The sequence below is a fragment of the Thunnus albacares genome, chromosome 3 (genome assembly GCF_914725855.1).
Source record: "Thunnus albacares chromosome 3, fThuAlb1.1, whole genome shotgun sequence".
NCBI lineage: Eukaryota > Metazoa > Chordata > Actinopteri > Scombriformes > Scombridae > Thunnus > Thunnus albacares.
The window spans coordinates 33,532,391-33,798,068 of record NC_058108.1 but is presented as its reverse complement, the minus strand read 5'-3'; the positions used below and the strand labels follow the sequence as shown (position 1 = coordinate 33,798,068).

Below are 265,678 nucleotides of genomic sequence, written 5' to 3'. Positions count from 1 at the left end.
AATATTTGTAATACTAATAATAATAATAATAATGATGATAATAAAAATGCTTCAAACTAAATTCTGTGTCGACCTATAAGGCCTAAAACATTACTGGTTTCTACTCAGCAAGTTGTTCTTTACATTTAAATTCACTTTATGATTTCATATTGATAATAAAATGTGCTCTAGTGCATTTATAAGACAAATAATCATAACTGTATTTTAGGATAAGTTCTGTCAATAAGGTCTCTCTCTCACCTCTCTAGTCTCTACAGGTTCATTCAGTTCAGTGGTGGAGCTCAGAGTTTTCTTCTTCCTGGATTGAATCCAACAAGAACAAGAACTTTAACTAAATGAAATTCATGACTTTGAAAATGTTTTAATAAGATAATAAAAGAGGGGATGTTTTCTCTATTGTTTTACCTCATCCACAGACTCAACAGAAACAGAGGAATCAGCATCAGGACCACCAGAATCACCACGATGATATTAATTATAAATACTGATTTCCCTAAAAATTGAGACCCACAGAAAGGAGATATGGCTTATCAATAAGTGTAGTATACAAGTATGTGTATGTGCATGTCTGTCTGTGTGTGTGTGTGTGTGTGTGTGTGTGTGTGTGTGTGTGTGTGTGTGTGAACGTCAATGAGCATAACTTACCTGATCCAACAGTCAGATATAAGGTGGAGTTATGATGTCCTCTTCTGTTCTGGACTTCACAGTAATAATTCCCTCTGTGTTCAGGTCTGACATCAGTGATGGTGAAGATCTGTCCTGATGCTTTTGGTGAGTCTTCATTCTCCTTGTACCAGGTATAATTAGCTGCTGAGTTAGCATCACTACTACAGGTCAGATTCACTGAACTGCCCTCCACTATCTTACCAGAGGGACTCACTGACACGGAGGGGAGCTTTGGAGCATCTGGGGGGCAACATGTATAGAGACCAAACAAATCAGTTATTTTCTTTGGGTTCATTTTTACGCATACAAAACCAGCAGGAGGAGACCAAAGAAAAAGAAAAAGGAATATTCAGAACAGACACATAAAACTGGAAGCATCACATTCACACCATGTGCAGGATACTGTATATTATCACATCAAATTCAAACATGACCTTGGTTTTAACAAAGTTTGCTGAATGTCACATTACCCAAGTATCGCTGTGGTTGTACAGCCAGTTTCCACAAAAACTGTAATAAGAAACTTAATTTCATTAATTCATTCATTTATTTGTTAATGACAACTGTAGATCACTGAATCATTTTCATACTTAGACACCTCGACTGTGAGCGTTTGTTCAACTACTGTACAACAACATCACCAATGTGAACAATCAACACTTCTGAAACTGAAGCTCTAACTGTAATGTTTAATGAATTTAATGTCAAGAGTAAACAGATTAAGATGCAACTCAATCATAAAAAGTGAAAAGTACTAAAAGTAATTTTAAATGTGTGTAAACAATCAGTGATTGATGGTAAAATGTTGTTTCAGGGTTGTGATTCAGTATCTCTGATGTTTCACTGTCCTCTAGTGGTGAAGCTTCAGTGTTGCAGATTTAGGCTTCATCACTGATGATGTGCTCTGTGTTACAGTCAGAATGATTGTGAATGAGTGAGTTTCCAACTGCAGATGTAAAACATTTTGTCATCTGATTTACACATAGATTTCTGTATCATGTTTTGATGTACTTTGCTTTTTTCTTGTTTCTTAATACATACAATAAACATTGTGCTCAACATGTGACTTCTTACATCCCATACTGATGCAGTACATCTCTTTGAACTCATGGTGGTGTATTCAGTGTCTTAACATGCAGTAGAAGTGTGAAGAGATGCATCAAACCAAATGTCACACATCCGTCACGTGTCATGTTTTTTTTTTTCTTTAGACACTGAACTGTGCCCACACTTAAAAAGAGTAAGATAATAAAAATGTCTCATTATTACCCTTCTGTCTTTAACTTACTAACAGGTCAAAACACTGTTCTTTTATTCTATCTAACAGATTATATTAAGTCTTTTGAAAACAGTAAAATTTAGTTTTAACTTATGTGTTTACTGCCATTTGGCACCTCATGCATATTCATAAAATAACAAACAGGAAGGAAATCAAGTCATTTAACACCCTGATATCTGACTTCTGCTCACAGATCACAGAGGACAAGCATCTTAACAGACTACGTCCTTCTCTGTTGTGAGTAGAATAGTTTACTGATATGATTATTACATGTTGTTTACATTATTTGATGTATTTTATTGTCTCTGAAGCCTCACAGAGAGATGAGAGGAGCAGCTATGAGTTTAACAGCAGCAGCGAGTGGATTTGTTGTCTTCCTTCTCTCTGTGTCAGGTACTGTATATCTACATTTACATTGTAGGACATTTAGCTCACTTATTCAGAGCAGCATGAAGTGATTTTAAGAAAGTAAATATAAAATATCCCAGATCAGCACTTTTCTAGGTTTGATGTATGTGAGATGCAGTATGATGAATAACTTTTAAACTCTACAACACCAAACATTCACTTCTGTTTATTCCTGTGTAAAATATAGCTGTTGAATGAAGGCAAAATAGTAAAAATAACATCAATATTCACTGCTGAACACTTTAATAATATGATATTAAGATGTTTAGCTGTGTCTGTGTCATGGGTGGTGGGGGTGGGGGTGTCTAGCTAATAAGGTTTGTCCACCCTCCCTCCATGGATTGTAAGAATCATATATTTTTATACATGCATATGCATATATACATAGTTCTATGATGGTACAGCAATGCACTGAGAATTTCATCTCATCATGATGTTTTAATTCTATTTGGTAATTTCTGCACTCTGTACTGTAGAGCTGGACAACTGTTTTAGCTGTTACAGTTATAACAGTTGCCCCTTCCTGTGAAAACTTATTGTCACCTATTTTAGCTGCTTTCAATTGTTTTTCACACCTCATGTTCTGCATTTCTCTGTGGGTTTCACACTTAACTCAGCAGCAACTTAACCAAAGAACTAACAGAGAGGAAACTAACCAAGACAAGCACAGACTCTAATGCTTCATTTTCTTCTTCTTTTCCTGTTCAGTAAAACTGCATTAATGTTCACAGGTTCAATACATTCTTGTTCCTTCACTGCACCTTCAGACTGTACGATGTTCTGTCTCAGTGCACCGAGAGATTAACTGTAAACAGCATCTAAAACTGTTTCTTTGTACTGTGAATTCAAAGTATGTATGAATATCTTTGGACTTTTAAACTTTTCTATACCTGTGTTCACCCAAGCACAATTCAGAAATAACATAATGAAAGTCATAAAATTAAGTTAAATTAAATAAAGTAATTAAAAGTGCATAAAAAGTGAATGAACATGGGGAAAAATTATGAAATAGAACAAGTCTGAGTTTTAATGAAGTGAAAACAACATTGATGTACCACTGATCTGCTGATCCACTCAAAAAAAAGTTACTTAAATGTCTTTTTACTCATTTCATGTTTGAATGACTTCTTTGATAACAAATAAGAGACACATTTCAGGTGTTCAACTTTTGCTTTTTTAAAACTACAACAAACAAGGGGAACAACAGTAAAAACTTGCAGAATGAATGGACTAAAGCTGAAACACTCAGCAGTAACAAATGATAGAATATAGAAACAACTGATAAAATACTGTATTCCAGTTCAGTTCTAGTTAGATTGACACACAATGAGGAGCTTTGAATGACAATGACTGCAGATAAAATCATACTGATGTCATGATCCACTTTGTCTTATTCACTGATTCTTAACTTGTTATGAATCTGATTGTGGTTTCTGATGTGCTCTGTGTTACAGTGGTACAGGGTCAGAATGACTGGGGAGTGACTTACACTTCTACTCAGATCTGTGCCTTAAAAGGATCAACAGTGAACATAAACTGCACCTACAGATACCCATCTAGAATAAATGACCATGATACTGAAGTTGAGAGAACATTCTGGTTCACAAAAGAGAGTAATGGTGTGTATGTGGATCTGAGAACAGACTCCGAGTATTCAGGTCGTGTTCAGTATCACTGTGATAAGAACGACTGCACTCTGAGAATCACAGACCTGAGAGAGAGCGACTCAGCTGAGTACAAGTTCATGTTCATAACAAACCAACCAGGAGGGAGATTTACTGGTTCACCTGGAATCACTTTGACTGTCACAGGTAACATTTTCATTGGAAGACTTAATGTAACTTCAGATGGTTAATATCTTGGAAATAGTATTTTGAATGTTTGTGTCTGAACATAAATGACGTTTCTGTTCTTTCTTCACATATACAGATCTCCAGGTGCAGGTGAAAAGGTCAACATACAATCCTTCCTGGGCAGATCTGAAGTGTCTCAGCAGTTGTCGTCTACCTGATCATTCTTCCTACATCTGGTATGAGAATGGACAGAAAATTTGGAGAGAAAGATCTTCTTATTCTGTCTTTTTTAACTCTGCAGACAGCTTTTCCTGTGCTGTTAAAGGACATGAGGATTTCCCCTCTCTTCCAGTTTGTGAGTTTTCTTCAGTCTTTCACTAACATAAAAGCATCTTGTGGAGTCTTTTATCTAAAGTTCTGTACAATGACTTCATGTATTTCTAATATGAGTGACCCCACTGCCTCATTTGTTATTGGCACCATGTTTTTCTCATTGAGCTCTACAGAACCTCTACTGCTGTCAGTATCCCAACAACAATACAACCTGCTCTGTGTTACTGTGGCACCAATCAGCCACAGACTGTAACTGTTAACTTGATGCACATTGTTCCCGGTGTGACTTTATATGGATAAAGCAGAACTTGTCAAAGGCTTTGTGTGTTTATATGTGGTCTGTGAAATCAAACATTTCTTCAGGGGAGAAATATTTAATCTTTAAGGGGAAAGGTGTTATGACCTTGAGGTCGTATGAATATTTTCTTTGTATTTGTGTATGTGCTTTAATCTCCTCAGTGCATGTTTTGTGGTTTTCTCTCACTCTCTGGAGATCCTGCTGTGGTTCCTGTTTGTGTATGATGGGCTGCAGATGAGCTCGACTGATTGGCTGATTGAATGGGTGTGACTGTGTAGGTTGTTCCAGAGAGCTGATTGGTTTCAGCCTCCAAGCTTGCAGTTTAAAGGCTGGCTTCCCCTAGCTCCAGTGGGCTCAGCTCTCTCCACTTCCAACCAATCTGCCTGCTAGCATGTTTGAGTGTGAAATGTTATGTACATAATGTAACCCAGCCTGAAGCTAAACTCTTTTAAAACAAACCTTTAAAAGGCTGTAATTCTCTGTTGTTGGTGGTTATTGGGAGCTGGGAAGAGGGGAGTCTCAGCTTCCATGTTGCATCAGGGTTTTCCCTTGGCTGGGTTGTAACAAGGCTGCCCAAACTTTTGCATACATCTGTAGATCTTATCCTGGAGACAATATCCTCTGTGATTTGAAAGGATATGAGGATTATAAGTCTCTTTCAGTGTGTGAGTTTACTTCACTGTGTCACTTTTGTGTCACATTTTTGCCAAAGGTAACAAGATAGCATGTAGTTTGTGATATGAGCAGCCAAGAAGGGAATCACCCACCACTCACGTTATATCTAACATTTGATCTCTCTCTTATTTATGAGCAAGTGACCATTTCAATATTCAATCCTACTGTGAAATGACATCCTTGTTCTAAACCTAAAACATGTTCATTTTTTGTCTTCCAGATGCTCCAAAGCTTCCCTCTGTGTCAGTGAGTCCCTCTGGTGAGATAGTGGAGGGCAGTTCAGTGACTCTGACCTGTAGCAGTGATGCTAACCCAGCAGCTAATTACACCTGGTACAAGAAGAATGTAAATCCAGACCTTCAACCTCTCAGTAAAGAACAACAGCTTGTCTTCAGCTCCATCCAGTCCTCTAACTCTGGAGAGTATTACTGTACAGCTGAGAACCAGCTGGGGAAGAGGACATCTGAATACATCTTTATTGATGTGAAATGTGAGTGAAACAGCTTATTTAAAGGATCATACCAGTGGTTTACATATAATTTGTAGTAAATTGACAAAAACGTACATATTATTGCACATAACTTTCTAAACCTCACTGCAGTTTTTCTTTTTTGTTTGAATATGTTTTATTACCATCCAGGCAGCCATTGTTTTTCTATTCATTTCATAACAGAAAGGAAATCAGCTTCTGTCCATTACACTATTAAAATAACTGATTTAACTGATTTGTGGCAAAATTAACCAGTGGACTTCCTTCCACAGCATTTCTTCTGCAGCTCATGAAGCCACATATGAGGAAACGTGTAGCCTTCATTTGTTTCTGTGTAATGCACAGTAATATATATATATATTGATAAATTAAATAGTTAATTAAAGCCGCAAGCAGCGATGACTGGGCCCTTGCACCTCCACGCACGTGGTGTAAAGTTTGGTGCAGACTGGAGCATTGACAATAAAGTTATAGCAACTTCCTCTGTCATGGAGAAATGACTTATATGTATAAACAGTAGTGGGGATGACCTATGAGGGGAAGGGAAAAAATGGAGTGAGGGTGACTGTTAAGTGATAAAGTGCAGTAAAAAAATAAAGTCATAACTAAAATTTGTAGCTCTGTACTGCAGTTTTTCCTTTATTAAGGCCCGAGCACCTAGCAGTTTGCTCACACTCTCCATTCAAATATATGAGTATTTTTCTGTGTCCAGCTGCAGTTACTTATTGTCTCTGCACACCTGACAGTACACATTTCAATCAATCTTTGACCAGGTCATGTAGGTTAAAAGTCTTTAAGTCTCTACTTTTCTAAAAATAGACTTGATGAAAATTAGGAAATTAATTTCTTTTACACACAAACTCATCAAAAGTTTTCAATTTATTTATTGAAATTAAAGTGAATGGGCCCAAAACTTGCATATTTTTGATGACACAGGTGTGAGCAAGACAGACATGTCTCACCCTGCAGAAAATTCTCATCCTCACACCGTTGAAATTTGATGTTTCACCATGACAGATGAAATTGCTATAACTTAATTGTACATGCTCTGGTCGCACCAAACTTTACATGTTTGTAAAGTCAGACCTGTCAGCCCAGGTCTGGAGACATCTACATGCCCGTGACAGATGCCCGTGGACTGCACCATGCCCTGACGTGCGCAAGGGTGCGAAGGCCCGTTCAACGCTGCTTGCAGCTTTAATTAATGTTAGATTTGGCCTAAGTAATGGGATTTTTGAGGATATTTCACAAAAAGTGTACTCTAATACCCTGCTCTCCAACTGGTCCTGGTGATGTCACTCCCTCAGTGCTGTGAAACATTCCGCAATACACACTCATTATAAAATCACAGGAGAAGCAAGAAAAGACTTTAAAACTCACACTCTAATATCTCAAAAACAATAAAAGATATAAAACACATGTAAAATCCAAGATTTGTAGGTCTTGTGACTCATTTAAAGTTCAAATGAAGTTTGTATCTAAAGCTATGTGGAAGCAGTAAATGTTCAAAAAGGTGTGGGTTCGCTCACACTCTCCATTCAAATATATGAGTATGTTTCTGTGTCCAGCTGCAGTTACTCATTGTCTCTACACACCTGACAGTACACATTTCAATCAAACTTTCAAAATAAAAGCACATCACACTTGTAAGAAATATCCCTCATTTTTAAAAAGCAAAATGATCTGATACCGACGGGCCAGAGTGCGAGGTACCAACCAACGCTGCTTGCAGCTTTAATTTGGGATTGTTATCCAAGTCTTTCCCTTTTCCAGACATTTATGATGAACAACCAGTAATGAAGTGTTTTGTTAAATGTAAACATTTGTCTTTTGGAATGTAACAGTCAAACATCCAGTGTGACATGCTGCCCCATTTAACTACTTAGAACTAAATATTTACCTACAATATGTGTTACTGTTGTAATACACTCCAATTTATTCTGTGTAAATACATCTCCAGATGCTCCAAAGCTTCCCTCTGTGTCATTGAGTCCCTCTGGTGAAATAGTGGAGGGCAGTTCAGTGACTCTGACCTGTGGCAGTGATGCTAAACCAGTAGCTACTTATACCTGGTACAAAGAGGACCAAACAGTGCTTCAAGGGCAACAAGGAAGTTTTCATTTCACCTCCATTAGCTCTGAGGACAGAGGGATCTACTACTGCAAGTCTGAGAATCAATATGGGCAGATCAACTCTTCATTTCTATTCATTGATGTTCAGTGTAAGTACAAAACATTGACACATCTTTTAGGCAAAGGGTGGATTTACAAGTTGCTTAGAGTAGGATGATTTGAGCCAAATGGGACATTCAACCAACTACTGTATTGTTTCTGGGAAAGCAAAGACAAGATTGGTCATGTGACCATAAATAGCAACAACAGTCAGGTTTACTAACACTATGATGGCAAGAAAATTATAATTTAGAAAGGCTAAAAGTTCAACATACAGTAGACTGACTTAAGCTCTAAATTGATTTATGATGCAAGTTGTTGGAAATGATAAGACATAGTTGAGTTGAACCTCTAACCACAGCTGTGGTTTGTTTGCAACAATGGAGCAAGCATCAGTAATAACAATAGTTAAACCTTAATATTTTACAGTTGGTAATGAATGAAAGTCACACCGTTTTCTAAAAAGCCTCAATGTGCATAATGTGGATTTTTTATTTCTTTCTTACTGTGTATGCTAAATGTTCAACCCACTCTGCAAAGCATTTTCCTTCTGGGATAATAATGATAAAGTTGGTTTGTTATATGACTTTGGCACCTCCTGCTGGTAGTTCAAAAGAATGTGGCAGACACCAATTTGTCAAAATATTTCAAAAAAACATGTGCCACCAGAGTCTTTGAAAGATGCTATGATCACATTAAAAGCATCTTCACATACACGACACAGTTTTCTTCATTATTCCTCCAACATTATGCATAATAATATTAATGAGATGCATCTCCATACATGTTGTCCTCCAGATGCTCCAAAGCTTCCCTCTGTGTCAGTGAGTCCCTCTGGTGAGATAGTGGAGGGCAGTTCAGTGAATCTGACCTGTAGCAGTGATGCTAACCCAGCAGCTAATTATACCTGGTACAAGGAGAATGAAGACTCATCAAATGCATCAGGACAGATCTTCACCATCACTGATGTCAGACCTGAACACAGTGGGAATTATTCCTGCGAAGCCCAGAACAGAAGAGGACGTCATAACTCCACCTTATATCTGACTGTTGTGGCAGGTAAGTTATGTTCATTGATGTTCTCTCTCTCTCACACACACACACCTTTATACTGAATTTAATGATAAGCCATATCTACTTTCTGCCGGTCTCAATTTTTAGGGAAATCAGTTATTATAATGAATGTCATTGTGGTGACTCTGGTGGTCCTGATGCTGATTCCTCTGCTTCTCTTGAGTCTGTGGATGTGGTAAAACAATAAAGAAGACATCCTTTCTTTTATTTTCTTATTAAAACATGTTCAAAGTTTTTAAATCATGAATTTCATTGTGTTAAATATTTCTTGTTTTTGTTGGATTCAATCCAGGAAGAAGAAAACTCTGAGCTCCACCACTGAACTGAATGAACCTGTAGAGACTGTAGAGGTGAGAGAGAGACCTTATTGACAGAACTTATCCTAAAATACAGTTATGATTATTTGTCTTATAAATGCACTAGAGCACATTTTATTATCAATATGAAATCATAAAGTGAATTTAAATGTAAAGAACAACTTGCTGAGTAGAAACCAGTAATGTTTTAGGCCTTAAAGGTCAGCACAGAATTTAGTTTGAAGCATTAATATTAAAAATATTTTAATAATTCTAACAGTATGCAAATTGCATGAATGAGGCTCATTGAGCCCTATATTGCCATCTCCCCCCATCAGTTTGACTCTTCTCCTGTGTATGAGAACGTCTCAGACTTGAAGATCATCACTGCAGCAGACAGAAGACACAGAGGAGCAGGAGGACGTGGAGTAAAGTCCAGTCAGGTTGGAGCATCATGAAAGGAAAAAAAGGCCAGCCGAGAGAGAGACTTTATTGACAAAACTTGCTCTATAATACAATTATGATTATTTGTCTTATAAATGCACTAGAACACATTTTATTATCAACATGAAATCATAAAGTGAATTTAAATGTAAAGAACGACTTGCTGAGTAGAAACCAGTAATGTTTTAGGCCTTAAAGGTCGACACAGAATTTAGTCTGAAGCATTTTTATTATCATTATTATTATTATTAAAAATATTTAAAAAATGTCTAACTCTATGTAAATTGTATGAATTAGGCTCATTGAGTCTTTTATTGTCATCTCTTTCCTTCAGCTGGAGTCTTCTGTGTATGAGAACGTCTCAGACTTGAAGGTCGTCGCTGCAGCACAGACAGAAGACACAGAGATCTACAAAAACCTGGAGTAAAGTCCAGTCAGGTTGGAGCATCATGAAAGGAGAAAAACAGGCTGACATTAGATTCATTGTTACAGTTACAAGAAGTAACTCACCGAAATTTCGTGTGATTTTGTTGTGATGCAGTTGAACCAGAGGCTGGACTCACCTGATGGAAGCAGAAAGTGGTACAACAGTGAAATATGACAGTGGAGAGAGAGGCTGTAGAGGATGATGTGGACGTTTTCATGTTCAGTTTTCAGCAGCAGCAGCAGGTAGAAGTGAACAGCACAGACAGTCAGTAACAGCATGTAGCAGAAGCTTTGAGAAGAATGTGCTGATGGCAGCTTGAACTGAATCATGTCGAAGTGTCAAACATGATTGATTGTTTAGATCAGTTGAATGTCAGGTGGTGTGTGTGACTCAACTGATTTATAATTTACTGAGTGTTCTGTCTGAACTAATGCAAGCTTATTTTTTTCTCTGTAGAGTTAGTTATATTACAGATATTTAGGATTAGAGCTATTATGTGAAATGCTGTTTTAAATGTAAAAACACTGTAGACTGGAGAGAGAGGCTGTAGAGGATAATGTGGACGTTTTCAGCAGCAGCAGGTGTGTGTGACTCATAACTGTGTTTATGTATATTGAATGTTCTGTCTGAGGTAATGCAGGCTATATTATTGTACTTTACTCCTTTTTCTTTTTCTATATTACAGATATTTAGGATTAGAGTGGTTATGCAAAATGTTACTTTAATTGTATATATAATAAATCACTTTTGAAGAATCCTGATTGGCTTCCTGGTTTGCACCTATCCAGGCTCACAAATCTCATTAAGTCTGTTCGGAACAAAGACATCAAACTGGAAGCATCACATTCACACCATGTGCAGTAAACTGTATATTTTTACACATCAAATTCAAACATAATCTCGGTTCAATCACACTTTGCTGAATGTCACATTATCCAGGTATCGCTGTGGCTGAAAAATGTAATTGTGTGGGAGCTGCAGCTCTTTCACATTGTTCTTCTCACTCTTTATACTTGCTCTGTCTTCCGTATGTTTTTTGCTACGTTTCAACTGCTGCATTCTTTGTGCTATAAAAACCATTCAACTGTCAATCTGTGCAACTCATTCAGCAGATGTGTGCTTGTATTTTTCTGAAATGTAACATGTTTCAGCGATTTTATATAATTTTTGAAAACATTAAAATTCATAATGGCAGTTTATGGGACGAACTGTCCAACCGAGTTGGAACCTTGGTCACTTTGACACTCAACTGCTCGGAAATCCCTTACTGTACAGACGCTATTCAAACTGTAAAATGTTCACAAAACTTTGAACTTTCAAAGTTACTGGGTTGTTTTTCTGAAATTTTTCTGAAATGTAACATGTTTCAGCAATTTTATATAATTTTGTAAAACATTAAAATTTATAATGGCAGTCTATGGGACAAACCGGCCAACTGAGTTGGAAGCTTGGTCCCTTTGACACTCAACTGCTCGGACGTCCCTTATCGTACGGACGCCATTCAAACTTTAAAATGTTCACAAAACTTTGAACTTTCAAAATTATCAGATTATTTAGTGATATCTTTTATAATTTTTCAGCAATTTAAGCCAAAGTCAGGGTTTTTTCAGATTTTGTCAGGTCTCACCAGTGTGTCATGTGATCAGGCACAGTGGAGAGCACAGATATTTTTAGTCCAGAATTTATTTTCTGAACAGCTATCACTTCCACAATTTTAACTCCTCAAGCACATATCTTGCCTCAGTATGTTGCCACAAGCCTCCTCTCTCTCAAAATGTAAATACATTTCACATAGGACTTATAGTTTTTGAGATCTGAACCTTAATTGATAGAGAATCGCTGTCATGTTCTCACTGACTGCAATACAGTCTGTAGGATGTGTGTCTCCTCTCACTCCAGTTTCTTAATCTTACAGATTCTCTCTTCCTTCAAAAACTTTTTACATATATCATTCATTCTCATGTTAAACTAGTCTTGCTTTCATTAATGATGTACAAATCTCTGGGCTTCAAGCTCTAGTTTGAGACAAATACATTTTCATCATCAAAATGGAGATTTTTTCCTCTCATTACTGGAAATGTCTGTTGGCTCAGTGATTTAGAACACTGCTCTCATGATCAGCTGTCCCTTAGGTGACAAGATTGTGTGTTTGATACCTGCTCACTGCAGTGCTCCTCATAATCTCATTTACAAAGTTGCTTCACATCTTCATCCTGTACCATAGTTCAATTCCACTCTAGCTTACCTTAACATTACTACCTAAAATGTGGATTGATATGACATCTTTTCCTTTGCTACATAGCATGTGTGAGTAGTCCAGTTGTTTAAGGTCATGTCATTTCTGAAGTCCTTTTAGATCCGAAGGTTGTGAGTTCAAGCCCTGCTTAGGGTGGAACTCAGTAGGGATGAAGGAGTCCAGGTGATGTCAATCTGCTTAATGAACTGAGCTGAACTGCTTTTTTGTCAATTTCATGCAATTGACAGACTAAACACCAAAATCTGGCCCAGCATTACTGTGTGAAATGTTAGCTCAATGCATAGCATATCTGTCTTACAAACATGAAGGTGTAAGTTCAATTGATTCAATTGCTGATTTTAATCTTGGTAGATTTTTCAATACTCTTCAGCTTCCAGTTATGTAATCTGAATTCTACAGATTCTACAGAAATTGCATTTTCTAGTTATTATATATTATTTCGCCGTTTTTCGTCGTCTAACTAGTCCTACACAAATTGTCCTATCAACTTCATTTCATTGTCAAATTGTACATCCCCATAAAGAGATGTATGCTATTACGTTTCTCAGCTCTAACATATTGCATTGATTTTATATAATTTTTTAAAGCATTAAAATTTATAATGGAAAGTCAATGGGAGCAATGTTTGAAGGCTCATATCTCAAAAACTAAAAGAGCTAAAGTCTTCAAACTTGATTGACTGGTACACTGTGCCATTTTTGCACAGCGTATTCCTTGGATGGTACCAAGTAGACTGATATATGCCACTCCCATTTGCACCTAGAAAATTTTTCCGCCATTTTAAATTTTTTCAAAAACAAATTTTTTGCTGCTTTTGGCACATTTTTCATCCAATCTTCACCAAACTTGGTACATACCATGTTAAGATCATTATAAGCAGAGCTTTTATCTTCATTTTTTGGTATCACTTACCGCTTGTCTGTAATTGGTTACCAAACTTTCAAGGCGTTGCCTGATGCATTTAATGAGCCATAACTTTTCAATGCCTATTCGAATCGACACCAAATTTGAGAACCTTGCACATATAATGACAGTGCACCATTATGTAAAATTTGATACAATTTTACCCACAGGGGGCACTACTGTAATATTATAACATGATATTTCTACAGTTCTGTTGTCTTCAGTGAAATAAAACTTGGTACACAAGTTCTCCATGTCAATGTGTACGACATAGTGAAACACGGTGCCAATAGCTCCACCTTGTGGCCATTAGTGAAACACCACCATACTACTTATTAAGTTAAATATCTTTTAAATTCAACAATCCATGATAAGCAAATTCAGCAAAATTATACAAACAGGGATGTTTAAGAAGTGTGTGGTATTTGATACAATTTCACCTGTAGGTGGTGCTAAAAAAATTTGAATAATAATTGCTGAAGCAGAAATTTGCAGCAACAGTAGCAATAACAGGAGTGGCAGCAGCCGGCAGTGGCAGCAGCCGGCAGTGGCAGCAGCTGCGTCTGGCAGTTTGCAGCTCCCACACGCAATTTCTTTAGAAATTGCAGACTTTTCTAGTTAGAATTTAATTTCACTTCCCTTTCACTGCAGCAGAGGGCGACAGTGTGAACAAAGTTTCAGCTTTAAAGGGCAAGTTCACATTTTTCAAGTCTGTCTTAAAACAGCAGTCAGGTGCCCATATGAACATTGAAACAGGTGTTGCTCACTGTAATCATTCCTCCTGTTCATACCGACCATTAGAAATTCTCGTCCTGATGCTCTTACAATGTAAGCGATGGGGGACAAAATCCACAGTCCTCGTTTTGACCAAATTTATATTTAAAAGTTTATCTGAAGATAATATGAGGCTTCAGATGTCTGAGTTAGTCCAAAACAGTGGATATATTCTACACTTACAGTCTTTTTAGTGAGAAATATCGTCTTTGTGTCTGGATGGACAGTGTTTTCCTGTTCAGCTGCAGTGGAGGGATCGTAACAAAAAGAGGGAATTTGGGACTAAAACACAATAACAAAAGATATTGACTCAGTATGACTAATATGGACAGCTGAAGCTTCATAATGGCTTCAAATAAACTTATAAATACATTTTTTCACAGAAGGAGGACTGATCCCACATCACTTACATATGAAGGGATCTTTATGGTTAATATGAACAGGATGAATGATTACAGCAAGAAAATGATGATTTGGGATGTTGCTAAAATGAAGATGCACAAACAGTTTGTATTGAAGGAGACCTTAATTGTCATGTAAACTGTTTATATCTGAAACTGAAGCTCTAACTCTAATGTTTAATGAATTTAATGTCAAGAGTAAACAGATTAAGATGCAACTCAATCATAAAAAGTGAAAAGTACTAAAAGTAAATTTAAATGTGTCTAAACAATCAGTGATTGATGGTAAAATGTTTTTTCAGGGTTGTGATTCAGTATCTCTGTTGTTTCACTGTCCTCTAGTGGTGAAGCTTCAGTGTTGCAGATTCAGGCTTCATCACTGACATCGCCGCAGTCTGCTTTAAAGGGTCAGTTCACCTGAAAAACAAACAAAAAAAAATGGGAAAAGGATATCTCAGTACACATTCAATCCAACAGAACCAAGAAAATATTTTTTAAATCTTTGCCCTCAATATTCAGCTTTTTTTCCTGTTCAGTAAAACTGCGTCATGGTTCACAGGTCAAAGACATGAACTGTAGAGAACATCGATGCATCTTTACACAACAGAAGAACTGATGTCTGATGTGCTCTGTGTTACAGTCAGAATGATTGTGAATGAGTGAGTTTCCAACTGCAGTTGTAAAACATTTTGTGATCTGATTTACACATAGATTTGTGTATCATGTTTTGATGTACTTTGCTTTTTTCTTGTTTCTTGATAGTTACTACAAACACTGTGATCAGCATGTGAGTTCTTACATCCCATACTGATGCAGTACATCTCTTTGAACTCATGGTGGTGTATTCAGTGTCTTAACATGCACTAGAAGTGTGAAGAGATGCATCAAACCGAATGTCACACATCCGTCACGTGTCATGCTTTTTCTTTAGACACTGAACTGTGCCCACACTTAATAAGAGTAAGTAAAAAATAACTGCAGTGACACTGAACTGTGCTGCATTTTACGTCTTGCACTTGACTTCAATGAGGAAAGAGACAAATCTCAATATAGTATTGTTACACTTTCTTTAACGCTCAGAGCATGACACACTCACACTCGATACAGACATACGAGCTGCTGTAGAGGAGTGAGACCTAAAGAGTGGGGTTTTTCTTTCACACAGGAACAAACTGTTTTCATGCACAAACATGATTTCTATGGCTGTCACTAAGCATACTAACCTTTCACAAGTTCATACAAACATTTATACATATTCATACAGTATGTTAGTGCCAAAACTTAAAAAGAGGAAGTAAAAACTAAAAATGTCTCATTATTTCTCTCCTATCTTTATAATGCTAATATGCCAGAACACTTGTCTGTTATTCTCTCTGACATAGATTATATTAAGTTTTTAGAAAACAGTAAAACTTGGTTTTAACTTATGTGTTTCCTTGCATTTGGCTCCTCATGCATATTCATAATTCTAAGAAAGAGGAAGTCAGTCAAGTGTTTTAACATCCTGATATGTGACTTCTGCTCACAGATCACAGAGGACGAGCATCTTAACAGACAACGTCCTCCTCTGTTGTAAGTAGAATAGTTTACTGATATGATTTTTACATGTTGTTTACATTATTTGATGTATTTTATTGTCTCTGAAGCCTCACAGAGAGATGAGAGGAGCAGCTATGAGTTTAACAGCAGCAGCGAGTGGATTTGTTGTCTTCCTTCTCTCTGTGTCAGGTACTGTATATCTACATTTACATTGTAGGACATTTAGCACACTTATTCAGAGCAGCATGAGGTGATTTTAAGAAAGTAAATATAAAATATCCCAGATCAGCACTTTCCTAGGTTTGATGTATGTGTGATGCAGAATGATGAATAACTTTTAAACTCTACAACACCAAACATTCACTTCTGTTTATTTCTGTGTAAACTATAGCTGTTGAATGAAGGCAAAATAGTAAAAATAACATGCACTCTGCACTGTAGAGCTGGACAATTGTTTTAGCTGTTACAGTTATAACAATTGCTCCTCCCTGTGAAAACTTATTGTCACCTATTTTATTTTAGCCGCTTTCAAAAGTGTCCCTCATTTCTGTTCTGCATTTTTCTCTCTGGTTTTCACACTTAACTCAGCAGCAACTTGACCAAAGAACTAACAGAGAGGAAACTAACCAAGACAAGCACATACTCTGTAATGATTCATTTTCTTCTTCTCATCCTGTTCAGTAAAACTGCATTAATGTTCACAGCTTCAATACATTCTTGTTCCTTCACTGCACCTTCAGACTGTACGATGTTCTGTCTCAGTGCACAGAGAGATTAACTGTAAACAGCATCTAAAACTGTTTCTTTGTACCGTAAAATCAAATTATGTATAAATATTTTTGGACTTTTAGACTTTTCTATACCTGTATTCACCCAGGCACAATTCAGAAATAGCATAATGAAAGTTATAAAATACAGATTACATTTGAATTACATTCAGCTTTGTCTGCGTCATGGGTGGTGGGGGTGTCTAGCTAATAAGGAAAAATAATGTGAATGGTGAATATGGAGCTTTGAATGACAATGACTGCAGATAAAATCATATTGGTGCCATGATCCACTTTGTTTTATTCACTGATTCTTAACTTGTTATGAATGTGATTGTGGTTTCTGATGTGCTCTGTGTTACAGTGGTACAGGGTCAGAATGACTGGGGAGTGATGTACTCTTCTACTCAGATCTGTGCCTTCAAAGGATCAGCAGTGAAGATAAACTGCACCTACAGATACCCATCCAGAATAAATGACCATGATACTGAAATTAAGGAAACATTCTGGTTCACTAAAGGGCCTGATTATGACCCTGTGAATCTGAAAAAAGACTCAGAGTATTCAGGTCGTGTTCAGTATCACTGTGATAAGAACGACTGCACTCTGACAATCACAGACCTGAGAGAGAGCGACTCAGCTGAGTACAAGTTCAGGTTCATAACAAACCAACCAGGAGGGAAATATACTGGTTCACCTGGAATCACTTTGACTGTCACAGGTAACATTTTCACCTGAAGATTCAATCATTTAATTCCAAACTGTGAACACAAGTGTGTGTGTGTGTGTGTGTGTGTGTTCTTGTATGTGTGAATGTTGACAGTTAAGTTTAAAATCAAGTCTTCTCTCTCTTTTTTTCTTTATTCACATATGCAGATCTCCAGGTGCAGGTGAGCAGATCAACATTCAATCCTTCCCGGGCAGAGCTGAAGTGTCACAGCAGCTGTCATCTACCTGATGGTTCTTCCTACATCTGGAAGAAGAATGGACAGGACATTTTGGGACAAACATCTAATTCTTATTCAGGCAGGTTTGATTCTACAGACAGCTATTCCTGTGCTGTGAAAGGACATGAGAAGTTCCCCTCTCATTCACTGTGTGAGTTTACTTCACAGTCTTTTACACCATCTAGTGGAGTGTTTTAGCTAATGTATCAGAACTGAATGTGTCATAAATATGGATGATATCACTTCCCTCTCTGTAATGGTCCCATTAAGCTCTTGGGATACTGCTGTAGGTATCCCAACATCAATGCAACCTTCAATATGACATAATAATATTAAATTAATTATCATAATAATATTATGTTCATAATGTCTGACAGCTATAGGCTACATAGATAAAAACACACACAGGAACAGTCATGCACACATAATGCAGGCCCATGCAGTATCTCAGCAGGTTTACATACTGAAGGACCTTCATGACAGATTAACTGTTCTCTGATGTTGTTGTGAGTCTGGTTGTGGATTCTGTTGTGTTCTGTGTTACAGCGGGTCCCTTGGGAGTGACGTACTCTTCTACTCAGATCTGTGCCTTCAAAGGATCAACAGTGAAGATAAACTGCACCTACAGATACCCATCCAGAATAAATGACCATGATACTGAAATTAAGGAAACGTTCTGGTTCACTAAAGGGCCTGATTATGACCCTGTGAATCTGAGAACAGATTCAGAGTATTCAGGTCGTGTTCAGTATTACTGTGATAAGAACGACTGCACTCTGACAATCACAGACCTGAGAGAGAGCGACTCAGCTGAGTACAAGTTCAGGTTCATAACAAACCAACCAGGAGGGAGATTTACTGGTTCACCTGGAGTCACTTTGACTATCACAGGTAACATTTTCATTTTAAATGGAGCAAAACATTAGTTCAGGCAGAGCACAGAGCTTTACCAGCTGCTTGGCTACCAGCTGACTAATAATGGTCATCATATTGATAGAAGTGGACAGTGCTTCCATTATAACCCGACACTTCTTACTATTACTTTGTTTACATGCTAATGCTGACACCATCTGCTGCCCCACTCTCCTCATTATGTACTATGCTTTTGCTATTCTTTATTTCTCTCAAATCTAATGTTCATCTATGTGATTATTAAGGTTAGTTAGTAGAATCTTCATTACTGCTTGTTTTCTCTGAGAGCTCCCTCAAAGAGCAGGTTCCTTTCCACCAAATCTAACTTTATAACTATTTGTTATAAATGGTCGATTTCTTGACGTTGTGATCAGTCAGTTTCAGATGTTTCAGATCATTGAGGAAATGTTACTGTGAACATGTGAATATTTGCTTGTGTGTGCTGTATGTTGACAGTTAATTCTGAAATGATATTTGTGTCTTTTGTTCACAGATCCAGACTTCCAAGTGCATGTTAGAAAATCTTCCCCCAACCAGCATCCCAACTGGACAGAGCTGACATGTCACAGTAATTGTCAGCTGCCTGTTGATCCTTCCTACATCTGGTACAAGAATGGCCAGCAAATGGAGGGAAAAGATATATATTTTCATCTGGACCCAATTAATCCTGAGGACAAATATTCTTGTACTCTATCAAGATATAAGTCTTTCCGCTCTCCTTCAGTGTGTGAGTTTTCTCTGCAATGTTCCACTAACACATCAAGTGAAAACTTTGACCCACATAGTCTACAACAAGTCAGACCCATTTTTACCTCTTACACCTTTCCATTTATACTTTGTACTTTTATTAACATAACTATTTTACTCAAACCAAAATGTGATGTCAATTGTTTGTTTTTTTGTTTGATTTTTTTTAATACCTTACTGGCTTGTGCAAAGGTGTGTAAGTGTATTCAAGTGCAGGGACACCATACCAAGCAACGTAATGTCTTCAGAATGTTTGTAGAGACAGCAAGATTTATAGAAGAAAACAAAAAAGATGTGTGACAGTGAGGCAGATAGTTATCTGACACTACAGGGCCAATAACACTTAGTGTTATGAAACCCAGCACGCAGACACACACACACACACACACAAAAATTGAAAATGTATTCTCTTATACTTTCTTTTATTTATTCCTGCCTCCATTATTGTCGTTAGAGTATAAATTATCAGCAAATGAAACAGACTTTGTTTTAAGATAATTTTCACAACTTAAAGTTAATATGTGTTCATATCATATTATCGTACAGATCCTCTAAAGCTTCCCTCTGTGTCAGTGAGTCCCTCTGGTGATATCATGGAGGGCAGTTCAGTGACTCTGACCTGTAGCAGTGATGCTAACCCAGCAGCTAAATACACCTGGTACAAGAGGAATGTAAATCCAGACCTTCAACCTCTCAGTAAAGAACCACAGCTTGTCTTTAGCTCCATCCAGTCCTCTGACTCTGGAGAGTATTACTTTACAGCTAAGAACCAGCTGGGGAAGAGGACATCTGAATACATCTTTATTGATGTGAAATGTGAGTGAAACAGCTTGTTTAAAAAGCAAAAAACTGCTTACAGTGGTAAACATTTTTGCACTTTCCTAACGGAAAAGCATTTTGCAGATCATGTGTATTTTCCTCACTTTCCATCTGCTGTAAAAGTAAAATTTAACAGTTCTGTTTCCTTTAGTTCAAACTTTCAGACATTTCACTATAAGGACACATTAATCAGCATTTCTGTGTTAGTCAGCTGGCTGATTTTCAACTCCAGTCCCATGGCGAGATGGTCTAGAACCAATGAAGTAATGCTTAAAACATTACAGACAGACAATAACAGCAAAATAAGCACTCACAAGACAGTTCACAAACCGTGCAGAGCAACAGGAGACAGCAAAACATTAATACAATATCCACGGTTCATCAGTTCACCAGACCACCTTCCAGTTTCCAGATGCTGCCACTTGCATGATGCTGTTTTTAAAATCATGTGCCACTGTAGTAATTATCACCCTAAAATAATCTGTGTTAATATACCTTTTATAGATGCTCCAAAGTCCTCTTCTGTGTCAGTGAGTCCCTCTGGCGAGATAGTGGAGGGCAGTTCAGTGACACTGACCTGTAGCAGTGATGCTAACCCAGCAGCTAACTATACCTGGTACAAGGAGAACCAAACACTGCTTCAAGGACCAGAAGGAATTTATCATTTTACCTCCATCAGCTCTGAAGACAGAGGGATCTACCACTGCAAGTCTGAGAATCAATATGGAGAGAACTCTACATCTCTATTCATTAATGTCCAGTGTAAGTAGAAAACAAATCAAATCTCTGACATACAAAGTGGTGCTTAACTAATGTTATGATTTATCTGCCATCGGAGTTTAGGCTGGTAGAAACATCATGTTCTAAAGTAGAAAGGCTGAAGGCAGATTCTAGCATGGCCGCTTTTTCTTTGGTCCCCTCGTGCTGGTTTTGTATGCATATAAATGAACCCAAAGAAAAATACTGATTTGTTTGGTCTCTATACATATTGCCCCCCAGATGCTCCAAAGCTTCCCTCTGTGTCAGTGAGTCCCTCTGGTGAGATAGTGGAGGACAGTTCAGTGACTCTGACCTGTAGCAGTGATGCTAACCCAGCAGCTAATTATACCTGGTACAAGGAGAATGAAGACTCACCAAAAGCATCAGGACAGATCTTCACCATCACTGATATCAGACCTGAACACAGTGGGAATTATTACTGTGACGCCCAGAACAGAAGAGGACGTCATAACTCCACCTTATATCTGACTGTTGTGGCAGGTAAGTTATGTTCATTGACCTTCAGACACACACACACACATACACACACACACACACACACACACACACACACACACACACACACACACACACACACACACAGACATGCACATACACGTACTTGTATACTACATTATTGATAAGCCATATCTCCTTTCTGTGGGTCTCAATTTTTAGGGAAATCCGTAATTATAATTAATATCATCGTGGTGATTCTGGTGGTCCTGATGCTGATTTTTCTGCTTCTGTTGAGTCTCTGGATGTGGTAAAACAATAAAGAAAACATCCTTCTTTAATTTTCTTATAAAAACATTTTCCAAGTCATGAATTTCATTTTGTTAAAGTTCTTGTTCTTGTTGGATTCAATCCAGGAAGAAGAAAACTCGGAGCTCCACCACTGAACTGAATGAACCTGTAGAGACTATAGAGGTGAGAGAGAGACCTTATTGACAGAACTTACAGTTATGATGATTTGGCTTATAAATGCACTAGAACACATTTTATTATTAACTTGAAAACATGAAGGGAATTTAAATGTAAAGAACAACTTGCTGAGTAGAAGTCAGTAATGTTTTAGGCTTTAAAGGTCAACACAGAATTTAGTCTGAAGCATTATTATCATTATTATTATTATTATCATTATTATTATTATTATTATCATTATTATTATTATTAAAAACATTTTGAAAAATGTCTAACTCTATGTAAATTGTATTAATGAGGCTCATTGAGTCTTATATTGTCATCTCTCTCCATCAGTTGGACTCTTCTCCAGTGTATGAGAACGTCTCAGACTTGCAGGTCGTCGCTGCAGCAGACAGAAGACACAGAGGAGCAGGAAGACGTGGAGTAAAGTCCAGTCAGGTTGGAGCATCATGAAAGGAAAAAAAACAGGCCAACAAGGAGAGAGAGAGAGACTTTATTGACAAAACTTACCCTATAATACAATTATGATGATTTGGCTTATAAATGCACTAGAACACATTTTATTATCAACATGAAATCATAAAGTGAATTTAAATGTAAAGAACAACTTGCTGAGTAGAAACCAGTAATGTTTTAGGCCTTAAAGGTCGACACAGAATTTAGTCTGAAGCATTTTTATTATCATCATATTATTATTATTATTAGTAGTAGTATTACAAATATTTTAAAAATGTCTAACTCTATGTAAATTGTATGAATGAGGCTCATTGAGTCTTTTATTGTCATCTCTCTCCATCAGTTGGACTCTTCTGTGTATGAGAACGTCTCAGACTTGAAGGTCGTCGCTGCAGCACAGACAGAAGACACAGAGATCTACAAAAACCTGGAGTAAAGTCCAGTCAGGTTGGAGCATCATGAAAGGAGAAAAACAGGCCGACATTAGATTCATTGTTACAGTTACAAGAAGTAACTCACTGAAATTTCATGTGATTTTGTTGTGATGCAGTTGAACCAGAGGCTGAACTAATGCAAGCTTTTTTCTTTCTCTGTAGAGTTCATTATATTACAGATATTTAGGATTAGAGCTGTTATGTGAAATGTTATTTTAAATGTAAAAATGCTGTAGACTGGAGGGAGAGGCTGTAGAGGATAATGTGGATGTTTTCAGCAGCAGCAGGTGTGTGTGACTCATAACTGTGTTTATGTATATTGAGTGTTCTGTCTGAGGTAATGCAGGTTATATTATTGTACTTAACTCCTTTTTCCTTTTTTTTATTGCAGATATTTAGGATTAGAGCTGTTATGCAAAATGTTATTTTAAATGTATACATAATAAATCACTTTTGAAGAATCCTGATTGGCTTCCTGGTTTGCACCTGTCCTGGCTCACAAAGCTCATTAAGTCTGTTCAGAACAGAGACATCAAACTGGAAGCATCACATTCACACCATGTGCAGTATACTATATGTTATCACATATCAAATTGAAACATAATCTCGGTTTTATCACACTTTGCAGAATGTCATATTATCCAGGTATCGCTGAGGCTGAATAAACAGCCAGTTTCCACAAAAAGTGTAATTAGAAACTTAATTTCAGTTCCCTTTCACTGCTGCAGAGGGTGACAGTGTGCAGAAAGTTTCAGCTTTAAAGGGCGGGTTCACATTTTTTCAAGTCTGTCTTAAAACAACAGTCAGGTGCCCATATGAACATTGAAACAGGTGTTGCTCACTGTAATCATTCCTCCTGTTCATACTGACCATTAGAAGATCTCGTCCTAATGCTCTTACAATGTAAGTGATGGGGGACAAAATCCACAGTCCTTGTTTTGACCAAAATCATATTTAAAAGTTTATCTGAAGATAATATGAGACTTCAGACATCTGAGTTGGTCCAAAAAAGTGGATATGTTCTACAGTTACAGTCTTTTTAGTAAGAAATGTTGCCTTTGTGTCTCGATGGACAGTGTTTTCTGTCATAATTTCTTCAAATAAAATTTTAATTACATTTTTGCACAGAAGGAGGACTGTGGATTTTGTCCACCATCACTTACATTTAAAGTGCATTATGAAGGAATCTTTATGGTTAATATGAACAGGATGAATGATTACAGCAAGAAAATGATGGTTTGGGATGTTGCTAAAATGAAGATGCACAGACACAGTTTGTATTGAAGGAGACCTTAATTGTCATGTGAGCTGTTTATATCTGAAACTGAAGCTCTAACTGTAATGTTTAATGAATTTAATGTCAAGAGTAAACAGATTAAGATGCAACTCAATCATAAAAAGTGAAAAGTACTAAAAGTAAATTTAAATGTGTCTAAACAATCAGTGATTGATGGTAAAATGTTGTTTCAGGGTTGTGATTCAGTATCTCTGATGTTTCACTGTCCTCTAGTGGTGAAGCTTCAGTGTTGCAGATTCAGGCTTCATCACTGATGATGTGCTCTGTGTTACAGTCAGAATGATTGTGAATGAGTGAGTTTCCAACTGCAGATGTAAAACATTTTGTCATCTGATTTACACATACATTTCTGTATCATGTTTTGATGTACTTTGCTTTTTACTTGTTTCTTAATACTTACAATAAACATTGTGCTCAGCATGTGACTTCTTACATCCCATACTGATGCAGTACATCTCTTTGAACTCATGGTGGTGTATTCAGTGTCTTAACATGCACTAGAAGTGTGAAGAGATGCATCAAACTAAATGTCACACATCCGTCACGTGTCATGTTTTTTCTTTAGACACTGAACTGTGCCCACACTTAATAAGAGTAAGATAATAAAACAATGTCTGATTATTTCTATTCTCTCTTTAAAGGTCAAAACACTGATCTGTTATTCTCTCTAACATAGATTATATTAAGTCTTTAGAAAACAGTAAAACTTGGTTTTAACTTATGTGTTTACTGGCATTTGGCTCCTCATGCATATTCATAATTCTAAGAAAGAGGAAGTCAATCAAGTGTTTTAACATCCTCATCGGACTTCTGCTCACAGATCACAGAGGACGAGCATCTTAACAGACAACGTCCTTCTCTGATGTAAGTAGAATAGTTTACTGATATGACTATTACATGTTCTTTACATTATTTGATGTATTTTATTGTCTCTGAAGCCTCACAGAGAGATGAGAGGAGCAGCTATGAGTTTAACAGCAGCAGCGAGTGGATTTGTTGTCTTCCTTCTCTCTGTGTCAGGTACTGTATATCTACATTTACATTGTAGGACATTTAGCTCACTTATTCAGAGCAGCATGAAGTCATTTTAAGAAAGTAAATATAAAATATCCCAGATCAGCACTTTTCCAGGTTTGATGTATGTGTGATGCAGTATGATGAATAACTTTTAAACTCTACAACCCCAAACGTTCACTTCTGTTTATTTCTGTGTAAACTATAGCTGTTGACTGAAGGCAAAATGGTTAAAAATAATAACATCAATATTTACTGCTGAACACATTATATTAAGATGTTCAGCTGTGTCTGTGTCATTGGGGGTGGGGGTGGGGCCTGGCTAATAAGGTTTGTCCACCCTCCCTCCATGGATTGTAAGAATCATATATTTTTATACATGCATATGCATATATACATAGTTCTATGATGGTACAGCAATGCACTGAGAATTTCATCTCATCATGATGTTTTAAATGTGTTTGGTAATTTCTGCACTCTGTACTGTAGAGCTGGACAACTGTTTTAGCTGTTACAGTTATAACAGTTGCCCCTCCCTGTGAAAACTTATTGTCACCTATTTTATTTTAGCCGCTTTCAGAAGTTTCCATCACTTCATGTTCTGCATTTCTCTGTGGTTTTCACACTTAACTCAGCAGCAACTTGACCAAAGAACTAACAGAGATGAAACTAACCAAGACAAGCACAGACTCTCTAATGATTCATGTTCTTCTTCTCATCCTGTTCAGTAAAACTGCATTAATGTTCACAGGTTCAATACATTCTTGTTTCTTCACTGCACCTTCAGACTGTATGATGTTCTGTCTCAGTGCACAGAGAGATTAACCGTAAACAGCATCTAAAACTGTTTCTTTGCACTGTAATTAAATAAAAACAGTTTGTCTTTGGACTTTTATACTCCTGTGTTCACTCAGGGCTCATTCAGAAATAAAAGTCAAAGTAAAAATTATTTTTAACAAGAATTATGAAGAAAATTATAAAGAAAATGAACATAAGAGACACATTTCAGGTGTTCCGCTTTAGCTTTTTTAAAATTACGCCAAACAAGCAGAACAACAGTAAAAACTTGCAGAATGAATGGACTAAAGCTGAAACAAATGTAACAAAGTAACAAATGATAAAATATTATAAACAACTGATAAAATACTGTATTCCAGTTCAGTTCTAGTTAGATTGATGCACTATGAGGAGGTTTGAATGACATTGACTGCAGATAAAATCATATTGATGCCATGATCCACTTTGTCTTATTCACTGATTCTTAACTTGTTATGAATGTGATTGTGGTTTCTGATGTGCTCTGTGTTACAGTGGTACAGGGTCAGAATGGCTGGGGAGTGACTTACACTTCTACTCAGATCTGTGCCTTTAAAGGATCAACAGTGGACATGAACTGCACCTACAGATACACATCCAGAATAAATGATCATGATACTGAAGTTGAGAGAACATTCTGGTATACTAAATTGAGTAATAAAGAACCTGTGGATCTGAGAACAGACTCAGAGTATTCAGGTCGTGTTCAGTATCACTGTGATAAGAACAACTGCACTCTGAGAATCACAGACCTGAGAGAGAGCGACTCAGCTAAGTACAAGTTCAGGTTCATAACAAACCAACCAGGAGGGAGATTTACTGGTTCACCTGGAGTCATTTTGACTGTCACAGGTGACATTTTTAATCAGAAGACTTAATTGAATGTCAAATGGTTAATACCTTGGAAATATCCATGTTTGTGTGTGTATGAGCATAAATGGCATTTCTGTTCTTTCTTTACATATACAGATCTGCAGGTGCAGGTGAGCGGATCAGTATTCTATCCTACCTGGAGAGAGCTGAAGTGTCACAGCAGTTGTCATCTACCTGATGGTTCTTCCTTCATCTGGTACACGAATGGACAGAAAATTGAGAATGCAACATCTTCTACTTATAAAAAGTACTTTTCTCCTGAAGACAGCTATTCTTGTGCATTAAAAGGATTTGAGCATCATCCCGCTCCTTCAGTTTGTGAGTTTACAACACACTCTCTCACCAACAAAGCCACATCTAGTAGAACCTTTAACCTCTTGTACTTTAACTTGTATGTACATGTTTGTGTACCAACCTAGAGCCCGGAGGGGTGTTCCATCAACGCAGCTAAAGAAAGCCTGGCTAGAATTAACGTCAACTTTCATTTTAGGCTCAAGCTGTTCCACTAACGCAGGTTAGCTGCCTCTAGTCAGCGCTAAGTCTAGCCAGACTGGAATAAGCTTGATGTGTGTGCGTGCACAGAGTACATAAGCAGCCTAGAACAGTCAATCGTAGAAAAGACGATACTATGTCGCAAAAAGAAGAGAAAACTACAGGGATATTCTTCTCTGCAGCAGAACAAACCTGCTGATGAAACTATATAAAGAATATAAAGGGGTTTTCACCATAAAGGCCAATACTGCTACAATAAACAAATTGAAGGAGACAGCTTGGCACAAAATTGATGACAGATTAAATGCATACCTGTAGGCAGGTATTGATGGCCTAAAGGTTAGAGGTGTGAACTTATCACCAGAAGGTTGATGGTTCAATCCTCGCATTCGGCTTCATAAGTCTGAGTGGGGAAAGCGAAGAGTTGTTAGTAAATGAGCATTCAGTAGTATTGCCCTTCAGATCAGTGTGGTTATATTATCACTAGGCTAGATAATATCAGATGTATAATTAAAATTACAGTGTCAGCAACTTAAGAGAACCAACTTACCAACATTATCATCTACTCTTTGACACATTTTCTCTTTCACAAAATGTCCATTAACAAGCGTCAATGAAAGTTAAAAATTGAGTTGCAGTTGGACATAAAGAAACTGGAAAAGGATTTAAGTACAAGTACAGTGGAAACCGCATATAGTGATCACGTCTGTCCAGGTCAAACATCACTGTAATATCATAACCTTTTCTTCCCTTTATTTCTCATGCAGAATACCATCTAATTGACATTTGTATATTTATTACCCTACATGAATATAGAGTTACTGAATTTTATTAACTGTTTCAAAATACAGCACAGCTGTTTCAAACACACTGTGCGCATTTTTGAAGCAGCAGGGTCTGACTTTTGCCAGTGATAAGTTCCTTCTTTTCCCCAGTGGCAGAAAAGGTGAAGAGAGCAGTGAATTTTGCTTACTATAAGCAGTTAATACTGTATACATTTAAACACAGCAGAAGGACATGGTTTGGCCTTTATTTAATTTTCTTTTTGTCTTCACAGCTTAAACAAAATGAGTGAATGAATAAATAAATAACTTCAAAATAACACTGGCACACTTTTATATCTTAAATTATAAACGCTAAGCTTTTAATTAAAAGGGTCCAGTCCAACACAGGAGTGACCACGAATAAAATGGGGATTTACATAAGTATTTTTGTAAAAGTCCCTCACAGTTCTTCTATTTTATGTTTCCTGAACACAGACAAGTGACCCGAGTGTGAAAAGACACTTGATAGAACCGTCTTTTGAGAGTTTCTGTCTGTCGGACATTCTTTGACATGCAGCTGAGTTAAGCTTGACTGTTAGCCTGCCACGGAGCAGGCTTGTTCTGCTGACTAAGTTACCATGGTTACTCAGCTGGGACTCATATAAGCCACAGTGATGGAACAGAACTCTCACTTAAATTAGCGAGGCTTATTGAAATAAGCGAGGCTATCCCGTTAGCCAGCTTGATGGAACACCCCCCGGGTCTACTTGAGGTTTCTTCCCGTTAAAGGGGAGTTTTTCCTTGCTGTTGTCAGCAAGTGCTTGCTCATGAGGGAATTGTTGGGTCTCTGTAAATTAACCGAGTACAGTCTTGACCTGCTCTATGTGGAAAGTGCCCCGAGATGACTTTTGCTGTGATTTGGTGCTATATAAATAAAATTGAATTGAATGTTTCTAGGGCAACATGTGATACAAACATTGCATAGGAGTGGATCAAAACCAAACCACAGCCCCATGAGATTTTATGTTGTTGTCATGAAAGTAGCAGAAGGTAGACCCAAATGCAGAACGCTGGAGGCAGCAGGTACTCGAGAAAACTCTTAATTCCAGACACTATAGCTGGCAAAACACAACTCAAATTGAACAGACCGGAATAAAACAGAGGATCCAACAGACACTGAACAGAAAACCAGGGCTAAAATACAAACTGATCTAATCAGCAACTGACTGGACAAAAGGGCAGGCTGGGAGCTGATAGGCTGAGGGAAACACAGGGAGCAGGGCTGGTCTGATGAGACTGATACAGGACAGGTGTGGGGGAGACAAAGAGCAGGGCAGGGCTAACGAGGGTAATGCAGGGCAGGTGAGAGGAGGAGCACATGAACACAGGAGGAGTGAAGGAACACAGAAGGGAAACACAGAGCCTCAGAAAACCAAAATTCAGAACACACAACACCCCCAGTACAACCAGCAAATCAACAAGCAAAACCACATGACCAAAAGCCAACAAAAGCAGATAGTCCTCCAAAAAGTGCAACTCAAAATAAGCCCTCTCCCACACAGTCCAATGTATTTTCATGTATGGACACCACAAATAAGAGAGAAAATTGTTTTTTGGGGGTGAACCAGCATTAAGCATGTGAAAAACAAGATTTCCTGGTGTACCTTGTATAGGATTATTATATACTATAACAATAGGTACAATAGTACTATAGTAATAGTGCTGTTTTTAATTAATTTTATCTTTCAGGTATCTTTCCTGAGTCCTGCCACAGAGTGACTTACACTGACAGAAGGATCTGTGCCTTCAGAGGCTCATCAGTGGACATTTCCTGCACATATAGCAGTTATGAATCTATCACATCAACATTCTGGTTCAGTCCTGAACGTAGTCATCAGTGGCAGAATTCCTCACAGCCTGAGGACCTTAATGAGGACTCCAAGTATGCAGGTCGTGTTCAGCTCCTTAAAATAGAGAGAGGACGCTCCACTCTGAGAATCTCTGACCTGAGAGAGAGCGATTCAGCCCAGTATCACTTCACATTCAAAACACAAAGCTTTGAATGGAGGAGTAGTTTACCTGGAACAACTCTGACTGTCACAGGTACTGATGAACACAAACTGATGACTAGTGAAAGTGGTGAATAGTTATTGTTGAAGAGTTTCACATAAAATTGATTGTATTCTATTGAGTACTTTCCCCCATTTACACTTTTGATTGGATGATCCCAAATTATTTTACCCACCAGACCTACAAAGATTATTTTGACTGTATGTGTGTATTTTTTTGACATTTTTGATCCTTCCTCACATATCCAGCTCTCCAGGTGCAGGTGATCACAATAACAGTCCATCAGTCTTATACCGAGGCAGAGCTGAAATGTCTCAGCAGCTGCAGTCTAGCAGGTCGTATTTCTTACATCTGGTTCAAGAACGGACAGAAAGTTATGAAGGAGGAAACTTCTCTTTATTCAGGGCAGTTTAATCCTGGTGACAACGTCTCCTGTGCTTTGAAAGGACATGAGGATTACCGCTCTCCTTCAGTGTGTGAGTTTACCTAACTATGTCACTAAAACAATGTCAAAATGTATTCAAGGTAAAAGACAGTTGATTTTAATATGAGCAGCAACAAGGGAATCAACTTTCACTCCTCACTTTGTGTCTAACTTTTGCTTCTTACATTGTGTCAATTATTCAACTGTTGACCAACTACGTTTTCTCCTCCAGATGCTCCAAAGCTTCCCTCTGTGTCAGTGAGTCCCTCTGGTGAGATAGTGGAGGGCAGTTCAGTGACTCTGACCTGTAGCAGTGATGCTAACCCAGCAGCTAATTACACCTGGTACAAGAAGAATGTAAATCCAGACCTTCAATCTCTCAGTAAAGAATCACAGCTTGTCTTCATCTCCATCCAGTCCTCTGACTCTGGAGAGTATTACTGTACAGCTGAGAACCTGCTGGGGAAGAGGACATCTGAATACATATTTATTGATATTAAATGTAAGTGAAACAGCATATTTAAAGGATCATACCAGTGGTTTATATATTATTTGTAGTAAACTGACTAAAACTTACATATTTTTGCACAGCACATTGCAAACCATGCTGCATTTTTTCTCTTTTGTTTGAATTTGTTTTATTACCACCCAGGCAGCCATTGTTTTTCTATTCATTTCATAGCAGAAAGAAAATCAGCTTCTGTCCATTAAACTATTGAAAATACTGATTTGTGGATAAACAAACCAGTGGACTTACTTCCACAACATTTCTTCTACAGCTCCTGAAGCCACATACGAGGAAATGTGGAGCCTTCATTTGTTTCTGTGTAATGCATCGTAATATAAATAGTTAAATATAGAATCGATAAATATACATCAAAGTGTCATGATTTCAAAATGGAGTATTGCAGGTCAAATCCAGTGAATCCTACTTTCTCTTCAAAAAGTTCAGTGGCTTCGACCAGTAATTTGAGATTGTAATCCGAGTCTTTCCCTTTTCCAGACATTTATGATGAACAACCAGTAATGAAGTGTTTTGTTAAATGTAAACATTTGTTTTTTGGAATGTAACTGTCAGACATCCAGTTTAACATGCTGCCCCATTTAACTACTTACAACTAAATATTTACCTACAATATGTGTTACTGTTGTAATACACCCCAATTTGTTCTGTGTAAATACATTTCCAGATTCTCCAAAGCTTCCTTCTGTGTCAGTGAGTCCCTCTGGTGAGATAGTGGAGGGCAGTTCAGTGACTCTGACCTGTAGCAGTGATGCTAACCCAGCAGCTAATTACACCTGGTACAAGAAGAATGTAAATCCAGACCTTCAATCTCTCAGTAAAGAATCACAGCTTGTCTTCATCTCCATCCAGTCCTCTGACTCTGGAGAGTATTACTGTACAGCTGAGAACCTGCTGGGGAAGAGGACATCTGAATACATATTTATTGATATTAAATGTAAGTGAAACAGCATATTTAAAGGATCATACCAGTGGTTTATATATTATTTGTAGTAAACTGACTAAAACTTACATATTTTTGCACAGCACATTGCAAACCATGCTGCATTTTTTCTCTTTTGTTTGAATTTGTTTTATTACCACCCAGGCAGCCATTGTTTTTCTATTCATTTCATAGCAGAAAGAAAATCAGCTTCTGTCCATTAAACTATTGAAAATACTGATTTGTGGATAAACAAACCAGTGGACTTACTTCCACAACATTTCTTCTACAGCTCCTGAAGCCACATACGAGGAAATGTGGAGCCTTCATTTGTTTCTGTGTAATGCATCGTAATATAAATAGTTAAATATAGAATCGATAAATATACATCAAAGTGTCATGATTTCAAAATGGAGTATTGCAGGTCAAATCCAGTGAATCCTACTTTCTCTTCAAAAAGTTCAGTGGCTTCGACCAGTAATTTGAGATTGTAATCCGAGTCTTTCCCTTTTCCAGACATTTATGATGAACAACCAGTAATGAAGTGTTTTGTTAAATGTAAACATTTGTTTTTTGGAATGTAACTGTCAGACATCCAGTTTAACATGCTGCCCCATTTAACTACTTACAACTAAATATTTACCTACAATATGTGTTACTGTTGTAATACACCCCAATTTGTTCTGTGTAAATACATTTCCAGATTCTCCAAAGCTTCCTTCTGTGTCAGTGAGTCCCTCTGGTGAGATAGTGGAGGGCAGTTCAGTGAATCTGACCTGTAGCAGTGATGCTAACCCAGCAGCTAATTACACCTGGTACAAGAAGAATGTAAATCCAGACCTTCAATCTCTCAGTAAAGAATCACAGCTTGTCTTCATCTCCATCCAGTCCTCTGACTCTGGAGAGTATTACTGTACAGCTGAGAACCTGCTGGGGAAGAGGACATCTGAATACATATTTATTGATATTAAATGTAAGTGAAACAGCATATTTAAAGGATCATACCAGTGGTTTATATATTATTTGTAGTAAACTGACTAAAACTTACATATTTTTGCACAGCACATTGCAAACCATGCTGCATTTTTTCTCTTTTGTTTGAATTTGTTTTATTACCACCCAGGCAGCCATTGTTTTTCTATTCATTTCATAGCAGAAAGAAAATCAGCTTCTGTCCATTAAACTATTGAAAATACTGATTTGTGGATAAACAAACCAGTGGACTTACTTCCACAACATTTCTTCTACAGCTCCTGAAACCACATACGAGGAAATGTGGAGCCTTCATTTGTTTCTGTGTAATGCATCGTAATATAAATAGTTAAATATAGAATCGATAAATATACATCAAAGTGTCATGATTTCAAAATGGAGTATTGCAGGTCAAATCCAGTGAATCCTACTTTCTCTTCAAAAGGTTCATTGGCTTCGACCAGTAATTTGAGATTGTAATCCGAGTCTTTCCCTTTTCCAGACATTTATGATGAACAACCAGTAATGAAGTGTTTCGTTAAATGTAAACATTTGTTTTTTGGAATGTAACTGTCAGACATCCAGTTTAACATGCTGCCCCACTACTTACAACTAAATATTTACCTACAATATGTGTTACTGTTGTAATACACCCCAATTTGTTCTGTGTAAATACATTTCCAGATTCTCCAAAGCTTCCTTCTGTGTCAGTGAGTCCCTCTGGTGAGATAGTGGAGGGCAGTTCAGTGAATCTGACCTGTGGCAGTGAAGCTAACCTACCAGCTAATTATACCTGGTACAAGGAGAACCAAACAGTGCTTCAAGGGCAACAAGGACGTTTTTATTTCACCTCCATCAGCTCTGAGGACAGAGGGATCTACTACTGCAAGTCTGAGAATCAATTTGGACAGATCAGCTCTTCATCTCTATTCATTGATGTCCAGTGTAAGTACAAAACATTGACACATCTTTTAGGCAAAGAGTGGATTTACAAGTTGCTTAGAGTAGGATGATTTGAGCTAAAGGGGACATTCAACCAACTACTGTATTGTTTCTGGGAAAGCAAAGACAAGATTAGTCATGTGACCATAAATAGCAACAACAGTCAGGTTTACTAACACAATGATGGCAAGAAAATTATACTTTAGAAGGCTACAGGTTCAACATACAGTAGACTGACTTTAGCTCTAAATTGGTTTATGATGCAAATTGTTGGAAATGATAAGACATAGTTGAGTTGAACCTCTCACCACAGCTGTGGTTTGTTTGCAAAGATGGAGCGAGCATCAGTAATAACAATAGTTAAACCTTAATATCTTACAGTTGGTGATGAATGAAAGTCACACCGTTTTCTAAAAAGCTTCAATGTGCAACATGTGGAACTTTCTCTCTTTCTTACTGTATATGTTAAATGTTGAACCCACACTGCAAACCATTTTCCTTCGGGGATAATAATGATAAAGTTGTTTTATTATATGTGATTTTGGCACCTCCTGCTGGTAGTTCAAAAGAATGTGGCAGACATCAATTTGTCAACAATTTAGACAAAACTTGTGCCAACAGAGTTATTTCAAAGATGCTATGATCACATTAAAAGTATCTACATATACACAACACAGTTTTCTACGTAGTTTTCTTCATTATTCCCCAACATTATGCATAATAATATTAATGAGATGCATCTCCATACATATTGCCCCCCAGATGCTCCAAAGCTTCCCTCTGTGTCAGTGAGTCCCTCTGGTGAGATAGTGGAGGGCAGTTCAGTGAATCTGACCTGTAGCAGTGATGCTAACCCAGCAGCTAATTATACCTGGTACAAGGAGAATGAAGACTCACCAAAAGCATCAGGACAGATCTTCGCCATCACTGATGTCAGACAGGAACACAGTGGGAATTATTACTGTGAAGCCCAGAACAGAAGAGGACGTCATAACTCCACCTTATATCTGACTGTTGGGTCAGGTAAGTTATGTTCATTGATGTTCTCACACACACACACACACACACACACACACACACACACACACACACACACACACACACACACACACAGACATACATATACTTATATACAACACTTATTGATAAGCCATATCTCCTTTCTGTTGATCTCAATTTTTAGGGAAATCAGTATTTATAATTAATATCATCGTGGTGATTCTGGTGGTCCTGATGCTGATTCCTCTACTTCTCTTGAGTTTGTGGACGTGGTAAAACAATGAAGAAGACATCCCTTCTTTTATTTTCTTATTAAAACATGTTCAAAGTTTTTAAATCATGAATTTCATTGTGTTAAATATTTCTTGTTTTTGTTGGATTCAATCCAGGAAGAAGAAAACTCTGAGCTCCACCACTGAACTGAATGAACCTGTAGAGACTATAGAGGTGAGAGAGAGACCTTATTGACAGAACTTATCCTAAAATACAGTTATGATGATTTGTCTTATAAATGCATGAGAACACATTTTATTATCAACATGAAATAATTAAGTGAATTTAAATGTAAAGAACAACTTGCTGAGTAGAAACCAGTAATGTTTTAGGCCAGCACAGAATTTAGTTTGAAGCATTAATATTAAAAATATTTTAATAATTCTAACAGTATGCAGATTGCATGAATGAGGTTCATTGAGTCGTATATTGTCATCTCTCCCCATCAGTTGGACTCTTCTCCTGTGTATGAGAACGTCTCAGACTCGCAGGTTTAATTTAAATGTAAAGAACAACTTGCTGAGTAGAAACCAGTAATGTTTTAGGCCTTAAAGGTTGACACAGAATTTAGTCTGAAGCAATAATATTAATTGTATCATCATTTTTGGAAAATGTATTAATAATTCAACAATTATTAATTATTGATTATTGTGCATACATATCGCAAAAAAGGCTGATATCAGGGGAGCATCACAAAGGACATCAATCTATTGGGACTGAGGAATGAGGCCAAATAGTCTGAAGCATTATTATTAAAAATATTGTAATAATTCTAACAGTATGCAAACTGCATGAATGAGGTTCATTGAGTCTTATATTGTCATCTCTCCCCATCAGTTGGACTCTTCTCCTGTGTATGAGAGCGTCTCAGACTTGCAGGTCGTCGCTGCAGCAGACAGAAGACACAGAGGAACAGGAGGACGTGGAGTAAAGTCCAGTCAGGTTTATCGACAAAACTTACCCTATAATACAATTATGATGATTTGGCTTATAAATGCACTAGAACACATTTTATTATCGACATGAAATCATAAAGTGAATTTAAATATAAAGAACAACTTGCTTAGTAGAAACCAGTAATGTTTTAGGCCTTAAAGTTCAACACAGAATTTAGTCTGAAGCATTTTCATTATCATCATTATTATTATTATTTTTATCATTATTACAAATATTTTAAAAATGTCTAACTCTATGTAAATTGTATGAATGAGGCTCATTGAGTTTTTTATTGTCATCTCTCTCCATCAGCTGGACTCTTCTGTGTATGAGAACGTCTCAGACTTGAAGGTCGTCGCTGCAGCACAGACAGAAGACACAGAGATCTACAAAAACCTGGAGTAAAGTCCAGTCAGGTTGGAGCCTCCTGAAAGGAGAAAAACAGGCCGACATTAGATTCATTGTTACAGTTACAAGAAGTAACTCACCGAAATTTCATGTTATTTTGTTGTGATGCAGTTGAACCAGAAGCTGGACTCACCTGATGGAAGCAGGAAGTAGTACAACAGTGAAATATGACAGTGGAGAGAGAGGCTGTAGAGGATGATGTGGACGTTTTCATGTTCAGTTTTCAGCAGCAGCAGCAGGTAGAAGTGAGCAGCACAGACAGTCAGTAACAGCATGTAGCAGAAGCTTTGAGAAGAATGTGCTGATGGCAGCTTGAACTGAATCATGTCGATGTGTCAGTTGAATGTCAGGTGGTGTGTGTGACTCCATTGATTTATAATTTACTGAATGTTCTGTCTGAACTAATGCAAGCTTATTTTTTTCTCTGTACAGTTAGTTATATTACAGATATTTAGGATTAGAGCTGTTGTGTGAAATGTTATTTTAAATGTAAAAACGCTGTAGACTGGAGAGAGAGACTGTAGAGGATAATGTGGACGTTTTCAGTAGCAGCAGGTGTGTGTGACTCATAACTGTGTTTATGTATATTGAGTGTTCTGTCTGAGGTAATGCAGGCTATATTATTGTACTTTACTCCTTTTTCTTTTTCTATATTACAGATATTTAGGATTAGAGCTGTTATGCAAAATGTTACTTTAATTGTATACATAATAAATCACTTTTGAAGAATCCTGATTGGCTTCCTGGTTTGCACCTTTCCTGGCTCACAAAGCTCATTAAGTCTGTTCAGAACAGAGACATCAAACTGGAAGCATCACATTCACACCATATGCAGTAAACTGTATATTTCCACATCAAATTCAAACATAATCTCGGTTCAATCACACTTTGCTGAATGTCACATTATCCAATTCCAATTGATTGCTGAAAGCAATCACACATTGTTCTTCTCTCTCTTTATTCTTATTCCGTGTTCCGTACATTTTTTTGCCGCGTTTCAACTGCTGCATACTTTGTGCTATAAAAACCATTCAACTGTCAATCTGTGCAACTCATTCAGCAGATGTGTGCTTGTATTTTCTGAAATGTAACATGTTTCAGCGATTTTATATAATTTTTTTAAACATTAAAATTTATAATGGCAGTCTATGGGACGAACCGTCCAACTGAGTTGGAACCTTGGTCACTTTGACACTTAACTGCTCGGAAGTCCCTTATCGCACAGACGCCATTCAAACTGTAAAATGTTCACAAAACTTTGAACTTTCAAAGTTATCAGATTGTTTAGTGATATCTTTTGTAGTCTGTCAGCAATTTAAGCCCAACGTCAGGAGTTTTTCAGACTTTTTCAGGTCTCACCAGTGTGTCATGTGATCAGGCACAGTGGAGAGCACAGATATTTTTAGTCCAGAATTTATTTTCTGAACAGCTATCACTTCCACAATTTTTACTCCTCAAGCACATATCTTGCCTCAGTATGTTGCCACAAGTCTCCTCTCTCTCAAAATGTAAATACATTTCACATAGGACTTATAGTTTTTGAGATCTGAACCTTAATTGATAGAGAATCGCTGTCATGTTCTCACTGACTGCAATACAGTCTGCAGGATGTGTGTCTCCTCTCACTCCAGTTTCTTAATCTTACAGATTCTCTCTTCCTTCAAAAACTTTTACATATATCATTCATTCTCATGTTAAACTAGTCTTGCTTTCATTAATGATATACAAATCTCTGAGCTTCAAGCTCTAGTTTGAGACAAATACATTTTCATCATCAAAATGAAGATTTTTTCTTCTCATTACTGGGAATGTCTGTTGGCTCAGTGGTTTAGAACACTGTTGTCATGATTAGCTACCCCTTAGATGACAAGATTGTGTGTTTGATACCTGCTCTCTGCAGTGCTCCTCATAATCTCATGTACAAAGTTGCTTCACATCTTTATCCTGTACCATAATCCAATTCCACTCTAGTTTATTTTAACATTACTACCTAAAATGTGGATTAATATGCTTGTTAAAGACATCTTTTCCTTTGCTACATAGCATGTGTGAGTAGTCCAGTTGTTTAAGGTCATGTCATTTCTGAAGTCCTTTTCGATCCGAAGGTTGTGAGTTCGAGCCCTGCTTAGGGTGGAACTCAGTAGGGATGAAGGAGTCCAGGTGATGTCAATCTGCTTAATGAACTGAGCTGAACTGCTTTTTTGTCAATTTCATGCAATTGACAGACTAAACACCAAAATCTGGCCCAGCATTACTGTGTGAAATGTTAGCTCAATGCATAGCATATCTGTCTTACAAACATGAGGGTGTAAGTTCAATTGATTCAATTGCTGATTTTAATCTTGGTAGATTTTTCAATACTCTTCAGCTTCCAGTTATGTAATCTGAATTCTACAGATTCTACAGAAATTGCATTTTCTAGTTATTATATATTATTTCGCCGTTTTTCGTCGTCTAACTAGTCCTACACAAATTGTCTTATCAACTTCATTTCATTGTCAAATTGTACATCCCCATAAAGAGATGTATGCTATTACTTTTCTCAGCTCTAACATATTGCATTGATTTTATATAATTTTTTAAAGCATTAAAATTTATAATGGAAAGTCAATGGGAGCAATGTTTGAAGGCTCATATCTCAAAAACTAAAAGAGCTAAAGTCTGGCTATTGACTGGTACACTGTGCCATTTTTGCACAGCGTATTCCTTGGATGGTACCAAGTAGACTGATATATGCCACTCCCATTTGTGCCTAGAAAATTTTTCCGCCATTTTAAATTTTTTCAAAAACACATTTTTTGCTGCTTTTTTCATCCAATCTTCACCAAACTTGGTACATACCATGTTAAGATCATTATGAGCAGAGCTTTTATCTTCATTTTTTGGTATCACTTACCGCTTGTCTGTAATTGGTTACCAAATTTTCAAGGCGTTGCCTGATGCATTTAATGAGCCATAACTTTTCAATGCCTATTCGAATCGACACCAAATTTGAGAACCTTGCACATATAATGACAGTGCACCATTATGTAAAATTTGATACAATTTTACCCACAGGGGGCACTACTGTAATATTATAACATGATATTTCTACAGTTCTGTTGTCTTCAGTGAAATAAAACTTGGTACACAAGTTCTCCATGTCAATGTGTACGACATAGTGAAACACGGTGCCAATAGCTCCACCTTGTGGCCATTAGTGAAACACCACCATACTACTTATTAAGTTAAATATCTTTTAAATTCAACAATCCATGATAAGCAAATTCAGCAAAATTATACAAACAGGGATGTTTAAGAAGTGTGTGGTATTTGATACAATTTCACCTGTAGGTGGTGCTAAAAAAATTTGAATAATAATTGCTGAAGCAGAAATTTGCAGCAACAGTAGCAATAACAGGAGTGGCAGCAGCCAGCAGTGGCAGCAGCTGCGTCTGGCAGTTTGCAGCTCCCACACGCAATTTCTTTAGAAATTGCAGACTTTTCTAGTTAGAATTTAATTTCACTTCCCTTTCACTGCAGCAGAGGGCGACAGTGTGAAAAAAGTTTCAGCTTTAAAGGGCAAGTTCACATTTTTCAAGTCTGTCTTAAAACAGCAGTCAGGTGCCCATATGAACATTGAAACAGGTGTTGCTCACTGTAATCATTCCTCCTGTTCATACCGACCATTAGAAATTCTCGTCCTGATGCTCTTACAATGTAAGCGATGGGGGACAAAATCCACAGTCCTCGTTTTGACCAAATTTATATTTAAAAGTTTATCTGAAGATAATATGAGGCTTCAAATGTCTGAGTTAGTCCAAAACAGTGGATATATTCTACACTTACAGTCTTTTTAGTGAGAAATATCGTCTTTGTGTCTGGATGGACAGTGTTTTCCTGTTCAGCTGCAGTGGAGGGATCGTAACAAAAAGAGGGAATTTGGGACTAAAACACAATAACAAAAGATATTGACTCAGTATGACTAATATGGACAGCTGAAGCTTCATAATGGCTTCAAATAAACTTATAAATACATTTTTTCACAGAAGGAGGACTGATCCCATCACTTACATATGAAGGGATCTTTATGGTTAATATGAACAGGATGAATGATTACAGCAAGAAAATGATGATTTGGGATGTTGCTAAAATGAAGCTCTAACTCTAATGTTTAATGAATTTAATGTCAAGAGTAAACAGATTAAGATGCAACTCAATCATAAAAAGTGAAAAGTACTAAAAGTAAATTTAAATGTGTCTAAACAATCAGTGATGGATGGTAAAATGTTTTTTCAGGGTTGTGATTCAGTATCTCTGTTGTTTCACTGTCCTCTAGTGGTGAAGCTTCAGTGTTGCAGATTCAGGCTTCATCACTGACATCGCCGCTGTCTGCTTTAAAGGGTCAGTTCACCTGAAAAACAAAATGGGAAAAGGATATCTCAGTACACATTCAATCCAACAGAACCAAGAAAATATTTTTTAAATCTTTGCCCTCAATATTCAGCTTTTTTTCCTGTTCAGTAAAACTGCGTCATGGTTCACAGGTCAAAGACATGAACTTTAGAGAACATCGATGCATCTTTACACAACAGAAGAACTGATGTCTGATGTGCTCTGTGTTACAGTCAGAATGATTGTGAATGAGTGAGTTTCCAACTGCAGTTGTAAAACATTTTGTGATCTGATTTACACATACATTTCTGTATCATGTTTTGATGTACTTTGCTTTTTTCTTGTCTCTTGATAGTTACTACAAACACTGTGATCAGCATGTGAGTTCTTACATCCCATACTGATGCAGTACATCTCTTTGAACTCATAGTGGTGTATTCAGTGTCTTAACATGCACTAGAAGTGTGAAGAGATGCATCAAACCAACTGTCACACATCCGTCACGTGTCATGCTTTTTCTTTAGACACTGAATTGTGCCCACACTTAATAAGAGTAAGTAAAAAATAACTGCAGTGACACTGAACTGTGCTGCATTTTACGTCTTGCACTTGACTTCAATGAGGAAAGAGACAAATCTCAATATAGTATTGTTACACTTTCTTTAATGCTCAGAGCATGACACACTCACACTCGATACAGACATACGAGCTGCTGTAGAGGAGTGAGACCTAAAGAGTGGGGTTTTTCTTTCACACAGGAACAAACTGTTTTCATGCACAAACATGATTTCTATGACTGTCACTAAGCATTTTAACCTTTCACAAGTTCATACAAACATTTATACATATTCATACAGTATGTTAGTGCCAAAACTTAAAAAGAGGAAGTAAAAACTAAAAATGTCTCATTATTTCTCTCCTATCTTTATAATGCTAATATGCCAGAACACTTGTCTGTTATTCTCTCTGACATAGATTATATTAAGTTTTTAGAAAACAGTAAAACTTGGTTTTAACTTATGTGTTTCCTTGCATTTGGCTCCTCATGCATATTCATAATTCTAAGAAAGAGGAAGTCAGTCAAGTGTATTAACATCCTGATATCTGACTTCTGCTCACAGATCAAAGAGGACGAGCATCTTAACAGACAACGTCCTCCTCTGATGTAAGTAGAATAGTTTACTGATATGATTATTACATGTTGTTTACATTATTTGATGTATTTTATTGTCTCTGAAGCCTCACAGAGAGATGAGAGGAGCAGCTATGAGTTTAACAGCAGCAGCGAGTGGATTTGTTGTCTTCCTTCTCTCTGTGTCAGGTACTGTATATCTACATTTACATTGTAGGACATTTAGCTCACTTATTCAGAGCAGCATGAGGTGATTTTAAGAGAGTAAATATAAAATATCCCAGATCAGCACTTTTCTAGCTTTGATGTATGTGTGATGCAGTATGATGAATAACTTTTAAACTCTACAACACCAAACATTCACTTCTGTTTATTTCTGTGTAAACTATAGCTGTTGAATGAAGGCAAAATAGTAAAACCTTTTTGGTAATTTCTGCACTCTGTACTGTAGAGCTGGACAATTGTTTTAGCTGTTACAGTTATAACAATTGCTCCTCCCTGTGAAAACTTATTGTCACCTATTTTATTTTAGCCGCTTTCAAAAGTGTCCCTCATTTCATGTTCTGCATTTTTCTCTCTGGTTTTCACACTTAACTGAGCAGCAACTTGACCAAAGAACTAACAGAGAGGAAACTAACCAAGACAAGCACAGACTCTGTAATGATTCATTTTCTTCTTCTCATCCTTTTCAGTAAAACTGCATTAATGTTCACAGCTTCAATACATTCTTGTTCCTTCACTGCACCTTCAGACTGTACGATGTTCTGTCTCAGTGCACAGAGAGATTAACTGTAAACAGCATCTAAAACAGTTTCTTTGTACTGTAAAATCAAATTTGTATAAATATCTTTGGACTTTTAGACTTTTCTATACCTGTATTCACCCAGGCACAATTCAGAAATAGCATAATGAAAGTTATAAAATACAGATTACATTTGAATTACATTCAGCTGTGTCTGCGTCATGGGTGGTGGGGGTGGGGGTGTCTAGCTAATAAGGTTTGTCCACCCTCCCTCCATGGATTGTAAGAATCATATATTTTTATACATGCATATGCATATATACATAGTTCTATGATGGTACAGCAAAGCGTCATGGGTGGTGGGGGTGTCTAGCTAATAAGGAAAAATAATGTGAATGGTGAATATGGAGCTTTGAATGTCAATGACTGCAGATAAAATCATATTGATGTCATGATCCACTTTGTCTTATTCACTGATTCTTAACTCGTTGCTCTGTGTTACAGTGGTACAGGGTCAGAATGACTGGGGAGTGACTTACACTTCTACTCAGATCTGTGCCTTAAAAGGATCAACAGTGAACATAAACTGCACCTACAGATACCCATCCAGAATAAATGACAATGATACTACGGTTGAGAAAACGTTCTGGTTTACAAAAGAGAGTAATGGTGTGTATGTGGATCTGAGAACAGACTCACAGTATTCAAGTCGTGTTCAGTATCACTGTGATAAGAACGACTGCACTCTGAGAATCACAGACCTGAGAGAGAGTGACTCAGCTGAGTACAAGTTCATGTTCATAACAAACCAACCAGGAGGGAAATATACTTCACCTGGAGTCACTTTGACTGTGACAGGTAAAATTTTCATCTGAAGATTTATAATTTAATTCCAAACTGTGAACACAAGTGTGTGTGTGTGTGTGTGTGTGTGTGTGTGATCTTGTATGTGTGAATGTTGAGAGTTAAGTTTAAAATCAAGTCTTCTCTCTCTTTTTTTCTTTATTCACATATGCAGATCTCCAGGTGCAGGTGAGCAGATCAACATTCAATCCTTCCCGGGCAGAGCTGAAGTGTCACAGCAGCTGTCATCTACCTGATGGTTATTCCTACATCTGGTACAAGAATGGACAGGACATATCGGGACAAACATCTAATTCTTATTCAGGCAGCTTTGATTCTACAGACAGCTATTCCTGTGCTGTGAAAGGACATGAGAAGTTCCCCTCTCATTCACTGTGTGAGTTTACTTCACAGTCTTTTACACCATCTAGTGGAGTGTTTTAGCTAATGTATCATAACTGAATGTGTCATAAATATGGATATCACTTCCCTCTCTGTAATGGTCCCATTACGCTCATGGGATACTGCTGTAGGTATCCCAACATCAATGCAACCTTCAATATGTCATAATAATATTAAATTAATTATCATAATAATATTATGTTCATAATGTCTGACAGCTATAGGCTACATAGATAAAAACACATACAGGAACAGTCATGCACACATAATGCTTAATGTTGGAGACATCAAGCCTCAAGCTTTTTCAGCATTAACGTGTTCTGTTGCACCTGTCACCACATCAAACAGTGTTGTCACAGTGTACTGACACACCCTGGAGTGCACTTCTGCATCAGAGCTTAAACCACTAGAGGGCAGTAAAGACAAGGTTTCAGCTAGTGTTAAGTTGCTCTTTTAAAGAAAAAAATGTACTGTGAAATGTATGTAGTTTAGTTCTATAGTTTATTTAAGTGCATTCTTAACTGAAAGGAGTAATGCTAAATACTACATTTCCCAGAGACCTATGAGATCACTTGAAACCCTACAGTATACATGGCTCCACATCTCATGATTATACATTTCCTTTATCAAACTGTATCTAGATTAATCATCAGTTTTTTGAATGTATTGATCCTCACATGACATTAAATTAAAAACTTCAACATTGCATTATTAATTGCATTTTGTGGTACTCAAGTGTAAAACACTCTTTATGTTTGTTCTTGTGTTGGTGCCATAAGCTTCATAAATTAGTCTCATGTCCTTCTCTAAGGTGGTAAGAAGGAAGCCCATGCAGTATCTCAGCAGGTTTACATACTGAAGGACGTTCATGACAGATTAAAGTCTGTTCTCTGATGTTGTTGTGAGTCTGATTGCGGATTCTGTCGTGTTCTGTGTTACAGCGGGTCATTGGGGAGTGATGTACTCTTCTACTCAGATCTGTGCCTTCAAAGGATCAACAGTAATGATGAGCTGCACCCACAGATACCCATCCAGAATAAATGACCATGATACTGAAATTAAGGAAACATTCTGGTTTACTAAAGATAGTAATTATGTGTATGTGGATCTGAGAACAGACTCAGAGTATTCAGGTCGTGTTCAGTATCACTGTGATAAGAACGACTGCACTCTGACAATCACAGACCTGAGAGAGAGCGACTCAGCTGAGTACAAGTTCAGGTTCATAACAAACGACCCAGGAGGGAAATATACTGGTTCACCTGGAGTCACTTTGACTGTCACAGGTAACATTTTCATTTGAAATGGAACAAAACATTAGTTCAGGCAGAGCACAGAGCTTTACCAGCTGCTTGGCTACCAGCTGACTAATAATGGTCATCATATTGATAGAAGTGGACAGTGCTTCCATTATAACCCGGCACTTCTTACTATTACTTTGTTTACATGCTAATGCTGACACCATCTGCTGCCCCAGTCTCCTCATTATATGCTATGCTTTTGCTATTCTTTATTTCTCTCAAATCTAATGTTCATCTATGTGATTATTAAGGTTAGTTAGTAGAATCTTCATTACTGCTTGGATTCTCTGAGAGCTCCCTCAAAGAGCAGGTTCCTTTCCACCAAATCTAACTTTATAACTATTTGTTATAAATGGTCGATTTCTTGACGTTGTGATCAGTTAGTTTCAGATGTTTCAGATCATTGAGGAAATGTTACTGTGTACATGTGAATATTTGTTTGTATGTGCTGTATGTTGACAGTTAATTCTGAAATGATATTTGTGTCTTTTGTTCACAGATCCAGACTTCCAAGTGCATGTTAGAAAATCTTCACCCAACCAGCATCCCACCTGGACAGAGCTGACATGTCTCAGCAATTGTCAGCTGCCTGTTGATCCTTCCTACATCTGGTACAAGAATGGCCAGCCAATGGAGGGAAAAGATATATATTTTCATCTGGACCCAATTAATCCTGAGGACGAGTATTCTTGTGCTCTATCAGGATATGAGTCTTTCCCCTCTCCTTCAGTGTGTGAGTTTTCTCTGCAATGTTCCACTAACACATCAAGTAAAAACTTTGACCCACATAGTCTACAACAAGTCAGACCCAGTTTTACCTCTTACATCTTACTTATACTTTGTACTTTTATCAACATAACTATTTTACTCAAACCAAAATGTGATGTCAATTGTTTGGTTTTTTGTTTGATTTTTTTTAATACCTTACTGGCTTGTGCAAAGGTGTGTAAGTGTAGTCAAGTGCAGGGACACCATACCAAGCAACGTAATGTCTTCAGAATGTTTGTAGAGATTTATAGAAGAAAACAAAAAAGATGTGTGACAGTGAGGCAGATAGAGTTATCTGACACTACAGGGCCAATAACACTTAGTGGTATGACAACTCAGCAAGCAGACACACACACACACACACACACACACACACACACACACACACATGCACACAATCCGAGAGAGGAAAAACAAATACAGAAAAGGACAATTGATTAATGATTAGTAATTAGCAATCTACCCCCACCAGCAGGAGTCTAAATCTGCTTGCATGAAAGGCAGGGAGTAACTGAGACAGTACACTGGTCAGTGGTAATAATCAAACATTAAAGAGAAAATTGAAAATGTATTCTCTTATACTTTATTTTATTTATTCCTGCCTCCATTATTGTCGTTAGAGTATAAATTATCAGCAAATGAAACAGACTTTGTTTTGTTTTGTTTTAAGATAATATTCACAACTTAAAGTTAATATGTGTTCATATCATATCATCGTACAGATCCTCTAAAGCTTCCCTCTGTGTCAGTGAGTCCCTCTGGTGATATCATGGAGGGCAGTTCAGTGACTCTGACCTGTAGCAGTGATGCTAACCCAGCAGCTAAATACACCTGGTACAAGAGGAATGTAAATCCAGACCTTCAACCTCTCAGTAAAGAACCACAGCTTGTCTTTAGCTCCATCCAGTCCTCTGACTCTGGAGAGTATTACTTTACAGCTAAGAACCAGCTGGGGAAGAGGACATCTGAATACATCTTTATTGATGTGAAATGTGAGTGAAACAGCTTATTTAAAAAGTAAAAAACTGCTTACACTGTAAACATCTTTGCACTTTGTTAACGGAAAAGCATTTTGCAGATCATGTGTATTTTCCTCACTTTCCATCTGCTGTAAAAGTAAAATTTAACAGTTCTGTTTCCTTCAGTTCAAACTTTCAGACATTTCACTATAAGGACACATTAATCAGCATTTCTGTGTTAGTCAGCTGGCTGATTTTCAACTCCAGTCCCATGGCGAGATGGTCTAGAACCAATGAAGTAATGCTTAAAACATTACAGACAGACAATAACAGCAAAATAAGTACTCACAAGACAGTTCACAAACCGTGCAGAGCAACAGGAGACAGCAAAACATTAATACAATATCCACTATTCATCCATTCACCAGACCACCTTCCAGTTTCCAGATGCTGCCACTTGCATGATGCTGTTTTTAAAATCATGTGCCACTGTAGTAATTATCACCCTAAAATAATCTGTGTTAATATATCTTTTATAGATGCTCCAAAGCTCCCCTCTGTGTCAGTGAGTCCCTCTGGCAAGATAGTGGAGGGCAGTTCAGTGACTCTGACCTGTAGCAGTGATGCTAACCCAGCAGCTAACTATACCTGGTACAAGGAGAACCAAACACTGCTTCAAGGACCAGAAGGAATTTATCATTTTACCTCCATCAGCTCTGAAGACAGAGGGATCTACCACTGCAAGTCTGAGAATCAATATGGAGATAACTCTACATCTCTATTCATTAATGTCCAGTGTAAGTACAAAACAAATCAAATCTCTGATATACAAAGTGGGGCTTAACTAATGTTATGATTTATCTGCCATCGGAGTTTAGGCTGGTAGAAATATCATGTTCTAAAGTAGAAAGGCTGAAGGCAGATTCTAGCATGGCCGCTTTTTCTTTGGTCCCCTCCTGCTGGTTTTGTATGCATATAAATGAACCCAAAGAAAAACACTGATTTTTTTCGTCTCTATACATATTGCACACACACACACACATACACACACACACACACACACACAGACACACACACACACATACAGACATGCACATACACGTACTTGTATACTACATTATTGATAAGACATATCTCCTTTCTGTCGGTCTCAATTTTTAGGGAAATCCGTAATTATAATTAATATCATCGTGGTGATTCTGGTGGTCCTGATGCTGATTCCTCTGCTTCTGTTGAGTCTCTGGATGTGGTAAAACAATAAAGAAAACATCCTTCTTTAATTTCTTATAAAAACATTTTCCAAGTCATGAATTTCATTTTGTTAAAGTTCTTGTTCTTGTTGGATTCAATCCAGGAAGAAGAAAACTCTGAGCTCCACCACTGAACTGAATGAACCTGTAGAGACTATAGAGGTGAGAGAGAGACCTTATTGACAGAACTTACAGTTATGATGATTTGGCTTATAAATGCACTAGCACACATTTTATTATCAACATGAAATCATAAAGTGAATTTAAATGTAAAGAACAACTTGCTGAGTAGAAACCAGTAATGTTTTAGGTCTTAAAGGTCAACACAGAATTTAGTCTGAAGCATTAATATTAAAAATATTTTAATAATTCTAACAGTATGCAAATTGTATGAATGAGGCTCATTGAGTCGTATATTGTCATCTCTCCCCATCAGTTGGACTCTTCTCCAGTGTATGAGAACATCTCAGACTTGCAGTTCGTCGCTGCAGCAGACAGAAGACACAGAGGAGCAGGAAGATGTGGAGTAAAGTCCAGTCAGGTTGGAGCATCATGAAAGGAAAAAAACAGGCCAACAAGGAGAGAGAGAGACTTTATTGACAAAACTTACCCTATAATACAATTATAATGATTTGGCTTATAAATGCACTAGAACACATTTTATTATCAACATGAAATCATAAAGTGAATTTAAATGTAAAGAACAACTTGCTGAGTAGAAGTCAGTAATGTTTTAGGCCTTAAAGTTCAACACAGAATTTAGTCTGAAGCATTTTTATTATCATCATATTATTATTATTATTAGTATTACAAATATTTAAAAAATGTCTAACTCTATGTAAATTGTATGAATGAGGCTCATTGAGTCTTTTATTGTCATCTCTCTCCATCAGTTGGACTCTTCTGTGTATGAGAGCGTCTCAGACTTTAAGGTCGCTGCAGCACAGACAGAAGACACAGAGATCTACAAAAACCTGGAGTAAAGTCCAGTCAGGTTGGAGCATCATGAAAGGAAATAAACAGGCCGACATTAGATTCATTGTTACAGTTACAAGAAGTAACTCACCGAAATTTCATGTGATTTTGTTGTGATGCAGTTGAACCAGAGGCTGAACTAATGCAAGCTTTTTTCTTTCTCTGTAGAGTTCGTTATATTACAGATATTCAGGATTAGAGCTGTTATGTGAAATGTTATTTTAAATGTAAAAATGCTGTAGACTGGAGAGAGAGACTGTAGAGGATGATGTGGACGTTTTCAGTAGCAGCAGGTGTGTGTGACTCATAACTGTGTTTATGTATATTGAGTGTTCTGTCTGAGGTAATGCAGGCTATATTATTGTACTTTACTCCTTTTTCCTTTTTTTCATTGCAGATATTTAGGATTAGAGCTGTTATGCAAAATGTTATTTTAAATGTATACATAATAAATCACTTTTGAAGAATCCTGATTGGCTTCCTGGTTTGCACCTGTCCTGGTTCACAAAGCTCATTAAGTCTGTTCAGAACAGAGACATCAAACTGGAAACATCACATTCACACCATGTGCAGTATACTATATGTTATCACATATCAAATTGAAACATAATCTCGGTTTTATCACACTTTGCTGAATGTCACATTATCCAGGTATCGCTGTGGCTGAATAAACAGCCAGTTTCCACAAAAAGTGTAATTAGAAACTTAATTTCAGTTCCCTTTCACTGCTGCAGAAGGCGACAGTGTGCAGAAAGTTTCAGCTTTAAAGGGCAAGTTCACATTTTTCAAGTCTGTCTTAAAACAGCAGTCAGATGCCCATATGAACATTGAAACAGGTGTTGCTCACTGTAATCATTCCTCCTGTTCATACTGACCATTAGAAATTCTCGTCCTGATGCTCTTACAATGTAAGCGATGGGGGACAAAATCCACAGTCCTCGTTTTGACCAAAAATATATTCAAAAGTTTATATGAAGATAATATGAGGCTTCAGACATCTGAGTTAGTCCAAAAAAGTGGATATGTTCTACAGTTACAGTCTTTTTAGTAAGAAATGTTGCCTTTGTGTCTCGATGGACAGTGTTTTCTGTTTCATAATTTCTTCAAATAAAATTTTAATTACATTTCTGCACAGAAGGAGGACTGTGGATTTTGTCCACCATCACTTACATTTAAAGTGCATTATGAAGGAATCTTTATGGTTAATATGAACAGGATGAATGATTACAGCAAGAAAATGATGGTTTGGGATGTTGCTAAAATGAAGATGCACAGACACAGTTTGTATTGAAGGAGACCTTAATTGTCATGTGAGCTGTTTATATCTGAAACTGAAGCTCTAACTCTAATGTTTAATGAATTTAATGTCAAGAGTAAACAGATTAAGATGCAACTCAATCATAAAAAGTGAAAAGTACTAAAAGTAAATTTAAATGTGTCTAAACAATCAGTGATTGATGGTAAAATGTTGTTTCAGGGTTGTGATTCAGTATCTCTGATGTTTCACTGTCCTCTAGTGGTGAAGCTTCAGTGTTGCAGATTCAGGCTTCATCACTGATGATGTGCTCTGTGTTACAGTCAGAATGATGGTGAATGAGTGAGTTTCAAACTGCAGATGTAAAACATTTTGTCATCTGATTTACACATAGATTTCTGTATCATGTTTTGATGTACTTTGCTTTTTACTTGTTTCTTAATACTTACAATAAACATTGTGCTCAGCATGTGACTTCTTACATCCCATACTGATGCAGTACATCTCTTTGAACTCATGGTGGTGTATTCAGTGTCTTAACATGCACTAGAAGTGTGAAGAGATGCATCAAACCAAATGTCACACATCCGTCACGTGTCATGTTTTTTCTTTAGACACTGAACTGTGCGCACACTTAAAAAGAGTAAGATAATAAAACAATGTCTGATTATTTCTATTCTCTCTTTAAAGGTCAAAACACTGATCTGTTATTCTCTCTAATATAGATTATATTAAGTCTTTAGAAAACAGTAAAACTTAGTTTTAACTTATGTGTTTCCTGGCATTTGGCTCCTCATGCATATTCATAATTCTAAGAAAGAGGAAGTCAATCAAGTGTTTTAACATCCTGATATCTGACTTCTGCTCACAGATCACAGAGGACGAGCATCTTAACAGACAACGTCCTTCTCTGTTGTAAGTAGAATAGTTTACTGATATGATTATTACATGTTGTTTACATTATTTGATGTATTTTATTGTCTCTGAAGCCTCACAGAGAGATGAGAGGAGCAGCTATGAGTTTAACAGCAGCAGCGAGTGGATTTGTTGTCTTCCTTCTCTCTGTGTCAGGTACTGTATATCTACATTTACATTGTAGGACATTTAGCACACTTATTGAGAGCAGCATGAAGTCATTTTAAGAAAGTAAATATAAAATATCCCAGATCAGCACTTTTCTAGGTTTGATATATGTGTGATGCAGTATGATGAATAACTTTTAAACTCTACAACACCAAACATTCACTTCTGTTTATTTTTATACATGCATATGCATATATACATAGCTCTATGACGGTACAGCAATGCACTGAGAATTTCATCTCATCATGATGTTTAAATTCTGTTTGGTAATTTCTGCACTCTGTACTGTAGAGCTGTACAACTGTTTTAGCTGTTACAGTTATAACAGTTGCTCCTCCATGTGAAAACTTGTTGTCAGCTATTTTATTTTAGCTGCTTTCAGAAGTTTCCATCACGTCATGTTCTGCATTTCTCTGTGGTTTTCACACTTAACTCAGCAGCAACTTGACCAAAGAACTAACAGAGAGGAAACTAACCAAGACAACCACAGACTGTCTAATGATTCATTTCCTTCTTCTTTTCCCTTTCAGTAAAACTGCATTAATGTTCACAGGTTCAATACATTCTTGTTCCTTCACTGAACCTTCAGACTGTACGATGTTCTGTCTCAGTGCACAGAGAGATTAACTGTAAACAGCATCTAAAACTGTTTCTTTATACTGTAAATTCAAAGAAAACAGTTTGTCTTTGGACTTTTATACTCCTGTGCTCAATCAGAGCTCATTCAGAAATAAAAGTCAAAGTTAAAATTATTTTTAACAAGAATTATGAAGAAAATTATAAAGAAAATGAACATAAGAGACACATTTCAGGTGTTCAACTTTAGCTTTTTTAAAATTACGACAAACAAGCTGAACAACAGTAAAAACTTGCAGAATGAATGGACTAAAGCTGAAACACTTAGCAGTAACAAATGTTAAAATATTATAAACTGATAAAATACTGTATTCCAGTTCAGTTCTAGTTAGATTGATGCACGATGAGGAGTTTTGAATGACAATGACTGCAGATAAAATCATATTGATGTCATGATCCACTTTGTCTTATTCACTGATTCTTAACTTGTTATGAATCTGATTGTGGTTTCTGATGTGTTCTGTGTTACAGTGATACAGGGTCAGAATGGCTGGAGCGTGAATTATACTTCTACTCAGATCTGTGCCTTAAAAGGATCAACAGTGGACATAAACTGCACCTACAGATACCCATCCAGAGTAAATGACAATGATACTACGGTTGAGAAAACATTCTGGTTCACAAAAAAGAGTAATGGTGTGTATGTGGATCTGAGAACAGACCCGGAGTATTCAGGTCGTGTTCAGTATCACTGTGATAAGAACGACTGCAGTCTGAGAATCACAGACCTGAGAGAGAGCGACTCAGCTGAGTACAAGTTCAGGTTCATAACAAACCAACCAGGAGGGAGATTTAGTGGTTTACCTGGAGTCACTTTGACTGTCACAGGTAACATTTTCATCTGAAGATTTAATAATTTAATTCCAAACGGTGAACACAAGTGTATGTGTGTGTGTGTTCTTGTATGTGTTAATGTTGACTTTTAAGTTTAAAATCAAGTCTTTTCTTCTTTTTTTTTTTTCTTTATTCACATATGCAGATCTCCAGGTGCAGGTGAGCAGATTAACTATCAACCAGAATTATTCCTGGGCAGAGCTGAAGTGTCACAGCAGCTGTCATCTACCTGATGGTTCCTCCTACATCTGGAAGAAGAATGGACAGGACATTTGGGAACAAACATCTAATTCTTATTCAGGCAGCTTTGATTCTACAGACAGCTATTCCTGTGCTGTGAAAGGACATGAGAAGTTCCCCTCTCCTTCACAATGTGAGTTTACTTCACAGTCTTTTACACCATCTAGTGGAGTGTTTTAGCTAATGTATCAGAACTGAATGTGTCATAAATATGGGTGATATCACTTCCCTCTTTGTACTGGTCCCATTAAGCTCTTGGGATACTGATGCAAGTATCCCTAGATCAATACAACCTTCAAAACACCACTGACATGCATATTGCATAATGTCTGACAGCTATAGGCTACAAAGATAAAAACACATACAGGAACAGTCATGCACACATAACGCTTAATGTTGGAGACATCAAGCCTCGAGCTTTTTCAGCATTAGCGTGTTCTGTTGCACCTGTCACCACATCAAACAGTGTTGTCACAGTGTACTGACACAACCTGGAGTGCACTTCTGCATCAGAGGTTAAACCACTGGAGGGCAGTAGAGACAAGGTTTCAGCTGGTGTTCAGTTGCTTTTTTAAAGGAAAAAATGTACTGTGAAATGTTTGTAGTTTAGTTCTATAGTTTATTTAAGTGCATTCTTAACTGAAAGGAGTAATGCCAAATACTATATTTCCCAGAGAGCTATGAGATCACTTGAAACCCTACAGTATACATGACTCCACATCTCATGATTATACATTTCCTTTATCAAATTGTATCTAGATTAATGATCAATCTTTTGAATGTATTGATCCTCACATGAAATTAAATTAAAAACTTCAACATTGCATTATTAACTGCATTTTGTGGTACTCACTCTTCATGTTTGTCCTTGTGTTGGTGCCATAAGCTTCATAAATAAGTCTCATGTCCTTCTCTGAGGTGGAGAGGAGGAGGCCCATGCAGTATATCAGCAGGTTTACACACTGAAGGACCTTCATGACAGAATACAGTCTGTTTTCTGATGTTGTTGTGAGTCTGGCTGTGGATTCTGTTGTGTTCTACTCAGATCTGTGAAGGAAGGATCATCAGTGAAGATAAACTGCACCTACATATACCCATCCAGAATAAATGACCATGATACTGAAGTTGAGAGAACATTCTGGTTCACTAAATTGAGTGATAATTGGTCACTAAGTTCAGTGACTCTGACCTGTAGCAGTGATGCTAACCCAGCAGCTAAATACACCTGGTACAAGAAGAATGTAAATCCAGACCCTCAACCTCTCAGTAAAGAACCACAGCTTGTTTTCAGCTCCATCCAGTCCTCTGACTCTGGAGAGTATTACTGTACAGCTGAGAACCAACTGGGGAAGAGAACATCTGAATACATCTTTATTGATATTAAATGTAAGTGAAACAGCATATTTAAAGGATCATACCAGTGGTTTATATATTATTTGTAGTAAACTGACTAAAACTTACATATTTTTGCACAGCACATTGCAAACCAAAAAGTATGGCGAGATATTTTGAAACTAATGAGATGATGGTTAAAAATTACAGACAGACAATAACAACAAAATAAGCACTCACAAGACAGTTCACAAGCCGTGCGGAGCAACAGGAGACAGCAAAACGTTAATACTATAATAAATATGAGTTCAAACAGAGGCCAGAATTTATGTGGGATAAATGTCAGAGACCTCAGAATAACTGACACCAGACCACAAAAGTATCAGGCAAAATGACAATCTTTATTAAGTTAACACCAATAAGAAAAGGTCTTTGGAGTTTCACTAGATAGGATAGTTATGCCACTTGAGTGGAAGTCAGGGCTGGCTACCCTATAAAAATACACACCACCATCCAGAGATGCAACACACATCAGGGATAAAAGCACATCACAACAAACTTCAGGAAATGCCCACCACACTGCACACAGTGGAGTCACACGTCTACTTTAAGAAAGAGGGTGAGGCCAATACAAAACCTCCCCCCGCTGGGACCCAACTCAACCCCACCCAGCTTCTCTCCTGTCCCCACGATAATAAAATACAAATAGAGAGTACACAATACATACAAGTTAAAATATATACTAAACTTGCATGGACCTCCCCTCCTAACACAGGAACTCACTAACCCCCTATCGTACCTGGCTTCGTCGCCGGCAGCCCTAAACAGCTGCGAATGACACCCTCTCGCTCCCGGAATGAACGCAGCCACACCGCACAGAAGCTCGCTCCCCAGACCTACACACATGAATGCCCGGCTCTTCCCTTCCCCTTTTCCAGAGTCCAACAGCTGCGCAATCAGTCACACCTGACCACTCAATAGTTCATCACTTGTCAGTCCAATCAAGGTATCTTCACCAATTCACATCACACTTTCCCCTCTCCTAATGAAAAAGACTCGTCCCCAAGTCACTGCACTGTACTGATAGGTGTTGATGACATATGTTACCTTAGGGTGGCAGTATAACCATTAGGTTGTATATTGTGGGTAGTAAAAAGAAGTGGGGAATAAGCCGTGACTCGTGAACACGAGGGACTAAATAAAGAAGCTAGCCTTTGCTAGTATAATGTTCCAACCGGAGTATTTATTGATAATAGAGGAACATTACATGATACCAGGACGGGATTAATTTTTTTTTGGGAGAAAGGAGTGACACAAGATGATGGATGCACTTAAACCGCCAAGTCAGTTGAAACTGACTGGAAACATGGATGCAAATTGGAAGGCTTTTAAGCAGCAATTTCTGCTGTATCTTTCGCCTGTCGGAGTGGATCGATGGGCAGATGAGAGAAAAATAGCCATGCTGCTCACTGTCGTCGGCACAGACGCCATAGAAGTCTTCAACACTTTTGTGTTTGCTCAACCCGAAGACAGAGACAAGTTTGAGGAGGTTTTGAAAATGTTTGATGAGCACTGCTTGTCGAAGAAAAATGAAACCTATAAATGGTACGTCTTTCGCTCACGTGTGCAGCACCAGGGAGAGACATTTGATAATTTTTTCACAGACCTCAAGCTAAAAGCACAGACTTGCAATTTTGGTGATCTCAGAAACTCTATGGTAAGGGATCAGATCGTGTTCGGTACAAAGGATAAGAAGCTCCGAGAGAAATTGTTGAGAGAAACAGAGCTCACGTTGGGAAATGCTATCAAAATATGCCAAGCCAGTGAGCTAGCCCGCCAACTCGTGCTGACTTTTAATGAGCCTACTTTGGCTGCAGCAAGCCAAGATGGGGACGCAGTGCATGCCCTGTCAGTAAAAGGGAAACAGCGGGGCAAATTCAAGTTCAAAGACAAAGAGACATTTTTCTGTAAGAGATGCGGTGAAAAACATAAAGTGAGACAGTGTCCTGCTTATGGAAAAACATGTGCAAAGTGTAAAGGAAAACATCATTATGCAAAAATGTGTTTCTCCAAGGATGTGAAAAAAGGACATCAAGTACACACTGTAACAGAAACGGATGACAGTGATGATTTGAGTGAAACATTCTTCATCAAGACGGTGTCAAGTGAAGATGATGATACTGGACAGACAGTGAGTGCAGTGCAAAGTGATAAATGCATGGCACCACTGTTAGTCAATGAGACAATTGTGACATTTAGGATTGACACAGCAGCCAAAGCTAACTTAATTAATGGGACTGATGTTGAGGCACTCAAGGTTAAGCCAAAAATAATCAACACCAGAGTAACACCACTGAAGGCATACAATGGTCAGCCGATTGAGACAAAAGGAAGATGCAGACTTAATGTGACATTGAAAGGCAAGCAGTACAACCTACTGTTTGTAATTGTGCCAAAAGGACATGAATCACTCCTAAGAGACAAAGCCTAAGAGGGCCTAGGTTTGGTTAAGAGGGTCTATCAGATAAACAGTGAAGACAACATGGACAAATGCAATCAAGAATCAAACTACACACAGTGTGAAGGATCGGCGGACATTGTAGAACCGTTTCCCTCTGTCTTTAAAGGACATGGAATATTACCACACACCTACAAAATCTAACTCAAGAGTGAGACCAAGCCTGTAGTGCATGCACCATGGAGGGTGCATGCACCACTTTGAGCTGGTTTGAAAAAAGAGCTGGACAGAATGACGCAGCCGGGTGTCTTGTACCAAGAAAAGCAGTGGTGAGTTACGAGTCTGTCTTGATCCTAAAGATTTAAATGAGAACATCAAAAGAGAACACTACCCTATACCAACACGGGATGAGATTACCAGTGAGATGACAGGTGCTAAATACTTCAGTAAGTTGGATGCGTCACAGGGATTTTAGCAGTTGAAGCTAGACCCAAAAAGTAGTAAGTACTGCACCTTTAACTCACCGTTTGGGCGCTACTGTTTTCTGCGGCTCCCATTTGGCATAATCTCAGCGCCAGAGATCTTTCACAGAGCGATGGAGTCCATAATAGAGGGTCTGGAGGGTACAAGAGTGTATATTGATGACCTGATGGTTTGGGGAACGACACGCCAGCAACATAATGAAAGACTGAAAAAACTCCTTCACAGAGTGAAACAGAGTGGACTAAAACTGAACAGGAAAAAATGTCAGTTTGGTGTCACAGAGATGACTTTCTTGGGTGGAACCTGATCATTCAAAAGTGCAGGCTATACTGGACATGCCGCCTCCCACTGATAAAAAAGGAGTTCTGAGAGCCATGGGAATGATCAACTTCCTTGGAAAATTCATCCCAAATCTTTCTTCCAAAACAGCATGTCTCAGAGAGTTGCTCCACCACGACAAGGAGTTTGAGTGGACTGCTAGACAGGAAAAAGAGTGGAAAACACTGAGGGAAACCTTAGCCACAGGACCAGTCCTCCTATTCTTTGACCCCTCAAAGCCAACAAAGATCTCCACCGACGCCTCAAAAGATGGCTTAGGAGCTGTTCTGCTTCAAGCTACAGGAGACAAATGGCAGCCTGTAGCATATGCCTCAAGATCAATGACTGAAACAGAGCAACGCTATGCTCAAATCGAAAAAGAGACTTTGGGTTTGTTGTTCGGATGTAGTAAGTTTCACAGTTATGTCTATGGTTTGCCAACCTTTACAGCAGAGACTGATCACAAACCACTGATTTCAATCATAAAGAAAAACCTGAACGACATGTCACCTAGAATCCAGCGCATGATGATGAAACTCCAGCGATATGATCTTGAGTTAATCTACACACCAGGAAAATACATAGTGCTTGCAGATACATTGTCGAGGGCACCAGCACCTAGCAGCAGCGCTGTGGATGGCTCCAGGACGGATGATGTTGAAACGCATGTCAGCATGGTAACGGCTTCGCTTCCCGTGTCTGATGTGATGTTAGAGCGTATTGCACATGAAACTGCAAAGGACCCTATGCTGCAGAAGGTTAGCCACCTTATTCACGATGGCTGGTCTAAAGGAAACTGCCCACAGTACTATCCAGTACGTGCTGATCTGAGTGTGACCAATGGCCTTGTGCTGAGACAGAACAGGATTGTCATTCCTCAGTCCATGCGCCATGACATGCTTCAACGTATACATGAGGGACATCTCAGCATAGAGAAATGTAAACGGAGGGCCAGGGAAACAGTCTATTGGCCAGGGATCAATGTGGATATTGAGAACATGATAGGAAGATGTGACACATGTTTCAGACATCATTACAAACAGACAAAAGAGCCGATGCTCATCATGGAGCAACCTACAGCTCCATGGCAAAAAGTGGGAACTGATCTATTCCATCTGCATGGCAAGGACTATGTTTTGGTTATAGACTATTTCTCAAACTATCCTGAGGTAGCACAGCTCACTAGTACATCTGCACAGTCTGTTATAACACACTTGAAAAGTTTCTTTGCCAGGCATGGCATCCCTCAGTGTGTGGTTAGTGACAATGGACCCCAGTACAACTGTGTGGAGTTCAAAGAGTTTGTTAAGCAGTATGGATTTCAGCACACTACCTCTAGCCCACTGTATCCACAGGCAAACAGACAGGCTGAAAAGGGATTCCAGATTGTCAAAAGGCTGTTTAAAAAGGCAAGAGATGGTAGAGCTGACCCATATCTGGCTTTGCTCAGTTACTGGACAGCAGCATTGGAGTGTGGTGCATCACCTGCTGAGCTTCTCATGCATCGCAAGCTGCGCACCACTCTGCCACACATTTACAGGGAAAATAACACAGACAGCACTAGCCAACTGGCTAACAAGCGAATCAAACTGAAATTCAAACAGAAAATGGACTATGACAGAACAGCGAGGAGACTGGAACCCCTTCATGAGATGGATGTTGTGAGAATCGAGGATCCTGATGCTTGGACCAGAAAAGCAACTGTCCTCAGTGAAGTGGGTCCCAGGTCCTACACTGTTAGGACAGAGAATGGACAAGTGTTAAGGAGAAACCGGAGGAGTCTGCTGAAGTCTCAGGAGAACATTGAAGAACATTCTCAGGACACTGAGTCAGGACAGAGTGCTAGTATGACTCCAGACTTGCAACACACTGTGTCTCCTACTACACCATTTCCAGTACTGGATGCTCCAGTTTTGAGATGATCTAATAGAGCCAGGAAACCACCTGACAGACTCATAGAACAAGGGTGAAATACTAAAGATGTACAAATCATTATTGAAAAGAAAAAATCAAAGACAGAAAAGCAGAGAAAGAAAACATGTTGACAAGTTTGCATGATGTTTTATGATTTCTTACATATTGGACATGGGTGACTGTTATTGTTATGTCATGTGTACCCAGTGTATTTGGTGTTGAAGGAAAGTAAAGCTAAAAAAAAAAAGTATATACAATTTTCTTTACATTATATTTTTTACATGATATTTTGAATTATAGCCAGAATGTTAACTTACTTGCAGACCTTAAGTGCTGTATGTGTTCATGTTATAAAAGTATGTTACATTAACCTTCTTAGGAAAGGGGATGAACTGATAGGTGTTGATGACATATGTTACCTTAGGGTGGCAGTATAACCATTAGGTTATATATTGTAGGTAGTAAAAAGAAGTGGGGAATAAGCCGTGACTCGTGAACACGAGGGACTAAATAAAGAAGCTAGCCTTTGCTAGTATAATGTTCCAACCGGAGTATTTATTGATAATAGAGGAACATTACATGCGCTATCATCTGGTAATCTTGCAACCAAACAGATGGCCTCCAGTGACGTAGGGGGCGACCACCAGAACTACGCTGACCGTTGGACACTGGTATCTTCACCAATTCACATCACAATATTAATAATTTCTTGATCTTATAATTCATAACTGTCTCTGATAATTATGAATTATTACTAATAACCAAACACACTCCTACCAGTCCCAACAGATTCAATTCTGTACTGACCTTTAAGGCCTAAAACATTTCTGGTTTCCACTCAGCAAGTTGTTCTTTACATTTAAATTCACTTTGCAGCCTCATGTATTTTATTATCTTACTTCTTTTGAGTGTACGCACAGTTCAGTGTCTAAAGTAAAAAAGATGACATGTGACGGACGTGTGACAGTTGGTTTGATGCATCTCTTCACACTTCTACTGCATGTTAAGACACTGAATACACCACCATGAGTTCAAAGAGATGTACTGCATCAGTATGGGATGTAACAAGTCACATGCTGAGCACAATGTTTATTGTAAGTATTATGAAAAAACATAGAAAGCAAAGTACATCTGCAGTTGTAAACTCACTCATTCACAATCATTCTGACTGTAACACAGAGCACATCATCAGTGATGAAGCCTGAATTTGCAACACTGAAGCTTCACCACTAGAGGACAGTGAAACATCAGAAATCAGTTCTTCTATTGTGTAAAGATGCATCAATGTTCTCTACAATTCATCTCTTTGACCTGTGAACCATGACGCAGTTTTACTGAAGAGGAAAAAAGGCTGAATATTGAGGGCAAAGATAAGAAATATATTTTCTTGGTTCTGTTGGATTAAATGTGTACTAAGATGTTAAATTTGGGGAAAACATTAAAAATGACATACCTACATCTTGAAAACAATTTATCATCCATCACTGATTGTTAAGACATTTAAATTTACTTTTAGTTCTTTTCACAAAATACAGTCCTCCTGCAAGATGCATGCAAGATGACGTTTCTCATTAAAGCTGAATGTTTCTGCACACTGTCGCCCTCTGCAGCAGTGAAAGGGAACTGAAATTAAGTTTCTAACTACAGTTTTTGTGGAAACTGGCTGTTTATTCAGCCACAGCGATACCTGGATAATGTGACATTCAGCAAAATGTGATAGAACCGAGATTATGTTTGAATTTGATGTGTGAAAATATACAGTATACTGCACATGGTGTGAATGTGATGCTTCCAGTTTGATGTCTTTGTTCTGAACAGACTTAATGAGCTTTGTGAGCCAGGACAGGTGCAAACCAGGAAGCCAATCAGGATTCTTCAAAAGTGATTTATTATGTATACATTTAAAATAACATTTTGCATAACAGCTCTAAAGCTAAATATCTGTAATATAGAAAAAGGAAAAAGGAGTAAAGTACAATAATATAACCTGCATTACCTCAGACAGAACACTCAATATACATAAACACAGTTATGAGTCACACACACCTGCTGCTACTGAAAACGTCCACATTATCCTCTACAGTCTCTCTCTCCAGTCTACAGCATTTTTACATTTGAAACAGCATTTCACACAACAGCTCTAATCCTAAATATCTGTAATATAACTAACTCTACATAGAAAAAAATAAGCTTGCATTAGTTCAGACAAAACACTCAGTAAATTATAAATCAGTTGAGTCACACACACCACCTGACATTCAACTGATCTAAACAATCAATCATGTTTGACACATCGACATGATTCAGTTCAAGCTGCCATCAGCACATTCTTCTCAAAGCTTCTGCTACATGCTGTTACTGACTGTCTGTGCTGCTCACTTCTACCTGCTGCTGCTGCTGAAAACTGAACATGAAAACGTCCACATCATCCTCTACAGCCTCTCTCTCCACTGTCATATTTCACTGTTGTACTACTTTCTGCTTCCATCAGGTGAGTCCAGCCTCTGGTTCAACTGCATCACAACAAAATCACACGTAATTTTGGTGAGTTACTTCTTGTAACTGTAACAATGAATCTGATGTCGGCCTGTTTTTCTCCTTTCAGGAGGCTCCAACCTGACTGGACTTTACTCCAGGTTTTTGTAGATCTCTGTGTCTTCTGTCTGTGCTGCAGCGACGACCTTCAAGTCTGAGATGTTCTCATACACAGAAGAGTCCAGCTGATGGAGAGAGATGACAATAAAAGACTCAATGAGCCTCATTCATACAATTTACATAGAGTTAGACATTTTTTAAATATTTGTAATACTAATAATAATAATAATGATGATGATAATAAAAATGCTTCAGACTAAATTCTGTGTCGACCTTTAAGGCCTAAAACATTACTGGTTTCTACTCAGCAAGTTGTTCTTTACATTTAAATTCACTTTATGATTTCATATTGATAATAAAATGGGTTCTAGTGCATTTATAAGCCAAATCATCATAATTGTATTATAGGGTAAGTTTTGTCAATAAAGTCTCTCTCTCTCCTTGTTGGCCTGTTTTTTTCCTTTCATGATGCTCCAACCTGACTGGACTTTACTCCACGTCTTCCTGCTCCTCTGTGTCTTCTGTCTGCTGCAGCGACGAACTGCAAGTCTGAGACGTTCTCATACACTGGAGAAGAGTCCAACTGATGGGGAGAGATGACAATATAAGACTCAATGAACCTCATTCATGCAATTTGCATACTCTTAGAATTATTAAAATATTTTTAATATTAATGCTTCAGACTAAATTCTGTGTTGACCTTTAAGGCCTAAAACATTACTGACTTCTACTCAGCAAGTTGCTCTTTACATTTAAATTCACTTTATGATTTCATGTTGATAATAAAATGTGTTCTAGTGCATGTATAAGACAAATAATCATAATTGTATTATAGGGTAAGTTTTGTCAATAAAGTCTCTCTCTCTCCTTGTCGGGCTGTTTTTTTCCTTTCATGATGCTCCAACCTGACTGGACTTTACTCCACATCTTCCTGCTCCTCTGTGTCTTCTGCCTGCTGCAGCGACGACCTGCAAGTCTGAGACGTTCTCATACACTGGAGAAGAGTCCAGCTGATGGGGAGAGATGACAATATACGACTCAATGAACCTCATTCATGCAGTTTGCATACTGTTAGAATCTTTTAAATATTTTTCATAATAATGCTTCAGATTCAATTCTGTGATGACCCTTAAGGCCTAAAACCTTACTGGTTTCTACTCAGCAAGTTTTTATTTACATTTAAATTCCCTTTATGATTTTATGTTGATAATAAAATGTGTTCTAGTGCATTTATAAGCCAAATCGTCATAACTGTATTTTAGGGTAAGTTCTGTCAATAAGTTCTCTCTCTCACCTCTATAGTCTCTACAGGTTCATTCAGTTCAGTGGTGGAGCTCAGAGTTTTCTTCTTCCTGGATTGAATCCAACAAGAATAAGAAATTTGACAAAATGAAATTCATGACTTTTATAAGAAATTTAAAGAAGGATGTTTTCTTTATTGTTTTACCTCATCCACAGACTTAAGAGAAGCAGAGGAATCAGCATCAGGACCACCAGAATCACCACAATGATACTAATTATAAATACTGATTTCCCTAAAAATTGAGACCCACAGAAAGGAGATATGGCTTATCAAGAAGTGTAGTATACAAGTATGTGTATGTGTGTGTGTGTGTGTGTGTGTGTGTGTGTGTGTGTGTGTGTGTGTGTGTGTGTGTGTGTCTGAAGGTCAATGAACATAACCTACCTGCCACAACAGTCAGATATAAGGTGGAGTTATGACGTCCTCTTCTGTTCTGGGCTTCACAGTAATAATTCCCACTGTGTTCAGGTCTGACATCAGTGATGGTGAAGATCTGTCCTGATGCTTTTGGTGAGTCTTCATTCTCCTTGTACCAGGTATAATTAGCTGCTGGGTTAGCATCACTGCTACAGGTCAGATTCACTGAACTGCCCTCCACTATCTCACCAGAGGGACTCACTAACACAGAGGGAAGCTTTGGAGCATCTGGGGGGCAATATGTATAGAGACCAAAAAAATCAGTATTTTTCTTTGGGTTCATTTATATCCATACAAAACCAGCAGGAGGAGACCAAAGAAAAAGCAGCCATGCTAGAATCTGCCTTCAGCCTTTCTACTTTAGAACATGATATTTCTACCAGCCTAAACTCAGATGGTAGTTAATTCATAACATATTGTTAAACCCCACTTTGTATATCAGAGATTTGATTTATTTTGTACTTACACTGGACATTAATGAATAGAGATGTAGAGTTCTCTCCATATTGATTCTCAGACTTGCAGTGGTAGATCCCTCTGTCTTCAGAGCTGATGGAGGTAAAATGATAAATTCCTTCTGGTCCTTGAAGCAGTGTTTGGTTCTCCTTGTACCAGGTATAATTAGCTGCTGGGTTAGCATCACTGCTACAGGTCAGATTCACTGAACTGCCCTCCACTATCTCACCAGAGGGACTCACTGACACAGAGGGGAGCTTTGGAGCATCTAGGGGGCAACATGTATAGAAACCAAACAAATCAGTATTTTTCTTTGGGTTCATTTATATGCATACAAAACCAGCAGGAGGAGACCAAAGAAAAAGCGGCCATGCTAGAATCTGCCTTCAGCCTTTCTACTTTAGAACATGATATTTCTACCAGCCTAAACTCTGATGGCAGATAAATCATAACATTAGTTATGCCCCACTTTGTATGTCAGAGATTCGATTTGTTTTGTACTTACACTGGACATTAATGAATAGAGATGTAGAGTTCTCTCCATATTGATTCTCAGACTTGCAGTGGTAGATCCCTCTGTCTTCAGAGCTGATGGAGGTGAAATGATAAATTCCTTCTGGTCCTTGAAGCAGTGTTTGGTTTTCCTTGTACCAGGTGTATTTAGCTGCTGGGTTAGCATCACTGCTACAGGTCAGAGTCACTGAACTGCCCTCCACTATCTCACCAGAGGGACTCACTGACACAGAAGAGGACTTTGGAGCATCTATAAAAGATATATTAACACAGATTATTTTAGGGTGATAATTACTACAGTGGCACATGATTTAAAAACAGCATCATGCATGTGGCAGCATCTGGAAACTTGAAGGTGGTCTGGTGAATGGATGAATAGTGGATATTGTATTAATGTTTTGCTGTCTCCTGTTGCTCTGCAAGGCTTGTGAGATGTCTTGTGAGTGCTTATTTTGTTGTTATTCTCTGTCTGTAATTTTTTAAGCATCACTTCATTGGTTCTAGACCATCTCACCATGGGACTGGAGTTGAAAATCAGCCAGCTGACTAACACAGAAATGTTGATTAATGTGCATTGTCCTTATAAATAAATGAAATGTCTGAAAGTTTGAACTGAAGGAAACAGAACTGTTAAATTTTACTTTTACAGCAGATGGAAAGTGAGGAAAATACACACGATCTGCAAAATGCTTTTCCGTTAACAAAGTGCAAAGATATTTACCAGTGTAAATATCTTTGCAGCTTTGGGGCAGCTGTGGCTCAGGAGGTAGAGCGGGTCGTCCACTAATCGGAAGATCGGCGATTCAATTCCCGGCTCCTCCAGTCCACATGCCGATGTGTCCTTGGGGAAGACACTTAACCCCAAATTGCTCCTGATGGCTGTGCCATCAGTGTATGAATGTGTGTGAATGGGTGAATGTGATTTGTAGTGTAAAAAGCACTTTGAGTGGTCGGAAGACTAGAAAGGCGCTATACAAGTACAGTCCATTTACCATTTGTAAGCAGTTTTTTGCTTTTTAAATAAGCTGTTTCACTCACATTTCACATCAATAAAGATGTATTCAGATGTCTTCTTCCCCAGCTGGTTCTCAGCTGTAAAGTAATACTCTCCAGAGTTAGAGGACTGGATGGAGCTGAAGACAAGCTGTGGTTCCTTACTGAGAGGTTGAAGGTCTGGATTTACATTCTTCTTGTACCAGGTGTATTTAGCTGCTGGGTTAGCATCACTGCTACAGGTCAGAGTCACTGAACTGCCCTCCACTATCTCACCAGAGGGACTCACTGACACAGAAGAGGACTTTGGAGCATCTATAAAAGATGTATTAACACAGATTATTTTAGGGTGATAATTACTACAGTGGCACATGATTTAAAAACAGCATCATGCAAGTGGCAGCATCTGTAAACTGGAAGGTGGTCTGGTTAATGGATGAATAGTGGATATTGTATTAACGTTTTGCTGTCTCCTGTTGCTCTGCACGGCTTGTGAGATGTCTTGTGAGTGCTTATTTTGTTGTTATTGTCTGTCTGTAATTTTTTAAGCATCACTTCATTGGTTCTAGACCATCTCACCATGGGACTGGAGTTGAAAATCAGCCAGCTGACTAACACAGAAATGTTGATTAATGTGCATTGTCCTTATAAATAAATGAAATGTCTGAAAGTTTGAACTGAAGGAAACAGAACTGTTAAATTTTACTTTTACAGCAGATGGAAAGTGAGGAAAATACACACGATCTGCAAAATGCTTTTCCGTTAACAAAGTGCAAAGATATTTACCAGTGTAAATATCTTTGCAGCTTTGGGGCAGCTGTGGCTCAGGAGGTAGAGCGGGTCGTCCACTAATCGGAAGATCGGCAATTCAATTCCCGGCTCCTCCAGTCCACATGCCGATGTGTCCTTGGGCAAGACACTTAACCCCAAATTGCTCCTGATGGCTGTGCCATCAGTGTATGAATGTGTGTGAATGGGTGAATGTGATTCGTAGTGTAAAAAGCGCTTTGAGTGGTCGGAAGACTAGAAAGGCGCTATACAAGTACAGTCCATTTACCATTTGTAAGCAGTTTTTTGCTTTTTAAATAAGCTGTTTCACTCACATTTCACATCAATAAAGATGTATTCAGATGTCCTCTTCCCCAGCTGGTTCTCAGCTATACAGTAATACTCTCCAGAGTTAGAGGACTGGATGGAGCTGAAGACAAGCTGTGGTTCCTTACTGAGAGGTTGAAGGTCTGGATTTACATTCTTCTTGTACCAGGTGTATTTAGCTGCTGGGTTAGCATCACTGCTACAGGTCAGAGTCACTGAACTGCCTTCCATGATATCATCAGAGGGACTCACTGACACAGAAGAGGTCTTTGGAGCATCTATAAAAGATGTATTAACACAGATTATTTTAGGGTGATAATTACTACAGTGGCACATGATTTAAAAACAGCATCATGCATGTGGCAGCATCTGGAAACTTGAAGGTGGTCTGGTGAATGGATGAATAGTGGATATTGTGTTAATGTTTTGCTGTGTCCTGTTGCTCTGCATGGCTTGTGAGATGTCTTGTGAGTGCTTATTTTGTTGTTATTGTCTGTCTGTAATTTTTTAAGCATCACTTCATTGGTTCTAGACCATCTCGCCATGGGACTGGAGTTGAAAATCAGCCAGCTGACTAACACAGAAATGTTGATTAATGTGCGTTGTCCTTATAGATAAATGAAATGTCTGAAAGTTTGAACTGAAGGAAACAGAACTGTTAAATTTTACTTTTACAGCAGATGGAAACGTGAGGAAAATACACATGATCTGCAAAATGCCCAGCTTTGGGGCGGCTGTGGCTCAGGAGGTAGAGCGGTGTTAACTGGTGTTAAATTTTACTTTTACAGCAGAAGAAAACACGCATGATCTGCAAAATGCTTTTTGGTTAAAAAAGTGCAAAGATGTTTACCAATATAAGCAGTTTTTTACTTTTTAAATGAGATGTTTCACTCACATTTCACATCAATAAAGATGTATTCAGATGTCCTCTTCCCCAGCTGGTTCTCAGCTATACAGTAATACTCTCCAGAGTTAGAGGACTGGATGGAGCTGAAAACAATCTGTGGTTCTTTACTGAGAGGTTGAAGGTCTGGATTTACATTCTTCTTGTACCAGGTGTATTTAGCAGTTGGATTAGCATCACTGCTACAGGTCAGAGTCACTGAACTGCCCTCCACTATCTCACCAGAGGGACTCACTGACACAGAGGGAAGCTTTGGAGCATCTGGAAGATGATATGATATGAACACAAATTAACTTTAAGATGTGAATATGATCATAAAACAAAGTCTGTTTCATTTGCTGATAATTTATACTCTAAAGACAATAATGGAGGCAGGAACAAATGAAAGAACATATAAGAGAATACATTTTCAATTTTCTTTTTAATGTTTGATTATTGCCACTGACCAGTGTACTGTCTCAGTTACTCACTGTCTTTCATGCAAGCAGATTTAGATTCCTGCTGGTGGGGGCAGATGCTAATTAGTAATCACTAATCAGTTGTCCTTTTATATATTTGTTTTTCCTCTCTCGGATTGTGTGTGTGTGTGTGTGTGTGTGTGTGTGTGTGTGTGTGTGTGTGTGTGTGTGTGTGTGTGTGTGTGTTCAGATTCTGCGTGCTGGGTTTCATAACACTGAGTGTTATTGGCCCTGTAGTTTCAGATAACTCTATCTGCCTCACTGTCACACATCTTTTTTGTTTTCTTCTATAAATCTTGCTGTCTCTACAAACATTCTGAAGACATTACGTTGCTCGGTATGGTGTCCCTGCACTTGAATACACTTACACACCTTAGCACAAGCCAGCAGGTTATTAAAAAAAAACAAAAACTATTGACATTATATTTTGGTCTGAGTAAAATAGTTATGTTGATAAAAGTACAAAGTAGAAATGAAAAGAGCTAAAAGAGGCAAAACTGGGTCTGACTTGTTGTAGACTATGTGGGTCAAAATTTGCACTTGATGTGTTAGTGGAACATTGTGGAGAAAACTCACACACTGAAGGAGAGGGGAAAGACTCATATCCTGATAGAGCACAAGAATACTGGTCCTCAGGATTAACTGGGTCCGGATGAAAATATATATCTTTTCCCTCCATTGGCTGGCCATTCTTGTACCAGATGTAGGAAGGATCAACAGGCAGCTGACAATTGTTGTGACATGTCAGCTCTGTCCAGTTGGGATGCTGGTTGGGGGAAGATTTTCTAATATTCACTTGGAAGTCTGTATGTGTTAACAATAAACAGAAATGTCATTTGGAATTAACTGTCAACATACAGCACATACAAGAAAATATTCACATGTACACAGTAACATTTCCTCAATGATCTGAAACATCTGAAACTAACTGATCACAACGTCAAGAAATCGATCATTTATAACAAATAGTTATAAAGTTAGATTTGGTGGAAAAGAACCTGCTCTTTGAGGGAGCTCTCAGAGAATCCAAGCAGTAATGAAGATTCTACTGAATAACCTTAATAATCACATAGATGAACATTAGATTTGAGAGAAATAAAGAATAGCAAAAGCATAGCACATAATGAGGAGATTAGGGCAGCAGATGGTGTCAGCATTAGCATGTAAACAAAGTAATAGTAAGAAGTGTTGGGTTATAATGGAAGCACTGTCCACTTCTATCAATATGATGACCATTATTAGTCAGCTGGTAGCCAAGCAGCTGGTAAAGCTCTGTGCTCTGCCTGAACTAATGTTTTGCTCAATTTAAAATGAAAATGTTACCTGTGACAGTCAAAGTGACTCCAGGTGAACCAGTATATTTCCCTCCTGGGTCGTTTGTTATGAACCTGAACTTGTACTCAGCTGAGTCGCTCTCTCTCAGGTCTGTGATTGTCAGAGTGCAGTCGTTCTTATCACAGTGATACTGAACACGACCTGAATACTCTGAATCTGTTCTCAGATTCACAGGGTCATTATCAGGCCCTTTAGTGAACCAGAATGTTTCCTTAATTTCAATATCATGGTCATTTATTCTGGATGGGTATATGTAGGTGCTATTTATCTTCACTGATGATCCTTTGAGGGCACAGATCTGAGTGGAAGAGTACATCACTCCCCAGGGACCCGCTGTAACACAGAACACAACAGAATCCACAACCAGACTCATAACAACATCAGAGAACAGACTTTAATCTGTCATGAAGGTCCTTCAGTATGTAAACCTGCTGAGATACTGCATGGGCCTCCTTCTTTCCACCTCAGAGAAGGACATGAGACTAATTTATGAAGCTTATGGCACCAACACAAGAACAAACATGAAGAGTGTTTTACACTTGAGTACCACAAAATGCAATTAATAATGCAATGTTGAAGTTTTTAATTTAATTTTATGTGAGGATCAACACATTCAAAAAAACTGATGATTAATCTAGATACAGTTTGATAAAGGAAATGTATAATCATGAGATGTGGAGCCATGTATACTGGAGGGTTTCAAGTGATCTCATAGCTCTCTGGGAAATGTAGTATTTAGCATTACTCCTTTCAGTTAAGAATGCACTTGAATAAACTATAGAAATAAACTACATACATTTCACAGTGTATTTTTCCCCATCAAAAAGCAACTTAACACCAGCTGAAACCTTGTCTCTACTGCCCTCCAGTGGTTTAACCTCTGATGCTGAAGTGCACTCCAGGGTGTGTCAGTACACTGTGACAACACTGCTTGATGTGGTGACAGGTGCAACAGAACACGCTAATGCTGAAAAAGCTTGAGGCTTGATGTCTCCAACATTGAGCATTATGTGTGCATGACTGTTCCTGTATGTGTTTTTATCTATGTAGCCTATAGCTGTCAGACACTATCAGATATGCATGTAAATAGTGTTTTGAAGGTTGTATTGTTGTTGGGATACCTACAACAGTATCCCAAGAGCTTAATGGGACCAGTACAGAGAGGGAAGTGATATCACCCATATTTAAGACACATTCAGTTATGATACATTAGCTAAAACACTCCACTAGATGGTGTAAAAGACTGTGAAGTAAACTCACACAGTGAATGAGAGGGGAACTTCTCATGTCCTTTCACAGCACAGGAATAGCTGTCTGTAGAATCAAAGCTGCCTGAATAAGAATTAGATGTTTGTCCCGATATGTCCTGTCCATTCTCGTACCAGATGTAGGAAGAACCATCAGGTAGATGACAGCTGCTGTGACACTTCAGCTCTGCCCAGGAAGGATTTAATGTTGATCTGCTCACATACACCTGGAGATCTGCATATATGAATAAAGAAAAAAAAAAGAAGAAAAGACTTGATTTTAAACTTAACTTTCAACATTCACACATACAAGAACACACACACACACACTTGTGTTCACAGTTTGGAATTAAATGATTAAATCTTCAGGTGAAAATGTTACCTGTGACAGTCAAAGTGACTCCAGGTGAACCAGTATATTTCCCTCTTGGGTCGTTTGTTATGAACCTGAACTTGTACTGAGCTGAGTCGCTCTCTCTCAGGTCTGTGATTCTCAGAGTGCAGTCGTTCTTATCACAGTGATACTGAACACGACCTGCATACTTTGAGTCTGTTCTCAGATCCACAGGTTCTTTATTACTCAATTTAGTATACCAGAATATTCTCTCAACTTCAGTATCATGGTCATTTACTCTGGATGGGTATCTGTAGGTGCAGTTCATGTCCACTGTTGATCCTTTTAAGGCACAGATCTGAGTAGAAGTGTAAGTCACTCCCCAGCCATTCTGACCCTGTACCACTGTAACACAGAGCACATCAGAAACCACAATCACATTCATAACAAGTTAAGAATCAATGAATAAGACAAAGTGGATCATGGCATCAATATGATTTTATCTGCAGTCATTGTCATTCAAAGCTCCTCATCATGCATCAATCTAACTAGAACTGAACTGGAATACAGTATTTTATCAGTTGTTTATCATATTTTATCATTTGTTACTGCTGAGTGTTTCAGCTTTAGTCCATTCATTCTGCAAGTTTTTACTTTTGTTCCCCTTGTTTGTTGTAGTTTTAAAAAAGTTAAAGTTGAACATTTGAAATGTGTCTCTTATTTGTTATCAAACAAGTCATTCAAACATGAAATGAGTAAAAAGACATTCAACTAACTTTTTTTTGAGTGGATCAGCAGATCAGTGGTACATCAATGTTGTTTTCACTTCATTAAAACTCAGACTTGTTCTATATCATTATTTTTCCCCATGTTCATTTACTTTTCATACACTTTATTTCTCTATTTTATGACTTTCATTATGTTATTTCTGAATTGTGCCTGGGTGAATACATGTATAGAAAAGTCTAAAAGTCCAAAGATATTTATACATACTTTGAATTGACAGTGCAAAGAAACAGTTTTAGATGCTGTTCACAGTTAATCTCTCTGTGCACTGAGACAGAACATCGTACAGTCTGAAGGTGCAGTGAAGAAACAAGAATGTATTGAACCTGTGAACATTAATGCAGTTTTACTGAACAGGATGAGAAGAAGAAAATGAATCATTAGAGAGTCTGTGGTTGTCTTGGTTAGTTTCTTCTCTGTTAGTTCTTTGGTCAAGTTGCTGCTCAGTTAAGTGTGAAAACCACAAAGAAATGCAGAAAACGACGTGATGGAAACTTTTGAAAGCAGCTAAAATAGAATAGGTGACAATAAGTTTTCACAGGAGGGGCAACTGTTATAACTGTAACAGCTAAAACAGTTGTCCAGCTCTACAGTACAGAGTGCAGAAATTACCAAATAGAATTAAAACATCATGATGAGATGAAATTCTCAGTGCATTGCTGTACCATCACAGAACTATGTATATATGCATATGCATGTATAAAAATATATGATTCTTACAATCCATGGAGGGAGGGTGGACAAACCTTATTAGCTAGACACCCCCACCCCCACCACCCATGACGCAGACACAGCTGAACATATTAATATAATATTATTAAAGTGTTCAGCAGTAAATATTGATGTTATTTTTTACCATTTTGCCTTCATTCAACAGCTATAGTTTACACAGAAATAAACAGAAGTGAATGTTTGGTGTTGTAGAGTTTAAAAGTTATTCATCATACTGCATCACACATACATCAAACCTAGAAAAGTGCTGATCTGGGATATTTTATATTTACTTTCTTAAAATGACTTCATGCTGCTCTGAATAAGTGAGCTAAATGTCCTACAATGTAAATGTAGATATACAGTACCTGACACAGAGAGAAGGAAGACAACAAATCCACTCGCTGCTGCTGTTAAACTCATAGCTGCTCCTCTCATCTCTCTGTGAGGCTTCAGAGACAATAAAATACATCAAATAATGTAAACAACATGTAATAATCATATCAGTAAACTATTCTACTTACATCAGAGGAGGACGTTGTCTGTTAAGATGCTCGTCCTCTGTGATCTGTGAGCAGAAGTCACATATCAGGATGTTAAAACACTTGATTTACTTCCTGTTTGTTATTTTATGAATATGCATGAGGAGCCAAATGCAAGGAAACACATAAGATAAATAAAAGTTTTACTGTTTTCTAAAGACTTCATATAATCTAAGTTGGAGAGAATAACAGAACAGTGTTCTGGCACATTAGTAATATAAGAGAGAAATAGTGGGACGTTTTTATTTTTTACTTCCTCTTTTTAAGTTTTGGCACTAACATACTGTATGAATATGTATAAATGTTTGTATGAACTTGTGAAAGGTTAGAATGCTTAGTGACAGTCATAGAAATCATGTTTGTGCATGAAAACAGTTTGTTCCTGTTGAAAGAAAAACCCCACTCTTCAGGTCCACTCCTCTACAGCAGCTCGTATGTCTGTATCGAGTGTGAGTGTGTCATGCTCTGAGCGTTAAAGAAAGTGTAACAATACTATATTGAGATTTGTCTCTTTCCTCACTGAAGTCAAGTGCAAGAGGTAAAATGCAGCACAGTTCAGTGTCAGTGCAGTTATTTTTTACTTACTCTTTTTATGTGTGGGCACAGTTCAGTGTCTAAAGAAAAAACATGACACGTGACAGATGTGTGACATTTGGTTTGATGCATCTCTTCACACTTCTAGTGCATGTTAAGACACTGAATACACCACCATGAGTTCAAAGAGATGTACTGCATCAGTATGGGATGTAAGAAGTCACATGCTGAGCACAATGTTTATTGTAAATATTAAGAAACAAGTAAAAAGCAAAGTACATCAAAACATGATACAGAAATCTATGTGTAAATCAGATGACAAAATGTTTTACATCTGCAGTTGGAAACTCACTCATTCACAATCATTCTGACTGTAACACAGAGCACATCATCAGTGATGAAGCCTGAATCTGCAACACTGAAGCTTCACCACTAGAGGACAGTGAAACAACAGAGATACTGAATCACAACCCTGAAACAACATTTTACCATCAATCACTGATTGTTTACACACATTTAAAATTACTTTTAGTACTTTTCACTTTTTATGATTGAGTTGCATCTTAATCTGTTTACTCTTGACATTAAATTCATTAAACATTACAGTTAGAGCTTCAGTTTCAGAAGTGTTGATTGTTCACATTGGTGACCTTGTTGTACAGTAGTTGAACAAACACTCACAGTTGAGGTGTCTAAGTATGAAAATGATTCAGTCAGTGATCTACAGTTGTCACTAACAAATATGGACTGTTATACTGAAAAGGCTTCATACTCAGTAAACTACCACACATTCTGCTTCCCTGAGTGACCCCAAAGAGATTTAATGGACCGAAAAGGAGATAAACAGCTCACATGAAAATTAAGGTCTTCTTCAATACAAACTGTGTCTGTGCATCTTCATTTTAGCAACATCCCAGATCATCATTTTCTTGCTGTAATCATTCATCCTGTTCATATTAACCATAATGCACTTTCAATGTAAGTCATGGGTGACTAAATCCACAGTCCTCCTTCTGGGCAAAAATGCATGCAAAACGACATTTCTGACTAAAAATACTGTAACTGTAGAATATACCCACTTTTTTGGACTAACCCAGATGTCTGAAGCCTCATATTACGTTTGGATAATCTTTTAAATATATTTTTGGTCAAAACAAGAACTGTGGATTTTGTCCCCCATCACTTACATTGTAAGAGCATTAGGACGAGATCTTCTAATGGTCAGTATGAACAGGGGGAATGATCACAGTGAGCAACACCTGTTTCAATGTTCATATGGGCACCTGACTTTTGTCTTAAGACAGACTTGAAAAACTTTCTGCACACTGTCGCCCTGTGCAGCAGTGAAAGAGAACTGAAATTAAGTTTCTAATTACATTTTTTGTGGAAACAGGCTGTTTATTAAACCACAGCGATACCTGGATAATGTGACATTCAGCAAAGTGTGATAGAACCGAGATTATGTTTCAGTTTTCTGTGTGAAAGTATACAGTTTACTGCACATGGTGTGAATGTGATGCTTCCAGTTTGATGTCTTTGTTCTGAACAGACTTAATGAGCTTTGTGAGCCAGGACAGGTGCAAACCAGGAAGCCAATCAGGATTCTTCAAAAGTGATTTATTATGTATACAATTAAAATATCATTTAACATAACAGCTTTAATCCTAAATATCTGTTATACAGAAATGGACAAAGGAGTAAAGTCCAATAATATAGCCTGCATTACCTCAGATAGAACACTCAATATACATAAACACAATTTACTACTGAAAACTGAACATGAAAACGTCCACATCATCCTCTACAGCCTCTCTCTCCACTGTCATATTTCACTGTTGTACTACTTTCTGCTTCCATCAGGTGAGTCCAGCCTCTGGTTCAACTGCATCACAACAAAATCAGATGAAATTTCAGTGAGTTACTTCTTCTAACTGTAACAATGAATCTGATGTCGGCCTGTTTTTCTCCTTTCAGGAGGCTCCAACCTGACTGGACTTTACTCCAGGTTTTTGTAGATCTCTGTGTCTTCTGTCTGTGCTGCAGCGATGACCTTCAAGTCTGAGACGTTGTCATACACAGAAGAGACCAGCTGATGGAGAGAGATGACAATAAAAGACTTAATGAGCCTCATTCATACAATTTACATAGAGTTAGACATTTTTCAAATATTTGTAATACTAATAATAATAATAATAATGATGATGATAATAAAAATGCTTCAGACTAAATTCTGTGTTGAACTTTAAGGCCTAAAACATTACTGGTTTCTACTCAGCAAGTTGTTCTTTATATTTAAATTCACTGTATGATTTCATGTTGATAATAAAATGTGTTCTAGTGCATGTATAAGCCAAATCATCATAATTGTATTATAGGGTAAGTTTTGTCAATAAAGTCTCTCTCTCTCCTTGTTGGCCTGTTTTTTCCTTTCATGATGCTCCAACCTGACTGGACTTTACTCCACGTCTTCCTGCTCCTCTGTGATTTCTGCCTGCTGCAGCAACGACCTGCAAGTCTGAGACGTTCTCATACACTGGAGAAGAGTCCAACTGATGGGGAGAGATGACAATATACGACTCAATGAGCCTCATTCATGCAATTTGCATACTGTTAGAATTATTAAAATATTTTTAATAAAAATGCTTCAGACTAAATTCTGTGTTGACCTTTAAGGCCTAAAACATTACTGACTTCTACTCAGCAAGTTGCTCTTTACATTTAAATTCACTTTATGATTTCATGTTGATGATAAAACGTGTTCTAGTGCATTTATAAGACAAATAATCATAACTGTATTTTAGGGTAAGTTTTGTCAATAAAGTCTCTGCCTGCCCTTGTTGGCCTGTTTTTTTCCTTTCATGATGCTCCAACCTGACTGGACTTTACTCCACGTCTTCCTGCTCCTCTGTGTCTTCTGTCTGCTGCAGTGACGACCTTCAAGTCTGAGACGTTCTCATACACTGGAGAAGAGTCCAACTGATGGAGAGAGATGACAATATAAGACTCAATGAACCTCATTCATGCAATTTGCATACTGTTAGAATTATTAAAATATTTTTAATAATAATGCTTCAGGCTATTTTTTAATTCTGTGCTGACCTTTAAGGTCTAAAACATTACTGACTTCTACTCAGCAAGTTATTCTTTCACTTTATGACTTCATGTTGATAATAAAATGTGTTCTAGTGCATTTATAAGCCAAATCATCATAACTGTATTTTAGGGTAAGTTCTGTCAATAAGTTCTCTCTCTCACCTCTCTAGTCTCTACAGGTTCATTCAGTTCAGTGATGGAGCTCAGAGTTTTCTTCTTCCTGGATTGAATCCATCAAGAATAAGAAATTTGACAAAATGAAATTCATGACTTTTATAAGAAATTTAAAGAAGGATGTTTTCTTTATTGTTTTACCTCATCCACAGACTTAAGAGAAGCAGAGGAATCAGCATCAGGACCACCAGAATCACCACAATGATACTAATTATAAATACTGATTTCCCTAAAAATTGAGACCCACAGAAAGGAGATATGGCTTATCAATAAGTGTAGTATACAAGTATGTGTCTGTGTGTGTGTGTGTGTGTGTGTGTGTGTGTGTGTGTGTGTGCGCGCGCGCTTGTGTGTGTGTGTGTGTGTGTGTGTGTGTGTTTGTGTGTGTGTGTGTGTATGTGTGTGTGAACATCAATGGGCATAACTTACCAGATCCAACAGTCAGATATAAGGTGGAGTTATGACGTCCTCTTCTGTTCTGGGCTTCACAGTAATAATTCCCACTGTGTTCAGGTCTGACATCAGTGATGGTGAAGATCTGTCCTGATGCTTTTGGTGAGTCTTCATTCTCCTTGTACCAGGTATAATTAGCTGCTGGGTTAGCATCACTGCTACAGGTCAGATTCACTGAACTGCCCTCCACTATCTCACTAGAGGGACTCACTGACACAGAGGGAAGCTTTGGAGCATCTGGGGGGCAATATGTATAGAGACCAAACAAATCAGTATTTTTTCTTTGGGTTCATTTATATGCATACAAAACCAGCAGGACGGGACCAAAGAAAAAGCGGCCATGCTAGAATCTGCCTTTCAGCCTTTCTACTTTAGAACATGATATTTCTACCAGCCTAAACTCCGATGGCAGATAAATCATAACATAAGTTGAGCCCCACTTTGTATGTCAGAGATTTGATTTGTTTTGTACTTACACTGAACATTAATGAATAGAGATGTAGAATTCTCTCCATATTGATTCTCAGACTTGCAGTGGTAGATCCCTCTGTCTTCAGAGCTGATGGAGGTAAAATGATAAATTCCTTCTGGTCCTTGAAGCAGTGTTTGGTTCTCCTTGTACCAGGTATAGTTAGCTGCTGGGTTAGCATCACTGCTACAGGTCAGAGTCACTGAACTGCCCTCCACTATCTCATCAGAGGGACTCACTGACACAGAGGGAAGCTTTGGAGCATCTGGAAGATGATATGATATGAACACAAATTAACTTTAAGATGTGAATATGATCATAAAACAAAGTCTGTTTCATTTGCTGATAATTTATACTCTAACGACAATAATGGAGGCAGGAATAAATGAAAGAACGTATAAGAGAATACATTTTCAATTTTCTCTTTAATGTTTGATTATTACCACTGACCAGTATACTGTCTCAGTTATTCACTGCCTTTCATGCAAGCAGATTTAGATTCCTGCTGGTGGGAGCAGATTGCTAATTATTAATCATTAATCAATTGTCCTTTTCTGTATTTGTTTTTCCTCTCTCGGATTGTGTGTGTGTGTGGGTGCTGGGTTTCATAACACTGAGTGTTATTGGCCCTGTAGTTTCAGATAACTCTATCTGCCTCACTGTCACACATCTTTTTTGTTTTCTTCTATAAATCTTGCTGTCTCTACAAACATTCTGAAGACATTTTGTTGCTTTGTATGGTGTCCCTGCACTTGAATACACTTACACACCTTCGCACAAGCCAGCAGGTTATTAAAACAAACAAACAAAAAAAACAAACAAACAATTGACATCATATTTTTGTCTGAGTAAAATAGTTATGTTAATAAAAGTACAAAGTATAAATGAAAACATGTAAGAGATAAAACTGGGTCTGACTTGTTGTAGACTATGTGGGTCAAAGTTTTCACTTCACTTGACTTGTTAGTGGAACATTGTAGAGAAAACTCACACACTGAAGGAGAGGGGAAAGACTCATATCCTGATAGAGCACAAGAATACTGGTCCTCAGGATTAATTGGGTGCGGATGAAAATTTTTTTTTTTTCCCTCCATTGGCTGGCCATTCTTGTACCAGATGTAGGAAGGATCAACAGGCAGCTGACAATTGCTGTGACATGTCAGCTCTGTCCAGTTGGGATGCTGGTTTGGGGAAGATTTTCTAACATTCACTTGGAAGTCTGGATCTGTGAACAATAAACAGAAATGTCATTTGGAATTAACTGTCAACATACAGCACATACAAGAAAATATTCACATGTGCACAGTAACATTTCCTAAATGATCTGAAACATCTGAAACTAACTGATCACAACGTCAAGCAATCAACCATTTATAGCAAATAGTTGTAAAGTTAGATTTGGTGGAAAAGAACCTGCTCTTTGAGGGAGCTCTCAGAGAATCCAAGCAGTAATGAAGATTCTACTAACTAACCTTAATAATCACATAGATGAACATTAGATTTGAGAGAAATAAAGAATAGCAAAAGCAAAGCACATAATGAGGAGACTGGGGCAGCAGATGGTGTCAGCATTAGCATGTAAACAAAGTAATAGTAAGAAGTGTCGGGTTATGATGGAAGCACTGTCCACTTCTATCAATATGATGACCATTATTAGTCAGCTGGTAGCCAAGCAGCTGGTAAAGCTCTGTGCTCTGCCTGAACTAATGTTTTGCTCAATTTAAAATGAAAATGTTACCTGTGACAGTTAAATTGACTCCAGTTGAACCAGTATATTTCCCTCCTGGGTCGTTTGTTATGAACCTGAACTTGTACTCAGCTGAGTCGCTCTCTCTCAGGTCTGTGATTGTCAGAGTGCAGTCGTTCTTATCACAGTGATACTGAACACGACCTGAATACTCTGAATCTGTTCTCAGATTCACAGGGTCATTATCAGGCCCTTTAGTAAACCAGATGGTTTCCTTAATTTCAGTATCATGGTCATTTATTCTGGATGGGTATATGTAGGTGCAGTTTATGTCCACTGTTGATCCTTTGAAGGCACAGATCTGAGTAGAAGAGTACATCACTCCCGCTGTAACACAGAACACAACAGAATCCACAACCAGACTCACAACAACATCAGAGAACAGACTTTAATCTGTCATGAAGGTCCTTCAGTATGTAAACCTGCTGTGATACTGCATGGGCCTCCTTCTTTCCACCTCAGAGAAGGACATGAGACTAATTTATGAAGCTTATGGCACCAACACAAGAACAAACATGAAGAGTGTTTTACACTTGAGTACCACAAAATGCAATTAATAATGCAATGTTGAAGTTTTTAATTTAATTTCATGTGAGGATCAACACATTCGAAAAAACTGATGACTAATCTAGATACAGTTTGATAAAGGAAATGTATAATCATTAGATGTGGAGCCATGTATACTGTAGGGTTTCAAGTAATCTCATAGCTCTCTGGGAAATGTAGTATTTGGCATTACTCCTTTCAGTTAAGAATGTACTTGAATAAACTATAGAAATAAACTACATACATTTCACAGTGCATTTTTTCCTTTAAAGAGCAATTTAACACCAGCTGAAACCTTGTCTTTACTGCCCTCCAGTGGTTTAACCTCTGATGCTGAAGTGCACTCCAGGGTGTGTCAGTACACTGTGACAACACTGTTTGATGTGGTGACAGGTGCAACAGAACACGCTAATGCTGAAAAAGCTTGAGGCTTGATGTCTCCAACATTGAGCATTATGTGTGCATGACTGGTCCTGTATGTGTTTTTATCTATGTAGCCTATAGCTGTCAGACACTATCAGATATGCATGTAAATAGTGTTTTGAAGGTTGTATTGTTGTTGGGATACCTACAACAGTATCCCAAGAGCTTAATGGGACCAGTACAGAGAGGGAAGTGATATCACCCATATTTAAGACACATTCAGTTCTGATACATTAGCTAAAAGACTCCACTAGATGGTGTAAAAGACTGTGAAGTAAACTCACACAATGAAAGAGAGGGGAACTTCTCATGTCCTTTCACAGCACAGGAATAGCTGTCTGTAGAATCAAAGCTGCCTGAATAAGAATTAGATGTTTGTCCCGATATGTCCTGTCCATTCTTGTACCAGATGTAGGAAGAACCATCAGGTAGATGACAGCTGCTGTGACACTTCAGCTCTGCCAAGGAAGGATTGAATGTTGATCTGCTCACATACACCTGGAGATCTGTATATACGAATAAAGGAAAAAAAGAAAAGAAAAGAAGACTTGATTTTAAACTTAACTGTCAACATTCACACATACAAGAACACACACACACACATACCCCTGTGTTCACAGTTTGGAATTAAATGATTAAATCTTCAGGTGAAAATTTTACCTGTCACAGTCAAAGTGACTCCAGGTAAACCAGTATATCTCCCTCCTGGTTGTTTAGTTATGAACCTGAACTTGTACTCAGCTGAGTCGCTCTTTCTCAGGTCTGTGATTCTCAGAGTGCAGTCGTTCTTATCACAGTGATACTGAACACGACCTGAATACTCTGGGTCTGTTCTCAGATTCACAGGGTCATTATCAGGCCCTTTAGTAAACCAGATGGTTTCCTTAATTTCAGTATCATGGTCATTTATTCTGGATGGGTATATGTAGGTGCAGTTTATGTCCACTGTTGATCCTTTTAAGGCACAGATCTGAGTAGAAGTGTAAGTCACTCCCCAGCCATTCTGACCCTGTACCACTGTAACACAGAGCACATCAGAAACCACAATCACATTCATAACAAGTTAAGAATCAATGAATAAGACAAAGTGGATCATGGCATCAATATGATTTTATCTGCAGTCATTGTCATTCAAAGCTCCTCATAGTGCATCAATCTAACTAGAACTGAACTGGAATACAGTATTTTATCAGTTGTTTATCATATTTTATCATTTGTTACTGTTGAGTGTTTCAGCTTTAGTCCATTCATTCTGCAAGTTTTTACTTTTGTTCCCCTTGTTTGTTGTAGTTTTAAAAAAGTTAAAGTTGAACGTTTGAAATGTGTCTCTTATTTGTTATCAAACAAGTCATTCAAACATGAAATGAGTAAAAAGATATTTAACTAACTTTTTTTTTGAGTGGATCAGCAGATCAGTGGTACATCAATGTTGTTTTCACTTCATTAAAACTCAGACTTGTTCTGTTTCATTATTTTTCCCCATGTTCATTTACTTTTCATACACTTTCTTTCTCTTTTTTATGACTTTCATTATGTTATTTCTGAATTGTGCCTGGGTGAACACAGGTATAGAAAAGCCTAAATGTCCAAAGATATTTATACATACTTTGAATTGACAGTACAAAGAAACAGTTTTAGATGCTGTTCACAGTTAATCTCTCTGTGCACTGAGACAGAACATCGTACAGTCTGAAGGTTCAGTGAAGGAACAAGAATGTATTGAACCTGTGAACATTAATGCAGTTTTACTGAACAGGATGAGAAGAGGGAAATGAATCATTAGAGAGTCTGTGGTTGTCTTGGTTAGTTTCCTCTCTGTTAGTTCTTTGGTCAAGTTGCTGCTCAGTTAAGTGTGAAAACCACAAAGAAATTCAAGACACGACGGAAACTGTTGAAAGCGGCTGAAACAAAATAGGTGACAATAAGTTTTCACAGGGAGGAGCAACTGTTATAGTTGTAACAGCTAAAACAGTTGTACAGCTCTACAGTACAGAGTGCAGAAATTACCAAACAGAATTTAAACATCATGATGAGATGAAATTCTCAGTGCATTGCTGTACCATCATAGAACTATGTATATATGCATATGCATGTATAAAAATATATGATTCTTACAATCCATGGAGGGAGGGTGGACAAACCTTATTAGCTAGACACCCCCACCTCCACCACCCATGACACAGACACAGCTGAACATCTTAATATAATATTATTAAAGTGTTCAGCAGTAAATATTGATGTTATTTTTACCATTTTGCCTTCATTCAACAGCTATAGTTTACACAGAAATAAACAGAAGTGAATGTTTGGTGTTGTAGAGTTTAAAAGTTATTCATCATACTGCATCACACATACATCAAACCTAGAAAAGTGCTGATCTGGGATATTTTATATTTACTTTCTTAAAATCACCTCATGCTGCTCTGAATAAGTGTGCTAAATGTCCTACAATGTAAATGTAGATATACAGTACCTGACACAGAGAGAAGGAAGACAACAAATCCACTCGCTGCTGCTGTTAAACTCATAGCTGCTCCTCTCATCTCTCTGTGAGGCTTCAGAGACAATAAAATACATCAAATAATGTAAACAACATGTAATAATCATATCAGTAAACTATTCTACTTACATCAGAGGAGGACGTTGTCTGTTAAGATGCTCGTCCTCTGTGATCTGTGAGCAGAAGTCACATATCAGGATGTTAAAACACTTGATTTCCTTCCTGTTTGTTATTTTATGAATATGCATGAGGAGCCAAATGACAGTAAACACATAAGATAAATAAAAGTTTTACTGTTTTCTAAAGACTTCATATAATCTAAGTTGGAGAGAATAACAGAACAGTGTTCTGGCACATTAGTAATATAAGAGAGAAATAGTGGGACGTTTTTATTTTTTACTTCCTCTTTTTAAGTTTTGGCACTAAATTACTGTATGAATATGTATAAATGTTTGTATGAACTTGTGAAAGGCTAGAATGCTTAATGACAGTCAGAGAAATCATGTTTGTGCATGAAAACAGTTTGTTCCTGTGTGAAAGAAAAAGAAAGAACATCTACTTATTCTGAAACACATCCTGCCATGTCTGTCTGGGTTTAATCATGCATAGAGTCATCACAACAACTCCTACAGGTTGGTGTGATACAGATTAAGAAGTATTCACCCCACTCTTCAGGTCTCACTCCTCTACAGCAGTTCGTATGTCTGTATCGAGTTCACAGTTCAGTGTCACTGCAGTTATGTTTTACTTACTCTTTTTATGTGTGGGCACAGTTCAGTGTCTAAAGAAAAAACATGACACGTGACGGATGTGTGACATTTGGTTTGATGCATCTCTTCACACTTCTAGTGCATGTTAAGACACTGAATACACCATCATGAGTTCAAAGAGATGTACTGCATCAGTATGGGATGTAAGAGGTCACATGATGAGCACAATGTTTATTGTAAGTATTAAGAAACAAGTAAAAAGCAAAGTACATCAAAACATGATACAGAAATCTATGTGTAAATCAGATGACAAAATGTTTTACATCTGCAGTCGGAAACTCACTCATTCACAATCATTCTGACTGTAACACAGAGCACATCATCAGTGATGAAGCCTGAATCTGCAACACTGAAGCTTCACCACTAGAGGACAGTGAAACATCAGAGATACTGAATCACAACCCTGAAACAACATTTTACCATCAATCACTGATTGTTTAGACACATTTAAATGTACTTTTAGTACTTTTCACTTTTTATGATTGAGTTGCATCTTAATCTGTTTAGTCTTGACATTAAATTCATTAAACATTACAGTTAGAAGTTCAGTTTCAGAAGTGTTGATTGTTCACATTGGTGACCTTGTTGTACAGTAGTTGAACAAACGTTCATTGTCGAGGTTTCTAAGTATGAAAATGATTCAGTCAGTGATCTACAGTTGTCACTAACAAATATAGACTGTTATACTGAAAAGGCTTCACACTCAGTAAACTACCACACATTCTGCTTCCCTGAGTGACCCCAAAGAGTTTAAATGGACCGAAAAGGTGATAAACAGCTGACATGACAATTAAGGTCTTCTTCAATACAAACTGTGTCTGTGCATCTTCATTTTAGCAACATCCCAGATCATCATTTTCTTGCTGTAATCATTCATCCTGTTCCTATTAACCGTAATGCACTTTCAATGTAAGTCATGGGTGACTAAATCCACAGTCCTCCTTCTGTGCAAAAATGCATGCAAAACGACATTTCTCGCTAAAAATACTGTAACTGTAGAATATATCCACTTTTTTGGACTAACTCAGATGTCTGAAGCCTCATATTACGTTTGGATAATCTTTTAAATATATTTTTAGTCAAAACAAGAACTGTGGATTTTGTCCCCCATCACTTACATTGTAAGAGCATTAGGACGAGATCTTCTAATGGTCGGTATGAACAGGAGGAATGATTAGAGCAAGCAACACCTGTTTCACTGTTCATATGGGCACCTGACTTTTGTCTTAAGACAGACTTGAAAAAATTTCTGCACACTGTCGCCCTCTGCAGCAGTGAAAGAGAACTGAAATTAAGTTTCTAATTACATTTTTTGTGGAAACTGGCTGTTTATTAAACCACAGTGATACCTGGATAATGTGACATTCAGCAAAGTGTGATAGAACCGAGATTATGTTTCAATTTTCTGTGTGAAAGTATACAGTATACTGCACATGGTGTGAATGTGATGCTTCCAGTTTGATGTCTTTGTTCTGAACAGACTTAATGAGCTTTGTGAGCGAGGACAGCTGCAAACCAGGAAGCCAATCAGGATTCTTCAAAAGCAATTTATTATGTATACAATTAAAATATCATTTAACATAACAGCTTTAATCCTAAATATCTGTTATACAGAAATGGACAAAGGAGTAAAGTACAATAATATAGCCTGCATTACCTCAGATAGAACACTCAATATACATAAACACAATTTACTACTGAAAACTGAACATGAAAACGTCCACATCATCCTCTACAGCCTCTCTCTCCACTGTCATATTTCACTGTTGTACTACTTTCTGCTTCCATCAGGTGAGTCCAGCCTCTGGTTCAACTGCATCACAACAAAATCACATGAAATTCAGATGAGGTATTTCTCCCAATTGTATCTACAAATCTGATGTTGGCCTGTTTTTTTTCCTTTCATGATGCTCCAGCGTGACTGAACTTAACTCCACATCTTCCTGCTCATCTGTGTCTTCTGTCTGCTGCAGCAACAACCTTCAAGTCTGAGACGTTCTCACACACAGAAGAGTCCAGCTGATGGGGAGAGATGACAAAATAAGCCTCAATGAGCCTCATTCATGCAATTTACATACTGTTAGAATTTTTAAAATATTTTTAATAATGATGCTTCAGACTGTTGGGCCTCATTCCTCAGTCAAACAGAATTGGTGCCCCATGTGAGGCTCCCCTGATATCAGCCATTTTTGCAATATTTTATCAATAATTAATCATTTTTTCCCAAAAATTTTGATTTTTGAAATTTTGGACTTCTCTAGTGCTCTACAAAGCATATACAGTGTAGTTGTGTATTGTATACAGTGTGCAACAGTGGTTGTGTTAGCAGAGAGTTGTTTAGCATTTTGCATGCTAATTGTTTACCCCCCTAACACAGTAACCAGCTATTACTCACCAGAGGTGCTGAAGCCACCTCATTAACATCCTAATAGGATAGGTTGTAGAGTAATTAGCATTAACACTAACTGGTTGTTACTCACTTAGGTGCTAAAGTCAGTTTTCTGCACCACGCTGCCGAGGATCAGCTTGCCATGAAACCTGTCGGCAGCGCGAGAATGGCCCTGTCAGTATCCGAGCCAAGGAACCAAGCCGGACCCAAAAACTGACTCAAACACACACCCTGCTTGCTTTCTGAAGCGACCAACTAAAAGGTTTAAGTCTGGCCAGAGACAGTGTTAGATTGTATGTTTATTTTCAGCTTCAGTGCTGTTGCTGTTTTTATCTTTTAAGCTTGTTTGTTAGCCGGACCGCCGAGTCCCTTTGTTCTGCTTTACTCCGTAGACTATTTGAAGTTTGCTGCCTGTTGAGTTAAGTTCACCACGCTAGACTGTTTTGTGTTTGTCCGGCTCGGGACTACTGCTGTGTTTGTGCCACCGTGAGTGAGAAAGTAAGTTGCTTTGTCAATCAGAAACCAGACAACATGCGTTACAGACTGCCATCCGTACACGTGCTCTCTGTGGACAAAGCAACCGCTTCTCTCCCCCCACAGTCGCTTTTCTCCCTCCTTTCTTTACCACTAACACACACACATACATACACATCTTCTTACACACCTGATGGTCAGATAACGTCGGACAAAGCGCTGCTTTATCCATCCTTATCTGCCATCAGACACGTGTGTTTTACACGGAATGGGGTGTGTGCAAGACGTCGACCACCAGGCGGTGCCATTCTGCTATTGTCTAACCAAGACACCACCATCACTTCCGCTAGTTGGTGCTCGCGTGACTTCACGTCCCCTATCCTTAAGATCATGTGACGTCTTCTCTTGTCCAAACACACACACAGACACACACACATGCATTTACCTGCAAGTGTTCAACCTTGTACAGCTTTGTTTGTGTTTGCTTAGGTAGGATAGGTAGATTTTGGGACAGTGGTTTAATGATCAGAGTATTTGTTAACTTTGTTAATTTGGCTCAGTTTAATAAATACTGTTATATCTTTACAGAGAAGTCTTTTGTCATTATTGTGTTTTATATATTGTGAAAATTGGCTGATCGAGGGAGTCGGAGCTCGAATTCATTCCTTCTTTGTTCACCTGTGAATGTTGATATCCTTCAGATATTACCATTCTAGGTGAACTCTTTTATGAGACTACTTTATTGTTTGGTTATTGGTCCCAGTTTCTGGGTGGTGCCCTGTAATTATTAATTAATGTTAATAATTTTATTGATTTTATAATTACTAATTAATTATACAATAATAATAATTAATTAATTATTATAATTACTAATTATTGCAAATAACCAACCACGCTGCTCACAGATTTGACAGTTGTGTCTCCCTGCAAGGCTCTTTAACAGTTGGTGCCCCATATTATTAATAAATATTAATAATTTCTTGATTTTATAATTCATAACTGTCTCTGATAATTATGAATTATTACTAATTAAACCAAAGGCACTCCTACCAGTCCCAACAGATTCAATTCTGTGTTGACCTTTAAGATTTAAAACATTACTGGTTTCTACTCAGCAAGTTTTTCTTTACATTTAAATTCACTTCATGATTTCATGTTGATAATAATATGTGTTCTTGTGCATTTATAAGCCAAATCATCATAACTGTATTTTAGGGTAAGTTCTGTCAATAAGGTCTACAGGTTCATTCAGTTCAGTGGTGGAGCTCAGAGTTTTCTTTTTCCTGGATTGAATCCAACAAGAACAAGAAATATTTAACACAATGAAATTCATGATTGAAAAACTTTCTACACGTTTTAATAAGAAAATAAGAGAAAGGATGTCTTCTTTATTGTTTTACCACATCCACAGACTCAAGAGAAGCAGGGGAATCAGCATCAGGACCACCAGAATCACCACAATGATATTCATTATAATTACTGATTTCCCTAAAAATTGCGGTTACTCTACGTAGTGCTCAGTACTCTGAGTCTATTCTTAGATCCACAGGTTCATTATTACTCAGTTTAGTGAACCAGAAGGTTTCTTTAACTGTAGAAGAAGTGCCCTTTATTCTGGATGGGTATCTGTAGTTGCAGTGTATGTCCACTGTTGATCCTTTTAAGGCGCAGATCTGAGTAGAAGTGTAAGTCACCCTCCAGTCAGTGAATAAGACAAAGTGGATCATGGCACGAATATGATTTTATCTGCAGTCATTGCCATCCAAGCTCCTCGTCATGCATCAGTCTAACTAGAACTGAACTGGAATACAGTATTTTATCAGTTTTATCATTTGTTACTACTGAGTGTTTCAGTTTTAGTCCATTCATTCTGCAAGTTTTTACTGTTGTTCTGCTTGTTTGTAGTAGTTTAAAAAAAGCTACCACGCATGTAATAGTCATATCAGTAAACTATTCTACTTACAACAGAGAAGGACGTTGTCTGTTAAGATGCTCGTCCTCTGTCATCTGTGAGCAGAAGTCAGATATAAGGGTGTTAAATGATTTGATTTCCTTCCTCTTTCTTAGTATTATGAATATGCATGAGGAGCCAAATGACAGTAAACACATTATATGAAGTTTTCTAAAGACTTCATATAATCTATGTCTATGTCTGTGACCAGTGTTCTGGCATATTAGTACTATAAAGACAGGAGAGAAATAATGAGACATTTTTATTTTTTACTTCCTCTTTTTAAGTTTCGGCACTGTGTGGAAATTATTGTATGAATATGTATAAATGTTTGTATGAACTTGTGAAAGGTTAAAATGCTTAGTGTCATAGTCAGTCATAGAAATCATGTTTGTTCCTGTGTGAAAGAAAAACCCCACTCTTCAGGTCTCACTCCTCTTTCCTCTTTCCTCATTCCTCATTGAAGTCAAGTGCAAGATGTAAAATGCAGCACAGTTCAGTGTCACTGCAGTTATTTTTTACTTACTCTTATTAAGTGTGGGCACAGTTCAGTGTCTAAAGAAAAAGCATGACACGTGACAGATGTGTGACATTTGGTTTGATGCATCTCCTCACACTTCTAGTGCATGTTAAGACACTGAATACACCACCATGAGTTCAAAGAGACAGAGCAGAATTCAGTTCTTCTGTTGTGTAAAGATGCATCGATGTTCTCTACAATTCATCTCTTTGACCTGTGAACCATGACACAGTTTTATTGAACAGGAAAAAAGGCTGAATATTGAGGGCAAAGATAAGAAATATATTTTCTTGGTTCTGTTGGATTAAATGTGGACTAAGATGTCCTTTATTTAAATTTGGGGAAAACATTAAAAATGACATACCTACATCTTGAAAACAATTTATCATCCATCACTGATTGTTAAAACATTTAAATTTACTTTACCAAAAGTACTTTTAGTACTTTTCACAAAATACAGTCCTCCTGCAAGATGACGTTTCTCATTAAAGCTGAACCTTTCTGCACACTGTCGCCCTCTGCAGTAGTGAAAGGGAACTGAAATTAAGTTTCTAACTACAGTTTTTGTGGAAACTGGCTGTTTATTCAGCCACAGCGATACCTGGATAATGTGACATTCAGCAAAGTGTGATAGAACCGAGATTATGTTTGAATTTGATGTGTGGAAATATACAGTATACTGCACGTGGTGTGAATGTGATGCTTCCAGTTTGATGTCTTTGTTCTGAACAGACTTAATGAGCTTTGTGAGCGAGGACAGCTGCAAACCAGGAAGCCAATCAGGATTCTTCAAAAGTGATTTATTATGTATACATTTAAAATAACATTTGCATAACAGCTCTAATCCTAAATATCTGTAATATAGAAAAAGGAAAAAGGAGTAAAGTACAATAATATAGCCTGCATTACCTCAGACAGAACACTCAATATACATAAACACAGTTATGAGTCACACACACCTGTTGCTACTGAAAACATCCACATTATCCTCCACAGCCTCTCTCTCCAGTCTACAGCATTTTTACATTTAAAATAACATTTCACATAACAGCTCTAATCCTAAATATCTGTAATATAACTAACTCTACAGAGAAAATAAAATAAGCTTGCATTAGTTCAGACAGAACATTCAGTAAATTACAAATCAATTGAGTCACACACACCACCTGACATTCAACTGATCTAAACAATCAATCATGTTTGACACATCGACATGATTCAGTTCAAGCTGCCATCAGCACATTCTTCTCAAAGCTTCTGCTACATGCTGTTACTGACTGTCTGTGCTGCTCACTTCTACCTGCTGCTGCTGCTGAAAACTGAACATGAAAACGTCCACATCATCCTCTACAGCCTCTCTCTCCACTGTCATATTTCACTGTTGTACTACTTTCTGCTTCCATCAGGTGAGTCCAGCCTCTGGTTCAACTGCATCACAACAAAATCACACGTAATTTTGGTGAGTCACTTCTTGTAACTGTACCAATGAATCTGATGTCGACCTGTTTTTCTCCTTTCAGGAGGCTCCAACCTGACTGGACTTTACTCCAGGTTTTTGTAGATCTCTGTGTCTTCTGTCTGTGCTGCAGCGACAACCTTCAAGTCTGAGACGTTCTCATACACAGAAGAGTCCAGCTGATGGAGAGAGATGACAATAAAAGACTCAATGAGCCTCATTCATACAATTTACATAGAGTTAGACATTTTTTAAATATTTGTAATACTACTGCTACTAATAATAATGATAATAAAAATGCTTCAGACTAAATTCTGTGTTGAACTTTAAGACCTAAAACATTACTGGTTTCTACTCAGCAAGTTGTTCTTTACATTTAAATTCACTTTATGATTTCATGTTGATAATAAAATGTGTTCTAGTGCATTTATAAGCCAAATAATTATAATTGTATTATAGGGTAAGTTTTGTCAATAAAGTCTCTCTCTCTCCTTGTTGGCCTGTATTTTTCCTTTCATGATGCTCCAACCTGACTGGACTTTACTCCACGTCTTCCTGCTCCTCTGTGATTTCTGTCTGCTGCAGCAACGACCTGCAAGTCTGAGACGTTCTCATACAATGGAGAAGAGTCCAGCTGATGGAGAGAGATGACAATATACGACTCAATGAACCTCATTCATGCAGTTTGCATACTGTTAGAATCTTTTAAATATTTTTCATAATAATGCTTCAGATTCAATTCTGTGCTGACCCTTAAGGCCTAAAACCTTACTGGTTTCTACTCAGCAAGTTTTTATTTACATTTAAATTCCCTTTATGATTTTATGTTGATAATAAAATGTGTTCTAGTGCATTTATAAGCCAAATCGTCATAACTGTATTTTAGGGTAAGTTCTGTCAATAAGGTCTCTCTCTCACCTCTATAGTCTCTACAGGTTCATTCAGTTCAGTGGTGGAGCTCAGAGTTTTCTTCTTCCTGGATTGAATCCAACAAGAATAAGAAATTTGACAAAATGAAATTCATGACTTTTATAAGAAATTTAAAGAAGGATGTTTTCTTTATTGTTTTACCTCATCCACAGACTTAAGAGAAGCAGAGGAATCAGCATCAGGACCACCAGAATCACCACAATGATACTAATTATAAATACTGATTTCCCTAAAAGTTGAGACCCACAGAAAGGAGATATGGCTTATCAATAATGTCATATACAAGTACGTGTATGTGCATGTCTGTGTGTGTGTGTGTGTGTGTGTGTGTGTGTGTGTGTGTGTGTGTGTGTGTGTGTGTGTGTGTGTGTGTGTGTGTCTGAAGGTCAATGAACATAACTTACCTGCCACAACAGTCAGATATAAGGTGGAGTTATGACGTCCTCTTCTGTTCTGGACTTCACAGGAATAATTCCCACTGTGTTCAGGTCTGACATCAGTGATGGTGAAGATCTGTCCTGATGCTTTTGGTGAGTCTTCATTCTCCTTGTACCAGGTATAATTAGCTGCTGGGTTAGCATCACTGCTACAGGTCAGATTCACTGAACTGCCCTCCACTATCTCACCAGAGGGACTCACTGACACAGAGGGAAGCTTTGGAGCATCTGGGGGGCAATATGTATAGAGACCAAACAAATCAGTATTTTTCTTTGGGTTCATTTTTATGCATACAAAACCAGCAGGAGGGGACCAAAGAAAAAGCGGCCATGTTAGAATCTGCCTTCAGCCTTTCTACTTTTGAATATGATATTTCTACCAGCCTGAACTCAGATGGCAGTTAATTCATAACATATTGTTAAACCCCACTTTGTATGTCAGAGATTTGATTTGTTTTGTACTTACACTGGACATTAATGAATAGAGACATAGAGTTCTCTCCATATTGATTCTCAGACTTGCAGTGGTAGATCCCTCTGTCTTCAGAGCTGATGGAGGTAAAATGATAAATTCCTTCTGGTCCTTGAAGCAGTGTTTGGTTTTCCTTGTACCAGGTGTATTTAGCAGTTGGATTAGCATCACTGCTACAGGTCAGAGTCACTGAACTGCCCTCCACTATCTCATCAGAGGGACTCACTGACACAGAAGAGGACTTTGGAGCATCTATAAAAGATATATTAACACAGATTATTTTAGGGTGATAATTACTACAGTGGCACATGATTTAAAAACAGCATCATGCATGTGGCAGCATCTGTAAACTGGAAGGTGGTCTGGTGAATGGATGAATCGTGGATATTGTATATATGTTTTGCTGTCTCCTGTTGCTCTGCACGGCTTGTGAGATGTCTTGTGAGTGCTTATTTTGTTGTTATTCTCTGTCTGTAATGTTTTAAGCATCACTTCATTGGTTCTAGACCATCTCACCATGGGACTGGAGTTGAAAATCAGCCAGCTGACTAACACAGAAATGTTGATTAATGTGCATTGTCCTTATAAATAAATGAAATGTCTGAAAGTTTGAACTGAAGGAAACAGAAATGTTAAATTTTACTTTTACAGCAGATGGAAAGTGAGGAAAATACACACGATCTGCAAAATGCTTTTCCGTTAACAAAGTGCAAAGATATTTACCAGTGTAAATATCTTTGCAGCTTTGGGGCGGCTGTGGCTCAGGAGGTAGAGCGGGTCGTCCACTAATCGGAAGATCGGCGATTCAATTGCCGGCTCCTCCAGTCCACATGCCGATGTGTCCTTGGGCAAGACACTTAACCCCAAATTGCTCCTGATGGCTGTGCCATCAGTGTATGAATGTGTGTGAATGGGTGAATGTGATTCGTAGTGTAAAAAGCGCTTTGAGTGGTCGGAAGACTAGAAAGGCGCTGTAAAAGTACAGTCCATTTACCATTTGTAAGCAGTTTTTTGCTTTTTAAATAAGCTGTTTCACTCACATTTCACATCAATAAAGATGTATTCAGATGTCCTCTTCCCCAGCTGGTTCTCAGCTGTAAAGTAATACTCTCTAGAGTCAGAGGACTGGATGGAGCTGAAGACGAGCTGTGGTTCCTTACTGAGAGGTTGAAGGTCTGGATTTACATTCTTCTTGTACCAGGTGTATTTAGCTGCTGGGTTAGCATCACTGCTACAGGTCAGAGTCACTGAACTGCCCTCCACTATCTCACCAGAGGGACTCACTGACACAGAAGACGTCTTTGGAGCATCTATAAAAGATGTATTAACACAGATTATTTTAGGGTGATAATTACTACAGTGGCACATGATTTTAAAAACAGCATCATTCATGAGGCAGCATCTGGAAACTTGAAGGTGGTCTGGTTAATGGATGAATAGCGGATATTGTATTAATGTTTTGCTGTCTTCTGTTGCTCTGCACGGCTTGTGAACTGTCTTGTGAGTGCTTATTTTGTTGTTATTGTCTGTCTGTAATTTTTAAGCATCATCTCATTAGTTTTAGAACATCTCGCCATGGGACTGGAGTTGAAAATCAGCCAGCTGACTAACACAGAGATGTTGATTAATGTGCGTTGTCCTTATAGATAAATGAAATGTCTGAAAGTTTGAACTGAAGGAAACAGAAATGTTAAATTTTACTTTTACAGCAGAAGAAAACACGCATGATCTGCAAAATGCTTTTTGGTTAAAAAAGTGCAAAGATGTTTATCAATATAAGCAGTTTTTTTTAACTTTTTAAATAAGATGTTTCACTCACATTTCACATCAATAAAGATGTACTCAGATGTCCTCTTCCCCAGCTGGTTCTCAGCTGTACAGTAATACTCTCCAGAGTCAGAGGACTGGATGGAGCTGAAGACGAGCTGTGGTTCTTTACTGAGAGGTTGAAGGTCTGGATTTACATTCTTCTTGTACCAGGTGTATTTAGCTGCTGGGTTAGCATCACTGCTACAGGTCAGAGTCACTGAACTGCCCTCCACTATCTCACCAGAGGGACTCACTGACACAGAGGGAAGCTTTGGAGCATCTGGAAGATGATATGATATGAACACATATTAACTTTAAGATGTGAATATGATCATAAAACAAAGTCTGTTTAATTTGCTGATAATTTATACTCTAAAGACAATAATGGAGTCAGGAACAAATGAAAGAACGTATAAGAGAATACATTTTCAATTTTCTTTTTAATGTTTGATTATTGCCACTAACCAGTGTACTGTCTCAGTTACTCACTGTCTTTCATGCAAGCAGATTTAGATTTCTAAGTGTTATTGGCCCTGTAGTTTCAGATAACTCTATCTGCCTCATTGTCACACATCTTTTTTGTTTCCTTCTATAAATCATGCTGTCTCTACAAACATTCTGAAGACATTACGTTGCTCGGTATGGTGTCCCTGCACTTGACTAAACTTGCACCCCTTAGCACAAGCCAGCAGGTTATTAAAAAAAAAAAAAAAAACTATTGACATTATATTTTGGTCTGAGTAAAATAGTTATGTTAATAAAAGTACAAAGTAGAAATGAAAAGAGCTAAAAAAAAGCAAAACTGGGTCTGACTTGTTGTAGACTATGTGGGTCAAAATTTGCACTTGATGTGTTAGTGGAACATTGTAGAGAAAACTCACACATTGAAGGAGAGGGGAAAGACTCATATCCTGATAGAGCACAAGAATACTGGTCCTCAGGATTAATTGGGTGTGGATTAATTTTTTTTGTTTTTCCCTCCATTGGCTGGCCATTCTTGTACCAGATGTAGGAAGGATCAACAGGCAGCTGACAATTGCTGTGACATGTCAGCTCTGTCCAGGTGGGATGCTGGTTGGGGGAAGATTTTCTAACATGCACTTGGAAGTCTGGATCTGTGAACAATAAACAGAAATGTCATTTGGAATTAACTGTCAACATACAGAACATACAAGCAAATATTCACATGTGCACAGTAACATTTGCTAAATGATCTGAAACATCTGAAACTAACTGATCACAACGTCAAGGAATTGACCATTTATAACAAATGGTTATAAAGTTGGATTTGGTGGAAAAGAACCTGCTCTTTGAGGGAGCTCTCAGAGAATCCAAGCAGTAATGAAGATTCAACTAACTAACCTTAATAATCACATAGATGAACATTAGATTTGAGAGAAATAAAGAATACCAAAGGCATAGTGCATAATGAGGAGATTGGGGCAGCAGATGGTGTCAGCATTAGCATGTAAACAAAGTAATAGTAAGAAGTGTCGGGTTATAATGGAAGCACTGTCCACTTCTATCAATATGATGACCATTATTAGTCAGCTGGTAGCCAAGCTGCTGGTAAAGCTCTGTGCTCTGCCTGAACTAATGTTTTGCTCCATTTCAAATGAAAATGTTACCTGTGACAGTCAAAGTGACTCCAGGTGAACCAGTATATTTCCCTCCTGGGTCGTTTGTTATGAACCTGAACTTGTACTCAGCTGAGTCGCTCTCTCTCAGGTCTGTGATTGTCAGAATGCAGTCGTTCTTATCACAGTGATACTGAACACGACCTGAATACTCTGAATCTGTTCTCAGATTCACAGGGTCATTATCAGGCCCTTTAGTGAACCAGAACGTTTCCTCAATTTCAGTATCATTGTCATTTATTCTGGATGGGTATATGTAGGTGCAGTTTATCTTTGCTGATGATCCTTTGAAGGCACAGATCTGAGTAGAAGAGTACATCACTCCCCAGGGACCCGCTGTAACACAGAACACAACAGAATCCACAACCAGACTCACAACAACATCAGAGAACAGACTTTATTCTGTCATGAAGGTCCTTCAGTATGTAAACCTGCTGAGATACTGTATGGGCCTCCTTCTTTCCACCTCAGAGAAGGACCTGAGATTTATTTATGAAGCTTATGGCACCAACACAAGAACAAACATAAAGAGTGTTTTACACTTGAGTACCACAAAATGCAATTAATAATGCAATGTTGAAGTTTTTAATTTAATTTCAATTTCAAAAAACTGATGATTAATCTAGATACAGTTTGATAAAGGAAATGTATAATCATGAGATGTGGAGCCATGTATACTGTGGGGTTTCAAGTGATCTCATAGCTCTCTGGGAAATGTAGTATTTAGCATTACTCCTTTCAGTTAAGAATGCACTTGAATAAACTATAGAACTGAACTACATACATTTCACAGTACATTTTTTTCCTTTAAAAGAGCAACTTAACACCAGCTGAAACCTTGTCTTTACTGCCCTCTAGTGGTTTAAACTATAATGCTGAAGTGCACTCCAGGGTGTGTCAGTACACTGTGACAACACTGTTTGATGTGGTGACAGGTGCAACAGAACACGCTAATGCTGAAAAAGCTTGAGGCTTGATGTCTCCAACATTAAGCATTATGTGTGCATGACTGTTCCTGTATGTGTTTTTATCTATGTAGCCTATAGCTGTCAGACATTATACAATATGCATGTAAATAGTGTTTTGAAGGTTGTATTGATGTTGGGATACCTACAACAGTATCCCAAGAGCTTAATGGGACCAGTACAGAGAGGGAAGTGATATCACCCATATTTAAGACATATTCAATTATGATACCTTAGCTAAAACACTCCACTAGATGGTGTAAAAGACTGTGAAGTAAACTCACACAATGGAAGAGAGGGGAACTTCTCATGGCCTTTCACAGCACAGGAATAGATGTCGGTAGAATCAAAGCTGCCTGAATAAGAATTAGATGTTTGTCCCGATATGTCCTGTCCATTCTTGTACCAGATGTAGGAAAAACCATCAGGTAGATGACAGCTGCTGTGACACTTCAGCTCTGCCCAGGAAGGATTGAATGTTGATCTGCTCACATGCACCTGGAGATCTGCATATGTGAATAAAGAAAAAAAAAAGAGAAGACTTGATTTTAAACTTAATTGTCAACATTCACACATAAAAGAACACACACACACACACACATACCCCTGTGTTCACAGTTTGGAATTAAATGATTAAATCTTCAGGTGAAAATTTTACCTGTCACAGTCAAAGTGATTCCAGGTGAACCAAAAAAGCTCCCTCCTGGTTGGTTTGTTATGAACCTGAACTTGTACTCAGCTGAGTCGCTCTCTCTCAGGTCTGTGATTGTCAGAGTGCAGTCGTTCTTATCACAGTGATACTGAACACGACCTGAATACTCTGAGTCTGTTCTCAGATCTACATACACACCATTACTCTTTTTTGTGAACCAGAATGTTTTCTCAACCATAGTATCATGATCATTTATTCTGGATGGGTATCTGTAGGTGCAGTTTATGTCCACTGTTGATCCTTTTAAGGCACAGATCTGAGTAGAAGTGTAAGTCACTCCCCAGTCATTCTGACCCTGTACCACTGTAACACAGAGCACATCAGAAACCACAATCAGATTCATAACAAGTTAAGAATCAGTGAATAAGACAAAGTGGATCATGGCATCAATATGATTTTATCTGCAGTCATTGTCATTCAAAGCTCCTCATCATGCATCAATCTAACTAGAACTGAACTGGAATACAGTATTTTATCAGTTGTTTATCATATTTTATCATTTGTTACTGTTGAGTGTTTCAGCTTTAGTCCATTCATTCTGCAAGTTTTTACTTTTGTTCCCCTTGTTTGTTGTAGTTTTAAAAAATCTAAACGCTCGAAATGTGTTTCTTATTTGTTATCAAACAAGTCATTCAAACATGAAATGAGTAAAAAGACATTTAACTAACTTTTTTTGAGTGGAGCAGCAGATCAGTGGTACATCAATGTTGTTTTCACTTCATTAAAACTCAGACTTGTTCTGTTTCATTATTTTTCCCCATGTTCATTTACTTTTCATACACTTTCTTTCTCTATTTTATGACTTTCATTATGTTATTGCTGAATTGTGCCTGAGTGAATACATGTATAGAAAAGTCTAAAAGTCCAAAGATATTTATACATACTTTGAATTGACAGTACAAAGAAACAGTTTTAGATGCTGTTCACAGTTAATCTCTCTGTGCACTGAGACAGAACATCGTACAGTCTGAAGGTTCAGTGAAGGAACAAGAATGTATTGAACCTGTGAACATTAATGCAGTTTTACTGAACAGGATGAGAAGAAGAAAATGAATCATTACAGAGTCTGTGGTTGTCTTGGTTAGTTTCTTCTCTGTTAGTTCTTTGTTGAAGTCACTGTAGAGTTAAGTGTGAAAACCAGAGAGAAATGCAGAACATGAAGTGAGGGAAACTTAGCAGCTAGCTAAGCAGCTAAAATAAAATAGCTGACACTAAGCTTTCACAGGGAGGGGCAACTGTTATAACTGTAACAGCTAAAACAGTTGTCCAGCTCTACAGTACAGAGTGCAGAAATTACCAAACAGAATTTAAACATCGTGACAAGATGAAATTCTCAGTGCATTGCTGTACCATCATAGAACTATGTATATATGCATATGCATGTATTAAAATATATGATTCTTACAATCCATGGAGGGAGGGTGGACAAACCTTATTAGCTAGACACCCCCACCCCCACCACCCATGACGCAGACACAGCTGAACATCTTAATATAATATTATTAAAGTGTTCAGCAGTAAATATTGATGTTATTTTTAACCATTTTGCCTTCATTCAACAGCTATAGTTTACACAGAAATAAATAGAAGTGAATGTTTGGTGTTGTAGAGTTTAAAAGTTATTCATCATACTGCATCACACATACATCAAACCTAGAAAAGTGCTGATCTGGGATATTTTATATTTACTTTGTTAAAATGACTTCATGCTGCTCTGAATAAGTGAGCTAAATGTCCTACAATGTAAATGTAGATATACAGCACCTGACACAGAGAGAAGGAAGACAACAAATCCACTCGCTGCTGCTGTTAAACTCATAGCTGCTCCTCTCATCTCTCTGTGAGGCTTCAGAGACAATAAAATACATCAAATAATGTAAACAACATGTAATAATCATATCAGTAAACTATTCTACTTACAACAGAGAAGGACGTAGTCTGTTAAGATGCTCGTCCTCTGTGATCTGTGAGCAGAAGTCAGATATCAGGATGTTAAAACTCTTGATTTACTTCCTGTTTGTTATTTTATGAATATGCATGAGGAGCCAAATGACAGTAAACACATGAGATAAATACAAGTTTTACTGTTTTCTAAAGACTTAATATAATCTATGTTGGAGAGAATAACAGAACAGTGTTCTGGCATATTAGTAATATAAGAGAGAAATAGTGGGACGTTTTTATTTTTTACTTCCTCTTTTTAAGTTTTGGCACTAAATTACTCATGCATAGAGTCATCACAACAACTCCTACAGGTTGGTGTGATACAGATTAAGAAGTATTCACCCCACTCTTCAGGTCTCACTCCTCTACAGCAGCTCGTATGTCTGTATCAGGTGTGAGTGTGTCATGCTCTGAGCGTTAAAGAAAGTGTAACAATACTATATTGAGATTTGTCTCTTTCCTCATTGAAGTCAAGTGCAAGAGGTAAATTGCAGCACAGCTCAGTGTCAGCGCAGTTATTTTTTACTTACTCTTATTAAGTATGGGCACAGTTCAGTGTCATAAGAAAAAAACATGACACGTGACAGATGTGTGACATTTGGTTTGATGCATCTCTTCACACTTCTAGTGCATGTTAAGACACTGAATACACCACCATGAGTTCAAAGAGATGTACTGCATCAGTATGGGATGTAAGAGGTCACATGATGAGCACAATGTTTATTGTAAGTATTAAGAAACAAGTAAAAAGCAAAGTACATCAAAACATGATACAGAAATCTATGTGTAAATCAGATGACAAAATGTTTTACATCTGCAGTCGGAAACTCACTCATTCACAATCATTCTGACTGTAACACAGAGCACATCATCAGTGATGAAGCCTGAATCTGCAACACTGAAGCTTCACCACTAGAGGACAGTGAAACAACAGAGATACTGAATCACAACCCTGAAACAACATTTTACCATCAATCACTGATTGTTTGGAATTTAGAATTTAGTTCTTCTATTGTGTAAAGATCAATCAATGTTCTCTACAATTCATCTCTTTGACCTGTGAACCATGACACAGTTTTACTGAAGAGGAAAAAAGGCTGAATATTGAGGGCAAAGATAAGAAAAATATTTTCTTGGTTCTGTTGGATTAAATGTGTACTAAGATGTTAAATTTGGGGAAAACATTAAAAATGACATACCTACATCTTGAAAACAATTTATCATCCATCACTGATTGTTAAGACATTTAAATTTACTTTTAGTACTTTTCACAAAATACAGTCCTCCTGCAAGATGCATGCAAGATGACGTTTCTCATTAAAGCTGAATGTTTCTGCACACTGTCGCCCTCTGCAGCAGTGAAAGGGAACTGAAATTAAGTTTCTAACTACAGTTTTTGTGGAAACTGGCTGTTTATTCAGCCACAGCAATACCTGGATAATGTGACATTCAGCAAAATGTGATAGAACTGAGATTATGTTTGAATTTGATGTGTGAAAATATACAGTTTACTGCACATGGTGTGAATGTGATGCTTCCAGTTTGATGTCTTTGTTCTGAATAGACTTAATGAGCTTTGTGAGCCAGGACAGGTGCAAACCAGGAAGCCAATCAGGATTCTTTAAAAGTGATTTATTATGTATACATTTAAAATAACATTTTGCATAACAGCTCTAATCCTAAATATCTGTAATATAGAAAAGGAAAAAGGAGTAAAGTACAATAATATAACCTGCATTACCTCAGACAGAACACTTAATATACATAAACACAGTTATGAGTCACACACACCTGCTGCTACTGAAAACGTCCACATTATCCTCTACAGCCTCTCTCTCCAGTCTACAGCATTTTTACATTTAAAATAACATTTCACATAACAGCTCTAATCCTAAATATCTGTAATATAACGAACTCTACAGAGAATAAAATAAGCTTGCATTAGTTCAGACAGAACACTCAGTAAATTATAAATCAGTTGAGTCACACACGCCACCTGACATTCAACTGATCTAAACAATCAATCATGTTTGACACATCGACATGATTCAGTTCAAGCTGCCATCAGCACATTCTTCTCAAAGCTTCTGCTACATGCTGTTACTGACTGTCTGTGCTGCTCACTTCTACCTGCTGCTGCTACTGAAAACTGAACATGAAAACGTCCACATCATCCTCTACAGCCTCTCTCTCCACTGTCATATTTCACTGTTGTACTACTTTCTGCTTCCATCAGGTGAGTCCAGTCTCTGGTTCAACTGCATCACAACAAAATCACACGTAATTTTGGTGAGTTACTTCTTATAACTGTAACAATGAATCTGATGTCGGATTGTTTTTCTCCTTTCAGGAGGCACCAACGTGACTGGACTTTACTCCAGGTTTTTGTAGATCTCTGTGTCTTCTGTCTGTGCTGCAGTGACGACCTTCAAGTCTGAGACGTTCTCATACACAGAAGAGTCCAGCTGATGGAGAGAGATGACAATTAAAGACTCAATGAGCCTCATTCATACAATTTACATAGAGTTAGACGTTTTTTAAATATTTGTAATAATAATAATAATAATAATAATAATAATAATAATAATAATAATCATAATAATAATAATAGAAATGCTTCAGACTAAATTCTGTGTTGACCTTTAAGGCCTAAAACATTACTGGTTTCTACTCAGCAAGTTGTTCTTTACATTTAAATTCATTTTATGATTTCATGTTGATAATAAAATGTGTTTTAGTGCATCTATAAGCCAAATAATTATAATTGTATTATAGGGTAAGTTTTGTCAATAAAGTCTCTCTCTCTCCTTGTTGGCCTGTTTTTTTCCTTTCATGATGCTCCAACCTGACTGGACTTTACTCCACGTCTTCCTGCTCCTCTGTGTCTTCTGTCTGCTGCAGCGACGAACTGCAAGTCTGAGACGTTCTCATACACTGGAGAAGAGTCCAACTGATGGGGAGAGATGACAATATACGACTCAATGAACCTCATTCATGCAATTTGCATACTGTTAGAATTATTAAAATATTTTTAATATTAATGCTTCAGACTAAATTCTGTGTTGACCTTTAAGGCCTAAAACATTACTGACTTCTACTCAGCAAGTTGTTCTTTACATTCAAATTCACTTTATGATTTCATGTTGATGATAAAATGTGTTCTAGTGCATTTATAAGACAAATAATCATAACTGTATTTTAGGGTAAGTTTTGTCAATAAAGTCTCTCTCTCTCCTTGTTGGCCTGTTTTTTTCCTTTCATGATGCTCCAACCTGACTGGACTTTACTCCACATGTTCCTGCTCCTCTGTGATTTCTGTCTGCTGCAGCAACAAACTGCAAGTCTGAGACGTTCTCATACACTGGAGAAGAGTCCAACTGATGGGGAGAGATGACAATATACGACTCAATGAACGTCATTCATGCAAATTACATACTGTTAGAATCTTTTAAATATTTTTCATAATAATGCTTCAGATTCAATTCTGTGTTGACCTTTAAGGCCTAAAACTTTACTGGTTTCTACTCAGCAAGTTTTTCTTTACATTTAAATTCCCTTTATGATTTTATGTTGATAATCAAATGTGTTCTAGTGCATTTATAAGCCAAATCATCATAAATGTATTTTAGGGTAAGTTCTGTCAATAAGGTCTCTCTCTCACCTCTCTAGTCTCTACAGGTTCATTCAGTTCAGTGGTGGAGCTCAGAGTTTTCTTCTTCCTGGATTGAATCCATCAAGAATAAGAAATTTAACAACATAAAATTCATGACTTTTATAAGAAATTTAAAGAAGGATGTTTTCTTTATTGTTTTACCTCATCCACAGACTTAAGAGAAGCAGAGGAATCAGCATCAGGACCACCAGAATCACCACAATGATACTAATTATAATCATTGATTTCCCTAAAAATTGAGACCCACAGAAAGGAGATATGGCTTATCAATAAGTGTTGTATACAAGTATATGTATGTCTGTGTGTGTGTGTGTGTGTGTGTGTGTGTGTGTGTGTGTGTGTGTGTGTGTGTGTGAACATCAATGAGCATAACTTGCCTGCCACAACTGTCAGATATAAGGTGGAGTTATGACGTCCTCTTCTGTTCTGGGCTTCACAGTAATAATTCCCACTGTGTTCAGGTCTGACATCAGTGATGGTGAAGATCTGTCCTGATGCTTTTGGTGAGTCTTTATTCTCCTTGTACCAGGTATAATTAGCTGCTGGGTTAGCATCACTGCTACAGGTCAGATTCACTGAACTGCCCTCCACTATCTCATCAGAGGGACTCACTGACACAGAGGGAAGCTTTGGAGCATCTATAAAAGATATATTAACACAGATTATTTTAGGGTGATAATTACTACAGTGGCACATGATTTAAAAACAGCATCATGCAAGTGGCAGCATCTGGAATATGTATAGAGACCAAACAAATCAGTATTTTTTCTTTGGGTTCATTTATATGCATACAAAACCAGCAGGAGGGGACCATAGAAAAAGCAGCCATGCTAAAATCTGCCTTCAGCCTTTCTACTTTAGAACATGATATTTCTACCAGCCTAAACTCCGATGGCAGATAAATCATAACATTAGTTAAGCCCCACTTTGTATGTCAGAGATTCGATTTGTTTTCTACTTACACTGGACGTTAATGAATAGAGATGTCGAGTTATCTCCATATTGATTCTCAGACTTGCAGTGGTAGATCCCTCTGTCTTCAGAGCTGATGGAGGTAAAATGATAAATTCCTTCTGGTCCTTGAAGCAGTGTTTGGTTCTCCTTGTACCAGGTATAATTAGCTGCTGGGTTAGCATCACTGCTACAGGTCAGATTCACTGAACTGCCCTCCACTATCTCACCAGAGGGACTCACTGACATAGAGGGAAGCTTTAGAGGATCTGTAAGATGATGTGATATGAATACAAATTAACTTTAAGATGTGAATATTATCATAAAACAAAGTCTGTTTCATTTGCTGATAATTTATACTCTAAAGACAATAATGGAGGCAGGAATAAATAAAATAAAGTATAAGACAATACATTTTCAATTTTCTCTTTAATGTTTGATTATTACCACTGACCAGTGTACTGTCTCAGTTACTCACTGCCTTTCATGCAAGCAGATTTAGACTCCTGCTGGTGGGGGCAGATTGCTAATTATCAATCATTAATCAATTGTCCTTTTCTGTATTTGTTTTTCTTCTCTCGGATTGTGCGTGTGTGTGTGTGTGTGTGTGTGTGTGTCTGCGTGCTGGGTTTCATAACACTAAGTGTTATTGGCCCTGTAGTTTCAGATAACTCTATCTGCCTCACTGTCACACATCTTTTTTGTTTTCTTCTATAAATCTTGCTGTCTCTACAAACATTCTGAAGACATTACGTTGCTTGGTATGGTGTCCCTGCACTTGAATACACTTACACACCTTCGCACAAGCCAGCAGGTTATTAAAAAAAACAAACAAAAAAAAAACCAAACAATTGACATCACATTTTGGTCTGAGTAAAATAGTTATGTTGATAAAAGTACAAAGTATAAATGGAAAGGTGTAAGAGGTAAAACTGGGTCTGACTTGTTGTAGACTATGTGGGTCAAAGTTTTCACTTGATGTGTTAGTGAAACATTGCAGAGAAAACTCACACACTGAAGGAGAGGGGAAAGACTCATATCCTGATAGAGCACAAGAATAATTGTCCTCAGGATTAATTGGGTGCGGATGAAAATACTTTTTTTTCCCCTCCATTTGCTGGCCATTCTTGTACCAGATGTAGGAAGGATCAACAGGCAGCTGACAATTGCTGTGACATGTCAGCTCTGTCCAGTTGGGATGCTGGTTGGAGGAAGATTTTCTAACATGCACTTGGAAGTCTGGATCTGTGAACAAAAGACACAAATATCATTTCAGAATTAATTGTCAACATACAGCACATACAAACAAATATTCACATGTGCACAGTAATATTTCCTCAATGATCTGAAACATCTGAAACTCACTGATCACAACGTCAAGAAATCGACCATTTATAACAAATGGTTATAAAGTTAGATTTGGTAGAAAAGAACCTGCTCTTCGAGGGAGCTCTCAGAGAATCCAAGCAGTAATGAAGATTCAACTAACTAACCTTAATAATCACAGATGAACATTAGATTTGAGAGAAATAAAGAATAGCAAAAGCATAGCATATAATGAGGAGAGTGGGGCAGCAGATGGTGTCAGCATTAGCATGTAAACAAAGTAATAGTAAGAAGTGTCGGGTTGTAATGGAAGCACTGTCCACTTCTATCAATATGATGACCATTATTAGTCAGCTGGTAGCCAAGCAGCTGGTAAAGCTCTGTGCTCTGCCTGAACTAATCGCTCCATTTCAAATGAAAATGTTACCTGTGACAGTCAAAGTGACTCCAGTTGAACCAGTATGGTTCCATCCTGGTTGGTTTGTTGTGAACCTGAACTTGTATTCAGCTGAGTCACTCTCTCTCAGGTCTGTGATTGTCAGAGTGCAGTCGTTCTTATCACAGTGATACTGAACACGACCTGAATACTCTGAGTCTGTTCTCAGATCCACATACACATAATTACTGTCTTTAGTAAACCAGAATGTTTCCTTAACTTCAGTATCATGGTCATTTATTCTGGATGGGTATCTGTAGGTGCAGCTCATCTTAACTGTTGATCCTTTGAAGGCACAGATCTGAGTAGAAGAGTACATCACTCCCCAGTGACCCGCTGTAACACAGAACACGACAGAATCCGCAATCAGACTCATAACAACATCAGAGAACAGACTTTATTCTGTCATGAAGGTCCTTCAGTATGTAAACCTGCTGAGATACTGCATGGGCCTCCTTCTTACCACCTCAGAGCAGGACATGAGACCTATTTATGAAGCTTATGGCACCAACACAAGGACAAACATTAAGAGTGTTTTACACTTGAGTACCACAAAATGCAATCAATAATGCAATGTTTAAGTTTTTAATTTAAGTTCATGTGTGGATCAATACATCCAAAGAAACTGATGGTTAATCTAGATACAATTTAAAAAAGAAAATGTATAATCATGAGATGTGGAGCCATGTATACTGTAGGGTTTCAAGTGATCTCATAGCTCTCTGGGAAATGTAGTATTTGGCATTACACTCCTTTCAGTTAAGAATGCTCTTGAATTAACTATAGAAATAAACTACCTACATTTCACAGTGCATTTTTTCCTTTAAAGAGCAATTTAACTCCAGCTGAAGCTGAAACTTTAATCTGTCATGAAGGTCCTTCAGTGTGTAAACCTGCTGAGATACTGCATGGGCCTCCTTCTTACCACCTCAGAGAAGGACATAAGACTTATTTATGAAGCTTATGGCACCAACACAAGAACAAATATAAAGAGTGTTTTACACTTGAGTACCACAAAATGCAATTAATAATGCAATGTTGAAGTTTTTCATTTAAGTTCAGGTGTGGATCAATACTTTAAAAAAAACCCTGATGATTAATCTAGATACAGTTTGATAAAGGAAATGTATAATCATGAGATGTGGAGCCATGTATACTGTAGGGTTTCAAGTGATCTCACAGCTGTCTGGGAAATGTAGTATTTGGCATTACTCCTTTCAGTTAAGAATGCTCTTAAATAAACTATAGAACTAAACTACATACATTTCACAGTGCATTTTTTCCTTTAAAGAGCAATTTAACCCCAGCTGAAACCTTGTTTTACTGCCCTCCAGTGGTTTAACCTCTGATGCAGAAGTGCACTCCAGGGTGTGTCAGTACACTGTGACAACACTGTTTGATGTGGTGACAGGTACAACAGAACACGCTAATGCTGAAAAAGCTTGAGGCTTGATGTCTCCAACATTAAGCATTATGTGTGCATGACTGTTCCTGTATGTGTTTTTATCTATGTAGCCTATAGCTGTCAGACATGATCAGATATGCATGTCAGTGGTGCTTTAAAGGTTGTATTGATGTTGGGATACTTGCATCAGTATCCCACGTGCTTAATGGGACCAGTACAAAGAGGGAAGTGATGTCACCCATATTTAAGACGCATTCAGTTATGATACATTAGCTAAAACACTCCACTAGATGGTGTAAAAGACTGTGAAGTAAACTCACACAGTGAAGGAGAGGGGAACTTCTCATGTCCTTTCACAGCACAGGAATAGCTGTCTGTAGAATCAAAGCTGCCTGAATAAGAATTAGATGTTTGTCCCGATATGTCCTGTCCATTCTTCTTCCAGATGTAAGAAGAATCATCAGGTAGATGACAGCTGCTGTGACACTTCAGCTCTGCCCGGGTATAATTCTGGATGATAGTTAATCTGCTCACCTGCACCTGGAGATCTGCATATACGAATAAAGGAAAAAAAAGAAAAGAAAAGAAGACTTGATTTTAAACTTAACTGTCAACATTCACACATACAAGAACACACACACACATACACTTGTGTTCACCATTTGGAATTAAATTATTAAATCTTCAAATAAAAATGTTACCTGTGACAGTCAAAGTGACTCCAGGTGAACCAGTATATTTCCCTCCTGGTTGGTTTGTTATGAACCTGAACTTGTACTCAGCTGAGTCGCTCTCTCTCAGGTCTGTGATTCTCAGAGTGCAGTTGTTCTTATCACAGTGATACTGAACACGACCTGAATACTCCGGGTCTGTTCTCAGATCCACATACACATAATTACTGTCTTTTGTAAACCAGAATGTTTTCTCAACCGTAGTATCATTGTCATTTACTCTGGATGGGTATCTGTAGGTGCAGATTATGTCCACTGTTGATCCTTTTAAGGCACAGATGTGAGTAGAAGTATAATTCACGCTCCAGCCATTCTGACCCTGTACCACTGTAACACAGAGCACATCAGAAACCACAATCAGATTCATAACAAGTTAAGAATCAGTGAATAAGACAAAGTGGATCATGGCACCAATATGATTTTATCTGCAGTCATTGTCATTCAAAACTCCTCATCGTGCATCAATCTAACTAGAACTGAACTTTAATACAGTATTTTATCAGTTGTTTATCATATTTTATCATTTGTTACTGTTGAGTGTTTCAGCTTTAGTCCATTCATTCTGCAAGTTTTTACTGTTGTTCTGCTTGTTTGTCGTAATTTTAAAAAAGCTAAAGCTGAACACCTGAAATGTGTCTCTTATGTTCATTTTCTTTATAATTTTCTTCATAATTCTTGTTAAAAATAATTTTTACTTTGACTTTTATTTCTGAATGAGCTCTGAGTGAACACAGGAGTATAAAAGTCCAAAGACAAACTGTTTTCTTTGAATTTACAGTATAAAGAAACATTTTTAGTTGCTGTTTACAGTTAATCTCTCTGTGCACTGAGACAGAACATCGTACAGTCTGAAGGTGCAGTGAAGGAACAAGAATGTATTGAATCTGTGAACATTAATGCAGTTTTACTGAACAGGAAAAGAAGAAGGAAATGAATCATTAGAGAGTCTGTGGTTGTCTTGGTTAATTTCCTCTTTGTTAGTTCTTTGGTAAAGTTGCTGCTCAATTAAGTGTGAAAACCACAAAGAAATGCAGAACATGAGGTGAGGGAAACTTCTGAAAGCAGCTAAAATAAAATGTGTGACAATAAGTTTCAACAGGAAGGGGCAATTGTTATAACCGTAACAGCTAAAACAGTTGTCCAGCTCACATTTAAAACATTATGATGAGATGAAATTCTCAGTGCATTGCTGTACCATCATAGAACTATGTATATATGCATATGCATGTATAAAAATATATGATTCTTACAATCCATGGAGGGAGGGTGGACAAACCTTATTAGCTAGACACCCCCACCCCCACCACCCATGACGCAGACACAGCTGAACATCTTAATATAATATTATTAACGTGTTCAGCAGTAAATATTGATGTTATTTTTACCATTTTGCCTTCATTCAACAGCTATAGTTTACACAGAAATAAACAGAAGTGAATGTTTGGTGTTGTAGAGTTTAAAAGTTATTCATCATACTGCATCACACATACATCAAACCTAGAAAAGTGCTGATCGGGGATATTTTATATTTACTTTCTTAAAATGACTTCATGCTGCTCTGAATAAGTGAGCTAAATGTCCTACAATGTAAATGTAGATATACAGTACCTGACACAGAGAGAAGGAAGACAACAAATCCACTCGCTGCTGCTGTTAAACTCATAACTGCTCCTCTCATCTCTCTGTGAGGCTTCAGAGACAATAAAATACATCAAATAATGTAAACAACATGTAATAATCATATCAGTAAACTATTCTACTTACAACAGGGAAGGATGTTGTCTGTTAAGATGCTCGTCCTCTGTGATCTGTGAGCAGAAGTCAGATATCAGGATGTTAAAACACTTGATTGACTTCCTCTTTCTTAGTATTATGAATATGCATGAGGAGCCAAATGCCAGGAAACACATAAATTAAAACCAAGTTTTACTGTTTTCTAAAGACTTAATATAATCTATGTTGGAGAGAATAACAGACAAGTGTTCTGGCATATTAGTACTTTAAAGATAGGAGAGAAGTAATGAGACATTTTTAGTTTTTACTTCCTCTTTCTAAGTTTTGCACTAAATTACTGTATGAATATGTATAAATGTGTGTGTGAATTTGTGAAAGGTTAAAATGCTTAGTGACAGTCATAGAAATCATGTTTGTGCATGAAAACAGTTTGTTCCTGTGTGAAAGAAAAAGAAAGAACATCCACTTATTCTGAAATACATCCTGCCATGTCTGTCTGGGTTTAATCATGCATAGAGTCATCACAACAATTCCTACAGGTTGGTGTGATACATATAATATACTATATTGAGATTTGTCTCTTTCCTCATTGAAGTCAAGTGCAAGACGTAAAATGCAGCACAGTTCAGTGTCAGCGCAGTTATTTTTTACTTACTCTTATTAAGTGTGGGCACAGTTCAGTGTCTAAAGAAAAAGCATGACACGTGACGGATGTGTGACATTTGGTTTGATGCATCTCTTCACACTTCTAGTGCATGTTAAGACACTGAATACACCACCATGAGTTCAAAGAGATGTACTGCATCAGTATGGGATGTAAGAAGTCACATGCTGAGCACAATGTTTATTGTAAGTATTAAGAAACAAGTAAAAAGCAAAGTACATCAAAACATGATACAGAAATCTATGTGTAAATCAGATGACAAAATGTTTTACATCTGCAGTTGGAAACTCACTCATTCACAATCATTCTGACTGTAACACAGAGCACATCATCAGTGATGAAGCCTGAATCTGCAACACTGAAGCTTCACCACTAGAGGACAGTGAAACAACAGAGATACTGAATCACAACCCTGAAACAACATTTTACCATCAATCACTGATTGTTTAGACACATTTAAAATTACTTTTTGTACTTTTCACTTTTTATGATTGAGTTGCATCTTAATCTGTTTACTCTTGACATTAAATTCATTAAACATTACAGTTAGAGCTTCAGTTTCAGAAGTGTTGATTGTTCACATTGGTGACCTTGTTGTACAGTAGTTGAACAAACACTCACAGTTGAGGTGTCTAAGTATGAAAATGATTCAGTCAGTGATCTACAGTTGTCACTAACAAATATGGACTGTTATACTGAAAAGGCTTCATACTCAGTAAACTGCCACACATTCTGCTTCCCTGAGTGACCCCAAAGAGATTTAATGGACCGAAAAGGAGATAAACAGCTCACATGAAAATTAAGGTCTTCTTCAATACAAACTGTGTCTGTGCATCTTCATTTTAGCAACATCCCAGATCATCATTTTCTTGCTGTAATCATTCATCCTGTTCATATTAACCATAAAGATCCTTTCATAATGCACTCACAATGTAAGTAATGGGGGACAAAATCCACAGTCCTTCTTCTGGGCAAAAATGCATGCAAGACGACATTTCTCACTAAAAATACTGTAATTGTAGAATATATCCACTTTTTTGGACTAACTCAGATGTCTGAAGCCTCATATTACATTTGGATAATCTTTTAAATATATTTTTGGTCAAAACGAGGACTGTGGATTTTGTCCCCCATCACTTACATTGTAAGAGCATTAGGACGAGATCTTCTAATGGTCAGTATGAACAGGAGGAATGATTACAGCAAGCAACACCTGTTTCACTGTTCATATGGGCACCTGACTGTTGTGTTAAGACAGACTTGAAAAAATGTGAACTTGTCCTATAAAGCTGAAACTTTCTGCACACTGTCGCCCTCTGCAGCAGTGAAAGAGAACCGAAATTAAGTTTCTAATTACATTTTTTGTGGAAACTGGCTGTTTATTCAGCCACAGTGATACCTGGATAATGTGACATTCAGCAAAGTGTGATAGAACCGAGATTATGTTTCAATTTTCTGTGTGAAAATATACAGTATACTGCACATGGTGTGAATGTGATGCTTCCAGTTTGATGTCTTTGCTCTGAACAGACTTAATGAGCTTTGTGAACCAGGACGGGTGCAAACCAGGAAGCCAATCAGGATTCTTCAAAAGCAATTTATTATGTGTACAATTAAAATATCATTTAACATAACAGCTTTAATCCTAAATATCTGTTATACAGAAATGGACAAAGGAGTAAAGTACAATAATATAGCCTGCATTACCTCAGACAGAACACTCAATATACATAAACACAATTTACTACTGAAAACTGAACATGAAAACATCCACATCATCCTCTACAGCCTCTCTCTCCACTGTCATATTTCACTGTTGTACTACTTTCTGCTTCCATCAGGTGAGTCCAGCCTCTGGTTCAACTGCATCACAACAAAATCACATGAAAATTAGGTGAGTTACTTCTCATAACTATGAACTATGAATCTGATATAAGCCTCTTTTTTTCATGATGCTCCAGCCTGACTGGACTTTACTCCACGTCTTCCTGCTCCTCTGTGTCTTGTGTCTGTGCTGCAGCGACGACCTGCGAGTCTGAGACGTTCTCATACATAAGAGAAGAGTCCAGCTGATGGGGAGAGATGACAATATAAGACTCAATGAACCTCATTCATGCAGTGTGCATATTGTTAGAATCTTTTAAATATTTTTAATAATAATGCTTCAGACTCAATTCTGTGTTGACCTTTAAGGCCTAAAACATTACTGATGTCTACTCAGCAAGTTGTTCTTTACATTTAAATTCACTTTATGATTTCATGTTGATAATAAAATGTGTTCTAGTGCATTTATAAGCCAAATCATCATAACTGTATTTTAGGGTAAGTTCTGTCAATAAGGTCTCTCTCTCACCTCTATAGTCTCTACAGGTTCATTCAGTTCAGTGGTGGAGCTCAGAGTTTTCTTCTTCCTGGATTGAATCCAACAAGAACAAGAACTTTAACAAAATGAAAAAAAAAAAAAAAATCATGACTTAAAAACTTTGAAAATGTTTTTAAAAGATAATAAAAGAAGGGATGTTTTTATGTTGTTTTACCTCTTCCACAGACTCAACAGAATCACAGTAATCAGCATCAGGACTACCAGAATCAACTTGATGATATTCATTATAAATACTGATTTCCCTAAAAATTAAGACCAACAGAAAGGAGATATGGCTTATCAACAAATGCAGTTTACAAGTGTGTGAGTGTGTCTGTGTGTGTGTGTGAAGGTCAATGAACATAACTTACCTGCCACATCAGTCAGATATAAGGTGGAGTTATGACGTCCTCTTCTGTTCTGGGCTTCACAGTAATATTTCCCACTGTGTTCAGGTCTGACATCAGTGATGGTGAAGATCTGTCCTGATGCTTTTGGTGAGTCTTCATTCTCCTTGTACCAGGTATAATTAGCTGCTGGGTTAGCATCACTGCTACAGGTCAGAGTCACTGAACCGCCCTCCACTATCTCACCAGAGGGACTCACTGACACAGAGGGAAGCTTTGGAGGATCTGGAGGAGATGTATCAAAATTAATCATAAAATGAGGAAGGGTTGCATTAGTACAACATGTTGTATTGGAGCTGCTCAGTGAACTACAGCAGCAGACTGAGTGTGAAGCAGGCAGAGCTGAAGAAAGCAGACATGATCAGACTTTCTATGTTTCTTTTTAAATAAGCTGTTTCACTCACATTTCACATCAATAAAGATGTATTCAGATGTCCTCTTCCCCAGCTGGTTCTCAGTTGTACAGTAATACTCTCCAGAGTCAGAGGACTGGATGGAGCTGAAGACAAGCTGTGGTTGTTTACTGAGAGGTTGAAGGTCTGGATTTACATTCTTCTTGTACCAGGTGTATTTAGCTGCTGGGTTAGCATCACTGCTACAGGTCAGAGTCACTGAACTGCCCTCCACTATCTCACCAGAGGGACTCACTGACACAGAGGGAAGCTTTGGAGTATCTGTAAGATGATATGATATGAACACATATTAAATTTAAGTTGTGAATATTATCATAAAACAAAGTCTGTTTCATTTGCTGATAATGTTTACTCTAAAGACAATAATGGAGGCAGGAATAAATAAAATAAAGTATAAGAGAATACATTTTCAATTTTCTCTTTAATGTTTGATTATTACCACTGACCAGTGTACTGTCTCAGTTACTCACTGCCTTTCATGCAAGCAGATTTAGACTCCCGCTGGTGGGAGCAGATTGCTAATCACTAGTCTTTAATCAGTTGTCCTTTCCTATAGTTGTTTTTCCTCTTCCTAGTTTCAGATAACTCTATCTGCCTCACTGTCACACATCTTTTTTGTTTTCTTCTATAAATCCTGCTGTCTCTACAAACCTTCTGAGGTCATTACGTTGCTTGGTATGGTGTCCCTGCACTTGAATACACTTACACACATTAGCACAACCCAGCAAGTTATATAAAAAAAAAAACAAAAAAAACAAAAAACAATTGACATCACATTTTGGTCTGAGTAAAATAGTTATGTTGATAAAAGTACAAAGTATAAATGAAAACATGTAAGAGGTAAAACTTGTTGTAGACTATGTGGGTCAAAGTTTTCACTTGATGTGTTAGTGGAACATTGTAGAGAAAACTCACACACTGAAGGAGAGGGGAAAGACTCATATCCTGATAGAGCACAAGAATACTGGTCCTCAGAATTAACTGGGTCCAGATGAAAATATATATCTTTTCCCTCTGTTAGGTGGCCATTCTTGTACCAGATGTAAGAAGGATCAACAGGCAGCTGACAATTGCTGTGACATGTCAGCTCTGTCCAGTTGGGATGCTGGTTGGGGGAAGATTTTCTAACATGCACTTGGAAGTCTGGATCTGTGAACAACAAACAGAAATGTGATTTCAGAATTAACTGTCAACATACAGCACATACAAGCAAATATTCACATGTTCACAGTAACATTTCCTCAATGATCTGACAAAGGAGAGAAATGAGAGAGAAATAAAGAATAGCAAGAGCATAGCACATAATGAGGAGACTGGGGCAGCAGATGGTGTCAGCATTAGCATGTAAACAAAGTAATAGTAAGAAGTGTCGGGTTATAATGGAAGCACTGTCCACTTCTATCAATATGAAGACCGTGATTAGTCAGCTGGTAGCCAAGCAGCTGGTAAAGCTTTGTGCTCTGCCTGAACTAATGTTTTGCTCCATTTAAAATGAAAATGTTACCTGTGACAGTCAAAGTGACTCCAGTTGAACCAGTATATCTCCCTCCTGGTTGGTTTGTTATGAACCTGAACTTGTACACAGCTGAGTCGCTCTCTCTCAGGTCTGTGATTCTCAGAGTGCAGTTGTTCTTATCACAGTGATACTGAACACGACCTGAATACTCTGAGTCTGTTCTTAGATCCACATATTCAACACCTTTCATTTTAGTAAACCAGAATGTTTCTTGAACTCTTGTATAAGTGCCCTCTATCCAGGATGGGTATCTGTAGGTGCAGTTCATGTCCACTGTTGATCCTTTTAAGGCACAGATCTGAGTAGAAGTGTAAGTCACTCCCCAGCCATTCTGACCCTGTACCACTGTAACACAGAGCACATCAGAAACCACAATCACATTCATAACAAGTTAAGACTCAGTGAATAAGAAAAAGTGGATCATTTTATGTTAATTTTCTTTAGAATTTTATTTTATAATTCATGTTAAAATATTTCTTTTACTTTGACTTTTATTTCTAAATTCAGCTTGGGTGAACACAGGAATATAAAAGGTTGGTTGCTTTGTGGTCACATGGTTTTGCTCTTTGGTGTGCTGGGTTGTATTGAGAGTGTTGTGTTTTCTGGGTTTTGGTTTTCTGTTGCCTGTGTTTCCCTTGTGTACTCCTCCTCACACCTGCCCTGCATTCACCCTTGTTAGCCCTGCCCTTGTCTCAGTGTTCTTCCCCACTTGTTCCTCATTCCCTTATTAGTTCAGTTAGTGTTTAAGTCTTGGTTTGGGAGTCAGTCTTTGTTGGATCCTTGACCTATCCTTGACCATCTCAAGCATAAAGAAGGTTTTTGTCAACCTTGCATTCCGGTCTCTGCATTTGAGTCCAGTCCTGCTACTCACTGTGACATATACAGTACCTGAGACAGAGAGAAGGAAGACAACAAATCCACTCGCTGCTGCTGTTAAACTCATAGCTGCTCCTCTCATCTCTCTATGAGGCTTCAGAGACAATAAAATACATCAAATAATGTAAACAACATGTAATAATCATATCAGTAAACTATTCTACTTACAACAGAGAAGGACGTTGTCTGTTAAGATGCTCCTCCTCTGTGATCTGTGAGCAGAAGTCAGATATATACTAAATTAAATGACTTGATTTCCTTCCTGTTTCTTATTATTATGAATATGCACGAGGAGCCAAATGATAGTAAACACATAAGTTAAAAACAAGTTTTACTGTTTTCCAAAGACTTAATATAATCTATGTTACAGAGAATAACAGACCAGTGTTTTGACCTGTTAGTAATTTCAAGAGGGAAAAGAAATAATGAGACATTTTTATCATGTTAGTGTCTAAAAAAAAATTACATATGTGATGGATGTGTGATAGTTGGTTTGATGCATCTCCTCACACTTCTAGAGCATGTTTAGACACTGAATAGTTGCCTTTACACCACTATGAGTTCAATAATCCGTTTAAGGCACAGATCTTAGTAGATTTGTAATTAACTCCCCAGTCATTCTAAGACAGAAAATTTAGGAAAAGACATTCCACACACTTTTTCAGTGGTCATGCAGAAGAAAAGAGGTATATCAATGTATAATTCCCAGATCAGACTGAATCAGTCTTTTAACGCATGTCCTTATGTGTGTAGGCACTTTTTAACTGATGTTAAAAAGTTTTACAACTCATAATAACTTATGTACAACTTATATTTTTGGAATTAGACCTGGGTAAAGTCAGACAGGGAGAAATCTAAACACAAGATATTTCCTCAGTTTTACTGATTTACGGTAAAAGGAATGTTGAAAAGTGTAAACGTCCTTTCCACATTTAATTTCCATTGACTATGTTCACTAGGGCAGGACTTCATACAGTCTGAACATGCATTGAAAGAACAGGAATACACCAAACCTGTGAAAATAAATGTAGTTTTATGTATCAGTGTATGGGAATGTAACAAGATGAGACAAAAGATGGACTTTGATGGTGGGGGGGGGGAGTATTCACAGACTACTACTGATCATTCACGGCAAGGGAATATCAAACTGAGTCCTTTGTGCCTCGCTGGGAACATATTTGGCTTTTAAATTTGTGATTTTGCGATCATTATGGATGTGTTAATGCATACTGCATTAAATTTGACCAGTGTGTAGATTTTTTTGTCCAATTTTGAAAGTTCAACCTCATTTCCTGTAATAGGTCTGTATAAACTGTGTAATCAAAATAAAGACACTCAGCTCTTTAAGGACAAAAATATCCCCATTAAAACAGTAATTTTTGATCCAAAGACCATTACAGCATAAAATCATGCATTCTATTGTATCAGGCTTTCAATCTAGAGCCCTGGCTTCAAAATTGTGGTTTTTACTCTTTTCTAGCAGTTTGAGCTATTTTCTGATGTTGCCCTATGGGGCAAATAAATGCTATTTTCCTGGTATCCACTAGGAGCATTGCTGCTGTATTATGATATAGATATGATATGATATGGATATCGGAGAGTGATGTGTGTGTGTGTTCATAGAAAAATTAGTGTGTATGTGTGTGTGTGCGTGTGTGTGGCATTTAAAATGTTAAAATTCTGAAAATGAATTAATATTTGATCATGATAAATCAAATCAAATCAAATTTATTTATAAAGCACATTTAAAAACAACCACAGTTGAACAAAGTGCTGTACAATAAGATATCAGGAATAAATTAAAACAACACGACAAGGTAACAGCAAACAAGAAACAAGAACAAATAGAAAACAAATAATAGTAGAACACTGGGTTTTAACAACAGTCAAAGGCCCGAGCAAACAAGTGAGTCTTAAGTTTGGCATTGAAAGTGTCTAGGGAAGGGGAACACTTAATTCCAAGAGGTAAGCTGTTCCAAAGTTTTGGGGCAGCTACAGCAAATGCACGGTCACCTTTATCCCTCAGCCGCGATCGAGGGACAACAAGTAACAGTTGGCCAGAGGATCTAAGAGATCTGGTGTTGTGAAGGGGGCAGATGAGCTCCCAGATGTACTGGGGTGCCAGGCCATGTAGAGCCTTAAAAACAAATAAAAGTAGCTTAAACTCAGTCCTATACTTGACTGGTAACCAATGCAGGGAGGCAAGCAAGACAGGGAAGACTGGCTAACACCCAAATAAAGGGCATTGCAATAGTCCAGACGGGAAGAAATCAGAGCAGTTGTGACAGTCTTCAAGTCACTGAGAGGAGTGGTTTCAATTTGGCAATGTTTCATAGGTGGAAATAACAACGTTTGACAACAGAATTAATTTGTTTATCAAATTTTAGAGCCGAATCAAAAATAACTCTGAGATTTCTGGCATGAGAATGAAGGTAAGGGGCCAGGGGCCCTGAGAGATTAGCTATACCTCCACTGGAGTCAGAGGGACCGAATAAAACCACTTCAGTCTTACTAGCATTTAACTGAAGATAGTTTTTTGCCATCCAATTTTGTATATCCAGGACACAGTCAAGAAGGGACCTAACTGCATTATCATTGTCATCATCAGGTTCTAATGGGAGGTATAGCTGTGTATCATCTGCGTAGCAATGATAGGAGATATTGTGCTTATTGAAGATGGAGCCAAGAGGGAGCATGTAAAATGGAGCCTTGAGGGACTCCGCAGGTGATGAGAGCAGACGAAGAGAAGAGGTTTCCAATTTTGACAGAGAATGACCTGTCTGCTAGGTAGGAGGCAAACCACTGAATACCAACTTGATGCTCAAGACGGTGCAGGAGGATAGTGTGGTCGACTGTGTCAAAAGCGGAGCTAAGGTCCAGAAGAATCAGGATGGCACATTTCAGCAGAGCTGTCTCTGTGCTGTGATGGGCCCTGAAACCTGACTGAAATTTCTCCATGATATCGTTATTTTCTAAGAAGGACAGAAGCTGTGAGTAGACAAGACTTTTGATAGAAATTGCAGTTTTGAGATAGTTATCTAGAATGGTTAAATCGAGGTTGGGCTTTTTAATAATGGGATGTACTATTGCATGTTTAAGGCTGGACAGAACAGAGCCAGTTTCTAGACTACTGTTTAGGATGCGTAATATTGTGGGACCAATCGTGTCAAACATTTCTTTTAAGAGGCATGGTGAGACAATATCCAGAGGACAAGAAGTTGGCTTAGTGTGAGTGACTATGTCAACGATATGATCAAGGGACTGATGTTGGTTAAAAAATTTTACTCAGTGTAAGTGGAAAATAATATTAATATAAAGTACTTTTATAGTAGTTTTAGGAAGGTGTCATATTTCTCCTCTTTCTCCTCCTCTTTTTTTAAATCTGACACTGAAAAAAATAAAATTAAATAAAATTAAAAAATCAGTTTTTGCTTTTTTCCCCCATAAAAAAAGTGGCATCATGTCAAAAACTGGCATTTAAAGGGTTGAAATTCTGAAAAATGAATGAATATTTGGAAGTGATAATGGATGTATTTTTCCCAAAACATGTTTTAAATCTTATAGGTATAAAATTTCTTTGGCTGCCTCTAGTGTTGTGGGAGTGGTTGATTTTTACAAGATAGTGATGGTTGGAAATATGGGAGGTGCAGATTTTTACACAATCTTGTGGGAAATATCCATCTTAATTTGCACCACCCTTTTATCCACATGGACAAGGTTAATTTTTTAAAAAATGAACCACACCAAGATGTGTGTGGGGGGACAGCTTTAAAACAACTCTTATTGACCTATTTTGTGCAGTGGTGGCAGCATAATCAAAGTGGCATGACACCAATGCTCCAGCTAGAGTTTTTAAGGTTGATATTTCCAACAATTCGGCTTTTCTAGCCAGGAATTTTGTTTTATTGGCAATTTTGTTAAGAGCTTTTAAAGCCATGTATCTTCCCCTGATAAAAGATTATCCAGAACATATCCAAGGTAATTTACAGAAGATTTTGAAGAGACTGATGTCTGACCAATCCTTACAATGAAATACGGTGAATTTCTCAATTTAATTCATGACCCAAAGAGGATGGCCTCTGTCTTTCCTACATGAAGAGAAAGATTGTTATCTGAGAGTCACCTCACAACATTTTGAATCTCTGCGCTCAAGGTATCCTCCACAACTACTTTTCTCCTTTTGGGATACTAGTAATGCAGCATCATCAGTGGATAAAAACATATCACAAGAACAAGCTGAATTAAGGTCACTGATATATAATAAAAACAATAACTGCCCTAAAACACCTGGATAACTTCCCATTGACATCAACCCTTTGATATCTATCTGTAAGATAGGATTTAACCCACTAACGACCATATCATTAAAACCCAGAAACAACAGACAGGATTCAGTAGAGTGAGATTTCCTAAATCCTGACTGAAACTGAAATAAAATATTATCGTTTTTGATGTACTCCTCAATCTGTTCATGACTTATTTTTTCCATTATTTTTGACACCACACATAAAATAAAAACTGGTCTATAGTTGTCCCCATCTATGTTACTACCCTTATTATAAAGGGGGAGAACTCGAGCACTCTTGAGCTCTGTTGGACCCGTACTCTGTTCTATTGACATATTTATTATATGGGTAACAGTTGGAGAAATAATATCTGCAGCATTTCTGAGAGACCTGGCTTGAATTTTATCCAGATCTGCAGTTGTACTAGTATTGAGTTCCTGAAGTCTCTTCAGGACCTTACTGTCACTCATTTTACTAAAAAAAAATTGTATGTACTGTATTGCCAGTCGTGCCTCTGTGCCTGCTCCTCATTGAATACATCTGAGTTAGCTATAATATTTTTAGCTATTGTAGTAAAATAGGTATTTAAATAGTCAGCCACTGCAGTTTTGTCTGAGGTAACTTACTCTTCACCTCCAAGCTGAGCCTAGCAGACCTGGTTTTTATATTTTCACTATAACCCAAATCCTTAAGAGCCTTCAAAAGCTTTTGGGATCCTTTTTATGTTCAATAATTTTTTTCTTTGGAGAAGATTTTTTTTTTAGCATTATTGATCAACCTCTGTTCTTCGTTGCGTAAACTCTTATATTGGATAAAACTAGTATAATCTCGGTTATTCTTAAACTCTGAATTTCTTAATCAGGACTGGCGTTGGTTAAAAAATTTAACTCAGTGAAAATGGAAAATAATATTAATATATAGTTTTCCAACCCCTCTGTTGTTACAACTTGTGCTCACCCATGACATCACTGACAATAGGGGGCGGGGAATATGGACTAGATCCGCAAAGAAAACATCCGGACATATTCAGTCCAGTTGTGTACTGAGTTCTTTCCTTCATCCATGGACTTACTGTTCGCTTTGTTTGTGGACATGTGTGTGCGTTTATGAGCATGTAAGCTGCATTCTGCTCTGTGACATTCTGTGATGGAAAGAGGGTAATGTTAGCAGGAGCAGATGGATGATGCTATGATACGTAGCTTCATTGGTTTTTGCTGGGTTCATACAGACTAATCAAGGAAATAATTAATGTATTATGTTGTTAAATATGTTCAATCTGTTGTACATGTGGCAACGTTCATATCCCATAGCTTTGCGTACACAAGGTTGAAGAAGCATCTGGCTACCCTATATTGTTGTAAGCCTTTAGTTAATTATTTCTTATTGATATGTTAATTTATGTTATCGTTACTGCTCTTTATGTTATACTAGCCTGAATATTGTAATATTACTTACATCTACTACTAATTATCTACTTATTTTCATGGCATTTAACACCATTTATTACCATTGATTGTGTAGTGGATGGTTCAACTGGTACGTGTCATCCTAGTGTGTTTGGCCACTAGAGGGCATTATTGTTTCATGTTGGATTATCCAGCATATGTATTCCATGCCCTCATGTATATAAAGGGAAGTAGTTTCCTGGAGATTACATTTCATTATATTTTTTCCATTGTTTATTTCAGATATACCACACATTGTACATGTTGATGATATTCCACAAACAGCCCTTCAGTAAAGTATTCTGACAATGAGAACAAACACAATCTGTGGAAGCTCTTTCTTCATCGAATAAGTTGCCTAAGCCTTCTTGTGGGAGCCAAGTTACGTTTATGTATGTTTAGTTCATTAAATAAGTGGAGTCTACATTTTGTTAAACAATTAATGTAAATTGAAATTACATATATGTCATTGAATAAGTTAATTAATAGTAATTTGTTAAAGTTCAGCAAATAATTATTTGATTAAATTGATGTTGATGTAAGGCAACACTATTTAAGCTTTCTGTTAAAACAGTGAAGTAGGTTACTGTCACTTTAAGAGATATGGGTCCCTTTTGTTTTGCTAGGGTGAACCTGTGGTTTTGAAGAGTTTAGGCTCTAGTAAGGACCGAGCCACACGGTTTTCTTACCATAGTACAGTTTGCTGATTAGGAGAGCTTGGCTTTGAATACTCCTGTAAGAAGATACTACAAACTGTGGAATAAATACTTGTTTTATCATTTTTACATCGGAGTCCTGTGGAAGTTTTTCCTCCTCAAGCTAACATACACGAGTTAGGCCAAGGCCCTCGTTGAGCTTCAACCAGCCACACTTCTGACAGAGGCCAGAAATATCAGTTTGTAGCATGCCAGTGACTATCACACACAGTGTCCCCTACATATAGGATTTTTATAGCAGTTTTAGGAAGGATACATTTTTGTCCTCTAAGCTAACAAATGTGATTTATTTTTAAAATCTGACACTGCACAAAATAATAATAATAATGCATCAAAATCAATGTTGTTGCTAATCACTGACATATTGCAGACTGTGATAATTACATCAAAATCTAGAGGGTAATCTGGGGTACTTATTTACTTTCTTAAAATGACTTCATGCTGCTCTGAATAAGTGTGCTAAATGTTCTACAACGTAAATGTAGATATACAGTACTTGACACAGAGAGAAGAAACAACAAATCCACTCGCTGCTGCTGTTAAACTCAAAGCTGCTCCTCTCGTCTCTCTGTGTGACCTCAGATATGATAAAACCTGTTTGCAATGTACACAGGAAGTATAGCAGCCACATCAATTAACCACTGTATTCTGCTAGAATAGAGATAGAAGTTACACTGAAAGATAACTTTCCACTGCGGTCAGAACATAAGCAGCAGGCAGATCAGGTTGTTAAAAAGACATCATCAATATGTATGATAAGCCAATAATAATATTTTTTTCATAAAAAAAAAAAACATCAGTGGCATTATGTAAACAAACTGGCATTTAAAGTATTAAAATTCTGAAATTCTGATAGTGACAATCAGGACTGAAGTCAGTGAAAGTGGAAAATAATATTAATATATTAAATTTTTTGGTAGTTTTTTGATGCGGACATTCTTGTCCTTTAACAGCATCAGTGCAACTGTTTTTAAAGTGAGGCACAACAGTGAAGGCAGTAATAAAAGTCCACTGTGTGGACCAATATCCCTCCCTAAAACATGACTTCACTGAGATAAAAAAAAGTTGCAGACAGACATGAGTGATCCATAACACAAGACTTTCTGAGTTATTCAAGTGAAAAGCATTCATTTATAGGAATTAACTGATTTCAGCCACGCTATCCTGCTGTTGCTAACAGCACACAGAAGTCCAATCTTTCTACAGTGTTCAGGTAAAAGGAGAGATACAGAGAGATGTATGAAAACATAAAACTGAGGACTTCACTTATCACCACAATTGAGTCTTGAATAGGTGATAAAGAAAACTTTCACTTATAAACTGCAAGAAGATTAAGTTAATATTTGGTGTTGTATATATATTTGGTGCCTTTAAAGGCATACTGCTTCACACCATACATCAAAACCTAGAGAGTAATCTGGGGTACTTATTTACTTTCTTAAAATAAATTCATGCTGCTCTGAATAAGTGTGCTAATTGTCCTACAATGTAAATGTAGATATACAATACCTGACACAGAGAGAAGGAAGACAATAAATCCACTTGCTGCTGCTGTTAAACTCAAAGCTGCTCCTCTCATCTCTCTCTGTGTGACTTCAGATATGTTAAAACCTGTCTGCAATGTAAACAGGAAGTACAGCAGCCACACCAATTAACCACTGCACTCTGCTAGAACAGAAGTTACACTGAAAGGTAATTTTCCACTGTGGTCAGTACATAAGCAGCAGGCAGATCAGGTTGTTAAAAAGACATCATCAATATGCATGATGAGCCAAATGCCCATGGAGCTCACCCACTCAAATCTCATTTTGCAGCATGTTGTGGTATATCTCATTGGCAACATTAACTGACAACACCTTTTCATGAGAGACGAATTGAAGATAGATAGTTGGTTCTGTTATTTTGACCTTGATTCACCCTGAAGCCCCATTTCATTAATTGAAAATTAAGTCATTCCAGGAGGAACCCAGTCATTTGTCATTTTGTCATACTGCTCACTTGTGGTAGCAATAAATTGCTTCTTTTTTGCATTCATCGCCCTCCGCTTCTTTGTCTTTATGTTGCACTCTCATGCCCCTAGACCTGGGAGTAACATAAATTGGTGACTCGTCCGGTCTTTTTTCCAGTGCTCACGAGAACTGAGGAGGTTGGTTATTTCATGTTTTTGGTTGGCAGTTTTTCTTTGTGTGTTGGGGTATACCATGTCTCAACTTTCATTTGATATGGATGATTTTGCACAAGATCCCGCCCTTGATAAGTTGGATAGATGCACAAAAGCAGATTTGTTCTTGATTGCAAATTTCTTTAATGTCTCTGTCCCTTTGAACACACGTAAGGCAGAGATTAAAAGTTGTTTGTCAGAACAGTTGTTTGATGAACAGTTTTTTCATCAAACCACAAGGTCACACAGAGAAGTCCTACATGTACCCGCTGAGGCTTGACCACGAGATGCTTTTTCCTTTGTTTCCCCAGAGACAAAGAAATAGTGCCAAAATGATGCTTACAGACAATGGGAGTCCATTGCGAACTCCATTTCCAGTGATGCTTTGCGATTTTCACACCTCAGCAGGGAACAGTCAACATACAGTCTCTCATTGGCGGAGACGCTCCTGCACAGCGGAGTGTCCTGATGACACAGCCATGACATCATCGCCCCTTTAAAACTGAATGTGCCCTGAAGAACATGCCTTTCCCATGTCGCTGAGCCAGGAGTAACTTCTGTCCCTCTGTGACTGACTAAAGGGGGTACCCCACGCACATGTTTTCCCCTCACCAAACACTCCCCTTGCCGGACGTGACGAGACTTCACCCGTGTTCACCCAAACACATGCCTGGATCCGAGAGAGACCGCTGCTGCAACAAGCGTCCTCAAATTCCCTCGAGAAGGAAGAAACAGAGTTTCTTCAGGAAGACGTGGAACTTCTCTGCCCCGCTCTTCTTCACCAAGTCGACTGCTGTTTTCTCCGCCACGCCGCTGAGAGCCAGCTCGCCGTGATTTTTGCCAACCATGCGAGAATGGCCAATGTCTGCATCCGAGCCGAGGACAGAGCTGGACAGAATGGATGGTATGTGTTTTGATGGCCATCACAGAAGGGGCATAGGTAATGAAACTGTCATAATGATGAGATCGAATGACGGGAGGTCATGCTGTGTTTGTCATGAAGCAATGAGGGCTGGGTAGATCTCATGAAGATGTTTCAAAGAATTTTCTGCAACTGCGTGATCTCGGTTGGCCATTTGGAGGGAGAACCATCATCCACCATGGAAACCCCCAAAACCAGCAGAAAGAACAGCGTCTATGTAGAGCTGATGTTGTCTGGGTCTGTGTCTGCTGTGGTTGCTGGGAGTGGGCAGCAGGGGGCGCAGGCATCCCGGTGCCAAATGCCCCGGCTAAAGCTGGCTGCACATAACAGCAGATGATACTGAAGTGACGTTAGATTAGTTGTATTAGTAATTGGCAACCAGGTGTGCATAATGATAGAAGCTACAAAAAGTGATGTTTGATTTGTTCTATTAGGAACTTGCAATCCAGTACATGTAACGGCAGACGTTACTGAAATGACGTTTGATTTAGTTGTATTATTAACTTGGAACCCTGTGCACATAACGATAGATGTTTACTGATGTTATGTTAGAGTAGTTGTAATACTATTTGGCAACCCAGTGTGTGTAATGGTGGGCGTTACTGAAGTGACTTTAGATTAGTTGTATATTAACTAGCAACCTGATGCACATAACGATAGACCTTACAGAGATGACATAAATTAGTATCTGGCAACCTGGTGCCAGTAGCTAGATGTTACTAAAGTGACGTTATAGTTGAATTAGTAACTTGCAACCCAGTGCCGGTAACTATGGATGTTACTAAAGTGATGTTATATTAGTTATAGTAGTAACTTGCGGCCTGGTGCTAGTGACGGTAGACATTACTAAGGTGAGGATAGATCAGTTTTAACCAGGTGCATGTATCGATAGAACTTACTGATGGTATGTTAGATTAGTTCGATTAGTAGCTTGCAACTGGTGCAAGTAACGATAGAATTTACTGAAGTTACATTAGATTAGTTGTATTAGTAAAAGGCAAGCCGGTACAGGTAACTATAAATTTACTAAAGTGACATTAGATTGGTTGTAAATAACTTGCAACCCGGTGCAACTGACGGTAGGCGTTATGTGACAAACGTTACCTGTGACAGTCAAAGTGACTCCAGGAAAACCAGTATATCTCCCTCCTTGTTTTGTTATGAATCTGAATTTGTACTCAGCTGAATCGCTCTCTCTCAGGTTTGTGATTCTCAGAGTGCAGTTGTTCTTATCATAGTGATACTGCAGACAACCTGCGTACTCTGAGTCCGTTTTCATATCCACAGGTGCATAATTACTCCATTTACTAAACCAGAATGTTCTCTCAACTTCAGTATCATGGTCATTTATTCTGGATGGGTATCTGTAGGTGCAGTCATTGTCATTCAAAGCTCCTCATCGTGCATCAATCTAACTGGAACTGAACTGGAATACAGTATTTTGTCATTTCTTACTGCTGAGTGTTTCAGCTTTAGGCCTATCATTCTGCAAGCTTTTACTGTTGCTCTGCTTGTTTGTGGTAGTCTAAAAAAGCCAAAGTTGAACGCCTGAAGTGTGTTTCTTACACATCTTATATTCACTATTCACATTATTTTATCTTATATTCATTTACTTCATAATTTACTCTATAATTCTCTTTGAAAATATTTTTACAATTATTTACAATTATTTACAATACAAAGAAACAGTTTTAGATGCTGTTTACAGTTAATCTCTCTGTGCACTGAGACAGAACATAGTACAGTCTGAAGGTGCAGTGAAGGAACAAGAATGTATTGAACCTGTGAACATCAATGCAGTTTTACTGAACAGGATGAGAAGAAGAAAATGAATCATTAAAGAGTCTGTGGTTGTCTTGATTAGTTTCCTCTCTGTTAGTTCTTTGGTCAAGTTGCTGCTCAGTTAAGTGAGGAAACCAGGGAGAAATGCAGAACATGACGTGATGAGAACTGTTGAAAGCGGCTAAAATAAAATAGGTGACAACAAGTTTTCACCTACACAGAGAGAAGGAAGACAACAAATCCACTCGCTGCTGCTGTTAAAGTCATAGCTGCTCCTCTCATCTCTCTGTGAGGCTTAAGAGACAATGAAATACATCCAGTAATGTTCATAACATGTAATAGTCATATCAGTAAACTATTCTACTTACAACAGAGAGGGACGTTGTCTCTTAAGATGCTCATCCTCTGTGATCTGTGAGCAGAAGTCAGACATCAGGATGTTAAAAGACTTGATTAACTTCCTTTCTTATTATTATGAATATGCATGAGGAGCTAAATGACAGTGAACACATAAGTTAAAACCGATTTTTACTGTTTTCTAAAGACTTAGTATAATCTATGTTAGAGAGAATAATAGACCAGTGTTCTGACCTGTTAGTAATTTAAACAGAAAAAAGAAATAATGAGACATTGTCATTATCTTAGTCTTATTAAGTGTGGGCACAGTTCAGTGTCTAAAGAAAAAACATGACACGTGATGGATGTGTGACATTTGGTTTGATGCATCTCTTCACACTTCTAGTGCATGTTAAGACACTGAATACACCACCATGAGTTCAAAGAGATGTACTGCATCAGTATGGGATGTAAGAAAACACATGCTGAGCACAATGTTTACTGTAACTATTAAGAAACAAGTAAAAAGCAAAGTACATCAAAAAATTATACAGAAATCTATGTGTAAATCAGATGACAAAATGTTTTACATCTGCAGTTGGAAACTCACTCATTCACAATCATTCTGACTGTAACACAGAGCACATCATCAGTGATGAAGCCTGAATCTGCAACACTGAAGCTTCACCACTAGAGGACAGTGAAACATCAGAGATACTGAATCACAACCCTGAAACAACATTTTACCATCAATCACTGATTGTTTACACACATTTCAATTTACTTTTAGTAATTTTCACTTTTTATGATTGAGTTGCATCTTAATCTGTTTAGTCTTGACATTAAATTCATTAAACATTACAGTTAGAGGTTCATTTTCAGAAGTGTTGATTGTTCACATTGGTGACTTTGTTGTTCAGTAGTTGAACAAACACTCACAGTTGATGTGTCTAAGTATGAAAATGATTCAGTGATCTACAGTTGTGATTAACAAATATGGACTGTTATACTGAAAAGGCTTCACACTCAGTAAACTACCACACATTCTGCTTCCCTGAGTGACCCCAAAGAGTTTAAATGGACCGAAAAGGTGATAGACAGCTCTCATGACAACTAAGGTCTTCTTCAATACAAACTGTGTCTGTGCATCTCCATTTTAGCAACATCCCAAATCATCATTTTCTTGCTGTAATCATTCATCCTGTTCATATCAACCATAAAGATCCCTTCATAATGCACTCTCACTGTAAGTGATAGAGGATAAAATCCACAGTCCTCCTTCTGTGAAAAAATGTATTTAAAAGTTTCTTTGAAGCCATTATGAAGCTTCAAACTAGTCATATTGAGTCAATATCTTTTTTTATTGTGTTTTAGTATCAAATTTCCTCTTTTTCTTACGACCCCTCCACTGCAGCTGAACAGGAAAACACTGTCCATCGAGACACAAAGACGACATTTCTTACTAAAAAGACTGTAATTGTAGAATATATCCACTTTTTTTGGACTGACTCAGATGTCTGAAGCCTCATATTATGTTTATATAAACTTTTCAATATATTTTTGGTCAAAATGAAGACTGGATTTTGTCCCCCATTACTTACATTGGAAGAGCATTAGGATGTGATCTTCTAATGGTCAGTATGAACAAGAATAATGAGCAACACCTGTTTCAATGTTCATATGGGCACCTGACTGTTGTTTTAAGACAGACTTGAAAAAATGTGAAGCTGCCCTTTAAACTTTCTTCACACGGTCACACTCTGCAGGAGTGAAAGGGAACTGAAATTAAGTTTCCATTTACATTTTTTGTGGAAACTGGCTGTTTATTCAGCCACAGCGATACCTGGATAATGTGACATTCAGCAAAATGTGATAGAATTGAAATTATATTAGAAAATATACAGTTTACTGCACATGGTGTGAATGTGATGCATCCAGTTTGATGTCTCTGTTCTGAACAGACTTAATGAGCTTTGTGAACCAGGACAGGTGCAAACCAGGAAGCCAAACAGGATTCTTCAAAAGTGATTTATTATGTATACAATTAAAATAATATTTAACATAACAGCTCTAATCCTAAATATCAGTAATATGGAAAAGGACAAAGGCGTAAAGTACAATAATATAGCCTGCATTACCTCAGACAGACCACTCAATATACATTAACACAATTATGAGTTACACACACCTGCTGCTACTGAAAACTGAACATGAAAACGTCCACATCATCCTCTAGAGCCTCTCTCTCCACTGTTATATTTCACTGTTGTAGTACTTTCTGAGTCCATCAGGTGAGTCCAGCCTCTGGTTCTACTGCATCACAACAAAATCACATGAAATTTAGATGAGTTACTTCTCATAACTGTAACTATGAATTTGATGTCTGCCTGTTTTTTCCCGTTTCAGGAGGCTCCAACCTGACTGGACTTTACTCCACGTCTTCATGCTCCTCTGTGTCTTCCATCTGCAACAGCGACGACCTGCAAGTCTGAGACGTTCTCACACACAAGAGGAGAGTCCAGCTGATGGATAGAGATGACAATATAAGACTCAATGAGCCTCATTCATGCAATTTGCATACTGTTAGAAATTTTACAATAATTATTAATCAATAATTGTTGAATTATTGATATATTTAAAATTATTGCTTTAGACTCAATGCTATGCTGACCTTTAAGGCCTGAAACATTTACATTTACATTTACATTTTAATTCACTTTACAGCTTCATGTTAATAATAAAATGTGTTCTCGTGCATTTATAAGCCAAATCATCATAACTGTATTTTAGGGTAAGTTCTGTCAATAAGGTCTCTCTCTCACCTCTATAGTCTCTACAGGTTCATTCAGTTCAGTGGTGGAGCTCAGAGTTTTCTTCTTCCTGGATTGAATACAACAAAATCAAGAAATACTTAACTAAATAGAATTCCTGACTTAAAAATCATGAAAATGTTTTAATTAGAAAATAAAAGAAGGGATGTTTCCTTTATTGTTTTACCTTATACACAGACACAAGAGAAGCAGAGGAATCAGCATCAGGACCACCAGAATCACCACGATGATATTAATTGTAATTACTGATTTCCCTAAAAATTGAGACCGACAGTGATAAGATATGGCTTATCAATAACTGTAGTATACAGGTATGTGTATGGGTGTGTCTATGTGTGTGTGTGTGTGTGTGTGTGTGTGTGTGTGTGTGTGTGTGTGTGTGTGTGTGTGTGTGTGTGTGTGTGTGTGTGAAGGTCAATGAACATAACTTACCAGCCACAACAGTCAGATATAAGGTGGAGTTATGACGTCCTCTTCTGTTCTGGGCTTCACAGTAATAATTCCCACTGTGTTCAGGTCTGACATCAGTGATGGTGAAGATCTGTCCTGATGCATTTGGTGAGTCTTCATTCTCCTTGTACCAGGTATAATTAGCTACTGGGTTAGCATCACTGCTACAGGTCAGAGTCACTGAACTGCCCTCCACTATCTCACCAGTGGGAATCATTGACACAGAGGGAAGCTTTGGAGCATCTGGAGGACAATATGTATAGAGATGGATCTTTTTATTATATTTTATGAATAATGTTGGAGGAATAATGAAAAAAATGGTGTTGTCTATGTGTAGATGCTTTTAATGTGATCATAGCATCTTTCAAATAACTCTGGTGGCACACGTTTTTGTTGAAATTGTTGACAAATTGATGTCTGCCACATTCTTTCGAACTACCAGCAGGAGGTGCCAAACTCATATATAACAAACCAACTTTATCATTATTATCCCAGATGGAAAATGCTTTGCAGTGTGGGTTCAACATTTAACATACACAGTAAGAAAGAAAGAAAAAAGACACATGTTGCACATTGAGGCTTTTTAGAAAATGAAGTGGCTTTCATTCATTACCAACTGTAAATTATTAAGGTTTAACTATTGTTATTACTGATGCTCGCTCCATTGTTGCAAACAAACCACAGCTGTGGTGGGAGGTTCAACTCAACTAAGTCTTATCATTTCCAACAACTTGCAGCATAAACCAATTTAGAGCTAAAGTCAGTCTACTGTATGTTGAACCTGTAGCTTTCTAAACTATAATTTTCTTGCCATCGTAGTGTTAGTAAACCTGCCTGTTGTTGCTATTTATGGTCACATAACCAATTTTGTCTTTGCTTTCCTAGAAACCATACAGTAGTTGGTTGAATGTCCCCTTTAGGTCAAATCATCCTACTCTAAGCAACTTGTAAATCCACCCTTTGCCTAAAAGATGTGTTGATGTTTTGTACTTACACTGGACATCAATGAATAGAAATGAAGAGTTGATCTGTCCATATTGATTCTCAGACTTGCAGTAGTAGATCCCTCTGTCCTCAGAGCTGATGGAGGTGAAATGAAAACTTCCCCGTTGCCCCTGAAGCACTGTTTGGTTCTCCTTGTACCAGGTATAGGTAGCTGCTGGTTTAGCATCACTGCCACAGGTCAGAGTCACTGAACTGCCCTCAACTATTTCACCAGAGGGACTCACTGACACAGAGGGAAGCTTTGGAGCATCTGGAGATGTATTTACACAGAACAAATTGGGGTGTATTACAACAGTAACACATATTGTAGGTAAATATTTAGTTCTAAGTAGTTAAATGGGGCAGCATGTCAAACTGGATGTCTGACAGTTACATTCCAAAACCCAAATGTTAACATTTAACAAAACAATTCATTACAGGTTCTTCAGCATGAATGTCTGGAAAAGGGAAAGACTCAGATTACAATACCAAATTACTGGTAGAAGCAACTCAACCTTTTGAAGAGAAAGTAGGATTCACTGGATTTGACCTGCAATACTCCATTTTGAAATCAAGACACTTTGATGTATATTTATGGATTCTATAGTTAACTATTCAATTCATCAGTATATATATTACGATGCATTACACGGAAACAAATGAAGTTTCCACATTTCCTCGTATGTGGCTTCATGAGCTGCAGAAGAAATGCTGTGGAAGGAAGTCCACTGGTTCATTTTGTCACAGATCAGAGTTATTTTAATAGTTTAATGGACAGAAGCTGATTTTCTTTCTGTTATGAAGTGAATAGAAAAACAATGGCTGCCTGGGTGGTAATAAAATATATTCAAACAAAAAAGAAAAAAATGCGGCATGGTTTGGAAAGTGCTATGCAACAATATGTAAGTTGTAGTCAATTTAATACAAATTATATATAAACCACTGGTATGATCCTTTGAATAAGCTGTTTCACTCACATTTCACATCAATAAAGATGTATTCAGATGTCCTCTTCCCCAGCAGGTTCTGTGCTATAAAGTAATACTCTCCAGAGTCAGAGGACTGGATGGAGCTGAAGACAAGCTGTGGTTCTTTACTGAGAGGTTGAAGGTCTGGATTTACATTCTTCTTGTACCAGGTATAATTAGCTGCTGGGTTAGCATCACTGCTACAGGTCAGATTCACTGAACTGCCCTCCAGTATCTCACCAGAGGGACTCACTGACACAGAGGGAAGGTTTGGACCATCTGGAGGACAATATGTATGGAGATGCATCTCATTAATATTTTTATGCATAATGTTGGAGGAATAATGAAGAAAATTGTGTAGAAAACTGTGTTGTGTGTGTGAAGATGCTTTTAACATGAACATAGCATCTTTCAAATAAAACTGGTGGCACACGGTTTTGTTGAAATTATTGACAAATTGATGTCTGCCACATTCTTTTGAACTACCAGCAGGAGGTTCAAAAGTCATATAACGAACCAACTTTATCATTATTTTCCCAGAAGGGAAATGCTTTGCATTGTGGGTTCAACATATAACATACACAGTAAGAAAGAAAGAAAAAAGACACATGTTGCACATTGAGGCTTTTTAGAAAACTAAGTGGCTTTCATTCATTACCCTCTCTAAAATATTAAGGTTTAACTATTGTTATTACTGATGCTCGCTCCATTGTTGCAAACAAACCACAGCTGTGGTGGGAGGTTCAACTCAACTAAGTCTTATCATTTCCAACAACTTGCAGCATAAACCAATTTAGAGCTAAAGTCAGTCTACTGTATGTTGAACCTGTAGCTTTCTAAACTATAATTTTCTTGCCATCGTAGTGTTAGTAAACCTGCCTGTTGTTGCTATTTATGGTCACATAACCAATTTTGTCTTTGCTTTCCTAGAAACCATACAGTAATTGGTTGAAAGTTCCATTTGGCTCAAACCATCCTACTCCTAGCAACTTGTAAATCCACCCTTTGCGTAAAAGATGTGTCAATGTTTTGTACTTACACTGGACATCAATGAATAGAAATGAAGAGTTGATGTGTCCATATTGATTCTCAGACTTGCAGTAGTAGATCCCTCTGTCCTCAGAGCTGATGGAGGTGAAATGAAAACTTCTTTGTTGCCCCTGAAGCACTGTTTGGTTCTCCTTGTACCAGGTATAGGTAGCTGCTGGTTTAGCATCACTGCCACAGGTCAGAGTCACTGAACTGCCCTCAACTATTTCACCAGAGGGACTCACTGACACAGAGGGAAGCTTTGGAGCATCTGGAGATGTATTTACACAGAATAAATTGGCGTGTATTACAACAGTAACACATATTGTAGGTAAATATTTAGTTCTAAGTAGTTAAATGGGGCAGCATGTCAAACTGGATGTCTGACAGTTACATTCCAAAAGACAAATGTTTACATTTAACAAAACAATTCATCACAGGTTCTTCAGCATAAATGTCTGGAAAAGGGAAAGACTCGGATTACAATCCCAAATTACTGGTAGAGGCCAATGAACCTTTTGAAGAGAAAGTAGGATTCACTGGATTTGACCTGCAATACTCCATTTTGAAATCAAGACACTTTGATGTATATTTATTGATTCTAAGTTAACTATTTAGTTCATCAATATATATATTACGATGCATTACACAGAAACAAATGAAAGTTCCACATTTCCTCATATGTGGCTTCATGAGCTGCAGAAGAAACACTGTGGAAGGAAGTCCACTGGTTCGTTTTTCCACAAATCAGAGTTATTGTAATAGTTTAATGGACAGAAGCTGATTTTCTTTCTGTTATGAAATGAATAGAAAAACAATGGCTGCCTGGGTGGTAATAAAACATATTCAAACTAAATAGAAAGTATGCAGCATGATTTGGAAAGTGCTGTGCAACAATATGTAAGTTTTAGTCATTTTACTACAAATTATATATAAACCACCGGTATGAACCTTTAAATAAGCTGTTTCACTCACATTTCACATCAATAGAGATGTATTCAGATGTCCTCTTCCCCAGTCGGTTCTCAGCTGTACAGTAATACTCTCCAGAGTCAGAGGACTGGATGGAACTGAAGACAAGCTGTGGTTCTTTACTGAGAGGTTGAAGGTCTGGATTTACATTCTTCTTGTACCAGGTGTAATTAGATGCTGGGTTAGCATCACTGCTACAGTTCAGAGTCACTGAACTGCCCTCCAGTATCTCACCAGAGGGACTCACTGACACAGAGGGAAGCTTTGGACCATCTGGAGGACAATATGTATGGAGATTCATCTCATTAATATTTTTATGCATAATGTTGGAGGAATATTGAAGAAAATTGTGTAAAAAACTGTTGTGTATGTGAAGATGCTTTTAATGTCATTATAAAATCTTTCAAATAACTTTGGTGACACACGTTTTTGTCTAAATTGTTGACATATTGATGTCTGCCACATTCTTTTGAACTACCAGCAGGAGGTGCCAAAGTCATATAACAAACCAACTTTATCATTATTATCCCAGAGGGAAAATGCTTTGCATTGTGGGTTCAACATTTAACATACACAGTAAGAAAGAAATCAAAAATCCACATGTTGCATATTGAGACTTTTTAGAAAACGGTGTGACTTTCATTCATTACCAACTGTAAAATATTATGGTTTAACTATTGTTATTACTGATGCTCGCTCCATTGTTGCAAACAAACCACAGCTGTGGTGACAGGTTCAACTCAACTATGTCTTATCATTTCCAACAATTTGCATTATAAACCAGTTTAGAGCTAAAGTCAGTCTACTGTATGTTGAACCTGTAGCCTTCTAAACTATAATTTTCTTGCCATCGTAGTGTTAGTAAACCTGCCTGTTGTTGCTATTTATGGTCACATGACCAATCTTGTCTTTGCTTTCCTAGAAACAATACAGTAATTGGTTGAAAGTCCCATTTGGCTCAAATCATCCTACTCTAAGCAACTTGTAAATCCACCCTTTGTGTAAAAGATGTGTCGATGTTTTGTACTTACACTGGACATTAATGAATAGAAATGAAGAGCTGATCTGTCCATATTGATTCTCAGACTTGCAGTAGTAGATCCCTCTGTCCTCAGAGCTGATGGAGGTGAAATGAAAACTTCCCCGTTGCCCCTGAAGCACTGTTTGGTTCTCCTTGTACCAGGTATAGGTAGCTGCTGGTTTAGCATCACTGCCACAGGTCAGAGTCACTGAACTGCCCTCCATTATCTCACCACAGGGACTCACTGACACAGAGGGAAGCTTTGGAGCATCTAGAGATGTATTTACACAGAACAAATTGGGGTGTATTACAACAGTAACACATATTGTAGGTAAATATTTAGTTCTAAGTAGTTAAATGGGGCAGCATGTCAAACTGGATGTCTGACAGTTACATTCCAAAACCCAAATGTTAACATTTAACAAAACAATTCATTACAGGTTCTTCAGCATAAATGTCTGGAAAAGGGAAAGACTCGGATTACAATCCCAAATTACTGGTAGAGGCCAATGAACCTTTTGAAGAGAAAGTAGGATTCACTTGATTTGACCTGCAATACTCCATTTTGAAATCAAGACACTTTGATGTATATTTATTGATTCTAAATTAACTATTTAATTCATCAATATATATATTTCTGTGCATTACACAGAAACAATGAAGGTTCCACATTTCCTCATATGTGGCTTTAGGAGCTGCAGAAGAAACACTGTGGAAGGAAGTCCACTGGTTCGTTTTTCCACAAATCAGAGTTATTTTAATAGTTTAATGGACAGAAGCTGATTTTCTTTCTGTTATGAAATGAATAGAAAAACAATGGCTGCCTAGATGGTAATAAAACATATTCAAACAAAAAAGAAAGTATGCAGCATGATTTGGAAAGTGCTGTGCAACAATATGTAAGTTTTAGTCATTTTACTACAAATTATATATAAACCACCGGTATGAACGTTTAAATAAACTGTTTCACTCACATTTCACATCAATAGAGATGTATTCAGATGTCCTCTTCCCCAGCTGGTTCTCAGCTGTACAGTAATACTCTCCAGAGTCAGAGGACTGGATGGAGCTGAAGACAAACTGTGATTCTTTACTGAGAGGTTGAAGGTCTGGATTTACATTCTTCTTGTACCAGGTATAATTAGCTGCTGGGTTAGCATCACTGCTACAGGTCATAGTCACTGAACTGCCCTCCAGTATCTCACCAGAGGGACTCACTGACACAGAGGGAAGCTTTGGGCCATCTGGAGGAAAATATGTATGGAGATGCATCTCATTAATATTTTTATGCATAATGTTGGAGGAATAATGAAGAAAACTACGTAGAAAACTGTGTTGTGTATGTGAAGATGCTTTTAAGGTGATCATAGCATCTTTCAAATAACTCTGGTGACACATGTTTTTGTCTAAATTGTTGACAAATTGGTGTCTGCCACATTCTTTTGAACTACCAGCAGGAGGTGCAAAAGTCATATAACAAACCAACTTTATCATTATTATCCCAGAGGGAAAATGCTTAGTAGTGTGGGTTCAACATTTAACATACACAGTAAGAAAGAAATCAAAAATCCACATGTTGCACATTGAGGCTTTTTAGAAAACGGTGTGACTTTCATTCATTACCAACTGTAAAATATTAAGGTTTAACTATTGTTATTACTGATGCTCGCTCCATTGTTTCAAACAAACCACAGCTGTGGTGACAGGTTCAACTCAACTATGTCTTATCATTTCCAACAATTTGCATTATAAACCAGTTTAGAGCTAAAGTCAGTCTACTGTATGTTGAACCTGTAGCCTTCTAAACTATAATTTTCTTGCCATCGTAGTGTTAGTAAACCTGCCTGTTGTTGCTATTTATGGTCACATGACCAATCTTGTCTTTGCTTTCCCAGAAACAATACGGTAATTGGTTGAATGTCCCATTTGGCTCAAACCATCCTACTCTAAGCACCTTGTAAATCCACCCTTTGCTTAAAAGATGAGTCGATGTTTTGTACTTACACTGGACATCAATAAATAGAAATGAAGAGTTGATCTGTCCATATTGATTCTCAGACTTGCAGTAGTAGATCCCTCTGTCCTCAGAGCTGATGGAGGTGAAATGAAAACTTCCTCGTTGCCCTTGAAGCACTGTTTGGTCCTCTTTGTACCAGGTATAAGTAGCTGCTGGTTTAGCATTACTGCCACAGGTCAGAGTCACTGAACTGCCCTCAACTATTTCACCAGAGGGACTCACTGACACAGAGGGAAGCTTTGGAGCATCTGGAGATGTATTTACACAGAACAAATTGGGGTGTATTACAACAGTAACATATATTGTAGGTAAATATTTAGTTCTAAATAGTTAAATGGGGCAGTATGTCAAACTGGATGTCTGACAGTTCCATTCTAAAACCCAAATGTTAACATTTAACAAAACTGAAATGAATAGAAAAAACAGTGGCTGCCTGGATGGTAGTAAAACATATTCAAACAAAAAAGAAAAAATGCAGCATGGCTTGCAAAGTGCTGTACAATAATGTTGCAGTTTTAGTCAATTTACTACAAATTATATATAAACCACTGGTATAATCCTTTAAATAAGCTGTTTCACTCACATTTCACATCAATAACAATGTATTCAGATGTCCTCTTCCCAAGCTGATTCTCAGCTGTACAGTAATACTCTCCAGAGTCAGAGGACTGGATGGAGCTGAAGACAAGCTGTGGTTCTTTACTGACCGGTTGAAGGTCTGGATTTACATTCTTCTTGTACCAGGTGTGTTTAGCTGCTATGTTAGCATCACTGCTACAGTTCAGAGTCACTGAACTGCCCTCAGTGATTTCACCAGATGGACTCATTGACACAGAGGGAGGCATTGGAGCATCTGGAGGAGAAAACATAGTTATTCAACAGTTGAATAACTGAAACAATGTAAGAAGCATATGTTAGACACAAAGTGAGGAGTGAAAGTTGATTCCCTTGTTGCTGCTCATATTAAAATCAACTGTCTGTTAACTTGGTTACATTTTGACATTGTGTTAGTGACATAGTTAGGTAAACTCACACACTGAAGGAGAGCTGTCCTTGTGTCCTTTCAAAGCACAGGAGACGTTGTCACCAGGATTAAACTGCCCTGAATAAAGAGAAGTTTCCTCCTTCATAACTTTCTGTCCGTTCTTGAACCAGACGTAAGAAATACGACCTGCTGGACTGCAGCTGCTGAGACATTTCAGCTTTGCCTCTGTATAAGACTGATGGACTGTTATTGTGATCACCTGCACCTGGAGAGCTGGATCTTTGAGGAAGGATCAAAAATGGCATTTGTTACCAGTAAAATACTCACATACAGTCAAAATAACCTCTATAGTTCTTGTGGGTAAAATAATTTAAGATCATCCAATCAAAAGTGTAAATGGGGGAAAGTACTCAATATAATCCAATAAATTTTATGTGAAACTCTTCAACAATAACTATTCACCACTCTCACTAGTCATCAGTTTGTTTTCCTCAGTACCTGTGACAGTCAGAGTTGTTCCAGGTAAACTACTCCTCCATTCAAAGCTTTGTGTTTTGAATGTGAAGTGATACTGGGCTGAATCGCTCTCTCTCAGGTCAGAGATTCTCAGAGTGGAGCGCCCTCTCTCTGTTTCAAGGAACTGAACACGACCTGCATACTGGGAGTCTTCACTAAGGTCCTCAGGCTGTGAGTAATTCTGCCACTGATGACTACGTTCAGGACTGAACCAGAATGTTGATGTGATAGATTCATAACTGCTGTATGTGCAGGAAATGTCCACTGATGAGCCTCTGAAGGCACAGATGCTTCTTTCAGTATAAGTCACTCTGTGGCAGGACTCAGGAAAGATACCTGAAAGATAAAAATTAGTTCAAAACAGTACTATGATTGAAGTACTATTGTACCTATTGTTTTAGTAATAATCCTATACAAGGCTCAACAGGAAATCTTGTTTTTCACATGCATAATGTTGGTTCACCCAAAAAAACCCAATTTTCTCTCTTATTTGTGGTGTCTATACATGAAGATATATGTGGATTCATTTTTCAGTTTTTCTCTGTTTTATTCCGGTCTGTTCAGTTCGAGTTGTGTTTTGCCAGCTATAGTGTCTGGAATAAAGAGTTTTCTCGTTTTCTCTCCATCTTCTGCTCCTTTCATGACAACATGTCTAAAATCTCATGGGACTGTGGTTTGGTTTTGATCCACGTCTATGCAATGTTTGTATGACATGCTGCCCCACATTCAATTCAGTTTTATTTATATAGCACCAAATCACAGCAAAAGTTATTTCGGGGCACTTTCTACATAGAGCAGTTCAAGACTGTACTCTGTTAGTTTACAGAGACCCAACAATTCCCCCATGAGCAAGCACTTGACGACAACGGCAAGGAAAAACTCCCCTTTAACAGGAAGAAACCTCAAGTAGAACCGGGCTCTAGGTGGGTACACAAACATGTACATACAAGTTATAGTACAAGAGGTTAAAGGCTCCACTAGACGTGGTTGAACAGAGACTGTGTTGTAAACTCACACACTGAAGGAGCGGGATGATGCTCAAATCCTTTTAACGCACAGGAATAGCTGTCTTCAGGAGAAAAGTACTTTTTATAAGTAGAAGATGTTGCATTCTGAATTTCCTGTCCATTCGTGTACCAAATGTAGGAAGAACCATCGAGTAGATGACAACTGCTGTGACACGTCAGCTCTCTCCAGGTAGGATAGAATACTGATCCGCTCACCTGCACCTGGAAATCTGTATATATGAAGAAAGAATAGAAATGTTATTTATGCTCATACACACACAAACATTGACATTTCCAAGATATTAATCATTTGAAATTCACATAAGTCTTCCAATGAAATTGTTACCTGTGACAGTCAAAGTGACTCCAGGTGAACCAGTAAATCTCCCTCCTGGTTGGTTTGTTATGAACCTGAACTTGTACTCAGCTGAGTCGCTCTCTCTCAGGTCTGTGATTCTCAGAGTGCAGTCGTTCTTATCACAGTGATACTGCACACGATCTGCATACTCTGAGTCTGTTCCCAGATCCACAGGTTCATTATTACTCAATTTAGTATACCAGAATGTTCCCTCAACTTCAGTATTATTGTCATTTATTCTGGATGGGTATCTGTAGGTGCAGTTTATGTCCACTGTTGATCCTTTTAAGGTACAGATCTGAGTAGAAGTGTAAATCACTCTCCAGTCATTCTGACCCTGTACCACTGTAACACAGAGCACATCAGAAACCACAATCAGATTCATAACAAGTTAAGAATCAATTAATTAGACAAAGTGGATCATGGCACCAATATGATTTTATGTGTAGTCATTGTTATTCAAAGCTCCTCATCTTGCATCAATCTAACCAGAACTGAACTGGAATACAGTATTTTATCAGTTTATCATATTCTATCATTTGTTACTGCTGAGTGTTTCAGCTTTAGTCCATTCATTCTGCAAGTTTTTACTTTTGTTCCCCTTGTTTGTTGTAGTTTTTAAAAAGTTAAAGCTGAATACCTGAAATGTGTCTCTTATGTGTTATCAAACAAGTCCTTCAAACTCAAACATGAAATGAGTAAAAAGACATTTAACTAACTTTTTTGAGTGGATCAGCAGATCAGTGGTACATCAATGTTGTTTTCACTTCATTAAAACTCAGCACTTGGCGACAACAGCAAGGAAAAACTCCTCTTTAACGGGAAGAAAACTCAAGTAGAACCGGCTTTCATTATGTTATTTCTAAATTATGCCTGGGTGAACACAGGTATAGAAAAGTCTAAAAGTCCTAAGATATTTATACATACTTTTAATTCATAGTACAAAGAAACAGTTTTAGATGCTGTTCACAGTTAATCTCTCTGTGCACTGAGACAGAACATCGTACAGTCTGAAGGTGCAGTGAAGGAACAAGAATGTATTGAACCTGTGAACATTAATGCAGTTTTACTGAACAGGATGAGAAGAAGGAAATGAAACATTAGAGAGTCTGTGCTTTTCTAGGTTAGTTTCATCTCTGTTAGTTCTTTGGTTAAGTTGCAGCTGAGGTAAGTGTGAAAACCAGAGAGAAATGCAGAACATGAAGTGAGGGAAACTATTGAAAGCAGCTAAAATAAAATAGCTGACAATAAGTTTTCACAGGGAGGGGCAACTGTTATAACTGTAACAGCTAAAACAGTTGTCCAGCTCTGCAGTACAGAGTGCAAAAATTACCAAATAGATTTAAAACATCATGTTGAGATGAAATTCTCAGTGCATTGCTGTACCACCATAGAACTATGTATATATGCATATGCATGAATCAAAATATTTGATTCTTACAATCCATGGAGGGAGGGTGGACAAAACTTATTAGCTAGACACCCCCACCCCCACCACCCATGACACAGACACAGCTGAACATCTTAATATCATTTCATTAAAGTGTTCAGCAGTAAATATTGATGTTATTATTTTTACCATTTTGCCTTCATTCAACAGCTATAGTTTACACAGAAATAAACAGAAGTGAATGTCTGGTGTTGTAGAGTTTAAAAGTTATTCATCATACTGCATCACACATACATCAAACTTAGAAAAGTGCTGATCTGGGATATTTTATATTTACTTTCTTAAAATGACTTCATGCTGCTCTGAATAAGTGAGCTAAATGTCCTACAATGTAAATGTAGATATACAGTACCTGACACAGAGAGAAGGAAGACAACAAATCCACTCGCTGCTGCTGTTAAACTCATAGCTGCTCCTCTCATCTCTCTGTGAGGCTTCAGAGACAATAAAATACATCAAATAATGTAAAGAACATGTAATAGTCATATCGGTAAACTATTCTACTTACAACAGAGAAGGACGTCTGTTAAGGTGCTCGTCCTCTGTGATCTGTGAGCAGAAGTCAGATATCAGGATGTTAAATAACTTGATTAACTTCCTCTTTCTTAGTATTATGAATATGCATGAGGAGCCAAATGACAGTGAACACATAAGATAAATACAAGTTTTACTGTTTTCTAAAGACTTAATATAATCTATGTTAGAGAGAATAATAGACCAGTGTTCTGACCTGTTAGTAATTTAAACAGAAAAAAGAAATAATGAGACATTGTCATTATCTTACTCTTATTAAGTGTGGACACAGTTCAGTGTCTAAAGAAAAAAAAGATGACAGGTGATGGATGTGTGACATTTGGTTTGATGCATCTCCTCACACTTCTAGTGCATGTTAAGACACTGAATACACCACCATGAGTTCAAAGAGATGTACTGCATCAGTATGGGATGTAAGAAGTCACATGATGAGCACAATGTTTATTGTAAGTATTAAGAAACAAGTAAAAAGCAAAGTACATCAAAACATGATACAGAAATCTATGTGTAAATCAGATGACAAAATGTTTTACATCTGCAGTTGGAAACTCACTCATTCACAATCATTCTGACTGTAACACAGAGCACATCATCAGTGATGAAGCCTGAATCTGCAACACTGAAGCTTCACCACTAGAGGACAGTGAAACATCAGAGATACTGAATCACAACCCTGAAACAACATTTTACCATCAATCACTGATTGTTTACACACATTTAAATGTACTTTTAGTACTTTTCACTTTTTATGATTGAGTTGCATCTTAATCTGTTAACTCTTGCAATTGAATTCATTAAACATTACAGTTAGAGGTTCAGTTTCAGAAGTGTTTATTTGTTCACATTGGTGACTTTGTTGTTCAGTAGTTGAACAAACACTCACAGTTGAGGTGTCTAAGTATGAAAATGATTCAGTGATCTACAGTTGTCACTAACAAATATGGACTGTTATACTGAAAAGGCTTCATACTCAGTAAACTGCCACACATTCTGCTTCCCTGAGTGACCCCAAAGAGTTTAAATGGACCGAAAAGGAGATAAACAGCTCACATGACAATTAAGGTCTTCTTCAATACAAACTGTGTCTGTGCATCTTCATTTTAGCAACATCCCAGATCATCATTTTCTTGCTGTAATCATTCATCCTGTTCATATTAACCGTAAAGATTCCTTCATAATGCACTCACAATGTAAGTGATGGGGGACAAAATCCACAGTCCTCCTTCTGTGAAAAAATGTATTTATAAGTTTATTTGAAGCCATTATGAAGCTTCAGCCATCCAAACTAGTCATATTGAGTTAATATCTTTTGTTATTGTGTTTTAGTGTAAAATTTCCTCTTTTTCTTACGATCCCTCCACTGCAGCTGAACAGGGAAACACTGTCCATCTAGACACAAAGATGACATTTCTCACTAAAAAAAAACTGTAAGTGTAGAATATATCCACTTTTTTTGGACTAACTCAGATGTCTGAAGCCTCATATTATCTTCAGATAAACTTTTAAATATATTTTTGGTCAAAACGAGGACTGTGGATTTTGTCCCCCATCACTTACATTGTAAGAGCATTAGGACAAGATCTTCTAATGGTCAGTATGAACGGGAAGAATGATTACAGCGAGCAACACCTGTTTCACTGTTCATATGGGCACCTGACTGCTGTTTTAAGACAGACTTGAAAAAATGTGAAGTTGTCCTATAAAGCTGAAAGTTTCTGCATACTGTCGCCCTCTGCAGCAGTGAAAGAGAACTGAAATTAAGTTTCTAATTACATTTTTTGTGGAAACTGGCTGTTTATTCAGCCACAGTGATACCTGGATAATGTGACATTCAGCAAAGTGTGATAGAACCGAGATTATGTTTGAATTTTTTAGCAACATCCCAAATCATCATTTTCTTGCTGTAATCATTCATCCTGTTCATATCGACCATAAAGATCCCTTCATAATGCACGTTCACTGTAACTGATAGAGGATAAAATCCACAGTCCTCTTTCTGTGAAAAAATGTATTTAAAAGTTTATTTGAAGCCATTATGAAGCTTCAGCCATCCAAACTAGTCATATTGAGTCAATATCTTTTGTTATTGTGTTTTAGTGCCAAGTTCATTCAAGTCCATTGAGACACAAAGATGACATTTCTCACTAAAAAGACTGTAATTGTTGAATATATCCACTTTTTTTGGACTGACTCAGATGTTTGAAGCCTCATATTATCTTCATATAAACTTTTAAATATTTTTTGGTCAAAATGAAGACTGGATTTTGTCCCCCATCACTTACATTGTAAGAGCATTAGGACGAGATCTTCTAATGGTCAGTATGAACAGGAATAATGATTACAGTGAGCAACACCTGTTTCAATGTTCATATAGGCATCTGACTGTTGTTTTAAGACAGACTTGAAAAAATGTGAACCTGCCCTTTAAAGCTGAAACTTTGTTCACACTGTCGCCCTCTGCTGCAGTGAAAGGGAACTGAAATTAAGTTTCTAATTACAGTTTTTGTGGAAACTGGCTGTTTATTCAGCCACAGCGATACCTGGATAATGTGACATTCAGCAAAATGTAATCGAACTGAGATTATGTTTGATTTTGATGTGTGAAAATATACAGTTTACTGCACATGGTGTGAATGTGATGCTTCTAGTTTGATGCCTCTGTTCTGAACAGACTTAATGAGCTTTGTGAACCAGGACAGGTGCAAACCAGGAAGCCAAACAGGATTCTTCAAAAGTGATTTATTATGTATACAATTAAAATAATATTTAACATAACAGCTCTAATCCTAAATATCAGTAATATGGGAAAGGATAAAGGTGTAAAGTACAATAATATAGCCTGCATTACCTCAGACAGAACACTCAATATACATAAACACAGTTATGAGTCACACACACCTGTTGCTACTGAAAACTGAACATGAAAACGTCCACTTCATCCTCTAGAGCCTCTCTCTCCACTGTCATATTTCACTGTTGTACTACTTTCTGCATCCATCAGGTGAGTCCAGCCTCTGGTTCTACTGCATCACAACAAAATCACATGAAATTTAGATGAGTTACTTCTCATAACTGTAACTATGAATCTGATGTCTGCCTGTTTTTTCCCATTTCAGGAGGCTCCAACCTGACTGGACTTTACTCCACGTCTTCATGCTCCTCTGTGTCTTCCATCTGCAACAGCGACGACCTGCAAGTCTGAGACGTTCTCACACACAAGAGAAGAGTCCAGCTGATGGATAGAGATGACAATATAAGACTCAATGAGCCTCATTCATGCAATTTGCATACTGTTAGAAATTTCAAAATATTTTTAATAATAATGCTTCAGACTGTTGGGCCTCATTTCTCAGTCCCAACAGATTGGTGCCCCGTGTGAGGCTCCCCTGATATCAGCCTTTTTTGCAATATTTATGCACAATAATCAATAATTAATAATTGTTAAATTATTGATATATTTAATATTATTGCTTTAAGCTCAATGCTGTGCTGACCTTTAAGGCCTGAAACATTTACATTTAAATTCACTTTACAGCTTCATGTTAATAATAAAATGTGTTCTCGTGCATTTATAAGCCAAATCATCATAACTGTATTTTAGGGTAAGTTCTGTCAATAAGGTCTCTCTCTCACCTCTATAGTCTCTACAGGTTCATTCAGTTCAGTGGTGGAGCTCAGAGTTTTCTTCTTCCTGGATTGAATACAACAAAATCAAGAAATACTTAACTAAATAGAATTCCTGACTTAAAAATCATGAAAATGTTTTAATTAGAAAATAAAAGAAGGGATGTTTCCTTTATTGTTTTACCTTATACACAGACTCAAGAGAAGCAGAGGAATCAGCATCAGGACCACCAGAATCACCACGATGATATTAATTGTAATTACTGATTTCCCTAAAAATTGAGACTGACAGTAATAAGATATGGCTTATCAATAAATGTAGTATACAGGTATGTGTATGGGCGTGTCTGTGTGCGTGTCTGTGTGTGTGTGTGTGTGTGTGTGTGAAGGTCAATGAACATAACTTACCTGCTACAACAGTCAGATTTAAGGTGGAGTTATGACGTCCTCTTCTGTTCTGGGCTTCACAGTAATAATTCCCACTGTGTTCAGGTCTGACATCAGTGATGGTGAAGATCTGTCCTGATGCTTTTGGTGAGTCTTCATTCTCCTTGTACCAGGTGTATTTAGCTACTGGGTTAGCATCACTGCTACAGGTCAGAGTCACTGAACTGCCCTCCACTATCTCACCAGTGGGAATCATTGACACAGAGGGAAGCTTTGGAGCATCTGGAGGACAATATGTATAGAGATGGATCTTTTTATTATATTTTATGAATATTGTTGGAGGAATAATGAAGAAAAGAAAAACTACACAGAAAACTGTGTTGTCTATGTGTAGATGCTTTTAATGTGATCATAGCATCTTTCAAATAACTCTGGTGGCACACGTTTTTGTTGAAATTGTTGACAAATTGATGTCTGCCACATTCTTTTGAACTACCAGCAGGAGGTGCCAAACCCATGTATAACAAACCAACTTTATCACTATTATCCCAGAAGGAAAATGCTTTGCAGTGTGGGTTCAACATTTAGCATACACAGTAAGAAAGAAAGAAAAAAGACACATGTTGCACATTGAGGCTTTTTAGAAAACGGTGTGACTTTCATTCATTATCCTCTGTAAAATATCAATTTTAACTATTGTTAACTGATGCTTGCTCCATTGTTGCAAACAAACCACAGCTGTGGTGAGAGGTTCAACTCAACTATGTCTTATCATTTCCAACAACTTGCATCACAAACCAATTTAGAGCTAAAGTCAGTCTACTGTATGTTGAACCTGTAGCCTTCTAAACTATAATTTTCTTGCCATCGTAGTGTTAGTAAACCTGCCTGTTGTTGCTATTTATGGTCACATAACCAATTTTGTCTTTGCTTTCTCAGAAACAATACAGTAATTGGTTGAATGTCTCATTTGGCTCAAATCATCCTACTCTAAGCAACTTGTAAATACGCCCTTTACCTAAAAGATGTGTCAATGTTTTGTACTTACACTGGACATTAATGAATAGAAATGAAGAGCTGATCTGTCCATATTGATTCTCAGATGTGCAGTAGTAGTCCCCTCTGTTCTCAGAGCTGATGGAGGTGAAATGAGAACGTCCTCCTTGCCCTTGAAGCACTGTTTGGTCCTCATTGTACCAGGTATAATTAGCTGGTGGGTTAGCATCACTGCTACAGGTCAGATTCACTGAACTGCCCTCCATTATCTCACCACAGGGACTCACTGACACAGAGGGAAGCTTTGGAGCATCTGGAGATGTATTTACACAGAACAAATTGGGGTGTATTACAACAGTAACACATATTGTAGGTAAATATTTAGTTGTTAGTAGTTAAATGGGGCAGCATGTCAAACTGGATGTCTGACACTTACATTCCAAAACCCAAATGTTAACATTTAACAAAACAATTCATTACAGGTTCTTCAGCATAAATGTTTGGAAAAGGGAAAGACTCAGATTTCAATCCCAAATTACTGGTAGAAGCCAATGAACCTTTTGAAGAGAAAGTAGGATTCACTGGATTTGACCTGCAAATCAAGACATTTTGATGTATATTTATGGATTCTATAGTTAACTATTCAATTCATCAGTGTATATATTACGATGCATTACACAGAAACAAATGAAGTTTCCACATTTCCTCGTATGTGGCTTCATGAGCTGCAGAAGAAATGCTGTGGAAGGAAGTCCACTGGTTTTTTTTTTCCACAAATCAGTTTTTTTAATAGTTTAATGGACAGAGGCTGATTTTTTTCTGTAATGAAATGAATAGAAAAACAATGGCTGCCTGGGTGGTAATAAAACATATTCAAACAAAAAAGAAAGTATGCAGCATGATTTGGAAAGTGCTGTGCAACAATATGTAAGTTTTAGTCATTTTACTACAAATTATATATAAACCACCGGTATGAACCTTTAAATAAGCTGTTTCACTCACATTTCACATCAATAGAGATGTATTCAGATGTCCTCTTCCCCAGCTGGTTCTCAGCTGTACAGTAATACTCTCCAGAGTCAGAGGACTGGATGGAGCTGAAGACAAGCTGTGGTTCTTTACTGAGAGATTGAAGGTCTGGATTTACATTCTTCTTGTACCAGGTGTAATTAGATGCTGGGTTAGCATCACTGCTACAGGTCAGATTCACTGAACTGCCCTCAATGATTTCACCAGAGGGACTCACTGACACAGAGGGAAGCTTTGGACCATCTGGAGGACAATATGTATGGAGATGCATCTCATTAATATTATTATGCATAATGTTGGAGGAATAATGAAGAAAACTACGTAGAAAACTGTGTTGTGTATGTGAAGATGCTTTTAATGTGATCATAGCATCTTTCAAATAACTCTGGTGACACACGTTTTTGTCTAAATTGTTGACAAATTGATGTCTGCCACATTCTTTTGAACTACCAGCAGGAGGTGCCAAAGTCATATAACAAACCAACTTTATCATTATTATCCCAGATGGAAAATGCTTTGCAGTGTGGGTTCAACATTTAACATACACAGTAAGAAAGAAAGAAAAAATCCACATGTTGCACATTGAGGCTTTTTAGAAAATGAAGTGGCTTTCATTCATTACCCTCTGTAAAATATTAAGGTTTAACTATTGTTATTACTGCTGCTCGCTCCATTGTTGCAAACAAACCACAGCTGTGGTGAGAGGTTCAACTCAACTATGTCTTATCATTTCCAACAACTTGCAGCATAAACCAATTTACAGCTAAAGTCAGTCTACTGTATGTTGAACCTGTAGCTTTCTAAACTATAATTTTCTTGCCATCGTAGTGTTAGTAAACCTGCCTGTTGTTGCTATTTATGGTCACATGACCAATCTTGTCTTTGCTTTCCTTGAAACCATACAGTAGTTGGTTGAATGTCCCCTTTAGCTCAAATCATCCTACTCCTAGCAACTTGTAAATCCACCCTTTGCTTAAAAGATGTGTCGATGTTTTGTACTTACACTGGACATCAATAAATAGAAATGAAGAGTTGATCTGCCCATATTGATTCTCAGACTTGCAGTAGTAGATCCCTCTGTCCTCAGAGCTGATGGAGGTGAAATGAAAACTTCTTTGTTGCCCCTGAAGCACTGTTTGGTTCTCCTTGTACCAGGTATAATTAGTTGGTGGGTTAGCATCACTGCTACAGGTCAGAGTCACTGAACTGCCTTCCACTATCTCACTGGAGGGACTCACTGACACAGAGGGAAGCTTTGGAGCATCTGGAGATGTATTTACACAGAACAAATTGGGGTGTATTACAACAGTAACACATATTGTAGGTAAATATTTAGTTGTAAGTAGTTAAATGGTGCAGCATGTCAAACTGGATGTCTGACACTTACATTCCAAAACCCAAATGTTTACATTTAACAAAACAATTCATTACAGGTTCTTCAGCATAAATGTCTGGAAAAGGGAAAGACTCAGATTACAATACCAAATTACTGGTAGAAGCAACTCAACCTTTTGAAGAGAAAGTAGGATTCACTGGATTTGACCTGCAATACTTCATTGAAATCAAAACACTTTGTTGGATATTTATGGATTCTATAGTTAACTATTCAATTCATCAGTGTATATATTACGATGCATTACATGGAAACAAATGAAGTTTCCACATTTCCTCGTATGTGGCTTCATGAGCTGCAGAAGAAATGCTGTGGAAGGAAGTCCACTGGTTTTTTTTTTCCACAAATCAGTTTTTTTAATAGTTTAATGGACAGAGGCTGATTTTTTTCTGTAATGAAATGAATAGAAAAACAATGGCTGCCTGGGTGGTAATAAAACATATTCAAACAAAAAAGAAAGTATGCAGCATGATTTGGAAAGTGCTGTGCAACAATATGTAAGTTTTAGTCATTTTACTACAAATTATATATAAACCACTTGTATGATCCTTTAAATAAGCTGTTTCACTCACATTTCACATCAATAACAATGTATTCAGATGTCCTCTTCCCCAGCTGGTTCTCAGCTGTACAGTAATACTCTCCAGAGTCAGAGGACTGGATGGAGCTGAAGACAAGCTGTGGTTCTTTACTGACAGGTTGAAGGTCTGGATTTACGTTCTTCTTGTACCAGGTGTGTTTAGCTGCTATGTTAGCATCACTGCTACAGTTCAGAGTCACTGAACTGCCCTCAATGATTTCACCAGAGGGACTCACTGACACAGAGGGAGGCATTGGAGCATCTGGAGGAGAAAACATAGTTATTCAACAGTTGAATAACTGACACAATGTAAGAAGCAAATGTTAGACACAAAGTGAGGAGTGAAAGTTGATTCCCTTGTTGCTGCTCATATTAAAATCAACTGTCGGTTACATTTTGACATTGTGTTCATGACATATTTAGGTAAACTCACACACTGAAGGAGAGCTGTAATCCTCATGTCCTTTCAGAGAACAGGAGACGTTGTCACCAGGATTAAAATGCCCTGAATAAAGAGAAGTTTCCTCCTTCATAACTTTCTGTCCGTTCTTGAACCAGACGTAAGAAATACGACCTGCTGGACTGCAGCTGCTGAGACATTTCAGCTTTGCCTCTGTATAAGACTGATGGACTGTTATTGTGATCACCTGCACCTGGAGAGCTAGATCTTTGAGGAAGGATCAAAATGGCATTTGTTACCAGTAAAATACACACATGAAGTCAAAATAACCTTTGTAGTTCTTGTGGGTAAAATAATTTGGGATCATCCAATCAAAAGTGTAAATGGGGGAAAGTACTCAATATAATCCAAAGAATTTTATGTGAAACTCTTCAACAATAACTATTCACCACTTTCACTAGTCATCAGTTTGTTTTCATCAGTACCTGTGACAGTCAGAGTTGTTCCAGGTAAACTACTCCTCCATTCAAAGCTTTGTGTTTTGAATGTGAAGTGATACTGGGCTGAATCGCTCTCTCTCAGGTCAGAGATTCTCAGAGTGGAGCGTCCTCTCTCTGTTTCAAGGAACTGAACACGACCTGCATACTGGGAGTCTTCACTAAGGTCCTCAGGCTGTGAGTAATTCTGCCACTGATGACTACGTTCAGGACTGAACCAGAATGTTGATGTGATAGATTCATAACTGCTATATGTGCAGGAAATGTCCACTGATGAGCCTCTGAAGGCACAGATGCTTCTTTCAGTATAAGTCACTCTGTGGCAGGACTCAGGAAAGATACCTGAAAGATAAAATTAGTTCAAAACAGTACTATGATTAAAGTACTATTGTACCTATTGTTTTAGTAATAATCCTATACAAGGCTCAACAGGAAATCTTGTTTTTCACATGCATAATGTTGGTTCACCCAAAAAAAACAATTTTCTCTCTTATTTGTGGTGTCTATACATGAAGATATATGTGGATTCATTTTTCAGTTTTTCTCTGTTTTATTCCGGTCTGTTCAGTTTCAGTTGTGCTTTGCCAGCTATAGTGTTTGGAATAAAGAGTTTTCTCGAGTAACTGCTGCCTCCAGCATTCTGCATTTAGGTCCACCTTCTGCCATTTTCATGACAAAAACATGTCTAAAATCTCATGGGGCTGTAGTTTGGTTTTGATCCACGTCTATGCAATGTTTGTATGACATGCTGTCCCACATCCCACACTCAACTCAATTTTATTTATATAGCACCAAATCACAGCAAAAGTTATCTCGGGGCACTTTCCACATAGAGCAGGTCAAAACCATACTCTGTTAATTTACAGAGACCCAACAATTCCCCCATGAGCAAGCACTTGACGACAACGGCAAGGAAAAACTCCCCTTTAACAGGAAGAAACCTCAAGTAGAACCGGGCTCTAGGTGGGTACACAAACATGTACATACAAGTTATAGTACAAGAGGTTAAAGGCTCCACTAGACGTGGTTGAACAGAGACTGTGTTGTAAACTCACACACTGAAGGAGCGGGATGATGCTCAAATCCTTTTAACGCACAGGAATAGCTGTCTTCAGGAGAAAAGTACTTTTTATAAGTAGAAGATGTTGCATTCTGAATTTCCTGTCCATTCGTGTACCAGATGTAGGAAGAACCATCAAGTAGATGACAACTGCTGTGACACGTCAGCTCTCTCCAGGTAGGATAGAATACTGATCCGCTCACCTGCACCTGGAAATCTGTATATGTGAAGAAAGAACAGAAATATTATTTATGCTCATACACACACAAACATTGACAATTCCAAGATATTAATCATTTGAAATTCACATAAGTCTTCAGATGAAAATGTTACCTGTGACAGTCAAAGTGACTCCAGGTGAACCAGTAAATCTCCCTCCCGGTTGGTTTGTTATGAACCTGAACTTGTACTCAGCTGAGTCGCTCTCTCTCAGGTCTGTGATTCTCAGAGTGCAGTTGTTCTTATCACAGTGATACTGCACACGACCTGCATACTCTGAGTCTGTTCTCAGATCCACAGGTTCATTATTACTCAATTTAGTGAACCAGAATGTTCCCTCAACTTCAGTATCATGGTCATTTATTCTGGATGGGTATCTGTAGGTGCAGTTTATGTCCACTGTTGATCCTTTTAAGACACAGATCTGAGTAGAAGTGTAAATCACTCCCCAGTCATTCTGACCCTGTACCACTGTAACACAGAGCACATCAGAAACCACAATCAGATTCATAACAAGTTCAGTATCAGTGAATAAGACAAAGTGGATTATGGTACCAATATGATTTTATCTGCAGTCATTGTCATTCAAAGCTCCTCATCGTGCATCAATCTAACTAGAACTGAACTGGAATACAGTATTTTATCAGTTTATCATATTTTATCATTTGTTACTGCTGAGTGTTTCAGCTTCAGTCCATTCATATTGCAAGTTTGTACTGTTGTTCTGCTTGTTTGTCATAGTTTTAAAAAAGTTAAAGCTGAACACCTGAAATGTGTCTCTAATGTGTTATCAAACAAGTCCTTCAAACATGAAATGAGTAAAAAGACATTTAACTAATGTTTTTTGAGTTGAGCAGCAGATCAGTGGTACATGAATGTTGTTTTCATTTCATTAAACTCAGCACTTCGCGATAACAGCAAGGAAAAACTCCCCTTTAACGGGAAGAAACCTCAAGTAGAACCAGCTTTCATTATGTTATTTCTGAATTATGCCTGGGTGAACACAGGTATAGAAAAGTCTAAAAGTCCTAAGATATTTATACATACTTTGAATTGACAGTATAAAGAAACAGTTTTAGATGCAGTTTACAGTTAATCTCTCTGTGCACTGAGACAGAACATCGTACAGTCTGAAGGTGCAGTGAAGAAACAAGAATGTATTGAACATGTGAACATTAATGCAGTTTTACTGAACAGGATGAGAAGAAGGAAATGAAACGTTAGAGAGTCTGTGGTTGTCTTGGTTAGTTTCCTCTCTGTTAGTTCTTTGGTCAAGTTGCAGCTGAGGTAAGTATGAAAACCACAGAGAAATGCAGAACATGAAGTGAGGGAAACTATTGAAAGCAGCTAAAATAAAATAGCTGACAATAAGTTTTCACAGGAAGGGGCAACTGTTATAACTGTAACAGCTAAAACAGTTGTCCAGTTCTGCAGTAGAGAGTGCAAAAATTACCAAGCAGATTTAAAAAATCATGATGAGATGAAATTCTCAGTGCATTGCTGTACCATCATAGAACTATGTATATATGCATATGCATGTATAAAAATATATGATTCTTACAATCCATGGAGGGAGGGTGGACAAAACTTATTAGCTAGACACCCCCACCCCCACCACCCATGACACAGACACAGCTGAACATCTTAATATCATTTCATTAAAGTGTTCAGCAGTAAATATTGATGTTATTATTTTTTACCATTTTGCCTTCATTCAACAGCTATAGTTTACACAGAAATAAACAGAAGTGAATGTCTGGTGTTGTAGAGTTTAAAAGTTATTCATCATACTGTATCACACATACATCAAACCTAGAAAAGTGCTGATCTGGGATATTTTATATTTACTTTCTTAAAATGACTTCATGCTGCTCTGAATAAGTGAGCTAAATGTCCTGCAATGTAAATGTAGATATACAGTACCTGACACAGAGAGAAGGAAGACAACAAATCCACTCGCTGCTGCTGTTAAACTCATAGCTGCTCCTCTCATCTCTCTGTGAGGCTTCAGAGACAATAAAATACATCAAATAATGTACAAAACATGTAATAATCATATCAGTAAACTATTCTACTTACAACAGAGAAGGACGTTGTCTGTTAAGATGCTCGTCCTGTGTGATCTGTGAGCAGAAGTCAGATATCAGGATGTTAAAAGACTTGTTTTACTTCCTCTTTGTTATTTTATGAATATGCATGAGGAGCCAAATGACAGTAAACACATAAGATAAATACAAGTTTTACTGTTTTCTAAAGACTTAATATAATCTATGTTAGAGAGAATAACAGAACAGTGTTCTGGCATATTAGTAATAGAGGAGAGAAATAGTGGGACGTTTTTATTTTTTACTTACTCTTTTTATGTTTGAGCACTGCGTGGAAATTATTGTATGAATATTTATAAATGTTTGTATGAACTTGTGAAAGGTTAGAATGCTTAGTGACAGTCATAGAAATCATGTTTGTGCATGAAAACAGTTTGTTCCTGTGTTAAAGAAAAACAAAGAACATCCACTTATTTTGAAACACATCCTGCCATGTCTGTTTGGGTTTAATCATGCATAGAGTCATCACAACAACTCCTACAGGTTGATGTGATACAGATTAAGAAGTATTCACCCCACTCTTCAGGTCTCACTCCTCTACAGCAGCTCGTATGTCTGTATGGAGTGTGAGTGTGTCATGCTCTGAGCATTAAAGAAAGTGTAACAATACCATATTGAGATTTGTCTCTTTCCTCATTGAAGTCAAGTGCAAGAGGTAAATTGCAGCACAGCTCAGTGTCAGCGCAGTTATTTTTTACTTACTCTTATTAAGTGTGGGCACAGTTCAGTGTCTAAAGAAAAAACATGACACGTGACAGATGTGTGACATTTGGTTTGATGCATCTCTTCACACTTCTAGTGCATGTTAAGACACTGAATACGCCACCATGAGTTCAAAGAGATGTACTGCATCAGTATGGGATGTAAGAAGTCACATGCTGAGCACAATGTTTATTGTAACTATTAAGAAACAAGTAAAAAGCAGAGTACATCAAAACATGATACAGAAATCTATGTGTAAATCAGATGACAAAATGTTTTACATCTGCAGTTGGAAACTCACTCATTCACAATCATTCTGACTGTAACACAGAGCACATCATCAGTGATGAAGCCTGAATCTGCAACACTGAAGCTTCACCACTAGAGGACAGTGAAACATCAGAGATACTGAATCACAACCCTGAAAAAACATTTTATCATCAATCACTGATTGTTTAGACACATTTAAATTTACTTTTAGTACTTTTCACTTTTTATGATTGAGTTGCATCTTAATCTGTTTACGCTTGACATTAAATTCATTAAACATTACAGTTAGAGCTTCAGTTTCAGATATAAACAGCTCACATGACAATTAAGGTCTCCTTCAATACAAACTGTGTTTGTGCATCTTCATTTTAGCAACATCCTTAATCATAATAAAGGATTACACTGTGATAAATTTCATCCTAAAATAGAGAGAAAGTTAGAAATTAGTGAGCCTAAAATAAGAGATTTGATTTTTATTTGTCTTCATTGCTGGTAAATACATTCATATTCTGAAAAATAAACATAAACAATTTGTTTTTTGTTTTAAGCTGAAACTTTCTGCACGCTGTCGCCCTCTGCAGCCGTGAGAGGGAACTGGAATCATGTTTCCAACTACAGAGTTGTTGTGGAAACTGTCTGTTTATTGTGAATCAGCCACTGCAATATCTGTATAATGTGACATTCAACAAAGTGTGATAGAACTGAGATCATGTTTCATGTGTGCAAATATACAGTATACTGCACAAGAAGATAATCAGGACAGCATTTTTACATTTAAAATAACATTTCAAATAACAGCTCTAACTTCGACATGATTCAGTTCAAGCTGCCATCAGCACATTCTTCTCAAAGCTTCTGCTACATGCTGTTACTGACTGTCTGTGCTGCTCACTTCTACCTGTTGCTGCTGCTGAAAACTGAACATGAAAACGTCCACATCATCCTCTACAGCCTCTCTCTCCACTGTCATATTTCACTTTCTGCTTCCATCAGGTGAGTCCAGCCTCTGCTTCAACTGCATCACAACAAAATCACATGACATTTCGGTGAGTTACTTCTCATAACTGTAACTATGAAACTGATGTTGGCCTGTTTTTTTCCTTTCATGATGCTCCAACCTGACTGGACTTTACTCCATGTCTTCCTGCTCCTCTGTGTCTTCTGTTTGTGCTGCAGCGACGACCTGCAAGTCTGAGACGTTCTCATACACAGAAGAGTCCAACTGATGGAGAGAGATGACAATATAAGACTCAATGAACCTCATTCATGCAATTTACATAGAGTTAGACATTTTTAAAATATTTTTAATAATAATGCTTCAGACTAAATTCTGTGTTGACCTTTAAGGCCTAAAACATTACTGACTTCTACTCAGCAAGTTGTTCTTTACATTTAAATTCACTTTATGATTTCATGTTGATAATAAAATGTGTTCTTGTGAATTTATAAGCTAAAAAAATCATAACCGTATTAAAGGATAAGTTTTGTCAACAAGGTCTTTCTCTCTCAGATACCAATGATGGGTTTGTCTTATTAAAATAGTCTATGACAGGTTACCAAAATCAAATAGAACCTATTAACATTCCCTCTCAGAGAAAATTAACTTTGTTCTAACTATAACTGCTTCATCACATCTTTCAGCAAAGTTAAGTGGGCTGGTGGGTTTTTCTGTTTCCAATTTAATAAAGCTATGTGCTAACAATGTTACAAAACATACCAAGTTATAGTTTTAACACTGAAAAAATTAGTTTAGATTAGATGCAGACTCTTTTAAAGAGAGGATTGAATTTGCTGAGTTGACAGTACCGTAAAGTCATCTCTCTGGTGAAATTCACATCAACAACTTTTGTGGATGAACACTGATATCTGGGTCCATTTGATTATTACACAGAAATATGCTCTATATGCTGTTACCATATAGTCAGTTCATCTACTCCTCTTTCTTCTTTCAGTTATACTGATAGAAGAAAGAGGAGTTGGTTTTTTCTGTTCCTTAAATGCAAATAGCCTCTGTTTTACTTCCTTGTTTTGTTATGGCTGTTGAACTCATAGGTGGTATGTAAGAAATGCCTGACCAGAGGCACTAGGTAGGTTAACAGAGAGCAAGCTACACTATGTATACAAAACAATCTATATGAAAAGTAGACCTGAAATTCACTTTCAATACAACACAGCCTGTTGTGGCTTACTGATCAATAAAAATGATCCTTACAAGCTAATCAGTTGCATACACTGTATATCATGTCAATACAACCAAACTGAAATACTGTATTTGTAGTATATACTGTAGAAATGTATGCAATCTACCTACAACTCCGCATAGAGGTTGTTTTCCTCTTGACAAAGCTGGGGAATTCAAACCGACCAATCACAGTGAGGGACATGCAAATCAGCGTCACTATGTCACACCCACCTTTGACAAACCACCAATGGTTGACGAGGTAGGCGGGGCTTGGAGGAGAACAGCGGAGGATTCAAACTGAACATGGCTGCGGGTAAAGATGTCGATGAAAACACACAAAATAAAAGGTAAGAATGACTTGAGTCTAACATCGATATGTTTTCATTGGTATTTACACAGACGTAGAGTTAGTAATACTTACGGCTAAAGCTAAACTTGTGAGACTTTAAACTGGTTAAAATCACGAGGTACGTTGATAAAACTGAGTGACAACGACGTAGTTACGTTAGCGTTAGCTGTTTAACAATAACGTTTCCGTAACTGTAGTTAACTTACCGGTTATAATTTAATGAATTGACATTGTTGGAAACAATTTAAATGTTTATTTCGGAGGTAATAGTGGGAAACCTTAGCTTGCATTTGCTAATGTTAGAATTGCTAGCTGAGGGGTCTTGTGTTGCTATTTGTTTGGACTAACTGCCCATTAAGCAAGCTCAGTGGTGGAAGAAGTATTAAGTAAAAGTATCAACACAACGATGTATAAATACTACGTTGCAAGTAAAAGTCCTGCATGAAAAATCCCACCATGTACTAAAAGTACATAAGTATTATCAGCTTGATGTACTTGGAGTATTGCAGTAAAAGTAGTGGTGTGGTGCTTCTCACTGATATATTATTATATATGACATCATTAGATTATTAATACTGAAGCATCAGTGTTAGAGCAGCATGTTACTGTTGTAGCTGCTGGAGATGGAGCTAGTTTGATCTACTTTATATACAATTAGCTAGTTTAGTCCAGTGGTTCCTAACCTAGGGGTCGGGCTTAACTTAGCTTAAGCTGTCAAATAAATGTAGTGGAGTAGAAAGTACAATATTTCCCTCTTTGGCTAATGTTAACTATATAGGAGCACTGAGCAGCCACAGTACCCAAACAAGCACAGTAGTTTTTCTAGTGTTTAAAGCATATGTATATCCATTAAGCAGCACTTATCAACTTGTGTTTTTTTTCCTAATCATAACCTGAGTTTGATGCCCTCTCGCATACAAAGATAGAGCTGGTTTACTATATTCCTGTCTCTCCCCCCTCAGAGGTACAGTGAGCAGTATGGTGACCAATCGTGACGAATCTCCGGGGGGCTCACGTGCCGGCCGACCACCTGTCATCTTCAACCCGGACTTTTTTGTGGAGAAACTCCGCCATGAGAACCCTGACGTTTTTCTGGAGCTGGTGCTAAGTAACATCACTCGCCTTATTGATCTTCCTGGGACAGAGTTTTCCCAGCTCCTGGGTGAGGAGGGTCCTAAGACCCCAACAGGTGGAAACGGAGGCTTCTTTCGCTCTTTCAACTTCCTCAAACGCAAAGGTGAGAGGTCAACTTAGTGACATCATTTAGAAATTACCCTCAGCAATAGCTACAGTGAATGTCATTCTCTACATTGACATTAAAAACATTTGGCAGAGCAGCAGTACTGTCTGTCATTCATGATTTAGACTGAACATTGGGCAGCAATCATCCTTGTGAACAGTTGACCATATGTGTGTGTGAGTTAATGTATGAGATAGTGTTTTACAAAAAAATTCCCTCCAGATATGCGGCTGTAAACAAATAATTGTTTGTAGGATTAGTTTTATTGTAAAATCAGCGTGTCATAAAAGTAAATACATGGCTAGTCGCTAATTTTGCAGTCCAACAGTCGCTGTGGTAAGTGAGTAAAAGAATCTTCAGGTCTTTGTGTGAGCTTTCGAGCCCTTTCCAAGATCCTGTTTCACCACATTCCTAATTTCTTCATTGTCAGTGTGCTCTGATGAACCACAGAGATCACTTTTGTAAGCGAGGGATGCATTGTGCTGTCAGAGAATAGAAACAGGACAAGTGCGAATAACATTGGGAACAACGGCTCAGACAGATCTGCTAGGTTCTGCTGATAGAGGGGCTCCATCTATTCCTCCACTTCACATTTTTAAATCACAATGGAATTTAACAGCTGGCATTAAACACACACCGATAACTACCTGTTAATGCATTTTAATTTCCTGTCGCCTGTTTATTCATCTCATGTGCTAATGTGTTCTTTGATGTGTTGAATGGGATGTCTGAGAGAGCATGTTTTGGCCTTTAGTGTTAATTCAGCTGCCAACCCATGTTTACCTGCTCGTTTGTCTCGAGATTGTCACACACAGTCATCATTCCCATTACTTTCACAGATAAAGGTGTTGTGTTTGGGACTCCGCTGACTGAGAGCAGCATTGCACAGATCTACCAGCTTATTGAGTACCTCAGCAAAAGTAAGTCATCTAAATAAAATGGACAGATCCCTCCTTCACAGTTGATTTGACATCCTCACCGCTCTGCCTTTCAGAAGCTAACAGCTTCTTGCTCTTTTAAATTAGAATAATATCAATGGCGTGTTCTCTGGGAATGCAAGTCAATTTGCAAAATTTAAATTATTTGCAGATTTTTTTTACTATTTGTAAGATAAATGTCAAGAATTAGTGAGCGCTCACACAAACAAGAGTTTTCACCATCTCATCCCCGCCTGCTATGCTCTGCTCAGATCTGCATGTGGAGGGTCTGTTTCGGGTGCCGGGGAATAGTATTCGGCAGCAGGCCCTTAAGGAGCTCCTCAACAGTGGAGTGGATGTTGACCTGGACTCTGGAGACTTCCACCCCAACGACGTCGCCACGCTGCTCAAGACTTTCCTGGGAGAGCTGCCCGAGCCCTTGCTCACACATAAACACTTCCACGCACACCTGAAGATAGCTGGTAGGGACACACGCACTCGATTACTTGATTATTCTGTCATATTTCTACTTGAACACAGGCGGCTACAACGCCTCATATTCATTCATGAAATGAGTGTCTGTAAAAAAAAATGCTGAATTTCCAGGCTAATACAGAATAAATATATTTGTGGATTTCATCCCTTCACCATCATCCATTTCATCCTTTTCCCAGACATGACTCTGTTTGATGAACACGGCAACAAAACTGCGATACCCAACAAGGAGCGTCAAATCGAAGCCCTGCAGCTTCTCTTCCTGCTGTTACCTCAAGCCAACCGCTCACTGCTCAAACTGTTGCTGGACCTGCTCTACCACACCGCTAAACAGCAGGACAAGAACAAGATGTCTGCCTTTAACCTGGCCCTCATGTTTGCCCCGCATGTTCTCTGGCCTAGACACGTAAGATTTGTACCGTATAACAGAGATTCAAGGACCAGAGGCTGCATGAGTACAGCTAAAATCATGAATTAAGATAATTTTGTTTAATTTGGGAGCAAATTACCGCAAATGGTCATCCACCTTTTGAGAAAATAATAGTTTAATTGCAGTTGAAATTTTTAAATTGCCAGAAACTGCTCACACATTACACTATGTGTAGAAGTGTAATATGAATATATTCAGCTTTGGGTGTTAGAGTTAATTAAGTGACTTGTGTTGTGTCTTGCTCCAGATGACAGCCGGTGACCTGAAAGACAATCTGAAGAAACTGAACAACAGCATGGCCTTCCTCATCAAACACTCACAGAAACTCTTCAGGGTACGCAAACGAACAATCAAACAATTATAAATTGAACCTTGGTTGATAATCTAGTAAGTTTCAAGCACATAAACAAAGTGGGCTCTACCAACGTAATATGCAAAAGGTTTTGTGTGTGTTGTGTGTTATTCAGGCTCCGGTCTACCTGCGGGAATATGCCAGAGTGCACTTCACTGGGTCCAAAGCTCTGCAGACCAAGGTTAGTGGAGGGAGTTCACATTAGATTACCCATTTTTTCCTGCTTCAGAGATCTAAATGAAATAAATAAATCAATAAATTAAACAACAGCAAATAATGTGAAGATCAAACCCATTGTTGCCATTTAAAGGGGACATATTGCAGAGAGGGACATTTCCATTTCTTTTTCATTATAAAGCAGATCTAGGTGCTATATAAATACTGTGAAAGTATCAAAACGCTCAGTCCATGGAGAAACGCACACAGCCTGTATTCAGAATCTGTGCCTTTTAAACGAGCCGTTTGGACCTCTGTAAGGTTGTGATGTCACAACTATACACTCAGCGTTTCCTCAACCATTGCCTTGGAGCAGCGGCCAGCCCTTCCTGAAAGAAACAAAATATGTTTATTAATGCTATTTACCTAATTTATATGCACTCGTTTCAACTCAGTGTGAGAGTTTCTAGTGTGTTTTGCTGTTATTTATGGCAGCGCTAGTTTATCTCCTCTGCTCTGCTCTCTGTGTTTCACCATCCTTTACCTGTGGTTGGCCTGGGTATGCGTCTCTCAGGAAACAGTCAGCCAATCAGAAGAGAGGGGCAGTGAAAAGATGCAGCTCGTTTCAGGGCATCTGTGGCTTGTATAGCTGTAACTCGGTCCTTTTTGACCATTAAAAAAATATTTTGTAAACAGACCACGACTGGAAAGGGGCGTAATATGACCTCTTTAAAGTAAACAGGCAGCCTAACTCGTCCTTTACTCTGACAGGATGATCTGGAGCTGCTGCCAGTAAATGGCTCTCCTGCTCAGCGGACGGTGTTGCCCCAGAAGAGGACGGCTGTTCTGGGTCCCAGCTCTCAGGACCAGTGCCAGTCACCAGCTCAACAATACACAGAGGAGGCCCTGAAGGAGCTCTTCAGACACGTCCACCACAACATGCCGGACTCCGCCAAGAAGAAGAAACTTGTCCGACAGGTTCGTTTTGAACACATAACTCTAGGAGCTGAGCTCATTTCTACTGTTGAACGTCCTGAGTGCAAAACACTTGGTGTGTTAAATATCTTAAATATAAAATGTAAAGGATGTCCTCTGTTTCCTACATGCAGTTAGTCAAACAGACCACCTCAGGCACGCCTACCAATGAGCGCTGCCAAGTCCCCCCAGGTCCTAGCAAGAAACATCTCCGTTCACGCTCCTTTGGTGGACTCATCAAGGTACAGAAACGATATACACACATATTGTCTGACAAGAAATGAGGGAAGTGAGATTAAAGATGATATGTAGCAAAGGTCCCCAACTGGACTAAGGCCACCAGGACGTCCCTAGTGGCCCTAATTTTGTTAGTTAGGGTTTGTTTAAACAGGAAGTTTCATCAAGATCAAGATTTCACATTGATATTTTGATGAATATTTTCACCCAATCCTACATAATCTGAGCTAAACTGGCCTTTCTCAACTTGTTTGTCCACTTAATGCTCTGGTACCAGCGCAAGGCTCGTGGCGAGCAGCTGACAGCAGAGAGGCGACTTAGGCACGTCTCACCGGATACCGTCACCAGGACAGGAAGAAAACCTGGCAAAGAGAACATCATCCTGCAGCAGGTGAGCTGTTTTTATCACTGATTTTTAGACAAATAATATCTAATGTACTTCATATGTTTTGTTTTGCGACTGAGTGACTGCACACTTTTGTTGGCTTTGTGTAATGTCTATTTCACAAAATTACCTGATGACTGACAATTTCTGTTTGAGCTTGATGTCAAAAATAATATAATTTTGGTGTGTGTGTGTGTGTGTACACAGGTGAATAGCCCATTGAATGGTCCTGTAATGGGGAAGGCAGGGCTGGTAGTAAAAAACCCAGATTTCTCTTTTAATGAGAACAAAGCTCTGAAGGTGTCCAAGGTATGACACACCAGAAAAATCACTATTCATACATTTAGAGGCACACACACACACACACACACACACAACAGTACATTTTAACACAACAGTTCCAACCAATGTGAAAAAACATATTTTTTGCATTGCAGTTCTGTAAATTGACTCTTTGCAAGTAAATCAAGACTTAAAAACAGAATCCACAGTGACTCACAAGTTGCTTTTTTTTTCTTTTTTTAATTGAAGAGAGTTTTGGAAACCTGTATTTATATTTTTGTTTTGTTTTTTCCTCAGACTTGTGAGACCACATTTTTTCTTGCATAGGACATAAGCTCACATTGCATGTACTCCATAGTTTATTAAATTACATAAACATGCAAATCAAGTCAAATGGGAAATTTATGTTTGGTCATTTATATCATTTATTTGTATTTTTGAATGATTTTTATAATTTTTTTTAAAATTGCATGATATTCTGGACAAATATCCGTGCTGTCAGTGTTGTAATTTATGAATACCTCTCTCCATCCATCCATCTATCCCTCCATCCGTCTCTCAGCAGGACACTCCCTCCATCTCCAGGATGTGTTTCTCTCCTGCTCAGGACGTCTCGGTGTAGAACCTGACACCTCCTCCTCGTCTCGGACAGGACTTGAGGCAGTATTAATATTATTATTCCTCGTTTTTTTATCATTGTGTTATCATCGTAGTAAGTCTACCGTTATTTTAACTGTGACTAATATACAGCTGCTTTAGCCTCAGCCAGACCAGCCAAACCAAAGCCAGGACCTCTGTCTTCTGTCCACTGCTGGACTGACAATTAAATAAAATGCTCCGCTGTAGCTTTGCGTGACGGTGATAAAATAAATCTAATTAAAATCATACAAAATGCATTTTTAATTCAATATATATCTGATAAAACACACAAAAAAATCACGTTATAATTTCATTAACAGTTTAAAAAAATTCCCTAATTTCTTTCAGTTGTCTTCATTAGTGATTTTACACATTTTAACATTTAGATGATGAAACTGTGTATGAAGCGTAGCATGATTCGCTTATGCTGCAAAATATGAAAAATATTGCATTATTGATCAGCCACACTTGACTTCAACGGGCCCCACAGACATTGGGTTTGTACAAGTATGGAAATCTTTGGGACCAAATGAAGTCTGCATTCCATTTTTACTCTTTTAACTCTTTAAAACTCTTTGAAATCTATTAAATTTTATTTTTAGACCACACAATGCACCACTAATGGCCAACAGATTGGTGCAACAGTACTTTGGGATTGAATCTGACTGATTCAGGTCAGGTGAGACTATATTTTTTTAAATTTATTTAAAATCATCAAGAATTTCATGCGTTTACCTTGATAAAGTTTAAGGTTGAGATATTTGAATAAAAGTGAGGAAAAACTCCCACATCTGGCACAACCACAAGTCTGCATGACATGATCTGCTTAAAGATCATGTTTTAAAATATGCTAAACTATTCACGCGTAAGCATTAATACTCATCATGTTGCATGGTGCTCTGTTTTGAATAAACACTGTCTAAACTTATCACCTAGCTCTACCTCTAATGATAATCAGAACAGTTGATCAGGGTCTTTGCTTTGGTTCGGTTGCGCTGACTCTGACCCGCTTGTGTGCCACTTATCACTTGAAACATGTTTTGTTAGCTACTGTATCAGAATCTATGACCACTAGCTAGACGAGCTTACAGTATACATGTTGTACAGTATGTATGTGTGTGTTTGTGTGTGTGTGTTTTGGTCTTATTGGGAACGGTGATGTGTGGTTTTTTGGTACGTTACGTTGGTGACTTTGTGTACTGGATGATAGCTGGGTGAACATTTCTCATCCTGATGTGAAAAATATGATTTTAATTTTAAACCGCCTTTACTTTTCTCACAGTCTTTGTCATAATGAAACCATCAACTAGTTGGATCCATATTTGTGAATCTGTCAAATGTGAAATGACAGTCCCAGATGCTCAATGGGATTTGATTTTTTTTTTTTTTTTTTCTTCAACTGGACAAGAGAAGGGTCGTTTCTTTTTATTATTTTTTTTTTAAAGTGATTGAGAGACTTTATGTTGATGGTTTAAATGAAAGTTGAAGGAGCGTATTTATGTATGTTTTGTCAGGTGGCGATGAGCAGTTTTGTCTTACAGTCAGGTCCTCTCTTCTCATAACGGTGTGTACGTACGGACGTCCTCTTGGTAAGACGTGTCTGAGTTGAAGAAAGAAAGTAACTTCACATGGTCACAACTCAGACAATGTAACCTGTTCTGCTTTCAGCTGTCGGTTCAATGACATAAATCTGTTATGTAAGTTGGATTTAATGTGTGTCATTCCAAACTAGCCATACAGATACGATGAAAGATGAGTGTAAATTAAAGGAACCAGTAAATATCAACCGGTTTCTGATAGAGCACCAATCAAAACATCTAATGAAGAGGTTACACACCAATATCATACCTTTTCAAAACAATATTTTGTTTGACATGTAAATTCCACAAGCTAGCTTAAAGACTTGGACTGTGAATTACTGTGGATTTGTTCCTTTTTCTCACACAGTTCTTTACGGCCTGACTGAACTGACGTCTGCTCAACTTGTTGTGTAGAAAGAAGAGATGCACCAGTACCAGTTTCCCAATGTTCAGTACTGACAACTAAATTATTATTTTCAGATACCAAGTGTCTAGGCTCATCTCGAACAGTGTTGACTGTTGACTTAGCCTGATAATCGGTCTGAATTGCCGTTTTTTTTTCACTTGATTCATTAATTTGTTTAAATCACTGAACAAATCTAAGACGTGGACCGCGATATACTTGATTAACCCCCCTGCTGGGTGGATCCACCGCCTCGCTCACCAATAAGGGCTTTAACTCAAACTAGCTCTCTACTAGATACTTTTATTTATGATGCACAACATTTGGTTTTAGGAGACCTTCTATGTTTCTCCTCTTGCTTTAGCCTGTTGTTGGGAATCTGCTCTCGGTGTATCGTGTTTTGAAAGTATTGTGGATGTTGTTGACGGGTTTGTGGGACGTGATATGTTGAACATGACTGACATGGACAGTAAATGACCTTACCTCCTTTTGATGTATACTCATATTTTAAAGGTCATTTTGTACAATGGACCACATGGGACTTTTTTTTTGTTTTTAAGGGGGAGCTAAATTGGATTCTGTTTTATTTATTGCTGCAAAAATTGGTTACAAAAATGTCAAACTGAGCTAAATTAAAGGTACATTTGTTTATTTATTTTTTTTGAGGTTTACTTTTGTGATTCAAATGAAAGCATGTCTGAATATTTGAAACACAAAAAAGCCCGTTAAAAGACCCTTATTATTTTAATTGTTGCACTTCTGTTTTCTTTCATTTGTATTCTCATGTTACATGTGAAACATTTTGTTACTGATCTCTATTTTCTCTATGCATGGTCACTGATGAGTTCTTCTGGACACTGTGAGAATGACAGAAACATAAAGTTAAATACGACCAATTGGCAGGAATTTCAGTCCCTTTTTAAACTTATCCGAAAATGGTTGGTTGCACCTTATCTCTTTGTTACTGAAGGTCAATGAGAAATGCTTTTACACTGAATTTTTATTGTTTTAAGATGATGTATTAAAACGTCTTAACTCCTTCTCAGAACACGCTTTTCCAGTGTGACAGTGAACTCATCTGTTGTATCATCTGGTTTAAACTGTGGTAACTTGTTCGTTTTGGTTTTTTTTGTATTTTAGTGTAAAATAAGTTAACCCTGTACATTGGATTCCTTGGCGAACTGTCCGCTTTGGATTAAAACTTTCTTATGTTTCTTACAGAAAGCCTGTTGTCGTGTTTTAATGAATGTTTACATTTGTTCCCCCATTGTTTACAGTACAGTATGTAGTCAGTAGGAGGAATTAATTGCCAATCAGCAGCCATATACTGTAACTGACACATCAATGTAGTGCTTGTGTTTGTTCACTAGAGGGCGGTATATGATTAATGAGAGGTGTGTGTGTGCAGCTGGTACGATCTGTCTGATGATAAGCATCACAAACAAACACCAAGTTCATAAGCATCTCTATGGTTTTTACAATCCATGAACACATCATTTTCCATTTATTTAAATCTTCATGGCTTGGAATAAGAACATATTCAGAGATAGAAATGTTTTTTTTTCTGATTGCGTTGCAGCTTTAAGTAACATTTAATCTGTTCCAGCTTCTATTTATCAGTATTGATTATAATAATGATAATGCTGTCAGACTTTATTGATGCCATAAAGAAACTCTCTCACCCCCCTTCAGGAAGGTCAGAGGTCAGGTTCAGCCAGTGAAGTGTCTCTGAAGTTAATAAAGAATTCAGCTGTACAGGCGGTGTGGTTCCTCAGAGTTCGAGATAGTCCATCATGATATTATTGAAAAGTAGCTCTTAGCCTCGAAGTACTTTATGTCACTTCTTAATTTGGAGCAACAGCAAAAAAAACAGGTTGGTTATAACAAAACGTTTGCTGTAATCAGCTCTAATCAAATTCAGTTTTCTTCAAAAAACCTCCAAACATACTATTATAACCTTGTAAATAAACCTTAGGAAATATGCTAAAAGACAACATATCTCCGGAGAGCGTAGAATAATTACAGGATCACTGCAGCAAAGTATCTGATTAGTATGATGAAGTATTAATCTATACTGGTGTGATAGGTCTGATAATTAGTGCTGGTTGTGTTCTTGCAATGTAAATAGTTTAAAGGCTTTTATTCAGGTCTAGCCTCTGTTATCACCGTCGTTTCTTTATTATAGCCTCATACCATAATTTACCTGAAGAAACCCATCTCTATATGATTGAAGATTGTATAAAAACAGTATCAGACTTATCAAAATTTGCTTGTATCCCATTATAATGCCCAGCCATGTTTGAGAAGATGCTGTATATATCGATGTAGGTAAAAACTTATAAAACCTTTTGACTGAGATGAACATATGTAACTTCTCAACAACAACATGTGATTTTCAATACCAAGAGTATGTTTTGGATGATGTGATAGTCATTTTAGATCTTTCACTTTTGATTTGTCTTTTCTAGCAGGTGAAGTGAAATTATTCCCTTTTAATTTAATGGTAGACTCTCATTTCATGTGTTAAAGCAAAACTTTATGTTATAAGCAGAGTTAGTGCAACATAAAGATCAAATTTACATGAAAAAAATCCTACTTGATTTAAGTGTGGAGCTCACCGTCTCAGCCTAAATGAGCCAAAATCCGATTTTGTAGTTTTTTTGGTATCAAGCAGAGAGAGGACACATGAAGCACAAAATCACCAGAGCTTAATTTTCAAAGCCGTCTCTTTGATGGCATGTTTTTGAACGTTTGTTGGCTGAATAAATTATTTTACTATGCAAGAACATCGAGCCGTATCTTACATTATAATGTGACATGACTGTTTTCTCTTGCACCTGCACTCTAAACGGATGGATGCGTGACTCTCTCTTTGTCGGCTGAAAATAACATCCTTGTTTCCTATAATTTGGTTTTAACTTAATGCACATAATTTATCACAATGACAAAACGGTATGTTTATCATCATTAGTCACTGGTAATTTTATTTAGTCTTCTCTTGTTAGTGGGATTAAAAAGTTTTGGTGCCAAATGATAATAGATGCTGGGACTTTTTGCCAAATCAGAAGGTTTTGTGAATTGATGCGTTTGAGACAAAAGCATCTGCTCTGTCCTTAAAGAAATCAATTCAGACGCGTCTGCAGTAAAAGCCCCCCCCCCTCCCCTCACCTCCCCACCTACCCCTGCCTCAGAAAGCTATTATGGCCCCAGAAATAAGGGGGTCCACCCCCCTGGAGATGTCAACATCTCGTCCCTCCCTTTGTTGCAGATTATCACCGAATGAGTCATTCAATTCAGCTGCACAAAGGAAGCAGCCGGGCTCTGCCTGTGGCCAATTTGTTTTCCATCACTTTTGAAGAGCGCCTGGTTAAATTAACCTGTCATACTGAGTCTGCGGGGAGAAGACAAAGTGAGGCCACGAGCAATAATCACTCATGTAAGGTTGTAAATAAAAAGCTGGATAAACTGTGCCCTCCAGTTGCTGATGGCTGAAAAGCAAACAACCGTTAAATCAAATCTCTTATCTGTTTATGTAAAGAAAACGTAATTATACTTCACATATCACCATGTAAAGACAGGTTACACAAATCACTGATGATGTAGTGATAAACGTGAAAATTGGTCAGTTTTAAGATCTGGGATGTGATTATCCTTTAAAGCAAACAAGCATATAAACAACTGCTTCAAACAAAAGTATTATTATTTATTTATTTATTTATTTATTATATCAACCAAAAACTGTTTAATTTAGCTTTTTTCTTCCTTTTAAAGCATCACTTTAATTGAGATCTACTTGAGACACTACTTGATGTATACAACAGTGTTTTTAGTGCTGATCAGTTGGTTACTATTGGTTACCAACAATATTAATAATCATTTAAATTGTTTATAAAGCAAAAATGCCAAAAAATGTGCAGTTTTTTTTTCTGTTTTAAATCATAAATTGGATATCTCTTGATTTTGGACCATTAGTTGGATAAAATAAGCGATTTACATACGTCACCCTGTGTCTTTGGGAATTTTGGATGGTTATTTTCCACCGTTTTCTGACAATTTAAAAGATTTAATTGATTAATTGAAAAACAAAACATTCATCACAAGATTTCAGTTTCAGCGGCTTTCCTCCACCACATCCCTCCCTGATGATTCACAATTTTCCCCCCTCTTCTCTTTTCATTGGTAATATGGCAATCTCAAAAGCTATAGCCAGCGTTTCTGTGGAGATAAAAAAAAAAAAAAAGAAACTCCGCCAGGCTCCATTTGAATTTCAAAGCCTTGCCAGTGAATTCATAATAGACTCCTGAGTAAGCTCTGTGGCAGCTTATGGCATTCCAGTTATGCCAGTCTCATAAGAACCCCAACCTCCCTCCCTCCCTCCCTCCCTCCCCTCAAATCAAGTTTCTGCAGCCTGGTGTGCTGGCTTGGCACAGCCGTTGCAACACATATTAGTATCACATTGAACTCGCATCAGATCTCCCTTCTCCTTTTTTTATTTCAATTTTTTTTTTTTCTTTGACAAACTGTTTTCTCCCTTTTCTGTCTTCACATTTTCTCTAGAGCTTCCCGGTCGGATGCTTCAGAGTAATCACGATTTCCTCTCCTCTCTCTCTCTCTCTCTCTCTCTCTCTCTCTCTCTCTCTCTCTCTCTCTTCTCATCATGTCCATGCAGCCTCGGGCTCTTTTCTTCCCCAGGGGAGGAGAGCGCATGTGGGCGAGAGAGATAGACAGAGAGAGGGAGAGGAAAAAGGCTGCCGTCACTGGAGGTGGCGGCTCCCACTACTGCTGTCACTGAATAGATGTGAGTTCACTCCGGGTGCTGCTGCTGTGTGTGTGTGTGTGTGTGTGTGTGTGTGTGTGTACATGTATGTGTGTGACTGGGTGGGGGGGGTGGGGGGGGGGGGGGGGGGCGTGGGAGGAGTCTCGCTGCTGTTATTTGTAAAAGCTTTTGATGGATGATTGCTCTGTGTGTGTGTGAGATAGAGGGAGTGAGGGAGTCCCCCCCTTTCTTTTTTTTTTTTTTTTTTTCTAGTGGCTCACTGTTCAGTGCACAATGACTCAATGAAAAGTGGAGGGGAGAGGCAAGCACACTGTACGGCTGCACGAGAGAGAGAGAGAGCAGAGAGAGAGAGAGAGAGAGAGCAGAGAACACACAGGAGAGTAGAAGAAGGAAAGCCACTAGGAGGGAGCACTAAAGCCAGGGACAAGAAGAAGAAGAAGAGGATATACTTGTCTTTTTCCCCCCCCTCTCTCTCTTTCTCTCTTTGAAAGGCCACTCTGGGATCAAGTGGCAGCCGTTCAGTCCGAGCTGAACTTCACCTGGCTGTTCTTCTCTTCTTCTCTCAGCCTCTTCAAGCATTTTAGTCCACTTCTGGAGGAGGTCGTGCCGGTGGTGTTGGTGGTAGTTGGTGGTAGTGGTGGTCAGTCATACCAGGGAGAAGGAAGTGAAAGGGAGGGATAGGATCTGTCGGCCGGTTTCTGCAGTGTCGTGGAGCGCCGCAGGAGAGCAGGATGCCTGCTGGGAAAAGTAGGAACAGAGAAGGGCCGGGAGGCTGTGGCAGGATGGCGGCGGTGGCGGCCCCGGGTCGGGCTCCCCGGTTTGGGCTGCAGACGATTCTGGTGTGGGGCGTCCTGGTGCTGCTGGCTGGACGGGGAGGAGGTGCGGAGGCGTGCCCGGCTTCCTGCAGCTGCCTGGGGAACACAGTGGACTGCCATGGCCTGGGGATCCACTCCGTACCCAAAAACATCCCCAGAGGGACTGAGAGGCTGTGAGTAATCATACACTGACCACGTGTGTGTGTCTTCATGTGTTTTCTATACTTACAAGGATCAAATGATCACCGTCAGAGGGGAATCCTTCAAAGTGACAGCGTATTGCTGCTTCTTTCTGGGAGCGATGTGAATCCAGGTTTATGGTTAAGACGCGGATATTGGTTTAGGTTTATAGATTAGAGTACGAAGGTCCTCAGAAGTATAATCAAAACATGCATATACTTATATTTGTCTGTATACAGTAAGATGAATGTGTGTAAAACAGTGGAAGGAGGGAGTTTCTACGTGTTGAGGTGCAAATCGGCGTGTAGTGGTTGATCTAATTGTCAGTGCGACTCAACCTGTGAGCAGTTATTTCACAGTACTGTGTCTGTGTGCTTGTCACACTCTCGTTGGTGTGTCTCTCCTCTCGTGCTCGTTCCTGCTCTCTTTGCAAGTAGACTGTTTAACTTCATAACACACACACACACACACACACACACACACAAGCATGCACATACACACTTTGACTCTCCACTTGACTCCCAGTGCTGCTCTGCGGCATCGATGCTCATTGCCGTGATTTCTCCCAATCGCAATCACGTCTGTAAGTTTCTTGAGTCTTCGTCTTTTAATAATTCACATTATCTCGTGTTCTGTACAAATCCCTCATTAACAGCTAGAGAGAGAAAAAAAACAAGCATATCCTCTTCTTCTCTTCCCCTTTGCTCTATTCTTATTCCATTCTTGTTTTCTGTTGTATCTTGTTTCAACTTACAAGGGAGAATGCGGTTCCTCTGTAGCTGCTTCTCTTCCTTTAAGCCAAGTTTATTGAAAGTAAAACATCACAGTGCAGAATGCAACAAATTGCATTCCTGCTGCAGTATACACGACAACTGAATACAATTTGTTTAATTCATATTGAAGCTGCTGATATGACCGACTGTGCCAACTCATGATATCGGGTCCCAAATCATCATTCAAACATTTTCCACCACAGTTTATTTGAGAGAATTCAGATGACTGATTTGTCCAGCATTTAAAAAAAAAGTTGTCTGAATGTGAAACCAACTAATATATACTGTATTCTAAGACATTCTGCAGATCCGGTAGTCAAGTGACTTGGGGAACTGGCCGATGCTGCTGTAATTAAGTCAATATTTCAAACTTTGAAAGGTTATACTTGCTGCCCTACTGATTTATTTTTGATTAAACTTTGAGGAATCACAACCAACCGCTAACCAACTCCTATAACAGAACTAGCACTTGGATCGTATTAACACATGTAACAGCAGTTAAAGGAAAATTGCTTTGCATAATCTACATATTGCAACTAATTTTTTATTTCCAACCCACCTTATCTACATGGTTTCCTACGTGTCCGATACTTTTTGACGATAACCGAAGAAACACTCATTAATCTAATGTAATGTTGCTGCACTGAATTGTGGTCTGCTGAAATTCAGTTTTATTTATATAGCACCAAATCATAAAAAAAGTTATCTCAGGGCACTTTTGATGCCTCTATTGGTGTATAAATTACTCTCCCTGCCTGTTCTACACTGGATTTCTCCATATGTGATGGTTGGTGCAGCTCTAGAAAGAAGCCAGCGGGGTTTCCTATGACTATATCTACTTTTTTGCCAATTATTCACAAAGTGAAGGAAGATGCAATCAAAAAAAAAAAAAAAAAATGGGCACAGATATGCAAGCCACATCACAGATATCTTAAAACCTTGTACTGGAGATTAATTACAGTAGTCTAATCTAAAAATATAAAGAAGAATATGAAATGCATCGTTTGCACTGAGTATATATATAAGTAAGGAAGCACTTTACTTGTTTCTGCACCTCTCTAAGTGAATGTACCGCACTGTATAGACGGTATGGAGCTCCCAGTGCAGGATGAACATGTATGTGTTTGTACATTGCGAGTGTGTGTGTGTTTATTTCAGGTTCTAGAGTGCCTGTGTGTGAATAATTGATGATTGTCAGGGGTGCCAGCAGAGATACATTATCCGTCCTCCTCTCCGGTTTACTGTAGCGTGGAGGATGTTTTCCCCCTCTGAGGCTGATAGCTTTATGATCGGGGATGAGAGCTTGGGCTCCCAGTCAAAGAGAAATGGCCTGGAAAAAATTCTGAGCCTGCAGAACCACTTGCCCATTCGTCTTTTTACATCGCTGAGATGGTAACTGTTCCTCAGCTGAAGGTTCCCTTTGGTCGACACAGTAACAATAATTGACAGGGTGGAGAAACTGAACATAATACTGGTGTCAGAAGTCTTAAGCCGGGTAGAGACTGTAAGGATTAAACAATTTGGGTTAACTGGGCTTAATTTTAGAATTGGGATGAATTTCTGTCAGATGGTTGTCTGATGATTGGTTGGATTTCCAGCATGGCAGAAATATTGGGCAACTGCCTGCAGTGTGAGCTGTTCCATGGTCCGATTTGCCACATTATGCTGTCAAAATATTCGTTTTAAACTTTAGTGGGCTTGTATAATATTATTTAAGTAGTATTTTACACGTTGTGGCTAAAACTGTAGCTTGACTTGAGACTTCTGTGATATAAATCTGAACTTTATAGCAGGACGGACAGATCATTTTATATGCATCTTCTAGACATCTGTGGCTCCATGTTCTTTATTTTCCATCTTACTTTCCATCCATAGTAGAACTGCGCAAAGTAAAGCTGCCTTTCTTTCTTTTTGTCAACATTGTCGAAGACTTTATTGGAATTATCACTGAACAAAACAAGTCCAGAGGGTTATGTGCTTACATTCAGTGTGTGAGTCATGGCCGGTCAACTGATTCGTATGGTGTGAGCATAAAAGTTGCAGGTTCTGGCCGTGCAGAAAGGCAGATTAAGACATGGACCACCTGTGGTATCTAGTCATGCCGGTTGTTTCTGTCCAGAGATTTTTTGCCTCCGTCTCAATACAATGGGGGCGGATGGAATACTGTTTCCTCAAAGCATTAAAAAATACATTTAAAAAATCTAAAGGGCAACAAATCTTTCCACAATATCCATGGTGTTTAGGATACTCTTCAGAATATGCTGTCAAAAGTCTTCATAGGGACTATTCCTTCTATGGAAAGTAGTTCCAGTGTAAACTGTTTATAGTCAGGTCTATCAATAATCAAGAGTAACACTGGGTTTGGAAAAACTCCTTGCTGCTTTGTTTTTCAGAGCTTCGACAGCTGTAGTTGAAATTCCACTTAACTACATTGTATTGGGATGATGACAGAAATATTAAGAGACAGTTCTCCACATCTCAATATGCATGGCTAGATACCGCCAGGGGTCAAATGGGTAAAAATGTCTTTTTGTAATTGGTGTGAACTGACCCTTTAAAAACAATAAGCCCTACACCAGAGTATGACCATTGACCGGTCACTCCGTGCATGTAAACATAGCAAGTGTGACCTTTTCACCTTTGAATGGTTTCCTGTTCCCAGAGCTCTAACAGTCTACCGTCTTGTAGACACGGACTCAGGCCCTGCCCTGCAGTGAGGAGGAGTGACTCATTAAATAGCTATTTGTTAAAGGGCTTGTCGCCCAATTAACATGTAAAGTGATCTGAGTGTGTGTGCGTATGTCAGCTGGACAGCTAGCCACTGGGGGTGAGAGGAGTGTGTGTGTGAGTGTGAGTGTGAAAGATAAAGAAAGACAAAGTGTGTGTACAGTATTCCCTGGGAGACAGCCGGCAATAAGAGGGTCATTTATCAAGGTGACTGCACCAGTCAAGCTAAACACCCCCCTCCTTGTTGGATCGTCATGGCAACACTGAAAAATGGATGCCCCATTGGGCCCTGATGAGCATGGTTATTTGAGCAGAGAAAAGAGGAAAAATGTATGTGTGAAAGAGGGTGAACGAAAGAGAGACAGAGAAAGTTGGTGAAATGGAAAGATGTGTATGCACAGGTACTGGAGAACCCTCCTCTAGTACTGTAATCTATAGCTCCTGTCTTTTGATCCAGACCTTATTTTCATTTTCACTCAGATTTTATATCCCCACTCATCCAAAAGTCGTATTGTTTATTGCTCCAACAATAAACTCTTTACTGCGGTTTACATTAAAGAAGGTCCTCTTGTGACATGGAAAGCTCAGTAATAAAATATGAAGAAAAACTGCAGAGAAAATGCAGATTGATTGTGGATCGTGCACAATAGTCCTTCAAACTAAGTTAAACTACTACTTCTTCATTGTTTGCATGTAATATTTTTAAGGCCTCAAATTTCTCTTACGTAATGACTGATCAAACAAGAAATTGGTCAAAAAACATCAGATTTTCATCATCATTTTTATATTTTATAATTCAGGTACCTTAAACATTAAATAAAATGTTAATAAAATACATTATAGCAGAGGTTCCCAAAGCTTTTAATGTTTAATACCTTGAAAAGAAGCAGTATCTTATTGTGAAAATCATGGTAAAAACAAATGCAGTTTTGCGTAGCAGAAAATGATTTTCTTTTTCTCTGTCTGTTCGTCTCGTGACCCCTCTGGTTTATCTTGTGAACACTTAGGGGTCCCATCCCCAGGTTGGGAACCATTGCAATATGGTAAATGTAAACTAAGTATGGGACCTGTCTTTTTGCAGATAGCGTGAAGTCTGAACTAGTGCTTATCTCATCTGGATGTCACTTTTTTTTTTTTTTTAAATTTACAGCATTATTTTAGAGCACCCAGCATACATACCAATACAGTAACGTTCACTGTGCTCATAAGAGGCCAAACTTTGCTACAGGTGTCACTTTTTTCCCACCTTGGCAGCTTGAAAGTTTGTCACTGACGTGTTTAACCTGACCCTGAACGAACCCAACATAAAATCAGTAAGTGGGAATCTTTAAACAAACCCGAATGTCAGCATGTGTTTGCACGTTCAGGAGTAAGTGTGAGAAAGAGCAGGTCGAGGTCTGTTTCACACCCAGATGTTTTATCTGTGTCTTTCTGAAGGGAGAGAGTAGGAGAGGGAGACAGATTGAACACAAATGACTCAACCCATTAGACCCAGAGCTACGTACATACAGCAGTCGTACACTGCAAAGTGCAAAAACACACACTCAGACTGTATGCGTGTTCATTCTGATCCTGAATGCATCATTATAGAAATTGGGCATGAATTACTGAGAAAAACACATCAATTTACTTGTGTGCTCTTGTCTTGGAGAGTATTTTCATGCTTTCATGTGTTTTGTGTGTGTGTATCCTATACATGTGTGTCTGTATTTATATACTGTATATGGGAGGGTTTTTTTGCGTCTTTGTGTGTGTGTGTAGCTGCCAATGACGCGACTAAATGACTGTGAGGAGGATTAGTATTAGCGCTTGACACGGTGGGTAGAAAGTAGGAAACTAGGTAATGTGCCACATATACACTTGGATGCTAAACACATATTTAAACTTGTTTTTGTTACTTTCACTAATGAGGACATTGCGTTGACATACAGTAATTCCCTGGAGACTAAACCTAACCTTAACCAAAACCTCCTTAACCCTAAAATTTTTGTTTTTGCCTTGTGGGGACCTGCAAGACTCCACAGTGTGATTAACAGAAATGCAGGTATATTTTCCTTTGAATTGCCTAAATATAACCTACTATGTTTAATTCAGAATATGACTGTCAAGAACTGTAATTGCAGAAGAAGTTTTGCCAGTCTGTACAATGACAACACTGTACACAAAGTGGCAAAGACTTCACCCTTTAGAAAAACTCAGCAGTAACATATCATCCCGAAACAGTCTCCAGGTTACGGAGGATAATCCACAGACTTCACTGTGAGCATTTTTCATCAGGAACTTGGAAATTATCCAAAGCGAGGTCTATGGATTATCCTGAGGAACCTGGACATGGTTTCTTCAAAGACATGCTGCTGTTGAGTTTTTCAAATTTAGTTTGTCAGTGTTGTAAAGCACCACAAATTAAATTCCATCCATTATATTGAAGAGGTGGCTGTATCTATGGGATTAATTTTGTCTGTTTAATAAAAAAAAAAGCAAACAAATGTGGAACACAAACCTTCCAATAACCAACAATAACTGGAACCCAAAATTCATTACAAAAAATGACAGTTTCAATGTAAAGAAGGCTTCAGTATGACTGTGTTGCCTGTCTTTTGGTTTGTGTTTCTTATTTTAGTTTTTGCAATTCTCAGTTTTTTATGGTATATCTCAGATTTTCTCAAATGGGTTGTTGATTCAATGTGGTGTGGCTCCACTGCTCATATTCTGCCAGGCACTTTGAGAAGTGACCACAGAACCCTGATGCTGCTGGCATTCCCAGAGTAACACTCCCTAAATGTTGAAATAAAAATTTCCCATGTTGGTTTTAATCACACATTTATGAAACTTTACTACAGATGACATATAACCTTCTAGGCAATTAAGTTAAGACCACTGCATGGATGCACTGCAGCTAACAGGATAGCAAGTAAGCTAACAAGCTCGCTAGCGTTTGCTCACAATAAATGTCAGTAACTTGGAGTACTATAGATGTATTAACTTAGATATATAGATGAGATTAGATACAGGTGAGTGATGAGAACTGACAGAGGAAATAATTTTAATTTCTACTAATAGGGAAGGCTACTGCCTGAATGCAAATAGCATCAGGGTTCTGTGGTCACTTCCCAAAGTTTCTGGCAGGATATGACGGGAAGTTTATGGGAACCATAGATGAGCAGCAGAGCTACACCACACATAATCCCTGCCATTTGAACATTACTCCAATTACTGTAAAGATGGAGCTCAGAAGTGAAAAGAAAATCTGAGAAAAATAAGAATAATCGTAAACCAAAAATAAGAAATGTACTCCAAAAAAACAGGAAATACAGTCATGCTAAAGCTGTGATTTATGATGCAAATGATGTATTTGCATATCACATCGAAACTGTTTGTTGTATTGGCGGACTGATTACTTCAGGTGGGCATTATTGTTGGATGGTTTGCAATTCCACCAAAATTAATCCCATAAGTATCTTTAAATCTTAAAACCAAAACTATTCATCTATCTAGAAACCAATAGATGTAATTGGGAATATATGTTTTCTGTGATTTAAATAAACTGACCCTTAGTAGCTGGATTATTTTCTTTCATTTCGTGATCACTTCCCAGTCCTTCCCTCGCTGTCTCTGTCCTACACACACACACACACCTCGTTTCTCAGTTTCACTACCAATGACTGTCACCTCAGCTTCTCCCTTTGTCTTTCTTTCTCTCTGTCCATCTCTTATAATCATCTTACCATTTCCCCCGCAGTCCCTCAGCGGGAAAGATGCCGCTAATGAAGTGTCATTAGACCTGAGTGGGTGTGTGTGTGTGTGTGTGGTCTCTAATATTACTCACATCCACTGTGCTGCATCTGGGGAGAACGAGGGAGTGAGGAGAATGAATAGGAGAAAGGAGGAGATGGCAAAGAAGGGAGGAAGACTGTTCAGAGAAAGAACTGGGCAGGTATACTTGAAGGAACAGAAAGAGTGAGGATGGAGGTGAAAAAGTAAAGAATAATAACACGAAAGTGGTGTTGTAGACAGGAGAAAGAGAGAGGGAAATGGAGGAGACATGTGAAAACTAAGACTGCTTTTACATCTGCAGTGGAGTCTAGTTGGAACTTGGTAATATTTCACGCCAGAGTAGAATTTAGGTAAGCTGTCATTTATCAATAAAAACTGCTTGAAAACAGTAATTTTCTTGCCTGGTCAGGAAATGACTTTTTACTGAGCAACATTTGCTGCCGCTGTTAGGTCCATATACCAAATATCTGGGTGGGATATTGGTCATGGTCAAATCTTGGTCCAAGTAAAGCACTCCAGGGCTGGTTGGAAAGGTCTCAAGAAACCTCACGCTCATCTAACATCTTGTACTGATTGCTCTATTCTCATATGACCAAACAAAGAAAGACGTTTTGGACAAAACTGCTCTAAAAAGCTATAAACAATGTGATTCTTTTGCTTTCGATTTGAGATGTTTAGAGTTCACTTAAATGTCGATGTACTGATTTCCCTCCTTTGCGTTGTTTGAAGAGGTGCAAACATGATTATTTTAATGCAGGTTGGTGCGAAAATAATGAAACCAAGGTCCTGAAAATGTGTTCAGGATCATGAATAAGTCATTTTCCAAGAGAAGTACAATGTGTAGTTGAAACCTGCGCCTCCTATACCGAGGTAACCAAAGCAGCAGTTTTGACCTGCAGACATAGACATGTCAATGTCGTTACCTACAGGTAATGAGTTTTACAGCTGTGTTTCTTTCTTTTCTTAAAACAGCATTCATGTTCCCAAAGGATGACGCCCACAGACTTTGACTTTAGCACCATCATGAGGTTGACATTTGTGGTTTTGACTGAAATGTCTCAACAACTATTGAATGGATTGCCATGAAATTTGGTACAGACATTCGTGTCCTCTTCAGGAATTATCAGGAATTTTCATCCATCACCGCCATAAAGTCTAGCATTATCAGATTAAAATTGTAATTTTTCCAGGTATTTGTGCAGGAATTTGGTTAAAAACCGTAGACATTCCTATCAAGTCAAGTAAATGTTATTTGTACAGACCAATATCATAAATCACTAATTTGCCTCAGGGGGCTTTACAATCTGTACAGCATACAACATTCTCTATCCTTAGACCCTCGATTCAAATAGGGCAAAACTCCCCAAATAAATCATTTCACGGGGGAAAAAAAGTAAGAAACAGAGGAGAGATCCCTCTTTCAGGATGGCCAGACGTGCGATATGTGTTTACAGAATAGACCAGACAGCACAATTACAGTATGAAAACAGGATGACAATATTATAGATCGACTGATAACATATATGAGGAATCTGATCAATTCTTCAGCCTCAGCTGTACTGAGGTACTGAGTTTACCGCCAACAAATAAATGTTAGAATGCTAACACGCTTAACTGAGATGGTGAACATGCTAAACATTAGCGTATCAACATTATCACTGTGATGTTAGCATGCTTATGTTAGCATTTAGCTCAAAGCAACTCTTTGCCTAAGTACAGCCTCACAGAGCAGCTAGCATTGCTGTATACTGTTACAGTTTAGTTTCATGCTGTAAAACAACAAAATGTCAGAGGTTAGAAAGATCTGACCTTGTCGTAACATTAAAATATTTGTGGCACTTTTTTTTAAGAGTATTTTTTGGGAGTTTTGCCTTTAATTGAAAGACACTGTAGGGACTGGAAGGATGGGGAGAGGGAGGGAGGTGCAACATAAAGCACAGGTCCCCAGCTGGGACCCACAAACCACAGAAACGTTGAATATACGTTACGACACGTGTAATACGTATCATATCAACATTTCTACAAACGTAGCATATTTACATTTCTATCTGTTGAATAATGATGTTTTACGGTGTGACAATGCTGTGATTAAGGTCTGGTTAGGTTTAGGCACAAAGACCACTTGGTTAGGGTTAGGGAAAGATCATGATTTGGGTTAAAATAAAATAACAAATAAAATAAAAACGGCTGAAAATGTCCCGATGTCTCACCAAAAACACCCGCTTTTGTTGGTTGAAATGGGAAGCGGGCAGTGGTTTCTAGGTGGTCTTGAACCGTACTCTGCTGATTTCCAACTTGTTGCCAAGAAACTTACAAACCATCCACCAACCCTCCTTCTCCTCCTAATAGGAAAGTCATTTCATATAGATTGCATGTGAACTACATCAGTTTAGAAATGTTGATATGATACTTTTTGTTGAAATGTTAATATGCTACGTATTACACGTGTTGAAACGTATATATTCAACAATTCTGTGGTTTGCAGAAACGTACAATGCCAATGTTTTATTCTGGCGACCAGGTTGGTTAAATTGCACCAGCAGGTTGACGCAAGTTGGACTGGAAGTGCTGGTGTGAAATTTCTGAAGCTGCAACTGGTTGAGTCTGGCTTTAAGTGGTTTGCATCAGTGACATGGTGTTGTTGACATGTGGTAGACAGCGGTTAGCACTCAGAAACACCATAAATAATAAAAACAAACTGCGAGCAAACTAAAGTCTAAACTGAAGCTCTTATTTTTACATTCCTTCATTTGTTTTTGACTGGTGTAAAGATCTATCATGTTGAGTTAAACTTACAAGAACTGGACTCTGATTTGATTTCAGTCTCTAAACTCTGTTTGTTAAAACAAGCTGGTTCTTGGCGCATTTATTTATTAGAGCTGGCTCTGTTTTAATCAGGCAGTTTGGACCTTGACAAAACAAATCCACCGTAGTTCAGATCAGAGAAACCTGATTTGATGAAGGTTACAGATGGGATTGGATTGCAATTCTGTTTAGTAAACAGGTGATGGAGCAGAAAAATGTTTCATTCTTGTTTATTGAGACCGTCTGAAACTGTATATTGCTTAACTGCTCTGCCTGTCTCTCTCTCTGTCTGTGGTTGTGTGGAAAGAAGGATTTTGTTCATGTTTAGCATGTGTGCGTGTCTTCATACCTCGCAGAGTTGAAAAAGAGAAAAATCCGCACACCAAATTTTAGTCTATTTAGTCCTTTATTGGAGTACAAACCATTGGGGGTACATGTATAGTTCTTTTTTTATATCTTTTGTATTGTATTTACAAAAATCTGTAAAATTTCATGTATATGTAAAATATTGTAAGGTTTCCACATTATTGATGGCAATCTACACCTGGTGTGTTTTGTTAAATATGGGTATTTAAGATGGCGGCTCTGTATGTATCAGAAGCAGTCTGAGGAGGCTCCTCGTGCTCGAAACGTCATGCAGCAGAAATGTCCTGTAAAGCTATTTGGTTTGCGTATCTTTGTCTTTTTAACCTCTGGGAGGTATTTTTTTGATCCAGCACCCATTTTACTTGGTACTGGGATGTGCGTGTCTTTTTTTATTATTCCTGTGTGTCTTCATACCTCACTGGTCTCTGCATCCAGCACAGATGCTGAATTGATCAGCAGATTAACAATAGCCATTTGCATTGATTGGCCACATGTGTGCTCAATTGTATCCTGCTGCACTCTCTGTGTGTGTTTGTGTTTCAGCTTTTCAGAGGCTTTTTAAAACCAGATATGGATGGAAGCCATTGAAGGCATATTATGATACATATTATGTATCATATTTCCTGTTATATTTTATTATATGTTACAATTCTGTCCATGCTTTGTATCATATTTGATTATTTTTTATAAATCTGGAGCTTGTTTTGATTAAGAACTGACTCATGTTACTCAATCATAACAGAGGGATGTGAACAATAAAACATATAAACAGGAACATATAGACAGGAAAAGGCTCATAACTGGAAAACTACTGTGCACGTAAACTTTAACGTACAATGCGAATGTCAAAATAAGTCATTTTACAGATTTGAATAAAACTTTTCTGACTTGTTATCTCATTATCTTATTAGCCGGATCTCTTGCAGTGACATTATTTTAACAAAAGCTTGTGCAACAGACTATCTTGAGCTCAGTCTCACCACGTCTTTCTCTCTCTCTCTTCTGCACACTGCACACTCCCAAGAAGCTCTGCTACTTCGCTATTTTCCCACTTTATTTTCGTTTAGCTTTGCTCTGTCCTGTATCACGTTGAATGAAGCCAAGGTGTGCCCATATGACCGACAAAAACATTTCTTTTTTTCTGTACTGGCTTGTTCTCATCACCTCTTTCTCCAACACTTGAGTCATTTTGTCTTAACTGGACACGTCTGATTAATTACATCGCTTTAAACTGCAGGTACACAGCCTTAATTTATCAAACACATTGATATGAGGTTGGTTATCCAGTCATAATGTCACTTTCAGTTACTTTTCGATTAATTACCCAGTCCTGTTTGTGACTAATACCTGGATTTACCTTGATCTGATAATACTGACACATTCAAACATCATCAGTCCTTTTCTGTACCAACCCAGAGGGGATTTGACTATTTACTGTATGGCTTATACGTTTCTTTCTCTCTAACCACACAATCATCTCATCATCTTACTGAGCTGCCCCCCCCCCCTCCCTCCCTTCCATGTCAGATCTAACGGTGGAGAAGGAGCTGAGCGGATCAACTGCCTCACTGCCCACTGAGGCTGTGTGTGTGTGTGTGTGTGTGTGTGTGTGTGTGTGTGTGTGAGTGAGTGAGACGCGTTCTGCTTTAATGAGCTATTGTTTGGAAGAGTCGCCACTCGAGGGGAGTCTGTCGCTCAGCTGACCCTTGACCCCGCCATGCTGCACAAAACTCAATTAACCACGCCTCATCAGGGCTGTGTTTGTGTCTCCGTGCTCATCTCTTCCCCCCTGTGTGTCTTTCCTTCTCTTGCTCATTACCCAATAACAAATCTTATGAGCGTTTACCACTTTGCAGCTGGTATTTTCAGACTCTTTTTTTTTTTTTACACCTCGTACATGCTTGTCGTGTGTGGTAACGCGCAGGTCATTGCTCGCTCCACGTCTGCCTCCTTCCTGATGCTCGTTTTTTGCCTGTGCGGTCTAACTGTCAGGGTAATTTCACACACATCCAGGGAGTGATCCTGGACCCCCCGCCATGATCCGTCTCCATCCATCCTTCCCTCCCTTAGTCCCAGCCAATCCCCTGCCTCTGCTTTTCCCTCAATCCCGTAGAACCACCACCTCCTCCATCTTCAGACAGCAAGACCTCCAAAAATTTTACTTTTGTGCAATCGTATGAGATTATGAGAATGTTTTACACACCTAAGTGTAATTTTCTTGACTCTAGTGCAGCAATCTGCCTTCTTGTGTAACATTGTGCAGAACAAGGGGGTTATTTTCATCATCCACAAGGTTTTAAGGCCAGTGTTCAGTGTGTGTTGGTGTCAACCGAATACACCGACCTCCGCTGCACGTGTCCAGTGGAATTTCAGCAGTAACAGGAGGTCAAAATTATGACTTTGCCAATTTCACTGTAGAGAAAAAAGGAGAAGTTACTTATGTGCATGTCTGAATAACCAGTGTTATGTAATTCTACCCTCCGAGTCTACAGGGACTTCAGAGAGGATGAGATACGTATGTTAGAAAACTGATACTGTAAGTGTTTAAATTCCAGTGTAGTCTGTAGTATCGCACAGTGCTTATTAGGGATGGAGGTTTGATAGCATTTTATCAAATTCAAATCCCCTTATCAAATCGAATCCTTTCAAAATTCTTATTGTATCTTCTTAGATTTACCTTTCAACATTTCCACCATCTTAGCTCTGTGTTCATTAAAGTAAATTGAATTAAATTGAAGTTGTGACAGCGACACTTAGCAACAATACAAAAGAGAAGCTGTTACCTACAACCTGTGTTTTCTAGTGCTGATTGATTTTTCCAACCACGAACTGGATCCAAAACAGAACCAGTTATCAGAACCCATCCTTGGTGCTTATAGTATATGCTACATCAGTCGCATGCTTCTTGTGTGGGGCTTCACAAACGTGTGCGCATTCGCAAACTTTCACTATTACGTTAGACTGCGACCACCGAACATGCCTCCTTGTCGACGATTGGCTCGTGTGGTACCTGTGGCGCAATCACTTCCTCTGCGGCATCCCTCCAAAACATACCAGCAATCAGACAACACCAGATAACCAACGTGGTTATAAAGAAGAGGTAGAGACGAGCAAACTGTGCAACAGAGACATAAAGCCACTGACAGTTTTAACAAAGAACTGAACTGCCACATGCGGTATTTCCTGCTTTTTTTCTTCTACAATGTTTTGTCCACAGTGTCCACAACAATGTTGGGAAGCGATAGCGACTCCTGCAACTCCCGGGATCGTGCACACACACCTGCAGAAGAGATGTAGTGTGGGTACTGCGCAGAGACTTTGATGCTACACATCTGCAGCAGGCTCTGAACAAACATTTTATGGTAGAAAGCTTAAAAAAAAACAAGGGTTGCCACTTTTTCTGTCGTCATTTTAACATGAACAATGTAGTAGCCTCATCAAAGGTCACCATGTTTGGTTATGTTTACTGTATATTGTGCAAAATAAGACGAATAACTCACTACGCAAACTTGTGCATTTGGGTCGAAACCAGCATTTTCAATTTTCTTTCAAGATATGGACACTGAATACTAGAAAATTCCTGAAACGAGGGAATCTGTTATCGGAACAAATAACTCCTCTTGAAAGTATCTGTGGCCAAATTTGCACAAGTGAAGTGTAGATCTGGTTCACACACCCAAACCACAACCTCCACTCTCTCTTTTCCTTTTATACAGGACAGGACAGGACAAGGTCACACTCTGCTCCACCCTTTACAGTAGTACAGGAACATGACACCCCCTCCCCCCCCACACACACACACACACACACACACACACACACACATACACACATATACACACATACAGGTACGTGCACACGGCTCAGTTTACCTCTCCTTCCACAAAGCCTCGTGGGAAGAGTGACATCATCTCCTCTCTGTCTTCGCTGCTGTCAGTCAAAGTAGACAATGAGGTCATAGGTTAAACCCCTCCCTCTAGGAGCAGCCTCTGTGACTGTGTTGAAAAGAGTGCCTGCCTGAGTATAATATCACATAACACACACACACACTGGCAACAGTTTTACCTACAGCGTGTATATAAAATAGCTGGAAACTCTTCTCTAAAAACTTGAGTGACTCGAACGCGCGCAGCAGTTGAGTGGAAAATGAGCGGAGAGCATGTCAGTGTGAGTCGAGGAGGAACATGACACTCTTGTCAAACAGTAGCTGTTTCATTTCGGAAGGAATGTCATACTGTACGTCTGAACTAACGTCTGGCAGAAAGTTTCCTTTATTTTCTTGCAGCTTTGAGCTGACGTTAGCTGATTTATAGTAAAAACAGCTTCGGCTTGTCCTCAAAGTGAACTCCCGCTGAAAAGACTTTCTTCACCGTGAGTGAAAATAACTTCAAAGAACAGAAACATGTGTTGGACAGTACAGAGATGTTTTCACAGTGTTAACCGATAGAAATTAAAGATTTAACTTTTATTGTAGCAATAATAAAAGCATGACGCGAGGGATGGCAGAGGTTCACCACTTTGGTCCAGACTGAAATATCTCAGCAACTATCAGATGGATTCCCATGAAATTTTGTGCAGACCTTCATGTTCCCCAGAGGATGAACCATTATAACTTTGGTTATCCCCTGACTTTTCCTCCAGTGCCCCCAGCGGGCCAATTTTTCACTTATCTTGTGAAAAATCCCAACATCAACTTTATGGATTGGCACAAAATTTAGCACAGATGATTCGAGGTTCCCATATAATATCTTCTCTTCTTAACCCATAAGAACCCACCAACCCTTTCAATGTTCTGGAAAATTCCTTATACAACTTTTATCCTTGATTTTAACTCATGAAGTCCCTAAGTGACATCTACTGAACATCCTGGTGCAGTCATGTGACAATGTGTGAATCTGTGTACCCATGACATCACTTCCAAAATGTCAGCAAATGTGACAGAACTAGCTAATTTTAAAAAAGCTTGTTTTTTGTTACTAAAGGTAGGTTTCAACCCATTTAACAATTCTGATGCTTTAATAAGACGTCCTGTATTACATTTCACCTGTTCTGACCACATTTCTTGAACAAATCGATATAAAACAAGTTAGGGAAGTATCTTTATGATATGGTCCATTTGGTCTGTTTTATATTCCCCATAATTTTCCTTTAAGGAGAAATGCGTCCTGGTTCTTATGGGTTAAATCAACATTTCTGTACAGTTTATACATGTGAATCTTTCTCTATCACCTATGTGAGCAACCCCAGACTGTGTTTTGATGCATACAGTACATATCAGTCTTAACATCTTTCTGTTCCATGTTATTTTGTGCATCTGAGATGTGCTCAGATTATTTGCATGTTCTGATATTGACTTCTGTTGTCATTCTTGTTTTTTACAGCGATCTGAACGGGAATAACTTGACAGTCATCACCAAATCAGACTTCTCTGGTCTCAAACACCTCCGAGTCCTGTGAGTCACTTAATAATATTTACTCTTACAATCATATAAATGTTCATGTATATGTTTACCACTGAGTGATCCGTCCAGCTTTACTTGTTATTAGCTTGTTATTCAGAACAACTTCAACTGAGTGCATCATGTTTTACTTTTCCAACCATTACATTATTTTGTTTGTTTTTTAATACAAACTAAATACAGAAATATTTCTAGAAAATACTCAGCTCTAACCTTCTCTCACTGCTGTCAGGCTCTGTTTACGAGGCTGCAGATTGTATTTATTAGCAGAAATTCTTTCCCACATGTCTTTGGTAGCTTTAACTCTGGTAGGAATGTGGGAATCATAGCTGTGGTGCCATTGAAAGCCAGAGGGCACAGAATGATGCTTGAGCTCAGCACCGACACATGAGCCAACCAGAGGTGCTTGTTCGGTGTCAGTGTCAGTCACATATACAACAGAGAGAGAGGGGGAGTGGGGGGGGGGGGTTAAACGTGACCTTTCGACCTGGAAACACGGTGCCCTCTGGGAGAGGCCGGACCAACGGTGGTTTCCTGTGTTAACCCGAGGATTGCATCTGTGCTGAGTGTCAGTGATGGACATGAGGTGTTAAACGGATTACATGCCAGGAACTAATGACATCTCTGGAGGCCTGCTCAGAACAGATTAGCAGCCCGCTGGGAGCCTGGGGCTCGTCGCTGTCAGGAGGGGATTGAGTGTTACCCCGGTCGTTTTACAAAGTCTGGAGTGTATTTATCAAATATACAGATCACGGCAGCAGTTAATGGAGGAAGAAAGTGTGCCAAGTCTTTGTGTCTTCAGTTTGATTTATTAGACTGTGAAAGATACAACATTTTGTCTTTTGCTTTGGTTTGTTCAGACCCTCGTTTTAATTATAATGTGTCCAGAGAGTTATAATTCATATGATTCTCTGATTATGTCTCCACAAATTAAGAAATTAATTAAATAGATTACTTTAAGTGCTCTCGGTTGTGTTTTGTGTTATTAGCTGTACCAAATGGTAAACTGATGTCACCCACTTGCTATAATTAGTTTAATTTACTTGATGCATTAATGTTTGTTGCTGAAATATTGTTGTAAGTATAAACAGTATGTGCTTGAAACATGTTCATGTCTGAGATTATAAAAAATATATATATCTCAGCAAAATAAAGCTGTCCGCTGTCATTTTGTGGTGACAACAGCAGCTTTTTACTGCTAATAATTACATTATGAAACATGCAGCTGTGTATCTGATCTGTTGGACTAATTGCTTTTTCCATTTACACGGCGATACAAACAAGTGTTTGAATTTACAGTGAAACATTTTAATGTTATTCATGTTTAAAGGAGAGGTTCACAATTTTTCAAGTGTGTCTTAAAACAAAAGTCAAGTGTCCATGTGAACAGTGAAAGAGGTTTTCCTCGCTGTAATCATTCCAGCTGTTCATACTGGATATTAAAAGATCCTTCAAATGTGCTTTCAATGGAAGTGATGGAGGCCAAGTGTCCACACAGTGTGTCCACACAGTCATTTAAAAGTTGATGTGAAGCTTCTATGAGGCTTCAGCAGTCTGAGTTAGTCATATCAAGTGGATATCTGACACATTTACAGTCTTTTTAGCATCAAATTCCCTCTTTGTGTTTCCTCGGACAGTGTTTCCCTGTTGAGCTGCAGGTGGAAGTATAGTAACAAAAAGAGGAACTTTGGCACTAAAAAGACTGTAATGTTGAAAGATATCTACTTGATTTGACTCATTTGGGCAACTGAAGCTTCATATTAACTTCAGATAAACTTTTAAATACTTTTGCACAGAAGGAGGACTGTGGATTTTGTCCCCCATCACTTCCATTGTAAGTGCATTATGAAGGGATCTTCTAACGGTCAGTATGAACAGGAGGAATCATTATAGCAATGTTCATCTGGGCTCCTGATTGTTGTTTTAAGACAGACTGAAAAATTGTGAACTGGTCCTTTAATGTCTATTAATCACTGTGTGTTGCAGTCATCTGATGGAGAACCAGATCAGTAACGTTGAGAGGGGAGCTTTCGATGAGCTGAAGGAGCTGGAGAGACTGTGAGAGCACACGACTCACACATACACACAGTACATGTAAACTGTATTTATACATGTAGAATGAAGGTGACATTTCCAGTATTTTTTACACTGCAAGTGTTTTAATCCTGCATGTTTTTTTTTTTGTGTGTGTCCAGTCGCCTCAACAAGAACCGTCTCAGCCAACTTTCAGAACTACTGTTTCAGAAGAACGAAGCTCTGTCTCGACTGTGAGTACATCTCCAAAAACCTCTGCATACTTTCATTTCCATACCCTACATCCTTTCTCCTATATCTGACATCTGAACCCTACAGTCCCTACCCTACTCCCCTCTGTCCTACATCCAACATTACACTTTAAGGGGCGGACACATATGCATGTTGGACTGATTATGGCTGTACCTGGACATCGTGACCAATCAAACTGGACTAAGATTGTCACATTCTGGGCCAGTTGCTCTTGACAACTGGGACATAAAATCATTTTCCTTCTGATTAAGTTTGATACTATCTGAATAACTGCAATTGTGCTTGTTTTTTAGGATTCAAATAAGGATAATTAATTATTAAAAAATGGATAGAAAAGGGAAAAATAGTGTAGTTTGTCACAATGGAGACAGTATTATGTATGTTATAATCCAATTTATCCATATTTCAGTGCCACAGCTTAGCTGAAGTTCACCTGGAGTTTACAGCTCGTACAGTATTACTCCTTCACGTTTCAACCGAATTTGGCTTTCATCTGTTGTTTTTTTTTGCCTTTTCTGTGTGAACAGCAGTCTTAAGTTTAAAGTACAGGATTTAGGTTTTACATATTATACTCCAAACCTGAACTATGATTGTTCTGCCTCTGTGATGCATCTTACCATTTATCCTGTAAACTAAATCCAACAAAAGACTTATTTTCAACTTCTGTCAATCCAAATTGCACTCTGAAACCACATGACTGTATCCTACACCCTACAAACTCCTGGAGATCCCTTGATTTTTAAAATATATCGATGGCCGAAGTGCAAAACCTCCTATCTGAAAAATGCACTTTTTTGAGAAAACTAAAAAAAAAAAACTTGTTGTTTTCTTGCAGAATGCTATTTGTTAAGGATACACAATATATAATACACTGTGTTTTTGGACTATATTACTATATTATGTGTTAACAATACTGTAATAAGGCAAGTTTATTTGTATAGCACATTTCAACAACAAGGCAATTCAAAGTTCTTTACATAGAACATAAAAGGCATTAAAACAGAATATAAACGCAACACAAGTAAAAAGACATATAAAAACTAACTAACCCTAACCCTAATTAAAAAGTGTTAAATTTGGAAATAAAAAGAATCTAAAAAGGGAATAAGACAGATAAAACAAGAGAATAAAAGTAACAGTGTGGTGTAACCATACAAACCATACAAATAACCATACAAAGATACCTTAAACAATACCACATAATATAGTAATATAGTCCAAAAACAGTGTGTTATGTTTTGGGTATCCTTAACAAATAGCATTCTGTAACAAAAGTGCATTTTTCAGATAGAAGGTTTTGCTCTTCGGCCATCGATATAAAAATAAAGTTACTCCAAAAAAGGATGTCTGTCTCCTTACACCTTCCTGCTCCTGATGTTGTTTTTTAAGTAAAACTGAAAGCTTTTTGTGCTTTTTTTGCAGTAACTCTGCATACCCTGTCATTATCAGCTAATATTATCAGCTAAGAGACATCCATTTCATTTAAAATATTAAACTGTATAAAGTAGAGTAGTAGAGTTATTTTCTATTGCTGCAGGCTGTGCACTCACTGTTTTCTCCTGATCAAAAATTGCCCCATTTTTCTTCCCCAGAAAACACTGCAAATGGTCTCCCTTTGGACAGCAGAAGCACCACAAATCACTAACATTGTCCCACAGGAGCAATAGGCACAGTCGAGCTTTCATTTGACAACTGAACACAGACACACACACGCACACGCACACACACAAAGACCTTTTTTTCTTGTTTAATAACCAAAAGCTTGGACGCAGTTGGTTACTATGTGGCTAAATGTGTCACACACACACACGCACACACACACGAGTTTGCGCAGCTATCCTTTTTAGGACCTTGCATTGACTTGCATTCATTGTGGACAGTCTAACCCAAACCCCATAACCAATTCATTCTTAACCCTAACCTTAACCAGGACCCCAGAAATTACGTTTTTGGCTCATTAGGACCGGGCTTTTGTCCCGATGAGGGCTACTGGTCCAGACAAGGTCGGTGTTTATACTGGAAAAGGTCCCGGTGAGGTAACAAAAACGTGTGCACACACACACACACACTGCTCTGAAGTCTTTGTTATAATGTGTTTTTGTAGTTTAGGATGGAGAAAGTATCTGCTACTGCCTGGAGACGCCTGGAAACACACACACAAACACTGCTGGGGAGAAAGAAAGAGAGAGAGGGAATGAAAAAGCAAACACAACAGAGATTTTTAATGAACTTTTCTCCCTGATTGATCCCTTTATGACAGTGATATGCTTTTATACCAGTGTGAAAGTTTGTGTGCGAGACAGAGTGTGACGGACTTAAGGGTTGACACAGAAAATGTGCAGATACAAAGACTTACTTTTCCTCTGAGCGCAGTCGGAGGGGGAGTAAAGTGAATAACAGCCATGAAAAATACAACTAATTACACACGGGAAGGTAGAGATGAACAGGTGGACGTGTGTGTGTGTGTGAGAGAGAGAGAGAGAGAGAGAAAGATAAAGAGAAATTTAGAGCGATGGTGAAAGAAAATGTGTGTGTGTTGGTCCGTTTGTGGACATGTGTGTCTGTCCTGATTATTTGCTGTTTGTCTTTTTGGCAATTTCACACTCTGGCTGCCATCGGGGAATACCGAGATGGACTTGGCATGTTCGATCAATCAGCACACACACACACACACACACATAGTGACACACTCACAGTGCAGAGCCATTAGCACTTCCTCCAGCAGGAGTGATTTCTTTTCCTCCTGCTGTGTTGATGGACTCAATAAAGCCTGATGTCCCGCGGAAATACGCTCGCACACACACACACACAAACACTTCCTTGCTGTTATAATATTTCTCTCTTCATGCACACACACACACACACACACACACACACACAAAACACAGTCAGTGTTTGTTGCTTTCTCTTTGTGTTTTTCCTTCCATTCACTCATTCTTCTTCTACAATACGTACTCCACATAATTCTCTCCTTTGTTCTTCTTTAATATTGCAGTAGTATAACAGTAGTCAAGTCAGTTTTATTTACATAGAGCCAAATTATCTCAGTGCACTTTTCATATAGAGCAGGTCTAGACAGTAATCTTTACAGTATTATTTACAGAGACTCAACATTCCCCAAGCACTTGGTGACAGCGGCAAGGAAAAACTCCCTTTTAAGAGGAAGAAACCTTGAGCAGAACCAGGCTCTAGGTGGGCGGCCATCTGCCTCAGCCGGTTGGGTAGATAGAGAAAGAGAAAGAGAGAGAGCATAGCAATGTAAGTTCCATACAGAGATGTATAGTTGTAATAATAGTAATAATAATTGCGGTAGTGGGTGTTGAGCAGATCACGGGGGCAGTGGGTGGCTTGTAATCACAGATTCAGATTCTGCAGCGCCGGAGACAGAAATACCTGCAGAAAGCAACAGGAGAAGAAAGACCACAAAGCACAAAACTATGGGAGAGAGAAGATGGTGAGTTAGTAATGTGCATTAACGGGACATGAATGCGTACAGATGGAGAGAAAGAAGAGGAGAGAGGAGCTCAGCGGATCATGGGAAGTTCTCCGGCGGTCTAGGCCTACAGCAGCATAACTAAGGGGCTAAACTAAGATCCTCCTGTGAGCACAGAAAGGAATTGCATCATATAAGAGGAAGTGAAAAAGATAGAAAATGGAAATAAGCTGCTGATTTAGCAGATTGATGTTGATTGAGTCGTTCAAAGTAGTTAACAAAAAGATAAAACCGATGTAGTGTTCATTCAATTTTGATCCGCACAGTTGAATTCTTCATTTATCAAAATCTAAAATAAGCTCATGAATTGCTCATACATTTCAATCTCAAGTAGTAGAACGTATTTGTCCATCAATACACCTGTGTGTAGTCACTTATCTGATTTTCATGTCTAGTGTGAAAAATAAGCACTACAATAAGCTTTAATTCTTCAATCAGCTTCTTCATAGTCAGCCAACAGAACGTACTGTATTCTTGTCACATTATTTTCGCTGACTGAAAACCATTGATTTGAATGTTCTGAGATGAGGAAAAACCATAAATTAAAATGTTCAGACTTGAACCCCCATTTAAAGGAGCAGTGTGCAAGATTTAGTGGCATCTAAATGAATACTCCTCCCCTCCAAGCGTGTAGGAGAACCTACGGTGGCCATGAAACTTGCGAAAAACAAGTTTGGTTTGTCCCTTCCGAGCTACTGTAGAAACATGGTGGAAGAGGACCTGCTCCGTGTGTAGATATAAAGGACTCATTCTAAACTAATGAAAACACAACAATTCTTATTTTCAGGTGATTATACACCCATTAAAACATACTTATGAATATTATATCCCATTTTTGCCAAGTCCGTTCCACTAGATGCCACTAAATTCTACATACTGCACCTTTAAAAAAAAAAAAACAACAGTAAAACTCTCAGGCACACACGTGCACAGATAAACAGACCTTAATCCTAGTGAACCAGTAGCAACCGCATCCAATCATGAACAGACCATTGAGGAAATGCGACCCAAACCGACTTGAGTCCAGAAAACCACTTTATACTCTACTCCAGTGTATTTATAGCTCAGTAGGAGCTTTTACATCTGTTACCTGTTTGTGCTCTGAACCAGTTGGCAACACATCTGATTAAAACAGATTGACTCTTAACCAGAACACTCAACACTTTCATTACCCAGATCACTTTATCGCTTCATAGGAGCCTGTTTTAATGCTACGATACAGTTTTTCTCCCTAATCAAGAAGTGGTTGTATTCCGCATTGATGTAAACAGACATGACATGAAGTTACAGCACAGTCGGGCATCATATTAAAACATCTTTGAAGACTTTTGAGGTAGTACCAGATAGATATTAATGTGTGGATTTCACAAAATGATTTGCAGTTCGCTACGTAACACCATGTTAAATCATCACTCAGCTTCTCACTGTTGTTGCAGGTTGTCATATCAACACCTGGTCAATATTAAGAAGCTTCCTGTTGTTGTTTTCTGTCACAGCTTTCTCCTCAATCTTTCTATCAGCTCATCTTTCTCCAGTATACTTCCTCTTCACTCATCATATTTGTATTTCTTGCTGCTTTCTCATTTTCTTTCGCTTGTTTTTGAACACTAATTTCTCTCTCCGGTCTTTTGTTGGCTCTGTGTGGTTGCATGAAGGCTTCGCTCCACACCCAGTAACAGTCCTTTGTGTGTTCTGATGATACCCAGAGGCCTTCTGAATGTGTATGTGTGTGTGTGTTCAAGTACCAGGGTGCCCCATCCCAGAAACTCCCTTTAGCCCAAGGGATCCCAAGAATTATGGGAGTGTAGTTGGATGGCTCACACACACACGCACGCACATTCACTTTGACCTGGAGGTGACCTGTGTGATTAGCCAGTCAATACAAAGCTCCAGCAGGTGTGCAATTGACTGTGGATTTATGGGATTTACTGCATCAGACAAACAACATGGCAGACTAGTGCTACTTCCTGTCTATGCCAAGTAATCAAAGAAAAAACATCAAATAAACACTGGATTGTTGATCAGACAAAACAAGACATTTTAAGACGTCACCATGGAAGTATAACAGACATTTCGCTCTATTTATCTGACATTTTTTAAATTTTTAATCATCGTTAGTTGCAGCCCTACACATTTCTTAAGCTTCACGTGTACATTTTGGTGAGAAATATTTAACAGAAACATTTTTTTTACAAGAAAACTGCACCGGGGACCTTTAAATGGTTGAAATGTACAGGTTGTAAAAGTCAGTAACCACCTGCTGCATCTTTTTATACAGTCTGAGGTTTTTCTTCTGTTTTAACCTTCTTTTGAGTATCAGAAAATCACCATCAGAAGGCCTGAAAGAAGTAAAATGTTTCTGCCTTCAGAAAGAACAGCAGCCGCGGTCGGTTGAATTAGTGCCGGTTATAATGGATACTGGTGCTGACTTATTTTTGTGTTGGAAAAAAAAAATATCAAGATGTTTATAGAAACTTCTCAAACCACTTCTGCAGCAAATTCCACACATCTGTGGTCCATCCAACGTGCTCAGTATGTTCTAAATATTCAGTTTTTGGGTTTTTTTTGCCTAAATATGGCTAAATACACAGCGTTCTCTTTTCAGCTTGGATGGTTGGCTGTTTTGATTGGGTCAAAGTGAAAAACATTTTCATAAAATACAAATATAAACAGCAAAGTTTGCAAATTATGTTTTGGCAAAAATATGACCAGGTGCATGTGCGTGATGAGGGAAGCAGAGGGAAAGCAAAGAGAGAATGACAACAGGATGTTTTAATGATTGCCATGAAAAAATCAATCATAGCAAACCAACAATCATAATACTGGCTAAAATATTAAGTGAAAGTGAAAGAAGAGTGTGGACAAATGTTGATTAATCACAGTAAAGTAGGATCAGTTTATTAAATAGAAGGAAAAAAAGATTCAAAGTGTGCTTAAAATAAAAATATACCAGGAAGTAAAAGTGTGTGATTTTATGTGTGTGTCCTTGCAGTTAACTTTCCCCTAAGACACTCAGAGTGTTTCTCTCATTAGGCAGAAAGGCAGAGCTGTCCTCATTAGTGCAGTTGATTGGCGTCTGAGTGCAGCTAATTAACGGTGTGAAGCTAACGCAGGCGGAGATGGCAGATGCCGTGCTGCGGCAGTTTAGAGGCTAACCGGAGTGTGACCTCGCTGTTTACCCGACTAATTTACTGAGATAGAGGAGGAGCACGCTGGAGAAATGTGTGTGTGAGTGTGTGTGAGTGTGTGTGATAATCGCTTGTATTTGCATTTGTACAGTATAATTGTCTCTTTTTGTGTATATGTGGGTCTGTGTGCTTGCATTCACACACGTAGCTTAATTACACAGATTTGCATTTGTACAGCAATACTGTGTGTTTTTGTGTGTGATCGGGTGACATAATTAATATATTATGTCTGTCTTATGAAAGAAAATGTGTCTCCACATGCATAAATTAATTTTGTGTTTTTGTCACTTTGCATTCATACAGTTTTTCATTGTTTTTTAGTGTTGCTGTCTCAGTGTTGGTGAGATAATTGGATCTTTACAGTGTGTTCTGTGTTTGTGTGCACCCTCTGGCTATAACTGACAAACACTAATCATGAATTAAATTTGTAATTATAAGAAATATTCTGAAGCACAGGTGGCAACTTATGTATTTAAATGAGATTACTTTAGAAAAAGTTGCCACCACAGATTGCAGTGTTGAAATAAATCAATTTAACCTCTCAATAAAGAAATACCTTTAAAATCTTTCTCATACAAGTGAAAAATAACATTACATTCTGCATTAATTACATGTTTATCGCATTTATTACACATTGTAGTGCATTAGATGTAACTTTGTAATTTGTAATTTGTAATTTTGAAATTGGGAATAGGGCTGCAACTAACAATTATTCACATATTCAATTAATTTGCAGAGTATTTTCTCGATTATTTGTCATATCTAAAAAAAATGTCAGAAAATAGTGAAAATCGGCCATTATACTTTTATTTTGTAGAGCTCATGGTGACGTCTTCAAATGTCTTGTTTTGTCTGCTCACCAGTTCAAAACCCAAACATATTCCATTTACTATCATGTATGAAACAGAAAAGCCTCAAATCATCACATCTGAGAAGCTGAAACCACCAAATATTTGCTCTTTTTGGTTAAAAAATGGACAAAAATGATTATTTCATTATCAAAATAGCTGCCGATTTCTCTGTTTAATTGATTCATTGACTATTTGTTACTAATCTAGGACTTTTACAAACCTGAGGTGTTGTGGTTTATGATTGGAGCCTCAATCCCCTAAGCTACCGGGGTGGCCTGGTGTTATGACTTCACTTTATTCCCTATAGTGCTGCTCATGCTAAAACTAAACAAACAAAAAACTCTCCTACAAGGCATTTGGATGAAAAGCGTCCTTCCAACAGCAGATACGCCTGTGTGTGTGTGTGTTCAGTCCATTTGCACATGCATGCATTTCTGTATTTACACTATATATATAGGGCTCAAATCCGTCATCGCAGCAGACATGGGAGCTGGATTTTCCCAAGAATTTGAGTTTTCTTAAAGCTGGGACTGTGGGACGCTCCCTGCTGTGTGCGGTAACAGCCTCACGCTGGATGGTAGGATCTGTGGTGAGGAGAGACACCATCACTCCCTTTATAAAAACCTGCTCAGCTGTTATTCTTCAGACCAGGGTGTGTGTGTGTGTGTATTTATATGTGTGTGTGGGGAAACACTGACTTCTCTTTCTTCTGTAATATCTATCCAAAGTAAAGCCGACACACTGAGAGAATTAAAAAAAAAAAGCATGATGGGGAGAAACACGCACCACTGTTCAAACAGCCAGTCACTAATCTGAGACGGACACTTGTGCAAATATCAGTGGGAGAAAACAGACAATCGCCTTCAGCTCTCACATTTCTGTTTCCTCTGATTCATTTGCATTGTCTCTCTCTCTCTCCTCCTTTTGGGTATTTTTGTCCCTCTTCCCCTCCTACTCATCCTCTTCTTTCTCTTCCTCCTTGTTTTTTTTTTCCTTCCTCCATCACCTTTCACTTATCTGCCTTTGGGGTGTTTCAATTAAATGCTCTGCTCCCCTGTGGATGTATGGATGTATAGAGGGAGGGAGGGAGGGGAGAGAAATGAAGGATGGAAGTGTGAGACACGGGAAGGAGGTATTAGTAGAGGGGAAGTAGGATGGAGCGTAGACTGATATATAGATAGAGGGAACAACAAAAGAAGACGAGAAGGAGAGGTGAAATGAAAGGAAGGACGGTGTGATGGTGGTAAAACAACAGGCAGGAGAAATGGAGGTGACAGGCAGGAGAGAGGGATGGATGGATGTGAACATGAAAGAAGGTGGAGAAAAGTGATGATGATTGTCAGAGAGAAAGGGGAAATACATCAGGAAGAATAGAAAGTTGTGGGTGAGTAAGAAGCATGGAAGCCTGTAGGGGACAATATTAAAATGATAATGCAAACTTGAAAATGTAATTTCACAATAGCATTATAATTTCCCACATGTGTTATTAGAGTAAAAAAATGAAAATGCAATAATCCAATCACATGCGGTTCTATGACCGCATTAAAATGAAAATTAAAAAAGCTGTTTGATATTTAGTTTCCCAGCTGTACAGTGGACAATATTCAAATGCAGTATAAACAATGTAACCTGATTTTCCATTTATGCAAACACTATTTAAGCTGCAATTAAATTTAAAATGTAATTTTCGAACAATTTGAAAATGAAAATGGCTTTTTACATTTCATTTTCAAAGACTGAACCTGCTGTACAGTGAACAATATTCAAATGCGATAAGCGCAACAGCGCCCCCTTTCTACTGCATTTTACGTGAGCGAGACATTTAACGTCTTCGCTCTCTGATGGACAATCTATGTCATGCTGGCACTTCTTCTTCTTTGGCATTTCTGTGCCGACATTCATTGTCACTCATCAGCTGACATATCGATGGCCGAAGAGCAAAACCTCCTATCTGAAAAATGCACTTTTTTGAGAAAATACATAATAAAAATACTGTTTTTGGACTATATTACTATATTATGTGGTATTGTTTACGGTATGTTTGTATGGTTATTACAGTATTGTTAACACATAATATAGTAATATAGTCCAAAAACAGTGTATTATGTATTGGGTATCCCTAACAAATAGCATTCTGCAAGAAAACAACAGGTTTTTTTTAGTTTTTTCAAAAAAGTGCATTTTTCAGATAGGAGGTTTTGCTCTTCGGCCATCGATATACACGCCAGTAAGGATATATTTATATATATAATAAGCTAATATCAGCCAATACATCGTCTCGACTGATTTATTGGTCCAGCTGTGATTAGCTGTATTCACCTCCCAGCCTGGCTGTGTTTTGCATGTTGCCATGGTTACAGCCTTCCCCATGCCATCAGGTCATGACCCTTCCCAGAGTTCAGTGTATGTGTGTGTGTGTAATATATACATGTACCCGGTGTGTTTGTGTTTGTGTGTACTAATAGGAACATGTGTATTTGTCACGCATATGCTACCAAGTGTGTGTGTGTGTGTGTGTTGTAGCGTGTTTGTGGTGTGATGTGCTCAGATTGTGCTGAATTAAGGGGCAGTCATGTTTCCTCTGGATGTTGTGAGAGGCTAATATTTAGCATGTGTGTGTGTGGTGGGTTTGCGTGTTCATGCCAACTGTGTGTGTGTATGTGTGTGTGTGTGTTCTGTCCCTACATGCTGTGTTTGTCTGTCTGAGACCTCTGCCTGCAGCTCTGTGGTCGACAGAGAGACTGAAGGGAAATTAGAAAAATGAATGTTTGTAGTCCTCAGAAGTAAAACACGAGGAAGATAATAATACATCTCTGTTCCTCTTTTCCTTTAACTTTTTTCCCCCCCTTTAAATTCACATTTCAGTAGAAAATCATTTTTCCACATCTTTTTAACACATTTTTTTTACACTCTGCATCTGCTTGCTAGAAACATTTCTTGCAGTTATCTTTTGTCACCGTGTCTCTGGAGCTTCCCTGCGATTCTTCCTGGATTTCTTCCACGGTGGTAAATCTTCTCCCTTTCAGTCCCAATTTTAGTTTCACCAAGCTGTAGGCTATACTGTCTAGCGGCAAATCCGATAATCCCCCCCCCCCCCCGCATTCTAGACGTTTTGTGCATTTCCCCCAAAATTTGGCATATTTGGTATCTTTTCTTTGGAAACGTTGGAATCTCCATTATGCCTTCAACTGAACCCCATTGGTTGGCAAAATAACTTTAATGATTTGTAATTGTTATATAAATGTATGTACATGCATAAAATAATAATAATAACAACTTACAGTGGGCAGCATTGTGTTCCCCTTCACAACATATTGGATTTGGCTAATACAGGATAGTTGCATCTGGCTATCATTATATATAATTGGTTGTTTTTTTGTTTTCTTGGATTGTCTGTTTTTCAAAGCTGCCATAAAGTGGCTCTTTCACTTTTGTATTATGTCATCATTTACAGAGATTTACTAAAGGAGTCCCCCCAATAAAAAATCTGTTATTATCAAATATTCACTGCCTATTGTCTTGAGAGGCAGCTCTAAAAGGTACCTTCTGTAGCATATTTGATGATTTATTGGCAAATTGACAATTGTATATTGAGCTTAGGGATCAACAATGGAGAAGTGATTATGCTGCAGGGGAGCCATCTTTTAAGCCTACAAGGGGAGTGAGGGGAATGTTTGATAGTCAAATACAATACAATTTTCAGCAGAATGTTCCTTTAATATCACATTTTATTTGTTTTAACTTGCTTCTTTTAGTTATTGCATTCAAATATATATTGAAATTGCTTACATTTGGCCTTTTGAAATATGTAAATAGGGCTGCAACTGATGATTATCTATTTAATTTGATGATTATTTTCTCATCTGATCGTTTTGTCTGTAAAATGTCAGTTAATATGGTCATTGTAGCCCAAGTTGATGTCTTCAAATATCATTTTTTGTCTGACCAACAGTCCATAACCCAAAGATATTCAGTTTACTATCATATATGACAAAGAAAAGCATCAAATTCTCACATTTGAAAAGCTTGAACTAGCAAATAAAACCACTATTAAAATAGTTGCAGATTAATTTTTTGTTGATTAATTGACTAATTGACTCATTATGTCAACTTTACATGTAAATACTTGATTTTTAGTCTCTCTTGCTCTCTCTACAAACCCCTCAGGACATCTGTTACAATCAGGAATCAGTGTCAAAGTGTCAAAATGAGTCAGAGACACATGTCTAAAACATACACATATTTTGACATCCTGGTTAATCCTGTAGTATTAGTCTGTGTGTGTCTGTGGGGACGTTCCCAGTATGTGTGTGTGTGTGTGCGCCACTCGCAGGTCTTTTTAGGGTCATCCTTCCTAACTGTGGTTTCCTGGTCGACCACATTTATCAGCATTCTGATGCTGCATCAGTCCAGTAATTTCTTCTGTTCTGTGCTACACATCTGGTTTAACTTTCTCTTTCCTCCTCCTCCGTTTTTCTTTTCTGTCTTCACTCTGATGGATCTCCTCTTCGATTTATTTGGCCTTCGCTCTTCTTCTTCTCTTTTTGCTGCCTTTCCTAAAGGGTTTTTTTTCTTTCTCTCTCTATCATCACTTCAATTTCCTCCTCTGTCTGTCGTCTGTCTCTCAGTATCTTACTGTTAGATGATAAGTTATTTAAGGTGTTGATACAGTGTGTGTGTGTGTGTGTGTGTGTGTGCATGTGAGAGAGACAGAGAGTGAGTTGAGGAGAGGACCAGACTATGATAATGAAATATTAACTATGTTGTTGCTCTGACTCTGTCTGCTGACCTGCCCGGATAAGGTCAAATAATACAGTTTGTGTTTGTGTGTTGTGTGTGTGTGAGAGAGAGAGAGAGAGAGAGGGTCAGTGTTTGTGTGTTAGTCGGAGGTGGAAGCTCATTAAGTACAAATGTCATATCAATCAGCTGCTCAGTTGTTTTAAGGCAGCTGATTATAGATGGCTGGTCAAAGTTAATCACCTTGGATAAATGTGCATCTCTAAAATAATGCCTCAGAAACTTTACAATGACACCTTACAGACTTTGTCATCATGTTTGATTTTTGCAGTATCTGGTCAGTTTGGAACATTCTTTGAAGCTAGTACTGATACAGCAAAGTTTGTGTTTTCCAAATGACAATAAATACTGTGAGCTGATTAGTGTAAATACAGCCCAATTTATCATTTCAAGGGTCTCATGTCCAGAAAAAAAACGGATGCAATTCAACAGACTGACGTTTAGAAGGACGTCCATTGTTGGTGGTAAGATCCCTGACTGCTCCTGTCCACATGTTGCAGTGTCCTCGGGCAAGATAATGAACCCTAAATATCTCCTGATTGTTAGGTCAGTACCTTGCATTGTAACTGGCTGCCACTGGTGTGCGAGTGCATGAATGAATGGATGAATGAGCGGCAAAAACGTAAAGTGCTTTGGATCAAAACGCTATATAAATGCAGCCATTTACCGTTGTTGTGACGTTATTCTGATCAGGAATCATTATAAATTTGCTCTTCACCAATGCTTCTTGTTTGCATTTACACATCCAATCAATTAAGTGACTAAATGCAAACGGAGTATAAGATAAAGACAGTTATAAATGGGCAGTAATGACGCTTAAACATGTGATGGGTCACTTCTCTCTGTTTCTGCCTGTCTTCTCTCTGATAATAAGAAAATATACTTAAAAGTAAACCTGCAATCATAATTGATTAGTCAATCAGGAGAAAACTAATAAGCAAATATTCTTTGGTTTCAGCTCCATACATGTGAGGAGTTGGTGCTTTTATTTGTCATATAGTTGGGTTTTGGACTGTTAGCTGGGAAAAAACAAGGAAATTGAAGGCATCACCTTGGTAAATTATAAAGGTATTTTTTTGATATTTTCCGACATTTTATAGTCTAAAGGATTAAAGAGGATAATCGTTAGTTGCAGCTCTACTTAGAAGCTATAAACATGAACAGAAACAGAACTTAACAACAAAACTTAATGGCAGAGAGCAGGAAAGGTCACCATCTGGATCACAAGGTAGACAACAATTAAATCTCTCCATTATGGGAAATACCATCACAGTTTGAATCCTCTTTGGCCAATCAGATCGCTTGACTAAAACTAACCCGTGTATGACCTGTAGTTGGGAGAGATGGATGGACAGAAAGGTGGCGACGACAGAACGAGTGGGAAAGTTTACCTTTCTCACCCTCCGCTGTGAGCGGGGGAGGGAGGGATGAAAGGAGGAAGAGGATATTGAAACGACAGGAGAGACGGCGTAACAATGAGAGGATGAAGAGGAGCGAGGAAGGACGGAGGGGAGGATGGACACGGGCACAACGGATGACAGAACGGATCAGAAAATGAATAGAGGAGATAGCAGGAGAGAGAGCAAATATTATGAGACTACCTACTGTCCACACGCACACACTAACACGTCCAGCTGTGACCAGTCTGTGTTTCCCTCCAGTAAACATCATATCCAGCCTTCTCGTGTCCTGGCAACAGATATCTTGACAACCGGATGGGAAAGCATCTTTAATATTGTGAGTGTGTGTGTGTGTGTGTGTGTGTGGTATGACTTCAGTCAGGGACACACACAAGACTTAAGACCAGGTGATTGGGGACAGCTTGTGCAACTAGGGACAAAATCCGTGTCCACAATTGGTAAAATGCTGATTTTTGGGTCAGTGATTAAGGTTAGGGTAAGGGTTAGGGTTATGGTTAGGGTTAGGGTTAGACAGGTAGTGGTTATGGTTAGGGTTAAGATTAGGGTTAGGTTAGGATTATGGTTATGGTTAGGGTTAGGATTAGGGTTAGGGTTAGACAGGTAGTGGTTATGGTTAGGGTTAGGGTTAGGATTAGGGTTATGGTTAGGTTTAGGGTTATGGTTAGGTTTAGGATTAGGGTTATGGTTAGGGTTAGGGTTAGGCAGGTAGTGGTTATGGTTAGGGTTAGGGTTAGGATTAGGATTAGGGTTATGGTTAGGATTAGGGTTATGGTTAGGTTTAGGATTAGGGTTATGGTTAGGGTTAGGGTTAGGCAGGTAGTGGTTATGGTTAGGGTAAAGGTGGTTATGGTTAGAGTATGTCTATGTTAATACCCCAAATTTGACTTAAGTAAACCTGTGTGGTGTGTGTGTGTGAACATGAGTTGTCTTGATACTACTGTGTGATCTGCTTCACCTTCTAATTATCCTGTTAGATTGTTTGTTTTTGCACCCTGATATCTCATTAATCAGGTGTGTTTTCACTTCACCCTTTCACCTGGTTTATGGTTGTTCTTATTCTATTGCCACGTTGTCTTTGAATTGAGTTGATCAACTAAATCAATTACTGAGCTAATTGTTGCAGCTGCAAAGCAGATACTTTTACTTCCAGGAATGAATATTACAGCTGACTGCACTGACCACAGAATGACCGCGGTTTCACTTCTGCTTTAAACATGAAACCGTGACTCTAAAGCCTCATTACTGATTGTTGCTGCGATTCAATATCTTACTGTGAGCAGGGTGACTGCTGCAATGTAAACTAAGGTTAGTGTTAGTGTCACCTATACCCCTGTTAATTAAAACTAAGTTTAGCAAACTATCTCTCATTACCGGGTTCATTTTTGGCACAGTTACCACTAGTAGTATCTGCATTTATTGCCAGACACATTCTAAACTGTTTTTTATGTATTATCAGCACTTCTGTGAATTACGGTTGCTCGTAACTTACATCGTTGTCAATAGAGCTAGGATAAATACTACCATCCATCAGACTGTATTCCATGCTGGACACTGCTGAATCTCTCAGGAAAAAAAAAAACACATGATGAGCTGATGAACATTCATGTTATTCACAAGCTAATCTAGTCTTCCTGCCCTGTATGTTCTGTGCTCCACCACATACATACATATTCATTCTCCCTGCTGTCACAGGAAATTGCTCCACTCACAATGAAAGAAGTTAATATTTTGGAAATCCTTCAGTTCAGGTTTTTAATAGATGAAGTAACATTAAGTTACATTTATGACCTGATTATGTTGTTACCTCTCAATTGTTTCCTCCTGCCCGGGGGGGAAAACCCTTTGTATGAACTTATAACTTCCTGAGACTAGAAATCACATCTTATTTTACTTTTTTCCAAAGCTACTGCATGTCATTGTTCAATTGAACTGCTGATTCATATTCAAACTGGAAATTTGAAAGCACATTCTCTAAAACATCCAGCTGTGTTTCCCGAATATCTACAAGGTTTTATCTTCTTTATTCGATGCTGACGGTAGTATTTGCTAGCTGAGCTCTGTTTTGGTCTTTATTGGTACTGCAGAGGAATAAATTAGTTGTGACAAACAGAACTGAAATCCTTTGACAATATTGGTTTTTCTGCTTCTCATATCCACGAGTGCATGTAAAGCTTACTGGAACAGAACAGAGAGGGACAGACAGACAAAAAGAAAGGGTTAGTTTGGTTCACTGGTCTTGAGCTCTCTTTGAAACAAAGCAGAAAAAACTCTGCACAACTCTCATTTCTCTTCTGTCACTTTCTATCAAGCCTCCATCTCTCTCTGTGTCTCTATCGTCATAACAATCCTTCTCTTCTGCGCCAGCTCTTCTCATCTACACGGCTTTGTTGCTGGTTTGTTTCTTCTCTCTTTCTCTCTGTCTCTCTTTCTCTTTCTGTTATTTCCCGTATATCTCTACTTCTCCTTATTTTCCCTTTCTCTCTCCTAATTCTACTCATCAATACATCCGTTTTATGCTGTTCATTTGGGTTTAGGCGACAGGGATGAAGCAGAGTAGCACAGACATCCCTTTCCTGAGACCCGTCCTGCAGCTCCTCCTGGAGGATCCAAGGTTGTCCTCAGACCAGATGGGATATATAAACATACAAGTGTGTTCTGGGTCTTCCTCCAGTGTCTCCTCTCGGTTGTCCAAAATACCTTCACAGGGAGGAGTCCTAATAGGATGCTGAAACACCTCCTTCCTTACATCTTACATTTTTAATTTATGTTCTTATTTATGTCTGTATTACCCTCTCTGTCATGTACCACCTTCATAGTTGTTGACTGTCTATCTATCCTCCTTTTTGACCTTTCTGTCACTCCGTATATCCCTCATCACCTCCTCCACTGGGCGTTTCATGTCTCACACACTGCTCAGTTTAGTTAAGTCTCGTTTCATCTTGTTTTATCTGGTTCTGTCGTGGTGATGCTTTTTCTTTTCAGGGTGTTTTGCTGCTGTTCGCCGCTGACCTCTCTGTGATACTTCCTCTGGTTCAGCCACACAGAGGAAACTGCTGGTTAACCACTGAAACTTAGACAGAGACAGAGCTGTAACTGACAGAAGACTGAGTGCTTGGATTGACTGAACTCTGACAGACCTATTCAGTGCATATTGAAAGAAGACTGAAAGTTATAGCCATGGTAGCGGCATGTAAGACTTGCACAATACATATTTTTAGGTAAAACGATGGAGGAAATGGATGAAAAATTAAACACATTGTACAAGTCTTCTCCAAAATACCATGCTTTTTATAATAATGTATATTGGAGAAGAATTGTATGATATAATTTTAATGGACATGTACTGAAACTCACACTGGTCTGCACCTCTGTGTGTAGTTAGAAAACATTCTTACCTCAAGTGGTGCAAATAAAGTAATGTTTGTGCAGTCGGTGGCACCAGAGGAAAGGCCATATGTAGAGATACTGTGGTAGCACTTTATTTTAAGTCCCTTTATTAAGCATTTATAAGCAGTAAACAAACATTTTATAAATATTTTTTTGTGTGTCAGAAATGATAACTTACCCTATGAAGACATTATATGTTATGTTTTAATATTCAGAGCTACATTCAGTTGAGCAAATTTATGCAGCTCAACTGCAACAAAGAGATCACTTTGAGCCTGGATGTGAAACAGTACATATATTAATTATATCAGTAGTGTAGGTCAGTGTAAGTGGGTGTTTCCTCTGCTGTCGAGCTCTCTGGTTTGACCCTGACGTTAATGGAGTGTGTCTGAGGTCCTCCAGGGCAACCAGAGATTATGTACATCCTCCTCTGTGGTCTGTCTGACACACAAGCACACACGTACACGCAGGGTTATGTTGCAGCCTGGCTGGTTAAACAAATTTGATCATTTCAGAGATTTTACACACATTCATCTGTCCTTTCCTACGCTGTCTATCTCTCTTTCTCCACTTCCTCCTTCTTCTTCTCTTCCTTTATGTGCAGACCAGCCTGTTGTAGCACATGTGACCCTTTCTGGTGTCTGAGCGCTCTGACTTCTGGTCGGGCTGCAGACCCCTCCAGGCTGAAGGGAAAAACAACATTAAGATAAAGAGGAACCGGTGTTTAGATTGCTATGAAACTAGCTGGTAATGGTGCGGATCAGCCTGAACGTCACTAGACTGATAATGGATGAAGTGTGTGTTTAACAGCAGGGAGGTCCAAAACACCACCGCACATTAATTTTTACACTGCTGTAAATAAACACACACTTTGAACGCTTTGTCTGCAGTTTCTTTTTTCCCAGACTGTTTTAAATGTTTATTTTGCCTCACATACAAATTCATCTCATTCCCAGTAAGTCATCTGGCTTCAACAGATGGAGAAGATATGGAGACTTTCATATTGTCAGTGTGCTTTAATGGTATTAGCAATATATTGCCAAAGCATCATTTAATAGTCACATTACATAAATAAAACAACTGAGGCAGTTCATTAAAATAAGAAAATGTATTTTTTGCGTGTCGACCATTTGGAATTTGTGTGCGTGTTAATATTTCTTTCTCAAAGCTCGGCATATTGAGTATGAGTTAGGGATGTGCAGAGAGCCCAGTATTTGTATTTGTATTTGTTGAGGCAGCAAAATTATTTGTATTTGTATTTGTATTTGAATAAAAGTGGAAAGAGGCTTAAAAATCCAGATTTTGTATATATTACGCTTTTAATTTTAGAAAATTAAAGTGTTACAATAAGCGTTCATGAATAAACTACTTTATGAAGAAGGTCACCACAGCGGGACTTGAACTGGAGTCTCCCAGATCATAGATGACTGCGCTGACTACTGAGCTAAAACTTTACTCATAACCTCATTGGAAATTGACCTCTACCTATTTATACACCCATAACACAGAGACAGCACACCATGTAACATGTAGTAGAACTTCAAAGATGATTCTTGCTTTGCACGTTTCATTTATTGCCTATTTTTTACAACCTAACTTTGTGGGAAGGAGAAGGGGAACAACAGGTTATGGAGAGTCCCTGGTAGATGTAACAGTGGAGCAGAGGAGAGAGACTGAGATAACGATGTAACTGATTTGTAAACTGGTATTTGACAAGAAGTAATTTTTAAATATTTGTATGAAACAAATATTAGTATAAAACCCACTATTTGTGCTTTGCTTTAAATAAAATCAGTATCTCTCAACAACCAGTCTTTTTTCTTTCTTTTTCTCTTTTCAGGGACTTGAGTGAAAACGGCATCCAGGCCATCCCAAGGAGAGCCTTCAGAGGAGCCACGGATCTCAAAAACCTGTGTGTGAAAACACAGATACACACACACAAAAACACACACGTATACATACAAAGCACAATGTAGATAAAAGAAAATAAAGGAATACAGTGTAGATAACAATTCAATGTTTATAAAAAGAAATATAGGAACGCTCATGTAAGAAGCTTCACTACGTCTGAACTGCACTAAGATGCATGAAAGAAGCTGTGTACTGTAGATAAAGACTAATGTGTTGATTGGTTGTGTAATTGATTAATTAACCGGATTTAATCTCATTTTCTATTTGTTACCAGTCAGCTGGATAAGAACCATATCAGCTGTATTGAGGAGGGGGCGTTTCGAGCTCTGCGATCTCTGGAAGTACTGTGAGTATTCAGACAAACGGAAGAATCCCTCCGGGGGATCAACGCAGACATTTCCTGCTCTTGTGCTTTGGAGGAAATACAAAATATCTTAGCTTTACTTTTATTCAGGCATCTGATTAATTAATAGATATTTTCACTCTGCTTTCTGCAATAATTTATCTTTGTTTTCTTCCTCTTTCTCTCTCTCTCTCCCAGCACGCTCAACAACAACAACATCAGCAGTATTCCTGTTTCCAGTTTCAACCACATGCCGAAGCTCCGTACCTTGTGAGTCCTTCATCCCTTCTCACTATGTTGATTCTGGCTTTCAAACCAAAGAAAGACACTTAACAATATTTGCTTTTTCCCATTTCCCTCCTCCCCTTATGTTTACTCTCTTCACTCTCTTTTTTCTGCTCTGTTGTTTCCTTCCACCTGACCTCTGCTTCCCTTTCACTACACGTCTTTATCTTTGACCTTTCTTTATTCCCTCCTTTCCTTGCTCTCCCCTTTCTTTCATCCCTTGCTTCTCCTTGTTTCCATTCCTTCTACTTTCTGTCCTTCACTCCTTCATTACTTACCTCCTTACCTGTACAATTTATCCATCATTTCCTTCCTCTTCCTTTCCTGATTTCCTCTCTTTCTCTCCCTACTTCCTCCTCTTCCTCCTCCCTCTTTTCCCAGTCGTCTCCACTCTAACTCTCTGCGTTGTGACTGTCACCTGGCCTGGTTGTCTCCATGGTTGCGGCAGCGGCCGTCATTAGGCCTCTACACCCAGTGCAGCTCCCCTCCCGCCCTGAGGGGCCTCAACCTCGCCGAGCTGCGCAAGAGCGACTTCGCCTGCTCAGGTACAGCAGTCTAATTCAGTCAACGAGTCCATAGAGGCATAGAGGCTGATAGAGCAGAAGTTGGAACGGTTTTTCTCGTTTGCTTGTAGGCCACGGCGGCAGTGCCTTCGTTCAGCCGTGCAGCCTGGCGTCTGGCTCCTGTCCTCCGATGTGCTCCTGCAGCAACAACATTGTGGACTGTCGAGGGAGGGGCCTCACCGCCATCCCCGCCCACCTCCCTGAGGCCATGACTGAGATGTGAGTTTACCAAAAGGAAAGAGCTCTACATCCACAGTTTACATCTCATCTGGAACTGCAGGAGGAGCTTTATGTTCTCAATCACCTAAATAACAAATACTCGAAAGTAAAGAATGGGCTGGGCATTATACCAGTGACTCCAGTAACCCCAGCTCGTAACTCCCCATAAAACCACAAATTGTCAATCTTACATATCTGTTCATGTACAGGTAAAAAAAGTTTGCTTTCCCCAGTGAGATTTAAACAATAAACCTGGTTACTGTAACCTACTGTATGAGAGTAACCTGATTTCACAGTGGAAAAGCATCACCCACATTTTGTAAGATATTAAGCATTTTCAGTTTCAGTTTGAGTGGGAATCACATTATAATCGTTGACAGATGGCCAGAGCTCTGAATTAATGTTGCACGTTGACTGTTTGAGTATTCTGAATAGGAACTGCAGACAAGCCTGTTGATGGAAATAACATCCAGCTGGCAGCTGTGGTGTGTAATGACCTACAGGAGGCAAATTATTAACGTGTCTCTCTCTCTCTCTCTCTCTCTCTCTCTCTCTCTCTCTCTCTCTCTCTCTCTCTCTCTCTCTAGTCGTCTGGAGCAGAATGGTATCAAGTCGGTTCCTCCGGGTGCTTTTACCTCCTACAAGAAGCTTCGTCGAATGTGAGTCCTCTATAGACAGACTAACTCATCTGAATACAGTTTGAGAGATAAATGCTCATAAATAAATAAGTTATAAATATATATATAAGTTCAGATTAAATAAACATTTTGAATAAATGTAATTTCTTTTCCCATGTTTGATCTTTTAATGTAACAGAGTGAGACTTTACCTGTATCGAGATAAAGAAAATTGAGAGAGTCAGAGCACACATGAAGGATCAGAAATCCCATCTGTCTGGGAACCTCAGATGAGGGTGCTGGAATCAAGCTGTAACAAGAAACTGGCAGAAAATAGATGGATGGATGGATGGATGGATGGATGGATGAATGGATGGATGGATGGATGGATGGATGGATGGATGGATGGATGGATAGATGGATGGATGGATGGATGGATGGATGATAGATGGATGGATGGATGGATGATGGATAGATGGATGGATGGATGGAAGAAGGAATGATGAGAAGTCCATAATTTTGATTTTTAATAAGGAAATAATTTTGAATCCCAGTCAAGATTTTGTACACTTTTATGAGTCTTGGGGAGTTTTGTAATTGAAATTCATATTTGGACAGTGTTTTCAGGTGACAGCTTTTCTTTTTATGAATTTTTGACTAATTTTCTGCATCAAATGATTAGATCACATACTCAAGTGTTTATGCTTGTGAACACGGATTTGTTTTAGATTAAGATATATTTATTTAAGACTTTTTTGCTGAAAACTAAAATATTTCCTTCAGCTTCTATGATCTGCTGTGTAATTATCATTTTTATGACATCAGGTGATTAAACATACATTTTTCTTCATAGGAGGTAGCTTGAACTTGGACAGTAAGCTAGGCTGACACCATCTACTGTAGCTGTGTTTAAAGGTTTATCTCAACCAATGAGATGACAGTATTTCTGCCTCCAGAGGGGCAATGCCTCTGAGAAAATGTTAATGTTTTAAACCCCGATCTGCCAACCGGATTACTCTCCTCTTCCTCCATCTCTTCTGTTCACCGAGCTGTGGTTTTCCTGCTTGACATAACAAACAGCCCCAGTGGATTTCCAGCATGGAGGAGCGCTTGATTTATGTCAGCCAGCGAGTAGATATAGTCCCCATCAGAGGCATTTTAAGGGTCTCGCTTGATGAATGAAGTGCATATCACTATGATCTAGTGCATATGTTTAAAATCTGGAGTTGTGAAACAATAATACTGGCTTCTTGACTTTCTACCCCTTTTCTTTCTTGCTTGCTTTGTGTTCTGTCCACTCTCAGTGCTTCTTTCTTTCTCTCTTCTTCTGCCCATTTCCATCCTCTGACATCCTCTCTCTCCATCTTTGTCTCTTTGTGGTTTTCCTTTTCCTCTCAATCCCCCCCCCCCCTTCCTCTTTCTTACATCATCACTGTGAGACCATCCCAAGCCCAAAGAGGAGGGTTGATTACATTAACAGTCTGGTTTAAGTGGTTTGTCTTACAATTTATCATGACAGTTGAGCGACTGAGATGTGGCAGAAGTACAAGGATTTTATCATCTAACATGTTGTGGTTTGGCCGGCCAGAACAAACCATAGATGTTAAAACTTCAACTTGGCTAGCAGAACAGTTTGCTCTGCCTTTCACATAAAAAAAGTTAGTGTCAAGCTCACTTCCAGTTCAGTCATCTAATGAAGTGAGGTTTCTACTTTTTTAGAAAAAGTTTTTTATTTGATTCAGTGTGATTTGGGGATCAGAAAATGAACAATAAAACCATTCATGTATGTTTGACCCCAGAGAGTCGTACATGGAAATGTTACATAAAGTAAAAATGCAGCCCTAAAACATGTACTGTATCTTCACCCTCCCTATCAGTTTTATTGTTCTAGTGGTCTGCTGTGACCGACGACTATATGGTGTCATGTCATGATATTTCCGAGATATATTAGTTATTATACTGCAGATTTGGGGGTGCTTTACTAGTCTCAGACCTGATTTACTATGATACAGATCACATCAAGTGTACTGAAGGAAGCTTGTACACTTTACTGCAACTCAAATGTAGACATAAAGCATCTATTTTTGTATGACATGTCTCAAACATGTTATGTGTGTCACGTAGATGAAACAGAAAAGAGAGAAATCTGCTTTTTCAAATCAACACCCACAAAAAAAGAAATGCAGAGAATATTAGACTTTTAAGGCTTTTATGCCTTAAAATCTGACTTTCAAAGTTCACATTTAATCAGGAAGAGCTTTGCAAAAAAGGAAACGCCAATTCAAGAAGCACTGCGGCTTTCTCGTTATTTTTGGTACATCGGGTCACCTCCTCAAGTATTTTTGCATACATGTATATACCAGTTTGATCATTTACTGGCAAGGAAATGCTATAATTCTATGCACATGGGATGAAGTCAAACAGTTTCTTCAGTCATGAAACTGTTATTTACCACCAAAAGGTTTCACTTGAACAGCCAGTGGTAACATTTGTGACATTCAGACTTTACAGGCTGATGAAAACTGCCCAAACATAGTTAGTTTTGGTCTTTTTGGGGGTCTCAGATCGTCACATATGTAGAGCAAACAAACAGTAGCAGTTTTGAAACTTCAGAGAGAGTCAGTATTTCTTGCTGAGTCAGTAAAATTTGTGTGTTTGTCTTTGTGTATTTCTTTTTTCCGTTTGTTTCCCAGAGACCTGAGTAACAACCAGATATCCGAGATTGCTCCTGATGCTTTTCACGGCCTCCGAGCTCTCAACTCACTGTGAGTAACACATATCTGAGTGTGTGTGTGTGTGTGTGTGTGTTTGTGTGTGAATGAACTGTTGGACTGTTGTTAAAGCGCCTCTACCAATATGTGTTTACATATGTCTGTATTATGCCCGTCTATACCTCCATATGTTTCCACCGCATGTGTGTGTTTGTGCGTCTGCTTGTATGAATAATGCAAAAGTGGCGCCTGCTCTCTGTAAACAGATTCCTTATGAAATATCAGGACTTTACAAACAATCACAGCGGGTGGCCTGTGGGTATGTCAGTGTTTATATGCATAGCACATATATGTATCTGGCATGAGTGTGCTTGGTCCTGTTTGTGGATTGTGTGTGGAGATATGTGTGTGCACAAAATATATGTAAATGCAGGGTCTTTTAAGGAAAATAAATGTGAAATGTGCACCATCCTTAATATTTGTTGTTTTAATAGTAGAAAATGTCAAGGAGTTTTATATCTGTATGGATCCAGAGCTGCATCATAGTGTAAGAGGATAAATTCAAGCAGTTTTGTGTGTGTGTGTGCAGGGTTCTGTATGGTAATAAGATCACTGAGCTGCCCAGCGGAGTGTTTGATGGCCTGGCCTCTCTGGAGCTGCTGTAAGTCCAAACCACAACACATATATATTTATCTGAGTTGACATTTACACTGTCTGAGTGGCTCACACTCCGCTGAGGATTTATACAAATGACTTTCATTTGTCAAATGGCTCCGAAGCGCCAATAAAGTGTTAAACTGTTGGATGGAAACTAACACGTCTGCACCGTTTTTGCCAAGTCAAGATGATGTAAATCTGTTTCTCATCACTTCCTGTGGTGTTACTTTTTAGATAACACTGCCATATCTATTTATTTACCATGCAGTGCATTTGCACATGTAATAATTGTGTCAGGATGAAGTTTTGTAATTTTTTCATCAATATATGTGACTCAGCAGTCATTTTAAGTCATCATGTGTAGGATTAGGACATTTCTGACATTGGCGACTCCCAGTGGTAGTGTCAAAAAATACTGCAGATCTCCCACAGGGACAAAGAATGAAAGGAACACTTGGACTACACCAATTTTATAGTAAATCAACATGAGTCCAATCTACCCCTGGTAGAACAAGTGAACCACCTCGATGAATTTTGTGTGTAATTTTTAAACATGGGAAACACAGTGGCTCTAGTGGAAATATCAAGTTTTAGGGAAGGAATACAGCATGTAGTTGCAGAGTCATCATTTAGTTTGAATCTATACCACAAGGTTTGGGATTTTTGTGAGAAAGTGAGTCACATCATCATCTGAGGACTCCACATTGTTGATTGATTCAATATCTGGTGAGGGCTGAACTGATTTTCAGAAGATGTTTTTTTTTTTCATTTTAATTCTAGTACTGACTGATCTTGTCATCTAGCTGCTTATTACTGATGGTCTCCTGTCGTCCTGCAGGTTGCTGAATGCAAATAAGATCCACTGTATTAGAGCCACAGTGTTCAAAGATCTGGAGAACTTGGCTCTGCTGTCGCTGTACGACAACAAGATCCAGAGTCTGGCCAAAGGCACCTTCAGCTCATTGCACAGCATCCAGACTCTGTGAGACAACACACACACACACACACACATACTATTTTCAGTTCTGTTCCACTTCATTCACTCTGATCTGACTGATGTCCTTCCCCCTTGTGATTTCCCATCAGCCACCTGGCCCAGAACCCCTTCGTGTGTGACTGTAATGTGAAGTGGCTGGCCGACTTCCTGCGCTCAAACCCCATAGAGACCAGCGGAGCGCGCTGCGCCAGCCCTCGCCGCCTCGCCAACAAACGCATCGCACAGATCAAGAGCAACAAGTTCCGCTGCTCCGGTCAGTGCCTGTGTGTGTGTGTATGTGTGAGAGAGAGAGAGAGAGAGAGAGAGAGAGAAAGAATGTAAAACAGGAAGATAGGAGTGTGAATTGAGATGGGCAGTGACAGTCTGGTTTTATGAGCTAAAGTTGATGGTGTAAGATGTTGTACTACAGCAAAGCTTCCATCAAGACAAATACATGTATGTGCAAGAAATGCAGAATCATTTTTCCTCCACAAACCTCACTGGTTAGGGTGCTTAAAGTCTTCTAGGAAGAAAAAACTGTGTAACAATGAACTTTGGACTAATCTTTTCAGCATAAACCACAAAGTGACACTGTAACAAAGGAAGTTCCATCCCCTTTTAACTGAGATGTCATATACAGTACATGTTAGTGTCTGACACTTCTCTGTTCACAGAACAAAACACAGACTGTTGCTTTATGCTTTGTCCAGAAACAGTTGGCGCAACAAGAACTTGTCGTCTCTGGTCTCTTTGGTTTTCTTTGGTATAAAATTTCATAAACCAGCGAAGTCAAGGGCAGACAAAGTGTATTAAATACAAGATTATTCCAGTAGGGGAAATCTGTCTACTGTTCATCACCTAAATAATAATAATAATAACTTAGATTTATATAGCACCTTTCAAGAAACCCAAGGACACTTTATACAGTGAGGCAGACAAAACAAAGAACAACAGAAGGTAATAATAGCAATGATTGCCGGGGATGACAGAGTTAACTAGAGGCCATAGACCTTGGTGAACAGGTGTTTTTTTTTTTTAAAAAAAAGTGTCCAAAAATGCAGCGTTGCAGATCTCTGCCAGGAGAGAGTTCCCGAGGGTGGGGCTGCCACAGTGAAGGCTCTGCCTCAAAGAGTTCACAGGCTGGTGTCGGGGGTGGAGAGCAGACTCGTGTCTGAGGACCACAGATTCCAGGACTGGGCATAGGGGTGGAGGACTTCAGATATGTGGATAGGTCAGCTTGAGTAGGTTGGATGACATCTATATTTTTATTTCATGCAGGCAGTTGACAAGAGACTGTGAGGGGAGCTGAGTGGATGGTTTAGTGCAGAGATACAGCTGTGTGTTATCAGCATAGTAGTGAAAACTTAGACCGTGGTGGAAGATGATCTGACCAAGGAGGAACATATAAATGGTAAAGAGGAAGGGTCCGAGCACAGAGCCTTGAGGCACACCTTGGTAACCCTGCCTGAGTCATCTCGGAGGTGCTCCAACTACAAGTGTATCTTGTTGCTAGACACAGTAAAATAAAATAAAACGGTCTAAGTATCTGTGGCGGCTTCAAACGATGGTTGTGTTAGAACCACTCAAAGTAGACGACTCGTTGTGACGGGTCTTATAAATGTATCTGGGACAGGCTGATTGTGTAGAATGCTCTCTACACTTGGCTTTACACAATTTCTTAATGTTTCAGAAACAGACAACCTCTCACTGCCATTTGAAGCTGCCAGCACACAAATTTATTTTGTGTAGCTTTAATAATGATTGTATATATATTTTATGTGTGCTGAGAATATCAATGTTGTCCATTCTGGGGTGTAAAGACTATTAAATAAAGAGTTAGAGACTTTAACTGTAGGATGGAAACAGAACTCTAATGAAGTTCACCTCAAAATGACAAAACAATTAATATGAAATGTATTGTAACAACTATTTAATTAACATAGTGAAAAACACCTGCACTGATGAATAGGAGAGGGAAGTGAAGTGTGAGATACAATTAGACAGAAAGAAAGAGTGTGTTTAAGAATTTGTACAGTATTTGTTCAAAAGTGTGTGACAACAAGACAACAATGAAGTGAATCAGTCTCGCTGACTATAACCTGATGCCTTTAACAAAAACCCAGCAGTCATTTATTTCTTATTTCACTCACACCATGCCAGTGTGTGAAGTCAGTGTGTGAAGCCAGCCTCTGGCCAGTGAAACCATGGCAGGCGTTCTGACTGCCATATAAACCACTCCACGCTGCTTTAGTCCTGTGCCAGGCCTGGAACGCTGCACGCAGGCCGGCACATCGCTTCCATAAAACAGCAAAACACAGGGATGGATCATTTCACGCCTTCTTTCATGTGTAAAATTTGAAAGGTTACTGCTGCCAACTTCACACAAGACCTCCAGGAGTGTGTGAGTGAGTGTGTGTGTGTGTGTGTTTCTTCAAAGCTTCCAAACCTTTTGACTGACATGGTTTTGTTTCTATTTCTTTTTCATGACAGCCAAGGAACAGTACCACATCCCAGGTGATTATGTTTGTGTGTGTATATGTGTGTCATTTAGAAATACACTCATTGGCCAATTCATTAGATACACCTGTACAATCAGATCCAATGAAACATAACAGCTCTGCCAGGAATTCTCCTTTTACGAAGCTTATACAGTTTTTGTTGACAGTGGCAGAAAGATGATAATTCTACTTTATGTTTTTATTGAGTGGTGGGTGTTGGTGTCATACTGAAGTGCATTATATTGAAAGGTGTCCCTGATATTTTTTCCAACCCATTTACATATACGAGGAGGCAAAACATTATATTGGCCAGTGAGTGTATATATCATATGTCCCTGATCAGCGTTTAAAGCATAAAATTCAACCTGAAAAGTCTGACAGGGTATAATAACAATAACACCTTCTGAGACAGAAACATAACAAGAATTGTAATGTTTTATAGCATCAAAACCACCACTTCTTGCTTTAGAATCTGGGATTTTTTCCCCCCTGATGTCTAGAGTATCTCCACCAGAATGACTAGGCCATGAAGTGCCTTCCTCAGTAGTTTATGGGGGAAGGCATGAACAGACATGCATCTTGTGCTACACTGTCAGGTGCTGAGTCCAAAAAATTGCAGATACTTTCAGTTTTTCAGACTCACAACACTGTAAGATGCTCCCTTGAACTCCCCTTTGGTTATACCCAATGACTGTGGCTTTAAGCTTAATTTATTTATAGTAGTTCATATAAAATTTTCATCCGTAAACCATCCACTGAACAACCAATCGAGCCCAACTAGATACACAATGAGGAATGTATAGGTGATGATGTGAGTTTCCTTCTCTTGAAATGTCCAAACTGTTCTTTTTATAAAATGAAACACAACTCTTCAATTTCATTCTGACATCAAATATATTCAGAACCTAAAATCGGCAGATAGTTTAGGAGAAATTTGACTTTTTCAGAACAGCCACCGTTTCCCTCCAATTTGAAAATCTGAGACAAATATCAATCTGACAGCCAGGACAGAGAATAGTGTATTCATGCAGTCAGGTGTAAGAAAGATTCATGTTGATGTCTCAGTAAAGGGGAGACCTGTCAATCATCTGTTGTATGAAATTATTTATCATGCCGTCAAACCCAAAAAGAAAGAAATGAGATTGTGTTGATAGGTCACCAGTTTGAGCCTCATGAGTCTGTTTGTTTGTCCTCACCTGTGTGTGTGTGTGTGTGTGTATGTGTGTGTGTGTGTGTGTCTGTCCAGGTGCTGAAGACAGGCGTCTGAGCTACGAGTGTAACAGCAAGCCGGTGTGTCCCACCAAGTGTCGCTGTGAGGCCAACGTGGTCGACTGCTCCAACCTCCGCCTCACCAAGTTCCCTGAACACCTGCCATCCTCCACCGAGGAACTGTGAGACACACACACACACACATATACACAGTACATCAACGCACACACGCAAAACACTTACACACAGTCACAGTTGTGTCCAACCAGTACTGGATTTCACAACATTTTTGTCGAGGGTCTCTCAAGTTTGGTTTAAAGGTTTTTTGCAAAGTTTTTTGCAGTTGAAGAATAAACCAAACATGTACCGTCACCCTCACAGGAAATTAAATTCATATTTAAAATAATACATATAAAAAACACCAGATAAAACTAAAATATTTCAAACTTTAATGCAGATAAATTAAGGTCAAATATACAAATAAAAGTAGAGCAAACGATTATTCAATATCAATTAATCTGTCAATTAATCATTTAATTTAAAAAATATCGGAGAATATTGACACATGTTCCTAAAGCTCAAGTTGACTTCTTCAGTTGATTTTTTTTTCTGACCAAAAGTCCAAAATATTCAGTTTACAATTATATAAATAAAACAGAGAAAAGCAGCAAATCCTCACATTTAAAAGCTACTGTAGATCATCACCTGTTTATTATTTTCTTAACTTAAACAATGAATTAACTGTTAAAGTTTTTTGTAAATCTACTAATTGACTAATCAACTAATCATTACCAATATAACTGTGGTGAGTTATATTGGTCCTACTGACATATTGGTTGGGCTCTGATATGGTGTACACACTTCACTATGTGTGTCATATTCTGTTTGTGGATGCTTTTAGTGTGGACAGTCCTTGTAGGGTCAGCAGTGTTAATGCCATACTCTACTCTTAAAGCTACACACACATGCGATTACACTTGTATACGCACACAGACGTATTCACACACATATGCTGCACACAGGCGCTTTATGAATATCTATGTTGACGTGTGTATAGAGTCATACTGCATGGATGCACACTCGCAGGACAAACACACGCATTCCAAACTGACTCCTCTGCTAATGATGTTTTTGCTGTTTGCTCATGTCTGCTATGCTGTGATTGTCCCAGGCGTCTCAACAACAACGATCTCTCCGTGCTGGAGGCCACCGGAGCCTTTAAGGGCCTGTCGCAGCTCAAGAAAATGTAGGTCACTCAGAAAACCTTCAACAATGACGAATATCTGTCAAACCATCAAGAGACCTCCCAGAGATCTCATTGTCTGGCCTCTACCATGACTTAATGTGAGAAAAGAGGTACAAAAAAAAATTCCACTGTAATTTGTAAATGTCAAAAAATAGCTGAGTAAAGGACTTCAAGAATAAACTTGTGTGAAAGAAGGATCTATAATGTTTTGCTTGGAAAAAACCACGAAAAAGCTACTCAAAAAAGTGACAAGAGTACTAATAATTTATAGAAAAGTGGAAAACAATTCTCCCAAAATGTTGAGTGTTGGTTGCCAGTTGATTTCCATCAGTAAAGTAGACTTTTCCCTCTGCTGAATGATTCAGTTGGATTGGATGGTTGTATTGTTCCAAAGCTCAAAGAACTGTAACTTTTTGTGAAAACCAAACACTGTAGAGGACATTTCTTATTTTTACAGCGTTGTCTTCCTTCTTTTCAGTAATCTGAGCAACAACAAGATCTCAGAGATTGAGGATGGGGCGTTTGAAGGTGCGTCCTCAGTGGCGGAGCTTCACCTGACAGCCAATCACCTGGAGTCTGTCAGCGGGAGCATGTTCAAAGGCATGGAGGGACTACGCATGCTGTGAGTTCACTTCATACTCCTCCTGTCACTATAATTATTGCAGAGACAGATATAATATGTGTAAAAAAAAGAGCTGAATAAGACCCCTAAACAACTAAGGATAAATGTAAAGAGAGATACAGGATAAGGGTTAGGGTTAGGGTTATTATTGATTAAGTTTTAAATTAGGGTTTATTGAGATGTATGATTCTGAGATAAAAGAGTCTATTTTAAGCTTATTGTCATTCATCCATATACAAGTTGAACAAAATGTTGTTCCTCTGCAGGGCAAAAAGTGCAAAAAAAAGGTATAATGTGGTCAAAACTACAATACAGACTAAATCAAATGAGCAAGAGCCAAACAAAACTAGGATGCAATAAAAAAAAAAACTGCTCTATAGCGATAATAGAGGTCTGAAACTCCACAGGGTAACTACAAAGTAATTCCTATCAAGAAAATTGTGTGTAAATCTAGACTACATAAAAATTTATGAATGACCAAATTATTCAGTTTTATGTTTGCATTGATTCCCTCAATTAGAGGGCAGTAATTATCCAGAGGAGCATGAGGAAAGCTGGAAAAATCATCAAGGACCCCAACCAACCCCAGCTACAGACTGTTTTCACTGCTTTCGTCAGACAAGCTATATAGAAACATCAGAGCCAGATCCAGAAGGCTCGGGGGCAGCTTCTGTCCGCAAGCCATCAGGCTGTTAAACTCTGGGACTTTGTGAACATACATAACACACACACAGGTTTACTTAAGTCACTTTTGGGGTATTTACATAGACTTATTTTCATGGAGACATTTCCTGGAGACTTAGCCTAACCCTAACCTTAACCGCCCACCCAAAAATCAGCGTTTTACCAAATGGGGACACAGCTTTTGTCCCCAGTTGCACAAGCCGCCCCTGGTCAAGTTGTCTTAAGTCTGGTGTTTGTCCCTGAAAGTGACTTAAACCTGCAGTTCGAAACTTTTACATATAAATAAACATCTGTTACGTTCAAGCCCTTGCCAAACAAGTTCACACAATGCTGATTAAGCCTGTCACACCCAGATAAATCTGTGTATTTCACAACATATAGAGTTTTTAATTGGGTGTCATGTTTGACATTCCCATGCTGGTCATGTGAATAGATACTGTGCATGCTCTATGGGCAGAGTATGCATACCAGAGACTTCCGCTAGCCGAGCAGCTAATTTCCGGTTAGCTCTCTGCTAACTTGAATGGGGATAAAATAATTAAATCGCGCAGCTCTTCTAGACTTTCCGACTGTTATCGGACCAATTGGATCAAATTCTGATAGTGAAACGAGTCATTTCATGCGGGTTGTGTGACACTCAAAACACTTTATCCACCATTTTACAGCCGCAACAGTAGCGATGGAGAAGGCTACAGCGGAGCCTATGACGTAAGCACATGTCAACAGTGTTTTTGTAATTACTCTCACTGCCAGAAGGGGGAGACAAGTCCCACAGTCCAGCTTTAAATCATAAACACACACACACACACACACACACACAGTCCTCTCTCCCTCTCTCTGTCTCTCTCTCTCTCTCTTTTCATCTCTCTCTCTCTTCCTCTCTTTACCACCCATCACTTATGTCCAATACATTTATTTATCTATTTACCACTTATGTGAAATACTGCAGCTGCACACCAATGTGCAATATAATGTATATTTTAATTGGTCTCTCTTATCTTCCTCTATTTTATTATGCACTCTAATTGGAAATAGAGCTCGAAGAAGCCAAATTTCACTGCCTTCAAAGTTGCCATCTGCTGTGTTGTAAGATGATGTATTCTTGGATAAAAATCAATTCATATCAATACATAGTTTTTATATAGAAATGAATTGAAATGTTACCAAGGGGTGCTTGGGATGTTGGAAATTAAAAAGTGATGGAATGCTTTGAAAAGGGGGAAAGGGACTCAGTATAGTCATTTAAATCCTTGTGTGATGAAATATTAATGTATGTGTGTGTTTGTGTGTATAGGATGCTGAGGAACAACAAGATCAGCTGTATCCATAACGGCAGTTTCACAGGTCTGACCAACGTCAGGCTGCTCTCCCTCTATGACAACCAGCTCAGCACCATCCTGCCGGGAGCCTTCGACACCCTGCCCAACCTCTCCACACTGTCAGTGACACACACACACACACACGTTGAAAGAGTTTCTATTCTGTCTTTGTCTCACTCACCATCTCTCTGTGCATCAGGAACCTCCTGGCCAATCCTTTTAACTGTGATTGCCGTCTCTCCTGGTTTGGGGCGTGGCTGCGGAGCCGCAGAATCGTGACAGGGAATCCTCGCTGCCAGGGCCCCGCCTTCCTCCGAGAGATCCCACTGCAGGACGTCGCTGTACCTGACTTTCGCTGTGAGGATGGTACGATACACACTCTCAAATATGAACACATAGGCACTGAGGCAGGAAGAACATTACTAGGCAAAAGAGTTTGCAAATCTTATCTCCCTGCAGAATTGAAAAAGTAAGAAATAAAAAATGTTAGAAGTGGAGTAAAGCTGATGTTTTTACATGTCAGCAGTATTATGATACCTTACAAAGTCTTCTGAGAATTACATCAAGTAAAATCTTACTTCCACTTGACATTAGTGTTTTGAAACTAAACTCAGCTAAAACTTCCTGCCCGTCTGTGCAGGCTCTGTTCTGGAGGACAGCAGCTGTGCTCCGGGACGTCAGTGTCCCAGTCAGTGTACCTGCATGGACACGGTGGTCCGCTGCAGCAACAAACACCTGCAGGCTCTGCCCAGAGGATTGCCCCGCAATGTCACTGAACTGTGAGTCTGAAAACACAAGTCAAGAGATGTTTTTAGCGAATCTGTGTCTCTGATGGTTTTCATTTTTTATAAATGTCAGGCACTTTGTTACACAGCTTTTTTATATCTTATTTGGTTTGGTGATTAGCTATCAAGTGCCGTACTAAAAGAAAGTCTGACCATCAACCCTGTGAACAACTACAGCGTCTTTTTGTTAATGTATCGACATTCACTTAAAACATCTTCTAGTCAGTAAGGATCAGTCACTGGAGGAAGACATAGCAGAGGGGATATAATATGTCTGAAGAAGGTCATAAATGTCAAATTCATTAAACTCTAATTAAAGAGAAGGAAGGCAGTTGCTATTGCTGTGTAATCCCTGAAATGTTGTGTTTAAGGACACATTAATTGCAGCTAGATTAGATGAAAATATTAACAGTAATTATCTTTTCTGCAGTGTTTATTCGTCATGGTTAGAAGGTTGTAATTATGGATTTCTGAGGTAGTTAGCACACAGAATAAGTCTGATGAATAAATTAAATTATACTTGAAAAACTTTCCATCTATTAAAACCTCATTGACAGTATTTATCTTCTGTAACCAAGCGCTGAAAATTGAAGGTCTTCCTGTCACGAGGTGTCACAGTTTAATTTCCGAAGAAGAAAATCAAGAACATCTTGACTTTGTGGAGACATGATTCATTATTCAAAAATTACCTCAGAAGTTCCCTCAGTGGAAAATGTGTGTAATTATTCAGCAGAGATGTACGATAAATGTGTCTCTCTGTTATCCTCACAGGTATCTGGATGGAAACCAGTTCACCAGTGTTCCCAAGGAATTAGCCACCTTCAAATACCTGCAACTTGTGTAAGACACTTGACTAAACACTCACATTCACGCTAATGTATCATTGCACACTTCAGTAACCCGCAGCCACATCTGCTGTCGCTGGACTGACAGTCTATTACAGCTACTGATACTGCCAACACTCATACTTATTACACCTTTCTGCTCTTCTTTTATTAATATACAGTGCAGTCAGAAAGAATCTGGACACTGTCACATTTTTTTATTATTTTGTCTCTACTATTGCACTTTGGGTTTGAAATGAAACAAGGGACCATGAGGTAAAAGTGCAGACTTTAAGCTTCAATTTGATGATGTTTAATTGCTAAGTGGGAGAACAGAGTTAAACTTAAAGCTCTTTTCATAGACAGTCATCAAGTTTTGGGACAATGAAGCAAGACAATGATCTTAAATCAAGGAGGTTTTTAGAGCCAAACAAAGGAATGATCTCACATGTCCTTGATCACATGTATTACCTGCTAAAGACCAGGCTGAAGGTGAAAAGCCCTAAAAACAAATAAAAGTGAAGCTTGCTGCAGAAAAGACCTGACAGAGCATCAGTAGGGACCACGCTATGTGTCTGTTGATGTCTGTGGGTCAGAGACCTCTGAGACTTTATTTATGTTCATTTTAATTTATACTATCAATGTTGGTCCCCATTTTTTATAAGAATAAAATGGCTGCAATTCCTTCACTGTTTGCCAGATGTGTCTGCAAACAACCTCAAATTAAAACTGAGAGTCAACACTCATAGTTTCATTCTGTGTTTCTCCAGTAACTCCAGAGTTTTAATGAGCTGTTTATACTAAATTTAGGTGTGTTGGAAGTAGTATACTCAATGCTGTGCAGAAGAGTTCACTGTATTTATGAACAAATCCAGCAGGGGGAGCTGTGGACTGTAGTTAGCGCTGTAACAAGTCCAGCTCACACCAATAAGCATCATACAGTGTATATTCATATATTAACACATGCACATCCTCATATGATCAACTCAAATCATTGATCAATAGCAGTTTCAAGACACTCAAATGGAAAAACATGCATGTGAATTATGGAAAAAGAAAGTACACTGAGAGAGATTATATTAAGTGTGTTAATTCAGGTGTGTGCCTATGTCAGCTTTCGTACAAAGTCTTGAAAGTTTGGAAAATTTTAACAGTTATGTTTTCAAGGTACGGAATATACTTGAATTTGAATATACACCTTGAAAAATGCTTGATTTTCAACACAATATGGTGTTTCATATTGTTAATAGTGTTAATATTTGAAATTAAATTGTCTCCTGGTGTCTCACACTAGATGCAGAGCAGAACCTAACCCTAACCCTAACCCTAACCCCTAACCCTAACCATAACCCTCACCCTAACCATAACATAACCCTAACCATAACCCTAACCATAACCCTAACCATAACATAACCATAACCCTAACCACAACCATAACCCTAACCATAACCCTAATCATAACATAACCATAACCATAACATAACCATAACCCTAACCATTACCCTAACCATAACCCTAACCATAACCATAACATAACCCTAACCATAACCCTAACCATAACCCTAACCCTAACCATAACCCTAATCATAACATAACCCTAACCATGATCCTAACCATAACATAACCCTAACCATTACCCTAACTATAACCATAACCCTAACCATAACCATAACCCTAACCATAACCACTACCTGTCTAACCCTAACCATAACCCTTACCATAACCCTAACCATAACCCTAACCACAACCATAACCCTAACCATAACCCTAATCATAACATAACCATAACCATAACATAACCATAACCCTAACCATTACCCTAACTGTAACCCAAACCCTAACCATAACATAACCATAACCCTAACCATTACCCTAACCATAACCCTAACCATAACCATAACATAACCCTAACCATAACCCTTACCATAACCCTAACCATAACATAACCATAACCCTAACCATTACCCTAACCATAACCATAACCCTAATCATAACATAACCCTAACCATAACCCTAACCATAACATAACCATAACCCTAACCACAACCATAACCCTAACCATAACCCTAATCATAACATAACCCTAACCATAACATAACCATAACCCTAACCATAACCCTAACCTTAACCCCAACCTAACCCTAAACCTAAATGAGAAAGTAAAATAACTGAATGAGTTGCCTTGAGCACTAAACTTTTCAAATGTAAATATGTAGAAATTTCTAATCTAAATATGTAAATAGACTGAATAAACATGTAGCCTACATTTACTAATTTACTGAATTTTATTAAATCATTTACTACACTACTAAACAGAGTAATAATACAAACCATTGTAATTCATTATACAGTACTATATATCCCCTGGCTGCAATGCAAATAGTTTTGTTTAGTAATGATTGTCCTTATTTAAAAAAGGGATAATCTGATCAATTTGTTGATCATTTTTGTCATTTGAACAGATACAGATATTGCTGGACTCGCTGTTACATGCAAACATGTAAACTGTTTTTTTTTAAATGATTTAAAGGCTGTCTGTTCTTTCTTTGTTCACTCATCATTCATATGTAGCTAGATAAGTCCTTTCCTTATTTTGGAAATTAGCAAGCATTAAATAATCATGATCAAAACATACAATCAAGCTGGTAAAATAAACAAAGTGATAATATACATTGATTGCTGTGGTATAAAGGAATTATATAAACTTAATTTTTCACAATTTCATTTATAGTAACAATTTAGATGTGATGATAAAGGCTTCGAGAGAGTCTGGAAATGTTTGGTTCAGGTAGTAAGTGCTCGAAAAATGCTTAAATTTTACTTTTAGAAAGCTGTATGAACCTCGCTATGTGTATGTTATTGTGTACTGTATCTAATGGGACTCCTGCAGTATATAGTGTAAGTATGTATTGATTGGAATTGACCTTTGTCTCTGCAGAGATCTGAGCAACAATAAAATCAGCTCCCTGTCCGATGACTCCTTCTCCAATATGAGCCAGCTCACCACTCTGTGAGTGTAAACACACAAACACACACATACACACAAATGTCCTTGGTGAAATGTTAAAGAAGAAGTCTGCAGAAAAAAAAATAATGCGTCTCAGAAAGATGTCAGTTCAATAAATCGCTGTTGTTAAAAAAAGCCACAATTGGAGGAGGGCAACAACGAGGGCAGCCGTATTCACAGACTGGCACGTCAGAGTTGAACCCAACTTCGCAGTGTATTATTCATGGATGTTCAATTCAGGGTAATTGATTTCTAGTCAATACATAACTATATAACCCTGTGAACAGGAGTTACTATTAAACAAGAATGAAGGTCGACAATCCAGCAGTAGCAAAGTTAAAGAGAGTCTATGTAACTTTTGAAATAATAAAATAACACATAAGCTTACTTCAGTACACTCAGTGCTTTTACTGCTATAGCCTTTCTTGGTCTGACCAAGTATGACCAGTAGCTAATGGTGGCTAAAATTAATCAACTTTAGATTGATATTACTGGGTAACTGGATAGCTTCAGTCCCTCGTATGTCTCCAAAAACACTGAATCCTACACCTCCCATAATGCATCTCGCTATCATCTTTATTTTTTACTCTATTGCGAGAGACCTTAAATTTCTGATTGTTTACATTGCTTTATTCCTGTAATTTTACAATATTTTGGATATATTTCTCTCTAGAATAAAAAACAAGGCAGATAAAAACAAAAAAAATCTTTCTTTTGATCCTCCTTGATTAGTGAATACCCGCATCTTTCAAAAGCCATGCTCCCTTTTTGTAAGACAGTCTCACTGTTAAAAATCTGTAGTCTCCAAGCTAAAGCTAAGATAACCCTGATGTCATTATTAAGGGTTATTTTCTCAGACTAAGGAATGTTCTATCCATAGCCATGAAGACATTTTACAACCATTTTCACAGGCTAAGTAGTCCTTCAGCAGGGTCAGTAATGTGGTCTTGATGTGTAAAATTGGTGGAGTGCTCCTTTATACTGTTAATCACATCCTGCAATATGAAAATTGCTAATGGAACTAACAATATCTGGAACTAAAAGTGTCAAGTTTGCCCTAGGAGTGGTGCTCGAGGGAAGGTCAAAGAGTCAATAAAATCATAAGGGAGGCATGTATTTTTAGATTCCTTGTGTACAATCGGACACTTCGGCCCAAGAGAACATTTAGAACAGAGAAAGAGTCGGCAGGGTCATTAAAATCATTAGGAATCGTTCTCTGCAGTGCATGAATTTCAACACATTTTATGGAAATCTGGCAGGCGGACGAGCACTGCCAACCTTAAGACTTTCTGCTAGCAAGAAAAGATGAAAAGATGTAACACATGTCTGGTGTAGGTCAATCACATGTGTAATTCTGGTTTCAGCTAAATTCTGTGTGTAATTGTGTTTTTCTCTCTGCAGGATCCTCAGTTACAACTCTTTGCGCTGTATCCCTCCTCTGGCACTGGGCGGCTTACGCTCTCTGAGACTGCTGTAAGCTGACACACACACACACACACACACACACACACGCACACACACACATACTTGTAACTGCCCAAAACCACATTACTGTCGTCCCCGTGCTTTATTACAACAGGCCAGCATCTGTTTTTGGACTTTAAACGTTCCTCTGTTGTTGAGCTTAATGAGACTCGCTGTCTGTCAGAATCATTGTGGTCTCTGAGTCTTTGCAGTTTTTCACCGTTTTTGATCCTGTGTTCGTCTTTACAGCTCTCTCCATGGCAACGACATCTCTGAGCTGCAGCAGGGCATCTTCAGCGACGTGGCCTCCTTGTCTCACCTGTAAGAACTCAGACATACATGTAGCACACGCACATCTACATATATAAAGACAGCACCAACCGACCGTAATGGACAGCAGGGTCCGTCTTCAGTGACAGAATGGGGTCAGCGTGTGTGTGTGTGTGTGTGTGTGCGTGTGTGTGTGATGCATGTTCATTACGCTGCCTTTATGACTCCGGTCAGATAGAGTCCAGTTCTCAGAGAGTCAGTGGTTTCAAGTGGCTGCATGGTGGATTGAATTAGCTGGAGAGATCCATCGTTTCCCATGGCTTTATTGATCTGAGGCGCGTGTGTGTGTGAGAGAGAGAGAGTCTGCATATACAGTATAATCATCTTCAGTCAAGCATGACCCATGTGAGTCAATCTGAGGATCTACTTTAAGTGTGGAAGGAGGAGGAGGAGGAGGAGGAGAGAGGGAACAAGAAGATGAAGACGAGAGGGAGGGAGAGACCAAAAGAGTGGAGGAGGGTGAAGGAGAGATGACAGAGGGCAGGAGGAGTTGAAGAGAGGAGGGAGAAAGTGTTATTTATTTTTCTCTTCTGAAGTGTGACATCATTGCTGAAATAAGATCCTGCTAAGTCTATCAGGAAAATGAACCAGGGTTTACAATAATGTTCTATAACTAATTGCACCGCTGAGACTCTATTTGTTGGTGGAGTGTGATGGTGTATCACCATATTACCAGAGAAATCCAGCATTTTATGACTTTATAAAGCAAATACAGGGCATCTGCACCAAAAATTACATGTTCTGTATTCAGTAACAATTAAAAAAAGGCTAAAGAATGTAATTTCTATACATTACACCCAACATAAGAGCAATGGGACTGGAAAACAAAATCATATGCAAAAAATAAAAAACTAAATATAAATCTTGCATACAGATATTACCTTTTTGTGCAGATTGTGTTTCTCTGGTGATTAGATTTTATTATATAGAAGGTTTTTTAATCAGCCTAAGTCCTTATAGTTTTCGCCATCATTCCAATTGATTATGATAATATTTTACTCAGGAATACGACGCCATCATTACAACAACAGAGCAGGAACATCACACATGTTAACAAACATCCTGTTTCAGCAGATTATCTAAACCACATATTTGGATGTGAAATGAAATGTAAGAGCATCTGAAATGTTCATCATTGAAATATAAAGACTGTTTTACACAGCAAGCACAGTATAGTATGTTTTTGTTTTCCTTCTTTTTTTTGCCCTGCCACCTCCCCATCACTTTGAAGGACAAACTTTATTAATTGTGATTTACTTGTATTTAACATTAAGAGCAAGAAAAGAAGAAATAATAATGCAGTATCAACAGAAAACAGATATTTCTTAATAATGCAAAAGGCAATTCCTTAATGAATGAATGACTTAGAAAGGAAATTAAGTTTTTATAGATGAATACAGAGAATCTCAGCACAATCAGTCTATTAGTGTCCTCTAACAAGCCAGTGAGGTGTAGCACAGTATGTCAAAGTTGAACCAGAAAGTCAGTCTGCAAAATCTGAGTAGTAATTTTAACATTAGCCTCAATATTCTCAAAACATGTTTAATAAAACAACTTATGTGATCATCTGACTGCTAATGTTCTTTGCAATGCTCGTTTTACTTATAAAAAAAAACAACACAAGTGACAAACAAAACTAGGACAATAAGACCAGTGTTGTAAAAGCTGTACTTTTCCTTTAAAGTGCACCTTGTTTGCCTCTAATGGAACGTCTCTGTGTGAATCCGCTTTACCAGACAGGCTTTGGTTGTGGACAAGACTATAATCAGACACACCTGTCAGTGAGCCTATGTGATCCAGATGTGGTGATGTGACATTCTAGTGAAAGACAGGATGTGTTTTCCTCCTCATGACTTGTTCCAGAGCAGCTATAGATGGAGTTTAATCGACTGAGGAGAATTGAACAGACTCTCATGTGACTCTGAGATACCTTGACCTTGTTCTGTGTGTGTCAGTGTGTGTGTGTGTGTGTGTGTGTGTGTGTGTGTGTGTGTGTGTGTGTGTGTGCATGTCTTATGTGATGAGCAGTAATTGATCCCACCTTTGTCTCTGATAATTTTATCAAGCGAATAAATTGACCTGGTCTAAATGAATATTATTAGCTCCTTGATCGTGTGTGTGTGTGTGTGTGTGTGTGTGTGTGTGTCAGTCACTGCCTGTACGTGAGCACAGCTGTAAGGAGTGAGAGCTCCACCATGTGGCTTTGAAAATAAATGCAAAAAATGTTAATGCAGATCAATGAACAGTCTTTCTTTCTTCACCGTTTCCTACATTTTTTACCTTTTTAATTTGTTTCATCCTTCTTTTCTCTTTTGCCATCTTTCCCCGATTTAATGTGTCTCTATCATTCTTTCCTCTCTTGTTTCATTCCTTTCTTACCTCTTGTCTCACTTAATTCCTCCTCATATATTTTTGTTCTAAAGTCCAATCCCTCACTTCCTTTCTGTCCCTCCTTTCTTCCCTCTTGCCCTCTTTAATTTGCTATTATTCTCTTATCATTCCCTTACAACTTACCTCATCTATTTTTCCCCCTTTCCTACCTTCCCTAATTTGTTTTTGTTTCCTTTTTCTTCCTTCACCCTTTCCCTTTCTTTCCTACCTCTCATTTATTTACTTCTCTCCTCTCGTCTTCCTCCAAAATTTAATTTCATCCTTTGTTCTTTTGAGATTCTCTTCTTCTGTCAGTGAGCTGACTCTTTGTCTGGTCATTCTTTTTTTTTTTTAATCAGAGCGATTGGAGCCAACCCTCTCTACTGCGACTGTCGTCTGCTCTGGCTGTCAGACTGGGTGAAGAGCGGCTATAAAGAGCCCGGAATCGCCCGCTGTGCCGGCCCCGGCGGCATGGAGGGCAAGCTGCTGCTTACCACGCCCGCTGACAAGTTCCAGTGTCTGGGTAAGCTGCCAGAAAGCTACAATAACATAGAAATAAAACCTTCAAACTATACATGAAACAAAATCTCTTCAGTAGATTCATGTCTCACACTGATGAGCTTGTATTTTGTTTCTCTTTAAAAATATTTAACTTTTAAAACGCTGATAAAACACGAAACTAAAGTGACCTGATGTACCATATAAAACCTATTTATTTACGCCAATACTGATATTATCTGTGGCCTTTCAGTGGTTTGTGATGAATATAAAGCTAATTAGAAATTTTAATCCTGTGCGTCTGTCATCTAATTTGCTAAAATGATCTAAGCGAGCAAACACCTACATACTGATGCTTCCTAATAGATAAAAGGACGCCTTTTACTCTGCGTGACCCTCATCAGGAGATGGCTGCTTTCACTCCTACACACCTGTCACAGTTAGAGACATTGTAGCGCACAATGTCTTTAACTGTCAAGTAAAAATCCACAGAAAATTACCTGATAGATATGACTTGCCTCATTAAATTTTGCTAAATCATATCAGACATCATCTGAAAATACTGCGGTTTGAGTCTATTTTGGAATAACTCCAGGTTTTTGCTTTTTAAAAAACAGCGCTCTATTTTAAGAGTGCGATCACAAAGACTGTATATACAGTGCTAGGTAATCTTAGCCTACTTGCTGCTTTCATTCATACAGCTACAATGCAATTGGTTCAATAAAAAAACACCTTATTTTGCTGGTTGATTTAGTTTGTTTTAAATAAATGTCTCATAAATTTGCTTCCAATTAAACTTAGTCATTTACATTTGTTTTGTTTACTTACTTATTGAGTCTCCCGTACTCAATTTAACCAAAACAATGCATGTTTGACCTTTGAAATACATATGTATTTCACCTAAAATCACTCTCTACACCTTAATTATACATAGGTTACCATAGACTGATACCAATATTAATATTTGAGAGTATCAAAATATTCTTTTGTAATATAAATGCATAATCTAAACAAATATCTTTGTTAAAGATCCCTTAAATTATTTATTAAAGAGTTGTGACTAAGATATGTTCTGATTGGGACTGTTTTACAGTTGAAGTTTGTCAATGCTCTTTGGTGGACAAACTATGTTACGGTGACACTGCACCTAAATAGCTCAAACATTTCTATACTTACACTTCTTGTTACTTTACAGCCAACATACACTTTATAAATGCTTATTCGTAATATCTGCGATAAGCTAAAATCAGCTGACAATGTCAGCCATGCAGTTATATCAGTCAGGCTTTAATCTGCATTCAATTTCTTGTGTGACTTCGATTGGCTGCACCAGTGATGATGTAGGTGTGTGATAATACAGGGAGTGATTATTAATTTAGTGTTTTATATATGTATGTGCTTAGGCATTGGCTGCAAGTCTTTTTTTCTGTTGATTAAAAAGCTTAATTAATCCACAGTGAATTAAGGTTGTGAAATTATTAAAGAAAACCAAGAGAGGTGAATAATTACAATAGGTTCTGTAATAACAGCTAAAAACACATGATCTAGAGTTAAAATTCAGTTTAAACGTAACACCAGTGCAAAGCAAACAGGGCCTAATGTCGCTAAGCTCAAGGGTTTGATCCCACTCTCTCCATGGTGTAAAGATAGTGTGAACTTTCCATTAGTGACTGTTTTATCAGACCTTGTGTGCATTACCACAGGCGCTAATTGTTGTATTTTTAAACATCAAAATACTGTAGCGCTGTAAAAATTCATCATGATAGCTCGCTGTAATTAGTGTTTCCCCACATCTCCTATGAAGCCTTCTGCAAACAGGATGCAGCTTCCTCCTCACGTCACAGAGCTCCACATGTTTTCTGTTTTTGCCTTAAATGAAGAGGATTAAAATGATCCTCATCCATTTATTATGAGTTTGACACACAGTAGCTGCTAATGTATTGCTGGTGGATGTTCATATGAACATCCAAGACACAGTAAAGATATATTTCAATTGATTATTCAGTTCTGACAGCCATCTTCCTGGCTTTGACCAATCAACTGTGGTCACTTTGATTGGTCAGTCAAGTAGAAAAAGTGTCACAGTGATGATACAAGTTACCACAGCTCAAAACCAATTACAATTATTTATTTTATTTGATATTTATTTAATCAGGCAGAGATTAAGATCTCTCTCCAAGAGGGAGTTGAGAACAAAAAACATTCATCAAACATTCCAGACAAGAAGAAACAACACAACTACACAATAAACAAGGAATTAATAAGAATCATAAAAAAACATCAGATAATAAAACTGTAAATTCTCCATGGGGAATGTAAGTTTGTTTTAAAAGGTGCATCGTATCTGAAACCAGTTCTGCGAGCATTAGTGCGAACATGAGGGATATCTAAGTTTAAGTAGTTACTGGATCATGTGCTGTAGATTTACAGACAGTTGAACTTTATAGATGAATAACATGAGATGTTTGGTCATTAGATGTCTGTGAGGAAGTCCAACCAACCTTATGATACAGACAACAATGATGAGTACAAACTTTGTTATTAGTGATAAAGAGTAATGCACTAACATATGATATGACTGCTGCAGTGTTGATGGGACAGCATGATAATACAGAATATCTCTGTAATCAAGGACAGACATGAAGGTTGAATGCACATTAGTCTTACGGTTGGAGGGTTTGACATAGTTTGATTTTTAATTTTTGGGTCAAATGTCGAATATGAATCTTGAATGATAGTTTGCTGTCAAGCCAAATTCCATTTCAAAGTATTTGTTTGACTCAGCAAGAGAAGTATGGGTGCCATTTAAAGTTTTAATGACAGGGTGGTAAGAGTCACCAGTGGAGGTGGAGAATACCATCTACTTTGTCTTTTCTGCATTTTAATACTAGTCTGTGATTGAGTAGTGATAATTAGAATGCATCAAAGGCAGACTGAAGACGAGTCAGGGTCTGAGCTGAGGTGGAGCCTGGAGCGTATACAATTGTATCATCTGCAAATTATATAACTTAATGACTATACAACACCTCCATGTAACATCTACAGTGATGTCAACCTTCAGTTAACAGCTTTGATATGACATACTGTACAGTATCCCACTCGTCACTTGGCAGCATTGTCATTGTTCATTGTTAATATCGTTATTTAATCATTATTAAAGATAAAAATTACTTATGTTAAAAGATAAATCCATGTGAAGTATTATGAACATTAAAGCCCTAATTAGTCAATTAACATAATTATTACAAAAACTACAATAACAACTTCCTTTGTGCAATGTCTAGATGGGACTTTAAAGGTACCTTGTGGAATTTTTGACCTCCAGTAGTGCCATAGAGCAGTTTTTGTATGAGTTGGTCCCCGTTTTGTTTCTCTAATGCACGTGCAAGTGATGCAATACGGATCCTTGCCAATGGTTTTACACAATTCCAGCGACAGACAGGCAGAGGTATGAGACGCAGCAGTGCGACAGCAAAGACAAAGAGTAAACATGGATGTCAACAATGCAAGATTTGAAATGACATACATTTGAAAATCCATTTTTAAAAATACATAAGTGTAGGTGCAGTGCATTTTGTTGAATAACACTGTATGTAAATATAACTTTAGTTCATTTACAAGAAAACTTCCTGGACTGTATGAACATGGCAGATAAAAAATTCTTCCATTATGTTGGAAACTAAACAACAAATAACTTGTATAGCATAGAGTATCTAATTAATATATAAAATGTAATATGTTATTACATGTTACAACAATATTTCTTAGAATAAAAAGAGGGATAGAATGGGCAAAATACACTGTAAAAATAATTTGCAACATTGTTCTCTCAAAGGTCATTATTTTATATTTTTTATAGATATTCCCCCATAAAATACCCAGCATTTTTCAAAAAGGAAAGAAAATACCAAATGCTCCCACACTGCCTCTCCCTTGCACTGGTATCTGCTTATATGTCATTTGTGTGTTATCAGGACATATTTCCGCAGGTTTTTCTCCTCTGCATGTATTGCATGCCTGTCAGTCTCCTTGGTGCCTGACTGATGTTTCCTCAAAACCCCCCTGCAGTCTGACTGTGAAGTGAATGACACTTTGTCAGTCAGTCAGTCAGATTCAGTCTCTCCCACAACCTATCCTCATCTTTCAGCCCGAACCAAAATCATGTCAAAACATAAGTAAAGACAATCAAAAATCAATCAAAAATATCTATCATTAAGTGAGACGAAAAAATGGGATGAAAACACAAATGAGCTAAAGATGACGTGCCACAGACTCTTAAAGTAAAAACGTAAAACTACTTTGTGTGCAAATGTTTTTTTTTCTCTTTAAATCCGGCTTTCACCCTGATTATGTATGATTGATTCATCTGATCCAATTTTAACAGAATCTTAAAATCTAAATAAAAACAAATTTAAACACAGATTTCCCAGATTTAAGAAACAATAACGTGACCTGGGGGTTATTATACTAAAGAAATAAAATGAAATGATTGCATCCAAGCTGTTTCAGCCACCGGGTATAACATGCAATTTTCTTCGGAGCTGTGTCTGTTGCCTGTTAGAGACGACTGAGAGTCTGAGATCTGACGCAGTGACACACAATGTAAAAAGACATTTTCAGGTATCACCTTCCTGGAAGTGATCTTGTTTGTTTAGCGTCATCACACTATTGTCTTGATAATGATTCAGTGACGTTGAGAGCTTTAACGGGCCTGTATGTCTGTGTGTGTGTTTGTGTGTGTGTGTGTGTGTTGTCAGGTCCCGTGGAGGCTTCTGTCCAGGCCAAATGCAGCCCGTGTGTGTCCTCTCCCTGCCAGAACCAGGGCGTCTGCCAAGTACACCACACACAACCGTACACCTGCACCTGCAAGGCTGGATTCACGGTATATATGTGTGTGTGTTTATGTGTGTGTCGTGTGCTGCAGAGAGGCTTGCGTGATCTGGTTAGTGAGTCTGTCTGTTTTTGTTGGCACCTTGTGACATCTAATCAAAATGTTTCCTCCCTTGCACACACACACACAACAACAATCCATTTACACACTCACAGCTGAGTGTTTAACACCACTGATCCGATATTCAATGTGTTTGCATGTTACAAGTGATTATTTTGAGCCCACATCTGTCTCTGATAATCCCATCAAATTATTCATTTGGTCTGCTCGTCAAAAATATGTTCTGTTTTTGATGTTTATTTCAGGGTAAATTCTGTGAGACTCCAGTTGATGCTTGTGTCAGTAATCCCTGCACCAACGGAGGCACCTGTCTCAGCGATGAACAGACCAGAGGATTCAGGTAACAAAAGTCTTCAGAATTATGTAGCATGGACAAAAAGATGGACAAAATAACAGTAACGACTTTCAATGCAACTCACTATCTTTGCCCTGCAGTATTATTTAATATCCAGACATTCAACCTGCCTGCACAAAAACTGATAACCGTTAAACCTTGAACAACAAAAGGAAACAAATTTAGGACAGCCAGCGAACAAGGTTAGCCAGGTTGTTGCTTTTTTAGCACATTTCAATTATTTTGGTTTGGTTTTGGCTGAATGTTATTTTTTTCCTGCTAGGATTTCAGCCATGCTAGCAGTGTGGCTCTCTCTGGTCCTGTCTGAAATACTCATACTTTTCATTATTTAGAACTTCCAGCAAAATATGCCGTACATTTTTCTGGTTATAATCATAAAACCTCTTAGTTTTGACAAGAAAATGTATTTAATTATTGCAAAATACCTTTCTCCTTATGAGTTTTCTCATAATTCTTTACCCTCAGTTGTACAATGGGATGAAAGCTAAAGTGGCATGCTAACAATTAGCATGTCTGTATGTTACATTTATATGCTAACTGTCAGTGTCTTACCATGCTAACTGTAAACATGCTAACACGCTATCATAAACATACCCACATACTAAATATTACTTGTCAGCATATTAACAATTAACATGCAATTATATGATACGATTAGCTTGGATAAATACAGTTTGGAGATATGAATACAATACGAGTATGCTAACATATACTTTTTTTTAAATTGTATTAATTTATTTAACAAGGTCCATACAGATAAGTATTTTTTACATACAGATAAGTGATGCAACAGATGTAATATATACAGGGTGTCTAGTTGAAGCTCATTTGCAGCACCTGTTCCTGGTTAGGCTTTTAAAATTACAATCAATCATACTGTACATGTATTTTTCCTGAGTTGACAGAAACATGAGAATATCAGTGTCTAAACAAACTGCTCTTAGATTAAACTGCTGTCAAACACCTTGATTTTTGCTGTGTTTGAAAACATTAAGTGCTAATAAAGCCAGCTGTTTAACAGCTAATGAGTTTGCATGTCATAGTGTAATGAACTGCATATGCATATTAATTCCTTTTAGTTACGAATATCATAATGTATTATTTTTAGTATTTTATATTTAATTTTCCCTCGTTGCTGTGTTTTTATTTGTGTAGCTGTGCGTGTGCGTTTGGTTTCCACGGCACTTTCTGTGAGGTGAACGTGGACGACTGTCAGGATCACGGGTGTGAGAACGGCGCCACCTGTGTGGACGGTGTGGGCAACTACACGTGTTTGTGTTCTCCACACTACACAGGTATAACGTCAGCGTATTGGCCCGGGACTGCCTCACTTTACCTCCTCTTTCCATTTTATGATTTGATAAAATTGTTACTAATAAACACTAATGATAAAAGTTACAAATACAGGACAAAACACAAATTTTAGCTTTAAAAATCTTCTTGTTCTCTCTCTCTCAGGTCTGTTTTGTGAGGAAGAGGAGGGTGTGTGCTCTCCAGGTAGAAACCCCTGTCAGCACCAGTCCACCTGCATCAGCAGTCCTACCGGCCCCAGGTGAGCACACACACACACACACACACATACACACACTCGTCATCAACGCCAGGCTCAGCAAAGTTTAAGATCCCAGATGAGATTAAAAATACAAACATACACAGATAAACACAAAGGTGAGTTATGCTGAGGTCTGTGTTGACTCCCTAAAATCCTGCACTATGTGTCAAGTAGTCCTGTATGTGCTTGTGTTTGTGTGTTGCAGGTGTGTGTGTATCCCCGGCTGGGTGGGGCCAGACTGCGGTATAGATTATAACGAGTGTGTTGATCATCGCTGTCAGAACGGAGCTCAGTGCGTCGACCATCTGGACGGCTACAGCTGCGTCTGTCCACAGGGATACAGGTACTGGGAACGCTAGGAATACTGTTGACACAGGGGACAGTGGGAACTTTGGGAACACTGGAAATGAGGGACACAGTTTCTTTATCGGTCGAAGGTACAGGAAACTTGATTTAGAATCGTGTTTTCTAGACAAACTAAATTAATATATTCTATAGTTTTTTCAGATTTTTGTTCATATAAGTGCAGCCACCAATGGATGCTGTGACAGTGTCCAGTTCACCTAACATGCATGTCTTTGGACTGTGGAAGAAAACCCGGCAGACACAGGCTGAATAAGCAAACTCCTCATAGAAAGAACCTGTAAACTACTATAGGACTGACTTGCTGTAAGGCAACAGAGCAAACCATCAAACTGGGGCTGCAACTATTTTCATGATAGACTAATCTGCTGATTATGTTCCCTATTTATAATAATAATAATAATAATAATAAACTTTATTTATATAGCACCTTTCAAAACACAGTTACACAGTCCCCTAAAATAAAAACAGAATACATAATACATAAAGACATAAAAAGGAAACTAAAAAGGGGGGTTTAAAAGTGATTTAAAATACGAAACAGGGTTTGCAACCCTGATCTCCTCAGGCAGGTCATTCTGAAGTCTAGGAACACTGACTGCAAAGGCTTTATCACCTTTGTGTCTCCATCTGGACCTTGGAGCAACAAGGAACGACACATCCGAGGATCTCAGGCAGCAGGAAGATACATAAGGCAATAAAAGATCTGATAAATAATTTGGGTGAGGCCTCTCTGGGATTTGTAAGTAATCAATAAAATCTGAAAATCAACTCTAAAAGCAACAGGTAGCCAGTGTAGAGAAGCCAGTGATCATCAATGTGATCATTGTTGTGGAAATCTTTAGATAATGGTTATCTTATGCAAGAAGATTCATTTGACATTTGATTAAGGAGACAGACAATCAAAGTGCCGTCCTGACACAATGAATGCTACTCCAAAAGGAAAACTCATTCCTAGTAAAACTTTTAGAGAAGAATTTGCTTCTCAGCCTTGGCTCTGCACAAAACATAACACCCTGAAGAGAGGTACAGCTATTTAATTATCAAAATAGTTGTTGATTAATTTTCTATCAATCGATTCATCAACTAATCATTGCGGCTATACACCAAACAGCCATGCAGCTCTGTCTAATACATTTATGACTTAGACACACTGAAAATGTCTCAGTTCTGGTTAAAATGTGTTAAGAGGTAGGTGAATAATCTGATACTGGCAATGAATACTCAGGTTGTAGATAGTAATATACCAATGTGAAACACTGAATTTGCTTGTTTTAGTCAGTTATCCACTAATATGCATTTTTTACAAACCTCCTAGAATAATATGATAAAAATCTACACAAAGAATGTTGATGCATGAATGCCTGCACACTTATAGTTTAGAGGTGATGTGTAGTTATAGATGTGTGTTATCTTAGAAGAATGATCCTAATCAGATCCACACAGTGAGGTACGAAGATTTAAAAACATTTTTTAAAAGAAAGGAAAACAGGTATTGGATTGTTACTCATTAGTACCCTGAGTTTGTGTATCAGAATTGTAACGGGAGGGAAAAACTGGGATCAGTGCATCTCTTGTTCTGAACTAATCAGACTATTGTAGCGCATGTAAAAATGTTCTATAATATCTTGCTTTAACCTGATCGGCAGCTTCAGAATGAACTAATTTCTTGTGCGCAGGTAAACATGAGCTCTCTCTCTCTTTCCTCTCAGTGGTGAGTTCTGTGAGGTGGCCCTTCCTCCTCCGTCACCCTGCCAGCTTGCTCAGTGTCAGAACGGCGCCCCCTGTGTGGAGAAGACAGGCACCGCGGTCTGTCAGTGTCTGCCGGGCTTCGAGGGTGAGAGCTGTGAGAAGCTGGTCAGTGTCAACTTTGTCGACAGAGATTCTTACGTTCAACTACAAGATGTCAAGAACTGGCCTCAAGCCAACATCACGCTGCAGGTGAGGACACACACACTGACAGACACACGCGCACGTGCACAGATACACATAAGGCTGCATCTAGAGACATCATACTGTAGGTGACAAACATTGTAGAATAACTGGAATCAAGTATCAGAAGTGGCAGACTCTGACTCTGACTACTGTGTGCTTTTTTCAGGTGTCAACAGCAGAGGAAAACGGTATTTTGCTTTATAACGGAGACAATGAGCCAATCGCTGTGGAGCTACATCAGGGTCATGTCAGGGTCACCTACGACCCTGGTAACCAGCCTGCCACTGCTATCTATAGGTACACACACACACATATATACACACACTTAGCTCTATCTTACTCTGATTTCTTTGACATCATAATTTTTCCTTTCTCTCATTCTCTACTTTTCCTTTCCTGCTAACCAGTGTTTACTAGTGTTTACTTCTTCTTCTACATATTTAAGTCTAACCGGAATCTGCCTGCAACAAAAAGTCTTACTGTCAATGCAAATTGCATAAAGCTTTATTGGCTGTCCAAGATTATACAGAATATCGATGGCCGAAGAGCAAAACCTCCTATCTGAAAAATGCACTTATTTGAGAAAACACATAATAAAAATACATAACACACTGTTTTTGGACTATATTATGTGGTATTGTTTATGGTATGTTTGTATGGTTATTACAGTATTGTTAACACATAATATAGTAATATAGTCCAAAAACAGTGTATTATGTATTGGGTTTTTTTCAGTTTTCTCAAAAAAGTGCATTTTTCGGATAGGAGGTTTTGCTCTTCGGCCATCGATATACATAATGAAATGTTATTTTCCAAAGCATGTTTTTGTACTTTTTGAGTTGCACAAGTTCCAGTTTTACTCGAGCCCCGGGATAAGTGTGAATTTTATGCTCAATTTGGAACATTTTCATGCTCAGAATATGCTTAATGTGTAGGTGAAGTAAAGAAAATTGCAGTGTAAAACCTGATTTTCATCCAGATTTTTGTATTATTGACATGTTGATCTGCTTTTTTGAGCTGTTTTTTTAATGCACAGAATGAACACTTGATAAATTCTTAGTGGAATAATGACTCCTTTACAGGTAGGTATTAAACACACACCAGGGGCCTCGTATTGTAACTGTTGCATACGCACAAAACAGGGCTTGAAAGATACGTATGTCACTTCCCACAAAAAAAGTTGGAATTTATAAAAACAAACTTGACAGAAGAACATTTTGTACATTTTGGAGACCGGGGAAACTGGCCATGCAGATGATGAGGTGGTGAATTGAAGCCAGATTATATAATGATTCCTCTCACACATTTAATTTCACTTAATATCAAACTTATAGATCCACTTTATCATAAATGTTCAGGCCATTCCATAAGCACATAATTTCAATTTTAAAAGATATAAGCCAACTCAAATCTTAACCAATTACATCTGTGATTTATTATCGAACTAATAATGCAATATTGAGCGTTATGCGCTGTCTCACCATCACATTTCCCAACCCCCCAGAGCACAGAGGAGAGGGTCGGGCTGTATGCTACTCACACTCGCTGTCAGTTGGCGAGCGGCGCCGCAGCTGCTGAAATGCCAGGATGATGCCAGGATGTGGCAGGTGGCAGGATTCTGGAAAGTCTGGCTTGCTTTTCCCCCGATATTTAGTGTGAATATACTGATTCCTTTTCACCTCAACCACATGAACTAACCGAGGAAATGATCATCATTAGTTGTAGAAATCCAACATGAGATCAAATAACTTTAAAGAATTGCAGAACAGAGCGCTTATATTATAGATTTTTAATATCTTCTATTACTGTGCATATACAGTAGCCTATGATTTTAGTTTTCATATCGTTTTTGTGTGTAAAACAGCTGCTGTGAACACGACTGTGCTGTTAAGGCCCAAAGAGCACACTGGAGACACACTATGCTTTGTCCAGTCACCTCACCAGCACATCTTCACCACCTGCACTCATATATATTGGACTGTGTACATTAGAGAAACACCTGTATACTGGATTTTGGAGTAAATATAAATGAATACAGTGTTGTATTTTAGATATTGAGTGTGTGGTCTCATCAGTCATGTATGTGTCAATGATGCTTAACAAATACCAAGCAGTGTGCTTCAATGTCCCCGTGCTTCCACTAGTCCATATACGTCTTAGCATCTACCTCCGTGTCTGACCACTTCGTTTTGTTTGTTGCACCGGCTGTATTAACAACTGCTGCAGCCGTCAGCCTCTCAAACTTTCTTCTGTTACTGCTGCTGTTCTCCGCAGGAACAACATGTACATCAATATTCAATATATTTTATCATTGCCAATTTATGGTTACTTGTGGAAGTGCAGGGGTTGGGGTATGAGGCTCGTCCATGTGCGTATATTTTCAAGTTGATTGTGATTGATAAAGGGGAAAATGCACACATTGATGCGTGTGCTTTTGGTATGGATCTTTATAAATGAGGCCCCAGGTCCTTTACAAAGACCCTTGTGGTTAAAGCTTTGGAAATAAATTCTTCTTTTAGATTATTTTTTGGCATTTTTCAAAATTTGACAGCTTTAAAAGTGCAGAGCAACAGGAAACAGGGGTAGAGAGACAACAAAACAACAAAGCTGGAAGCTCCTCAGCTGGAATTGAACCAGGGATGTTGCGGTTGTGTGATGTTCGTCTTAACGAGGCGCCGGTAACCAGCACTACACGTTTAACACTGTTCTTAACCATGTGACTCCAGCCAGCAGCCACAGGATAATTACGTGTTCTCATCCTCAGATTTTGAAAAGCTGAGTGTTCGTCAAGCTAAGCAATCCACTGGACTCCCGTCAGACCCTCAGCAGCCTCTTAGCTCGCTGTAGCCCAGCAACGCCGCTCAGAGCACGGTAGTGCATGATCTGTGCTGTTGCCGAGGGAGAGTCCTGCAGTGTTTGGGAAGGTGGACAGATGACACTGGCCGTGTGGGTATTCTGGTTTAATCACAGACTCAGTGAAAGGACACTTAAGGATGAGTGTCCACTTGATCATTTGTCGAGTGCTTAAATGTTTGGATGGTTCACTGTAAAGGAGGAGGCTCGGCCAGACAACGGCCTGACACACACACACACACACACACACACACACACACACACACACACACACACACACACACACACACACACACACACACACACACAGAGGATATTTGTTGGATAAGCAGCAGCAGAGTACATTGGAATCATGACGAATCATCTGATGGAAGAAATTAAATTTGATGTTAGTTTTTGGCACTAAATGCTTCAGATATATTTTGTTGATGCCAAAAATGCACCGAGGTTTGACATAACTGAACATCTTTTTTTAAAATTTCTATTCATAAGTCTACAAAGGTACCTTTCAGTGCTAAATGCTGTTTTTACAGGGAGTGCTGCTATGTATTAAGACAACACTTTTCTTTCAGTGGATGTGTAACTGTGAGGCAGCTGCAGGTGAAGGGACAAAACAGGGTAACGTCTGACTATCTGTGAGCCCTGTGATGGAAACATTTCCTTGCTACTTGCCCAGTGCATGCTGGGATAAGCTCTACCCCTAATGGTGAATGTAATAAAAAACATGTTCATTACATCCTTTACGGACAGCACTGAGACGGTGAACGATGGGCGTTTCCACACGGTAGAGCTGGTGACCTTTAACCGGATGGTGAACCTGTCTGTGGACGGAGGAGAGCCCACGACCCTGGACAGTCAGGGGCGCAGCCAGCTGGTGACGGGGGACGGCCCTCTGTATGTGGGAGGTAAGAGCAGGGAGGCAGCGGAGGGGACTAGAAGTTAAGGCATCTTTTAGGAATTTAATTGAATTCTGATTGTTTGCCTCTGCAGGTATGCCCGAGGAGGTGATGCCCGCATCTCTGGGTCTCTCCGCTCAGACTCTCAACATGTCAAGTTTCCACGGCTGCATCAGGAACCTGTACATCAATCACGAGCTGCAGGACTTCACCCGTAGCCACATGAAACCGGGGGTGGTGCCGGGTTGCCAGGCTTGCCGCAAACTCTACTGCTTGCACGGCATCTGCCAACCCAATGCTGCACAGGTAGGAAGGCAGACAGCAGGACAGGTGGAGAGACAAAAGATTAATGACACACCGTCACCCAGCAGGGAGTTTCACATTGTTTAGATGTTTATAGAGATGTGAAAAGCCATACATACAAATACAGCTAGTCATCCAACAATCAGGAGACAAATATGTTTATTAATTTGAAACAGTGGTAAACACATTTTTATACACATTTTTCCCTCTCACTGTCTCATTTTGCAATAACTGAATTCTTCTTTAGATCGTCCCTGAACTTCCACCCAACATCACAACCTGTTCTCTTGTTTGTTTTCCTGTTTATCTTTGCTGTAATGTCTCAATGAACTTTCGTCAATGATTTATAAAGTATCAGAATAATATTTATGAAATGAAGAACACATGAATGTTATTCTATTTTGTAATGCATCTCATAGAAAGCAATTATAGTATTTTAAGTTTTCTACCGTGAGTGCTCTTCATTCTTATACAACTTAAGTTGTTGTTGCAAAAGTAGGAACATTTTCAGGGACACAGAATAAACAGGACAGAGAATGAGAAGGTTAATCTTGTTAAGGTGATTATGTTTTATTTTTATTTTGCATGTTTGCACAGTTACTCAGGTTTTATTGTTTATTCTGATGTTTTTTTTTTTCTTTTTGTAGTCTGCTGCGGTTGAACAAATCTAAAAGGTTTCACAAGTGCTGAACATGTTTCAGTCTTTATTTGTAAAAAAAAAAAAATCATTCAATTTACTTTAAATAATCTACTCAGGATTATTTATTTTTCATTATTAGTCACAGTTAGGTGAGTTTTGTGACTTGTTGTTGCCAAGAGTAAACATGTTGTCTTTCACAGGGACCTCAGTGTCACTGCCAGTCAGGTTGGACAGGACAACACTGTGACCAGCCGATAACAGGAGGCCTTCCTGGAGCGGATGTTGTCACCACGGCAACCGGTGTCAACCCCTGTGAAGGCAGCAAGTGAGTGTGTCATGTTGAATCGTGCGCTTTATGCTGAAATGTGTCTGCTCTCCAAACATCGCCCCTCATTATATTAATTTAAAAGAATCTCTCTGTTGTCGTCCAGGTGTGTAAAGGGCGTGTGCGTGGCGTTGGACACACAGACATACCGTTGCGACTGCGAGGACGGATACCGCGGTGCGCTGTGTAACCTGCAGGGGGAGCCGGCGGGCTCGTGTCAGCAGCTACGGTGTCTGCACGGTCAGTGTGAGGAGACAGAGGACGGAGAACGCTGCGTCTGTGAGCAGGGATACACTGGAGAGAGCTGTGATATAGGTGAGGAGGGATATTCAATATAATCAATATGATTCATATATGTTGAAAATGTCGTTTTTTTTCTACAAACCATAACTTATTCCATCAGAATAATTTGCAAGGTGCAATAATCATGTAAAAATCCCACACAGTGCGGCTTTAATTTCATACAAATCAATGCATGACTAATTATTTCAGCGCTAATTGATTCTGTAGTCAAGGTTTTCCTGCAGCATTTTATTTTACAGAGTGCTTCCAATAACCAATTTCCTAGGGGACACGGTGGTAGTCTTTGGAGAAACTGGAACAAAACGGCTGGTAAAGATTTTTCTCCATTGAGAAACTATAATAAAATGGAATTTTAGTATTTCACCACCAGTATATCTGTACATGTTAGAAAAATATGTGGAAACAGTGAGAAACATTAAAGAGTCAGTTCACCAAAATAAAAGAAAAAACATATTTTTCTACTTAAGAGGGATTTATAGAGGTACTTTTAAGGGTCATGGCGTCGCTTTTAAGCCTACCCATGTAGCTGCTGTTTGCCTCCCCAGAAATATAACTACATTTGGGGCAACAGAGATTTCACTTGAAGATGGAAAGAGCTGTGATTGATCAGCTTGGACGTCCAGCAGCTGAGTAATTAAGACGTATACCATAATAACTGCTATGTTTGATTCCTGCCGGAGACCCTTGCTGCATGTCGTTCCTCTTTCTGTCTCTCTTCCTGTTTGTATCTATTCTATCTCTTCCATCACATAAAGTCAAAATGCAAAAAAAAACAAACAAACAAGAATATTGTTGATAGTGAAGACACCACTGAGGAAGTTGAATATCTTCACTTATCTCCACTGCAAACCGACAGCCCGTCAGCGAATGTAAGAATATAAACAACACATGACATTAGTCTCATATTTTATAATGAGACAAGAAAAAAAAATCTTCTCATCATCTCTCTATATCACAAATTAAATGACAGAATGTAAACACAGTTCCTATGAGAAATATAATTAAAGGCTGATACAGCCTGATCTTTAACAACATCCATCTTGTGTTGCAGTGCTGCTATTAACCTGTGAAATCCGTTGATGAACTATAAATCTAAACCAACACCGTCGGGGATCTTCAGTAGGACTGTTGGTTACCCCTCTGTGTCAAGTATAAATCCAGCTTTACTCTTAATGACCCAGAATAATTCACAGACCTTGTTGTCAGCTTTTTTTTATAGGAACCATTTTCTGCTGTAAGAAGTGATGGGAATCTTTCACACTGAGGTCTGTCTTTTATTCGGGACATTATTTCTGGGGAGATGTGGCTGACAGCTTTTCAAATGCCGTGTTTGTGATGTTTTGAGCACCACAAATACAGTTCTTCGTCATATTGGGGTGGAGGAAGACTCAGCAGCAGCTGAAACTTCAGGAAATGAAACTGAAATTATTACTATAACTAGATGGCACTGAGGGTGTTTTCATACCTGCCTTGTTTAGTCTGGTTTAATTGGCCTCTAGTTCGTTTTCCCCATTAGTGCGATTTTGGCAGATCTGAACTCGGGTGCCGACCAAAACAACTGTACCGAGACTCTTTGAGGTCTGATCCAACAACAAGGCTGCAAGTCTGAGCTAATCTGCTCTCGTAGCCTGGTGCGCTCTGCATGCTGGGATACGAATGAGTGGCAGCTAGCTGGAGAATAAATCAAGATTTGACCTGAACTAACAACGAAGTACGTTGCATTTGGCCAGAGAACCTCCTTCCTGTGTTTACGTTCTTGCTCCTGCCCGAGACACAATTAACCAATGAGCAGAGAGAACATTCTCATGTGACTCTCTGTGTGAAAAGAAACTGAACCATTGGGACCACGTTTACCAACTCATGAACTGATTTGAACCAGAGCAAACAAACTAGAGGTTTGAAAAAGTCAGTTGACCCTTTAACCCTGTGTGTCCCCGCCTTCAGAGTCCCTGTGTCGAGGTGAGCCGGTGAGGGATTACCACCGGCTGCAGCGCGGCACCGTCCTCTGCCAGACGTCCAAGTCTTTCTCCTGGGTGGAATGTCAAGGCCGGTGCCAGGCGGGAACCGAGCCGGGCGTCACCGCCGCCTCCTGCTGCGCTCCTCTGAGGGTCCGACGCCGGCGACTCACCTTCGAATGTGACGACGGGACCTCGTTTACGCAGGATGTGGAGAAACCTGTGGAGTGTGGCTGCAAGGAGTGTGTGTAGTACTGCGGATGTGATGGTGCGCACATACACACATGCAGACACACACACACACATCCAAACACACACACACACCAAGAGGTACACACACTGTAGGGACTCTATCACTGATGAACGGACATTTTTGATGTTTGTTTTGTGTTTTTTTTGCGCATAGCCGCAGTTTTGTAACATAAGACAGTTCTTCCCTCTCGAGACATGAAATCAACAAGTCAACCTCATCGTCATCTTCCTCTTCTTCACCTGCAGCAGGAGAACCTGTGCACTAACTACCTAACTCCAGCTCATTATTAATCCTCGTGTGTTGAAAAGCCTCCGAATGCCTTCTGGTTTCTGATGTGTGGCTGGTTAAGTGCTGCTCTTCACTCCCTCACAGCTGCGACAGCCGGCGTTGACTTGTCGCAGGAAATAAAAAGGTACTAATTAATCGGGAGGTGGGTGGGGGGGACTCTGATATGAAATGAAAGGTTTCACAGTCAAATTTGTTAAAAATCACTTAAGAATTAAGTTTTAATCAGCGATGTGAAGATCTCACCTCTTCATGTGCAGGTATTTCTTCAGTCTGGTAAAGCAGAGAGCTGCTGGTGGATTAAAACTTTGTAAAGTGTTTTTTTGCTGCAGACAAAAATGTTGTTTCTCTAAAAAAAAAAAAAAAAGCTCTTCATGTTTCACCTACACTCACAAGGGTTTAAGCACCAAGTGTTTAGTTTGCTCTTTTGTGCTGTGAGTGACAGGAGTAACAAAATAAGTGCAGTAGATTTTTATGTGCTGATCTGACAGTGACCAGGAAGGTGGAATCGGTTTTTGGTTGGTTGGACCGCAACAATGAAGCCAGACCTATAAACACAAAAGTCAGTGACTGAGTGACTGTCACCATTTCCTGTATCTGTCGATTCAAATTCAAAGCATTTCATACACAGTCCAGCCATATACCGGGTTTTGACCTAGTCTTGTTCAACATGAGGCTTCTGACCAGTCACCTCAATGTTACTGGTGACCTTCCTCACAGTTCTGATCCTCTATCTGTTAGCAATGTCGCAGAATTTTGTGAAATGAGCAATGTTTTGGACAGCAGTTAAATGGGAAAAACCCAAACCGTCCAACAGCAACACAACAGACACCAAAGAAAGCACTACAGGAATAATAACTGTCTTCTCATAGCGAGCGGAAGCTCTAGATAACATCGCTGACAACTCAAGGTTCAGAAATATGAATAAAGGCTATAACTAGTAGGTTGTGTTTATCATGATAATTTATTCATTGGGTTTACTTTGCTTGCTAAATGAAGTGATGTGTATTCCTGTTCCTCCCGCGCAATAAAAACAAAACAGCATAAATTTGATACAATATTTTGTAAATTAAACACTGGCAAGTTCAATAAATTGATGGAGATTCTGGCTTTAGAGATGTCTCACAATATAATTTATAACATTAATCCCGTTCATTGGATTTAAGTCCAAAAGAGTCACCCAATTGTAAAAAATCTGATGCTGGTAAATGTTTGTTTAAATCAGTAGTTTCTGTAAAATCCGCCTATATTTCATATCAGATTTGGTTGACAAATTAAACGTATAAACTGTATCTATAACTTAAACTTTTCAATGATGTCTGTCTCAACTGTATGTAGAGGGAGGAAATGAATTACAGATAGTTATAGAGTCTTTAAAGGAAAATTATTTCAGTGTCAAACATTCTTGCTGACAGTCGAGTCTGGTTGGATTTAAAGACATAACGCTCATTTCACAAAATTCTGTGAGATCAGACTGAACTAATGTGCAGCAGACGTCTGTGGGGTGTTAACATGTTGCATATTAAATCCGATTAATCATAAATAAGCTGCTATCTTGGAGAAAAATCAGTCCCTCGTTGGTAATTACAAGAACTTCCAGACGTTTCTGTAGAGGAGCATGACTTCCACTTGTTAACACAGGTGGCAAAAGATGGCAGCGAGGTGGTGAAAAAAAAAAAAACAATCCAGATATATTCATACTAATGATCAGAACATCTGCTGCACTCAGATAACAAATAATTCAGTTTATGTTCATAAATAAAAACTGACGTTGGAAACGAGTTGTCACCCTGTTCCACTTCCTCCAAGATGACATGAACACAGCTTAAAGGTCAAAGGTGACGGGGTTCACGGGGGACAGCGGAAGGGGTCGTGACACGTTCCCATCGCCTCTCAGTAGATGCCCTTTCTCCCAGTTTACACTGTGAGGGGGGAGGGTGGGAGTGCTTGTATGTGTGTGTTTCTTGTTCTTCTTGTACTTCTATCTTTGTGAGGACCTGCGGACCTTGAGAGTGAGGACGTTTTGGCTGGTCCTCACTTCTACAAAGGGCTGTTTTAAGGGTTTATTGTAGCATTTCTGTGTGGTAATACAGTTTAAGAGCAGTCTGTACTGCATTACCTCACAACAATTATGTTACTTTGACAAAAAAATTTGACTTGATGTTCACTGTGATGGATTCTACAACTCCAGCAAATTTCAAGACTCTGTTAATTGATTTTTTAGCCTTGCTAGCAGCATCGCTCACCAGCTAGCCTAAAGCTAACTGTGTCTGTTTACCATTTGGTGCTGAGCAGGTGTTGTGAAGTGGCTTTTTAGACCCGCTGCGGTCAAAAAATGACGCTATGAGAGCGCTGAGAGGGAACCGAAACAGTAAAGTTGCAGCCGGACAGCTAAACAATGAGCTGAATGCATTATGTCAACGAGGGTCCTCACAAGTATAAAAATACAAATGTGTGTTTGTCATTCTAAGACGCTTCCAACGACAAGACGCCGTCCCTGACAATGAGCTTCATTATACGACGATGCAGTTGTGTTCGCTCGGATCAAACGCTTCCTCTCCGATTTGTCAGAAGAGCCAGTGAACGCATCATACAAATGCCACACAGAAAAAAAATGTAGCTTTTATATATGATGACATGTTATTTATATGGATGTGAAACTAAAAATAAAGGTGCGTAATATTAAGTTTTAACATGTTTTAATTTGTTTTTTTAGCCTTTTGAGTTTTTTTTCATAAAGAGTCATGTCATGGATCAGAATTTAACTAATGTAGCTTTTATTATTGTTATTATAATTGCAATACTTCAACACACAGTAACAGCCTAACAGATTGTAATATATATTATAAGCTTATAATGCATTTGATTTTGTCATAGTATTTTTATATGTTGAAGAGGATGTTGTCACTGTATCATCTCTGTAGACTGTAGAGAAATCTTTGTTTTCAGTTGCCAAAAAAAAAAAAAAAAAAAAAAAAATGTTTCCGAGCTGGCGTCATTTCATGGGAATTTTACAAAAAAGAAAAAAATATCAGATAGTGTTTCAGATCATGTTGTCTCACCTGAGAGCAGACAAAAAGTAGTGCTTCTTTTTTTCCTATTTATTTAAATAAAGAGCTGTTTCCCCTTCATTGTTCGTTTCTTTTTTTTTTTCCTTCTCTCTTCAACCTTGACTCTGGCTCTGGTTCTCTTGTTGTTGTTTCTCTGACCTTTGACCTCATTGTGTCACGGCTGTCTACCGTTCACGCTGAGTCGATGGGCGATGGCATGGAGACAGAGGAGAAGAGAGAGAGAGAGAGAGAGACTGGCGGAGAGAATGAAAGAAAGAAAAAGAGAGAGAGAGATGGTGGGGGTGGGAAGAGTGAATGAAAAGAGGAGGAAAGGTTGATGATGAGGAGGATGGGAAGCCAGTTTTTTTTTTTAATAAGGAAGATGGTGAGAGCAGAAAACGATGGAGGGCAAAGTAAGAAGGGATTGAGTAAAAGGAGGAAAGAGAGAAAGAGGGATGTCCCATAGGGAGCGGGGGGAGGGGGGGGGGGATGGGGGGGTGGCAGCGCTCTTGAGACTGAGGCTGTTTAATGAAACAGTGATTTATGCGTCCCCTCGTAACCATAAAACATAATATATACCCCCATTGGCTTTGACAGAGTCCCTCCTCCCCCCACACAGAAACACACACCCTCCCAGTCTGCTCTCCAGTGAAAACTGGCTGCATCTCTCCATCCCACCCCACCTCCACCTCTACAGCCCATCTAACTGGACTCCTACTCCCCCCTCAAACCCTTTTTTCACCACCATTTTTACCCCTTCCCCCCTCTCTCCTCTCCTCTGTGTCTTTAAAAGAGGATAAAATCATAGCAGCAGCACCTTCCCAACCCCCCAATTCCAATAAAGCCTCTCCACATCTTCTCACACTGACGATCTGCTGCACACAAAGGACACAAAAAAAAAAAACGATACACACTGCAATGAAAGCACGGCAGACTGATTGACAGCTGCGTGAACAGAGACGATTGATCATACATAGAATAACTGAGGTGTGTGTCTCCAAACTGGATAAACAATATCTCCAATTTGGCAAAATAAAAAATACATCATCAGCCAGTATGTGCAGAAAATATAGATGGTTAATCCGGGGAGAATGTTACACTGTTGCAAGTATGTTGGCCAAACAGACCAAAAGTATATCTGACACTAACGAATTGGTTTGCAGAGTTTGTACAGATGAAATTTACAGATGGTCGCCAATAAAAAAGGACGTGATGTGTCGAATTTCCAAATATTTAGACATTTTTAGAGCTGCTGGTTTAAAGAGCAAAAAAAAAAAAAGGACCAAAATCCTTTCACTAAAGCTTCAAAATGTCAATTTCAATCCTTTAAATTGAGCTGTATGTGTTTCATTGTCCTGCTTCTAAAAAAAGCAAGGAAACAGTTTGGACAGTCCTAGTATCAGTTTATCAATAACGTATCACTAGTGAACATATTGATCGCTGTATTGATTCTTTGTACCAGTCGTGGTCAAGCTCATGTGCTGAATAAAGAGAGCGAGCGTCATTTAGTTTAGGTTACTGTTGTCAGATACTAAACGTCAGCCACAGTATCATGATCAGGATTTCTCTTAATCTTCTAAAGTATCTGAGATTACACGTGTGTCAGATCTTGTTTCGGTTCTTCTTGGAAAGTTAAACTTAACGGGTGTTTATTCAGATATATTTTGTACTCATTTGGTTATAACTTATTATCTCAGTGTGCAATTTCATCATTCCTGTCTGATATTTCTTACTTATAGTGAGTGACAAAGTTCAGTCTTAATCTTGAAAACTGGAGATTGACTGAAGCTTGTGAGTGGACCTTGAGTTAAAACAATTTTTCTGACTATTTGACTTTACTATTTATTCATTTTATGTATGAAGGATACCTCATGCAACAGTATATTGTCTGGTATATTCCTTCACATTACTTCACTTAAATCAGGGTTTCTGAACACTCAGTGACCTTTAACAGGAGTTTTCATGTCTCCATATTGAGATTTATCATTTGGTGCGTTTAATAATAATGACGACTACTCACCATTAAATGTACCAAAACCATTTTTGAAACTATGTATTTCTTTGTTTATTTCAATTTCAACAGTTAAAGTAAAGTGAAGCTTTTTTTTTTTTTATATAGTTGGATTGATTTTTTTATTTGAACCCAAGTGGTGTCCAAGTTTGAGAATCCCTGCTGTAGTGATGTGCGGCTGAGAGAAAAGCTGAGAGTTCACAGTCCTGATGTAACGTGTTGGTGCCCTCTGACAGCAGCAGGTTTAAAATACCTGCAGAGGAGCTGGACTATTTCAACACACACAGACACACACACACACATCTGACGGTCCACTGATGCCCACGGATGGGTGGATTTTACCCTCCTCTCCTCTCCTCTCCTCTCCCTTGTCCTCCTTTCTTGTCTCCTTTCCTGTCTTTTTCTCTTCTCTTGTTTCCTTTCTTGCCTTTTCGTTTCCTCTCCTTTCTTTTCTTCTCTTCTTCTCTCATTTTCTCTCCTATTCTCCTTTCCTTTCCTCTCTCTTCTTGTCTCCTCTCCTCTCCTCTCTTGTCCTATCCTCATCTCATCTTCTCTTCTCTCTCTCATCTTGTTTCCCTTTTTCCTTTCTCATTTCCTCTCTTCTCCTCTTATCTCATCTCATCTCCTCTCTTCTCCTCTTGTCTCCTTTCTTGTTTCCTCTCCTCTCCTCTTGTCTCCTCTCTTAATTCCTCTTCTCTCCTTTTGTTTCCTCTCCTCTCATCTTGTTTCCTCTCCTCTTCTCCGGTATCAATCCATCCTCTCGTGTCCTCTTACACTTACATTTCATTTTTTCTCTCTTCTCTCTCCCTTTGTTTTTATTCTCTCTCTCCTTCATTGCCTCTTCCTCTTCTCCACTGTCCATGTCTTTGTCATCACTCCATCCTCTCTCCTCCTCCTCCTCATCCTCCTTCTCTGTCTTGTCTCCCAGTGAATGAGCTCTTTTGTTCATTTTTCTCGAACTCATCCCACTCGTCTTCTCTTACTCACCCTCTTGTACTACTTCATTTATTCTCTCTATATCTGCTCTCCACGTAGCTTTTATGCACTTTTTTTGTTTAATTTCTCTTCACCGTAAAATTTGTCTTTCTCCCAAACTATTTGCAATTCCTGCCTCTCTTTTTCTTTACCCCTCTGAATTATTTTCTTCTTTTCTTTTCCACATTTTCCCTTCACTCTTTTGTTTCTACTACTTTCCTTTCCTCTCCGTTTTTGGCTATATTCACCTCCTTTCTTTCTTCTTCTCCTTCTTCTTACTTATTCCCTCATGCCTTTCCACTCTTTTAGTTTTTATTCAAACCCGTCCCTTCTCCTCTCTTTCCCTTCCCGTCACCGTTCTTCCTCTCGTCTCTTGCTCTCCTTTGTTCATCTCTCCTTCTCCGCTGTCCTCTTTCCTCTCCATTTACCCTCTTCTTCTTCTTCTTTGTTCTCTTTCCTGCTCCTGCTCTTCTCCTCTTCCTCCTCCCCCATCTACACACACTCTCTCCTTTTCCTCTCCTCTCCTCTCCTCTCCTCTCGTGCAGGTCTTTTTAGCCGTAGAGCAGATGTCCTTTTATTGATATGATCATGGTTAGTGGTCTCCAGGTGCTCATTGGATCCACTGTATAACCTCCTGCAGCCAGCGGCCCAAAACACACACACACACACACACACACACACACACACACACACACCCTGCGGCTACTGCATCTCTTGGATACAAGAAAGGAAAGAAGGGAAAAATAAATCAAAGAGAAGAAGAAGAAGAAGAAGAAGAAGAAGAAGAGGAAAGAAGATAAGGTTGGGATTAAAGCAAATAAAAAGCAGAAAGAAATTTGAGAAGAAAAAGAAGAAGCTGAGAGGAAGTTAGGAAAAGGAGGTTGGGGGATGAGTGACGGAGAAAGAGAAAGATGGGGGAAGGGGGTTTGTGAACGAGAGAGAGAGAGAGAGAGAGAAAAAGAGCGCCGGAGGCAAACTGAATATTTCAGGCAGTTGCCAAAAGAGCGAGTCGAAACTACCAAGGTGACCTGGGAGGAGTTCCTGTTTGAGAAGAGAGAAAGAAAGAGACATTTAAAAAAAAAAAAATTTAAAAAAAAGATGGCCATCAGTTCAAGTTTTCAATTAGATTTGACCTTGTTGAACATTTGCTCTCCTTTCAGATTCAAATCAAGTTGCGATTGTGAGGTTTTTCACTTAGTTTCATGTGTCTTTCCTTTGTGTGTGTGTGTGTGTGTGTGTGTGTGTGTGTGTGTGTGTGTGTGTGTGTGTCAGGGCCACATCGCTGAGGAGCTGAAGATCTCCAGTCTAGCTACGCGAGGGTTCGACTGCTGCGAGGCTCCGTTTCAGTCTCACTTTCTGCTTTTAAAGATTCATGAAGGCTGAAGCTGCTTCTGTTCAACCACATTCAGACTGTCTCCCGTCACACCGAAGCTCTATCGTAGGAGGTAGAGGTTTAGATTGATACCTTCACATTAATCTATCAAAGACGATTTCTATTTTTTACTGCGGAGTCAGAACACAGAGAGGTAATTTCTTTGAGATTAAAGTAAGTATCATGAGAAATTTTGCAATACTTGCGCCTGGATTCTGAGAATAAAATGAAATGATGAAGATTAGATTGAGTTATACTGCTTGTGTAGGTGTGGAGAAAAAAAAGTAATTTGGTTTCCTCCTATTTCTGCTCTTTTCTATTTGACTCTCGATATATTACTTTACGCTGAATAAAAAGGGAGAAGAAGAAGCTCAACAGGACAGAAAAGAGATGTGAATATAAAGATTTTGCTGTGTTTTTGCACAACAGTCTGGAACCAGAGACGCCTCATGATCGACTGACACACGTGTAGGCTACAGATGTCAAAACAGTACCGAGTATTGATATATTTGTAACAAAATTAGCCAAATGTCTAAAATGTGTCAGTGTTTAAACGGGATGTTTTGGAATTAAAATGAACATAATGCTGATTTTACATATCAATGAAGAATATCTGACCAAACTTTGGGTATATGATCATATATCTGATCGACAAATATGTACAAACGTAAAGAAAAAGGCTAAAAAGCAAGCATAGAGTGCCAATTATTATTTTGGCAGTTATTATTGTTGAGTTTTTTAACAGCCAGTGCTCAGAGTTTGGTCACAAGTCCAGTTAAATACGGAAGATTATTATGAACTAAAATATTTCTTTTTCCTTGACTGCATATATGGTATTTTTGGTGATCCATGCAGTGTATCTGATTAAAATTTCATGACATAACATCATAGGTGGCAACAGGGTGCGGTTCGCAGCAGCTGTGTATATGACTGGGCCACAGAATAAATCAGTGCACTCAACAGACAAATCCAGAGGGGCAGAAGTCAGAAACAGACAGGTTGTATCAATCTCGGACAGATTGCGGATACGTTTATTGCTCTAATAAATGTGACTGATACAGTGAGTGCAGGCAAGCACTGTAATTCTTTGTCTGGTCTTTGAGAAACTTGTGAAATATTGGCTTTTAAGCTCTTAAAGAGATCTCCAAGTGACTAAATGGATGGTTGTTCCTGCAGTAAATTGAAGTTCGTTTTAATTTTTGATACATGAAGCTTCTACAAAGAGCTTTCCTTCCAAATAGCCGAAACACACATCAATTCATGACTTTATTGTCCATCAACCCGACATGTTGAAAGTGACATTTCTAACCTCAGATATACACACACTCAGTACAACAGGGGATGGATGCTAAGAGGATAAAGGTATTAAAATTCAAGGTTTAGTTTAATTTATATATAATAATAATTGCAGAGAAAAAAATACAGTATGTGTTATTATTTTTGGTTATATACCGAATACTGGCCTTCCCATCATACCCCATGCTGATACACACACAAACAGAGAAATTGGTTTGCGTTGTACGGTAGATTTCAGTTGATGGACCAAACAAACTTCAGTAGGTGGAAAAATAACTGACAAGTTAATTGCAAAAAGGAGAAAATTAATAAAAAGTCCACCTACAAGGGAGAATGGTGGAAACACAAGGAGAGACTTTGGTGCTGATACTGAAGCTAACGTTAGTCCTGCAATGAGAAAGGCTGCTAAACAGACCAGCTGACGTTAGCTTAACTGGTAAACCTCAGTTAAACATAAACCGGGTTGTTAAAGGTCGTTTTACAAAGTGGAACTATAAGCCTTGAAGAACCAAGATGATTTTTGACTTATAATTTGGCAGTGAAATCATATTTATTTAGTGTACAGGATTTAGAAGCTTCTGTAGATTACGGAGGAAGTAAAAACACCTGCTTAAGTTGTTATTATAACCAGCAGTGCAGCAGTTTATTGGCTCTATGACAAACCTTCTGATTGGTTCGCATGTCTAATGATTATTATAATTATCGATTTATCTGTTGATTATTTTTTCATTTAATCGATTAGCTGTTTGGTTTATAAAATGTCAGAAAATGATGAAACTTGTTGAGCACTGTTTCCCAAAACCCAAGATGACATCATCAAATGTCTTATTTTGTTCCACAACCTAAAGATATTCACTTTACTGTCACTGAGGAATAAAGAAACCAGAAAATATTTACATTTGAAGAGCTGGAATCGACTCAACACGATTAACTATCAAAGTTGGCAATTAATTTAATAATTGACCATTAATCGACCAGGTGTAGCAGCTCTACGTCAGTCTGTGTAGTTACAGTGAAAGACTTGATATAGTGCAACAGTTTGGTAGAGGCAAACACACTGATGGGCTTAGATGGAAAATGCAGCATTTTGTCATGATTTAATGTTATCAGGAATAATTTAAAAGCTAATTTTCCATGTTGTCATTTTGCTAATTTCTATTAGATGTCTGTCCACCCTGGCAGAGGGATCCCTGCTCTTTTGCTCTTCCTGAAGTTTCTTCCATTTTTTTTTTCTCTTAGAGGGAGTTAATTTTGGAGGTGGGAGTGTTTCCTCATCCAAAACGAGGGTCATATATCGGTCAGCGTTTAGTATGCTGTACAGGTAGTAAAGTCCTTTAAGGCAAATGTAATGTGTGATGTGTGATATTGGGCTGTATAAATGACTAGAGAGAGCTTCAACATGTGCATAAATCAAACTTTACTGTTTTAAGCCTTTACTGACACAATGGAGTGAAACAGGTATCCAGAAGGTGATTTATATTAAACATGTGTGTCAAACAGCCTCTCACACTTTTTAGAAAGTGACATATCTAACCTCAGATATTTATGTTTTCAAATAATATGCATTTAAGACTTTGAACCCCATTAAGGCAACAACTAAGATTTTTTTCCATCATCAGTAAGTCATTTTTTTCAATTAGTCACTTAACCGTTTAGTCTATGCGTCAATCACAGTTTCCTAAAGCCCAAGGTGACGTCTTCACATTACTCGTTTCATCCAACCAACAGTCTAACACCCAAATATATTCAATTTACAGCAATCTCAAAAAGAGAAAAATGGCAAATCTTCACACTGTAGAAGTTAAAAAAGCTTTAACAATTAATCAGATCATCAAAATTGATGATTGATACAGTGTGCATTTGCAACAGCCACTGGAGTCTTATATTAATAATTCATCTCATATATATATATATATATATATATATATATATATATATATATATATATATATATATATATATATATATAGGTAAAGAGTAAAAGGCAAGTTTAATTGTGTGGGGCCTTTAAAGCACAAAGGCAATTCAAAGTGCTTCAGACGAGGCATAAAACAGCATTTAAAAGAAAAATCAAGTACGTGTTAAAGAAGTGGATTAAACATAAAGTGAGTTTAGGTGGTTCACCCTCCACTGCTCCGACAGTTTCCGTTTCAGAGCTTGTTAGGAGCCGCCATCCTCAGTGTGTTGCAGCTAAACGCAGCTCAGACAGGCCTGGGGAGACGACCGCATGGGGCTGGCGCTGAGTCTTAATTGAATGGAGCTGATGCGGTTCCATTAATCAGTAATGGGGAACCTTGCTGGGCCCAGCCACCACACACCACAGCAGGAGGGGCTACTGATGGGGCCTCTGACATTTTCACAGCAGTCAGTGTGTATATGAAAAACAGAGAAGAAGGAAGGAGGGAGATGTGTTCATGTCTCAGGAGTAAAGGTTGGAATTTATATCAAATGTTTTTACTTGTGCATTTCTTCAGCGCGCATTTCTACCACGCAGTGTGCTGGAGATCACAATGGGAGCCATTAAAGCTTTTTATCATAAGGTTTCTACTTCTGCACTTTTTTCCATCACTTCACACCAGAAAAACCGGCAGCAGCAGGCAGCAAATCTAAGAAATTATATATCTGATTCATCCATTAGATAGACTTTATCTTGCTGAAGTCTTTAGGGTAGCTGACATTTCAGATTGTGAGGTGAGGGTGCAAAAAAAAAAAAGAGAGCAAAGAGGTCCGAACGCTGACATTCAAGTTGCATGAATTGTGATATGACTGATGTTGTTTTACCACAAATCAAAATATCACATTTAGGATGACGTGAAAATAACCCTAATCAGAAAAAGTGTAATTTTCAAAGTGATTTTTTTTTTTCTAGTGTAATTGTATGAAACAAGCCACAGTACATGGTTCATACCTCGGTTTTATGCTCACAATTCTGTACTTTTCAGTATAAAAAAGAGCAAATAAGAAAACAGAACATGTTTGCTGTTTATTCTACAAAATATGAACATGGCGTAATTCTTACTGTAAAATCACTAAAGATGGGTTGCTTTTTGCCATCATTGTCTGAATAGAAGGTTTTTACCATATGCCTTATATGTAGACATTCTGTCTGAGGACAAAAGGCGTACTGTACCATGACACCGTCTGCAGGTATTTTTATTCAGATTTTTGCCCCAGTTTTTGTCCCGATTTCTTTTCCCCAATTCAGAACGGCCAATTCCTCATGCACTGGAAAATATACGAAAAATGGATGCTTACTGTAGGTATACTCTTCTTGTACAAAGATTCTAATATAATAATTTAGGGTAGCTGACATTTCAGATTGTGAGGTGAGGTCCGAAAGCTGACATTCAAGTTGCATGAATTGCGATATGACTGATGTTGTTTTGCCACAATTCAAAATATAACATATAGGACGACATGTGAAAATAACCCTAATCAGAAAAAGTGTAATTTTCAATGTGATTTCTTTTTTTCTAGTGTAATTGTATGAAACAAGCCATGGTACAGTTCATACCTTGGTTTTATGCTCACAATTCTGTACTTTTCAGTATAAAAAAGAACAAATAAGACAACAGAACATGTTTTTCTACAAAATATGAACATGGTGTAATTCTTACTGTAAAATATGACGTCACTAAAGATGAGCTGCTTTTTGCCATCATTGTCTGAATAGAAGGTTTTTACCAAATGCCTTAAATGTAGAATTTAAATCTCACCTTAAGACTTTCTATCTGAGGACAAAAGGTGTACTGTACCATGACACCGTCTGCAGGTGTTTTTATTCAGATTTTTGCCCCAGTTTTTGTCCCGATTTCTTTTCCCCAATTCAGAACGGCCAATTCCTCATGCTCCAGAAAATGTACAAAAAATGCATACTGTAGGTGCACACATATAGACTCAGTGGTAAAAAGCTATTTCAATATCTGTTTAATAAAGAACATACTGAATGAAAAAAAATGAGGTCAGTGACAGTGGAACCTCCAAATATTCAACATCTCAAATCCAGTCAGGCACAAACCATGAGCAGCTGTATAGGCCCTATGTGCAAATGAGCAAAAGTATGAAACCACACACACACACACACACGCACACACACACACACACACATGCACGTACATACAGTATCTAAAGAGGGAGTCCTTTTGGAGCCTTAGGCACAGTGTGAGAAATAAATATTTGATAGGAGGATGACCTACTTCCTGTGCCCTGAAAAGTTATTTGTCTTTTTCTGCCTCCATCCACCGCTGAGGCCTCTTTCCTCAGGCTGTACAGCAGAAAAGAAAACCACAGTGAAAGGGAGACTGAGAAAGAGAGAGAGAGAGAAGGAGGGAGGTAAGTACAGGGCTGCTGCAGGGTTCACTGAGTTAAATTTAAGACTTTTGTGATTTCACATAGAATGCAATTTAATACCTGTTTCATTATCGTACCGGGCCAAAGAAAGCTTGATGGAAAAATCAGCAGGGACGATATGGCCTACAATGATTTATTATAATATCACATTTTTTTTCAGTACTTCTCAGCAGTATATAGCTATAATTCCGAATGATATAACTGATTAAATTTACACGTCCTGGACCCAGATAAGTGGCAGAAAATGGATGGATGGATTAACCAATTGAAAATGATCCTTGTAAGTTAATTTAAATTTTTTGCTAAAATCGCCACTTGCTCAATGTGAGAAAATGAGCTTCCTAGCTACTGTAGCTGCAGTAGTGACTGGTTGAACAGCCTCCTGTATGCACAAGTCACTGTCAAAACAATCCTACTTTTATTTTTTAGGTGTTTAACAGCCCATAAACCAAACAGCCTAGAAAACATTTCATAACTAACAGAATATAAATATAGAAATGTGGAAATGTGCATGTTATACCCCTTTAAGACTTCTGTAAATTAACAGTAAGACTTTAATGCTTTAAGGTCTTTTTGCAAGGAAACTGTCACTGCTTTTTAAGAATTTTCACCTGCAGATACCCTGCATGTAAAGAGAAAGAAACAGGAGAGAGAGAAAGAAGAGATATAGACAGACAAGAGTTGGAGGACAAGGGAGCAGAGTGGGAGGTGAGGAGGAGGAGGAGGAGGAAAAAAACATGATCTCATTGGTTGAATTACACCTCCAAGCACCAGGGTTTTGGGCTAAATAACACAAGTACACAAGTAAACCGTACACTTCATGAATTATAGAGATTTGGAGTGTGACGGTGAACAGAAAAATATGTTTGTTGACTGTGGGCAGTAAGTACAGGGGAAGAAAGGGAACTACAGCATCCAACATATAGAGAACCAGCAATAAGTCCTCCTCCAATGGTACAATAGCTGCTGTTCCAATAGCTTAAATTGTTCAAATGTCATTTCTCAAAGTGGGCTTGCAAGATTATTCTTCCCAGAAAAGCTGAAACCTGACAATGAGGTTTTCTTTCCACATTCTAAGATAAATGTATATCTGTTTACTGTCCTGGTTGACAAAAATTTGAGCAACTCGTCATTTTCCAATTGGATATTAAAGACATAGTAGTTTGTTAACACTCAACAACTACATTTCCCATGAAGCTTTGGTTTTGCTTGACTTTGCTTTGACTTCCCTTGTAGCCAGGCTGTTGGGGTATTTGTTGTTGACTGCAAACAAAATAACTCTTATTTTCTATCTTTGGTAAAGTTATATGATTCTTACATTTTATTAGTCGCCACAGTTAGTTTATTATCTCAGAATATGGACAGATAACCCCAGAGACATGTTTCATTGTTCTGAAAGACCAGTAAAAGAAACCACATTGTCTAGCTGAGGCCAGTGTTGAAAAAGCCAACACATGAAACATGTTAAGGGTGGTATCACCAACTTGGCTTCCAAGATGGTTTGGTAATGTTTGCTACCAAGTTGGTCAGCCTGTGATCAAAGTTGATGAGTAGGTTCAGAGGGCAGTGCCGAAAAAATGTCCATTTTGGACATTAGATGGTTTTTGGTGATGTTCGGCCTGAGTGTAGTCAGACTGCCACCAAATTTGGAGAAGTCATGGAGGGAAAGATGTAGATTCCAGCAAGACTTTAACTTGTAAATAAGAGCTGCAATGATTAGTCGATTAATCCATTACTCTTTTGATAATTGATTCATTGTTTTGATACTTATTAAGAAAAAAATAAGAAAAAAAGAATATTTTCTGAGTTTTTTTAGTCCTCTATGACAGTAAATTGAGTATCTTTGGGTTGTGGACTGTTGGTCGGGACAAAACAAGACATTTGTGGACGTCACCTTTGGTTTTGGGAAACAGCGATCTACATGTTTCACAATTTTTTGACATTTTATGGACCAAACAACTAATAATTTAATTAATGGATAATAAAAATAATCATTGGTTGCAGCCTTGACTATTTAACTGTTGTGGTGTTGCTACCTTTAGTAACAAATGGTGTCTAAGAGAGGTGCTGTGTTTACTTCCTCGTCATTCCCTCAGAGGGGCACTACTTAACCTTTTAGGACCTTATGCTTATGCGGCCCGTTAACCTGGGAAGAG

The 265,678-nt window shown here is 38.3% G+C and overlaps 5 protein-coding genes and 3 long non-coding RNA genes across 11 annotated transcripts; 3 read left to right on the top strand and 5 right to left on the bottom strand.

Moving 5' to 3' along the window:
- The first annotated feature begins 22,069 nt into the window (after positions 1–22,069).
- LOC122973540 lies at positions 22,070–23,121 on the top strand. The gene is made up of 3 exons (XR_006400068.1): positions 22,070–22,109; positions 22,440–22,544; positions 22,906–23,121. It is a non-coding gene; the product is annotated as an uncharacterized LOC122973540 (long non-coding RNA).
- A 74,574-nt stretch (positions 23,122–97,695) lies between these two features.
- Positions 97,696–98,649, bottom strand: LOC122976548. Its single transcript, XM_044345104.1, has 2 exons — positions 98,117–98,649; positions 97,696–97,964 (listed from the first exon to the last, which is right to left on the bottom strand). The coding sequence occupies exons 1-2, from the start codon at positions 98,511–98,513 to the stop codon at positions 97,696–97,698; spliced, it is 666 nt and encodes a 221-aa protein (XP_044201039.1). The 5' UTR covers positions 98,514–98,649.
- A 3,837-nt stretch (positions 98,650–102,486) lies between these two features.
- LOC122976542 lies at positions 102,487–109,101 on the bottom strand. Its single transcript, XM_044345094.1, has 10 exons — positions 108,607–109,101; positions 108,226–108,453; positions 106,690–106,836; positions 106,492–106,593; positions 105,903–105,983; positions 103,929–104,016; positions 103,776–103,833; positions 103,387–103,491; positions 102,960–103,064; positions 102,487–102,579 (listed from the first exon to the last, which is right to left on the bottom strand). The coding sequence occupies exons 1-10, from the start codon at positions 109,001–109,003 to the stop codon at positions 102,487–102,489; spliced, it is 1,404 nt and encodes a 467-aa protein (XP_044201029.1). The 5' UTR covers positions 109,004–109,101.
- Positions 109,102–138,809: 29,708 nt separating this feature from the next.
- On the bottom strand, positions 138,810–155,594 carry LOC122973061 (B-cell receptor CD22-like). 2 transcript variants are annotated; one of them, XM_044340486.1, is made up of 6 exons: positions 155,487–155,594; positions 153,678–154,034; positions 153,340–153,561; positions 152,273–152,626; positions 151,821–152,054; positions 138,810–139,381 (listed from the first exon to the last, which is right to left on the bottom strand). In XM_044340486.1, the coding sequence occupies exons 1-6, from the start codon at positions 155,554–155,556 to the stop codon at positions 139,104–139,106; spliced, it is 1,515 nt and encodes a 504-aa protein (XP_044196421.1). In that variant the 5' UTR covers positions 155,557–155,594; the 3' UTR covers positions 138,810–139,103. The 2 variants fall into 2 exon arrangements, with proteins under 2 accessions (XP_044196421.1, XP_044196422.1); XM_044340487.1 differs by having other exon boundaries at positions 138,812–139,381; positions 151,821–152,048; positions 155,487–155,592.
- Positions 140,141–141,425, bottom strand: LOC122973554. The gene is made up of 3 exons (XR_006400076.1): positions 141,383–141,425; positions 141,045–141,266; positions 140,141–140,365 (listed from the first exon to the last, which is right to left on the bottom strand). It is a non-coding gene; the product is annotated as an uncharacterized LOC122973554 (long non-coding RNA).
- On the bottom strand, positions 146,106–147,502 carry LOC122973501. Of its 2 annotated transcripts, none has more exons than XR_006400049.1 (4): positions 147,411–147,502; positions 147,187–147,274; positions 147,012–147,069; positions 146,106–146,610 (listed from the first exon to the last, which is right to left on the bottom strand). It is a non-coding gene; the product is annotated as an uncharacterized LOC122973501 (long non-coding RNA). The 2 variants fall into 2 exon arrangements; XR_006400050.1 differs by having other exon boundaries at positions 147,187–147,287; positions 147,411–147,476.
- Positions 155,595–159,097: 3,503 nt separating the features above from the next.
- On the top strand, positions 159,098–165,997 carry arhgap19 (Rho GTPase activating protein 19). Of its 2 annotated transcripts, none has more exons than XM_044340469.1 (12): positions 159,098–159,169; positions 160,134–160,408; positions 161,251–161,331; positions 161,601–161,810; positions 162,003–162,229; positions 162,501–162,587; positions 162,721–162,786; positions 163,533–163,739; positions 163,871–163,978; positions 164,251–164,364; positions 164,566–164,667; positions 165,206–165,997. In XM_044340469.1, the coding sequence occupies exons 1-12, from the start codon at positions 159,126–159,128 to the stop codon at positions 165,260–165,262; spliced, it is 1,578 nt and encodes a 525-aa protein (XP_044196404.1). In that variant the 5' UTR covers positions 159,098–159,125; the 3' UTR covers positions 165,263–165,997. The 2 variants fall into 2 exon arrangements, with proteins under 2 accessions (XP_044196404.1, XP_044196397.1); XM_044340462.1 differs by having other exon boundaries at positions 165,203–165,997.
- Positions 165,998–172,599: 6,602 nt separating this feature from the next.
- Positions 172,600–252,780, top strand: LOC122973464 (slit homolog 1 protein-like). The gene is made up of 38 exons (XM_044341018.1): positions 172,600–173,027; positions 188,861–188,932; positions 190,925–190,996; positions 191,134–191,205; positions 210,202–210,273; positions 210,547–210,618; positions 210,814–210,885; positions 211,282–211,445; positions 211,535–211,682; positions 212,270–212,341; positions 214,993–215,064; positions 215,600–215,671; positions 216,506–216,649; positions 216,754–216,917; positions 219,134–219,157; positions 220,388–220,532; positions 221,522–221,596; positions 222,075–222,218; positions 224,197–224,340; positions 224,421–224,587; positions 224,862–225,000; positions 225,778–225,846; positions 228,769–228,840; positions 230,239–230,310; positions 230,551–230,622; positions 233,361–233,524; positions 238,257–238,381; positions 238,696–238,790; positions 239,961–240,100; positions 240,264–240,357; positions 240,563–240,700; positions 242,433–242,661; positions 242,822–242,952; positions 246,259–246,413; positions 246,499–246,710; positions 247,548–247,672; positions 247,779–247,987; positions 249,920–252,780. Exons 1-38 carry the CDS (start codon positions 172,771–172,773, stop codon positions 250,180–250,182), a joined length of 4,728 nt encoding a protein of 1,575 aa, XP_044196953.1. The 5' UTR covers positions 172,600–172,770; the 3' UTR covers positions 250,183–252,780.
- Positions 252,781–265,678: the final 12,898 nt, after the last annotated feature.

Coding starts and splice junctions, on each gene's coding strand:
- LOC122976548 (XM_044345104.1), bottom strand. CDS start 98,513: ATGAATCTGATTGTGGTTTCTGATGTGCTCTGTGTTACAGTGGTACAG. Junction 97,965..98,116: donor AATCACTTTGACTGTGACAG/GTAAAATTTTCA, acceptor TCACATATGCAG/ATCTCCAGGTGCATGTGAGC.
- LOC122976542 (XM_044345094.1), bottom strand. CDS start 109,003: ATGAATCTGATTGTGGTTTCTGATGTGCTCTGTGTTACAGTGGTACAG. Junction 106,837..108,225: donor GTTCCCCTCTCCTTCACTGT/GTGAGTTTACTT, acceptor TCTGTGTTACAG/CGGGTCACTGGGGAGTGATG. Junction 103,834..103,928: donor CTCTTAAGTCTGTGGATGAG/GTAAAACAATAA, acceptor GATTCAATCCAG/GAAGAAGAAAACTCTGAGCT.
- LOC122973061 (XM_044340486.1), bottom strand. CDS start 155,556: ATGAGAGGAGCAGCTATGAGTTTAACAGCAGCAGCGAGTGGATTTGTT. Junction 154,035..155,486: donor CTTCCTTCTCTCTGTGTCAG/GTACTGTATATC, acceptor TCTGTGTTACAG/TGGTACAGGGTCAGAATGAC. Junction 152,055..152,272: donor AACAACTCTGACTGTCACAG/GTACTGATGAAA, acceptor CCTTCCTCAAAG/ATCTAGCTCTCCAGGTGCAG.
- arhgap19 (XM_044340462.1), top strand. CDS start 159,126: ATGGCTGCGGGTAAAGATGTCGATGAAAACACACAAAATAAAAG. Junction 159,170..160,133: donor GAAAACACACAAAATAAAAG/GTAAGAATGACT, acceptor CTCCCCCCTCAG/AGGTACAGTGAGCAGTATGG. Junction 163,740..163,870: donor AGAAGAAACTTGTCCGACAG/GTTCGTTTTGAA, acceptor TCCTACATGCAG/TTAGTCAAACAGACCACCTC.
- LOC122973464 (XM_044341018.1), top strand. CDS start 172,771: ATGCCTGCTGGGAAAAGTAGGAACAGAGAAGGGCCGGGAGGCTGTGGC. Junction 242,953..246,258: donor CCTGCCACTGCTATCTATAG/GTACACACACAC, acceptor CTTTACGGACAG/CACTGAGACGGTGAACGATG. Junction 246,414..246,498: donor CGGCCCTCTGTATGTGGGAG/GTAAGAGCAGGG, acceptor TTGCCTCTGCAG/GTATGCCCGAGGAGGTGATG.